This window comes from Pelophylax lessonae (assembly GCF_965119305.1).
Source record: "Pelophylax lessonae genome assembly, chromosome: 10".
In the NCBI taxonomy this organism is placed as follows: Eukaryota; Metazoa; Chordata; class Amphibia; order Anura; family Ranidae; genus Pelophylax; species Pelophylax lessonae.
The window spans coordinates 75983968-76272325 of record NC_138777.1 but is presented as its reverse complement, the minus strand read 5'-3'; the positions used below and the strand labels follow the sequence as shown (position 1 = coordinate 76272325).

General features: G+C 44.2%; 1 protein-coding gene across 1 annotated transcript; it reads right to left on the bottom strand.

Annotated features, from left to right (window-relative positions):
- Nucleotides 1–70902: 70902 nt before the first annotated feature.
- B4GALNT4 (beta-1,4-N-acetyl-galactosaminyltransferase 4) lies at nucleotides 70903–263111 on the bottom strand. The gene is made up of 21 exons (XM_082269845.1): nucleotides 262766–263111; nucleotides 256159–256398; nucleotides 196173–196276; nucleotides 195997–196089; nucleotides 183111–183206; nucleotides 180930–181020; nucleotides 167740–167840; nucleotides 165018–165085; nucleotides 151118–151196; nucleotides 148925–148991; nucleotides 146936–147076; nucleotides 146641–146750; nucleotides 141202–141302; nucleotides 138608–138681; nucleotides 118711–119863; nucleotides 117958–118247; nucleotides 98065–98218; nucleotides 86154–86226; nucleotides 85922–86075; nucleotides 79883–80009; nucleotides 70903–71676 (listed from the first exon to the last, which is right to left on the bottom strand). Exons 2-21 carry the CDS (start codon nucleotides 256307–256309, stop codon nucleotides 71559–71561), a joined length of 3345 nt encoding a protein of 1114 aa, XP_082125971.1. The 5' UTR covers nucleotides 256310–256398; nucleotides 262766–263111; the 3' UTR covers nucleotides 70903–71558.
- Between the last annotated feature and the right edge of the window lie 25247 nt (nucleotides 263112–288358).

Below are 288358 nucleotides of genomic sequence, written 5' to 3'. Positions count from 1 at the left end.
TGGTAAATACCCAATCATATGACAGCCTGCCTCCACAATACCATGAGTTCCTGGATGTCTGTGATAAAAAAAGAATCCTGATTAATTACCTCTTCATCGCCCCTATAATTGTCCCATTGAACTGCTTCCAGGGGCAAAAATAACTTTTGGTCACCTTTACAATCTGTCAGAACCTGAATTAAAGGTGCTTAGGGAGCGGCTTGATGGGAATTTAGAAAAGGTTTCATTAGGTACCTAATGTCTCTTTGTTCTTTGTTGAAAAAAAGACCCCACTTTTCATTGATTATAAGAGTTTGAATCAAATCACCATTAAAAACCACTTCCCCTAATCGCTGAAATGTTGAAAAGACTCCCTTCCACCAAAGTCTTTACAAAAACTAGACTTACAGGAGGCATATAACCTTGTCCGCATTCCTCAAGTAGATGGATGGAAGACAGCTTTTTAGAACCAGATATGGGCAGTTTGAGGCCCTGGTTTTGCCTTTGTAGAGCTCCAGTGTTATGCTAACTTTTCATTACTGACATTTTTCGAGACCTTTTGGACCAGTTTCTGATTCCATATCTGGATGATCTTCTCATCTTTTCTGACAACTTGAAGAAACATCACAAGCATGTGTGCACTGTCTTTGAAAGATTAAAGAAGAACTGACTTTACATCAAACTGGAGAAATGGAGAGTTTGAACGAACCCAGTTCCAGTTCTTATGATATATTATTTCTTCAGAGGGAAAGATCATGGATCCTGAGAAGATCAAAGCAGTGGTGGACTGGCCTGCCCTTGGAAACGTTAAGGAAATACAAAGATTTGTTGGATTTTCCAACATCTACAGGGAATTCGTAAGGAACTTCTCTGTAATAGCACCAATTATGTAGCTGACAAAGAAAGGAATGTCCTTTGCGTAGTCACCTGAAGCACAGACTACCTTTAGTAAGCTAAAGACACTTTTCACTTCTGCACCAGTATTGGTACATCCTGATCCTGAACTTGGTCGATGTTCTTTTCCAGGTTAAATTTTATTATGGCTCCAACTACTCCACATTGATTGTAATATTATTTCTTTAGAGGGAAAGATCATTCAAAAGGAGGAAGGTGAACAAAATCGACTACTCCTTGGCAGATGTCTTTTAGAGTAACCTTTATTGACACATATCTTTTTTTTTTTGTGAAAACACATGACAAACAGTACCTAGTGAAAATAAAAACACACAACAATAATTTTCCCCCACAATCGATATTAGTCATATTATGAAATACCTATATTCACAAACGATCCATACGCATTACAAGATGATATTAGGGCATTAAATATTTTGCTAAAAATTAGAAACATTTCTTTGATGGTGCCTCATAGCACTTTGCTATTGTTGATGATTAGTAAACATCAATGGATTGGCGAAGAGAGTCCAACGTAGCAGTATACAGGCAGTCCAGGGGAGGAGCGTGGGCTAATAGATATTTGCAATCTATTACACACAGGTGTTTGTCAAAGCATAGCTCCCAACAGTATGGGCTGGTAGGTGTTTTCAAATAATTGCATATAGATGGTTATCTATCTAATAGCCCCACTCAAACTCCTTTGCGCCTGAAACAGAGACACATCACTTTAACCATTTTACCACCGGAGGATTTTGCTGTCTTCCGTCCAGGCCACTTTTTGCGATTCGGCGCTGTGCGACTTCAACTGACAATTGCGCGGTCGTGCGACGCCGTACCCAAACGAAATTTACGTCCTTTTTTTCCCACAAACAGAGCTTTCTTTTGGTGGTATTTGATCACCTGTGCGATTTTTACTTTTTGCGCTATAAACAAAAAAAGAGCGTTTATTTTGAAAAAATAACAATATTTTTAACATTTTTTTATATGAAATTCCCCCCAAAAAAGATGTAAAAACCAATTTTTTTAAAAATTTTTGGCCAATTTGTTTTATGCTACATATGTTTGGTAAAAAAAATCGCAATAAGCGTATTTTGATTGGTTTGCGCAAAAGTTATTGCGTTTACTAACAAAGGGAAAGATTTCTGTCATTTTTGGTGTTTTTTTTTTAACGCGTAATGGCGGCGATCTGCGATTTTTTTGCGGGACTGCGACATTGCGGCGGACAGATCGGACCCTTGACTGACATTTTTGACACTTTTGGGGGTACCAGTGACATTACTGCAGTAATCAGTGCTATAAATATGCACTGTTACTGTAAAAATGACACTGGCAGGGAAGGGGTTAATTTTATTGGAGAGGGAGGGGTTAATGTATGCCTGGTGCTTACTGACATGTAGGGGGGGAGGTGACTGTGTGAGTCATGGACAGATCAGATGTCCAGCTATGCTGAACACTCCGATCTGTCACTCCCTGTCACTATGGAGATCCGCCCGCTGTGTTTACACACAGCGGGCGGATCTCCAGACTCGATCCCCGACGATCGGGTAAGAGCAGCGGCGATCGCCGCTGCTCCTCCCCTGGCCCGACTCCCGCTGTGAATGAAAACAGCGGGAGCGAGCCTCCGGCGGCGCGCAAGCGCCGCCCAGAAGGGGGAGTGTCCAATCACGTTAATACTACGTGACTGGACGATAACGAACCACTCTGCCGCAGTAGTATTACTGTGAGCGGTTGTAGAGTGGTTAAAAAAAGAGGGATCCTTGTAAATCCACAAAACTATTGAACTTGATTGTTCATTATGCAAACAAATAAAGGAGTTATTTCCTGTGGTCCCTGGGAGGAGATAATTTTCATCAACTTAAACATTTTATATATATATATATATATATATATATATATCGATGATCAATCAATCAATATTATCCTCGCTCACATAGACACGTGGTGTATTTAAAAAGAAGCATCCATTAGACAGACAGTTCCTCAGTGTTGCCTGAAAGTCCAAAATGGAAAATCTCTGTTTAATTAGCCTCTGTTTAAAAGCACCTAAAGTAGCCCAAGCCAAGTAAATTAATAGTTTATATGTATTCAAATATGCTTATCAATCTTCCAAACGGTGATCAAGAATGGGGTCCATCACTCTCCTAAGTAATCAAAAAATGGGTTCAATGTCAGGTGGAATGCGCCAAAACGGTTTCGACTGGCTGCATCAGAGGCAAGCCAGCAGAAAGTGCTGCAGTGTTCCTGCAGTTTACAATACAGTGCATCCGGAAGGTATTCACATAATTTCACTTTTTCCACTCTTTGTTATGTTACAGCCTTAACACAAAATGGATTCAATTCATTATTTTCCTTCAGGTTCTACAAACAATACCCCATAATAACAACGTGAAAGACATTTGTTTGAAATCTGTTCAAATTTATAAAAAAATATCACAATGTACAAAAGTATACACAGGCTTTGCGCTGACACTCAAATTGTGCATCCTGTTTCCACTGATCATCCTTAAGACGTTTCTACAACTTGATTAGAGTCCACCTGTGGTAAATTTAGTTGGTTGGACATGATTTGAAAAGGCACACACCTGTCTATATAAGGTCCCACAGTAAACAGTGCATGTCAGAGCACAAACCAAGCCATGAATTGACTGTAGACTTCCGAGACAGGATTGTATCTAGGCACAAATCTGGGGAAAGGTACAGAAACTTTTCTGCAGCATTGAAAGTCCCAATGAGAACAGTGGCCTCCATCATCAGTGAATGGAAGAAGTTTGGAACCACCAGGACTCTTCCTAGAGTGGGCTTCCTGGCCAAACTGAGCGATCGGTGGACAAGGGCCTTAGTCACGGAGGTGACTAAGAACTCGATGGTCACTCTGACTGAGCTCCAGCATTTCTTTGTGGAGAGAGGAGAACCTTCCAGATAAACAACCATCTCTGCAGCACTCGACCAATCAGGCCTATATAGTAGAGTAAAATCAAAGAACAAACACAAGGGCACACTGGCCTAGTGCATTATCCTTTATAAAGGTTTCATTGGATAAAAGGTATAAAAATACTCACAAACAGATTCTTGGTATAAGCATATCATATGGATATAGTGCCATCAGCATCAGAACCAAAGGGTGTATCGTCCTCTGAAGCTAAAAGGCTTACGTGTTTCCAGGCTTAGCCTTTTCCTCAGAGCCTCCTGAGGCAGAGGCTCTGAGGAAGAGGCTAAGCCTCGAAATGTGTAAGCCTTTAGCTTCAGAGGACTGTACACCCTTTGGTTCTGATGCTGATGGCACTATATCCATTTGATATGTTTATACCAAGAATCAGTTAGTGAGTATTTGTATACTTTTTATCCAAAAATTTTAGAGATAATGCATTAGGCCGGTGCGCCCTTGTGTTTGTTCTTTGATTTTAGTGGTCTCTGACTACCCTGGTCTTGAAAAGGGGCTGCAAGGCCGAAGCATCCAAGAAAAGCCAAAGACAAGGTCTTTGGCAGCCGCAGGAGTGTGGCTGGATGTGGTTAGAAGATTACCTCTCAGAGCGCAGGAGATAGGTGCTTTGCACCGATTTTATGGTTTCGTCTGTATGGTAGAGTAGCCAGATGGAAGCCACAACTCAGTAAAAGACACATGCCAGCCTGCCTGGAGTTTGCCAAAAGGCACCCGAAGGACTCTCAGTCCATGAGAAAGAAAATTCTCTGGTCTGATAAAACAAAGGTTGAACTCTTTGGCCTGAATGGCAAGCGTCATGTCTCATGGAGGAAACCAGACACTGGCCATCACCTGGCTAATAACTTCCCTACAGTTAATGATGGTGGCAGGATCATGCCGTGGGGATGTTTTTCAGTGGCAGTGAGACTAGTCAGGATCGAGGGAAAGATAAATGCAGCAATGTGCAGAGACATCCTTGATGAAAACCTGCTCCAGAGTGCTCTTGGCCTCAGACTGGGGGGAAGGTTCATTTTCCAACAGGGCAACGACGCTAAGCACACAGCCAAGATAACAAAGGAATGGCCACGGAACGACTCTGTGAATATCCTTGAGTGGCCCAACCAGAGCCCAGACATGAACTCGATTGAACATCTCTGGAAAGATCTGAAAATGGTTGTGCACCGATGCTCCACATCCATCCTGATGGAACTTGAGAGGTCTAGCAAAGAAGAATGGGAGAAACTGCCCAAGAATAGGTGTGCCAAGCTTGTAGCATCATACTCAAAAATACTTGAGGCTGTAATTGGTGCCAGAGGTGCTTCAACAAAGTATTGAGAAAAGTCTGGAAATACTTATGTACATGTGATTTTTTTTGTTTTTTTTTATTTTTATTTCATTTGAAAAGATTTCAAACAAACTTCTTTCACGTTGTCATTATGGGGTGTTGTTTGTAGAATTTTGAGGAAAATAATGAATTTAATCAATTTTGGAACAAGGCTGTAACATAACAAAATGTGGAAAAAGTGAAGCGCTGTAAATACTTTCCGGATGAACTGTATGTTGGGAGAACCTCATGGGAACAGCAGGTCAGAATCTGTGAACACATAGCAAACATCAGGAAGGGGTTTAAGGAACACAGTTTATCCAAAAACTTCAGACTGTGCCACAATAAGAACCCCTCCTCTTTCAAATTAGTTGTTATTGATAAACTGAACCCAAAATTGGAGGCGGTCATCAGATCAGAGAAATCTGTAGGTTAGAGACCCAGTGGATCTTTATACTTAAAATGTGCCATCCGTTTGGATTAAACATTGAATGGGGCCATACTAGTTTTATTAACAAACGTGAAATGTATCTACTTTCTCATGTTCATTTTATAATGTCTCTCTCTCTTTTAATTTTTTTTTTCTTAGTCTTAATAAAGGTTTTAGGAATATATTGACTTTTGCTCACTAGGGGACCTTTGCCTATCGGCTGTGTTCCGAGTTGCTCATATTTAATTTTTTTTTATATTAGTTTAATCCTGCTGTAATTGACTACTGATTCTTTTAATTCACCACAAATTTATATGTGCTTTTATGCCCATGCAGTCAATTTGGTTTATTTAAATTAAAGCTGCTGACACCTCTGGCTGGCTCCATCCACCTGACAATGCTCATTGGTGGTGAAACTTGTCAAACTGGGCCAGCCTGGGACATCACGCCCGCTGTATCTCAGAAGAATTCCGCTTTCTCTGTTTTGTGCGCTCTGTTTCTTTTTGGCTTTGTAAATATGTATTTGGCTGGTAAATAAAGGTATCCTGTTTGGCAGTATTAAACTATTCTGGCTCCTCTGTGATTTATTGAGGATATATCTCCTTTGTGTAGTGTTAACTCTTTTGAACCTGGCTTGCTGGATAGCTGTGAAACCGTGCTGGCTGAAGGAGGCTGTTGCAAGGAGCTTGTTGTATTTAGCACATATTGATCTTATTTTTATTAGGGTATCGACTTCATCTGGTAAAGGATAAATCGTTTGCTGGATGGAAGTGTCACGTCGACTAATATTCACCTGCCATTTATATCTTGCATCTGGAAAAATATTGCATGGATTTTGCACATTTAAACATTTTTTTACACTATTGATTTGCATTTTTGTGTATGGTTCATATTGATAGTGCATATTATTGATTACATAAGCACTAGCACTTTTTGAATATTTAATCAATTGTTAATAAATTATACATTTACCTATTCTATACAAAACTAAAAATAAAAAGATTTGGCTGAAGATCTGCATGACATCCTGGTTGATGTAGCTGAGGCATCTGCCATATATCTGACAGCAGGGTAGGGAAAGATTTCAACAGCTCTACCAGCTTTGATATGTTCCTTTATCTGATCAAGCCAAAATTCTATATTTTTGGCAACGACGGTAGATGCCATCACTGACTTAAATTCCAAAGGGTGGAATCCCATGACTTCTTGAGGAGTGAATTTGCCCTCTTATCCATGGCAGCATGCCCAAATCCTCAAAAGCCAGATCCTTTCGCCTAGATACTTGAGAAAAAGCTGTGGCCAATCTTGGCTTTTTGTTTCAAACAAGAGTCTCATCCTCATCAAAAGGGGAATCTTCTCTTAAAAGATTTGGAAAAAAAATGGCCACCACTCTGGGTCTTTCCATTCTCTCTTTACTGCCTCTGATAGTACTTTATGAACTGCAAAGATTTTATGTTTGACTTCATCCAGACCCTGGTAGATACGGCATGTAAAGTTACCTGAACTTTTTCCTCCTGGATCTCCAGGGTAATTGTCAGGAAAATCGTATGCAAAGTCATGCACAAAGACATGCACAAGGCTTTGCACTTGCTAATAAGAATTCTCGAGTGACAATTAGAGGTTCCTTGACTCGCGCTCATGTGCATAAGAATTCTCGAGTGACAATTAGACATTCCTGACTCGCTAAAGTATCTGCGCACATGTGCATGCGCATAAGCGTACGCGTGTGTGAATACTTGGCGCCCTCTTGCCTATTTAAACTGACTTCATAGATCAGAAGATTGGTCATCAGCTTCTACTGTCTGTGACCATATCCTGTGCTTGTTCCTGTGTATACCCGGCCTGTTTGACTCTGCTCTTTCCTGGCTTTTAAGGGCTCATCCACTTTTTCCAAAGAAAATTTACATCTGGAGGACCTCTTAACATCTTCCCCTCTCTCTTCCTCATCCGAGCCAATCTGAGAGAGAGAGACTTTCTCTTCTCCTCTGAGCTGCTGATGTCATGGACCCTTGAGATAGACAGCAGAGGTCCAGATGGAAGAGAGCAAAAAGATTCCTTGCACTCAGATGAAGATTCATGTTTTACCAAGCTAGCGATACAGCCCTTGCATATGAGTTTAGACCAGGAATCCTTAAGTGCCTCTTGCACATGGGACACCACTTTTTTGGAGGTGGAGACTTTTTAGCTTTACCTGTGCCCTTGGCCACAAAGACAGACCCCAAGCCCATGTTAGTAAAAGACAAAAGGAGGAGAGAAAGTGAAATCTGCAAACCACCAGAGCATCCAATTGCACTGTGACCTTAAGTGGCATAACCTCGGGTGGAGCAGCAGGCCCATTAGGCCAAGATTCCAAAGGGGGGATAGGGGATAGAAAAAAGACCCTATCATAGGTAAAGGTGCCCCAGCATCTTCTTACCTGGTCACGGCATCCAGCCAAAAAGACCCTCCCATTCTCCATTGCATTCCAGCGGCGGGAACCAGCGCCCCCTACATTCTGCCCAACCAGAAGTGACATCACCCACGCAGGACCCAGAAGGTACAGGAGCTGAATGGCTGCCTACAGCACTTAACTGAGCCCCCTACCAAATCCAGGACAGAGCCTGCAGACTTCCAGCCGGCCAATACCCTTGGCTGGCTGGAAGGAGAGAGCAGGGTGGATGCTGGGATGGTCTACAAGGCAAAACAAACAAGGAGGTATGGCAGCAAACCACCCCCCCCCCCAACCCCCCCATTGGACCTGGGGATAGATTTGGCTATATATATCTTTTAAAACTCTAAGCTGTAGTCAGATTGAGTAACACAGCATTTTCAGTCATCCTGCTAACATACTTCACCAGGTTTATCTCTGAGCTCAGGTGCGCTGAGAACACTGTCCACCAACCACATTGTGACTCCTACTCAGTCTTAAACTGAGGAGAGGATTGAAGATCCACCATATTGGAAACAGCCCTTGAGAACTATCAGGCTAACAGAACCTGGTGCCTTCTGTACAATTATGAAGGCTACATACTGACAGTGAGACTGCATGCTGCTGCAAAAAGACACATACCAGCAAGCTTTGCCCACTATTCTGAGAATTTGGAGAATATTTTCATCCTTTGTAATCAAGTACTGTATATCTCAAGACTAACCCACCTAGAAACAATAAAGATAACGATATCATAAAAAAAAATCACATTTTATTAGTAAATATATAGTTTGTCGCAACCTTCGTCGCTGTATATAAATGTTGAGAAAAACAAATGAATGCATATGAAATAAAAATAGGGATTTATGCTGGACTATAATAGCACAAACTTTTATTAGAATACAATACAAATCATTGCAAACATTAATCACATACACTTATCAGAATGCAAAGTTTTATGATAATTGCCCTTTAACCACTTACCGACTGGCCGCTACATATAAACTGCGGCAAAGTGATGCTATTGTGCAATACGACGTACCTGTATCGTTACATTCAATAGCCACTAGATGGCGCTATTGCGCCACTGTAGGTGCGATCGCGCCGTAATTGGCTAGCGGGGATGTCAATCAACAGGTCCGGTGGACCCGATGTCCGCCGGCCACCTGCGATCATCCCCAGGAGAGGCAGAATGGTGATCTGCCTATGTAAACAAGGTAGATCGGTGTTCTGAAAGGGGACAAGGTAGAGATCTTGTGTTCTTGCTAAGCAGGAACCAGGATCTCTGTCTTCTCCCAACCAGTGCATCCCCCCTCCCCCAGTTAGTAAGCACCCCCTAGGGACCCACTTAACCCTTTAATCACCCCTGATGTTAACCCCTTCCCTGCCAGTGTCATTAGTGCTGTGACAGTGCATTTTTTTTAGCACTGATCACTGTAATGTCACTGGTCTCCAAAAAGTGTCAAAAGTTCCAGTTAGATGTCCGATTTGTCAGCCACAATGTCGCAGTCCCGCTAAAAATCTCTGATGGTCACCATAACTAGTAAAAAGAAAAGTACCATAAAAATATTGCATCGTTTGTAGACGCTATAACTTTTGCGCAAACCAAACAATATACACTTATTGGGTTTTTTTTTTAACCAAAAATATGTAGCAGAATACATATTGACCTAACTTGATGAAAATAGTAGATTAAAAAAAAAAAAAAAATTATTGACTGTGTTTTATAGCAGAAAGTAAAAAAAAAAAAGTATATATATATATTTTTTTTAATTGTCACTATTTTTTTTGTTTAAAGCACAAAAAATAAAAATAGCAAAGTTGATAAAATATAACCAAAGGAAAGCTCTATTTGTGGGGAAAAAAAGGACATAAATTTAATTTGGGTACAGCGTCACATCACTCTCCAATTGTCAGTAACACAGTGCTGTATCGCAAAAAATGGCCTGGTCATTAAGGGGGAATACATTTTTCGGTCCAGAAGTGGTTAAATGTACTTTTGAATTCATCAAAACTACAACTGCTGTATTGTCTCAGAGGCAGGTCAATGTGTAGCACCTATGAAACCTCACATCTACAGTGTCAGGCTATCTAATAAGTGTAAAACCTTTCCAACGTTCAGCTGTCAACTTCAAACGAGTGAGTCACTGAGCTGGGATTGGCTGCTGATCTGTTGTGGTTCAAACTAGAGTAAGAGGAACACAGTTGGCTGAGATAAAGCATGCACTGCAAAATACAGGACGTCTAATCTGCTATTGGCTAATGCAAAGTATGCTGTGTAAATGTGACTCACCTATGAGAATTTATTGACTGGGGGAACCCTTGTACTGTCATCTATCTCCTAACTACACCTTTTAGACTGCTGTCATCTGATTAGTTTAAACATTATCAGTGAACTAAAAGCCTCTATTGAAAGCTGAAGCATGAAGAATTTACCTGTATTTAACTTCCTCATAATACTTATACACTGATGAAAGTTTCTTCAAATCATTGTGCCTCCAGCTATTGCATTTTTTTTACTTTTTGTACCATGTGAGGTCCATGGGACACTGTATACATTTGAGTTCAAATATAAACTGCGAAGTTATGCAGTGAGACTCTGTATTTTGCCCTGAAGGTCCCGACTGGGATAACGTACCTATTTGTGACTTTTTATAAACAACTTTACCACTTCCCTCAAATATGAACAAGGGCCAGTGCAACAATTAGCAACCAGGGGCAGCCCGTCCATTGGGGGCGCAGGGGCGCCGCCCTCCCTATCCATGCGTCCGGCCCCCTAATGTACATGCAAGGCGCCGGACGCATGGATTACAATGTTTTTTTTTTTTTTTTTTTAAGCACGTGATTAGAGCCAGAGGCTCTAATAGGCTTCAAAAAAGGGTGGGCTCGGGGCGCAGCCCACCCAGTTCTGTGACAACAGCAAATGAATATTCGCTATTGTCACACGGATTCTCCTCCTGGCCAATCAGGAAGCGGGTCCTGAGACCTGTTTCCCGACTGGCCGAAAGGAGAAGCCATGCTATTGGCCATGGAGGAGGAGGGAGGAGATGCAGGAGACTGAGGGAAGACGAAGAAGCCGCCGCTGCTGCTGCCTGCCCTCCCTTCCTCCACATGTCCAGGCAGGGTGAGGGAGCCGATGACCGGGGGGGGGGGGGGGAGTCCAGACGTTCCTCTGTAGGAAAGGAAAGCACCTATTCTAAATTTCCTTACAATGTCCTCGAGACTCAAGCCCATTTCTTCTTAAAAAGTATGGTGTGCAGGCTGGTGTGGCCTGGGGAGGGGGGGGGGGTTATGGTGTGGTCTGTCAGCTGCCCCCCCGGCCCATGGAGCACCGCCGCCACTGATTCCACCCCACCACCGCCACTGATCCCACCCCACCACCGCCACTGATCCCACCCCCCTCACCACCATTACCGCCTCTGATCCCACACCCCGCACGACCACCGCTGTCACTGCTCCCACCCTCCTCACCACCATCGCCATGGTTGGTGCACTATTACTGATCCCATTCCCCTCTTCACCAGCCCTGCTGCTGATCCCATTACCTCTCTCCCCACCAGAACTATTGCTGATGCCATTCCCCTTCTCCCCACCAGCCCTGCCACTGATCCCATTCCCCGGGTCAGATTTAACCAATCCTAAGGAGGCAAATCAAGGAAATTCATTGTTGAGGTTCACATTCACTTTAACCACTACCCACCCACGCTATAGCCGAAAGACGGCTACAGTGCAGGAAACAGAATTTTGTTACTTTGTTATACATTGCAAAAACAAAAAAGTGTCAAAAACATGCTTTTCGGGTGGGGGCCTTCATGATTTCTTGCACCGGGGCCCTGAGAAATCTAGTTACGCCTCTGGTTTGAACTATACGTTTTAATACCTGTGTAGCACCCTCCTAGGTAGGTGCAAGGAAAACACATTTGGTGGCTCTGTTCTGCTTATCAGGAGAGCCAGATCTGTTAGTTTAGCCTGTCACATGTTTCCAGGTGTGATTTATTGGGTCTAAGGGATTCTCCCCACTGTATCCAAAAAGGGAACTTGTTGGACAGTGGAGGAAACCTAACCAGTAGCACACCAGGGTTTATGGCTGTCTCAGTAGGTGGGCATTGCTGCAATGCATCCTGGGATTTGGCTATAAATCCGGAGGGAGCATGCGTCAGGTCGTCTTTTGGCGGGAGCAAAGTCCCAGGAGGAGGTGGACAGCTGTCTCTCCTCCTGGTGATGTGAGGAAGGTGGTTCAGGCAGTCGCCCTGTTGAACCAGGTGTGGAACTGGGCTGCAGAGGACCCAGTGTGCTGATCAGTCGAGCTGTTGGGCAGAAGACTTTGGGAAAAACAGTATCATGAGTACTGAGGGATCTGCCTAGGAGAGGAGACCACTCCAGAGAAGTCAGGGGATCAAGGAGCCAGCTCACAGAGATTGTTACAGGAAAGGGGGTGCCAAGTAGTTAACCCTGAAGAATAGGGAAAAAGTGGGTCCCAGGAAGGGCCCTGAAGTTGTTCAGCAGTACAGTCTACCTCAGAGTACAGCTTGCCTCAGGATACAGTTTACCTCAGGAGGCTCTCTTACTTCATTCACAGCCAAGGGCAAAGTGAAGCAGTGACTAGCTCTATTCAGAGTTACTCAGCATTATACAGCGTTAATCAGCGCTATTCAGCTCTATTCAAGTTGTTCCAGCCTATTGTGCATAGTTCTTTAAGTTGGAGTATCCCACTCATTCCCTTCTCCTATCCAAGTTCCAAATAAAACCTAAAAACCAAAGATACTGGACTGCTTCTTGTCTGAGGTAAAACACTTAGAATAATGCCAGACTGTTCTGTTGTTGCTAATGGCAATCCGTAACCAGCAGCTCCCAAAGGAATAGTGCTACACATGCTAACTAAAGAGTGTATAACAGCCTTTCTCAACCTTTTCAACACAGAGGAACCCTTTAAATAAATTTCTGATCTCGGGGAACCCCTGCTAAAAATTAACAATCTACAACTCATGACACATTAGTGTGACAGTCAGTTCGAAGAATGCTCCTTACTCTTGTCATCATTGGGATGATAGAAAAGGAACAAGGAAAAGGAAAAAGGAACAATGGTGTCATTGGGAACTTATCTGAGAGGCAGAAATTGCCTATTGCTCAAGGAACCCCTAGCAACCTCAGGAGGAACCCTAGGGTTCCACAGAACCCTGGTTGAGAAACCCCGGTGTATAAGGACAGCCATGGTGCAAACAGTGCCATCTTAAGAGCATTAAAGGGCCCCGGGCAATGCAGTGCACTGGGGCCCTGCCTACACAATCGCCCATGAGAATAAAAATGCAAATTATCAATAAGGCTATATTTATTGGCACAGCAGTGCCAGGCTAATGACAGCTTCCAAGTTCAGCGACTGGGTCCGGTGAACACACGGACAGGAGTCACACTGTGTGAGGCTTCCTGCAGTTGTGGGCTCCCCCTCCACGGCCCAAGTGGCCTGACAGCAGCGCAGGGCCGACAGGCGCTTTCCACCTGCTAAGTGGAAACGGGAATCGGGACTAATGCTTGGCTGGGGATGGGTCGCTGGGCACGTGGGGCCCCCGGGCAAGTGGGGCCCCTGGGCAACAGCCCAGCATGCCCATTGGATAAGATGGCCCTGGGTGCAAATGCAGCATTCTAGGACTTCTAGTTCCGGAACACCTGGAGATTTACTGGTTTCCAATCACTAAAATGTTATCATAAATGATCTGGGGCATCCTTAACAGCTTTACTTAAAAAAGCATTTCTTGTGAGGCCTGTGTGACTTTGCCTTGAAGGCTCATAACCAGCCGTCCTACTAACAAACCCTGAAAGTTCATGAGGATAACACACAATACAAGTAATAGTCTTATACAGACAACATTAGCTTAAGGCTGGGTTCACACTAGATTGTGGAGCGGCTCGCAGCAGGAGGTCCGGTGCGTCCTGTTCACCATTTTAGGTCTTAATTCGGCCTGCATTTTTGGATGAATTTGGACCTGAAATGGACCAGAAAATGCACACAAATTTCCTGCAAACGCTCTGCAGCTGTCCCGGAGCTGTGTGAACCGGCTCCATTGAGAGTTGGTCACAGTCTCCTGACATGTGAATTGGATGCGGGGAAACCCACACCCAATTCGCACCAGTGTGAACCCAGTCTCAAAGAAGTGCCAAAATATGGTAGTTAGGGCTCTTTCACACGGGCGTTCCGTATGTCCGTATATCACCACATCCGTTTGCGGGTGATATACGGACATAATGCATATCAATGGGATTGCGGATGTCAGCGGATAACCGATTTGTGTCCTTTCAGTTCTGTTCCGTTTTTTGGAACGGAACAGAACCCTATTTTTCTTTCGTTAAAAAAAACGGAACGGATGCAAAATCGGATGTCAGCGGTGTCATCCGCTGACTTCCGCAATCCCCTAGATATACATTATGTCCGTATATCATCCGCAAACGTATGGGATGATATGCGGACATACGGAGCGGATGACACAAGTGTCATCCGTGTCCGTGAAAAAAAAAAAAGTGCCGCAGCGGAAGAAGAAATCGGATCGGCCGTGTGAAAGAGCCCTAAACATGGACAGCAGCAATACCTTGACACCTGCTGGATTTTAAGCTGATTTTAAAATAAATAAGGTTCAGCTGGCCATGGATATCTCATGAAATATTTGTATCCTAAAAATCTGGAGTGAGGCTTTATACTTTATTACCAGCCCAGTCTCCTTTGTAGTTTTGGACAGAGTGCGCAGCGCTGGCCATACACATATCCACTATATTACCAAAAGTATTTGGACACCTGACTTTACACACACTTTATGGCATCCCAGTCTTAGGCTGGCCATACACTATACAATTTTCTTGTTCAACTTTCCTTTAGATTTACCAAAACCATATAATATGAGGTCAAACCTAAACACTTTCAATTTGTATGCAATCAGGCAGGCCCTTGCACTACATAGTTTAAGGTAAATCTAAAGGAAATTGAATAAGAAAATTGTATAGTGTATGGCCAGCCTTAGTCCGTAGAGTTCAAGATTGAGTTAGCCCACCCTTTGCAGCTGTAACAGCTTCAATTCTTCTGGGAAGGCTGTCCACAAGTTTTAGGAATGTTTTTATGGGAATGTTTGACCATTCTTCCGGAAGCGCATTTGTGAGGTCAGGCACTGATGTGGACGAGAAGGCCTGGGTCGCAGTCGCCACTCTAATTCATCCCAAAGGTGTTCTATCTGATTGTGGTCAGGACTCTGTGGCCAGTCAAGTTCCTCCACCCCAAACTCGCTAATCCATGTCTTTATGGAACTTTTTTTGCTCTGGTGCGCAGTCATGTTGGAACAGGAAGGGGCCATCCCCAAGCTGTTCTTACAAAGTTGGGAGCATGAAATTGTCAAAATTGTCTTGATATGCTGACGCCTTAAGAGTTCCCTTCACTGGAACTAAGGGCCAAGCCCAACCCATGAAAAACAACCCCCACACCACAATCCCCCCTCCTCCAAATGATTTGGACCAGTGCACAAAGCAAGGTCCATAAAAACAGTTTTTACTGTGTTTTATTGCCTCACTGGGGAGATTTTGTCTAATTTCTGGCAGGAAGGTAGGGTCCCCTACTTTTTGTGAAAAATAATGTTTTTATTGCAAGTTTTGTTCCTTTTGGAAATTTTGAAAACAAGAATGCTTGTTTCACTCCAGCAACTTAATGGCCAATAAAGAAAGAATCAGAATGACAGACCTTAGAGTCTGCATCTTTAAAAAAAAAACATTATAGCATAATGGCAGCTCCTGTATGTCTGTCCTTCCAAGTTCACCTTAAACAACCTCCACTTTTGCAGCACTGCTGGGATCTCTAGCTGCTGTACAGTTAATGGCTTTGACATGTCTCAACTTATGCACTACGAGTGCTTGCACACATGAGAGCTGTACAGTATTGAACTTTTAGTGTTTCTTGTTAAAGGTGAACACTTGAGTGGAGTTTTTTACAGCACAATGCAACCACTCCAGCAATATGTCTAACACATGGACACACCGTGATAAGCCAGCTGTGCACTGTGGAATAATGGATATTACTCATGTGGCCTTGTTCACTGCCACTTACCCCCGTAAAGGACAGCACTTGACAATTTGCTTGAAAATGTCCAATAAATACTTAACACTAAAGTATAACATCACATAAAGATAAGGATTTCCCCTAAACTAACCTTGTCCAGTACTGAAAGCTATAAAGATAATAGTACTTTCTTAGTGGGCAAGGGTTACTGCCTGAGCTTTTATTGCTGTCAGTGTCCCCATTAAGGGGATTTCCCCTTAGTAAGCCTCAGGACAGGTGATAAGTGATAGGATGTCACTTCTATTGGGGTACATGAAATAAGAATAGCACAGCAAAGAAGGGTTAGAGCTTCTGACAATTTTTTTTTATTACTGTCTGTACCTTCCTGTGTCAATGACAACTGCTGCCCAATTTTTTTTTTTTTTTTACAGATGAGGGATAATTTCCCCAATCAAATCACAGACAGAGATGAAGACCTCATTTGGGAGTGCTTAAACAGTAACCATAGACTAAAAACATGAACAAGAAAGGAGGCGCAAGCACCTAGTGCATTTCCCTTGGACACCTTTAAAATGTTTATTAAAATGCTAAAACATACTTACAGACATGAAGTGCAAAAATCGCAAAGAATGAGTCCACCACATGTGGAAATGAATATATCCCTGTATTTGGACCGCTGACACGTTTCGGGAGGCACGCTCCCTTCCTGAGACAGTCTGAGGAAGGGAGAGTGCCTCCCGAAACGCGTCAAGGGTTCAAATACAGGGACATGTTCATTTCCACATGTGGTGAACTCATTCTATACGATTTCTGCTCTTCGTGTCTGTGAGTATGTTTTTGGCATTTTAATAAACATTTTAAAAGGTGTCCAAGAGTAATAGACTAGGTGCTTTTTCATGTATTTAGTCTTTGGAGTTCCCCGTCTGAGGAGAGTGGCACGCTTAATATTCCCATTGGAGTGAGCGCTTGGATTATTTAGTTGTTTGAAGATATACAGTATCCATACTCATATCCCCACCCAACCAAAAGGCAATCAACTCAATTATACTAAATAAAAATACAAGCATTTTTTTAAATATGTCTATGGTACCTTACTGAGGTTAAAACATATATACATAAAACCAAAATATCAAACTTTTTTACAAACACTCACAAACAACTGAAACCAGTCAGCATTTAAGCTCAATATGAACTATTAACAACAGCAAACTAATATAAATGAAAGTCCCGTACACACGGGCCACACATCAGGCGTTATCGGCCAGTTCAACATAAACCGGCCCGACATTTGGTCCGTGTGTACGGCAGCCGGTCTGACAGTCCGGCTTCTGTTAAAGGGACATAAACGAAAAAGGTCTACCAGTTAGAATCCGATCAGCGCTCTCAGCCAGTGGCTGAGAGGGCTGACCTGTGTGTCTTGGCGGGGGGGACTGTCACCATGTCAGAACACCAGAGCTCAGCGGGAGAGATCGCTGTACCAACATCGGATAGTTAGTACAATGGTTCCTCCCGAGCTCTTCAGTTTTTTTTTTCGTTCAGCCCGCTGGGTTAAACAAAAAAAAGAAATTCTACTGTGTGCTTAAGGTTTAGCCATCTTTGTTGTTTACAGGGGTCTCCAAGCTTTCTAACCAAAAGGTCAGTTTACTGACCTTCAAACTTTAGGAGGCTTAGACTGTGTCCAGCTAGAGTACAAAATATACCAGCGTCAGTGGTAAGTAAACAATGTATCAGGCTTAGTAATCAGGGTGGTCTTAGTGATAAATGGTGCCTGTGGTCAGTAGGGGAAGTATTAGTGTCCCATAAATGGTTTCAGGCAGAGGAAAAGTGCTCCATCATTGGTGTCTGTGGAAGGAATAGTACCCCATCTTTGGTACCAGTGGGAGGAATAGTGCCCCATAATTGGTGACAGTGGAAGGAATAGCGACCCATTGATGCTACCAATGGAAGGAATAGTGCCCCATCATTGGTACTAGTGGGAGAAATAGTGCAACCTTGGTTAGTGTTAGTGCAAGAAATAGTGCCCCATCATTTAAATCAGTGGGAAGAATTATGCCCTGTTGTTGGTGTCAGTGGAAGGAAGAGTGTTTTACTCTTGGTGTCAGTGAAAGGAATGGAGCCTTATTGTTGGTGTCAGTGGGAGGAATAGTGCTTCCTATCAGTGAGAGGAATAGTGTCTGAAGGGCTGGAAAATAGCAAAAAGAAAGGTCCACATTTAGCCCCCCGCGGAACCTGGTTAGGAGACCACTGCTTTAAAACACCAGTGTCCAAAATCCACAACTGTTTACTCACTTACTGAGCAACATTCCCTGATTAAATATAAACTGTGATTTTAAATAGAAGATAGGGGAGGTTGCCCAAAGCTATCTTGACATTAAAATGCTGCAGAGAGATGACTTCAGATGTATTTAAGAACACAGTTGCTGAGCTCCATCTACTGTGCTCACTACACATAAATATTTAATCTACTTAAGGGCTTTCTTACCCTCCTGTGAAACTGGGTGATCACCACACCCCCACTGGTCTCCACTGTATTTGCAGAGATAGCTAGATAAGCGGTTACATAGCTCCCAACTGACCCTGATATCAAGGGACTGTCCCTGATGAGGAACAAGGTTCCCTTGTCCCTCTTTCCTCCTCATTTGTCCCTCATTTTGGTCTGATCTATATAGTTTTTTATAAAATGCACTTTTTATCTTTCAAATAGTGTTTCCCAGTGCTAAAACTTTCATCCAATTTCTAAATTGCTGCATTTGTAAATTTCAAAAGCCAGTATAACCACTTGCTGCCAAATCAAGTACCTGTTAAGTCACTTGAAGTCAAGTAGTTGTACCAGGGTGATGCTTGCAGATGCAGGCATCACCCCAGTACCGTTTTTTAGAGCCAATGGTCGGCTTTCTTGTAAAAACAACCAGAACGGCTAACCAGCCGCTTGGTTGTTATTACAAGCAGCGAAGGGGACGGTCCCCCCCTCCTGCCGCCTTCCACGGCTCGCTTGGGCTGTCCCGTCCCACTGGGAGACCCAAGCTACTAGCCGACACATTGTCCGGCTAGTAGGAGACCCGAAGAAAGCCTAAATCAGCTTTGGTCGGGTCACTGCTATGGTAACCCGGAAGTGATGACATGACATTACTTCCGGTTTACTGGCATCCTAACGGCACAATTTTTTAAAAATCTAAAGTATATAAAAATGCTGATTTTGAATGCTTCCAAATGCAGAGTACCTGTCACATGCCTGTTGCTGTCACAAGGATGTTTATATTCCTTGTGACAGCATTAAAAGTGATGAAAAAAATGTATAGCAACAGTGTAAAAAGAAAACAAATGAATAATTTTGTAAAAAAATTGCCCCCGTCCCCCTTTACTAGTGTGCAAAGGCAAACGTTTACATCGGTCCCGCATGCATGCAAATCGCGATCGTCCCACACATGTGAGGTATTGCTGCGAACATCACATCATGGACAGTAATTCTAGCACTAGATCTGTTCTGTACATTTAAAGTGGTAACCTGTAAAGACTTTTAAAGCGTCGCCTACGTATAGTAAAATGTAAGTAGTTTGTCGCCATTGTGTATGCAATTTTAAAGTGTGACATCAACTTTTTTTTTTTTTTTACAAAAAAAATGGGTTATGTATTGTTTTTTTTTTGCATTAAAAGTTAAAAAGTGTATTTTTTTTCCCCAAAAAACAATGTTTGAAAACCTTCTTGAGCAAGCACTATGTTGCATTAAAAACTGCAAAACCCACCAATTTATTCTCTAGGGCCTCTGCTTTAAAATGTGTATATATACAAAGCCAACCCTTCTTTATCGATTGTGGGATTGCCACGCTATCTCCGAGTACTGGTCTCATGTTCTCTCTTTCATACATAGAGTAACAAATCTATTGCTCCCCAAGGACCCCATGCTTCTTCTCTTCGGTTATCCAAAGACGAACATCCCTCCAAAGGGGGGGACAATCCCTGAATCTTCAACACCATCATCAATGGATCTTGCTTGGCCTTCTAATGGCCCGCAGACGGATACTCAAACATTGGATCTCCTCTTCCACACCGACAATCTCGGAACTTAAAAATGATCTTAAAGTTCTCTTACTCAGAGAAACACTGGACATTTCTTTACAGCCTGACCAATCATCAAAACGATATGAACTCAGATGGCACTCCTTTATCAATAAATGTCTTACCCCCTCTGAGAGAGAGGAGATACAACCTTTTTCCATCTTATCCTCTGATTTACCCCAAAAAACCATACCTCTTTTCCCCTACTCAATGGTTAAGATACCCTTCATTTCATGTTCCCCCCACCCCCTCTCCCCACTTCTCCCCCCTTCTCCCTATTAATATTATTATTTCGCTATTCTACCGTAGTCCATTTTCTCTGGGACCTTGCCATTTATAGGTTAAGTATAAGTAGGCATTTTTTGTTTTTTCTGTTGCTCTCTCAGATTAATTGGACGTCCAATGTATATCCAAATGTTTGGGGGTTCTAGCTAATTTTCTAGCAAACAAAAACTGATTTTCACATGGAAACAAAAACTGCCAGAAAATGCCCAGTCTTCAAGTGGATAAAGGACTAGAAGTGGTTAAAAAAAAAAGCACTTCTGAGTTTAACTAGTCATTTTTTTTTTGTATAATTCTACTTTATAGGGGCATGGCAGGGGGTATGTATTATGCCTACATACTTTTGCTAATAGGTGTCCCTCGATCCCAATTCAAAAAGTTGAGAGGTATGACTTTATGGTTTTTACTGGCCAATTGTCCTGACCTTTTTACAAGACTGCTATCCATATATTTCTATTGTTAACAATGAAACTAGAACTATAGAGTACAATATGTTCCTATATCATGTTAGGTGCGAGACACGTTCAACTAAACACTCATTTGCTTACCAATAGTAGAAAGGATCAATATCTGTAAAAAGCTGGCAATAAGTTTTGTGTGTGTTGAATGGGACACTAAAACACAGTGATATTTAAAACATATTTATTTAGAATAGTGAGTAGTGCTGTGAGCAATGACGATGTCATGACATTGACACTGGTATAAGCTCAGCCAATGCCAAATGGTGCATACAGGGCTGGGTCGAATGTTTCCGTAACATATCATACATCAACTTCTCGCTGGAGGATTGTGTACTCGATACCTAGATTTGCATGTATTATGCATATACAGCATTCCATAGCAGTTAAATCAGTATATCGGTATTTTTAGTCACTAAACATTGATAGTTGGTTGTCTTGCCACTTTAACCACTTTACAATGGGAGGAGCCTGGAGTATTAAAAGGAGCTTGAGGATATAGAGATAAGTGTCTATATGTCTGTCCACATTGTAAAAGGAAATGTAAAATAAAAACCAGCAATAATTGGTTTAGCTGGCAATTATTAGGAGCTACTTCTAACAGAGCAGCGGTCTGTAAAATGAAGCCAGAGCTGCTGTTAGAAATCACGGGGCCTTATAAAGCCTATCTGACAGGCCCCCACCCTCTGAAAATATCTAATTATATTTTCACTAAAAATCCATGGCTACGATGCTATGTTTCACAGCCATGGCAGAAAGTCTACCCTCATTAATCAAGATCTATTCAATTGAACAGCACAGCTCTGCAAGCTCCCCACAATCTGAGGCCTAAAAAATTCCTGATGTCTCAAATTTGCGACAAAGAAAGATACTGAGAACATAGATTCATCAGCCTCAGCTGCACTGAACAGTGAATAGGAAGTGCTCTGTGCTGAGCGGCTTCCTGTTCATTCACGAACTGATTGGTACCCATCGCACCCAGAAAAGAAACCTGTAAAAAGTTTTACTGCCCGAACCCCCAACCCCCCCCCCCCCCACACACAGCTGGAGGGAGAAAAAGGAGTAGAATCTGGCACTGCTGCAGGGGGATCCCCAAGAGCTGCAAGTGTCATCAATAATGCACTACAGCAGGTGCCCGAGCCCCCCTTTTGAACTGACGGGGTCCAAGTCTGGTACAGAAGGGCCAGTTGTACTGCCTTATCAGAAGCCCTGACTGTAGCTATTATCTTGAATTTAACCAGCCCTTGAGGCACTTATTCCTCCTATTGACACTATTGGTGGGGCACAATTCCTGCCTCTAACACTGTGATGGAGCAATATTCCTCCTGTTGACACCATTGATGGGGATCAAATCTCTGCTTACAGAATAAGAAGCAATTAATCTTCTCAAGAAAATTCAGGATATGATTGCCACTGCCAATCTCTTGTCTCTAACTGTGACAGGGTGATGAAGACCTCTCCTTCTGATGACAATGCTGTTAGCATAAAGTGAATCGAGTTAGGAATGGATTTACCCCCTATGCAACATAACCTCTAAATGCTTTGGGATGTATAATAGGACACATTCACATTGCAAGTATGATCCTATGACAAACTGCTGTGAACAGCATCTAGGATATTCTGGGTTTCATAGCACCCTTTACCATTCAGAGTAAGATACATCTAAGACAACTTACTTCTGGAAACAGAGATTGGGATACCTCATTGCCCAGATAGAAACAAAATAGTGGGAATCATGGAAAGAGTCCCTAGAACAACTTTAGATACTATACTGTCACATTCCTGCATGCCTAATGATAGCCATTAGAAAGGAGATCCATGTTTTCTCTGCAATAGCCTACCTAAAATAATGCACTGCTCAAAAAATTAAGAGGAACACTTTGAAAACACATCAGATCTGAATGGGGAAAAATCTCATGCTGGATATCTATACTGATATGGGCTGGGTAATGTGTTAGGAAGGAAAGGATTCCACATGGTTTGATGGAAATGAAAATAATGAACATACAGAGGGCTAAATTCAAAGACAACCCAAAAATTAAAGTGAAAAAATTATGCAGCAGGCTAGTCGATTTTGCAAAATTGCGAAAATTTCATTGCAGCAACTCAAAATGACATACAACAACCTTCCGTCTGCCTATGCCTGACAACGTCGGTGGGCATGCTCCTAATGAGACGACGGATGGTGTTCTGTGGTATTTCCTCCCAGATCTGGACCAGGGCATCACTGAACTCCTGAATAGACTGAGGTACAACCTGGTGGTGTCGGATGGACCGAAAAACATAATGTTCCAGAGGTATTTTTATTGGATTTAGGTCAGATGAGCATGGGGGCCATTTGTTGGTATCAGTTCCTTCACCCTCCAGGAACTGGCTGCATACTCTCGCCACAAGAGGCCAGGCATTGTCGTGCACCAGGAGGAACCCAGGGCCCACTGCACCAGCCTAGGATCTGACAATGTGAAAAAGAAAATACATAAAGCGCTCAGGAGAAGCAGATAAAAATTCACTTGGTATAATAATAAAAAATGGTCAGTCCATGAGGGGTTAACAAAGTCTATAATAGATGGAAAGCTGATGATGGTGGTGAGCTATTTTGCACTCAATTAGGGCAGCTCTTCTCAGGAGTGAAGGCAAACTCTAGAGAGAATATACAAGAAAAACAGAAAAGCGCCTCTGAGTGTAGCCTTTATAATGTAGCACATAATAAAAAGACAAATGGCAACTCACAAGAGTCAGAAACCATCAGGCTATATGGAATAGTGCAGTAATACGGATCCTCCTGGTGAGATGTCAGTCCATTCTACCCGATCTGACCGCCGGGGGTACCATGGTCTGTAGGAGAAGATGATGCTGGCAGTCTCCTATTTACTTCCGGGTCCCAGGCGGAGGCCGTGAAGAAACACACAGCGCTGGGAGAAGCGTGTGACGTCAGCAGGGAGCTAGGCAACACTTCTCTGCTGCTGGATGGCGTGCATCCAGCAGCAGAGAAATGTTCTGGAGGCGATTGGTCCCTTTTTTCTATATGCAAGTATACATCTTTCGTTTGTGAGTATAATGTACGCTACCTATTTTGGTTTTGAATAAACTTTTTTACTGGTAATTCACAAGGTCGTTGTGCCCTTCTCTTGTTGTTGTCTTTCAGTGTGCCCTGAGGACCGGAGTTAAGAAACACTGGTCTAGCCTGTAGAGGTCTGTGTGCACCTCAACGGATATGCCTCCCCAGACCATCACTGACCAACCCTCAAACCAGTCATGCTGAACAATGTTACAGGCAGCATAACATTCTTCATGGCTTCTCCAGACCCTTTCACATCTGTCACATGTGCTCTGGGTGAACCTGCTCTCAACTGTGAAAAGCACAGGGCGCCAGTGGTGGACCTGCGAATTCTGATGTTCAATGGTGAATGCCAATCGAGCTCCATGGTGCCGGGCAGTGAGTACAGGGCTCACTAGAGGACGTTGGATCGTCAGGCAACCTTAATGAAGTCTGTTTCTGATTGTTTGGTCAGAGACATTCACACCAGTGGCCTGCTGGAGGTCATTTTGTAAAGGCTTTGTGAGTGTTCATCCTGTTCCTCATTGCACAAAGGAGTAGATACCAGTCGTGCTGATGAGTTAAGGACCTTCTACGGCTCTTTCCAGCTCTACTAAAGTAACTGCCTGTCTCCTGGAATCTCCTCCATGCTCTTGAGACTGTGCTGGGAGACACAGCAAACCTTCTGGCAATGGCACATATTCATGTGCCATCCTGAAGGAGTTGGACTGCCTGTGCAACCTCTATAGGGCCCAGGATTTTAGCTCATGCTGCCAGTAGGGACACTGATCCTAGCCAAATGCAAAACTAGTGAAAAACAGTCAGAAAAGATGAGTAGGGATAAAAAGTGTCAGAGGCCTCCACCTGTAAAACCATTCCTGTTTTGGAGGTTGTCTCATTGTTGCCTAGCTAGTGCACCTGTTGCTAATTTAATTAACACCAAAGCAACTGAAGCTGATTAACAACCCCCTCTGCTACTCAACTGACCAGATTAATATCCAAGGAGTTTCATTGACTGGATGCTATACTCTGAAAAAAAGGGGTTCCTTTAATATTTTTTGAGCAGTAAAGATCTAAGAGAAAAATTGTAGCTTTTGACCTCGGTAAGGCCAAGCTAACCCCAAAATCAGCACATACAATTTTGTGTTATCTGTTGAAATTACTGAGCCTAAAAAACAGACTTTGAAATAGACTCTTTTCCCTTTTAGATAGACAGCATGATAGTCCTGAGATACATATACAAGCAAACAAAAGAGTTCTATGTGTATATCAGTAAAAGAGTAGAACACATCAGAAGGTACTCCAATCTCGATCAATGGCAATAGTTGCTTAGGGACCCCAACCCAGCTAATCAGGGCAATGTGCAGTACCAGCCACGGCATTTTTTGAAGTTTCATGGTCATCACACTGATTCTACATTTGAACTTCGGACTTCCAAGTAATATTCTGTTGTACGAACTATCTCAAGACATGTCCGTATTCATCAGTTTGCAACCATGAAAGGTGTCATAGATGACATATCTGCAAAGGACCGCTCACCATTGAGGATTCGTCTTCTAAACCAACAACTTTATTCAAAGTGAGGTAAGAAAAACGGGTGTGTGTTGCTTTCTTCCCCTTTGAAGAACTTGATTTAAAAGGAGGTGGGATGGACTGGTGCATGTTGCTGCCTTTCCCTCTGAAGATATTCTTATAAACTGTCTTTTGTTCCATCTTACAGACACCAGCAATGACTTTACAAGTTTTACAGTATGTTAATGTTTGCCTAATTCTTCCAAGTTCTTCCTTTTCAGGTGTTCCAAGAATATTCTTCTCTTGCAAAGTTTGGACATGAGTCTCAATTGTTTAACATTTAAAATCATGGACTTCAACGAGGAGTATCATGTTACACATGTATTGTTGTTGGCCTTTAAATAATTTTGTCCCTTTCTTACTCCATAGTTAGGAGATGCTCTGTATAGCTAGCCTCACCCTCTTTTCAGTTTTCTTTCATTTCTGTTCTGAGCACATGTGATTGCTGGAACTAGACATCCTGTTTAAATGATGATCCTGATTTTAATTTAAAATCTTCATTATGTTATTCAAAATAAAAAATGTGAAATTCTGAACCATTTCATTTAATTGTGGTAAACGACTGGTTACCAAATCACTTAGGTGGCCCTTGTTCTTCAAAGGGTTGAACACCCCTGACCTATCTGACGTCCATCTGTGAAGGTCCGCACAAGTTTTGGATTAAAGCTTTCTACAATTTGCAAGATGTCATTTGGATCAAGTCTCTGTCTGCTAATTCTACTGAGATTTCAATTACAGCAATTTTTCCCCAACTGGATCAGTTACAGAGATCACACTTCATCGATTAGATTGAACAGACAGAATAGTTCTCTCCTACCATTGTGATGGGGCTTCATTTGACTTTTACAAGAGAAGTTAAAATTTGCATGTACATGTATCTTCCAATATCTCTGGATAGCAGATTGTTATGAGCTTAAAGCAATTTATGCTTATTTATATACCGTTATAGACTCGGTTCAAATTGCTTAGTATTGAGTTATGTTTACTTTGCTCTTTTGTAGTTGTAGTTCATACATCATTTTATATAGCTGAACATTGCTTCAAAATAATTTTAGGTATTATTGCATACAACTATCATCAGTCCCAAGTTTGGCCTCCTGTCATACCTAGCACAGCAGCACTCAGATTAAGAGGGGCAGCACTAACAGCCAATCTGCTCCCCTCCGCGCACATGTACTGACCCTAATCATGTTGACGATGAGCAGAGTGGATTATTTATGTAGCACTACTCCCTTGGGAGCTGCTTGAAGCGGATTCCCCTGGGTTACCCATAGCAACAACTTATTAATTCTTAGCGCTTTAAGTGTTTGGCTCAGTCAGGAGATTAGTCCAGTCCAGGAGATTTGGTTTTTGTTGTTTTTATTGTAGAACTTGGGATGGGAGAAGGGATGAGTGGGACACTCCAACTGGATGAACTATGCACAACTTGAGGACTTCTAGCTATGTTGAGTGTGGCAAGGCTGCTGCTTCACCTTGCCACTGTAGTGAAGTACTGGATAAGTGAACTGTATAGTGAATTGCTCTTCAGGGTCCCGCTTGGTACCCCCTTTTACCCTTACTCTTCAGGGTTCTACAGGGCACCCCCTTTACTCTTGCTTACTGTGTGAGCTGACCTTCTGTCTTCTGACCTACTGGAGTGGTCCCCCTTCCTGGGTAGACCTCTTGGCATGCCCCCTGGTACTCACGGACACTGTTTTTCCCAGTTGACTTCTGCCTGCAGCTCCACCGTCAGCTTTCCAGGACTCTCAAGGTTCAGCTCCACACTTGGCTCACCAGGCCGACTGCCCGTGACCACTTTCTTCAGGCTACAGGAGGAGAGACAGCCGTCGCCCTCCTCCTGGGACTCTGCTTCCCGCCAAAGACGCCCTGTCACATGTGCCCTTGGCTTTTATGGTCAATCCCAGGATGCACTACAGTGGTGCCCTCCCACTGGGACTGCCTGCATAACTAACAGATCAGGCTCCCCTGATAAGCAGATGGAGCATAACAGGATAGTTTGAAGGTTTGGTGCCTCAGGCCAAGAATGGGTGGGACTTTAAAGGTGAGTGACAAGGATGTTTGTAAAATATAGCAATTTATTAAGTACAAACCCAATTCCAAATAAGTTGGAACACTGTACACATTGTGAGTAAAAAAGGAATGGACTAATTTACAAATCTCATAAACCTATATTTTATTCACAATATAATATAGATAACATATCAAATGTTGAAAGTGAGACATTTTGAAATGTCATGCCAAATATTGGCTCATTTTGGATTTCATGAGAGCTACACATTCCAAAATAGTTGGGACAGGTAGCAATAAGAGGCTGAAAAAGTTAAATTTACATATAAGGAACAGCTGGAGGACCAATTTGCAACTTATTAGGTCAATTGGCAACATGATTGGGTATAAAAAGAGCCTCTCAGAGTGGCAGTGTCTCTCAGAAGTCTAGATGGGCAGAGGATCACCAATTCCCCCAATGCTGCAAGGAAAAATAGTGGAGCAATATCAGAAAGGAGTTTCTCAGAGAAAAATTGCAAAGAGTTTGAAGTTATCATCATCTACAGTGCATAATCTCTGTGCGTAAGGGTCAAGGCCGGAAAACCATACTGGATGCCCGTGATCTTCGGGCCCTTAGACAGCACTGCATCACATACAGGAATGCTACTGTAATAGAAATCACAACATGGGCTCAGGAATACTTCCAGAAAACATTGTCGGTGAACACAATCCATCGTGCCATTTGCTGTTGCCAACTAAAACTCTATAGGCCAAAAAAGAAGCCATATCTAAACATGATCCAGAAGCCAAGGCCTTTTCTCTGGGCCAAGGCTCATTTAAAATGGACTGTGGCTAAGTGGAAAACTGTTCTATGGTCAGACGAATCAAAATTTGAAGTTCTTTTTTTGAAAACTGGGACGCCATGTCATCCAGGCTAAAGAGGACAAGGACAACCCAAGTTGTTATCAGCGCTCAGTTCAGAAGCCTGCATCTCTGATGGTATGGGGTTGCATGAGTGCGTGTGGCATGGGCAGCTTACACATCTGAAAAGGCACCATCAATGCTGAAAGGTATATCCAAGTTGTAGAACAACATATGCTCCCATCCAGAGGTCGTCTCTTTCGGGGAAGACCTTGCATTATCCAACATGACAATGCCAGACCACATAGTGCATCAATTACAACATCATGGCTGCGTAGAAGAAGGATCCGGGTACTGAAATGGCCAGTCTGCAGTCCAGATCTTTCACCATAGAAAACATTTGGCGCATCATTAAGCGGAAGATGCGACACAGAAGACCTAAGACAGTTGAGCAACTAGAAGCCTGTATTAGACAAGAATGGGACAACATTCCTATTCCTAAACTTGAGCCACTTGTCTCCTCAGTCCCCAGACGTTTGCAGACTGTTATAAAAAGAAGAGGGGATGCCACACAGTGGAAAACATAGTCTTGTCCCAACTTTTTTGAGATGTGCTGATGCCATGAAATTTAAAATCAACTTATTTTCCCCTTAAAATGATACATTTTCTCAGTTTAAACATTTGATATGTCATCTCTATGTTGTATTCTGAATAAAATATTGAAATTTGGAACTTCCACATCATTGCTTTCTGTTTTTATTCACAATTTGTACAGTGTCCCAACTTTTTTGGAATCGGGTTTGTAAATAAAATAAAGCGCATGAGCAAAAAATAAGTAGAGTTCAATATTGTGTATTGGGTTAAAGACCCATTGGTGAAAGTGAGTAAGTACTGAAAGTTTGTGACAAGGTGATATGGTGACTTAATTGAATATTGTTCTCTGCTGTTCCATGCGTGTAGCTCAGCCTGGAATTTTGCAGAGAAGAAATATCCTATTAAATCCAACGCGTTTCGGCTGGTTATGGTGGTATGTATATATATAAAAAGATCATGAGCTCCTTTTGTTCACCTTCACTCATTTTTTTGCATTTTTTCTCGCATTTCCTCCACTCTCATAACCACTATTACAGTGCTGCCTATTTTCAGATTTCATTGTGGTGGAATTTATAATGTAATATTTTTATATATTACCAGAGGGAGTGAAGCAATAATATTTCACTCTGTTCTTATAACTGTTGGTACATGCCAACCATTATTATGGTGACTAGACACACCCAGGTTTTATGCTGTAGTTACAGTTATTCCTATTTCAGTATAAAAATATGTATTAAATAAGCAAGTTTTTATGCTGCATGTTTTGCATTTGTCTCTGGTTCAATGGGCCCACCCTGTAGGAGCGGCTGTTTGTCCTAGATACAGACGGTCAGTTCTAGTAAGTGCTGCCCCCAACGCCCCAGCTGTCCTGTTTCAACTTCTGACTGCTTCCCAGGTCTACGAAACGTCCCCTCCCCCCCACAGTGCTGCCAGCTACCCTACTGACATTATCTGCTGCTTTACTGATATCATTCACTGCTCTACTGACACTGTTCATTTACCGTTCACTGCCCTACTGACACTTTCCACACACTGTCCACTCAGGGTTGCCAGCTGTCCATAAATTTATGGACAGTTTGTAAATTCCAACTGTCCGTTACAGACAGCAAATGCCCATAATAAATATGGCTGCGGCCAGACTTCAGAACTGAAGCCAGGCAGGCTCGGGGAGACTCAGAGGGTAGGCAGGCACCCAGTGGTGTCAAGGCACCACTTTGCACCTTTTTTAAATGCGGGACAGCAGTTGAGCATGGCATGAGAGGACTTACCTCAGCCTCTCTGAGTTCCCAATCTGGTTCTTCCTTTCCCCCAGCCACATTGGCTCCTGTTTTGCTTTCACGCACAGCTGCCTGTGTCCCTGCAGAGCCCTCTGGTGCTATGAGTCTCTTCCCACCGGCACATACAGCAGCTGCATGATCTGGAAGGAGCGGGGCCCAATAGTCAACATGGCGGCGCCTCGACACTGCCACAGGACAAAATGACACTGTAAGTAAGCAGGGCAAGCCTGCAAAGCTGCCAGGTAATGAGCAAGGCTGGGACATATTTCATGCACATAAGCTTTCCTCTGCGCCTACTCTGCTCTCAGCCTATAACCATCTCCTGTATCCTGTGCGCAGCCTCTAACCATCTCCTGTATCCTGTGCGCAGTGCCTCTAATCATCTTCTGTATCATGTCCGCAGACTATAACCACCCCATGTATTCTGCGTACAGACTCTAACCATCTCCTGTATCATGTCTGCAGCCTCTAACCATCTCCTGTATCATGTCCGCAGCCTCTAATCATCTCCTGTATCATGTCCGCAGCCTCTAACTCTCTCCTGTATCATGTCTGCAGCCTCTAACCATCTCCTGCATCATGTCAGCAGCCTTTAACCATCTCCTGTATCATGTCTGCAATCTCCGACCATCTCTTGTCTTGTATCATGTCTGCAGTCTCTGAGGGGGAGCCTGGAGAGGAGTTAAGAGAGGGATCGTCACAGGAGGGGTCGGAAGTGTGTGGTCTTTTGGAAGGAGACTATGGGATAAAACCAGAGATACCAAGCTGGAGCCCGGAGAGGACTGTCTGACTAAACCCTGCACAGTGCACCTGAGAGGAGGTCAGTGACAGCACCATCGGGCCAGTCTCGGGGGGAAAGGGGGTCACTGATGTAAGGGGGAGTGAATACAGTAAGTAAGGAGAGGCACTGATATAAAGGTTTTCCTTATGTCAGTAACCTCCCCACCTTAGTGTATTCACTCTGCTGAAGGAGGTCTGTGGACACCAGAGTCCCCCCCAATATCAGAGTTCCTGGCATTCCCCCTAATTTAGTATTTTCAGAGTTCCCCTTTACATCAGGGTCTGCAGAATTCCCTCTTGAAGTAAAGGGCAATGCGATGTAAAGGAGAACACTGTGCACTCCAACATAAGAATGGGTCTGGTCACCTGATGTGCAACCCAGCAGTACTTGTCGTGCAGCCCATCAGTGTCACCAGTCATACAGCCACCATGTCCAAAAAAGTTTTTACTACTGAAGAGTCATATCAAATTCTAAGCCTGACGGATAAGAACAGCGGGGAGCTTTCACCGTCCGATTTCAGTTCTGATTCTGGTTCAGAATTCGAGCCCATCGAAAGCAGTAGATCGAATCGGAGAAAGAAGCAGTTCGTCCTAAAAGAAGACGCTCCAAACAGACAGCCACCAGCAGCACCACACACCCCATTGGCCAATCGGCAAATGCAACAGCGCTAGACCCCAGGAGGAAAGGCCCAGTACAAGCACTGGAATTTCACGCCAGGCCCAAAGAATTAAGGCCCAAACCCATCTTCCGGATGCCTTAGCAAACTTCTAGCTGTGATCAATTTTCCATGATTGGTACCATAGCTTGTAGACTCTATAACTTTCACACAGACTAAATAATATACACTAATTTGGGTTATTTTTACCAAAGATATGTAGCAATATAAATTTTGGCCCAAATGTATAAAGTAAAAAATTAAGAAAAAAAAAAATGCTTGAAATATATCACTCTGTATATGAAGGATGGTGAGGTAACTGGCGCTGCCAATGGGTATGTGTAACGTGTAAAGTGAAAATTTCACAATCAATTACAGTGAATTGTATGCAGAAATTAAGACTGCTGTGAGAAAAAACCTCATAGATAATATAAATATAAAGTGCACCTTCAATCACAATAATTCATATATAAATAATAAAACCATATAATAGAGACAAAAACTAAACAGCCATATAAATATAAAGTGCAACAGTGTAATAAGGTGAATGAAAAAATTATCAAAGAATTACATCAAAGAAAGGTGTATATAAAGTGCTCAGTGTTGAAGATGACCAGATAAGGAAAAGATGCTGGTCTATGGGCTATAATTGGTTCACCAAAAAGGGGCGAGTTGAAACAAAACTATGTGTGTCAACCAAGAATAAAAGAAATCTTTAAGAGTGTAAGTGATTCCAATATGATTGAAATATGGAATGTAAAGAATAAAGATAAGGTGATTCCAGTGACAGAAATGGAATAAATGACCTAAAGAAATGTGATAAAGTGCAGAGAGGTCCTGTGTGGACGGAGAACTTCCCTCTCAGATGGAGAATGGGGGGGGGGGGGGGGAGAATTGGCTCTGAACTGAATCTTTGCCCACTGCATAGAAGAACTTCACGATGAATATGCTGCAAAAAACATTAAACACATACGGTATAAATGATCTTATTGGCTTATTTAATATTTAGGAAGCAGATCAATAATTTAAAAGGTGACACTTTAGTATAAAAGTTGCGAAATAAATTATATAATACACGGTTATTGTTCATAAAGACCTCCCAGCCTGGATATCTCTCAGGCAGATATTTCATTCAGCAGTTGGCAGCATCTGTCATAACTTGGTGATATATTTACAAGTTTCTGAATTGGGCCAGCTTGAGTTATTACACTCAAGCCTCGCCGCCAAGAGTATTGATGTTAGTACAGTTTCCTGTGATGATTACCTTCATTGCTTCCAGAATGCACCCATGTTATCTCAGCGGGTTTTACAATAATTGCTGCTGAACCTTTTTGTTTTACTGTCCCCTAATTAAAGGTTAACTTTACTTAATCTTTTACCTTCTTACATTTTGCTGCTCTATAAAGAAACAGCAATGTCTGTTACCAACTTAGAATACGATTTCGTATTTTCCACTATAATCTGGCTGCCCAGATAATATAACACCTTCACCAATGTTAACTCAAAACTCACTTTTCCAGGTACCTGCTACAAGGCCGTCTACGAGTTACAAACATCCGACTTACATACGACCCATACCTATAAATACAGGGAGACAACAGGAAGTGAGAGGAAATTTACCTCTAGGAAGGGAAATTCACTCCTGTAAGAGTTATCATGGGAAAAAGGTGTCCCTAATGTGTCACCAATTCTTGTTTCCACGACAACCCAAATTTTCCAAATCCAGTTGTCATAGGGACAGAAAGAGAGGTGATATCTTCTGACACAGAGAGCAAAACAAACTTTACAGGGGTGTTAAAGTGGTTCTAAAGGCAGAAGTTTTTTTTTTTATCTTAATGCATTCTATAAATTAAGATAAAAAACCTTTTGTGTGCAGCAGCCCCCCTATACTTACCTAAACCCCATCTCGATCTAGCAATGTTGCACAAGAGGCTCAGCTGTCTGGGACTCTCCCTCTCCTCTGTCAATTAAGGCCAGCGAGCCAATGAGGAAAGAGAGGGGGTAGGGCAGGGCCATGGTTTTGTGCCTGAATGGACACACAGAACAGCAGCTGGGCTCAGGTGCCCCCATAGCAAGCTGCAGGAGGGAAGGGCCAGGAGCGCCAGCGAGGGACCTGAGAAGAGAAGGATTGGGGCTGCTCTGTGCAAACTCATTGCACAGAGGCGGTAAGTATGACATGTTTGTAAATTACAAAAAAAAAAACAAGAATTTAGCATCACTTTAAACCCTCCCTATGCTATCCAAAAAAATGAAAGTATAACTGAAGGCAAATCTTTTTTTAAGTGTTAGATAGAGTGGAGAGGGATTAGAACACTTGTCAGCCTTCATTGCTGTCTGTGCCCCGTTAGGGAGATTCTCCCTGTTTATTTGTCCTGTTTACCATTTTCATTTTAAGTGAAAGTAAAAGAAAATCCCCCAATTTTGGGTTGTCCCAAGAAATATAATGGAGGGGAACTCTTCCAATGGGGACACTGGTGAGCTTCAGGGACTTCTTCTCTCTTCCTGTTTGGCTATGGGACAGGAAGTGAAGGGAAATCTCTGCAATGGGACACACTTAAAAATGTACCTGTTCCAACTTACATACAAATTCAACTTAAAGAGGTTGAAGCTGGACCTTCAGAGCACATGTGCCAATGACGTCATCGGCTGCACGCACTCTAAATATCTCCTAAACTGTGCAAGTTTAGGAGATATTCATACTACCAACAGGTAAGACTCATTATAGGCTTATCTGTAGGTATAAGAAAAAAGAGAGAGTTTACTTCCTCTTTAAGAACGAACCTACAGAATCTTGTTTGTATCCCCGGGACTGTCTGTACTTGTTTTTATGTAGTCCACAATCTGGATATGTTTGTTTGCTGTATATCAAAGTCATGTCTAGCTCAGTTAAACTGGTTTTAATTGGAAATAATAAGCATGGTGCTAAGCATGTGCAATGTCTTTCCAGTTTAGGTTATGCAAGCTAAGGCGCAAAGTGCTCTCCAGGGCTGAATTGCATTTGTATTTTCTTTTTTTAGCATATGCCTTAAAGGAAACCTGTCAAGGCATAAATACACAAGCTGACCACTCCTTCGGTAAATTCTGCATTTTCTTTCGTTCACTGACGGACACAGCTCCTCGTATTCATAACCATTGGGTTAAACTGACCCCCACAGGAGTAGGACACTAGGCAGAAAAAAATTCTGGCTACACCTTTGGGCAGTTCCAGGGGGTATACTCCCTCTCTCTGCTATAGCCACTCAGTTTTTTTTCTGCCTAGTCAGGAGTAAGGACCTAGTTCCTTGCTAGGATCTTTGGTCCTGGCAACATTTTTTAGATAGGAACATTTTTTCCTTCTGGATTTTTCCTGTGAGATCTACAATCAACTACCAGACTGGGCGATGGGCTGGATAACTAGATCCAGTGGTCACCCCAGTCTGGCCAGCGAGTGCGCGCAGACCTCAGCTCCGTGCTAGGTTGGCCGCAACATAGTCCCACTGGACGGGGGCTGGCCTGCGAGTTAAACGCCTCGCGAGGTCTCGGCCCAAGTCGCAGCATTCTTCCTGGCCGACAGCCTCCCCATTTAGATGGAGAGGGGTTCTGTCTGGAGTGGTGCCCACCTGGTTCCTGGTATGCTGAGTAACTGTCCCCCCTCTCCCCCTGGAGGGTTTTGGGGTGGACACGGGCCCCTCATTGGGACAGACGGACCCCCGGGTTCCCCTCCTTCCCGCAGGCATCCCCCATAACCAAGTCCCTAATCCTGCCCCCTCCCTTCCTATATGTTGGGGCTGTTTAGGTGGTATGGCCACTTTCCAGGGGTGGGAGCAGGGCGTTGACTGGTGACAGGGGCCAGGGGGGGGGGGGTGCCGCCGGTGACTGGACGATCGACCGTGGGGGGGGGGGTTGGGCTGTACCTGGCAGGGGCTCCTTCCAGGGCCCCCCCGGCCTGCCTGGATCTGTCCCTTTACAAAGTTTTATAAAGTGGATGTGTTGGCATCTGCGGATGCCTTGGCCGCAAGATTTTGCAGGCTGCTGTTTAAGGACATAATCCTCTTTGAGGATGTATGGTTTTTTCCAGGTGGGCTCCGGTTGTTTTGTTGAGCCCCTGTTGCCTGGTTGGCTAATATTTAGCTTTGGGGAATTTTTTGGTTGTTCCCACCCTAATTTTTAACACTGCTTTGGGATATCCCAATGCTTATGAATACCAGTAGCTTTGTCCGTCAATACATGAAAGAGAAAATGGGATTTTTGACTTACCATAAAATCCATTTCTCTGATGATCATTGATGGACACAGTGCCCACCCCTCTGTGAAGTTATTATTCTCCTGACACTGCTTGTTACAAAACTGAGTGGCTATAGCAAAGAGAGGGAGTATACCCCCTGAGACTGCTCATGGGTATAGCCAGAATTTTTTTCTGCTTAGTGTCCTACTCCTGTAGGGGGAAGTATAACCCAATGGTTATGAATACCAGGAGCTGTGTCCATCAGTGAACATCAGAGAAATGGATTTCACAGTAAGTCAAAACCCCATTTTTCTGGTTATCATGCTAGCCTGTAGCTCCAGTTCTTTGAGTCGCTGACACAGGACTAGAATGGTGATATGGACTTCTGACTTTTTTGGTCTGCATTCTTCTTGTGGGTTAAAGATTCAGGAAAAACTAAGGATAGGATAACAGCCAGACAGCTAGCATTGTTAAATTGAGACCAGCAATGGCATCCCCCCCCCCCCTCCATATTTTTCTTAGAAAAGTTGTACTTTTAACGTACATTTTACTGTGCATTGCCATGTTTTAGCATGTATTTTGCTGCATAAAAAAGGCACAAAATGCACATAAATGCAAAAAAAAATTTGGTAAATACTCTAAAAACACAGTGGAGACATTATTCAAGGCAGCGGAACAGTGAGACAAATTGTGGGATAAATTTACAAGGTTACAGCTTTTATACATTTCTCCGTTTGCTTTTTAAACTAGCACTGCAAATGAATGAAACCTGACCCTGGCCACGCCCTACTTGTGCATCTGTTTAGAGTGAAACTTTGTTACTTACAGTGATAAACTGGTTGCAGAAATTTCCAGCTCTGTTTCAGGTGCCTGTCAAAGATTTCAAGGGTCACATATACTTTTTTGAAGGAGAGGCAGGCTAATGTATGTCCAATTGTGTCGCTAATTTGCTTGATAAATGTGCCCCAGTGCTTTTTTGTTAAAATACGATAGTGTGTGAAGCCAGAATAGGTGGCTTACCCAATACCTATTGTAGACACAAGGATCTTGCCTCCTATATCTGTAAAATGCACCCAGTACAGATCTGTATATGAATTCAGAGCAGAAAATTGGTTGTCTGGTGTCATATCTATTCCGTTGCATCAGACTCTGAAATTCTATGGGCCAATTCTCTGGGTACCATGTTTGATATTTTGAGAACGTTTTTCAAAGAATTTTCTTGGGAAGTTGTTTATGAGGTAGGTTACCAGCTGTTATCTCAACCCTCCAATTTGCATGAGCTTGGGTCCAGGATGCAGAATGTGCATAGCCAATTTGCACACATTAGAGGCCAATGGAGACAGGAGCCATTTAACCTACCAACAGAGTGTACAAATAAAAAAGCACCCCAGTGAGAGACATAAATGCCCTATATGTACTGGGCACTAAACCGTTAAGAGACCTATCGGAAATCCAAATGGTCTCTAATTATAAGAAGGGAGCCACCGCAGCCAACATATTATTGTAAAGGAAAATTGTGAGGGGCCATAGTGAACCCCTGGAAACGGCTGCATGAAGGGATGCTCAAACCAACTTAGTGAAATTTATCAAAAAACTTTATTGATCAAAAAGACACACTGTCTGAAAATACCCCAACGTTGGGGAACAATACAAAAATACATTGGTGCAAAATGTTAACAACCATCAACAAACAAGACACATAAAAACAATGACTCACACTCACAAAGCCAGCCTCACGTTCACACCAGAAGTTCTGACCAGCAGGCGCATGGGCGTACAGCATATGTTCCAAACCGGAATATGTGAATGCTGCTAACCCATGGGACTGCTGGTCGGCATGCCACGGTATAATGATTCAACTTGATATATAACCGGCTGATAAAGCTTCACCAAGATGCACAAAAATCATGGACAAAATACAGTATGGTCCTGAGTGGTCAATTTAGTACTTTTTTGGCCAGCATAACAGTAATTCTAGAGTCCAGATGACAGACAGTCATGAATGTTGAAAGTACTGGTAGACCATTCAGACAGACTAAGCCTTAACACTTCTGCTCATTAGTAATTCAACTGTTGGGAAATCTTGGTTTCCAGGGGCACTTCACAGTGATAAGAGAAAGTGTCCAAAGGAATGTCTGCATACCAAATGGGAAATTTTATGTTTGAAGCTGGTAAGACAAATTATTTGGACTCTGATAGATGTCCTCAAAGAGGGTAAGTGAGGGTCCTCTAAGATTTGGGATGGCAATAACAGACCGTCATTGGTCCCCGTGCACCAAAGAGTCTCTCCTAGTTTTACAGATGCAGGTACGGGAGCTAGGGAGAGACGCAGTATCATAAGATGGCTGCGCAGGCTCACACCTTGATTAGGCTGTATACACTGTTGATGAGTGTTTGCTGTTTGGCCAGTATGGCCGTTCACTTAATAGCATCGCATGTACTGTAGACCCAGTGCAGCCAGGTGTATACTGCCCTTTCTCTATCCCCCTTCAATCAGCAATGTAGGCTCACCGTATTCCTATGGCATCTGATGGGGAGGCTTCCAATGTTCATCTTGGGATGCTGTCAGGGTGTAAGCTTGGTGCTCGGGTTCAGCTCCGGCATGCCTTGAGTAGGCTGCGTGTTCCGTATGGCGCCAAACAACCGCGCCTTGAGCAGGAGCTGGAACGCATAGGTGGCTCTTCCGGGTGGCGTGGGGCCAGCGTGTGACGTCAACGCGTTTCTATCGAACCCTACTGACCCCTATCAGCCTACACTTCGCCGAGAAGCACAACGGCGATCCCTCAGGCCTGAAGGTGATGGGTTTCTGGGCCTTAAAGATATCGCCCAGAAGAGGCGATTTCGATAAAGTCCTTTTGAAAGAAGAGAAGGCTTGGATCTTCCGTCTTCAGACGCTAATACCTTTAGGCCTAAATACCGACATGAGCCTCCGCATCTTTCTTGAGCCGTAGAACTCTTGAGCTAGCTTTGCCATAAGGATCTACGATAGGGTAAAAGTCTAAATAGGGAAGTGTATGAAAGGTACTACACTAGGCTATGGCACTGTGAATTTGTTGGGGTACAATGTACCCATCCCCCCCTGCCCTATCAGTGGATATTATATCAACCAGTACCTTTGGTATATCTCTATAAATCATGGGTATTTCTCCTCCAGTTGGCCTCTCCCTGACTTAAATTGCAATTGTTCCTTATACATAGGGCCAATTCATTTATGCACTTAGCCATCTGAAAATTATGGTAATCAATAATATAAATATACTAATGACGCTCTCTTCACGATATGGGTTCTCGTGTACCGTGAGCCCGTGTCTGTATTCCATGTCAACTGTAAAGGCAAAAAAATCTCTCTGAAAGAATGTTTAGTTTCTGATGCTTAGTAACATTCAGGCTGTAGACTATTTTTCGATTAGTATTTATCGTATTAAGACATCTGCAGTCTTGACTAAATCTTATGTCCACCTATCTAGATTATTATGTTAAGGCCGAGCTAATTGCGGCAATAATAGATGCAAAGGCTATGTGACTTGCGGGAAAAGTTTGTGCTTTTTACTAGAGTCACAGTAATATCATCATCTAATACCTAGATTGGCCAAAGGCACTGAAGTATGAATGTATCTTAATGCCGAGCTATGCTTTGACACAAGATAATGCAGTCCTGAAGGACCCCTGAATTCTGTCCTGGAGCCACGCCATAGTTGTCAATAAATATAAAACACTACAGCATTACCTATCTTTTACCACAAGATGGAGCTAAACCATCCGGTTTTTAACTATACAGGAAGTAGTAATGGAGGAATGTCTGTTGTGCTGCCGCCTGACAGCACTTACCAATCAGGATATTTCACTACTTATTGACCTTCCCTACTTTGCAATGACGTCCTGACGAAGCGTGCGTCACGCACGCGAAACGCATTGACGTCACACGCCGGCCCCACGCCACCCGGAAGAGCCACCTATGCGTTCCAGCTCCTGCTCAAGGCGCGGTTGTTTGGCGCCATACGGAACACGCAGCCTCCTCAAGGCATGCCGGAGCTGAACCCGAGCACCAATCTTACACCCTGACAGCATCCCAAGATGAACATTGAAAGCCTCCCCATCAGATGCCATAGGAATACGGTGAGCCTACATTGCTGATTGAAGGGGGATAGAGAAAGGGCAGTACACACCTGGCTGCACTGGGTCTACAGTACATGCGATGCTATTAAGTGAACGGCCATACTGGCCAAACAGCAAACACTCATCAACAGTGTATACAGCCTAATCAAGGTGTGAGCCTGCGCAGCCATCTTATGATGCTGCGTCTCTCCCCAGCTCCCGTACCTGCATCTGTAAAACTAGGAGAGACTCTTTGGTGCACGGTGACCAATGACGGTCTGTTATTGCCATCCCAAATCTTAGAGGACCCTCACTTACCCTCTTTGAGGACATCTATCAGAGTCCAAATAATTTGTCTTACCAGCTTCAAACATACAATTTCCCATTTGGTATGCAGACATTCCTTTGGACACTTTCTCTTATCACTGTGAAGTGCCCCTGGAAACCAAGATTTCCCAACAGTTGAAATACTAATGAGCAGAAGTGTTAAGGCTTAGTCTGTCTGAATGGTCTACCAGTACTTTCAACATTCATGACTGTCTGTCATCTGGACTCTAGAATTACTGTTATGCTGGCCAAAAAAGTACTAAATTGACCACTCAGGACCATACTGTATTTTGTCCATGATTTTTGTGCATCTTGGTGAAGCTTTATCAGCCGGTTATATATCAAGCTGAATCATTATACCGTGGCATGCCGACCAGCAGTCCCATGGGTTAGCAGCATTCACATATTCCGGTTTGGAACATATGCTGTACGCCCATGCGCCTGCTGGTCAGAACTTCTGGTGTGAACGTGAGGCCGGCTTTGTGAGTGCGAGTCATTGTTTTTATGTGTCTTGTTTGTTGATGGTTGTTAACATTTTGCACCAATGTATTTTTGTATTGTTCCCCAACGTTGGGGTATTTTCAGACAGTGTGTCTTTTTGATCAATAAAGTTTTTTGATAAATTTCACTAAGTTGGTTTGAGCATCCCTTCATGCAGCCGTTTCCAGGGGTTCACTATGGCCCCTCACAATTTTCCTTTACCAACAGAGTGTAACCAGAGGAAAATCACAACACATGGAAAACGTGTAAACAACACCATGCAGATATTGTCCTGGCCAAAGACCCAAATGTTGCAGGGCATATGTGCTAACCACTATGCCACTGTACTAACCAGAGAATGTGTGGGACTCCAAACAAATTATTCTAAAGATAAAATGTTGAAATAAAATCTGAAAAACTGAATACTAAATGTGTACATGTTTCACAATCACTATGCCAAAAATCCTGATGTTTTTATAGTTGTAACTTTAATTTAAGCCCCTTTCACACTTGTGCAACATGTCCTGCGACATGGGACTGCAAAGTAGCATGACAAGTTGTACCCCATGATTTCCAATGAGTACCATTCATATATATGCAAATTTCAAGTTGTAGCGACTTTAAAGTCCCTGCACTACTTTTGTCCGACTTTGATGCGACTTGAGCTCAAGATTACACAGGCATTGCTTCAAGGTGTGGCTTTCATGTCGTACAAGTGTGAAAGGGGCCTTAGGTAGTTTCAGCAGCCATGGGTAGGATGAGGGAGGGCAGAGGTTGGAGGCCAGGAGGGGCATCTTTGCCCTGGGCACTGGATGACCTTGTCCCAGCACTGGCTACAGCTACACAGAAGATGGGTTTTCTTGTTCAGGTGTCAGTCTCATTCACTGCAAACATGTTTTCTTTCATGTCATTATTTACCAGGTAATGACATATGCAACATTCCTGGAAATATCAGAAGCAGAACATTCTTCAGCAAGCAAAGATCTACAGTGTGTGCATCAGGGCAGGCAATTTTTTTCTTTGGAGGGAGGCCCTTTTTAATTGTTAATCTAGCAACAGTAACTTAAAGCGGAGCTCCACCCAAAAGGGGAAGTTCTGCTTGTCTGTCTCTTCCCCCTCCTCCACTGCCACATTTGGCACCTTTTGGGGGGGAGCGGGTACCTGGTTTTGAAGGTTACCCACTGCCACTTCTGGCTCAGTTTGACAGGGCAAAGTGAGCCCTCCTCCTTCCCCCTGCAGCCGGCCCTTTCACAGAGCAAAACGCGATTCACGCATGCGCAGTAGGAAAGCAGCCGTTAAGGCACAAGGCTTTACTGCTGGTTTCCCTTACCTAAGATGGCGGCGCCAGCACCCGGGAGCCGATTCAAGAATCAGCTGGGGTGAAGACATGGCTAGATGCCTGGACAGGTAAGTTCCCTAATAGTAAAAAGTCAGTAGCTACAGTATATGTAGGATATGTAGGAGCTGGCTTTAAATTTTTTGGAGGGGGGGGCGGAAGTCCTCTTTAACAACTACCACACCAACATGGCTCTACGTCGGCTCAGAGAAGTGGTTGTACCGGGGGGTGATGCGTGCAGCTAGAGGCATCATCCTGGTACCATTTTTTAGAGCCTGCGGTCGGCTTTCAGGTAATAATTGCCCGGGCTCGGGAGCCGCTCAAACGTTACCCCAGCGGGCGCCCCCCTCCCGCCTCCTTCCGCCTAGGTCTCCCGTCTCACTGGGAGACCCGAGCAACCTGCCTCCTGGGGGTAGTTACAAGCCTGGATGTGTCCCCTGATTGGGTTTCCTCCACCGCCCTATGAGAAGCCTCTCACAGGAGCCAGTGGGGAGACTCCCCCTTCAGCAGGCACACCTGGAAACCATGACACCTTGATTATTAAATCACAGCCCCGCTGTTAGGCAGACAAGGCCCACTATATCTTTACCTAGCACCTACCTGTAGGGTGCTACACAGACATCCTCAAAAGGGTCTATTTTAGGAATCCCTCCTCAATAGGGTATTTGCTGAGCCAGGCGCTTGGGAAGGGAAACATTTTTTCAGGATGAAGCCAGTCACCATAAAATACAGGCTGTAGGAACAACTGTACAGGGAAACTTTTGGCCAGCCTAGGCATTCCTAAGGAATATAGGCTAGTGATCTTTGGTTGAGAAATGTGCGTATTTTGACAAGAAGTATAGTATACTTAAGCTTGGGATAGATATCAGTGGATTGGGCCTCCTCTGGGACAGATGAGAAACCCTTCCCTTCAGGAAGCACAGAAGATATGAGATGATGCTTAGAGATGAATTCTGAAGAAGGGGCTGAGGTAGCCTGCTTGCAGCCTCTGCTGTCTAAGGGGCTGAAAGCCTATCAATAAATTCAGACATTGAGGCTGAGAAGTTCTCTTTGAATAATTAGGAGTGGAGTGCACCAGAAGGAGCTAGAGAGGCCTCTGGGGAGGGCAGCAACTCAGACTGGGGACAGCAGTCAGGACTAACAGAATTGAGACCTTTTGGGGAAAGGTGAGAAACAAGCAATCCATTAAATTGGTTGTAAACCCCATGTTCCATAAATCTGAAAGACTACTATCTGTACATAGTCTTTACCATAATGTATTAGAAAGACAGGCAAGGTGGACACTGCTTTAAACAGTCCGTGACTGCATGCACATCCACTACACCTGGGTGCTAGTCTGGTCCGCAGCTGTGTTCAATGTAGATAGGAAATGGAAGTGGAGGCACTCCAAGGTAGATGAGAACAAAAATATATCCTTATTGCAAATCCAGTTAAAAGTACAGGAATTCACATGCTCCCAGGACAGTTAATAAACGCGTTTCACACGTCACTGTTAATTCATTACTGAATGCATTAGATCACATAATTGTTACCCTTGTAAATCACTCTGATTTTCATTAATAACCTGCAGAATCTGTCCGGTTCTGTGGGCATGTCGACAGCCCGAAGCTTGGGAGGCGGAGTCGTGATGTCACCAGACTCCCCTCCCAGCTCTATACGCAGAACAGCCAATCATGGCCACTTCTCATGCTCGGGCATTAGTTTAATTATTTTGTCTGTGGATCACAGAAAAAGGGGGTGGTGTCACCTTTTTCTTTTTTTTAACCTGTGACAGATTTTTTCACTGAAACCGAGGATGAAGGCAGAAGAGTGCCTGCTCCTTTACCCACCTGAATGGGGACAAATAACTTGTCCTGATTTGCTGAATTAGGTAGTGTGTTCACTGCAATTTATATTTTTTGGGTTTACAACCACTTTAAGTACCGTACAAGATCGCACTCCAGGATTCCAGAATGAGGTGTAGTCTTGCCAGCAGCTGAGAATGGATGTTAAGGACTAAGCCCAATCCAGATCATCATCTTTAACTACACTATCACGTAAAGATCTCCTGCGCCACCCCACCCCATCCCCGGCGGTTCTCTGTGAACCATTATTGGTGACTAAATAATAGGCACAGTCCTGTCTCAGCACTGGGCACTGACTCTCCTCCTATCACTGTCAGATCCACAGGTTCAGAAACAAGACATGCAGAGTCCACCCAACTGGTGTTCACAGTGTCCTTCCGTCATGTAACACAGAGGCAACATATCTTCTTCTATGACAAGCTGGTTTGCTGGAGCCTGAACAAGCTTGTCCAACGTGTGAGTATTGCAAATCTCTTCAAGGGGACCTTCATTCTGGCATCCCCTTCCCTGAAGAGACATCAAGTCACTACCCACTCTCCTGAGGTAGTAACTTGCACAAAGTTTCTCCAACTGGCCAAACAGAATCTTCGCAAAGCATCCTTTGAACAAAGTATTTTTGTGAAAGGATCCTCTTCTTCTGTACTCTTTCCCTTGGCCCGATGGCCCAAATCTTTTTGCAAAGTGTCCATTTAACTTGTTCCATTAAGTGATCCTGGCCCGATGGCCCAAAGGATTTGGACAGAACATGTAGTAAACTAGCTTCTGATGATGACTGAAGCATGATTTTAGGTGGCTGCTTAAGTCCTTTAAACAGAAAGTCCGTTGTGTGTTAGAGGGTCGGCCATATTTAATGACACTACTCAATGGTAGAAGTTCTACTGATTTCCCGATCCCTTTTGCAAGGACAGAAGAGAAAGGGGTATTTGGCAACAGGGCTTTGGCCCTAGCAACAATAACTGGAACTCTGCACTTGAACTTTCAAGTTCTCCAGCCCCTTTTTTTTTCTTCTTTAAAGAACACTCAGGCTAGCCAGCCTTACCACTGTAGCTCTGCAAGGGTGGGATCCTACATCCTTAGAAATAATGGTAAGGATGAGGGATCCAGACAGAATTTCCCTCAGAGTCCTTGACACGGACAGACCAGGCCTGGCCAGATCCCTGTGAACGGCGGTCTATGTAGATGGCCTTCCCTAGGTTTCAGTTAGTCTTCACCGAGCAGAAGGTATCCCACAGTTCTGGCCTTTTTTTGTTCCGAAACGGTTTAGGAAAGTAAGGGATCTCCCAAATTGGATCACTGCACTACTTTTCTCTTCTGGCCCCAACCTCCAACATGATCCCCCAAGGAGCGTAGGGGTAATCATACCCATATTTCAGGGCCACCTTTCGTTGGATCAGAGGCTGTCATCTTGAGAGCCTGGGGAGGGTCTGTCTGTTTCCTCTCCCAGGTGGGGAATATAGGGTCTCTTGTCTTCTGATGAGCTTGGCATAGGCCTCATTTTTATTCCGAGCTCGGACGTAGGTACGAGGTGGGGACAAATCTGGGATCCTTGTAGCACAGGCCTCACAGAACCCCAAATTCTTGGCACACTGCATGCGTAACATCAAATCCCTGGTCTCCTCATCAGGCAAACTGGGACTTGCTGAGCTGCTCCTATCATCTGCTCCCCAGTCCCACTCTGTCTCTTCCTCAGACTTCCAGACATCTATCCCTTCCTCCAAGGATCCAAATTGATGCTGAAAGCTGGGTGACCCTACATCAATGGCTCCAGCCTCCCCGTCACTCGACACACTGGAAGCCTCTCTTTATGGAGCCCATTGATTCCCCTCTGCCTTGATAGAAGCTGTGGACTCTGCTCGTACAGGTGTGACTGGCCCTCTTTCTGGCCACCACTCCGCCTGTACCAGCTGGGTGCAATTCACCTCGGAGGTGTGAGTCTCCCTGGTCTGACATATGGCATTGTAGGTCTGCACTACTGGCCCCCGGCTCCAGCAGCGCCCCCCTACACTTACCTTCCTCTGCCCACAGGGATCCTCATGGGAGCCAGCAACTCCTGAGTAACTCCGGTCTCTCAACTCACATACAGCTTCCTGGGCCGACACTCACTCCACACCGCCTGTATGAGCATATGACCGCAGTGCCCACACTGACTCCAGGCCTGCAGCCGCATAGACACATTCATGTACCGGTTATATATCAGCCCGAGATGCTCCTTGTCCTTCCCGCTGCACAGCGCCACTCTTCCATCGGGCACCACCTGAACTCTGGTGTCCCACAGGACCAACTCCGGTAATTCTATCAGTTTCACAGGTTCTCCGCCAACACGTGGGATAGCCCCTGCGCTCCGGCTCACTCCGGCATCCACCATCTTGCTCCTCCACACACGTGTCTCCTTCTCAGCTACACCCGAAGGCAGAAGTGATGTCTCAGCTCTTTTCCTCCGTTCGGATTGGCAGTCTGTGGGTGCCAACCCCACCCACAACTCCAGACTAGCTGACTCTCTGGCAGTGGCTTCTCTGGTTAGGCAGATCTCTTCAGCGCGCCCTTTCCTCTTCACTGCTGCTCCAACTCCGCTTAGCCACCTCGAAAATCACTGCCTGGCAGACTGTGTTCCTCAATCCACACACATCCGCCATCTCTGTCTGTACCTGGGCCTCAGTTGCACATCTTGCCAAGCCAACTGACCTCCCACACTGTTTAGGAAAATTTTCCCACAATCATAAATTGCACGGCTGACACTTTTCTTCACAGCACATGTCCAGACACAACTTCCCATACTGTTTAGGGAAATTGTCCTGCTGTCATGAATTGCACGGTCAACACTTTTATTTGCAGTATATGCACAGACATCACTCTCCACACTATTAAGGAAAATTGTCCCGCTGTCATGAATTGCATGGTCAACACTTTTCTTTGTAGTGCATGTACAGACATGACCCCTGACACACCGATCCCTGTGTCCCGAGTCACTACTTTCTTTATCCACACTTGCACCAATTACTGTAAAGTAGACACAGTCTTTTTGTACAATACAGTTCATCTCCTCTTCATCAACTCTCCTGCATTCTACTTGTAGAGACAGGCTGTTTCTCTGAAAAAAGTCCATCCATTGCCATTGGCAACCATCATTGCAAACTTGACTTATCATCACAATCTCCCTAGTACCTGTAGAGCAGACATCACTCTTTCTGCTGACATTCCAGTACATTTCTTGAGAAAGCATGACGTTATTTTGCAAGATTTTACGGCCGTTGCAGTTAGCAACCATTGCAGTAACCCAGGGGCAAATACCGGACGAGCCCCCAAAATGTAGCACTGCCCCCTTGAGGACTGCTGGATTGTTCACCATGGGATCCCCCTGAGTTAACGATAGCAACTGCAGCATGCACAATTTAACGCTTTACTCTTTTGCTCAGTCAATGAACAGTCTAGGGGATGTAGTTTTTTTTGTGGTTTTATTTAAATTAGGGATGGGAGAAGGGAAGATCGGGATACTCCAGTTTGAACTATTCACAATAGATGAGGACTCCTGTCTTAATATGCAGCCAGGCTACTGATTCACCTTGCCCCTAGATGAATCTAGGATTAAGTCTCTATGTAAATGACTTGTTAGTATGAATTATCTTCGGGATACACACCTAGTACCCCCTTTCACTCCACCTGCTTACACCCGTCCTCTGGCTATTCTATACCCGGGTGGCCCCCCTCAGGTCGAGCCCTTAGACATGATCCCCTGTACTCACGATACTGTTTTTCGAGGGTCTCCAGTGTCTCTACCCCTTCAAGTCAGCTCTCATGGACCTCTGGGTTCAGCTCCTTCCTTCTGGTCCCCAGGCTGATCGCTTGTGACCACATGCCACTGCTACAGAGGAGGAGGCAGCTGTCAAGCTCCCTCTGGGACTCTGCTCACCAGCCAAAGACCGCACCGCACATGTCCTCCTGGCTTTTATACCACACCCCACAATGCACTGAGACAGCCAGTCTGTGCCAATCACTGGGGCTTTATCAAAGCCTGTGTACCCATTGGTCAGATTTCCTCCACTGTCCAATATGCCTCCCTATTGGACCAATGTGAAACACTCCTCAGACCAGATGAATCACACACTGAGCACCATGAGCAGACCTAACTCACAGATTCTGCTCTCTGGTAGGCAGAAAGCAATATAGATTTGCCCACTGCTCCTCTGATAGGTAGACAGAACCAAAAACTATACTCTCTCATTAGCACCTACCTAGAAGGGTGCTACATAACTTATCGCATTACACTACGTGCCTAGGTAAGCACCAGTGTTTGAAGAAAATTTACAGGCCAGTCCTACATCTTCTTAAGGGCAAGGTCCAAGTACAATCCCCCAGGGTGCAGCTGAGAATCAACCAATCATGAATGCTGCAATGTGGAATAGTGGCTGTTTTTAGCAGCTAATAAACATGCTAGAAAAGTCTTGATGAAAATATAAAAAAAGGAAAAAATAAAACAATAAAAAAAGAAACGTCTCTCTCAATCGAAGAGATACCTTCACCCAAGGACACTAGCTTGTTGGAAGTGGGAAGGGTTTTTTAGGTCTGTCCCTACAGCTTGCTCTTCTAGTGTCCAATCACCTCTAGGCAGCTGCTATCCCATGGTTTTATACTTATGATCTGGTGTCCTGTAAAGTGTAATTTAGAAAATAATTTCTACCCTGCCAGACATGGCTGTGTTTTATAGCAGAACTGTGTAGATCTCAGAACTGAACTGACAAAAAACAAAGGGCAAGTAGAATATCTTATAAATGTATTTCATTTGGGTGTATGGCAGTTTATCTGGACTTCACCTTGAAAGTCGAGCTAAACAGGCTAATTCCACTTATCTGTGCTTCAGTGATGCGATGTCAGAGCTTGCTTACCAGTGACGACATAATTGGCCAGTCTTCTTGATAGGCAAGCCCGGGATGATGTTACACCCTGGCACCAAGACCTGCTAATATTGTACATATATGTGCATCTCAGTGTGCAATCTAAATACATTTAAAAAGAGGTAGGTAAAAAGCATTTAGTGCACGAAAGACATACAAGCATTTTCTGCAATAAAAAGACCTCCTACTAGCATTTTTGTTTTATTTCTTTTTTTTTTTTTATATTTATTATTTTTTTATTTAATTTCAAGGAAGGTTATTTACACAACACAATATCACAAACAAAATAAGGTTAACCAAATACAGAGTCATTGTCTAATACAACTTTTTCTTATCTCTGAAGTCTGTTACGATCCTTTCTCGGCTCATTTTCATTCTTTTAACAAATATTGACCGGTGCAAGGTATTGTCAAGAGAGCAAGTCTCCTCTATTCCTATTCATATCATCCTTACCTCTCTTCCCTCCTCTGTACGTGAATCCAATGACCCTCAACTATTAAGTTATCTTGTTTCCACCTCATCTTTCTTGCCATTCATCCCCTTCCCTCCTCCCTTTACCCCCTCCACCTTCCCACCCTCCCCTCCCACCATTCATACCCCCTGCTCATACACTTCCATCCATACCCCCACTCATCACAGCTAAAACAAACACGTTAAAAAAAAAAAAAAAAAAAAAAAGGGGGTGGGGGGGAACCCCCTCCTCCTCTCCCCCTCCCTCTCCTCTCTCCATCCTCCTCTAACTAATTAGAAATTCCCATCTCACAGAACTTCAATATTCTGAGATGACGGACTTAACAATTGTCTCCCCTCATCCGAAGCTACAAATAAATTCCATTTTCTCCATGTCGATTTATATTGTTCCTGTTTATGTTGTGAGGAAAGCACTAAATCTTCCATTTTATTAATGTGTTCTAGTTTCCTTGCCCATTCCTGCACTGATGGAGCTTGTCTCTTTCTCCAGTGTTGGGGTATACATGCTCTTGCAGCATTCAACATGTGAGGCAAAACTGATTTTTCATATTGCCTTACTGACAATTCTGATATCTGTAACAGGCAAAAGGCGGCATCTCCCTCAATTTTATGATCTGTTATTTTTTTAACTATATTTCCGATCTCTGACCAGAATTTTTTTATCTCCGGGCAGGTCCAAAAAATGTGGAATAATGTGCCTTCTCCTTCTTCGCATCTCCAACATCTATCCGATTCTTGCGTATACCATCTATTTAGCTTATCTGGTGTATTGTACCACCTAGTTAAATTCTTGTAATTTATTTCTTGAATTTTGGTACATTTTGTTGGTCTAAATATTGCCCTGAATGTCCTCTGTTTTTGTGTTTCCGTTATATTCATGTTTAGTTCTTGTTTCCATTTTTCCAGCCATTTTAATCTTGGCTGGCTTAGTGGTGTAATCAATATTTTATATAAGCTAGATAGTGGCCGTTCTACCCCCCCTGTTTTCTCACATAGTTTTTCAAAGAATGTCAATGGCTTCTTAAATTTCCCAGGATCCGGTAGTGTCTCTATAAAATGCAGTAGTTGAAGTGCCTCCCACAGACATAGGCCATATGGTCCCTCCTCTTCTGTTAACCTAGCGATTGTGGGCCACCCCTGATTATTCGCAAAAGATTTAATGCTTTCTTGCCCTGTTTCCCTTAATTTTTTAAAATGTTGTCTATCCAGGCCCGGTGTAAATTTGGGATTCCCTAAGACAGGGTACATCTGGGAGTCTGTTGTAATTAGATTTTGTCTCAGGGACTGCTGATAGCCTATCCTTAATGTATTTCCCATTAAAGGGTGTATCTTTAAAGTTTTAGGGAGTGTCTTGTAGCACCAAATCGCTCTTTTCAGTGATACTATGGTCTGGGCTTGCTCTATTTGGACCCATCTTTTCACTTCCCCCTGATGCCACCAGTCCAGAATTCGATTCAGATGAATGGCATGATAGTACCTGCGAAGATCAGGTACTGCTAATCCACCCATATCTTTCGGTAGTGATAAGCTATTACGAGCTATCCGCGGCTTTTTCCCCGCCCATATATATCTACCAAATATCCCATTTATAGTTTTAAAGAAGCTATTCGGTATTTTGATTGGGAGAGCTCTCATTATATACAAGTATTTTGGTAGGATATTCATTTTTATTAAATTTCCTCTGCCAAACCATGATTGGAGACCTCCTCTCCATTGTTCCAACATTTTCTTTGTCTCTTCAATCAAGGGGATTAAATTTAACTCATATATTTGGGATAGATTTGCAGTTATATACGTTCCTAGATACTTCACAGCTTTCTCTACCCATACGAATCCGAAATTGCTCTTTAGTCTAGCCTTGTTTACCTCTGCTACTCCTACTCCCAGCGCTTCAGATTTCCCGTAATTGATTTTAAAATTAGATAATTCTCCATACTGTTTAAACTCCTTCAACAGTACCGGAATCGAGATTTCTGGCTCTGTCAATGTAAATAGTAGATCGTCCGCATATGCTGCGATTTTGTATTGTTCTTTCCCTACCGTGATACCTTTTATATCCGGGTTAAGTCGGATTTTATTCAGAAAGGGTTCTAGTGTGAGTGCAAAGAGCAAGGGGGACAATGGACATCCCTGTCTTGTACCATTTTTTATGCTTAAGGGTTCAGATAATACCCCGTTCACTTTAACCCTTGCTGTTGGATTAGAATAAACCCTAAATATTCTTTCCCGCATTATTTCTCCTACTCCTATGTACTTGAGCACCGACTGCATAAAGGCCCACTCGACTCTGTCGAAGGCCTTTTCTGCGTCGGTGCCCAGTATGACGCTCGGTGTTTCTGTTTTGGTGGCTATATGAATCAGGTTTAGAACCCTCGTTGTACTATCTTTAGCTTCTCTCGCAGGCATAAAGCCCACCTGATCAAGATGAATTATTTTTGAGAGTACTTTTGCCATTCTTGCCGCTAGGATTTTTGTGTAGATTTTTAAATCTGTATTCAGGAGCGATATGGGCCTATAACTTCCACAGCTCGCTGGATCTTTACCCTCTTTTAGTATTAATGTTAAATAAGCTGTTAACGTGTCTCTAGACAGTGTCCCCTCTGATCCCCTTTTATTAAACAGTCTTTCCATTTATGGTCCCAGAATAGGGGCCAATACATGGAAGTACTGTGGTGTCAATCCGTCCGGGCCTGGTGCCTTACCTTTTTTCATATTTTTTATTGTCTGCTCTATTTCTTCCTGTGAAATATGTCTTTCCAGCTCCTCTCTCTCTTCCTCAGTGATTTTTGGTATTCCCGACTTAACTAGATACTCCTCCCTTTCTTTCTGTGTTTTTCCCACTTCCGGTAGATTATAAAGTGATGAGTAGAAGTTCCTAAACTCTTCTGTTATTTGTTCTGGTATTACTTTAGTACCTTCTGGTGATACAATCTGTGGTATATATGATCTTGTCTTTTGGCTCTGTATAGATCTTGCTAGGGTCTTTCCGCATTTGTTCCCTGACTCGTATGCAACTTTCCTTGATATTTGTATGGCGGCTTTGGCTCTATACTGCATTAAATCTAGTATCTGCTTTCTTACCGTACTCAATTCTCCTAATGCTGTATTTACCTTTTTCTTTTTATGCTCTGTTTCTAGTGTTTTCAGTTTATCTAGTAATGTCAGTAATTGCCTATTCCTTTCCCTTTTTATTCTTGCGCCATGCTTGATTAATATCCCTCTTATCACTGATTTGTGTGCCTCCCAGAGTGTGCCGATGGTGCATCCAGGTTGGTCATTGCGGTCAAAATAATCTTTAAGTTCCTTCTGTACTTCTATTTTTACTTCCTCTATCTGTAACAAGCTTTCATTAAGTTTCCAAAATCTTTGTTTCATAGATTCGACTGTAGAAGCACTATAGACCATAGAGATCATTGCATGGTCTGACCATGAAATGGAATCTATGCTCGTACTTCTAACCGCCTGAAGATGGGCATGTGGCACCAGAAAAGTCTATTCTCGAGTAACTCCCATGTGGGTATGAGTAAAATGAATACTCCTTTTCAGTTGGATGCTGGAGACGCCACACGTCTATTAATTGTTCCTTATGCAGCGTCTTCATCATCCGTCTTCCTACCACTCCAGAGGCCCCGGATTTCGTTCTAGAGGTATCTACCATAGGGAACAATGGTGTATTAAAGTCCCCTCCTAGAATCAGTTGTCCCTGAGAGAAATCTCTGAGTATACTTAATGTTTTGGCAACAAACCTATCTTGCTGTTTATTAGGGGCGTATAAGGTTGCTAATGTCATCCGGGTTTCCCCCATTTTTCCTTTTAAAAAGAGAAATCTACCGCTTTCATCCCCTAGTTTCTCTTCTAGCTGCCATGGTGTTTTGCTATCTATTAATATCGATACCCCTCTTGATTTCGACTGTGCGTAGGTTGCATGATAGATGTATGGAAATGCATTATTTTTCAAGTATGGTAATTTATCTGTTTTAAAGTGCGTTTCCTGTATGAACGCTATGTTTGCCTTTACACGTTTAAGTTCTGATAATAGTATCCTCCTTTTTTCAGGTGTATTTAACCCCTTTACATTAATAGAGACAATCTTTATATTCTCCATTTCGAGCTATCCGCTATGGGTCAGTCAATGGATAGAGTAAATAGGAGGGGGAGGATTCCCCACCAGGGGGTCGAGAAGAGGGAGGAGAGAAAAAAAAAAAAAATTACACACACACACACACACACACACACCTCTCTTCACAACACTTGTCGCCAATCCACTAGTCACTCACTCCACCTTTTGTACTCACACTCGTCTCTATCTTTTCCACTCCTACCCTATTCCCTGTGGGCCCCCCCCTCCAGGGGAGGTTCGACACTCACCCTGGTCGGGGTCCACAGGTCGGATTTTAAATCCTTCCAACACACGGCATTTAACTGCCACAGGTGTGTTCTTAACTTTCTGGGGGACAATGCCCTAAACGGACATCCGTGTCCTCGCTCCTCCCTCCCTATTCTACTTATTCCCTAATGTTTCTTTTGTCTCCAATACCCGTCTAACTTCCTCCTCCCTCTCTCTCTCCTCATTATCTTGCCTCTTCCTAGACCCTCTCCCTTACCTTCTTTAGCCTTGGTATCCTCTCTATCTTTCTCTTCTATTAAATTTCTTCCTTCTCTTCCTAGTATATCTTGGAGCCTTAATATCTGACCATACCTTCCCCCGGGGAACAAAAAATATAGAAACCCTGATGGGGGGAAAGAAAAAAAAAAAAAAAGGGGGGGGGAAACCCCTCCCGGTGTATCAGTATGTGAAAACCCTGATGGGGGTAAAAAGCTAAAAAGCCCCAGTTATATCGTGTAAAAACCGAAAAGTACCCTCCCCGTGTTGGAGTATGTGAAGAAAAAAAAAAAAAAAAGGAAGGGGGGGGGGAGCCCCCTCCCAGTGTATCAGTATGTGAGAACCCTGATAGGGGTAAAAAAAACCCCTATTATCTCGTGTAAAAACTAGAAAAAACCCTCCCAGTGTTTCAATATGTGCAAAAAAAAAAAAAAACCCCCAAGGGCCCCTATATTAACAGCATTCAACAAAATTAACATTTATGGAGGAGGAAACATGTATGTCACATACAATGTAACATTATGATAGACAATCCACTTAGATTGATTTTTACCTCCCAATTGCCATCTTGCCTATCCCCCTGTCCCCCACCCACCTAGGTTACAGTTAGCTGTTGGCACGTGGACAATTATCTCAACGAAAAGCCGTAGCTCACCCCTCACCTTATCCATTGTCCCCGTATCAATTTCAGCCAGCTGCAACACCAGTCAAGCAGGAACCCTAATAGCCCATCAAGCATCATCTCACATTCCCTTCAATACTTAAAAACTTAAGTATCTAAACTTCAATAGGAGGTCTCCTCTAGACTCCACCATATACAAAAGTGAAAAAGAAGAAAAGAAAAAAAAAAAAGGGGGAAGGGGGGGGGACCCCCTCCCAGTGTATCAGTATGTGAGAACCCTGATGGGAGTAAAAAAAAAAAAGAAACCCCCAATTATCTCCTGTGAAAACTAGAAAGAACCCTTTCCGTGTTTCAATATGTGCCAAAGGAAAAAAAAAAAAAAAAGGGGGGGAGAAAACCCCTCCCGGTGTACCAGTGTGTAGAAACCCTGATGGGGGTAAAAAACCCCAGTTATATCGTGTAAAAACAAAAAAATACCCTCCCCGTGTTGGAATATGAGAAAAAAAAAAACCCCAGTTATCTCAAGTGAAGACTAGAAAAAAATCCTCCCCGTGTTTCAATATGTGAGAAAAAAAAAAAAAAAAAAAAACCCCAAGGCCCCCTATGTTAACAGCATTAACCACTTAAGCCCCGGAGGATTTGGCTGCTAAACGACCAGAGGGCATTTTGCGATTCGGCACTGCGTGACTTTAACGGACAATTGCGCGGTCGTGCGACGCTGTACCGAAACGAATTTGGCGTCCTTTTTTTCCCACAAACAGAGCTTTCTTTTGGTGGTATTTGATCACCTGTGCGATTTTTTGATCACGCGCTATAAACAAAAAAAGAGCGTAAATTTTGCAAAAATAGCAATATTTTTCCCTTTTTTTTATATGAAATTCCCCCAAAAAAAAATGTAAAAATCAAAATTTTTTAATATTTTCGGCCAATTTGTTTTATGCTACCTATGTTTGGTAAAAAAAATCGCAAAAAGCGTATTTTGATTGGTTTGCGCAAAAGTTATTGCGTTTACTAACAAAGGGAAAGATTTTTGTCATTTTTGTTGTTTTTTTTTTTAACGCGTAATGGCGGCGATCTGCGATTTTTTTTGCGGTACTGCGACATTGCGGCGGACAGATCGGACCCTTGACTGACATTTTTGACACTTTTGGGGTTACCAGTGACATTTCTACAGTAATCAGTGCTATACATATGCACTGTTACTGTAAAAATGCACTGGTAGTGAAGGGGTTAACTTTATTTGAGAGGGAGGGGCTGTGTGTGTCCCTAGGGGCGTGATTCTAACTGTGATTGGCTGTGGCTTCAACTGTATGCAGAGTGATCAATGGATCTACATAGTAGATCCATGTGATCAGCTCTCATACAGAGAGGAGAATGACAGGCAGCTTGTTTACACAAGCTGCCTGACTATCTCCCTCTCCCCCGCCGATCGCAGAGTGGCCGGCGGCGATCGGGTCCGCCGGTCACGCGCGCGGGGGGGTCCGTGACCACGCGGGAGCGGGAGCGCGCCTCCGGCGGCGCGCGCTCGCTCCCTAAACCCTCACAGGCGAGCGACGTAGACCTACGTCACTTTGCCTGTGAGGGGCTGACCGCCCACGTAGATAGTCGTGCGGCGGTCGGCAAGTGGTTAAACAAAATTAACATTTTTGGAGGAGGAAACATGTATATCACATACAATACAAGATTATAATAAACAGTCCACTTAGATTAATTTTTGCTTCCCAATTACCATCCCCCACCCACCTAGGTCCCCGATGGCTGTTGATACAGGGACAATTATCTCAACAAAAAACCATAGCTCACCCCTCACCTTACCCATTGTCCCTGTATCAATTTCAGCCAACTGCAACTCCAGTCAAGCAAAATCCATAATGGCCCATCAAGCATCTCGCATTCCCTTTAATACTTAAAAACTTAAGTGTCTAAACTTCAATAGGGGGTCTCCTTTGGACTCCACCATATACAAAAAAAAAAGGGGCATGGAAAATATTTTTTGCTTTCTCTATTTATAAGTTCCCTAGGTGGGTTACTACTCTATTCCCCGAGTCTACTAAACCTAGGCCCCAACCTCTCTCCTCCCTCTTCCCCCTAACTATCGAGGATTTGTGTATTCTCTCGGCCTGGTTCCCTCAATCCTTCCCAACCAGTTTGGGACTTCCACAGGTGGGGTTCCCAGGAAATCAAATAGGGCCGCTCTATCTTGAAAACCACGCAAAGTAAAAAATCGCCCATCATTATTAAATGTTACTGTGAACGGGAAACCCCATCTGTAAGAACATCCTTTTCTTCTAGCTAGCTCCAAGATGGGTTTCAATATAGCTCTTCTCTGTAGAGTCCCTTTAGAGATGTCCGAGAAAACCTGGACAGACATCCCCTCCAATTTCCATTCTCTAGTATCTCGCGCCATTTTCAATATCAATTCCTTTTGGGCATAGTAGTGTACTTTGCAGATTACGTCCCTTGGTTTTTCCTGGTCTCTTTTCATGAAGCCTGGTACTCTATGTATTCTGTTCAATTCTACCTTGCCAGGGAAACTTGACCCTAGGATATCTTTAAATAGCCTATTAACTGTTCCTTCCAACTCCGTGGGTTTAATTGACTCCGTTAATCCTCTGATTCTTAAATTGTTACGACGGCTACGATTTTCCATATCTTCGATCTGTAACTGTAACTTAGCATCTCTTTCCTCCTGTTGTGCTATCTTTTTCTCCATCATTGTTAGCCGTTCTTTTATTGCCAATCTCTGCACCCTCCTCCCTTTGTCTAATGGATAGTGCCTGCATCTCATTTTTAATAAGTTTAATTTCTTTTTTATGGGTCTCCTCTACTCGACCTACTAGTTGCATGTCGGACTTAGTTGGAAGTGAGCTAATCATGGCTCTAAACTCCGCTATTTGCACTGCCCACTGGTCAATTGGGAGGGGTGTACTCTTATCTATCTGGTTTTTGGCGTTAGATCCCAGCTCTCTTTCCCCTATCGGTGACGTGGCCCCAGAGTCTATGATATCGCTAGAGTCCCAGTCCGTTTGTGTATCCCCCATCTCCGCCATTTTATTTGCTGTTGTAGATTTTTGGCTTGTAGACAGGAATTTTCTTATCTCTCCTTCTGGTTTCCCTGGATTTTCTACAGCGTTCTTTTTAGCTTTCAGTTTTTTTGTAAGGGTCATATTAGTTCTTTACCTTACCACGTGTAGGCCAGAGATGTCTGACCAGGGGCCCCACCAATCTCTTTCCACTTTCTGGGGTGCTATATCCTCTCCTGTATGTCTCTTTCTTCTCTTAATTTATATGCCTCTCTCCATACGCTCCTCACATCACTTTCAGGCTTCTCTCTGTTTTAATGTTCTTGTTACAATATCTCTGTCTCCTGTCGGTTCCCTCTTACTCCTTGGAGAGTTCCAGAGATTTACTTTTATTGCAGATTTTATCAATCACCACCTCTTCTTAACTTCCTCATGTCCTTCTACCACTGATATATCAAGGTTTCTTTCTTTTTTTTCTTTCTATCCACTTTGTTCAATGGCATGTAATAGTTTCAGAGACAAAATAATATTCCACTCACAGTTTTTCTCGCTTCTCTCCTCCACCGGGGTCTCTCTCTCAAGGGGGTGTAGCCTTCCAAGTCCCTTGCCGGTACCTGACCATGCAGTAAAATAAGCACAGTGAGGGACGCAAGTTTATTGCAACAATAGCAGCTCCTTTCCAGTGTTCAATCTACTCAGCTCCACTGCACTCCACCTGGGTCTTGCTGAGTGTTCCCTCTGTGTTTACTGCCCTCCTGTGGCGATGGCTGTGCCACACGGCTCCGCTCTCTTACTCCCCGCCGGCTAAAGGCAGAGATCCCCGGCGAGATCACGGCCAGCTTCCTCTAGAACTCAGCCGCCTATACAGCAGGTCGGGGAGAGCACGGTAAGAGCCGCTATTACCCTCGCTTTGGACCGGGTGTTTGCAGCACTCTCGTTCCACGCCACCTCGCTCCGTCAGTCAGCGGCGTCCCCAGCTCACTGCCCCTCCATCGTGCAGCCAGCCCTCGTAAGTACTTCCGGGCCAGGAGGTATGCCGCGATCGGCGGACACCGCCGTCCGCTAACAGAGAGTGTGGGGAGAGGATCCGACCGTTTGCTCCATCTCTATCCCGCGATAGTGCGGGTTTTCCTGGCTATAATCGGGTAAGCTCCTGAGTAGGGAGGGAGTCTGCACGTTTTGTTTTATTTCTATATTTCAAATTTTATAATTTCTACAAATTAATTGTTTGTACAAGTTTTACTTTAAGGCCTAATCTGACAGCTCTGGAGTAGTTAAGCCAAGAACCCAGATTTTCTGATTTTGAGAAAATTGCATGGTCCAGTAAGGAGTTTCAGAAAAGCTAATTTGGTCACAGATGTAGTGTAGTGTGTAGTGTATGTAATGAAGCATTTAAAAGGTAACTCCACTATTGTGGCGAAAAAAAAAAAAGGCAAATAAAGAAAAAACAATATAGCCTATAAACTTGTGACACAAATCAAATTGAAGGTCATCAAAAATGACCTTTCCTTTTCAATCGGCAGCTGTTGTATTTTCTGAAATTGCAATGCAATATGGCTAACTGGAGCTGTTCTGTACACAGAATGTATACTGACCACACCCAGAAACATAATTTTCTGCTTGTGTGATTGGCTCACCAATTTTCCAAGAAGTCTGCTTAAGATACAAATCAGATTTCTGGCATCCCCTGCAATAAAAATGTCATTTTTGGTGAGATATTCCCAATAGGAACACGTCTAAAGGGATGCAGGCTCAGAGCTTTCCTCATTAGAGCCCTGCAGCTGCCACATTTGAAAGATAATTATGAAACCACGCCCATTAGACCCACTTAGCACAGAGGAACAAACAATGATTTTTCAGAATAACAAAAGGTATGAATCTGCAACAAAGTTTGTTAAAATCCTTGTAATGTACATAGATCAGGGGAATGTTTTTTCTCAACAAAAGTGGAGTTATGCTTTAATTATTGTGTTTGCACAAATAAATGATTCATATTTGTATTGATGCATGTTCTTTGGATTCATTTTCTTTGATTATCATCCATCAGACAGCACACTCTTTTATTTTCTTTACTTATAGGTGTAAATGCAATGCCATAGGGGTGATTATGTGACCTAATTTGGCCAAGGAGCATCTCCGTGAAGGGTGAGCGAGTCAGCTGGCTATTTCATTTTGGCGGTTCTTGCTGGTGCCGATCTGGGCACTTTGTTGTAAGCACAATAATTTGGGATTACGATTGGGCTCCACAATTAAGTTGCACTATTACCTGTTTGGTGTTCCATGCTTCCATACATATCCTGGTTGCGGTGAGAACAACGTGCTATTGGGGACTTGGCACCCATTCATGTCAAAGGGATTCAGGTCCTTGTGGCTTAGGGCCTTTTGGTGAGTACTATAGAGTGTGATTTTGCCCACGAGGTGAAATGTTTTTCTAGATCTTTTCTACAGACACGGTGTGGGTGTTTGGGCAGACCATCTACTTCCATTATATGGTTGTTGGCCTATATTCATCTACTTTTTACGTATTTTTACGTTGGACTGTCTTTATTCACTATTTATGCACATCAGCACTTTACATTTTTCTCATCTGGTTTAGGGTATATTATTATTAGGGATGCACCGAAATGAAAATTTGGGGCCGAAACCGAAAATGCAGGATGCCCTTGGCCGAAAACGACCTTTTCCCCCAAATAATTTTAAATTAGATAGAACAGGGGCATACACCAAAAACAGGCAGCGACGTACACCTGTCGCTGCCACCCTGTCACAGTATATGTACTGTGACGGGTTGGCAAGAGGTTAATTTAATTACCAATGGTATTAGTATTATGCAGCATGAGGGGGTTAATGTATTGTCACTGCTGCATTAGTGACCGACCAGTGGCAGTTAATTAACCCCTTTGTGCTGCATTAGTGCAACCAGTATCAGTATTAATTAACACTGATACTGGTTGCACTAATGCAGTACAAAGGGGTTAATTAACTGCCACTGGTCGGTCACTAATGCAGCAGTGACAATACATTAACCCCCTCATGCTGCATAATACTAATACCAATGGTAAGCTGCCTCAGCTATCATCCTCCCCCCCCCCCGCCCCGCATCAGCCTCAGCGTCCCTCTCCTACTCACTCAGCCCCTCCAGTGTCCATTATTCAAAAGACGCGCCTCTGGCCGGCCGCCCGCCCACCTCCCGGTCACTACTACTACGATCTGTCCATGAATTAAGTGACACACCGGGCGGGAGGGCGGGCGAGCGGCCGCTAATAGATATAACTATGTGAGCTTCACTTCACTTAATTTCCCTGTCAGCGGCACGATGTCCATGAATGAACTGACACTCCGGGCGGGGGGAGCGGCCGCTAATAACTATAACTATGTGAGCCTTCACTTCCCTGTCAGGCATGTATCTCCTCTGACAGGGAAGTGAAGGCTCACATAGTTATAGTTATTAGCGGCCGCTCCTCTCGCCCGGAGTGTCAGTTCATTCATGGACATCGTGCCGCTGACAGGGAAATGAAGTGAAGCTCACATAGTTATATCTATTAGCGGCCGCTCCCCCCGCCCTCCCGCTCGGTCTGTTAGTTCATTAATGCAGAGATCGCAGTAGTAGGGACATCACAGGAAGGCGGGCGGGCGGCCGGCCAGAGGCGCGTCTTTTCAAACCTGTGCTGCGCCCTCCTCCTTCCTCAAGCGGCCATTAATTTCGGCATTTTAACCCATTTTCGGCTGAAATGGGATAGGCCCATTTTCGGCCCGAAAATTTCGGTGCATCCCTAATTATTATCATTATTTTCTGTATTTTACATTTGAGCACTGATGAAATTTATGTACGTGGACTTTGAGTTATTTTGGTATTTGCGTCACTTATGTATAATAATTTTGATGCACTTTTTGAAGATCGAGTTTTTATGACTCTGATTATTGCAGGTACTAGTCATTTTTAATTTATTCACGTACACAGGTATTACATAATTGAAACAGCGCCCTTCTTTACCTTTTCACTCATGAATGAATAAAAACTGATCATTTTATTCACCCCGGGCAGTGCTAAGTGGTTTGACTCATCCCTGTAAACTGATCCATTCTGCTGTAGAATGTGTGCTTTTGAAAAACAACAGATTTACTGGCTGGATCACCAGATGAAAATAGAAGAAAAAAGCCTAAAAAAGAAAACTAATGCAGCCATCACATCTAAGAATTGGTAAGCTGCAATATAATAAATGTTTGCTTTTGCGTTTAATGCTGCTTTAAACTCTCAAAGGGCACAGTTATAGCCAAAAGCTTGTTAAATGTAACAGATTATTCAGTTCCTGTTCACAGGTCAAATCTCATGACAAGTCGCATCCTATTGTCGGCAATTGCACTGTTCGAATCAAGGTGACGCCAACTTTGCGGTGCCGTATCGATTCGAAAAAGTAGTACATGAACTACTCATGGCGATTTTGGGTGCGACTTGAATAGACATCTGTGCATGAAGCTACGCAGATGTCTTCAAGCTCCCACTGAGATGCAGCTATGAATTCATGCAATTTCATGTGAAGATGCACAATTTCAAAGCCGCTGTCAATGTGAAGGGGGGCTCAGATTTTTAAGTGTATGCCACCCCTTAAAGACAGTTTTGGGAAGCTGACTATAGATTATTATTATTATTTTTTTTGTTAAGCTAGAAGGTTGAGCAAAAAGATGAACAGATTTGTCCATCCACACAAACGAGGTGGATGAAGGAATCTCCCTCACTGAGGCATTGAAGTTGATTTACTAAAGGCAAATAGACTTCACACTTTCCAAAGTGCAGTTGCTTCAGAGCTTAGTAAATGAGGTAAACTTTCACTTTGCAAAGAGTACCCAATCACAAGCAAGGAAAAGAAAAAAAGGAAAAACACAGTATTTTTGCTTGCACGTGATTGGAGCTTTCCCTTTTTTATTAAGCTCTGGAGTAACTACGCTTGCAAAGTGCGTGGTCTTTGCCTTTAGTAAATCCACCCCATTGTTTTCTAAAAGCAGACTTAGCACTCTCAGAATACACTGATCATCGTCTGCAGCTGTGGATCGACTATTCCTTAGGATGTTTTGGCCTGGGGCACAGGGAAGGCAACACAATGTCTTCTTTCAAATGGAAATCAGAGACAACCTTTGGAAGGAATGACAGACAGGGGCGAAGAACCACCTTATCTCTGTGAACCACCAAGTAAGGTGAACGACCACCAGTTAACACAATGTCTTCATTCCCATCTTCTAAGACAGCGTAAAGAAGGGAATCTCCCAAAGAATCTCAAAGGTAAACTTCTGGAGGACCGAAAGCACCAAATTGAGGTCCCAAGGTGGCAACGGAGACCGCACTGGAGGAACCAAATGGCGAAAACCCCTGAAGAAAGGTATGCACCAGGGAGTGTGTGGCAAAGGGTCGTTAAAAGCCGACACCTGGTCTTTGATGGTACTCAAGGCTGATTTCTGTTCAACCCCCCCCATGAAGGAAGGTCAAGATCCTAGCCACCGAGAAGGAGCGAGGATGAACCCCAAGGGACACATGATGTAGGTCTTCCACGTACGATAGTAGATCTTCCTAGAAGTATATTTCCTAGCTTTTAACAGTGTTGGAATCACTGATTCAGACTAACCCCTATCCTTCAGTACCTGGCTTTCAACAGCCAAGCTGTCAAAGCCAGCGACTGTAAAGCAGGGTGGAAGATTGACCCTTGGGACAGCAGATTCTCCCTGAGAGTAAGCTTCCAAGGAAGGTCGGCGAGCGGCCGCACCAGATCGGCATACCAAGCCCGGCAAGGCCAGTCCAGGGCCACTAAGATGACTGGAATCCCTTCTGCCTTAATCTTGCGTAGAAGTCTTGGCAGAAGCTTGAGAGGAGGGAAGGCGTAAATCAGACGATACTGACCCCAATGGGCCACGAGCGCGCCTGTGGCATCCGCAAGAGGATCCCGTGACCGAGCCACAAACCTCGGTACCTTTCTGTTGAGCCGAGACGCCAACAAATCCACCACAGGGGTGGCCCACCGGAGACACAACTGATGAAACACCTGAAGAGACCATTCCCCCTGGTCCAACGCCTGCCGACTGAGGTAATCCGCCTGCCATTTTTCCACTCCGGGAATGTGTACGGCAGAAAGGGAGCCACATCTGTGGCATTGTCTGATTGAATGCACACTGTGCCTTCCTTTCTGGGGACCGTAACAGGTTTGAGTAAAACCCCTGAAAACGTTACGAAGTCGGAAACGGGAAAATCACCTCTTGAAGTAAATAGTTCTTGCACCACCCCAAAGAAAGCCTGTAAGCGGACTGGGGACAGTCGCACATTGGAAGGAAAGAACCTTTCCGGAGGAGAAGAACGAAACTCGATCTTATAGCGGGACCGTATGACTTTGTGGACCCACTTGTCTTGTACCGTGGAGATTGACTGGTCCAGGAACCAGGGAAGACGTTCCCCCACCCCAGATACAGTTGAGGGCGCACCTTCAAGCTGAAGAGGCCCTGTCCTCAGGTCTGGAGAAGCCTGAATTTGCCAGACCAAGTTCGCCATGATCCTCCAGAGGTGGCCCTGAGGGGCTTCGATCCCTCGACCCGAGGGACAAAAAAAAAAAACTTCTTATGAGCCGAGAACGGGGGCCCACATCTTTGATGAGGGTCTTTGCCCTTAGTAGCCTGTGGAAGAAGGGTACTCTTCCCCCCTGTGAGACCTTTAATGATGTCATCCAGGGTAGCACCAAACATGCAATCTCCTTAAACGGGAAGATCAGTCAAGGCCTTTTTAGAAGTCTGGTCCGCAGATCAGGATTTGAGCCAAAAGACACACCGAAGTACTACTGTCAAAAAAAGAGAGGCGAGCCACTAGCGAAGCCGCATCAAAAGAGGCATCACAGATAAACTGCAGCCCCCTCGACCAGCTGGTCTGCCAACTAAGCAAAGGCAGGGGGGAGCTGTTCTCCCTCCAGGTTATGGCGTAAAAGCTTAGCCCACTCAGTCAGAGTCTGCGACACTAGAGGAATGGTGAATATCGGCCTCAGTGCCGAACCAGCCAGGGTGTACAAATTGCGGGCCACAGCCTCCGCCTTCCTGTCAGCCAGGTCCTTAAAGGCCAGGACTCTTCAACTAGAGTCATGGTTGCCTTGTTTAATCTGGAAACTGGAGGGTCCACCACTGATGGAACAGCCCACTTTTTAAGAACCGACTCCTCATAAGGGTATCGCCTAGCAAAGCGCTTAGGGACCACAAGGGGACGCTTTGGCCGTCCTCACTCTGTAGTGACAATTCTGTCAAAATAGGAGGGGAAAGGTTACACCTTTGCCGCTCTGGATGGCTTCTGAGTGCCAAAGGCGACCTGCGCCTCAGTCGCAGCTGCGTCCTCCATCTTTAAGGTCTCACACACAGATACAACCAGTGTGTTCCCCAGTGCCTTTTCATGCGCGGTTGCAGAAGTGGAGGAATTCTCCTCACTATCTGAGGATTCAGGGCGTGTGGTCACAGACGCATGCAGGGTGACCCACGTCCGTGGCGGCCAAATCAAATTCAGGATCTGAGGGGATAGATGAGGCAGGGGAGGGCAGGGGGCGTTTTTTTCCCCAACGCGTCACCCAAAAGCCAACTCCACCTGCACACAAAGGACTCCAGGACCACGGTCAGTGTGTAGATGGATAGTTGGGACACCCCCACCGCTCTGGCAGCCCATAGGGCTCCACTGTCATGGCCGCCACGGTTTTCTATGGCAAACCACCGCCAAATGGCCATTGGACTACACAAACATGGCCGCTGTGCACTGCAGCACAAAGGCTACAAGAAAATGTCGGCATAATGAGGCTCTTAGGTGGGATTCCTAGACCTCAGGACAGACACAGGCAGGACAGGGGGCCCTGGTAGGAGTGACCACCAGGTACGACCCCCCCAACCCCCCCCCCCCACAGCCAATCGTCCGGTTGCTGGCGGTGAACCGCCCATGCCCATATCACCAGCATCGCGCCCTGCCCCCACCCCGGGAGGTGTACCAGAAAACCCACACAGCACCAGCATTAGTGGAGGGGGGGTAGAATGGGGGAACAGGTGAGTGGGGTGCCTAACGGGAAGGAACCCAGGGGCCCATGTCCACCCCAAAATTCTCCAGGGGGAGAGGGGGGACCGGTACTCACCATACCAGGAACCAGGCAGGCACCACTCCAGACAGAACCCATCGCCATTGAAATGGGGGGCTGTCGGCCAGGAGGAACACTGCGACTCAGGCCGAGACCCGGTCGTATGCGACCTCGCCAGATGTTTTACTCGCAAGCCAGCCCCCGTCTGGTGGGTCTATGTCGCAGCCGACCTAGCGTGGAGCTGAGGTCTACCCGCGCTCGCTGACCAGACTGGGGTAACCACTGGATCTAGATTATCCAGCCCGGCAGTTTATTGTAGATCTCACAGGAAAAACCAGGAGAAAAAAAAAATCTATCTAAAAGAAAAAAAATTGCCAGGAGCAGAGATCACAGCAAGGAACTAGGTCCTTACTCCTGACTAGGCAGAATAAAACTGACATCCTATACCAGAGAGAGGGAGTATACCCCCTGGGACTGCCCATAGGCATAGCCAGACTTTTTTCTGTTTAGTGTCCTACCCCTGTAGGGGGCAGTATAACCCAATGATTAAGAATATCAGGAGCTATGTCTGTCAATGAACAAAAGAGAAAAATCGAATTGTGTGTAGCCGGCTTTAGTAGTATGTTCACCATTCTAGTGATTAAAACCCTTACTCTCTTCCCCTGAAAGCAATGCCAGTGAAGTTGGCATCAAGGAAGGTCCATGAAACTCCTCACTGATATTGCATATTCTTACCTGATGTTTAGGAGGCAAGGTTCCTTATGTGATTCTGTAGTAGTCAGGCTATATATTCATTCTGCCAGCTGGACATTTGAGTTAAATGAACAGGACCCCCAGTATTTGTAAGGGGGTCATTCCCTTAGCTCATTCCATCTCGACATCCTAGTTATCAATCAAAACTGCCTAATTTTTGAGAATTTTTTAATTTCTTTTCTGGAGAGTGATGCTTACAAAACATGATGTATATTTATATTGCATGCTGCTTTGCAGCTGCAAATGACAAACTGGCAGTGTGCAAAGCAAATTGTATTGTGAGTTGTGCTTAATGCCTTAGGTGTAGAGGAATTTTTAATATTATAGGTTGGAAAGGAGTTCTAGATGTGAAGTGAAGTCTTACAAAGGCTCCCAGTCAGCCTTCTCATTAAGAAGTATGCTGGTCAGTATAATATTCAATATATTAGAGGGGAGTTTGGGGGGGGGGGGGGGGATTGCCCAAATTTACTACTGAAGGGTTAGAAGGCCTTGAATAACAGGTTCAACGAACAATTAAAACTGCTGCTAAACATCAAATACTGCAATTGTGTAAAATGTATCACATTTAGCATATAATCCACTGCTGTCAAGCCTAAACCATGTGATAGGGTGGTCTGCTTCCTTGAGCCCCTACTTTTGAACCTTCTTGCTCTAATTCATCACAAATAAGATTTAAAAGTCCAAAGCAGACTGTTGGGAAACAATTCCAGGTACTGATAATTTTATATATTAGGCATTTTAGACATAAGGGAGGATTCAAGGAGTTTTGAGAATACGGCTGGCAATGATCCCATACCATGGCAAAAACATGGCCTTTAGGGATCAGCTGCAGCCTCCTCTAGATACAAACTAAAGCCCTGAGCAGGTAAGCAATAATCCCTGTATGTAAGGTAAAGTGGTTGTAAACCTCAGACATGAAAAATGAACAAAGCATATCCCTCTATAATGTGTACTTGGCTCAATTAGGAACACTAAATGTCATTTCTGTTCTGCTGCTCGGTTCCTCTGCTATCAGCATGAATCACTTGTGACAAGTTTCCTGACACAAAGAGAAAAAATGGTGACAGGGAAGGGATCACCAGCTGATTGACAGCCTCTGCTCTGTTCCTGTGTGAATGGGGTGTATCCCTTCCCTCCAATCAGCTCTTAGAGCTCTCTTAGAGCTCTCCGCCCACTTTTTTCTGACAGCTCAGACAAGCTTTATACATTTGGCACTTTGAATGGATGTAGAGAAGTGAAGGCCGCATATAAAGGAGTACAGCTTTTGTAGGAGGATTTGTTTCATCTCTGTATCACCCGAGGGCAGTCACATCACTGGGTGTATGCAAGGGTTTACAACCACTTTAAGGGTTAATTTTAAATGGAGTGTACCTTTATTAGAAGTATGTGTTTTCATGGAGTATTGCAAAAAACAATAATGATTGAATATCCAACTGTGCGTTCCCATGGGCTGCACATCACTAGTAAATACAAAATATTTATGTCCAACTGAGTGCACCTTTAAGTGGTTGTAATGTCAATACATTTTTTACCTTAATGCATTCCTTGCACCAAGGTAAAATATGTTTAGGTTGAAGTATCTGCCTCCCCCATACTTACAAGTCCTTATTCGCTCCAGCGCTATGCCCACTGGCAGCTGCTCTCTATTATTCTTCCCACTCTTACAGGCTTTGCTGAGAGTAGTGGGAGCCACTGGTTCCCTCTGCAATCAATCAATTGACACAGGCAGAATGGCTCCAGATTGAGTACGATGGTGTGCCACAAGTTGCTTCCTATGATGGCACATCGAGAAGAGGAGGAGCCAAGAGTGCCGGCGGGGCAACCGGATCAGGGGTCACTCTGCAATTCCATTGCACAAAGAAGGTAAGTATTAACCTGTGTATTATTTGGAAAAAATTAAAAAATGTAAGACTTAAAGGAATAGTTACAAGTGTATAACTTGTGCTGAATGTAATTTCTTTGTGAAAAAACGTGAATAAAAAAACAGCAAGACAAATAAAAGCCAAACTGAAAACTGTTTTATTTTAGTTTAAAAAGAAAAAAAATATTTAAAACTTCTAAAAACCTCTTGCTACATTTTAATTTCACAGAAATCATTGTAAATGCTGAGCATAGCTAGATCTGCGCAGGAGATGACACTGTACAATACTCTAAGAGGAACATGTTTTGGATGGGATTATTCCTCTGCCATTATCCCATCTAGCATGCTGCAAACATAGCGACTATTATAATGCTATCCATCACCTGGTTTCCAGAACACCAGGGAATCTTCTGTAAACATGTATGTGAGCTTGTATCGTTTATGTAATTGTGACTTATCAAAAAGTATTTATTTAGATTTAATTTTTTTTTTTTTTTTTAACATCTTTGCAAGATATGTATATGCTGCTAACAGGCAGCATCAATCTTGCTGTAAACAGTTTATCCAAATTGGATTATTTCAACTATGGAGAAAATGCTGGTGGGCTGAATCACTCACAGGCTCCTTGTATCTGTGCTTGTCCTGTACCAACCCTGGGGTTCACAACTCTGCAACATGAAGTCTCCCTGATCTAGCAAAAAGATTATCCATCTTGCTGCATTCTTCAGAATATAAAACAAATATATAGGGAGGATCTCCTATAATGGCTGGGTGAGACAATCAGACCTGGTTTTCCAATCTCAGAAATCTTGCTACTAGAGTCCCCAAAAGATACAAGCCAAATGCGATTCAACCCACAACTATCCTCTCAGAATGAACATTTCAAGTTTAGATATATTGACCCTTTATATTATGGAAAAAAAATGTCATGAAAAAGTAAACATAAAAATTCCTATAATTATGATTGTCTTACTTCTATAATTTCAACTGATAAATTTGCCAAGGCAAATGGCTTCTTACACACAAACAGGTTTGGAATGCATTTACTTTTCCAGCATGCCAAACTGTACAAGAACGCACAATGTTCAGGCCCAATCTGATGCTGCATGCCCAATAGGAAACATTGCTGCATCCAAACCTGTGTGTATGAGGCCATAATGATAATCTAATCTTACATACATTAGTAGGACGCAGCAGAATGGAGGCCTTGCTAATGTACAGAAGAAACATTGTGTGCACGTAAGTGTGTGGGGGATTTCCTATTAAAAGAGTAAACCCATTTAGCTTACATTCAGATTTATCAATTTTTAGGCACATATTTAGAGATACAAATTGGGGGTATTTCCCAACAAGCAGGGCATACTCATTTTAGCAACTGTTATACATGTCATTGCATTAAAGGTATCACAGACTAGGAGATGATAATCTGATTTTGTTATACAGGGTGCATCCCAAGTCGTATCATACAGTGACACCATGTGGTCATCTTTGTATATAACTGATGCGCGTACCAGTGAGCAAAGTGCGTACCTTTCTATAGGTGTCCTTTTGAGACACCAAGTGGGCAGTTTGTATACTGCAAGGAATTTTACTACCCTTTATTCAAGTAGATTTAATAACATGCTATTAAAAAAATGCTCATACTGTGCTTACTGCAAGTAAATTTGGTTTGAATTAAATTTACAACTTCCTTTTTCACATATGTGAAACAGACCCTTAAACTTTCTGGCAGCAGGACACACTGAGTTTTATGTAATAACATAATTGAGAAACAATATGCATAAGGTAGCACACAGACTAGAAAGTATATTGTAGCTCTATACTATCTGCATGGGAGAATGTCTGTGTGGGATTATGGAACTTCTGTTCCTTCCCACAACACGACATACTGGCAGGTAAACAGACTTCTATCTACCTGGCCCTACTGTGTGTGCTCATGCATACGTGTGTGAACGCACGTATAATTGTAGTCAAACATTAGACTGTAAACTCCTGTCAGTTCAGGGGCTGGTGCAAGTGGATTAAAATGTTCTCTGTAAAATGATATGTAAATATAATAAATATATAACCTACAGCAGCCAAACAGACTTCAGAATGCATGAATTAGTCCTGATGATGGCCAATCTACAGCTCTACTTTGTTAAAAGGAACCAGCATTGCAAAGCAGTTTTTGTAGAAAAGGATGCCTCACAGCAGTCATCTTAACCTATCCCAAGTACTTGTCAATTCACTGTCCTGAAACAAGCATTCAACCATTGAAATGTTGGGACACTTGATAAGCACATCCTTGTTTCATGTCAATGGCTCATTAAGCTGTGAAGATAAGATGAGAGCCCGAAACCCTGTAACTTAAAAAAAAAAAAACAACTCAATCTTGTCAGATTCCTATCATTCATAACTGTTCCATTCCCTTGTTAATAAGGCGTTTCTTCAGCCTCAATGAACAATAAAAAGTCAGAAGCTACAAATAATGTAGCTGCTGACTTTCAATAAAAAGGTCCCTCGCCTGTCCAGGGGTCCAGCACCATGCTCACCTGAACCGCTTCTTCATTGGTCTTCAGGTCCCCAGTGCTGGCTTGTTTACTGTGGGCTGCTGGCTGTGACTCCTTGCGGCTTCACAACCAGCTGCCCACTGCGCATGCCTGAGCCATTCTCTAATTTGTGAGTGCCATAGCCTTCTGCAACCTGTCACAGGTCCCAGAAGGTTGCAGACAGAAGGGGAGCTTCCGATGGATCGCTGCGGTGATCCGATCAGAAGTGGGAGCAGGTTACCTGTCAAACCAGGTACCCACTCTCCTCTGCAACCCAAAAACCTGGCAATATTAGAAAAGCAGGCGGCGAGGAGGGCATAAAGCAGGACTTCCCTTCAGGGTGAATTCCTGTTTATCTGCAGTTCTATACTGTATGTGTCATCGTTAAGAATGCATAGCAGAAATGCAGGTCATAATGCATGTTGCATTAGTATTACCTGATTGATTTTCCACTGTGTTAAGGAATTCATTCAATTAAAGAATGGCCAGAAGGTCCGTCAACACTTAAAAACACAACATAAAAACGTGCTGGCGTGAAAAAGTCTTTGTGATAAAAAAGGCCTTTTCTCCGGTCTTATCCATTCTGCTGTTTGAAATGCATAGCAACGTATCCGCTACAAACAAGCACTGGCAACTTGCACTCAGCTTGAGGGGAAAGCCAATTCCCCTATTCAAGTAAAAAGACTTGAATAAATTATCTTATTAGTCATCTCCTGCAGAGTATCACAGCCTACTCAGCTTAACCAGAGCAGCCTGCAGTAAAGTGCAGAGCCAAGCTCTGCAGGTTTCTCTGGCGACACCATGGTTATTAAACATAACAGCCAGCCCCTCTGGACGAACACAAATTGGGGAGGGGCCCGAAAAAGGGACTAAAGGTCACAGAGCCATTTGGTGCCACGTCAGTCCTTAGCAGCGGTTTCCTGGCTCTGTGTGTTCCACATGCCTCTCTTGGAGTGATAGTAGTGGAAGAAGTTCCTCAAACGCAGTCGCTCAACTTCAAGCCCATTCTGTAGCACCCTGTAAAAAGTTCCAGACACAGAAGTTAATGCATCCCAAGCATTCCCAATCATTTTGCCAAATTATCAGGGGGGAAAAAAAAAATTCCAAACACCAAAGTTTAACACTGTTAAGATAATCAGTTTTTGACAGAGTTCATGCAACGTGACCATGAGAAAAGGATACTGACAGCACGTGATAGTATCAGTCTACACTCCATATGCTATAGATATTGTTCTAGCTCTGAAATATTTGCGTTAATTTTGTCATGTGTATTTTTTTTTTTTAACAAGATTTCTAAATTTTATTACTCTTCAAAAACAGAAAATACAAGTACATTTCTATAATCTTGCAAAACCTTACCCAAAAAAAACCCCCACCCCAAATCCCTCCCAAATCCCCCCCAAATCCCCTTCCACCCAGTGTCACTCGTCTAGTCGTCTATTTTATCACCTCCTTATATTTCACCCTCATACTCGTCAGTCCATATTTCGAAATATTTACTTGTCTTCTTAAATTCTGTCCACTTAACCCATTTGTCTTAGGAAACTCTGTCTGAACTTCCTCTTTGCTTCCCAGGTTTTCCATGTTGCAGATATATTCAACTCTTTTACATCAGTCTCTAATTTTAGTACATTCAAGTTCTAGCCATTTTCCCGGAATTACCCCCTTTGCTGCATTCAGCAAGTTAGGGACTACAGTATGTACTGTTTTTTTTTTTAATTTCCTGTTTTTTTAAATAGGCAAACCCATGGGTCATTAATAATATCTACACCTGCAATTTCCCCAATGTATTGTTGAACCTTCTGCCGATAATCTCGGATCTTTGGGCAGTCCCACCAAATGTGGGCCATCGTGCCCAACATACCAGAGACTTTTCTGGTTGATATTTTTGCTTTTTTACTGGTGTAATATACCATCTCGATAGACATTTATAGTTCATTTCAATGGTATCAACATCCACTGTATTTTTTCATGGGTACTAGTTTATATGGGTATTTTACGTTTCTTCTTGTTAAAGTAGATGTAATCCCTAACTGAATGAAGGTTTGCCAAAGCACTGTGTACCAAACCGTCACCCCCCCCCCCCCCTTCTAAAATGATAGAATTCACCCTTTATAATCGATTACAGCTCAGCAATGCTGCTCTTGTGCAGCCTCTTTGCAGCATCCTGTCCATACGCAGACCTTCCAACGTATGGCATTTCTCAGGCTGGATTCCCTGATGGTGGGCCATTCCTGTGTAATGCACTTTGAAATGGCCAATTAGCAACACTGGCACAGGAACAAAGTATTGTAATCCTATAGTAGAAGGGGCCTGAACACACAGCAATAATAATTTTATACATGCATACAGTGCCTTGCAAAAGTATTCATACCCCTTGACATTTTCCACATTTTGTCATGTTACAACCAAAAAATGTGAATGTTTTTTTATTGGGATTTTATGTGATAGACCAACACAAAGCAACACATAATTGTGAAGTGGAAGGAAAATGCTAAATGGTTTTACATTTTTTTTTACAAATAAATATGTAAAAAATGTGGTGTACATTTGAATTCAGCCCCCCTGAGTCAATACTTTGTAGAACCACCTTTTGCTGCAATTACAGCTGCAAGTTATTTGGGATGTCTCTACCAGCTTTGCACATCTAGAGAGTGACATTTTTCCCCATTCTTTGCAAAATAGCTTAAGCTCTGTCAGATTGGATGGAGAGCGTCTGAACAGCAATTTTCAAGTCTTGCCACAGATTCTCAATTGGATTAGGTCTGGACTTTGACTGGGCCATTCTAACACATAAACACATTTTGATCTAAACCATTCCATTGTAGCTCTCGCTGCACGTTTAGAGTAGTTGAGACTGGGGCGAAGATTCAGCTTCCAGCAGGACAAGTCTTTTGCAGACACTAACAGGTTTTCTTCTAAGATCGCCCTGTATTTGGTTCCATCCATCTTCCGATCAACTATGACCAGCTTCCCTGTCCCTGCTGAAGAAAAGCATCCCCACAACATGATGCGGCCTCCACCGTGTTTCATGGTGGGGGTGGTGTGTTCAGGGTGATGTGCAGTGTTAGTTTTTCACCATACATAGCATTTTGTTTTTAGGCCAAAAAGTTCAATTTTGATCTTATCTGACCAGAGCACCTTCTTCCACATGTTTGCTGTGTCCCCCACATGGCTTCTCGCAAACTGCAAACAGGAATTCTTATGGCTCTTTCAACAATTGCTTTCTTCTTGACACTTATCCATAAAGGCCAGATTGGTGGAGTGCATGACTAATAGTTGTCCTGTGGACAGATTCTCCCACCTGAGCTGTGGATCTCTGCAGCTCCTCCAGAGTTACCATGGGTCTCTTGGCTGCTTCTCTGAATAATTCTTTCCTTGCCCGGCCTGTAAGTTTAGGTGGACGGCCATGTCTTGGTAGGTTTGTAGTCGTGCCATACTTTCCGTTTTCGGATAATGGATTGAGCAGTGCTCGGTGTTCAAAGCTTGGAATACTTTTTTATAACCTAACTCCACTTTAAACTTCTCCACAACTTTATCCCTGACCTGTCTGGTGTGTTGTGTTCCTTGGCCTTCATGATGCTGGTTTGTTCACTAAGGTTCTCTAACAAACCTTTAAGGGCTTCACAGTACAGCTGTGTTTATACTGAGATTAAATTACGCACAGTTTGGCTCTGTTTACTAATTAGGTGGCTTCTGAATGCAATTGGGTCCACTAGATTTTAGTTTGGGGTATCAGGGTAAAGGGGGCTGAATACAATTGCAAACCAAATATTTCAGATATTTGTAAAAAAAATTAAAAACCATTTATAGTTTTCCTTTCACTTCACAATTATGTGCCACTTTGTGTTGGTCTATCCCATAAAATACATTTATGTTTTTGGTTGTAACATGACAAAATGTAGAAAATTTCAAGGGGTACAAATACTTTTTCAAGGCACTGTACATACATTATATATTCTAGGTAAACATATATTTCTAAGGCTCCGTTCACATACTGGCGTATCAGATCACGGGCAGAGTCAGCGCAATTCTGCTCGTGATCCTGAATAATTGCAAATAGCGGGACGCTCGTGCCACTCCCGTGACTTGCAATGGCACCCCAAACACAGCACGATTTTGCCGTGATTGTCACCCGACGAGTCGCAGGAAGATCGCTCAGAATTGTGGGAAGCCTGTCGCCTGAAAAAAGTTTGAGCGACAGGCGTCCAGTGATTCTGTTTGCATGCGCCGTGTTTGGGGTGCCATTGCAAGTCACGGGAATCACACGGGTGTCCTGCGATTTGCAATGCTTCGCAATCCGAAACGCCAGTATGTAAACAAAGCCTAAAGGTGCTATTGACATGAAAATTTTCACCACAGGTCAATAACAACCCATGCAATACATACACACACAAAGAAACCAAAACAAATAAGTTCGGAAACAAAGTTATGTGTAAAAAAATGGAATGACACAGGGAAAAAGTATTGAATACATAAAGAAAGGGAGGTGCAAAAAAAGGCATGGAAAGCCAGGACACCAGCTGAAATCTATCAGCAATTAGAAAGCAGTCCTGCCCCTTGTCAGTGCAAATTAACATCAGCTGGTTCAGCCTCAACTAATGGCCTATAAAAAAGGATCTCGTTACCAAGGTGTCACACAAGAAACCTCTCATGATGGTTAAAAGCAATGAGCTTAATTAAGACCTTCACAATCTTATTGTTGCAAAACATACTGATGGCATTGGTCACAGAAAGATTTCTAAATTTCTGAATGTTCCAGTGAGCACTGCTGAGGACATAACCTGGAAGTGGAAAGAATTTCACCATAATTCGGCCACGACCAGGTGCTCCTCGCAAGATTTCTGACAGAGGAGTGAAAACAATTATCAGAAGAGTTGTCCAAGAGCCAAGGACCAATTGTGGAGAGCTTCAAAAAGACCTGGAATTAGCAGGTACAATGGTTTCAAAGAAAACAATAAGAAATGCACTCAACCACCATGGCCTGTATGCACGCTCACCACGCAAGACTCCATTGCTGAAGATAAGAGCATGTTGAAGCTCGTTTAAGTTTGCTGCACAACATTTAAACAAGCCTGTGAAATACTGGGAGAATATAGTCTGATGAGACCAAATTGAACTCTTTTGATGCCATAATACACACCATGTTTGGAGGTGAAAATGGCACTGCACATCACCCCAAAAACACCACCATACCAAGATTGAAGTTTGGAGGTGGGAACATCATAGTGTGGGGCTGTTTTTTCAGCATACGATACTGGCAAACTTCATGTCATTGAAGGAAGGATGAATGGAAAAATGTACAAAGACATTCTTGATAAAAATCTGCTGCCATCTACCAGGATGATGAAGATGGAACAAGGGTGGACATTTCAGCAAGACAATGATCCCAAACACACAAAGCCAAGGAAACTCTCAATAGGTTTCAAAGAAGGAAAATAAGGTTGCTAGAATGGCCCAGCCAATCACTTGACTTGAATTCAATAGAAAATCTATGGAAAGATCAGAGTTCATAGAAGAGACTCACAGAACCTTCAAGATTTGAAGACTGTTTGTGTGGAAGAATGAGCCAAAATCACACCTGAGCAATGCATGCGACTAGTTTCTTCATACAGGAGGCGTCTTAACGCTGTCATTAACGACAAAGGATTTTGTATGAAGTATTAAATAAATTTCAGTTAGCATTTTCAATACTTTTTTCTGTGTCATTCCATGTAATTACACATTTCTGATAATATTTGTTAATATTTGATAATAGAAATATATTTACCAAAAAAATGGTGACGTGTTTAATACTTATTTCACCCGCGTGTGTATATATATTTACATACACTGGTCAAAAAAATTAAAGGAACACTTTTAATCAGAGTATAGCATCAAGTCAATTACACTCCTGGGATATTGATCTGGTCAGCTAAGTAGCAGAGGGGGTGGTTAACCACTTGCCTACCGGGTACTTTCACCCCCTTCCTATCCAGGCCAATTTTCAGCTTTCAGTGCTCTCACGCTTTGAATGACAACTGCGCGGTCATGCTACACTGTACCCATATAAAATTTTTATCATTTTTTTCACACAAATAGAGCTTTCTTTTGGTGGTATTTAATCATCTCTGGGTTTTTTATTTCTTACAAAAAAAAAAGAGAAAAAAGACAGAAAAGTTTGAAAAAAGTGCCCTGATTACATTCCTCTGTGTCCCCAAACGGCTGATCGGCTCTGCTCCTTCCTCACACGCAGTCTCTGTGTGAGGAAGGAGAGCTGGCGATGAGAGATTATCTCATATGTTTACATATGAGATCATCTCTCATTGCATGGCCCGATCACGTGGTAAATGGCCGCTGTGATTGGCCATTTACCACAATCTGTGATTGGCTGTGTCCAAGGGACACGGCCGACACAGATTTTCCCCGATGCGCGCTCGCGGGAGCGCGCGGGGAGCCTGTCTCTGGGAGGCCGTATAAAGACGGCCTCCCGAAAATTAGAGTCCGAACTGTAGCCATACTTCGGCTATAGCGCGGATCTGAAGAAGTTAATCAGTTTCAGCTGCTTTGTCATTAAAGAAATTAACAGGTGCTCTAGATGGGCAACAATGAGACGACCTCCAAAACAGGAGTGGTTTTACAGGTGGAGGCCACTGACTTTTTTTTCTCAACTCCTCTTTTTTTGCTGTTTTTCAATAGTTTTGCATTTGGCTAGGGTCAGTGTCACTACTGGTAGCATGAGGGGATACCTGGACCCTATAAAGGTTGCACAGGCAGTTCAATTCCTCCAGGATGACACATCAATACGTGCCATTGCCAGAAGGTTTGCTGTGTCTCCCAGCACAGTAGAAAAGAGCATAGAGGAGGTTCCACGAGACAAGCAGTTACTACTCTAGGAGAGCTGGACAGAGCCGTAGAAGGTCTTTAACCCATTAGCTCCTTTGTGCAAGGAGAACAGGATGAGCACTGCCAGAGCCCTACAAAATGACCTCAGGCAGGCCACTGGTGTGAATGTCTCTGACCAAACATCAGAAAAAGAACTTCATGAGGGTGGCCTGAGGGTCCAACAGCATCTAGTGGGCCCTGTGCTCATTGCCTGGCACTGTGGAGCTCGATTGGCATTTGCCATTGAACACCGGAATTAGCAGGTCCTCCACTAGCGCCCTGTGCTTTCCACAGATGAGAGTAGGTTCACCCTGAGCACGTGACAGGCGTGAAAGGGTTTGGAGAAGCCGTGGAGAACGTTATGCTGGCTGTAACATTGTTAAGCATGGTCTGGGGAGGCATAACCATGGAGGGATGCACAGATCTCTACAGGCTAGAAAATTGCACACTGACTGCCATTAGGCATTGGGATGAAGCCCTTGGACCCTTTGTCAGACCCTATGCTGCTGCAGTGGGTCCTGGGTTCCTGTTGCATGACAATGCCCAGGATCATGTGGAGAGAGTATGCAGCCAGTTCTTAGAGGATGAAGGAATTGATACCATTGAATGGCCCCACACTCGTCTAACATAAATCAAATAGAACCCCTCTGGGACAATATGTTTTGGTCCATCCGACACTGCCAGGTTGCACCTCAGTCTGTTCAGGAGCTCAGTAATGCCCTGGTCTAGATCTGGGTGGAAATATCGCAGGACACCAGCCATCGTCTCATTAGGAGCATGCCCCGACGTTTCAAACATACATACAAGCACATGGGGCCCATACAAACTACTGAGTACTGTTTTGAGTTGCTGCAATGCAATTTCAGCAAAATGGACTAGCCTGCTGCATCATTTTTTCACTTTGAGTTTTGGGGTGTCTTTGAATTCAGCCCTCTGTAGGCTGATAATTTTAATTTCCACCAAACGATGTGGCATCCTTTAGTTCCTAACACATTACCCAGTATAGATATTCAGCATGATATTTTTCCCCATTGAGATCTGATGTGTTTTCAAAGCATTCCTTTTAATTTTTTTTTAATTAGTGTATATTATATATATATATATATATATCCTCATTGGGATAACTGTTTGGGTGACAACTGAGAAAGAGAAAGAAGTAAAATACCCTACAGAGGCCAATCCCCTCTTTACTCTCTGCAAAACTAGCAAAAAAAAGGCTTGTGGTGCTCCACAGATATTTTTAGGCCTCACGTACACTGCTGCTGATAAACTATAGACGTTTAAGAGCAGTTGAGCGTTTTTTTCAGCAGCCCCTGAACTCTCATCTATGTTATCTTACCTGTCCACGTACACTGAGACATTTAAAGTTGTTTAGAGGCAGTTGAGTTTAGTGGCATTGTTTTTTTTTTTGAAGCAAAAAAAATGCGTTCAGACGGAAGTTTATTGGCATTTGAAATGCCAAACGCTTGTAACAGCATGCAAACATGTCTAAACAGGGTAACGCGTTTATAAGCGGTTCGTTTATAGGTGTTTTCAATGGGGATACATTTCTGACCATTTTACAATGTAAAACACTTCTAAACGTGGCATATAAACGCTGCCAAACTGACTTTTTTAACCATCGGTTACTAGCTATCAAGTTCCAGTGCTCAGGAGAGGTTTTCGTGTATAAAACGTCTCGTGCATGAAGCCTTAATTTGTTTGGAGTTCAGCTTTAATGTAAAAATGTAATAAGTTAAACTTCTGTTTCTTTGGGCTGTCTGCAGTGAAGGAAATAAAATATACTTAAGAAGTCACACAATGTTTTCCAGGAACAACTAACTGCCTGGAACATTGTATAGCCAAAATAAGCATTAGCAGATGACTTAAGTTTCAACAGAATGTAGCCTAGCAGTGGAAATACTTAAGCCTTCACTGTATAATATAGTTTAGAATCCAAGTATATAAATAAAAATAAAAAAGGAACTAAGTTTGCTGAATTAACTGCTTAAAGTGGAGCTTGACATAACCAAGAGCCAGGAGGTGGAAAAAGCTGAACTTCAGTCAAAACTTAAATAGGTAACTGTTTACACCTCTGGCAACTTTTACTGCAGTCAGTAACAGATGGCAAGGGTCATTAAAAATGAGGGATTGGTGAGGAAGAATTCCTCAAACTTCCTATATGGGGTTACATGACCAGGAAATAAGGGAAAATCTCACCAATGGGGTCACAAGCAGAAATAAAAACCTAAAAAGATATTCAAACCTTTCCCACAGTATATCCAAAACACAGACAGTGGAAAAAGCAGCAAAATGCTTGAGGACAGATGTAGGTTGTAGAGAAAAAAGCGAGACTCTTCTATAAAAAACTGCATCGCACCTGTCCAGAAGTTCCCAGTCTTCTCCTCCCCATCGGTCTTTGAACTCTTCTGTATTCATACCTCCAATACGATCAAAATCGGACTTGTAAATCCCAAAAAGGCCAAAGCCATTAACTTCCCAATAGCCTGCAGTCATAAAACAAGGCATGAGTATATGAAGAATGTCAATGTGATATACAATTAAAGATCAAATACTGCACAAAATTACAGCCAGGAAGAGGGTAAGAGGATGATGAACAGTCGGAATTTTATAACTAGCCTCTTACCATATAGAGTTTAGGAATCATATTCGCATGATAATAAATTTCTCATTTATACTGCACTGACCTATTCTTAAATGCTTTGGAGATTAATAAATTCTTTACTCCACGCAGGGTATTCCAAAGACTTTATTCCATTAAAGGGGCACTAAATCAACTCTTTCTGCTGAGTTCAGGAAACTACAGTAAAAAAACCATTAACACTTTTTCTGCATGATGCTTCACAATTAAAGTAGGATTCCATACAAAATCAAAAGAATCAAATACTCCTAAAACTGTCCCCTACCTCTCAAAGAGTGGACTTGTTGCACAATAATCTAATTACACACTGGACATTATTTTCCAAGTACTAGTTGGAAAAGGACATCTAAAAAGCCTGTCTAGTTAATGTAATAGGAGTTTAAAAAACCAGCCCTGGACCGTGAGCTATGGACTGAAAACCTGGTTGTAGCAAATTCATGGAGAATGGGAAGCTGCTTCCACTTGAAACGCTTAGGGAGCTCTATGGTAGTTTCCCTTTGGCTTTCCGGCGTTACAAGCAATTTCACCACTTTTTTTTTTTTTTTTACAACCCATGGCCGCTCAATCAGGGCTATGTCTACTCTTACCCCATTTGAGCGTCTTTTTATTGCCAAGGAGCCTATACCCCATATGGTTTCAGAACTATCTAAACTGCTGAGCTTCACTTCCACCACTAACTACTTATATCTGGGAGTGGGAACGTGACCTAGGGTTAGAGTTCTCCACAGAGCAACTATTTCACTAGATCATTTGATCCATTCCATAGACTCCAAAAGTCAAGAAACGTATTATAAAAACATACTGACACGGTGGTGTCGCGTGCCCACTAATTTGTCACGAATGTACCCTTCCACCTCCGATTTTTGTTGTCGAGGTTGTGATCAGCGAGGTACACTCTTACACTTGTGGTGGGACTGCCCCATGATTGGACCCTTTCTGGGCCGATACCAAAGCCCAGATGAATAAAAAAATACTCGATTTGGACATCCCTTTCTTCCTGGTCCACTTCCTACTCCATGTACCCTCCCTTTCGCTTAGCCAATACAAGCACAGTGCCCTATCACATGTACTTAATGCAACTAATAGGGATGCACCGAATATTCGGCGGCCGAACATTATTCGGCCGAAAATAGAAAAAATAGCACTTTCGGTGTTCGGCCGAATAAGTCAAAAGGCCGAATAATTTTGTGCCGAACAATAGGGCTGAACGATAGTCGATATGATATCGACTATCGTTCTGTGGCCGTAGGCGATATTCATATCGCCGAGGTCACGATATTTACAGGGGGAAGGGACTCGGAGGAGGACTCACAGTCTTCCGTGTTAGGCAGGGGAAGCCGGGACACTTCAGCGGTGAGCATACATTACTCACTCGTGCACTGCAGCCCGCCCCACACATTCAGTGAGTCTTACTCTCCTCCCTAGTTTTTTCAATGGCACATTCAGGAAGCCAATCACGCCGTGATTAGCTGCACAGCGAACCAATCACGCGTGCCTGCACACCTGATTGGTTCCGCTGTGCCGCTACTCACTGCGTGATTGGCTTCCTGAATGTGCCATTGAAAAAACTAGGGAGGAGAGTAAGATTCACTGAATGTGTGGGGTGGGCTGCAGTGCACGAGTGAGTAATGTATGTATGCGGCTGTGCTCCTTTCCAGGCTCCTACTACCACCTCCAGCCTCCTACTACCACCACTATGAGAGACTGTCTGTCACTGTATAATCTGATTGAGTCCACACTGACACTGACTGACTGTCACTGAGTAATTGATGTTACCATATTAACCCTGACCTGCCCAGTGCCCTGTATCTGCAATTAAAATTTACAAGGCTGCCTGCATGCTTCCTGATTTCCATTCCCAGCATCCTTCCCAATCCCTACAGTGTCACTAACATTAACCCTATGGTACAAGGCTGCAGTGTGCACTGAATCCCATTCCCTACAGTAACATTTAGGGAGAGAGACATGAGAGGACAAGAGAGAGAGAGACATGAGAGGACAAGAGAGAGAGAGAGACATGAGAGGACAAGAGAGAGAGAGACATGAGAGGACAAGAGAGAGAGAGACATGAGAGGACAAGAGAGAGAGAGACATGAGAGGACAAGAGGACAAAAAATTGGCAAAATAAATGGAAAAAATGCGAAACACCGCGTTCGGTATTCGGCCAAACATTTCATTATTATTCGGCTTCGGCCAAGAATTTCATTTCGGTGCATCCCTAGCAACTAAACAACTACTCCCCATTTATTGGAAGTGGGCTCAAGCTCCTACCGGTAGCTGTGAGGAGTGGATTAGGAAGGTGAAGGAGATTATGGATGCCAAGGACTGGGTGGAGACGTGCAGGCAAAAGCACTTCAATAGTATCTGGTGTGGCAGGATTACACCGCTGACCCTGACCACACCCTGTCCAGTCAGGATGTAACCCTGCTAGTTAGCAGATCCCTCATTCAGATTGCGCTCTTATTTGAAAAAGCCACCTATTTGGCCTTTTCTTTTTGCTTTCAAACCATTATCCCATTTTCCTCAGCAGCACATGCCGGTTTGGGCGATCACAGTCACAGAGAAAGTTCAGGTATATGTCCAATTCTTTTTCATGAAAATAATTCTAGAATTTATTTCCTACTGAAGTTTATATGTTCTTTTATTTTGTTTTTATGCTACTTTTTGGCAGCTGACATGTACACCATTGGGGTATAATATAATTCAAGGCTTTACGGGTTTCCCTCCCCCTGTAGGTATTATTCGCTCATACTTAAAAGTTTTACTAAACACAGGACCCTGAATTCACTATATCTGGTCTCCCACAGTACACCGAACATGGAAATGCAATTATTATTTAGTAAATATAAACTGCAAAATACCTTTTCTCATCAGCAGTATATAGCAGTCTTGTGACTTCTATTTGTTCCTGGAGAAGCTTGCAGGAGGAGTTTTCATATTGCACTGAGCTGTCCTATGAGGCTGCAGGGCTTTAGACCCTCTGTCTGGACATGTCTGGATAGTGCTGATTGGCCCTGTGCTGATAACATGCACTCTCCCAAGAAAAAAAAAAAACCTCTCTAGCAATACACACCAAACTGAGCATGTGCAGCCTGACTCCAAAAGCTCTGTCTTATCCGAACATGTTGTTTTGGAGTCAGTGGTAGGAGGAGGACCTGTACATACAAAATCAAGCAGCCTTTTTACACAATGCACAGGATTAACCCCTTTGGTTCCACAGTGAGTATAACAAGCATGCTTTACTGCATATACAGACTGATTTCACAGTCTGTACACAATATAGAGTTCTCTAATTGCACATTTCTGTTGTCACCGCTATCCTTCTAGCATGCCCTTCGTTGGAGGGGCGTTTATTTGGTCTTAATGGCCTTCCTTCCAAACTAAGGGCTCAATAGTTATTGTAGTACCAGCCTGCTCCTTTTTGGTGCCTAGGCTTGCTTATATGTCTGTAATGCTTGGTTATTTTTTGGTTACTAGTATATGCATTATGTGGGTGGTATCCCCCCATTACTTGTGTCAGCACTACTACTTGATCTCTTGTATTTGTTTATGGTTTATGACAAAATTGCTATGTCTCTGCTGGAATGTTTTTTTTTCTAAATAAAGATTACATACATGAAAAAAAAAAATGAATTTTATATATATATATATATATATATATATATATATATATATAATATATAACCAGCCCGCCCAAGCTGCATGGAATACACATAGTGCTACTGTGCAAGGGTGGAAATGCAGCCATAGAAGATCAGGAAACTCCTATTGGGGCCTGTACAGAGTTTCTGTACATAGACTTTGACATGCAACGTTACGGCAGATTGCAACATTTTGGAGCCATGCAGGACTCTTATCAGGAAGTGACAAAGTGTGATACAGAACCAAAAATATTTATAGAACCATTCATCAATCAGTGAGCAAGAAAAACCTGAGCCCCGCCCCCTGATGCCATATTCCTGCCATTTAACTAGACTAAATTACATGGCAACAAATCCCTTCTGCATGCAGAAAAATAAAACAACAGCGATCAGGAAAAGCATGAGATCGGTTTCAATCTAAATATACATAAGTGGGCACATACTAGCTTTAAATGAATATTTAATGTGCAAAAGGATGACGTTTCATTATTCACTTTGTGAGGTAAACATTATAGCTGGGCAGGAAGCCGATCTTGGCATAATAATTTACTTTGGTTGCTAGGTCCTGGAGGTGGCATATCCATAGCCTCCAAATATGGATATGCCTCTTCCAGCTATGGATAGGACTCTTCCGCTGCCTAGCAACTGGAGTATTTATTATTTTTTTTTTTATTTATTTCAGGTACTTATATAGCGCTGTCAATTTACGCAGCGCTTTACATATACATTGTACATTCACATCAGTCCCTGCCCTCAAGGAGCTTACAATCTAAGGTCCCTAACTCACATACATACACAGGGGCCATTTTTTTTTATACAGGATCCAATTAACCTACCAACGTGTCTTTGGAGTGTGGGAGGAAACCGGAGTACCCGGAGGAAACCAACGCAGGCACGGGGAGAACATGCAAACTCCAGACAGGTAGTGTCGTGGTTGGGATTCGAACCAGTGACCCTCTTGCTGCTAGGTGAAAGTGCTCACCACTACACCACTGTGCCGCCCGAGTAAACTATTATTTAAAAATCGGCTTCCCTCCCAGCTAGTATGTGGTCACTGTATATTTACATTGAAACAGACCTTTTGGTTTTCCTAATCACTGTTTTATTGTTTCTGCATGCAGAAGGGATTTTTTGATGCGTCATTTTTTCAAAAGTCTATTTAGATGGCAGGAATATGATGTAATTATGATGTCAGGGGACAGGGCTGAGGTTTTTTCTTGCTCACTGATTGGTGGATGATATTTAAATATTTTATGTTCTGCATTTCACTTTGTCACATGCCTGATGAAGGGGTCCTGGGTGGCTTCGAAAAATTGCTATCTGCTGTAACGATGTGATCGCTGATTAAAGCTTTGCATCCATTCTGGAGATCCTTGGTGTGCTATTGACATGTTCTTGCTTAGACTTTCAGACAGTCTCTAGAAAGGCTGAAAATTTAGAAAAAACAAATGTACACAGTATATCATGGCTGAAATATAGTTTAATCATATTTAACAGTTTATATTTATTTTTTTATAAATTGTGGGTAAATTGCAGGCTTAAACAACTGTACTTTTAGTACAGTTATTCTTGCAATGATTTCCCACCCCTTCATTCTTTCCATTCATAAGAATCAATGGAGATCCTTCCACGTGCTGGAGTTCTACTGAGGCCATTGTGCCATCCCCTATAGGCCTGATACTGATAGCGAGAAGTGAAAGTAGTCAATTTTAGGACTTAGCGGGATTACTTGGGCCATGCAGTAGAAAAAGCAGCTCTTTGCAGACTGGCTCAGCTTTACCTTATGTTCCACAAAACAATCAGACAAGTCTTTCTAACTTTTATCATCACTTTCTACTACCAAGAAACCATGTATGAATATCAGGTGATCCAAATCTACTGGTAGCATGTTTGATACAGATCAGTTACAGCAAGTAAAGCTAGAGACAGTCAGGTAACTAGCATTTTCAGGGGTCAGCAAAAGCTGCCTTCGTGTGTTGCCTATTAAAGGCTTACTTTATGCGAACGTAGAAAAAAGCACTTCTCATTTCCAAAGGAAGAAGCATTGCACATCAAAGACAAAGGTAGCTGGAAAGCACACTGATAGAAAATCATTTAGGCAGGAATATGCTCTCACCTCTGGGATTCATTGGGGAGCTACCACAGCTCAGCCTCATAACGATCGGAGCAAAGGCCAGACGCCCCTCCACGCAATGCTTTCTAACACTGTCCAGTACTGACAGAGGGAAATGTATGTGCAGGTCACACAGAAACACAATGCTATGATTGTCCTGGAAAACACACAATCATTTATAGTAGGGCAGCGATTTGCTCAGGATTCATTGATATTCTCTTGAAATTTCACAAACCTGTATAGTGTCAACTCCAGCCTGTAGTCCTGCTGCCCTCTCAAAATTTCCACTTCTCTTCAGATACTGATAGCTGAGAAGGAGATTAATGGCATCAATACAGGTGGCATTACAGACATAAAAGATACAGATGCTTCAGATCTGCATTCTGATACAGAAATCTGCAGAAAACCAATGGCTTACTTTATGCAGTGCATAAAAAGATACTTTACTATATAAAGAAAACGGGTCACCTCTTTATGTAGTACCTATTGCACTATGCAAGGAGATTTAAAAAAAAAAAATGGTATTTTTGACTTACCGTAAAAATCAATTTCTCTGATATTCATTGACGGACACAGCTCCTGATATTCATAACCATTTGGTTATACTGCCCCTACAGGCAGGGCAGCCATCAGAAATTTTGGGGCCCCTTACACAGCTTTAGGTCTGGGCCCCCCGGGGCTGACCACAAACATTCCTCAAGGCCCACCCACTGGCTCTCCCACCAAATCCACCCACTGGCCATCCCACCATGTCCTTCAGTGCACCCACTTTTATTTTAATACTTTTACAACCTAATATATCCTCCATCCCATGTCCTCCTCCTTCCCCATTCCATGTGCTTCTCTTCCTCTTCCAGTCCCATCTCCCCCATCCCATGTCCTCCTCCTTCATCCCATGTCTTCCTGCTCCTACAGTCCCATCTTCCACATCCTCCTCCTTCTGCAGTCCCATCTTCACCATCCCATGTCTTCTTTCCCCAGTCCCATCTCCTCCATCCCATGTCCTCCTGCTCCTCCAGTCCCATCTCCTCCATCCCACATCCTCCTCCTCCATCCCACATCCTCCTCTTCCATCCCATGTCCTTCTCCATCCCATGTCCTCCTCTTCCATCCCATGTCCTTCTCCATCCCATGTCCTCCTCCATCCCATGTCCTCCTCCATCCCATGTCCTTCTCCATCCCATGTCCTCCTCCATCCCATGTCCTCCTCTTCCATCCCATGTCCTCCTCTTCCATCCCATGTCCTCCTCCATCCCATGTCCTCCTCCATCCCATGTCCTCCTCCATCCCATGTCCTTCTCCATCCCATGTCCTCCTCCATCCCATGTCCTCCTCCATCCCATGTCCTCCTCTTCCACCCCATGTCCTTCTCCATCCCATGTCCTCCTCCATCCCATGTCCTCCTCTTCCACCCCATGTCCTCCTCCATCCCATGTCCTCCTCTTCCACCCCATGTCCTTCTCCATCCCATGTCGTCCTTCTCCAGTCTCATCTCCCTTCTACGATAGTCCTCTCTCAGTGTCCTCCCACTGTAGTCGTTCATTCTATCCCTTCTGCGCCGTCAGTACAGCCCAGATCCAGTCCAGTGTAATCCCTCCAGTATGTAAAGAGTGTGGAGGGTATGAAAGTGGCAGAATGGGGAAGAGTTTATTTTAATGGCAGTCTGTGGGATGACTAGGGAGTGATGTTGGGCAGATAAGGGTCCAAGTGTCTTTCAGCTGGATGTATGAAGTGGTATGTGGGTGATGCAAGCTGGGGGGAGTAGGGGGCTGAGATGTGGTGTTTAGAATAAAAAAATAAACTATTGTGCTCACTCACTAATAATATACAACAATACATAATACAAAATTGTTACCCAAAGAAAAAAATCCTCCTTTTATAAGCTGTAAATATATATCTATATAATCCACCTCCAGCACTCTTTTCATGTCCAGATGATGTGAAATTAATTTATGACAATTCATTTAACCCTGTGTTATCCAAGTTCTGAGTCTGTACAATCAGAAGTGTAAACTAACCACATAAACAAAGGGTTAAATGAACGATCATAGATTATCTGGACTGAGTGGTTGGGGGATGTCTTTATGTAGATAGGGCTGTGTGCCAGCTTGGGAGATATCTGTCACAATCCCTGTCTCTTCTTGATTCTCCTCCTCTCCTTATCCCTGCAATACCTACAAGACAAATCCTAACAGAAACTTTGGCAGCTTTTCATCCAAGAAAAATTTCAGGTCAGTGGTCACCTTCTCCCTGTAGTTTGAGCAGCCATCCCAGCCAGCAGTAGCTAAAGTGAACACCGCCCTTCTTCAGCATTCCGCACTGTTGATTGGAGGAGGGGGATGGGGAGGGGTTTGAGTCAAAGATCAGTGCGGGAGACAAGGGAGTGGAGAAGAGAAAGGAGCTGTGGAGATTCTAAATACATACAGCGCCGGTGCAGACAGTGTATGTATTTAGAAGCAATAACACTGCTGCTGTCCCCACAGTGGCAAGTATATCCCTCCACTTACCCTGGACCCTCAGTCCGCCCCTGGTCAGAATGGAGGAAGAGCCCAGACTCCGTCGGCTAGTTGTGCTGTTGTGATAAGCAGCCGGGACCTGTTACAGAGGGGTTCATAGCGGCCCCGGTCCTCAGAGAATATGCGGGGAATGTGCCCAGAGAAGCGATCCCTGCCCGGGCCCCTAGAGACAGCAATAGCACATATCAGCTCGACCCCCCCCCCCCCGCTCGTGTGTACGAGCGGGGGGGGGGGGGGGTGTGTCGGCTTGCGGCGGTGAAGATCGGAAGCCATTGTTTTTAAAGTGTGTAAGGGGGAAGCAGTCCCCGGGCCCCTGTAGAGGCTCGGGCCCCTTACACCAGTACTGCCTGTACCCCCCTGATGGCGGCCCTGCCTACAGGAATAGGTCACTAGGCAGAAAAAAATTCTGGCTACATTCATGGGCAGTCCCAGGGGATATACTCCCTCTCTTTGCTATAGCCACTCAGTTTTGTTACAAGCAGTGTCTGGAGAATTATAACTCAACAGAGGGGTGGGTGCTGTGTCCATCAATGAACATCAGAGAAATGGATTTTACGGCAAGTCAAAAATCCCATTTTCTCTTTCGTCCATTGACGGACACAACTCCTGATATTCATAACCATTGGGACATCCCAAAGCAGTGTAAAACATGAGGGGTGGGAACAACAAAAAAATTCCCAAGGCTAAACATTAGCCAACCAGGCAACAGGAGCTCAACTAAACAACTGGAGCACACCTGAAAAAAAAACAACACACCCTCAAAGAGGATCAGGTCCTCCTAAACAGCAGCCTGCAAAACCTTGCGGCCAAAAGAAGCATCCGCAGATACCAACACATCCACTTTATAAAACTTTGTAAAAGTATGCACAGACGACCAGGTGGCCGCCTTGCAAATCTGCGTCACTGACGCCAGATGACAAAAACCCAGGAGGCACTAAGCGCCCTAGTAGAGTGTGACTTGACAGGGAAAGGAGGAACCTGACCCCTGATGGAATAGGCCTGAACCACCGTCTGTCTGATCCACCTGGAAATGGTCGCAGGGGAAGCAAACAACCCTTTTCAAGGTCCAACTGTGAGCACAGAGAGAGTCTGACTTCCTGAAAGACTCCGTAGCTGCCAGGTACACCCTAATTGCCCGGACCACATCCAAGGCATGCAAGACAATTTTCTTTAGGATGTTTAGGCCTGGGACACAGGGAAGGCAACACAATGTCTTCATTCAAATGAAAATAAGAGATAACCTTTGGAAGGAACGACGGACAGGGGCGAAGAACCACCTTATCCCTGTGAATCACCAGGTAAGGTTAACGACAGGATAATGCTGCTAGGTCCCAAATCCTGTGCACAGAGGTGATAGTCACTAAAAGGCCACCTTCTGGGACTGCGTAAGCAGAGGAATCTCTCGAATATTTTCAAATGGAGGCTTCGGTCGAGCTAAAAGCACGAAATTAGGATCCCAAGGCGGCAACAGAGCCCACACTTGAGGGACCAAATGTCGGACACCCTGCAGAAAGGCACGCACCAGGGAATGTGTGTCCAAAGATCATTAAAATAAGACCGCCAAAGCCGACACCTGGCCCCTGATGATACTCAAGTCCAATTTCTGTTCAACCCCCTGTTGAAGAAAGGTCAAGAACCAAGTCCGTCTTCCACGTACAATGGTAGATCTTCCTAGAGGTAGATTGCCTAGCTTTCAACAGTGTAGGAATCACCAACTCAGATAAACCCCTATTCTTAAGCACCTGGCGTTGCAGGCCCAGCAAGGTGACCCACGTCCCCAGTGGCTGATTTAGATTCAGGATCTTATGAGACAGATGAGGCAGGGGGCACTTTCTGCTAGCCTATTGCCCACAAGCCACCTCAACCCGGGACACAGGGGACTCCTGGACCACCGTCAGTGCATGGATGAATGGTTGGCAGCCTCAGAGAGGGGATCATGTGCGGAAACGTGTTCCAAAGACTCCATGAGTCACCAGGGGGGCTCACAAAAAGTGTAAATTACTGCTTAGAGACAACCTCCACCTCGTTGGCAGTACCACCCGGTAGCCAGGCACAAAGCACCAAGCGATCCTCAGAAGAGGGAGAGGACCCCACCAGACTCACCACCCACATAAACAGGCACCTGCAGCCACCAGGAGAATCTGCACTACATGTGCGGCGATTAGGAAGTAAAATGATCCAGGAGTCAGCATCAGGGGAGGAGGAGGGGCCCCCACTGCCAAAATCGCTGCCCACAGGGCTCCACTGTCATGGATGCCGCTATTTCAAATGGCAAACCACAAGAAAATGGCCGCCGGACTACAGTAAACCCCCCCTCCATTGCGGGGGTTACGTTCCGGACCCAGCCGCGAAAAGTGAAATTCCGCGAAATAGAAAAACCCTATTAAAATGCATTGTAGGCATGTTTTTTTTTACTGTCACTGTACTTGTAAAAGCATTTTAAGGTCTTTAAACACACTTTTAAAACCATAGAAACTCATTTAAACACATAAAAAGATACTAAGAGAAGAGCAAGAGCTATGGAAAACACAAAAATATTTCATTTTTAATGATTTATATAGTAAAATAACATTACAAAAAAAAACGCAAATTACCGGGACCGCAAAAACTGAACCGCGATGGAGCGGGGGATTACTGTACACAAACATGGCCGTGGTGTATAGAAACACACAGGTTACAACAAAAAGGGTGGCCCGCATGGCAAAGGGACCCAGGGGGGAGATCAGGCCTCAAAAACAGATCCAAGCAGGATGGGGGGCCCTGGTAGGAGTCCCCACCAGGTACAACCTCCCCCTCTGCACAACCAAACGTACGGTCTCTGGTGGCGCACCTGCCCCGACCCCTATCACCAGTTAGCCCTGCCCCCATCCCAGGAAAGTGGCCAGACCACTCAAATAGCCCCAGCGTGGGAGGGGGGGGGCTGAATGAGGGACTTGCAAAGGGGAGAGGGGTGCCTGCAGGAAGCAGAGGAACCCGGGGGTCCGACCTCCCCAAGTCTACCCCAAAACCCTCCAGGGGGAGAGGGGGGGATAGCTACTCACCATACCAGGAACCAGGCGGGCACCGCTCCTGACAGAACCCCTCTCCATCAGAAGGAGGGGCTGTCAGCTAGTAGGAACGCTGCGACTCGAGCTGAGACCCGGTCATATGCGACCTCACGAGGCGTTTAACTCGCAGGCCAGCCCCGTCCAGTGGGGATATGTTGCGGCCGACCTAGCACGGAGCTGTGGTCTGCGCACACTCGCTGGCCAGACTGAGGTGATCTCTGGATCTAGATTATCCAGCCCGTCGCCCAGTCCGGTAGTTTATTGTAGATCTCACAGGAAAAAGTTCAGGAGGAAAAAAAAAAAATATCAAAATATTTTGCCAGGACCAAAGATCCCAGCAAGGAAATGGGTTCTTTACTCCTGACAAAGCAGAAAAAAACTGAGTGGCTATAGCAGAAAGAGGGAGTATACTCCCTGTGACTGCCCATGGGTGTAGCCAGAATTATTTTCTGCCTAGTGTCCTACTACTGTTGAAAGCAGTATAACCCAATAGTTATGAATATCAGGAGCTGTGTCCGTCAATGACACTGCTCTAGTGCAGAGGTAAGTGCACTAGAGCACTTTTTATGTGCGATTTGGACTACTTTAAGACATTACTGCATGCAAGAATTGCATTTCAATTTATGTGCAAACTGGTCACTTTATTTTGAGCACTTTTGTTTGTGCGACTCAAATCTATTGCCTTTTCTGCATTTATGCGATTTTGGATTGCAAATCGCATTCATTATTAATTTTTTGCATAACGCATTTATAAATTTTTTGCAACATCTAGTTGCCTGTGGAATGGTTTATATATATATTTTCCATTTAGCACCTCAAATCTAGCTCTCTTTTTTCCACTTTATATTTCACGCCCATTTTGGGCCTATTTACTAGTTGCTGTCACTTTATAGCACCTTTTATGTGCAACTTTTGTTTTATCACTTTTCTGCAAATTTGCCGATGCAATTTTGGGATAATCGCACCAACTTTTTGCAACAATTAATTGCCTATTGGTTAATTGATTTTTATTCAGCACTTTATACTTATATTTGTTCACTTGGTTTAAGTTTACCCCACACACCTTGGGGGGCTTATTTGCCTATTTTGATATTTCTTCTGCACGGTCACTGAAGCACCTTCATAAGCTTGAGATTGTCTTTTCTTCTTTTTTGTGGTGATCTTCACCACCACCTCACCAGCACTTGGCACACAGTCACTTTATACAGATTTTATTTTACACTATTATTAGATATCATATATATTTATTTATATTTTTATGATGTGTATATGTTTTTGATATCTAGTATTGATTACCAAGTAATTTCCCCTTGTGGGTTTATTATATAGTGCCAGATTTTTAATACTGTGATTATACCTATTGTTGGGCTGAATCCCTAACCTACACTATATCTGTTATTTACATCTATAATAGGCAGCGCCATTTACCTCTCCCCCTATCATCTTTTAAAGCAGAACTTCACTCCAAAGGGGAAGTTTCTACTTTTTGTCTTCCTCCCCACCTCCTCTATCACATTTGGCACAATTTTTGTTTTTTTTTTGGAAAGCAGATACCAAGTTTTGATAGGTACCCACTCCCGTTTCCACTCAGATCGCCCCCCCCTGTACCCTCAGCCTTCTGGGAGACATCACAAGTCCCAGAAGGCTGCATGACTATTCACAAAGCACAGCGTGGCTCATGCATGCACACTGGGGAGATGGCTGTGAAGCCGCAAAGAGTCACAGGTGGCTTCTCACAGTAAAGTGCCAATGTTGGAGAACTGAAGACTAGCGAAGAATTGGCCTGAGGGAAGACAGCGCTGGATTGCTGGATAGTTAAGTGTCCTTTTATTAAAAATCAGCAGCTACAGTATTTGTAGCTGCTGACTTTTAATGTTTTCTCTCTAGGGTGAAGATCCTCTTTAAAATAACACACTTGGTAAATATTAAGGTTGACTTACACTATCTAGTCACACTTGCCTATATGGCCAAAAATAAGTGGACACTCCCTACCCCCCAACAAATTAGTGTGTTCAGGTTTTTTCAGTGATAGTTACTGTTAATGCTGCAGTATACAAATATTTTAGACAATTTTGCACTTCCATCCATGTGGCTACCAAAACCATGTGGCTACCATTTTGGTGAAGGGCCTTGTCTGTTTCACAGTGACTGTGCCCCAATTCACAAAGCCAGATCTATAAACATATGGTTTGAAGAGTTTGGCATGGGGGATTTTGAGGGGCCTGCACAGGACCCTAACCTACTGCATACATTTGGGAAGAATTGGTACGCCGATCGTCTTCTCATCCAACATCAGTGCTTGGCCTCAAATACTCTATTTGCTGAATGGGCACAGATTGCCACAGACATTACAAAATCTGGAAAGTTATTCCACTAGATGAGTGGAGGCTGTAGCCACAAAGGGAAGGGAGCACCTCCATATTAATGGCCATGGTTTTGGAATGGGATGGCCAGAATGCATATACATGTTTTTTGGTCAGGTATCCACAACATTTTGGCCATAGAATGTATTTGTTTTTTTTTTTGTTTGTTTTTTTTTCCTTAATAAATTCTAGGATTTGACCATTGCTAGGGGAGGCACAGGAAAAACCAACAGCAGAAAAAGGCTTTTATACATTTTAAAATAATTAAATAGAGTTAAATGTAGTTTACGACCACTTTAGGACTAGCAGTGGACCCTATAAGCATAGCAATTTTCCCTATTAGGCTACTCATCTGCGGACATGTGTTCGCTGACACCCGCCTGGCATCCTATCTGACAAGATCCGCTGAAAACAGACAGGTGGCAAATAATACGTTCGCCATCCGATCTCCCAACAGAAGAGAGCAGGACTCTGACAGGTCCATCTCTGCACAGTGAGCAGAGACGGACCTGTCATCCACCTGCTCAGTGGGGATCAACAGAGCAATCCATGCTGAGCTAGAGGCGTTCGTCCAAACGGATCCACCCGTGTGAAAGGGGCCTTACTTCACAGTACAAGCAGCTAGCAAGATCAGTGAAATTATACATTTTTTCTGCTTGTGAGGAATTTCTATCCTTTCTTTTTTTGTTTGGCTATTCAGCACCAAACACATTAGTTATGAGTAATGCTAAGAAATGTTGCAATGCATAAAAGCTGCACCACTCCCTCAACCTGTTCTGCCCTCTCCACCATTCAGAGAGCTCATATTACTACTCCCCCAAAGCCCAATTAATTATGTGAATGGTGGAGATCCTGTCATTCAAACTCGACGTTCATTCAAACTCCACGTTCATTCACAGAATGTGATGCATTGTGGAGAGCAGTAATACTACCCGTATAAAAGGCAAAGGGGGTAGAGGAGGGTGAGCAAGTGGCAGTCTCAGTAGCAGAGGCTCCCATTAAGCTTTACAGCAATGGAAGACAGCTGTTTCGGATAGTATCTGGCAGCACAAAATGGAAGGTTTTTAGCACCCAACCTAGCCACCTTCAAGGGATGAGATACACACCTTTATGCATAATTAATGTCTGTTGTGCTGTATCAAAAAACACTAAACTTCAGCCTTAAATTTCTATAGTTTTGGCACATATGCACTTGAAGTCCTCTAGGAAGTATATATAATGTAACAGAATTACAGCAAATTAAATAATTTATTTTTCATTTTTATTTGGGGATAACAGATTCACCATGAAAATTACTATTCAGTTCCCAGAAGGTGCATGGAAATATGCAACCCCTCTCAATGTATGAGAGACCACATCAAAATGTTACTATATGTAATTTCTAGATGTGTCCTTATCAACACGCAAAAGTAAAATGATGTTACAGACTAGATTACTTGACAGAGATCTCCACGTTTAAATGAAGTAATGCATTTGTGAACAAAATTCAGAAGGTGCTACTAAAAATGACGCAGCAATATCACCTACAGTACTGTGAAAAGTATTTGCCCCCTTCCTGGTTTTTATTTTTTTGCATATTTGTCACACTTAAATGATCCAGTTTATCAAATAGATTGTATTATTACACAAAGATAACCCCTGTAAATATAAAATGCAGTCATTAAGGGAAAACAATCTGTCCAAACCTGCCTGGCCCTATGTGAAAAAATAATTCCCCCCTCACCTCTGGCTATATCATGAATGAACTGTGATTAACCACATTTTTTGGAAAGCTGCATTCAATTTCCACCCAGACCTGATTACTGCCAGACCTGTTGAATCAGGAAATCACTTAAAGCGGAGCTCCAGTCTATTATAATAAAACATTTTTTTTAAAGTTTCCCAATGATTGTTAGTGCTAGTACATTATTATTTGGATACTGTCCTAACTGCCTTCATGCTTGTTATTTGTAAATCTGTAATAACATACATGATCTCAGAAGCAGGCAGGGGCCATCGAGGATGTGGGCATCTGAAGCCCACTCATGTGTTTTTCCAGGATAAGGTGCAGCTGGCTACCCAGCATGCATCTCCTGACCTTGCACCCGGAACATTAATGCCACTCAACGGCTCTTCCTCTTCTGGACAGGTTGCCATAGCAAAAAAAAGTTTACATTGGTAAAAGCATTTTTAAAGGGGATAACGTATATAGCAACTTTATAAAATGAGTGGAACTCCGCTTTAAATAGACGCTGTCTAACAAAGTGAAGCATGCTAAAAGATCTAAAAATAAACACATCATGCTGCGATCTAAAAAAATTCAAGAAGAAATGAGAAACAAAGTAATTGACATTAAAAAACAATCTTAAAGCAGCACTAACAGGCATATAGTTGATGGTCAGCACTATAGTTCTACTTAAAGTGGACTATTTATTTTGGACTGCACCTTATTCAGCACTGTTTGCACTGTCAATATTTTATGAACGCACTTCCATCCATGTATGCACTTTATTATTACTTATTTTTTGGATATATTGATTATATATATATATATATATATACAGTATATATATAGATATATATATATATATATATCTATATATATATATAAGCACTGGTTCACTTTACTTTTCACCATCAACTATATGCCTGTTAGCGCTGCTTTAAGATTGTTTTTTTAGTATTTTCTTGGTTTTTACCTAAGTGAGTAGCAGCTTCAGGATTTATTTATTTATTTTTCACTTTAGCGTGGGTTTTAACACTTATAGTTTTACACAATGTAATTGACATGACAAAGCCATTTCTAAGGCTCCAGCGAACCACGGTGAGAGGCATTATCCACAAGTTGAGGAAAGTTGGAACAGTGGTGAACCTTCTCAGGAGTGGCCAGCCTACCAAAATTACTGCAAGAGCACAACGATGACTCCTCTAGGAGGTCACAAAAGAACCCAGAACATAAAGAACTGTAGGCCTCACTTGCCTCAGGTAAGGTCAGTGTTCATGATTCAACAATAAGTAAGAGACTGGGCTAAATAGCATTCATGGGAGAGTTCCATGGTGAAAGCCACTGCTGGCCAAAAAGAACACAAAGGCTTATCTCACAATTGCAAAAAAACATCTTGATTATACCCAAGATGTTTGGGCAAATATTCTGTGGACTGATGAGACAAAAGTCTTTTTGGAAAATGTGCGTCCCGTTACATCTGGCGTAAAACTAAAACAGCATTTCATAAAAAGTACATCGTACCAACAGTCAAGCATGGTGGTGGTAGTGTGATGGTCTGGGGCTGCTTTGCAGCTTCAGGACCTGGACAACTTGCCATAACTGATGGAACCATGAATTCTGCACTCTTACAGAAAACCCTGAAGGAGAATAACCAGTCATCAGTTCCTGATCTCAATCTTACTTGCAGGACAATGATCCAAGACACACCAGCAAGTCCACTTCTGAATGGCTGAAAATATTTTTGGTTTTGGAGTGGCCTAGTCACAGTTCAGACTTAAATCTGATTGAGATGCTGTGGCATGACTTTAAACAGGCCAATCATATAAACTAGAAATCCATGTCAATAAATGTCATATTATTAGTGCAGCCATTACAGTTATGGTAAAGTCTAATTTTTTTTTTTTTGGTTAAAAACAACAAACATGTTATACTGCCCTGTGTAATGTCTTTGCACAGAGTGGCCCGGATCCTCCTCTTTCCAGGTCCCTCTTCACTGCTCCGGGCCTCTCCCTCCTATTGCGTGCCCCTACAGCAAGCAGCTTTCTATAAGGGCACCTGAGCCAAGCTGCAGCTCCCTGTGTCCATGTAGAGACAGAGCCGTGGCATGGCCCGCCCCTTCTCTCTCTTAATTGGCTAACTGAATTTGATTGACAGCAGCGGGAGCCAATGATGCCACACTGCCATCTCAGCCAATCCAGAGGGAGAGTCTCGGCCAACCAAGACTCATGCAACATCGCTGGATAGAGATGGGCTCAGATATTAGGGGGCTGCTGCAAACAGAAGGCTTTTTTTGTTCTAATGCTTTGAATGCATTAGGATAAAAAAACCTTCTGACTTTATAATCCCTTTAAGATAAGGAGAGGAAGGTATGGAGGAGCACAGCTTGGCATTCATTTGCCAAGTCCTATCACTGTCCATCAGGTCAGAAATGTGGTATCCTACTAAACACAACTTTAATATATGCTTCTGACATGCCAATACTTGTCAAATAACAAGAACTATAGAAAATGGATACCTTGGCAATTTAGCATGGCGTAAAGCCTGCTCTACATCCATATCGTCACTGTCGTAATCCACCAAGATAAGACTGAACTGGTCATCATGGGTCTTTAAATACAGAAACTCAAGATCATTGATCAGTTGCTGGACCCAGCGAGCTTGGTTCTTCACTGAAAAAAAAACAAGAAAGCAGAAAATCAATACAAAAAATAAAACAATCTTTTTTTTCAGGTACTATCAGTAGTGACAAAGTGGTTCCATAAGTGTAGCCTCACAGGTTCATCATAATAATGTATTAAACTCTAAGTCCAGTTGCAATGGCTGTAGATTGGGAAATGTGATAGACGTTAAAAGCACAAGACAAAGCATCCTGGCCTTGTGAAGCATATTAATTGTTTTTTTGGGAAGTAAAAACTTCTCGCAAGCATTGGTAGATAAAACTCTGGAACATTCACATATGGTGCAGCAGCTCTATTACTGCATTAGCGCATTGCAAGGCTGACGTGTTTCCAGGGTCCTGCCCCCTTCATCACAGCTTGATTAGACCGGGTACTGAACAACAAGCTCAAGCTGTGAGTGATCTGCTGCACCATATGTGGTTGTTATGGGCTTTATCCACCAATGCTTGAGAGTATTCTTTTAAATTTACCTTCCAAACTAACAGTTAACATGTTTTACAATGCTAGGGTGCTTTGTGTTATGTTTTAGGGCCTGTCAAACTGCCTGCACACACACCCAGAGTAGATAGTGTGAGGGCATCTCTCAGTTTTAGCTGCAGTGATCGAGTGGTGAAATGCACATTTCATCACATCACACAGTTCCTTCTTTTTTTTGTCAAATTTATTTGAAGTGCACTTTCTTCGTGTTACTGCACAGCAGCGTGGTGCATTGCGCTGCTGTGCAGTGACATGCCGTTTCTTTCTGTGCGCTGCGATAACATGCAGCAGCTCTACATCTTATTGCAGCTTACTACACAGCAACCCTGGGCTGCCATTTCATTGCAAATGGCGAACATAGATAACAATTGTTTTCCATGTGCCCTAGGGCTGACTGGCATTCTTCATATATAGAATTAGCATGGAAAAATCCATGAACAAAAAAAACTGTTACCAAGAACAGACAAGAGAGAGCTTATCACCATACATACCTTTTCTGAAGCCGCTCCGGTAAAGGTATGTATAGCGATTTTTGTCTATTTTTGTATCGGTTAGTCTTAGAATGTGGCTGCCAGTAGATTTAGAGATAGTTTAACTCATTAAAAAGGTATATACAAAATCATTTTATTCCAAAATCTATTAAAAATTGTTAAAATTCCAGTACAAAAGGCCTTCCCCCCTACACCATTTAAAACTTAACGTTGTCAAAGCACATTCCTAAGGTTTCCAAACCTCATACAGCCACTGTAAATCTAATTACAGTGTATCTGGAAAGTATTCACAGCGCTTTACTTTTTCCACATTTTGTTTTGTTACAGCCTTATTCCAAAATGGATTAAATTAATTTTATCCTCAAAATTCTACAAACAATACCCCCATAATGACAACGTGAAAGAAGTTTGTTTGAAATCTTTGCAAATTCATTAAAAATAAAAATACTAATAAAAAAAAAAAAAAAAAAAAATCACATGTATGTAACTATTCACAGCCTTTGCCATGACACTCAAAATTGAGCACAGGTGCATCGGGTTTCCACTGATCATCCTTGAGTTGTTTCTACAACTTGAGTGGAGTCTACATGCGGTAAATTCAGTTGATTGGACATGATTTGGAAAGGCACACGCCTGTCTATAAAAGTTCCCACAGTTAACAGTGCATGTCAGAGCACAAACCAAGCCGTGAAGTTCAAGGAATTGTCTGTAGACCAAGACAGGATTGTATAAAGGCAAAGATCTGGGGAAGGGTACAGAAAAAATTCTGTAGCATTGAAGGTCCCAATGAGCACAGTGGCCTCCTATATCTGTAAAAAAAAAAAAAAAAGTTTGGAACCACCAGAACTCTTCCTAGATTGGGCCACCAGAACTCTTCCTAGATTGGGCCGCCCAGCCAAACTGAGTGATCGGGGGAGAAAGGACTTTGTCAGGGAGGTTACCATAAATCCGATGGTCACTCTGACAGAGCTCCAGCATTTCTCTGTGGAGAGAAGAGAACCTTCCCGAAGAACAGCCATCTCTGCAGCACCCCACCAATCAGGCCTGTATGTGACCAGACGGAAGTTACTCCTCAGAAAAGGCACATGACAGCCTGCCTGAAGTTTGCCAAAAGGCACCTGAAGGACTCTCAAACAAAATTCTCTGGTCTGATGAAACAAAGATTTTTTTTTTTTTTTCAAATTCTTTATTGAAATATTCAAAGTTAACAAACACCAGTGTCATATATGAAAACATTAGAAAGTGCAGTATAACAGAAACATAACTGACTGCGTATCAGTGAGAAAAGCAGTATTGAACAAAGGACGTAGACAATCAGCATCTCAAAAGGAGAAACAGTAAAGCCCCGTACACACGTCCCGAATGTCGTCCGAACGATCGGCCGTCTTTTGTCCGGTGCTGTCCTGTCGGCTGAAAACTGCAAAAGACTGCACATGAATTTTGTTGGCCAACAACAGCCGACTGCAGAAGTGATGTCATGTGATGGTTAACTTTCTGTGTTTTTTTTCTTTTCTGAGCATGCCCAGTCTTGCTAATCGGCTGTTTGTCGGCCGAATTCTGTACTGACTGGCGAACAATCGGCCGTTCTGGTGTTGGCCAACAAAAATTTTAATGCCTGCATAACAGATTCTGTTCGGCCGAAAAGTCGCTGTCGGTTGTCGGAAGCATCATACTAACAAGCCGACAATCGGCCGATCGTTGGGCGGCCGAATATTTACGGCCGACAATCGCTGCGTGTGTACGGGGCTTAAGAGGAAGACTCATGTAGTCATTTAAGCGTGTAAACCAACATAGTGCGGTTACAATTCACATCATCACAGAAACAGAAACAAAGATTTAACAAAGAAAACTTCTTGGGATATTGTTTGTAGAATTGTGAAGAAATTAATGAATTTAATCCATTTTGGAATAAGTCTATAACATAACAAAATGTGAAAACTTTCCGGATGCACTGTAACTCAATCAATTTTAAATAGCACGCTTAGTTACATTTTTTAAACAGATCATTATTCTAGTGCACAAACAAAATATCCTTTCACAGAATGGTCAGTTAAGTCAATCTGTTCACCAATCAGATGTACTTCTAAATCCATATACATTTTAACTGCTTGCCTCCAACATACAGGATTCATAGAGAGGTAGTTAAGTCCATGCTTTAGCTACACAAAAATACTAGACTGTATACAACACATAAATCGTGACAACATAGCAATGATAAAAGTCTAGTATAAAGCAGCATGCAGCAATCAAAAGAGACAGATTACAAGGATGTTGAAGCAAATACAAAGCTGGCTAAGCAACACTGACTGAGTGACTTGTCTTTATTCCCGATCGTGTTTGTAATGAGCAGTGTGCAGGTATAAGCGACTTTTGCATTGCAATTTGCTTTTATGCTGTTGATTTTAGCCTCTTTGGTGAAGTTCACATTCACAACAAAAGTGCCCAATCCAGTTCATCCCAATCAAGTCAATTGCTCAACAGCTTGTGATTTATGCAGCAAGAAAGCATTTTACAGACAAATAGCAAATGGAGGATACAGTCTGCAGAAATGTTAGCAGATATACAGGTAAATGCTGCCACCTTCAACTGCCATGCACAGGGTAATAGCAGAAAAGCTTCTCGGCGTGCCCTTAATATTCATCCATTTTTCTATTGATCTTAGTAATGCATTTAATGTTGGGGTTTACCGCCTGATGTACCACTAATCACTACCTCCGTCAATTCATCCTCACAGGATCAATCTGGCAGTTGTAGAAAAACTCTCCGCATGATGTGTAAAACGGAATTTTTGTAAAATCTTACCTGTAAAATTCCTTTCTCTGAGTCCTCCGACAGTCGCCGCCTCTTCATATTCGTCACATATGGGGTATTAGACTTTGCTCCGAAGGAGTAGCTAGGCAACAGAATATGTTAACAATAAAGCTTTAACATATCCCACCCTCAAGGGGTGGTCCCCTCAGTCAATACCCTCCTACTTCCTGCAACCATATCTCAGTTTTAGTGGAATAGCAGTAGAGTATACATTCAAACACCAAAAGAGGGGCGGGGGCGGCGACTGTCGGAGGACTCAGAGAAAGGAATTTTACAGGTAAGATTTTACAAAAATTCCGTTTTCTCTTACGTCCTCCGACAGTCGCCGCCTCTTCATATTCGTCACATATGGGGACGTCCCAAAGCAGTGCAAACATGAGGGGTGGGAAACGCATCCGCGCCGAAAGGCAACGCAGTCTCCACATCAAAGAAAGGAACCTTACCAAAGGAAGGAAACCAGCTGGGCAACAGCAAAAATAAGTGCTCAACAGGAGCAACAACCCAGGAAAAGACAAAAAACCAGGGGATACAAAACTTATCCCAACAGCCAGGAGTCCCCAACAAGGGACCCTAGGGAACAGCCGCACTAAGAACCTTGCGGCCAAAGGAAGCATCCGCCGATGCCTGAACATCTACTTTGTAGAATTTTGTGAAAGTGTGTACGGTCGACCAAGTCGCCGCCTTACACACCTGGGCTACAGAAGCCCCATGACGACAGGCCCAAGACGCACTCAGAGATCTAGTAGAGTGCGCCTTCACAGGCACAGGGGGAACCTTCCCCTGCAAGGCATAGGCCTGTTCAATGGTCTGCCTGATCCATTTGGCAATGGTAGAGGCGGAAGCCGCCATGCCCTTCCGAGGACCCTCTGGAAGAACAAACAAGGAGTCCGTCTTTCGAAAAGACTCAGTCGATTTAAGGTAAACCCTAATCGCCCGAACAACATCCAGAGAATGCAATCTCACCTCCTTTGGATGTTTAGGCTTCGTGCACAACGAAGGCAAAACAATATCCTCGTTAAGATGGAATTCCGAAACTCGTTTCGGCAGAAAAGAAGGATTAGGTCGCAAGACCACCTTATCCAAATGAACAACCAGGTACGGAGACTTGCAGGACAAAGCCGCCAGTTCCGACACTCTGCGAGCCGAAGTGATCGCCACCAAAAAGGCGACCTTTTTGGACAACATAGACAACGAGATCTCCCTGATCTGTTCAAAAGGAGCACGTTGTAACACAGATAGGACTAGATTCAAGTCCCAAGGGGGCAAAGGATCCCTCCTAGGAGGAACCAGATGCCGCACACCCTGAATAAAAGTGCCAACCAAGGAGTTGGAAGCCACGGGACGTTGAAACAGAACGGCCAGCGCAGACACCTGACCCTTTATCGTAGCCAGCGCCAAACGCTGATCGACACCCGTCTGAAGGAAAGACAGCACACGGGAAACCGAGTACGTGCGGGGTGAAAACCCCCTGGACTCACACCAGGCAAAATAGGCCTTCCAAGTACGGTAATAAACCTTTCCCGAGGAAGACTTCCTCGCGTTGATCAAGGTATGAACAACCTCTGGAGAGAGACCCTTCTCCTTCAGGACCTCGGTCTCAACAGCCAGGCCGTCAAAGCCAGCGACTGTAAAGCAGGATGGTAAATCGGTCCTTGAGACAGTAGATCGTCCCGAAGAGGCAGACGCCAGGGGGCGTCGACCGCCAGATTCACGAGGTCTGCGTACCAGGACCGGCGAGGCCAGTCCGGTGCCACAAGAATCACCGTGCTGCGTTCCGAGTGTAACCTGCGAAGGAACCGGGACAGCAACTGAATCGGTGGAAACGCGTACATCAGCCTGTACTGATGCCACGGGGCCACTAACGCGTCCGACGCGTCTGCCCGAGGGTCGCGCGTCCTTGCCACGAACCTCTTCACCTTGTAGTTGAGGCGAGACGCGAACAGGTCCACATCTGGAAGACCCCACTTCGCGCACAACATCTGGAAGACAGCCGGATGGAGAGACCATTCCCCCTGATCCAGGGTCTGGCGACTCAGATAGTCCGCCTGCCAGTTCTCCACTCCCGGAATGTGAACCGCCGTTATCGCCGGGACATGAGTCTCGGCCCAAGACAGAATGTCGGCCACTTCTCGAGCCGCTCGGGCACTCCTGGTGCCCCCTTGGTGGTTGATGTAGGCCACCGCCGTGGCATTGTCCATCTGCACCCGAACCGGGCAGCCCTGCAGCCGGTCCGTCCAGCGATGAAGACCGAGCCTTATCGCACGCAATTCCAGAATGTTGATCGGGAGGGAAGACTCCCCCTCCGACCAGGTCCCCTGGGCGGACAGAACGCCCAGAACACCACCCCAGCCCGACAGGCTGGCATCCGTGGTGATTATCGTCCACGAGATCGGACGAAACGACTTGCCCCCGGACACCAACGGGGACTGGAGCCACCACAGAAGGTTTTCCCTGGTGCGATGACTCAACGAGATCTGAAGATCCAGAGATTGAGGTCGCCCGTCCCACTTGGACAAGATCTCCGCCTGGAGACCCCGCGTGTGAAACTGCGCGAAAGGAATCGCCTCGAAAGCCGAGACCATCAATCCCAGACATCTCATACACGTCCGCAGAGACGAGTTCGGAACGTCCCTGAGGGACCTGACTTCCTCCTGAAGAGTCCTGAGTTTGTCTTCCGGCAGGAAGACCTTTGCTTGCACCGAGTCCAGTATCATTCCCAGATAGGGAAGACGAACCGACGGACTCAGTGTCGACTTTGGAACATTTATCGTCCAACCGAACTCCTGCAGAGTTTGCATCGTGACAGACAGGTCCTTCTCCAGACCCTGACTGGTCGCAGACCGAATCAGAATGTCGTCCAGATACCCCAGGACAGAAATGCCCTGGGCCCTCAATAATGCCAGAACCGGTGCAAGCACCTTGGTGAAGACCCGCGGAGCCGAGGCGAGCCCAAAGGGCAACGCCACGAACTGGTAGTGATCCTCCGCAATGGCAAATCGAAGGTATCTCTGATGACCCTCGAATATGGGGATGTGAAGATACGCATCCTTCAAATCGATGGAGGCCATGAATTCCCCCGGAACCAGGGCAGCCACCACCGAGCGCAGGGATTCCATGCGGAACTTGCGAACCCGCACAGAGCGGTTCAGAGCTTTCAAGTCCAGAATTGGACGAACCTTGCCCTCCTTTCTGGGCACGGTGAACAGATTGGAATAAAACCCCCGAAATCTGTCCCGATGAGGCACCGGAACCACCACTCCCTGAGCCCTCAGGTCCCGCACCGCCAGGTGCAGATCCCGCAGGCGCTCTGGAGACAGTTGTAGATTTGAGGGAAAAAATCTGCTCTCTGGCCGAGAGAGAAACTCGATCTTGTAACCAGATCGAACGATTTCCAGAACCCATCTGTCCCGCACACGGGCCAACCAGGGCTGAAGAAAACCGAGCAAGCGTCCCCCCACCCCAAAACTGGGTGAGGGCGCCCCTTCAGGCCGAACTGTTATGGGCCGCAGGTCCGGATTGGCCGGACTTCTGTTTCCCAGACCAGGGTTTCTTCTGAGAGCCCTGGCCTTTAAACGGTTTGCCCTTGTAGTGCGGCCGAAAGGCACGAAAGGACCCCTGAGGGGGCCGAAAATTCGCATGCTTCTTCCCAGAAGCCCCCTTAGCCTTGGGGAAATGGGGCAAGAGAGTGCTCTTACCCCCGGTGATCCCCTTAATCAACACATCCAGGGACTCCCCAAAAAGGCGAGACCCATCATAAGGCAGATTGGCTAAGGTTTTACGTGAAGATTGGTCCACCGACCAACATTTCAACCAAACCAGGCGGCGAGACAACACCGCCACGCTGTGCACACGTGCAGCCAACGGAATCAGGTCCAGGTCCGCATCACACAGATACATGACACCCTGGTGGATCTGATCCACCATGTCCAGGGTCGCCGCCGAGGCCGAATCGGCCACTAGGACGCGCCTAAGCATCTGCGTCCAACTTGCGATCGCCTGGGCCGCCATGAGAGAAGCAAATAGAGCCTTAAGCATAGAACCCGTAACAGAATAAGTATGACGGGCAAGAGACTCCAGTCTCCTATCCGTGGCATCACGGAAAACAGGGGATCCCTCTGCAGGAATCGCAGTGGCTTTGTTCAAAACCGCAATTGCATGATCCACTGGTGGAGGCACACACCACCGTTCATCAGTGGCAGGGGAGAAAGGATAACGCAGCTTGAATTTACTTGGTACCGCAAAAGGTTTGCGCAGATCGCGCCATTGATCCTTTACAGCGCGCTGAAAATCAGCATTGCAGGGAAAAACCTGCGGCGTCCTGCGTTTTCTCTGCGTCCCATAAGCCGCCAAGGCAGCGGGGGGACACACTTCGTCCTGCAAACGTAGCGTCTGCTTAATGGAAGCAATCAACTCATCCATGATTGCAAGCTCTTCAGGCGAGCCAGGGGGAGAATTATCAACCCCCTCAACCTCAGCCTCTACCTCAGACCCCACTAGATCAAGAGAGGAGCGGGACCCCGATAGGGGGGTCCCTGCCAGAACAGCCCCATCACCTTCACCCTCAGAATCGGAGGACAGAGTAACTCTGGGCCGTTTAGTAGATTGAGCAGCCACCAGCATTTGCACCTGGGCAGCAAGGCCAGCCACAATAGTGGCTAAATCCCCCCCTGGGGGGGAAACAGCGGTCCCCTGGCTTTCCACCAATACTGTGGGAAACTTGCCCTCCTGAGAATCCATTGCCCCTGTACGCCAGACAACCAAGGGTTAACTGCCCCCTTTCAGCAAGCGCGGTAAGCGCAGCCCACCGCACACACTCAGGCACAATGAGACCCCCACAGGGAATATACAGACTGAATACAGGCAATGGACAACAGGAATAGAAGGATAAAACCTGAGGAGACCCCGCTGCTGCTGCTGCCTCGACCGGTGTTCCAGGAAAAAGGAAGTGATGCTGCCAGGGCGCTCTATGTAAGCCTATGGAGGCTACAAGAAAATGGCCGCCGTGCATGTAAACCATGCGGCCGGAGCGGGCGCCGGTAAAATGGCGTCGTTTGGCGCCGAAACCGCCGCTCCACAGTGCATAAAAACACACACAATTTCATCCCATTATATGGATACATGTTAGATCGCCGCAGCGATCGCTGTATATGCCCCAACATGCCATTAAAAACATGCCCCACAGCACACAGCTTCCCACACTGCCCAGCCTGACACACACAGTGTCATACAGCTCCCCCCCCCCCTTGCAGCCCACAGCATGCAGCCGAGAGATAGGGAGACAAGCAGTGTGATTTAAAGGCAGGTTACACAGTCCCAGACTGAGACCCCCCCCAGACAGACAGGTCCCCACATAGACACACTTACCTCATATGGCGTGGGGAACCCGCACAGGCGAACAAGCCGCTGCACATGAGGCAGGGAGAGTCGCAATTCAAGACGCACACAATGGCGGTTAAGAAACCGCACAGCGTCCGGTGAGGTAGCCACCTCACCAAACATCCCTGCACCGAACAGGGATGGGTCGTTCACCGTGCCAGGAGCGTTACCTGGCTGAACGCTCGATGGCAGACTGGGAAGCCACTGACCCACGACCTGCGATCAGGGGGATCAGCCCGAGACCCAGTCCGCATGATCCTCTTCGTCCGAAGAACTAACTAATGCTGACAAAAACAACAGCTAAGTAAAGGTAGAGAAAAAACTCAAATAAAATATTAAAAAGAAGAAAGAGTCTGGGACAAAAAGTCCCAGCACAGAGAGAGCCAGCCACTCCTGACAAGCTAGACATTAAAACTGAGATATGGTTGCAGGAAGTAGGAGGGTATTGACTGAGGGGACCACCCCTTGAGGGTGGGATATGTTAAAGCTTTATTGTTAACATATTCTGTTGCCTAGCTACTCCTTCGGAGCAAAGTCTAATACCCCATATGTGACGAATATGAAGAGGCGGCGACTGTCGGAGGACGTAAGAGAAAATGGGTTCTTGTACTTTAATAATGTTAAAGATGCTCATCTAATGGCATTTTTATACAAAATGAACTTCATGTAGTAACTGGTCCTGGCTGTATGCATATTTGCAACAGCTGAACGACCCTTAAATCAAGTCCATGCACATTTGTATCTACAGGGAACAGCTTTTGTGTTGAGCACGTGATTTTAGAGCACTTCCAGCCAGTGACTAAGCTGTCATAAGCCCCGTACACACGCACCGATTGTTGGCCGTAAATTTGCGGCCAATTGTCGGCTTGTTAGTATGATGCTTCCGACAACCGACTGCGACTTTTCGGCCGAACAAAATCTGGTGTGCATGCTATAAAATTTTTGTTGGCCGTCAGCAGAACGGCCGATTGTTCCTCAGTCAGTACAGATTTCGGGCCGACAAAAATGTGATGATCAAGACTGGGCATGCTCAGAGAAGAATAAACACACGAAAAGTAAACCAGAACATGACATCACTTCTGAAGTTGGTTGTTGTTCGCCGACAAAATTTGTGTGCAGTCTAGAGCACATTTCAACCAACACAACAACACTGGACAAAAGACGGCCGATCGTTCAGCCAACAATCGGTGCGTGTGTATGAGGCTATAGACAGCCCCTGATCATTGGGAACTTCTGATCATTTAAATGCTGCGACAACAAATCACATGATTAGGAAATCTGCCTCCTGGAATTCTGATTCTTTGAAAGGGCCAGGGGGTGGCTGCAGAAAAGGGTTAAAGTGCCCTAACCACTTGCCGACCAGTCGCAGTACTTCTACTGTGGCAGGTTGGCTCTGTCCCGCAAGACCTACATGTACATAGTTTCACAGGACAGCAAAGGGGGGCACACACATGCGCCGATTTGCTACAGGGGGAGCCAATCAGTGGGCCGTAATGTCAGCTGGGCACCCGCGATTGCTCCTCATGGACGGCAGACCGCTGTTCTGTCAGTAATTAACACAGGGCTCCTATTAAGGAACACAGGTCTCTGTGTTCATTCAGCAAGCCCATCTCCAGCACAGTTAAAAAGCAACCCCTAGGGACACATTTAACACTTTAATCGCCGATGGTGTTAACACCTTCCCTGCCAATGTACCTGAACAGTGTATATTTTTAGCACTGATTACTGTAGTAATGTCACTGGTCCCCTCAAAAATGTCAGAAATGTCAATAAGGTGTCCAATCTGTCTTCCGCAATGTCGCAGTCCCGCTAACAATCGCTAATGGCTGCCATTACTAGTAAAAAAATAAAAAATGACAAATCTTTTACTTTGTTTGTAGGCGCGATAACTTTTGCGCAAACCAATCAATATACACTTATTGGGATTTTTCTTTTTACCAAAAATATGTAGCAGAATACATATAGGTTTCAAATTATGAAAAAATTTGATTTTTATTTATTTTATTTTTTTAATGGGAATGTTTTATAGCAGAAATTAAAAAATATTGTTTTTTTTTCCAGAATTAAATCAAATACTACCAAAAGAAATCTCTATTTGTGGGAAAAAAGGATATCAATTTTGTTTGGGTACAGCGTCGCATGGCTGCGCATTTGTCAGTTAAAGTAACGCAGTGCCGTATTGCAAAAAAAGTACCTGGCTATTAAGGGGGTGAAACCTTCCGGTCCAGAAGTGGTTAATCTGTTTATGACCGCGAAACACAAATGAGGCAGCCAGGAAGTGGGCTTTAATCCTGAAAAATTGCGCTTGGGCGTAAAGGTTTATGTACTTTGCCCCTGGTCATGAAGGGGTTAAAGACGACTTTCTATACCTGGCGATCATGGAAGCGTGGGAAGTGGCTAACAAAGCTTATGCAACAAAATCAGTTTAGTAGTTTATCAGTCCTTAGATGTAATGGCGGTGCAACTTGTTTTTTTATTCCCTAGTTGGTTTTGCTAATAACACATTTTCTTTCACTGTACTGCATCTATAAGAGACAGCATGGTCATCTTAGGACAGGAATACAGAACATCTACCCAGGCCCACCCATCGCAATATCTGTGACTTAGGAAGAGGTTGTTCTATAGTCAATATACTAGATTAGATGGGCTAATAATGACATTGTTTGGATTTCAGTGCAATATAGGAAGAAACTTAGATCTAACTCACTTTCTGTAAGGAACTGGATCATTTTTTTTTTTTTTTTTTGAACTGTGTGTTGTAACAGAAGGGAGTATGGATGATTTGGGGAGTCATGTCATCTGCTGGTGTTGGTCCACTGTGTTTTATCAAGTCCAAAGTCAGCGCAGCCCTCTACCAGGAAATACTAGAGCACTTCATGCTTCCTCCTGCAGACCAGCTTTATGGAGATGCTGATTTCATTTTCAAGAAGGACTTGGCACCTGCCCACACTGCCAAAACGACCAATACCTGGTTTATGATCATGGTATCACTGTGCTTGACTTGCCAGCAAACTCGCCTGACCTAAATCCCATAGAGAATCTGTGGGGTATTGTCAAGACGACGATGAGAGACACCAGACCCAACAATGCAGATGAGCTGAAAGCCGCTATTAAAGCAACCTGGGCTTCCATAACACCTCAGCAGTGCCACAGGCTGCTTGCCTCCATGCCAAGCCGCATTGATGCAGTAATTCATGCAAAAGGAGCCCCAACCAAGTATTGAGTGCATGCTATACTGTAAATGGACATACTTTTCAGTAAGCCAACATTTCTGTATTAAAAATCTTTTTTTTTTTTTTTTTTTAATTGGTCTTATGTAAAATTCTAACTTTCTGAGATACTGAATCTTGGGTTTTTATTAGCTGTAAGCTATAATCATCAAAATTACAAGAAAGAAATACTTGAAATATATCACTCTGTGTGTAATGAATCTATATAATATATATGAGTTGTACTTTTTGAATTGAATTACTGAAATAAATTAACCACTTAAGCCCCGGAGGATTTGGCTGCTAAACGACCAGGGGGTATTTTGCGATTAGGCACTGCGTGACTTTAACTGACAATTGCGCGGTCGTGCGACGCTGTACCTAAACGAATTTGGCGTCCTTTTTTTCCCACAAACAGAGCTTTCTTTTGGTGGTATTTGATCACCTGTGCGATTTTTTGATCACGCGCTATAAACAAAAAAAGAGCGTCAATTTTGCAAAAATAGCAATATTTTTCCCTTTTTTTTATATGAAATTCCCCCAAAAAAAATGTAAAAATCAAAATTTTTTAACATTTTCGGCCAATTTGTTTTATGCTACCTATGTTTGGTAAAAAAAATCGCAAAAAGCGTATTTTGATTGGTTTGCGCAAAAGTTATTGCGTTTACTGACTAAGGGAAAGATTTTTGTCATTTTTGTTGTTTTTTTTTTTTAACGCGTAATGGCGGCGATCTGCGATTTTTTTTTGCGGTACTGCGACATTGCGGCGGACAGATTGGACCCTCGACTGACATTTTTGACACTTTTGGGGTTACCAGTGACATTTCTACAGTAATCAGTGCTATATATATGCACTGTTACTGTAAAAATACACTGGTAGTTAAGGGGTTAACTTTATTTGAGAGGGAGGGGCTGTGTGTGTCCCTAGGGGCGTGATTCTTACTGTGATTGGCTGTGGCTTCAGCTGTATGCAGAGTAATCAACGGATCTACATAGTAGATCCATATGATCAGCTCTCATACAGAGGGGAGAATGACAGGCAGCTTGTTTACACAAGCTGCCTGACTTTCTCCCTCTCCCCCGCCGGCGGACAACGGGTCCGCCGGTCACACGCACGGGGGGGGGGGTCCGTGACCACGCGGGAGCGGAAGCGCGCCTCCGGCGGCGCGCGCTCGCTCCCTAGACCCTCACAAGCTAGTGACGTAGCCCTACGTCACTTTGCCTGTGAGGGGCTGACCGCCGACGTAGATCGGCGTGCGGCGGTCGGCAAGTGGTTAACTTTTTGCAGATGTTCTAATCTTGATGAGATGAACCTGTATGTTCTAACAAGGGATGAGACCATTGTGAGATGCATGTACATTGTATTGTTTGACGTGATTTGGAGTTTTTTTTGCAGCAAATGGATATGTTTTTACTGTATATACACAAAAAAAGAAGTCTAAAAAAATCTGGCAAAATGAGGAGAAAGAAGTACATTTTACTACATGTAATGGAGTGGCTATACTAAAAAAGGCACATACACTGAAGACTTTGCGAGTGCAGTTACTTCAGAGCTTAGTAAATAAAGGGGAGCTCTACTGACTTCCATCATCCAATCATGTACAAACAATAATGCTTGTTTTTTTTTTTCCTTGCATGCGATTGGGTATTTTTTGTAATGTGACACATTACCTCATTTACTAAGCTCTGAAGCAACTTGCAAATTGCACAGTCTATTTGCCTTAAAGTAGAACTATAGGCACAAACTTTATTTCTCATTTTGGATAGGAGTAAGGGAGGGTTAGAAGTATTTTTTTTTCCATCTGCGTCCCATTGGAAGATTTTCCTTCTGTTACTTTTCTGGGGAAAATTTAGGATTTTCTTTTACTTACACTTTTAATAATAATGGTAAACAGGACAAATGTAGAGAGGGTAAATCTCACTAATGGGGGCACAGACCACAATAAAAACCTGACAGGTGTTCTAATCCCCATCCACTCTATCCAAAATAAAAAAACTGGATTTTTGACTTACCGTTAAAATTCATTTCTCTGATGTTCATTGATGGACACAGCACCGGATATTCAAAACCAATGGGTTATACTGCCTCCTACATAAGTAGGACACTAGGCAGAAAATAATTCTGGCTACACCCATGGGAAGTCCCAGGGGGTATACTCCCTCTCTCTGCTAAAGCCACTCGGTTTTGGACCAACAAGTAGTGTCAGGAGAATAATAACTCCAGAGGGGTGGGAGGGAATGTATTTTACGGACACAGCTCCTGATATTCATAACCATTGGGACGTCCCAAAGCAGTGTTAAACATGACATGAGGGGTGGAAACAACAAAAAATTCCCAGGGCTAAACATTAGCCAACCAGGCAACAGGAGCTCAACCAAACAATTGGAACCCACCTGAAAAAAAACAACACACCCTCAAAGAGGATCAGGTCCTCCTAAATGCAGGCTGCAAAACCTTGTGGCCAAAAGAAGCATCTGCAGATGCCAACACATTCAGTTTATAAAACTTTGTAAAAGTGTGCACCGATGACCAGGTGGCTGCCTTGCAAACCTGCGTCACTGACGCCTAAAGACAGAAAGCCCAGGAGGCACTAAGCGCCCTAGTAGAATGCGCCTTGACAGGGAAAGGAAGAACCGGACCCCTGATGGAATAGGCCTGAACCACCGTCTGTCTGGTCCATCAGGAAATTGTCGCAGAGGAAGTGGACAACCCTTTTCGAGGTCCATCGGTGAGCACAAGGAGAGAGTCTGACTTCCTGAAAGACTCTGCAGCTGCCAGGTACACCCTAATTGCTCAAACCACATCCAAGGCATGCGAGGCAATTTCCTTCGGATGTTTATGCCTGGGACATAGGGAAGGCAATACAATGTCTTCATTCAAATGAAAATCAAAGACAACCTTTGGAAGGAACAACGGACAGGGGCGAAGAACCACCTTATTTCTGTGAATCACCAGGTAAGGTGAACGACAGGATAATGCCGCCACTAAAAAGGCCACCTTCTGGGGCAGCGTAAGCAGGGGAATCTACCAAATATTTTCAAAGGGAGGCTTCTGTAGAGCTGAAAGCACCAAATTAAGATCCCAAGGCGGCAACGTAGCCTGCGCCGGAGGAACCAAATGTCGGACACCCAGAAGAAAGGCAGGCACCAGGGAGTGTGTGGCGAAAGGTCCCTGGAGGAAGACCGCCAAAGCTGACCCCTGGCCCTCGATGGTATCCAGGCCAATTTCTGTTCAACCGCCCTGTTAAAGGAAGGTCAAGATCTGAGCCACCGAGAAGAAGCAAGGAAGAACCCCAAGAGACTCACACCACGCAATGTACGGTGGTAGATCTTCCTAGAGGTAGATTTCCTAGCTTTCAACAGTGTAGGAATCACTGACTCAGATAAACCCCTATCCTTCAGCACCTGGCGTTTAACAACCAAGCCGTCAAAGCCAGTGACTAAAACAGGATGAAAGATCAGTCCTTGAAACAGCAGATCCTCTCTTAGAGGAAGCTGCCAGGGAACGTCAGTAACCAGCTGCACCAGTTTGGTGTACCAAGCCCGGCGAGGCCAGTCCGGAGCCACTAAGATGACCAGAATCCCTTCTAAGTAAAAACCCTGAAAAAACGGGACAAACACCCCATGAAGGAACAGATCTTGTACCACCCCAAAAAGGCCTTGTAAGCAGTCTGGGGACAGGCATAAGTTGGTAGGAAAAGACCTTGCCGGGGGACAAGAGCGAAACTCAATCTTGTAGCCAGACCAAAGGACCTTGTGGACCCACTTGTCTTGCACCCAGGAAGTCCACAGGCTCGGAAACCAGCGAAGACATCATCCCACCCCTGATACAGTTGAGGGCGCACCTTCATGCAGATGGAGCCTTGTTCCTGGGTCTGCAGAAGCCCGGTCTTGGCTTGCCAGACCAGGTTCGTTTGGATCCTCCAGAAGAGGCCCTGAAAGGCTTCGAGCCCTTATCAGTCAACCCTAAGGGACGAAAAAAATTCTTATGAGCCGAGAAGGATGGCCTATGTCTACATTGAGGTTCCTTGCCTTTAGTATCCTGCAAAAAAATACTCTTCCCCCCTGTGAGACCTTTAACAAGGTCGTCCAGGGTAACTCCAAACAGGCAATCTCCTTGAAAAGGAAGATCAGTCAAGGCCCTTTTTTGAAGTCTGATCCGCAGACCAGCACTTGAGCCAAAAAACACCCCGAAGGACCAATGCAAAACAGAGAGGTGAGCCATCAGGGGAGCCGCATCCAAAGAGGCATCACAGATAAACTGCAGCCCCTGGACCAGCTGGGCCGCCGGATCAGCAAAGGCAGGCAGGAAGCGGTTCCCCCTCCAGGTCACGGTGTAGGAGCTTAGTCCAACCGGTCAGAGTTTGCAACACTAGGGCAAAGGTTAATTCCAGCCTTATTGCCAAACCAGCCAGAGTGTACATAGTGCGGGCCACAGCCTCTGCCTTCCGGTCAGCCGGATCCTTTAAAGGCCGGGGACTCTTCAACTGGAATCATGGTTGCCTAGTTTAATCTGGAAAACAGAGGGTCCACGACCAGTGGCAAAGTCCACTTCTTAAGAAGGGACTCCTCATAGAGGTAACGCCAAGTAAAGCTCTTAGGGACCGCACAAGGACGCTTTGGTCGTCCCCACTCTTTAGCGACAATTCGGTCAATGGCTTTGGATGGCTTGTGAGTGCCAAAGGGCACCTGTCCTCCATCTTCAGGGTCTTACGCACAGATACAATCAGTGCATCCACCAGCGCCTTTTGTGCGCTGTTGCAGACATGGAGGAATTATCCACACTATCAGAGGATTCCATGCGTGTGGTTGCAGACCCAGCAGGATGACCCACGTCCGCGGCGGCCGAATCAGATTCAGGATCTGATGAGACAGATAAGCCAGGGGAAGGCGGTGGCACTTTTTGCTAGCCCATCACCCGCAAGCCACCTCCATCCGGGACACAAGAGACTCCAGGACCGCCGTCAGTGCATGGATGGCTGGTTGAGACCCGGAGGGTCCCGTAGCCTTTAGAGAGGGGATCAGGTGAGGAAATGTGTTTCAAAGACTCCATGAGTCACCAGGGAGACCCTACAAAAAGTGTAAAACACTGCTAAGGCATAACCCCCACCGGGCTGGCAGCACTACCGGGTCGCCAGGCACAAAGCACCAAGCGATCCTCAGCAGAGAGGGAGAGGACCCCACCAGACTCACCACCCACAGAAACAGGCACCTGCAGTCACCAGGAGAATCTGTGCTACACATACGGCGATCAGGAAGTAAAATGATCCAGCGCCAGGAAATGAGGGTCTCCCACCGCCAAAATCGCCGCCCACAGGATGCCACTGTCAAGGCCGCCGCTATTTCCAAGGGCAAACCACAAGGAAATTGCCACCGGACTACACAAACATGGCTGCCATGTATAGAATCACAGGCTACAACAAAATGGCGGCACCGTGCAGCATCATGAGGCTTACAGGGACCCAGGAGGGAGACCAGGCCTCAAGGACAGATCCAGGGGGCCCTGGCAGCAGCCCCCACCAGGTACAACCCCCCCTCCGCACAATCGATCCTCCATTCACCGGCAACGCACCCCCCTGGCCCCATCACCAGTTAGCGTCCTGCCTCTATTCCAGGAAAGTGGCAAGACCCCCCAAACAGCCCCAGCATGGGGGGGAGGGGGAGGATGAGGACTTGGCAAGGAGGGGTGCCTGCGGGAAGGAGGGAAACACAGGGGTACGACCTTCCCAAGGAGGGGCCCACGTCCACCCCAAAACCCTCCAGGGGGAGAGGGGGGACAGCAACTCACCATACCAGGAGAGCACTGCTCCAGAGAGAACCTCCTCTCCATCGAAATGGGGGGACTGTCGGCCAGGAGGAACGCTGCGAATCAGGTCGAGACCCGGTCGTATGCGACATCGCTAGGCATTTAACTCGCAGACCAGCCCTCGTCTAGGGGGGCTATATCACGGCCGGCCTAGCATGGAGCTGAGGTCTGCACGCGCTGGCTGGCCAGACTGGGGGGACCACTGGATCTAGATTACCCAGCCCGACACACAGTCCGGCAGTTGATAGTAAATCTCACAGAAAAAAATCCAGGAGAAAAAAAAATGTTCTATCTAAAAAATTTTGCCAGGACCAAAGATCCCAGCAAGGAAATACTTACTCCTGACTAGGTAGATAGTGGCTATAGCAGAGAGGGGGGAGAATACCCCCTGGGACTGCCCATGGGTGTAGCCAGGATTCTTTTCTGCCTAGTGTCCTACTCCTGTATGGGGCAGTATAACCCAATGGTTATGAATATCAGGAGCTGTGTCCATCAATGAACGAAAGAGAAAAAAAATATTTCCTTTAGTTATTGAAGTAAATCAACCGCAATGATTTCCATATTTAGGTTTCTATGCATTACTGTTGAGAGAACTGGTTCCATCATATTTTTACATTCTTCAGATACCGCATGCCTGGACCTCTACCTAATTACCGAATGCATTTCATTAGTTCCTTCTGTGAATTGACTTTAACCCCTTTTAATGCAGTATTTACTTACCGTATGTAAATACCGCAAAACGACATAGTAAATTGACAGGATCCCATGCGATATTTGGGGAAATGTGTCTGGACACCTTAATACCACATGCAATATGCTTTCGTGAATGGAGCCCATTATCACCTAACTCAAGGGCTAGAGCAGATCTGTGTGTCCAAAAAAAATTGCTCACTATGGACCCAATCTTTGAATTTCATATGGACAGTCCTGTCTGTGTAAGATGGCATGCCCACTAATAATTACAAATATTGAGTAGACCAATGTCCCATATGTGTTTTGACCTAGTAAGCGTCCCCATACTGATTTTGGGAGATTTATTATTCCACAGAAACCTGTAAAATGTTGCTTGAAGGCGAAAAAGTGTTTGGGAGATAAACTGGTAAAGCCTTTGTAATGCATTATTTTGGTGGCTCATGTGAACCAGTATAAGTGCAGGCAAGTGAAGAAAAGTGTGTAGAAGTCTTTCAAATTCATAGGTAATTTGATGCCTAGATATGCAATATCTTTGGAGTTCCATGGGAAGGGAAAATTGGCTTGACAGGCATGTCAAGCATTGACCATGACCATCAATGGCATGTAGAAGATAGGGGAGAGTGGTGAGGGACTGGGTAAATCATCTGCATATGTGGATGGGTTGGATTCTTTGTAGACTGTAAGGAAACCCTGAATGTTTATATTAATCTTGATCAAAAGAAGAAAGGGTTCAAGAGAAACCATAAAGAAATTATAAAGATTAGTGGGGACAAGGGGTATTCCTGTCTAATGCCACTGCAGACACTCAAGGCTTCCGACAGGGTTTTAACATGCAGTACTTTAACCAAGTAATAGCAACAAACTTACCAGGCACCACAAAGTGCACTGTAGCACGAGGGTTCCAGGTCAGGCTGACAGGCCGGCAGAGGATTGGTTTACTGAAGACAGGAGGGCTGGGAGAAATTTCAGGTGGTTCTGCAGGGGGACTTTCATCACTATCCCCTCCTGTACCACGGTGGAGAAGGAGGTACACATACTCTGCAAGCCTTACTTTCCTTCTGCCTCTTTCTTCAAGTTCCAATTCTAAAAGGTACCGGTTACCCCGAGCTGAATCCCGGCGCTTCTCCACGTTGATTATACGAAGTAAAGTATATATCCTAAAAATTTGTCACAACAGAAATGCGAGGAACAAAGGAGGTTTTACAAAACACAGTTATATAAAGTAACTCTTGCTTGCCATAAACAAAACAGCTATTCCCCAAGCTCCCTGTTTACAGGGTTTCTAGCTACCTGTCAGAGACTGCGGAGTTTATTTTTTTAACCAGGCAGACTCTTGTAGATTTGCAGCGAGATATAAGAGGCAGTAAGCGACAAAGAAAGCAAAGCCTGTATCAGTAATGAATGCATACAGCAGCCCTTATATACACAAACAATTAAAGATCCTATTCAAATTTTCCAGCTGTCCCCAATCCTGCACCTTTCCGTTGTCCCAAAGACCTTTGATAACCACAGTTAGAAACCCTACTGGAATCGGAGTTTGAAACTCATTAAATAGCATTGGTAGGACTTAACATTAAATGCAATACAGAAAAGCTCTGTTAAGGTCAGGACATCACTTACCCTCCATTCTTCTCATTGAGCTTTTCCATGTACTGAGCCACCACATCCACAGTTTCAGACTCCGAGAGTTGCAGGTTACCACTCACATTACAGCGAAGGTCATTCCAGTCCGACCTCAGCATTTCAAAATCAACATTTCCAACACTGAATGTACGCTGCCAATTAATGGCATCCTCTGGCCACAACTGACGTGGCTCTGTGTCCTCGTAACTGTAGTCCTGTAGTTCTTCTGGTGGAGCTTCTGAAGAAATGAGAGGAGGGCCACCAGGAAGACTAGGTGAGGTAGGGATGGGTAATCCTGGAACTTCGGTCTGACCTTCCCAGCTAAATAGTCCTAATTCTGAGGTATCTGGTGGAGTCCAGGGTCTGGACCGTTGTCCCCCATGCGGCTCCTTTGGGGGTGTAGGAATATGAGGGTGCTCACGGTGTCTAGATGTTCTGTGCGGTTTAGGTTTAGGTAGCAGCATCCCCGGGAAGACTTGACCTCGAGTCTTTCGAACTCCAGAAAGAAGTCGTGTCACATAAACTTTATCCTGTTCCTGTTTTATTGAAGTCACAGATTTTTCCTTTGTTATCTGCTTCATGGTTCCCTCTGCTGTGGTGACCTCCAACCTACTTTCCTTGCTAGGCCTTACTTCTACATTTATGTGCTTCCCTATAACATCTGATCTTGCATATATCCCTTGTTCTTCCAATTTCCTATGCCGGTTTTTAAACTCTGCCTGGTCACCTTTGTTTTTGCCTTCAGACCTGCTTCTAATCTTTGCTTTATTTTCTAACCTGCTCCCTTTTGCCCGATGCTCAACCATCCTTCCTTCTCGTGCTCTAAATGCAGACTTGCCCCCTGTGGATACTGGATTACTTGTAGTTCCTTGCCCACCCAGCAAATGTGTTCGCTTCTTCCCATGTCCCCAGCGAGCTGCTGGTGGGCTTTCCCTTGGTGCCCACAGCAAAGATCGAGTTCTCAATGAGGTCTGTGTGCTGTCATTTGTTATAGGCATAGAATCCCGGGAATCATTGTACAGAGCATTATGGTGTCCCTGACCCTCAATACTGGGTGAAGTAGGGTCACCTTTCTCCTCTTTTCTTTTTTTCCTGAGTGACATGCCTGGTAGCAGTGCCCCCTCTTCATCTTCATCATCATCCATGAAGTCTAAGATTGAAAATATGAATTAGAAAACAACACATGATAGCAAAAAAGCAAAAGCATGTCTTTGAGGAGTAGAAAATGTGAATAGCTTGCTGAACTAGAAACTTGCCCAAAAATATACCATGTTTATTTGAGCATGCTGCTCAGTCCAGATATTACAGAATGTCCCCACTTATGTGTCTAAGTATTTTGCACAGTGACCAGAGGACCAGATGAGCTTTCGATACATCAATCCCTTTGTCTAAAATCTACAAAAATATCATTGTTACAGGGCAAGTCAATTTTAACTTTAGACCATAAAAAGTAAAAAAAATTGGATATTTTAATACACATATGTTCAAGCTAAGTTGTAGGAATGAACATTTGAAATGCTTTGTTAACACAGGACATGGGGATATGTAGAAGTACATTCCGTATCTGTGTCCAATGCGATCGGGACACTCTCCTGGTCAGCAGAAGAACCGAACAAAGGTATGGCACAATGACTTGCCTGTTGATCATTAACAACCAAGCTTGGCATTTGGTGGCACCTGCCAAACAACGGGAATTTTGACTTACCGTAAAATCCATTTCTCTGATGTTCATTGATGGACACAGCTCCTGATTTTTCTTAACCATTGTGTTATACTGCCCCCTACAGGAGTAGGACACTAGGCAGGAAAAAGCTTGACTATGCCTATGGGCAGTCCCAGGGGGTATACACCCACACTCAGCTATAGGCACTCAGTTTTGTTACAAGCAGTGTCAGAAGAAAGCCAAGTTCACAGAGTGGTGGGTGCTGTGTGCGTCAATCCCATTTTCTCTTTCGTTCATTGACGGATACAGCTCCTGATTCTTCTTAACCATTTGGATGTCCCAAAGCAGTGTCAAACATGAGGGGTGGGAAAACAGCAGAAAAAAATTCCCAAGGCTAACCAGAGCCAACCAGGTAACATGGAGCTCAACCATAACAACTGGAGCTCACCTGAAGAAAACAATGCAATCTCAAAGAGGACCAGGTCCTCTAAATAGCAGCCTGCAAAACCTTGCGGCCAAAAGAAGCATTTGCCAGTGCCAACACAACCGTTTTATAAAACTTTGTAAAAGTGTGCACAGACGACCAGATGGTCGCTTGCAAACCTGTATCACTGATGCCTGATGACAGAAGGCCCAGGAGGCACTAAGTAGAGTAGAGTGTGGCTTACCAGGGAAAGGAGGAACCTGACCGCTAATTTAATAGGCCTGAATCACTGTCGGTCTGATCCATCTGGAAATTGTTGCAGCAGAATTGGCAAACCCATTTCAAGGTCCAACCGTGAGTACAAATAGTGAGTCCGACTCCCTAAAAAAAGACTCCGTAGCTGCCAGGTACACCCTGATTGCCCAGGCCACATCCAGGGAATGCAGAGCAATTTCCTCAGGATGTTTAGGCCTGGGACATAGGGAAGGCAATACAATGTCTTCATTCAAATGGAAATCAGAGAAGACCTTTGCAAGGAACAACGGACAGGGGCGAAGAACCAGCTTAGCTCTCTAAACCAACAGGTAAGGTGAATGACAAAACAACGCTGCCAGCTCCGACACCCTGTACACAGAAGTAATACCCACCAAAAAGGCCACCTCTAGGGACCACGTAAGCAGGGGAACCCCACAATAATTTCGAAGGGAGATTCCTGGATAACTGACAACACCAATTTGAGGATACCTGGAGGTAATGGAGACCGCACTGGAGGAACCAAGTGTCGAGTTCCCTGGATACAGATACGCACCAAGGAAAGAAAACCGCCAAGGCTGAAACCTGGCCCTTGATGGTACTCAAGGCCAGGCACGGCTCAACCCCCCCATTGGAGGAAAGCAAAGATCCGAGCCAACGAAAAGGAGAGAGGGAGAACCCCAAAAGACTCACACCACGTAACGTACATCTTCCAAGTACGATGGTAGATCTTCCTAGAGGTAAATTTTCTAAACTTTAACAGCGTAGGAATCACTGATTCAGACAAACCTCTATCCTTCAGCACCTGGCTTTCAACAGCCAAGCTGTCAAAGCCAGTGACTGTGATACAGGATGGAAGATTGGTCCTTGGGACAGCAAATCTTCCCTGAGAGGAAGTCTCCAAAGGAGTATTGGCGACCAGCCGTACCAGATCAGCGTACCAAAACTGGCAAAGTCAGTATGGAGCAACTAAAAAGACCAGAATTCCTTGCTGCCTCAATCCTGCACAGGAGTCTTTGCAGAAGTTTGAGAGGGGGAAAGGCATAAATCAGACGATACTGATGCCAAGGAGCCATTAATGCATCTGCGGCTTCCGCCAGAGGATCCCGTGACCATGCCACAAACCTCTGTACCTTCCATGGTATGTGTACAACAGAGAGGGCTGAAACGATCGTTCTGCCCACCTTATAATGTCAGCTACTTCCCAATGCACCAGGACACTTCTTGTGCCCCAGGGTGTCCGACTGAATTCATACCAGACACCCCTTAAGAGGAATTGTCCAATGATCCAGACAATGATCTGATCGCTCGGAGTTCCAGTACATTGATCGGCAGTCTGGAATCTTCCCGAGTCCAGACTCCCAGAAGCACAAGCTGTGCCGAGGACGCCTCCCCACCCGGACAAGCTGGCATCCACGGTGACAACCGCCCAGTGTAGGGGGAGAAGGATTTTACTGTCGGAAGTGCCGGAGAACTAAGCCACCTCTAGAGACTATGGATTCTTGTCTCTTTTTGCAGAGATCTCATGTGGAACTGTGCAAACGGAACTGCCTCGAAGGTAGACACCAGCACCCGCATGCAAGCCCGGAGGGGATGACTGTCTGCTGGATAACAGAAGCTGAATTGTCTCTTGCAATTTCTGGAGTTTTTCCAGAGGAAGCAACCGTCTGGCTGAGGCTGAAACCACCCAGATAGTCCAGTTTTGTGGACGGAATCAGACCAGACTTGTGAAGGTTCAGAATCAAACCGAACCCCCTCATAGATCTCAGAGTAATCTCCAAGGCGTCCATCAGAGCAGTCAGAGACTCTGCTTGTAGAAGATCGTCCAGGTACCCCAGTACCGCTATCCCCCGCTGACACAACAATGCTAGCACCGGGGCCAACACTTTGTGAAGACCCGAGGAGCGGAGGCGAGACCAAAGATAAACGTCACAAACTGACAATGCTTCTCGCCCACGGCAAAGCGGAGGAAGCGCTGGTGATCGGCACATATTGGAATGTGAAGGTAGGCGTCCTGTATGTGGAGAGAAGCAAGAAAATCCCCCAGATGTAGGGACGCCACTACCGTGCGGATGGACTCCATTCGGAGTGTCTGTACCCGCACAAGGCAGTTTAGCGCCTTGAGGTCCAGAATTGGACATACCTTGCCTTCCTTCCAGGGAACTGTAAACAGGTTTGAGTAAAACCCCTGAAAACATTCCAAAGCCGGAACCGGGACAATCGCCCCATGAAGTAACAAGTCTTGCACTGCCCCAAAGTGACCCCATAAGTGATCTGGGGACAAGTGCAGGTTGGAATGAAAGAACCTTTCCTGAGGAAAAGATCAAAACTCGATCTTGTAGCCGGACTGAATGGTTTAGTGGACCCACGAAACCTGTACCAGAGAGGTCCACGAATCTGGAAATCAGCGATGACGTCCCCTCACCCCAGGTACGGTTGAGGGTGCCCCTTAATGCAGAGGAAGCCTTGTCCGCAGGTCTGGAAGAGCCCCTCGTGGCTTGCCAGACCAGGTCCTCTTGAAAACTCGAGGGGAGGCCCTGAAGGACTTTTATCTCTTGAGGGACGAAAAAGGCCTCTTATGAGCCAAGAAGAATGGTCCACGTCTATGAATGATGTCATCCAAGAAAGCTCCCAACTGGCGATCCCCCACAAAGGGGAGATCAGATAAAGCCTTCTAAGAAGTCTGGTCCGCAGACCAGCATTGTCAGCAAGATAAGATGCCGAAGGACCACTGCCGATACAGACAGCCTAAAATCAAAGGAGCCACATCCAAAGAGGCATCACAGATAAACTGTAGCCCCTGGATCAACTAATCTGCCAGCTCCGCAAAGGCAGGGGAAAGCCGTTTCCCCTCCAGGTGCTGGCGTAAAAATTTAACCCACTCGTCAGGGTTTGCGACCCCAGGGCAATAGTAAATACCGGCCTAAGCCAAACCAGCCATAGTGAAACATATGGCGGGCCAGAGCCTCGGCTCTCCTATCAACCGGATCTTTAAAGGCCAAGGACTCCTCAACCGGAAGTAAGGTAGATTTATTTAACCTGGAAACCGGCGAGTCCACTACAGATGGGACCATCCACTTTTTAAGCAGGGAATCCTTATAAGGATACTGCATAGCAAAACGCTTAGGGTGCATTTTGGACAACCCCACTGTTTTGAGACAAGGTTATCAAAGTAAGCGGGAAAAGGGAACACCCCTGCCACAGTAAAAGACCTGTGGTGACAAAAGGGATCGGCGCCTCCAACGCAGCATCTCTGCCATGTTTAAAAATTTTCGCTCTGACACAATCAGTGCATTCACCAGTGCCGTTTCATGCATGGCTAGAGGAGCAGAGGAAACATCCTGTCTGAACAATCATTGCGCGGACGCAGACCCAGTAGTGTGACTTGAGCCCGCGGCGGCCAAAACAGATTCAGGATCTGATGGATAGATGAGGCAGGGGAGGGCGGTGAACGCTATACACTAAGGTCACCCAGAAAAACATAATCAGGGGAGGGATGCTGACTGCGATCCCACAAGAGGGATGCTGACCGAGGGTCCACGAATGCACCACCTACTGGACCCCATAAAAAACTAGAAGGTCGCCCTCTGAGCCCCTCCATAGAGGCCCACAAAATAGGAAATGGCCCCCTTAGAAGGGGGCCGCCCGCCGTGATGCGGACGCGCAGGCAGGTTATCCTGATGGTTCCGCAGCGCTAAAAGGGGTAGGTGCCCTCCACAATAATGGCGGCATGGTTGCCATACAAAATGTAACCGCCCCCACATCGCCACCCTTCCAAGGGAGGTCCCAAGCTGGCCGCATAACCTAGTAGGCCGCAAGCCGCGGCCTAACTTTGTGTGGAGGCCCAGCCGCAAGTGCACTCATTTCCAGCCAGGCTCACAACGGAGGCGGACTCGGCTGCATGGCCTTGTAGGCCGCAAGGCGCAGCCTAAATTTTTGTGATGCCCAGCCGCCTGGACGTGAGCCTCAGCGAAGCCGACCACCCAGGGACAGTGGAGGGGCGGGCGGATGCCCAAATGGAGAGTAGTGGCTTCAGCCACCCCACATAGCTCCCGACCAGTAGGCCACAAAGCCGCAGCCTAAATTTGTGACCAGGTCCAGCCACGTGCCAAACCATCCGCTCCCCTATCCCAACAACTGCAGCAGGGAGCCCAGAGGACATCCCTGCCCTAGCCACCAACCCCCAGGGTAGCAGGGGAACCCTGCTCAACTCCCCGTTGTGCACCAGGGAAAATCCGGTGGGCAGCAACTCCAAATAAGCCCCCCCTTAGCAGCATGTGGCAAAAGCCACTCATAACCTCACCCAGGGAGGGAGGCCTGAAGACCCACAGTGATCACCAAATTTTTAGAGGGCTGGAGGGGGGTCGGGGAACTCAGGGGTCCCAGTGTCCCAGGGAGGGGCATACGTCCACCCCAAAACCCTCCAGAGGGGGGACAGCTACTTACCATACCAGGAACAGCAAGGGCATCGCTCCTGAAAGACCACTGCTCCATCGGGATGTGGGTAGCTGTCGGCCAGGAGGAATGCTGCTACTCAGGCCAAGGCCAGGTCGTATATGCGCCCTCGCGAGATGTTTAACTCGCAGGCCAGCCCCCATTCAATAGGGATATGTCGCAGCAGAGCTGAGGCATTCACGGGCACGCTGGCCAGACTGGGATGACCGTTTCAATCTAGATTATCCAGTCCGTCGCCCAGTCTGGCAGTTGATAGTAGATTTTCACAGGAACAAAATAAAAAAGATCGGAAAAAATCCAATAAAAAAAGAAACTAAAAATTGCCAGGACCAGAGGTCCCAGCAAGGAATTAGATCCTTACTCCTGACTAGGCAGTGCCTATAGCTGAGTGTGGGTGTATATCCCCTGGGACTGCCCATAGGCGTAGTCAAGCTTTTTCCTGCTTAGTTTCTTACTCCTGTAGGGGGCAGTATAACCCAATGGTTAAGAAGAATCAGGAGCTGTGTCCGTGAATGAACTGAAGAGAAATATGAAATTTAACAGCACTGAAACAGTTATCTTTACGCTACCGCAGAAAAAGCTTAGACCGAGCAGGAGCCAGACTGCAGGAGAAGCGGGCATGATTGCCGCTAGCTTCACGCCATCTTAAGGGAAACTGACAGATGGTTCTCCTGTCAGACAGGCACAAAGAGATTGTGCGTCTCAGCTAAGCTGAAACACATATCTCTGTGTGACTGTCACAGAGCCCCCCCCACAGTTAGTAAGCACAATTTAGGAGCACACTTAACCCCTTTCTCACCCACAGTATTAACCCCTTCCCTGCCAGTGTCAGTTATACAGTAACAGTGCATATTATTTAGCACTGATCACTGTATTGGTCTCACTGGTCCCCAAAAAGTGTCACTCAGTGTCAAATTTGTCCGCTGCAGTGTCGCAGTCCCGCTAAAAATTGCTGATCGCCGCCATTACTAATAAAAACAACAAAAAGTCCAAAAATCTATCCCATAGTTCGTAAACGCAATAACTTTTGCGCAAACCAATTAATATATGCTTTTTGGGATTTTTTTTACCAAAAATATGTAGCAGAATAAAAATTAGCCTAAACTGATAAAAAAAAACGGAATTTTTGTAAAATCTTACCTGTAAAATTCCTTTCTCTGAGTCCTCCGACAGTCGCCGCCTCTTCATATTCGTCACATATGGGGTATTAGACTTTGCTCCGAAGGAGTAGCTAGGTAACAGAATATGTTAACAATAAAGCTTTTAACATATCCCACCCTCAAGGGGTGGTCCCCTCAGTCAATACCCTCCTACTTCCTGCAACCATATCTCAGTTTTAGTGGAATAGCAGTAGAGTATACAATCAAACCCCAAAAGAGGGGCGGGGGCGGCGACTGTCGGAGGACTCAGAGAAAGGAATTTTACAGGTAAGATTTTACAAAAATTCCGTTTTCTCTTACGTCCTCCGACAGTCGCCGCCTCTTCATATTCGTCACATATGGGGACGTCCCAAAGCAGTGCAAACATGAGGGGTGGGAAACGCATCCGCGCCGAAAGGCAACGCAGTCTCCGCATCAAAGAAAGGAACCTTACCAAAGGAAGGAAACCAGCTGGGCAACAGCAAAAAACAAGTGCTCAACAGGAGCAACAACCCAGGAAAAGACAAAAAACCAGGGGATACAAAACTTATCCCAACAGCCAGGAGTCCCCAACAAGGGACCCTAGGGAACAGCCGCACTAAGAACCTTGCGGCCAAAGGAAGCATCCGCCGATGCCTGAACATCTACTTTGTAGAATTTTGTGAAAGTGTGCACGGTCGACCAAGTCGCCGCCATACACACCTGGGCTACAGAAGCCCCATGACGACAGGCCCAAGACGTACTCAGAGATCTAGTAGAGTGCGCCTTCACAGGCACAGGGGGAACCTTCCCCTGCAAAGCATAGGCCTGTTCAATGGTCTGCCTGATCCATTTGGCGATGGTAGAGGCCGAAGCCGCCATGCCCTTCCGAGGACCCTCTGGAAGAACAAACAAGGAGTCCGTCTTTCGAAAAGACTCAGTCGATTTAAGGTAAACCCTTATCGCCCGAACAACATCCAGACAATGCAATCTCACCTCCTTTGGATGTTTAGGCTTCGCGCACAACGAAGGCAAGACAATATCCTCATTAAGATGGAATTCCGAAACTCGTTTCGGAAGGAACAAAGGATTAGGTCGCAAGACCACCTTATCCAAATGAATAACCAGGTACGGAGACTTGCAGGACAAAGCCGCCAGCTCCGACACTCTGCGAGCCGAAGTGATCGCCACCAAAAAGGCGACCTTTTTGGACAACATAGACAACGAGATCTCCCTGATCTGTTCAAAAGGAGCACGTTGTAACACAGATAGAACGAGATTCAAGTCCCAAGGGGGCAGAGGATCCCGCCTAGGGGGGACCAGATGCCGCACACCCTGAACAAAGGTGCCAACCAAGGAATTGGAAGCCACGGGACGTTGAAACAGAACGGCCAGTGCAGACACCTGACCCTTTATCGTAGCCAGCGCCAAACGCTGATCAACACCCGTTTGAAGGAAAGACAGCACACGGGAAACCGAGTAAGTGCGGGGTGAAAACCCCCTGGACTCACACCAGTCAAAATAGGCCTTCCAAGTACGGTAATAAACCTTCCCTGAGGAAGACTTCCTCGCATTGATCAAAGTATGAACGACCTCTGGAGAGAGACCCCTCTCCTTCAGGACCTCGGTCTCAACAGCCAGGCCGTCAAAGCCAGCGACTGTAAAGCAGGATGGTATATCGGTCCTTGAGACAGTAGATCGTCTCGAAGAGGCAGACGCCACGGGGCGTCGACCGCCAGATTCACGAGGTCTGCGTACCAGGACCGGCGAGGCCAGTCCGGTGCCACAAGAATCACCGTGTTGCGTTCCGAGTGTAACCTGCGAAGGAACCTGGACAGCAACTGAATCGGTGGAAACGCGTACATCAGCCTGTACTGATGCCACGGGGCCACTAACGCGTCCGACGCGTCTGCCCGAGGGTCGCGCGTCCTTGCCACGAACCTCTTCACCTTGTAGTTGAGACGAGACGCGAACAGGTCCACATCTGGAAGACCCCACTTCGCGCACAACATCTGAAAGACAGCCGGGTGGAGAGACCATTCCCCCTGATCCAGGGTCTGGCGACTCAGATAGTCCGCCTGCCAGTTCTCCACCCCCGGAATGTGAACTGCCGTTATCGCCGGGACATGAGTCTCGGCCCAAGACAGAATGTCGGCCACTTCTCGAGCCGCTCGGGCACTCCTGGTGCCCCCTTGGTGGTTGATGTAGGCCACCGCCGTGGCATTGTCCGTCTGCACCCGAACCGGGCAGCCCTGCAGCCGGTCCGTCCAGCGATGAAGACAGAGACTTATCGCACGCAATTCCAGAATGTTGATCGGAAGGGAAGACTCCCCCTCCGACCAAGTCCCCTGGGCGGACAGAACGCCCAGAACTCCACCCCAGCCCGACAGGCTGGCATCCGTGGTGATTACCGTCCACGAGATCGGACGAAACGACTTGCCCCCGGACACCAACGGGGACTGGAGCCACCACAGAAGGTTTCCTCTGGTGCGATGACTCAACGAGATTTGAAGATCCAGAGATTGAGGTCGCCCGTCCCACCTGGACAGGATCTCCGCTTGGAGACCCCGCGTGTGAAACTGGGCGAATGGAATCGCCTCGAAGGCCGAGACCATCAATCCCAGACATCTCATACACGTCCGCAGAGACGAGTGCGGAACGTCCCTGAGGGACCTGACTTCCTCCTGGAGAGTCCTGAGTTTGTCTTCCGGCAGGAAGACTTTTGCCTGCACCGAGTCCAGAACCATTCCCAGATAGGGAAGACGAACAGACGGACTCAGTGTCGACTTTGGAAAATTTATCGTCCAACCAAACTCCTGCAGAGTTTGCATCGTGACAGACAGGTCCTTCTCCAGACCCTGGCTGGTCGCAGACCGAACCAGAATGTCGTCCAGATAGCCCAGGACAGAAACGCCCTGGGCCCTCCATAATGCCAGAACCGGTGCAAGCACCTTGGTGAAGACCCGCGGAGCCGAGGCGAGACCAAAGGGCAACGCCACGAACTGGTAGTGATCCTCCGCAATGGCAAATCGAAGGTATCTCTGGTGACCCTCGAAAATGGGGATGTGAAGATACGCATCCTTCAAATCGATGGAGGCCATGAATTCCCCCGGAACCAGGGCAGCCACTACCGACCGCAGGGATTCCATGCGGAACTTGCGAACCCGCACAGAGCGGTTCAGAGCCTTCAAGTCCAGAATTGGACGAACCTTGCCCTCCTTTCTGGGCACGGTGAACAGATTGGAATAAAACCCCCGAAACCTGTCCCGATGAGGCACCGGAACCACCACTCCCTGAGCCCTCAGGTCCCGCACCGCCAGGTGCAGGTCCCGCAAACGCTCTGGAGACAGCTGAAGATTTGAGGGAAAAAATCTGCTCTCCGGCCGAGAGAGAAACTCGATCTTGTAACCAGATCGAACGATTTCCTGAACCCACCTGTCCCGCACACGGGCCAACCAGGGCTGAAGAAAACCGAGCAAGCGTCCCCCCACCCCAAAACTGGGTGAGGGCGCCCCTTCAGGCCGAACTGTTATGGGCTGCAGATCCGGATTGGCCGGACTTCTGTTTACCAGACCAGGGCTTCTTCTGAGAGCCTTGACCTTTGAACGGTTTGCCCTTGTAGTGTGGCCGAAAGGCACGAAAGGACACCTGAGGGGGCCGAAAATTAGCATGCTTCTTCCCAGAAGCCCCCTTAGCCTTGGGGAAATGGGGCAAGAGAGTGCTCTTACCCCCGGTGATCCCCTTAATCAACACATCCAGGGACTCCCCAAAAAGGCGAGACCCATCATAAGGTAGATTGGCTAAGGTCTTACGTGAAGATTGGTCCACCGACCAACATTTTAACCAAACCAGGCGGCGAGACAACACCGCCACGCTGTGCACACGTGCAGCCAACGGAACCAGGTCCAGGTCCGCATCACACAGATACATGACACCCTGGTGGATTTGATCCACCATATCCAGGGTCGCCGGCGAGGCCGAGTCGGCCACTAGGACGCGCCTAAGCATCTGCGTCCAACTTGCGATCGCCTGGGCCGCCATGAGAGAAGCAAACAGAGCCTTAAGCATAGAACCCGTAACAGAATAAGTATGACGGGCAAGAGACTCCAGTCTCCTATCCGTGGCATCACAGAACACAGGGGAATCCTCTGCAGGAATCGCAGTGGCTTTGTTCAAAACCGCAATTGCGTGATCCACTGGGGGAGGCACACACCACCTTTCATCAGTGGAAGGCGAAAAAGGATAACGCAGCTTGAATCTACTTGGTACCGCAAAAGGTTTGCGCAGATTGCGCCATTGATCCTTAACAGCGCGCTGAAAATCATCATTGCAGGGAAAAACCTGCGGCGTCCTGCGTTTTCTCTGCGTCCCATAAGCCGCCAAGGCAGCGGGGGGACACACTTCGTCCTGCAAACGCAGCGTTTGCTTAATGGAAGCAATCAACTCATCCATGATTGCAAGCTCTTCAGGCGAGCCAGGGGGAGAATTATCAACCCCCTCAACTTCAGCCTCCACCTCAGACCCCACTAGATCAAGAGAGGAGCGGGACCCCGATAAGGAGGCCCCCGCCATAACAGCCCCATCACCTTCACCCTCAGATTCAGAGGAAAGAGCAACTCTGGGCCTTTTAGTAGATTGAGCAGCCACCAGCATCTGCACCTGAGCAGCAAGGCCAGCCACAATAGTGGCTAAATCCCCCCCTGGGGGGGAAACAGCGGTCCCCTGGCTTTCCACCAAAGCTGTAGGAAATTTGCCCTCCTGAGAATCCATTGCCCCTGTAATGCCAGACAACAAAGGGTTAACTGTCCCTTTTAAGCAAGCGCGGCAAGCGCAGCCCACCGCACCACACTCGAGCACAATAAGACCCCCACAGGGAATATGCAAACTGAACACAGGCAATGGATAGCAAGAAACAGAAGGATAAAACCTGAGGAGACCCTCGCCGCTGCTGCTGCCTCGATCGGTGTTCCTGGAAAGAGGAAGTGATGCTGCCAGGGCGCTCCATGTAAGCCTATGGAGGCTACAAGAAAATGGCCGCCATGCATGTAAAACATGCGGCCGGAGCGAGTGTAGGCAAAATGGCGTCGTTTGGCGCCAAAACCGCCGCTCCACAGTGCATTAAAACACACATTATATTCCAAAATCAGAATACATGTCAGATCGCCGCAGCGATCGCTGTATATGCCCAAACATGCCAAAAAAACATGCCCCACAGCACACAGCTTCTCACACTGACCAGTCTGACACACACAGTGTCATACAGCTCCCCCCCCCCCCCTTGCAGCCCACAGCATGCAGCCGAGAGATAGGGAGACAAGCAGTGTGAATAGAGGCAGGTTACACAGTCCCAGACTGACACCCCCCCAGACAGACAGGTCCCCACATAAATACACTTACCTCACATGGCGTGGGGGACCCGCACAGGCGAACAAACCGCTGCACATGAGGCAGGGAGAGTCGCATTCAAGACGCACACAATGGGGGTTAAGAAACCGCACAGCGTCCAGTGAGGTAGCCACCTCACCAATCATCCCTGCACCGAACAGGGATGGGTCGTTCACTGTGCCAGGAGCGTTACCTGGCTGAACGCTCGATGGCAGACTGGGAAGCCACTGACCCACGACCTGCGACCAGGGGGATCAGCCCGAGACCCAGTCCGCATGATCCTCTTCATCCGAAGAACTAACTAACGCTGACAAAATAACAGCTAAGTAAAGGTAGAGAGAAAACTCAAACAAAATTTTAAAAAGAAGAAAGAGTCTGGGACAGAAAGTCCCAGCACAGAGAGAGCCAGCCACTCCTGACAAACTAGACATTAAAACTGAGATATGGTTGCAGGAAGTAGGAGGGTATTGACTGAGGGGACCACCCCTTGAGGGTGGGATATGTTAAAAGCTTTATTGTTAACATATTCGGTTACCTAGCTACTCCTTCGGAGCAAAGTCTAATACCCCATATGTGACGAATATGAAGAGGCGGCGACTGTCGGAGGACGTAAGAGAAATTAGATTTTTAAAATTTTCTTATTGGGAATGTTTTATAGCAGAAAGTAAAAAATAGTGTTTTTTTTTTTTATTTTTTTTTTTTCAAAATTGGCGCTCCTCATTTGTTTATAGTGCAAAATCTAAAAACCGCAGAGGTGATCAAATACCACCAAAGAAAGCTCTATTTGTGGGAAAAAAAAGAACATCAATTGGATTTGGGTACAGCAACGAACGACCGTGCAATTGTTAGTTAAAGCAACGCAGTGCCGAATCGCAAAAAATGACCTGGTCGTTAAGGGGGTAAAACCTTCCGGGGCTGAAGTGGTTAAACATTATCATCAACTGAGAGCAGGAGTTAATACTAGCACTACATTTTTAGGCTTTCATGATCTATGAAGTTTTTAGTACACTGTGAAAAAAATACTATACAGTATCTCACAAAAGCGAGTACAACCCTCACATTTTTGTAAATGTTTTATTATATCTTTTCATGTGACAACACTGAAGAAATTACACTTTGCTATAATGTAAAGTAGTGAGTGTACAGCTTGTATAACAGTGTAAATGTGCTGTCCCCTCAAAATAACTCAACACACAGCCAATAATGTCTAAATCACTGGCAACAACAGTGAATACACCCCTAAGTGAAAGAGTCCAAATTGGGCCCAATTAGCCATTTTCCCTCCCTGGTGTCATGTGACTCATTCGTGTTACAAGGTCTCAGGTGTGAATGGGGAGCAGTTGTGTTAAATTTGGTGTTATCGCGCTCTCAATCTCTCATACTGGTCACTGGAAGTTCAACTTGGCACCTCATGGCAAAGAACTCTCTGAGGATCTGAAAAAAAGAATTGTTGCTCTACATAAAGATGGCCTAGGCTACAGGAAGATTGCCAAGACCCTGAAACTAAGCTGCAGCACGGTGGCCAAGACCATGCAGCGGTTTACCAGGACAGGTTCCACTCACCATGGTTGACCCAAGAAACAGAGTGCACGTGCTTAGCGTCATATCCAGAGTTTGTCTTTTGGAAATAGACGTATGAGTGCTGCCAGAATTGCTGTAGAGTTTAAAGGGGTCTGCATGGCTGTTGTCCCAGAAGGAAGCCTCTTCTAAAGATGATGCACAAGAAATCACGCAAACAGTTTGCTGAAGACAAGCAGACTAAGGACATGGATTACTGGAACCATATCCTGTGGTCTGATGAGACCATGATAAACGTATTTGGATCAGATGGGGTCAAGCGTGTGTGGCGGCAACCAGGTGAGGAGTACTAAGACAAGTGTGTCTTGCCTACAGTCAAGCATGGTGGTGGGAGTGTCATGTCTGGGGCTGCATGAGTGCTGCCGACACTGAGGAGCTACAGTTCATTGAGGGAACCATGAATGCCAACATGTACTGTGACATACTGAAGCAGAGCATGATCCCCTCCCTTCAGAGACAGGGCCACAGGGCAGTATTCCAACATAACAACAACCCCAAACACACCTCCAAGATGACCACTGCCTTGCTAAAGAAGCTGAGTATAAAAGTGATGGACTGGCCAAGCATGCCTCAAAACCTAAACCCTATCAAGCATCTGTGGGGCATCCTCAAATGGAAGGTGGAGGAGCACAAGGTCTCTAACATTAACCAGCTCCGTGATATTGTCATAGAGGAGTGGAAGAGGACCCAAGTGTTAAGCTGTGAAGTTCTGGTAAACTCCATGCCCAAGAGGGTTAAGGCAGTGCTGGAAAATAATGGTGGTCAACACAAAATATTGACACTTTGGGCCCAATTTGGACATTTTCACTTAGGAGTGTACTAACTTTTGTTGCCAGAGGTTTAGACATTAATGGCTGTGTGTTGAGTTATTTTGAGGGGACAGCACATTTACACTGTTATACAAGCTGCACACTGACTACTTTACATTGTAGCAAAGTGTAATTTCTTCAGCGTTGTCACATGAAAAGATGTAATAAAGTATTTACAAAAATGTGAGGGGTGTATTCACTTGACTGCTGAGGCGCATAGGCCCAGAAACAAAGTTAACATAGTAACAAACACCCCCTTGCCCCCTCCCCATATAAAAAAAACCACACTTACCACGATTAAGTTGGAAAGGGCAAGGCCACAGTTTTTATTTAGTTTCCAATACCAAAACCAGTGCACGTATAGACCAGTGCCAGTCACAGTTGTACTGTGAGCACTTACATTTGTTAACATTAACAACTTAAATTCCAAAAAGTGTAAGGGGGGAGGGTCTGTCCTTGTCATCAGTGCCTGACAGCCTACCCCCAATTTAAAAACAAGGGCATAACCCATTACCGAAACTTTAATTGCTGGCAAGGTCAAAAACCCCCATGAAAGCTGTGACAGACCGACCGAAAAAACAGGGCGGGGGTGGGCAGCTCTTCCCCACGATTCTTCTTAAAAGACCCAGAATTCCCTGGAGAAGGTCCTCTTACTGAGCTCAGGCCCAGCCCCATACCCAAGGCTCCATCCAATCCTATTGTCCCATGTAGCCTCCTGCTTGATCCAAGCTCTTGGCCATGCCCCCATCAGTTAAGGCTCTCTTTCCCTAAAGGGGTCAAGAGGCCTTCGTTTATGAGATACTGTAAGTGCGGTTGACATCAACATACTTCAATATTGAAGAACATTGAGTTTTATAATAAATAAAAACCTTATTACTGCCACATCTGGTTTCAGTTTTAAATATTTATCTAGTTCTTCATCAATCCAAAAGATACAATGCTGGAGTGGTGTATTGCCCAAAACATGGAACTATAAATCAAAATTCAACAAAAAAAAAGGGTAAACTGCACTCCTGAACTAAATAATAAATGTATATTCTGACCAATAGAATGCATTTAGGCTCATATGCCACAAACACGCATACATATTCTATACATTTAGATGTAGTGAAATCGAAATTAAACCCAAAAAATCAGTCTTCAAATAATATAACTATCCATAAAGTCCTCCACCAATGTGCCATGATTTGTACTATTTCCTCGTAACTTCTAAGAAATCCCATCCAGGTGTCCCATGCAATCACCCTGTGCTCATATCACACGCTCACCTTCTTTTTTTTGACCCCCATAATATATTAAGGTCATAACACGTTTTTTGCCCTACCATGGTCTGGTAGGTTTCTGCTTTCCTTCCAATTTTTATCTTCAACCCGCAGTAATTCAGCAGCAATATTCCATTCTCAGGCAGATATCCATGCAAAAACAAAAATAGGACCACATAGTGCTCTCTGTATATTCTTATTTAATTTGTATTAAAACGCCCATCAAATTATACTCACATCAAAAAAGCACCCCAAGTGCTCTGTTAACAGCTCAAAATGACAATCAATCATGGCCAATGTATCCGCATCTCCACAGTGATCTATCTCACCAGTGAGGACCTTATACCACATGCCCATAAATGTATTCCAACAGCCAGAATAAATTATTATTCTGACCAGCAGAATGTATTTAAAGCTTATTCATGAACAAACACGCATACATATTGTAACATTAGAGGCATTTTTTTCTGTCAAATTCTGCTCGTTTCTATAAGCTCATGTGCATGAGGCCTTATGATGCCATACATAATGAATGTCAATCAACTGCATCTATCATTCACAAAGCATAATCTTTTGAATCTTGCACAACACTGTATCCATGTATCATGTTTGTATCTCTATGTTGCAACAACCAGTTATGGACACCAGTCGGGTTATTAACTAAAACTGGAATATGCAAAATCTGGTGCAGCTCTGCATAAAAACCAATTAGCTTCCAGGTTTTATTGTGAAAGCTTATTTGAACAAGCTGAAGTTAGAAGCTGATTGGCTATCATGCACAGCTACATCAGATTCTGAGTGCACCAGTTTTAGTAAATCTCCCCCAATGTTTAATATAATTGGCATACTCAGTGAGTATATTAGACACCTATTTTAACCATTAGGCACAAATAGGCTGTCTGTTGTGCATATACAACGATTACAAATATAATCCTCAAATGGAATCTTCCATTCACAAATACAAATCATTCTTGCCACTTCCTACACATGTATAACATTGCATTTCATCTCTTTTTGTGTGTGGAAGCTGATCGGTTTCTATGCAGAGCTGCACCAACCTCAGAGTAAGCAAATTCAATGCAGGAGAGGCGTCTGCACAACTGTGCGAGACTGAAAGTAAGGCTGGAGTTCTACTTTTAATATATTTACAGACATTACACAAGGCCATGCAATTTTAATGCATTTTTTGCTATTTTAAAGTTCTTTTTTAACCACTTGCCCACTGGGCACTTACATCCCCTTCCTGACCAGGCCAATTTTCAGCTTTCAGCGCTGTCGCACTTTGAATGACAATTGCGCCGTCATGTAACACTGTACCCAAATGAATTGTGTGAAAAAAATGATACAATTTAGAGCTTTCCTCAAACACAAAAAAAAACTTTCATAGTTTGTTATGAAATTTTGCAAAACAGGTAATTTTTCTCCTTCACTGATGTGCGCTGATGAGGCAGCACTGATAGGCACTGATGAAGTGGCATTGATGGGCACTGGTAGGCGGCACTGATAGGTAAACAGTAACGTGAAGACTATCAGCACAATTAACTGTGCAAAAAAATCAAAGTGATATAAATAATAATGGTGATGTAGTAATCCAATCAAATTATCCGTATCCGGCTGCTAACACCAACTGTGTTTCCACTCCACAATAAAGTACAAAATCAAACCAAAAAGTGCTGTGCCAGATAAATATAATTAAAGAAGTGAATTAAATTATCCAAGTGATCTACATCAATAAATAATCAAAAAAGTGAATTAAATTATCCAAGTGATATACATCAAGTGATACACCCAATGTAAATAAAATAAACTCATGTGAAAGTATATTAATAGAGTCCCAGTGATCACAAGTGTATCCGATGTTGTACACCTCCGTGACCCCTACCGTCGAAGTCAACGCTGGATGCGCCAACGTAATGTGTATAGGGGGCGGAGCCTGTCTGTCAGATGTTACATCCTCTCTGGTATTTGCGGAACTGCGAGTATCATTGCATGATCAAGTGCCGCTTTTGTAAATACCGGTATATAATCTATTCTTTAATCAGAGAGCATTAGATTCTTTTTGCCTTTATCTCTTCTATACCTGGGGTTTGCCTTGAGGATTAGTGGAGCCTGGTCCTGGATTAGGTGCCGTTATCTCTAGTGTGGTTGGGTCATCTATCCGTTAACCCTTGAGGGGACTGCTGTATCTGACCCTTAGTGATTCTTGGGTCAGATAGTGAGGTGAGAGGCTATATTTTCTCGTTGGTGGATTTAGGAGCACTTTCACGGAGGTGTACAACATCGTCGGATACACTTGTAATCACTGGGACTCTATTAATATACTTTCACATGAGTTTATTTTATTTACATTGGGTGTATCACTTGATGTATATCACTTGGATAATTTAATTCACTTTTTTGATTATTTATTGATGTAGATCACTTGGATAATTTAATTCACTTCTTTGATTATATTTATTATCTGGCGCAGCCCTTTTTGTTTTGATATGGCACTGATAGGTAACATTGATGAGACACTGATTGGCAGCAGTGGTGGGCACAGATTGGCAGATTATCGGCTCTTTTATCCGGTAACTGGCTTTTGTTGACATTGTGATCAGACACAGCTGTTCACGTGGTAAATAACCACTAATTGGCTTTTTACCTCAATCTTTGTTTGGCAGTGTCCAAAAGACACTGCGAACGCAGAGCGCGCCGCCCGCGCCCAGCAGCGCCTCCCAGAACAGGACGACTTCGCTGTAGCTGTCACTCGGCTATAGCGCAGTCGGCAACTGGTTAAAATGATCTTAGTAATGAAATGAATAGCCAACCTATACTGAAGCTATTAATATAATCCTATACTCTGACAAGATGTACAGAACAAGTATTGGACTCCAAAAGTCATGTACTATCACTAGTAGTAGTTTGATTTGGTTAGAATGTTGTACAAGGGGCTATTTTATACTTACGTCTATTGAAGAACAGGAACGGCATCTGAGGAGATTCATCATCATCCATCTTCATGTATTTATAGAACCCAAACCTTCGGTAGAAAAGCACACAGAATGAAAAAGCTGTACTATTTTAACACTGAAAGTAGGTTAAATTCACTAAGCTATAACTAAAGGGCCATAATGGTTTTCATTTTCAGCAATGTGATTATTAACCGTAGCTTTCATGGGCTGTCATTGTTGAAAAGAATAATAGCTATTACAATAAAACTCAAAGTAGAACTACAGTGCACCTGGAAAGTATTCACAGTGCTTCACTTTTTCCTTATTTTGGTATGGTACAGCCTTATTCCAAAAGGGATTAAATTCATTATTTTCCTCAAAATTCTACTGACAATACCCCGTAATGACAATGTGAAAGAAGTGTGTTTAAAATCTTTGCAAATTTATTAAAAATTTAAAAAATCCCATGTACATAAAGTATTCACAGCCTTTGCCATGACACTCAAAACTGAGCTCAGGTGCATCCTGTTTCCACTGATCATCCTTGAGATGTTTCTACCACCTTGATACCACCTGTGGTAAATTTTCAGTTGATTGGACATGATTTGGAAAAGTACACACCTGTCTTTATAAGGTCCCACAGGTAACAGTGCATGTCAGAGCACAAACCAAGCCATGAAGTCCAAGGAATTGTCTGTAGACCTCCGAGACAGGATGGTATCACAGCACAGATCTTGTGAAGGGTGCAGAAACATTTCTGCAGCATTGAAGGTCCCAATGAGCACAGTGGCCTCCATCATCCGTAAATGGAAAAAGTTTGGAACCACCCCGCCCGGCCAAACTGAGGGACTAGGGGAAAAGGGCCTTAGTCAGAGAGGCGACGAAGAACCTGATGGTCACTCTGACAGAGTTCCAGCGTTTCTCTGTAGAGTGAGGAGAACCTTCCAGAAGAACAACCATCTCTGCAGCACTCCACCAATCAGGCCTGTATGGTAGATTGGCAAGACAGAAGCCATTCAACAGTAAAAAGGCACATGACGGCCCACCTGGCGTTTGCCAAAAGGCACCTGAAGGACTCTCAGACCATGAGAAACAAAATTCTCTGGTCTGATGAAACAAACTCTTTGACCTGAATGGCAAGCATCATGTCTGGATGAAACGAGGCACCACTCATCCCCTGGCCAGAACCATCCCTACAGTGAAGTATGGTAGTGGCAGCATTATGCTGTGGGGATGTTTTTCAGCGGCAGGAACTGGGAGACTAGTCAGGATTGAGGGAAAGATGAATGCAGCAATGTACGGAGACATCCTTGATGAAAACCTGCTCCAGAGCAAGGGTGAAAGTTCATCTTGCAACAGGACAACGACCCTAAGCACACAGTCAAGATAACAAAGGAGTTGCTACAAGACAATTCTGTGAATGTCCTTGAGTGGCCCAACCAAAGTCCAGACTTAAAACCCGACTGAACATCTCTGGAGAGATCTGAAAATGGCTGTGCACCAACGCACCCCATCCAACCTGATGGAACTTGAGAGGTCCTGCAAAGAAGAATGGGAGAAATTGCCCATAAATAGGGGTGCCAAGCTTGTAGCATCATACTAAAAAAGACTTGAGGCTGTAATTGGTGCCAAAGGTGTTTCAACAAAGCAGTGAGCAAAGGCTATTATTTTCCAATACATTTTCAAAGATTCCAAACAAACTTCTTTCACATTGTCATCATAGTTTTGTTTGTAGAGTTTGGAGGAAAATATTGAATTTAATCAATTTTGGAATAAGACTAACATAAAATGTGGAAAAAGTGAAGTGCTGTGAATGCTTTCCAAATGCACTGTATAGGCATAACTTTTTTATTTTATTTTGGATAGAGTAAGGAAGGGTTATAACCCGTCAGATTTTTTTCGCCCATGTGTGTCCCATTGCGGAGATTTCCATTCACTTCCTGTCCCATAGCCAAACAGGAAGTGAGGGGAAATCTCTACAAATTGAGTTTCTTGGGGACCCCACGTCCCCAGAACTAGTGTCCCCATGGGAAATTTTCCTCTCTATTACTTTTCCGGGGACAATCCAAAATTTGTGATTTTCCTTTACCTTTCCTTTCAATGACAATGGTAAACAGAACAAATAGTGAGGGCCAGATCACATGATAGAAACATAGTCCGCATGCGTTCCAGATGCTTTTCTGCATGTGCATTTTTGATAAATTTTTTGATATGTTCCAGTGCGTTTTTGGTGCAGTCCAGTACATTTTTGCCCTCTTTTTTTCTTAATCTTTAATAAGGACATATGTGTTTCAGTGCGTTTAGGTGCTGTCCAGAGAGTTTGTGATGCATTTTACAGCAGTCCAATACAGTCTAGTGCAGGAAAAATGCAGCATGTTCTACATTTTTTTCCGGAACTGGAAAACACTGGAAATGCAACTCTGGTGCGAACTTTGCCATTGGAAACCATATAACCTACTTCCCATGCATTTTTGATACAAAAAAAAAACGCACTGGACTACATTTGGTGTTAACTGGCCCTCAAGGTGAATCTCCTTGACATGTGTTCTAATCCCTCTTTTGCCTTTAGTTATACTTTAAATAATGGAATGTCTAAGTGGTGCACATACTTCTCCAAGTACACTGGAGACTCCCGATAGAAACACTTGTTTTCAGTTTCCATATGTGTAAGGCGGGTAAAATCATTGGGATAGACAAAAGTAAGATACACCTAAAAACAGAAAAATGGGCTTATAAGCAAGAAAGCATATGAAAATGCAGTTACAATATTTCATTTAAAAGTAATTCAACACCACAAAAAAATAGAGCATGTGCTCAATCAGATGACACAGATCTAAAAGCTGCCATGAAGAAAACCCTCCATACATACATCCCAGGTTAGGACTGGAGTAATCTTCACAATATAAGATCCTGCTAATGAAAACATTTTGTCTAGTGTCATTTAATACAACAGCACAACAAAAAAAAACATAAATACCAATAGTCTACACAAGATGTCACACTCGACAGAATAAATCCAAATACCATAAAGTATTAGGCATGTAGATAGTCAAAACAACCAGGCATGGGAAGGGTAAAAAATACCAGAATACAGTGTAAAGCTCCCAAGCTGTACAGTTTGAGGGGGTAAGCCATACTTAAAAATGTGGCATTAGATATACTTTAAAGAGTAGAAAATGATCAGATATTATATTCTAACTGTACCATCTCCTTTATGTCTACTACCAACTATGTAGTGTACCGTCTTACAAAATTAATACAAATCAAGTTGTTTAGCTAGGTTCTCACATTGCATAGTTTGCGTAAAACTAAAACATTGTAATCATAGATTGGACAATCAGATTGTAAAGCACATGTCCAGCTTTAGATTCAAGGGGGTGATTTTCTAAAGGCAAATAGGTAGTTCACTTTTCAAGAGAATTTTCTCTTAACTTAGTGAATGTAGTGAAAATTAACTTTGCAAAGAATACCTAATCAGGTATAAGGAAAATAAAAATACTGTACTTTTGCTTGCATATGATTGAATGGCGAAAGTCAGCAGTTTCCCAGTGCCAGTGCGAATTGTCATAGCAGGTGCGGCCGCTGGCATTGTTCACCGTAACGACAGGTCGCCAGAAGCTGCAGCTATTTGCGTCTCCCTGCACAGCCAGCAACTGCCTGCTGTGATTCCCCCTGGATGCACTTTGTGTGAAAAATGCTATTGCAAAGTGCAAATTCTTTTGCAAAGTGAATAGCCAATTTGCCCTTCGTAAAACAACCCACGTCCTCTATATTTAACAGAGTTCGGTTTTATAGCAAAAAGTCACCATCAATTTTTTTCCTGAGCTTTTGGGAGTTCCCTGGGCTTATAAATTGGATATCATTTTGTGTCCCCTTTCAAGAACCAAAGCAGCCCATTAAGTCGGATTTGTCTTGCTTATGGTACATTAATGTGATCTTTATGTACAATTTTTACATTGAGGAACCATGTATAGATGTATATCACACCATAAGGCTGCCCCTTGCGAGGGTACTCCTTACATTTTCCCTTTTACCTGCTGTAATGTTATCTTTCCACTTTTGCAAAAGACATTAAAACATTGACACAGAAAATGTATTCTGCCAAAAAATATGTGAACATTACAAGAAAACTCCCAACAGACATAATTTGAAATCCATAGTAATGGTGGTGCTAATTTTATCCTGCTGGGACTTTACGATATGTAATCAGAATATAACTGAAGATGGAAGTTTTACAAAGGCTGCAGCAGTACAATCAGAGGGTGTGTGTGTGCCAGTGAACGTGCTGAAATTGCAGTGTTCTGTTTTCTCCATTGGTGTGAACTGGCATTGTTAAAAACAATGGATTAACACTTGTGTAGGGTTTGCATTGAGCAACACAGCCCAAAAAATGTGTTGTGAATAGGCCTTCATAGTGATTGAAAGGGAGCCCCATTGTATAGCTCTGCTGTTCCGCTGATTCTGATGTGTGAATCTTAACTCACCCCCAATTGGTAAAACACTGCATTTAAATGCACCATAACACACTGCAACGCATTACAATGCATCACAGTGTGCCACAGTGAGAGTTAAAGAAAGAAAAATAAAGTATTTTAAATATAAATCTACCTTTCTAAAATACAATTCCTCCCTCCATGCTGCCAAACAAGCCTACTTTGTCACCCTCATGAATACTCTGTCCTCCATTCCTCGTTGTCTTTTCCCTATTTTTAACGCTCTACTTTCTCCACCACCATCTCCACCTAGTAATTCGCTCACTGCTCATGAGATTGGCAATTACTTCAAAAACAAGATGCTACTACCGAAGAGGTCTCTAAAGTATTCTCAGAAGCCCGCCTAACCACCTGTCCCCTGGATCCTGTTCCCTCACATCTACAACAGCCCCCCTCTTTTTCTATCTTATGCTCCCTCACTCACATCTTTAATCTCTCCCTCTCTACTGGCACATTCCCCTCCCCTCTAAAACATGCCCTGATCACCCCCATACTTAAAAACCCCCCACTGGACCCCACCAGCCTGAACAACTGAAGACCCATCTCCTTGCTCCCATTTGCATCAAAACTTTTAGAAAGCTTTGTCTACAACAGTCTTAGCTCCTACCTCACCAACAACAATCTTCACCCCTCACAGTCTAGCTTTCGCTTGCTACACACCACTGAAACTGCCCTACTGAAACTCACTAATGACCTACTAACTGCTAAAACCAATGGCCACTACTCCATACTTATACTACTCAACCTCTCTGCAGCCTTTGATACTGTTGACCATCCCCTTCCTCCTCAAAAAACTTCCCTCTCTTCGCCTTCGAGATCAGTGGCCGCCCCCCCCTATCCATGCGTCCGGCCCCCTAATCTACATGTGGGGCGCCGGACGCATGGAGTTCAATGGGGTTTTTTTTTTTAATCACCCGATTAGAGCCAGAGGCTCTAATAGGCTTCAGAAAAGGGTGGACCCGGGGCGCCCCGAGCCCACCCATTGTGTGACAATAGCGAAATACGCTATTATCACATGGATCCTCCTCCTGATTGGCCGAAAGGAGAACGCATGCTATTGGCCGAGGAGGTGGTGGGAGGACTCGAGGAGATGCGGGGAACTGAGGAGAAGCCGCCATTGCAGGTAAGTCTCTCTGCATTGAAGCAGGCACGCTGGTCACTCTGCATTGAAAGGGGGCACGATGATCTCTCTGCATTGAAGGGGTGGACGGCACGCTGGTCACTCTGCATTAAATGGGGGTACGCTGGTCTCTCTGCATTGAAGGGGGCACGCTGGTCATTCTGCATTGAAAGGGGGCACGCTGGTCATTCTGCATTGAAAGGGGGCACACTGGTCATTCTGCATTGAAAGGGGGCACGCTGGTCATTCTGCATTGAAAGGGGGCACGATGATCTCTCTACATTGACGGAGGGCACGGCACGCTGGTCACTTTGCATTGAATGGGGGCACGCTGGTCTCTCTGCATTGAAGGGGGCACGCTGGTCATTCTGCATTGAAAGGGGGCACGCTGGTCGTTTTGCATTGAAAGGGGGCATGCTGGTCGTTCTGCATTGAAAGGGGGCACACTGGTCTCTCTGCATTGAAAGGGGGCACGCTGGTCTCTCTGCATTGAAAGGGGGCACGCAGGTCACTGCATTGAAAGGGGGCCCGCAGGTCACTCTGCATTGAAAGGGGGCACACTGGTCTCTCTGCATTGAAAGGGGGCACGCTGGTCTCTCTGCATTGAAAGGGAGCACGCTGGTCTCTCTGCATTGAAAGGGAGCACGCTGGTCTCTCTGCATTGAAAGGGAGCACGCTGGTCTCTCTGCATTAAAAGGGAGCACGCTGGTCTCTCTGCATTGAAAGGGGGCACGCTGGTCTCTCTGCATTGAAAGGGGGCACGCTGGTCACTCTGCATTGAAAAGGGGAACACTATACCTTGATTACTGAAGGCCCCTTTCACACTTTTGTGACCTCAAAGTCACGCAATTTTTTTACAGTGTTTTTTTTGCCGCAAAGCAATGCCTATTCCATTTTTCAGTTTTGCGCCCCCCCCCCCCCCCCCAAAAAGAAAATTTTGAGCACCAGCCGCCACTGTTCGAGACTCTGCTCTTTCCTGGCTCTCCTCCTACCCATCACAGCACTCCTTCAGTGTGACCTATAACTCGGTTTCCTCCTCTCCACCTCCTCTTTCCGTAGGGGTACCGCAAGGTTCTGTCCTCAGGCTCCTTCTCTTCTCCATTTACACCTCCTCCCTTGGTATGGTAATAAACTCCCATGGCTTCCAGTACCACCTCTTTGCTGACGAAACACACATCTATCTCTCTACTCCTCAACTCACTCCTTCAGTCTCCTCTCTCATTACTAACTGACATATCAGCATGGATGTCACACCACTTCCTCAAACTCAATCTTTCTAAAACTGAGCTCATAATTTTTCCTCCAGCCCGTGCCCAACCCCCCCACCTGACTTCTCCATGAAGATCAATAATACAATCATCAGTCCCTCCGTTCATGCCAGGGCACTAGGTGTAATCCTGGACTCTGACCTGTCCTTTCAGCTCCAAATCGACTCCCTGTCCAAATCCTGCAGACTGCACCTCTGAAATATCTCTAAAATACGCCCCTTTCTACCTGTTGACACCACTAAGCAACTTATTCACTCCCTTGTTATCTCTCGCCTTGACTATTTTAACTCCCTCCTCATTGGCCTACCTCTCCGCAAGCTATCCCCTCTTCAGTCTTTCATGAATTCCTCTGCCAGACTCATCCACCTTAACAACCATTCAGTGTCGGCCACTCCTCTCTGCCAATCCCTCCACTGGCTTTCCATTTCCCAAAAAATAAAATTCAAAACACTAACAATAACATACAAAGCCATTTACAAGTCTGCCCCAAGATACATCACTAATCTTATCTCCAAATATCACTCAAAATGTCCTCTCTGTTCCTCCCAAGACCTTCTACTCTCTAGCTCCCTTTTTCTCTTCCTCCCATGCTCGTCTCCAGAGCCTCTCCCATCCTCTGGAATTCACTACCCCAATGTGTTCGATTATCTCCTACTTTGTCCACTTTTAGGCGGTCCCTGAAATCTTATCTATTCAGGGAGGCATATACTGCCTTCAGCTAACCAAAAACAACTCTTATATTTCCCTCATAAATTCATCCCTCACAGTTACTACCTTTTCTTTCATCAGCCCCTCCCTCTTAGATTGTAAGCTCGCAGGAGCAGGGCCCTTCTTCTAACTCTCTTGTTTTGAACTGTACTGTTGGTGTATTATCTCCCTTTATATTGTAAAGCGCTGCGCAAACTGTTGGCGCTATGTAAATCCTGTATAATAATAATAATTTGGCTCCTGCTGTAAAAAAACAAAAACAAAAAAAGGACGCACACCAAAAGCTTGTATTTAACTCACAATGAAGCATGATAAATACAGTGTCAGTGATGTTGCAATTCCAGCCGACGAGGGGGTGGTGTTAATGCAGGTCTAGTGTTATTTTTAGAACTCTCCCATTCAGGTTACGGTCAATTTTGCAAATGCTCTTTAGTCATACTGATAATCACATCCACTTACAAACTGCAGGCCTTGATAACGTGCAATGGGAAAATCCTTCACAACATAGGTGGGATTGTACGCACAGGGAACTAGTACATTTTCTACCTTGGATTCCTCGATCATTGGGGCTGAAAATAGATAAACAGATCAGACATTACATTCCTCGCAGCCAGCGAAGCGCTCGGATCTACACAGCAGGACAGGAATAAAGCAGACAGCTGGTTAGTCACTAAACAGGTTTGAACACATTTGCCCTGATAGGTGAAATTCTCCTTGCAGCTTCCACAATCTTCTTTACATTTAGCATACTTACTCATATAAAAAGTGTCCCGAGGGTCTGTTTTTAAAATATCAGCAGCAGATTCCTCCCTCCCCGGTGGCAGATGGTGGCTAGCAACACTGGAAAGAGTGCGTGGGATGTGGGAAACCTCGTTCATCTTGTGAGAAGTCTCATCTGGAAAAGAGATAAAAGGGTAAACCTTTTCAGAAGCTCATCAAAACTTACAGAGGCACCATTTCCATCTTCCTTTTTTTTTTTAATTAAATTAGGACTAGCATTATTATCTGCCTGTAGGTGTGTAATAAATCATAGTGGACCCTTTAGTGAAAACTCACATTGGGACCAGGGTTAAAGTACCTATACATGACTGTCTGAGTGGACCACCGAACCACCAGAAACTGAATTCATTCCTGACTAGCAGATTATATCCTATCCTTGCATAGAGCTTCCCTTCTGTCACTTATTAGGGATTACTTAACAGGGCATAGTATTCTGTCGAACAGGTAAATCAAGTCCAGAAGTACAACTCCATGATCTTCAAAATAAGGCCTGCTGAACAATATTAAGGCCTAAACCCATATTTTTTACTGTAGACATCTTTATAATGCAATGCCAAGGCACTGGTCATTATGTCTCTGCCTGGGGATCTTACGGGACTGAAAAAAGTAGTGTAAGTAAAGCACAATTGTTTTGTCTGTACAATTCCCCGATTACAGCACCCCAAGATCCATACTAGCAGAAACCTCATGGCCATGAGTTACCCTTATAACAGGACTGTAAGGTTTCAGGGTGTTTGCACATCAGTCCACCTATAAGTCAGGTGGTGTCTGAGAGGTTGACTCATTTGTTTCTCCCAGGCACCTAAGCAGTAAGATCTCGCTGCCATAGTTCCTGGGTCTGCTTTGGAGTTTTTAGTGTTCCCACTCTACTGTTGCATTCTCCATAGTATACAGGTGCATCTCATAAAATTAAAATTTTTGACAAATCCTTTATTAAAATTTTTTTAAAAATTCCATCGTCAATCACAGTGCCCGCTGGACCAAAAAACAAAAAATGCTCCCCCTTCTGGGACGACTGACCGCCGAATGCCTCCTCTGTGCTTTGACAGTTCTTATATAGGTGGCCCCACCCCCCCAGTAACGTCAAGGACTGGTGCATGCTGGGTCGGTGGACCTGCCCTTACCTTTATAGGAACTGTTAAAGAACAGGGGAGACATTTGGTGGCCAGCCACCTCAGAAGGCAGAGCGACATTTTTTTTTTTTCGGGTCGGAGATGCGGCGGGCGGCGTGATTGACGATGGATTTACATTGAGTGACACAATTTTTTAAAATAAAGGATTTGTCCAAAACTTGTCTGTGTTTTTATTTTTTTTTGTACACTTTTTTGGTGAATGGGTAGGGGTACTATGTACCCGATACTCATTCACATTGAGGGGGGGATCTGAGGGCCCCCAGACCTCCACAACCACCGGGGATTAACATGGGGACAAGGTGCTTTGGGGTGGGCCCATGTTGAGGGCATGTGGCCTGGTATGATTCAGGGGGAGGGGGGGGCGCTTGCTCGGCCACGCCCTTCATGACCTGCCAGGCTGCATGGGGGGGTTGGCCATGCCATTTTTTTTCAAACGCATGTGATTTTAAATACGATCTTGCTTTTTTTTTTAATTGAAATTTCGCTGCAGCGTGTCCTACATATGCTACAGATGCACCACTTTACTGGCAAACTAAGACTACACCCCCCCCCCCAATCGGGGAGTTCTGCTGCAAATCGAACAGGCGGTGTTTAGCCCATGTCTAGTACCTGACATGGCTTCTAAACCTTCCTTACTCTGTTAAATAATGGATTTTTTATAGTTAAATATTTATATATTGTTGGAAACATTGTGAAGTAAAACAGACATGTAAGAATGAATAAAAAAAAAAAAAAAATGTATACTATGCAAGTAAGCATTTTCCTTGTTTTAGCAACTGTCCCTTTAAGGAAAAAGATTACAAGCTCAGCCATAAATACCAGAATTCTACCTGTATAGAGAGACAAGTATGGGGAGTCCACAATCTCAAACTTCGTGCCAGGGAGAGCTAGACGCCACTAAAACAGACAAAATACATTTTAATCATGGTACAGGTAGGGTGCACACAACCTGCCGATATTCAACCTTCCTTCACATTACCCAAAGTAAAACACTGAGGAATATCAGGTCATTTTGGACAAACCCACAAATGAAACACTAAGCCTGGGTTCACATTGCTGAGGTGCAACATACTGCATGTAATCTGCACTGGAATTGAAGCACATTCCTGTGCGACTTACATGCAGTGTGACCGGGGTGCGATTTGAGCAATGGATTTTTATGGCTCAACTCACACTGCATTTGCACCAAACTGGTGCAGGACCCTTTTCTGTCCGCACCAGAAATCCGACCGCATGGGTGTCCAACATCAATGTGATCCGATTCTGCAAATCGCGCAGCATTTTGCAAACCGATTGCGAGTTGTCGTTACATACACTCCCCAACTGGTTTGCATGGACGGACTGCGACGTAGATGCGGTGCCAAATCCGCAGTGAATGTGCTGTGAATTCACACCACATCTAGTGTGAACCCAGGCTAAACAGAAATCTTACAACAGTCTAAAATTGTTTTACCAGTTCTTGTAATGCTGCAACTCCTGCTGCAATATAGAGCCTTTTGGGACTACTACAGACATGCTAGTAATGACCATCTCAACAAATAAATGTTTAAATGTAAAGCTCACCTGTAATCAGATTAAACTACCAATGTGACCACAAGATACAAACCCAGTTTTAGAAAGAACCATTCAAATCTCAAATTCAGTTCCTGAAACAGAATTCAGCCCTCTACCACCCCATGTCACACTAATGAAAAAGTATCTGGGATTGATTGCCTCCCCGAACTAAGGATTGATATCAGGAAGTGAACATAAAAAACTGGATACAAACACTAAAACACTTCATCTCAACGGTTAAGCATGGTCGGGGAGGGAAGAGAATATACTATGCTCCCACAGGTTATGGACAGCCTGACCTCATTGAGAGACCAATGAAAACCAAATTATAGCAGATTGTCAAGATGTTTTTGAACTAACAAAGTAAAGCTGTGTCATGCCACAGGATTATGGCTCAAACACAGGAGTGATCGATTCTGTATCAAGGATGAAATAGTCAGAGCCCTGACCTCATTCTATTGTGTGGGTATTTTGGCAGCTGGCAGGGCTGGTTGTCAAAAATACAATAGCCACAGCAGGAGATTTGGCCAGTCGTGGTGTAGTGTAGATGGAGGAATCTGTTAGAAAATCTGTGTGTGTACAAGCAACTTCAAGTAGCACCAAAAAACAAAAAACGTCCCCCCCCCCCCCCCCCCACATTTTTGGATAGAGAAAGTGTAGGGTTAAGAGGCCTATCAGTTTTTTTTTCTGCCATCTGTGTCTCATTACGGGGATTTCCCTTCACTTCCTGTCATACAGCCAAAACGGGAACTAGTGTCCCCATTGGATGATTTCCCCTCTGTTCTGGAGATAACCCAAATTTTGGGATTTCTCTTTCACTTTTGGTGATTATAGTAAACATGAGAAATAGAGAAGGTGAATCTCTATTTGGGGGTGCAGACAGCAAAAAGCACCTGACACGTAATCTAATCCTTCTTTACTGTATCCAAAACTAATAAAAAGTTTTACCTTTACTTTTACTTTAAAGGTGTTGCACTGTTGTTATCTTTGCCACATTTTAGAGTGAATCAGATTTAAAAAAATATACCTATATAATGTTGTCATTATAATTATGATTAGAGGAAGATCTACACACATCCAAAAAATACTCAGCTGTTAGAAAAAAACTTTAGAAAAATATACATTACTTTTTTTTCCAAATTAGTTTTTATTAACATAGTTTTTGCTGCTTTAGAAAAACAAGAAACAAGAACACTGTTGCAAAGATGGTCAAAAGAGTGAGGGCCTACATGGATGCTATCTACGTGTAGAGAATTAAAGGAATAGGCCACCCGGCGTACTCTTTTTAAGCTTTTTTTGTGAAAATCACAGGAGGAAGCCTATAAATGAATGCATACACAGTATGTAGAAGAAAAAGATGCAACATGTTTTAGAGCAAAGGATATTGATCTAGGTGATCTTTAAAAACCCTCCCCCAACCTCAAAGATTTCTCTTTTTGCCCATTTAATGCATTTATCATTGTACTTACTGCTACTTCCACGTGATCTGAGCCATGGTCGTCCTGCTTGTGAAGTAGCTCAAAGTAATAGCGTCTGGAACTCATTAATCTACGACAGAAAATAAGCGGGATTCACAACATGAATACAGAACAGCACATAAAATTGATCACTCTCTTTACACAAGTATTGTATGAACTTTCCACACAGCAGTTACATGACAGTTACAAGATGTGTAGCTCAACCAAGTCTACTGTGAAGGAGCAATTCATAATGTCACATCAATAACATCAGGGCTTCCAAATACATATATGAATTGTTCTCTTCCATTCATTTTTCTAAAGCTGGCTGTGCTTAAAGGAATACACTGAAACATTCTGTTTTATACTTCTGTTGGTCTTTGTTGTGCCATTCAAGCATCACAAAAATAGATTAGATTCTTTATTATAATTGTATGCATTTATGCAATACAACATTTTACATAGTAGCTCTTTGACAACAGCAATAAATACATGCATGTACTTATTCACAAATACAGTAGATGTACCAATAAACAAACAGTATAACATAACAGTAAAATGTAAGCAATAGCCAGTGCAAAATATATAAATGTATTAAAAGTAATACAATTTTATACAGTTAAGAAAAAGATACGAATACTTGCATAGAAAATAAAAAAAAATGCCAAGGAACACTAAAACAGAGGTATGGATGCAGTATCGCTCCAATGCTGCATCTGTCCCCTGCTGCTACTAAGTCTGAGAACTGAGCAATCAGAGACCGCTCATCGCTCAGTTCTTGGTCTTCAGTGAGCCGGTGACTGTCAGTCACCGGCTCCCTGCTTTGTCCCACCATCGCTCACTGGAGCGCCAGGATTTGGAGGGGCTGGCTCAGTCTCCCAGTGGATCACCGAGAGGCTGAGCCAGCCCCTGCTCCAGTCATCTGGATGGATCCTGACTGTAAAGTTAGGATAGATCCAGAGCCTGAACTGGCTGAGTGACGCCAGCCGACAGCGGAATTATAGCCTGCTGTCGGCTGAAAACGGGTCACAGGAGTGCAGAACGAAGTGCACTCCTGTGATCCATAGGCAAAGTAGTGTCAAAAAAGCATTGGCCATACTTCTCCTTTTGGAAGTTTGTTATGGAATAACTAGCAGGTCAGGCCTGGGAAAGAAACTTCAATCCATTTATATATTTAAGACAGTGGCTTAGATTTAAACAGCTGAAAGTATATGTAAACCCAATCAGTAAAGTCTCATAAGCTTTAACCCACATTATTGTATTTTCAAAAGTTTTTTCATAATGTTTTAATGCACAGCATTTATTACAATAATATTTGGTGATCTGGGTTTGAAAGTCCTTGTTCATGCATTTCCTGTTATAGGACAACAACACTGTGCCCTTATCTCCCTATTGTGCTTCTATGCCATCAGCCTGTTTTACAGGATTAATGTGGAGGCTACAACTGGTCATCTCACCACACACTGCTTAGACATTGTCCATTGTGGTCACCATTAGTAAACCTACTCCTAGATATACCTTTCGGCCATCTCTGGAGTAGATGCATGTAGGTAGTGAGTAGCTACATAGAGCTGAAAGTATATGTAAACCCAATCAGTAAAGTCTCATAAGCTTTAACCCACATTATTGTATTTTCAAAAGTTTTTTCTTAATGTTTTAATGCACAGCATTTATTACAATAATATTTGGTGATCTGGGTTTGAAAGTCCTTGTTCATGCATTTCCTGTTATAGGACAACAACACTGTGCCCTTATCTCCCTATTGTGCTTCTATGCCATCAGCCTGTTTTACAGGATTAATGTGGAGGCTACAACTGGTCATCTCACCACACACTGCTTAGACATTGTGGTCACCATTAGTAAACCTACTTCTAGATATACCTTTCGGCCATCTCTGGAGTAGATGCATGTAGGTAGTGAGTAGCTACATAGAGGCAGGAGATTATAGAAAGAAAAAAAAAAAAAAAAAACAGGAAGGGGGGCGATGATGGAGTATAACTTTAAGTGGAAGTAAAGGCAAAACCTAACTAACTCTAAACTTCCTTCCATCAACATTCGCTATAATTACCCATTTTGAAGCCGCTCTGGTCTGGTCTCCAGAGGTGCCCTCTGTGTGCAGGAGAAAGACGGCAACAGCTGGGAAGTGACGTCACCCATTGACCTACCATGGGGCTTCCATTGTCAGCTTCCTCTGCTACACACTGAATCCGCCACTGACAGCTCAGCCTTCGACTGGACCAGAGTGGCTGCAAAATAATTGTAGCAATCTTTTCTTTACAGGGCTAGATAGATTAGGCTTAGAACGTGGATGGGAGTAGGTTTAGAGTAAGTGAAGTTTTGCCTTTACTACTAATTTTATGCTATTCCTTTACCAGCACTGCAATTTTAAAACAGTACCTTTTAAGAGCAGAAAACACTGCTGATGATACTCCAGTTAGCTTCCATAGCAGGCTCATGGTGCCACAGTCCCTTCTCACATTCTCCACTTGGAGTGAGCACCCTTCCAGCACCCACCCCCAATTAAGCTGCAAAAAACATTGGAGGATATAGACAGTGCACTAGCCCAGTACAGACAGGGTAGTGTGAAAATGATTTATTGCTTTTAAAAAAAGGTTCTGGTTTAGATTTGCAATTTAGCACACACAGGTAACTCCGGTCTAATAGATTGCAGGACAAAATCATAGACTATTTGTTGTCCTGCTCTTCTCAATAACCGCTCTACAAAAAGTCACATAATAAAGATGAACATGTACTGTAAATCATTATAAAGTAGGAAGGTACACACAGTGAAGGCCAGATAAAAGACTGTGCATTTGAAGATCTCTTGCATATCCTCTAACAGCATCCGTATGACTCACGTAATCGGGTTAAGAGGATTTTATGATTGTAAATAATACCTGGGCAAGGGCAAGGAAAATGGAGAGCAGCAGAAACAGAAGAATAGTAATAGGAGCAGGGAGGGGGCCAGGCAGGATAAAGCCACCGCATTTCCTGCTGGGCTATGGGTACAGTCTGCTTAGAGACTGGCACAAAGGCTCATTAATCGAGGAATCAGGTGCTTTGATTGCAACTCCTCATGCAGAGATGGAGGATTTATTCTTTCACAACAACTCTGTAGACACGAGAGATGAGGAAGAGGGCAGCAAAATGGATCCAGTCATTTCTTGCCCCATAAAGAATGTTGTGAGTACGGAGAATGCAGAGTCATTCGTAACAATTGACTGGAAGGAAACTGGTGACATTTTTGAAGACAGCAATGATTTAACAACTAGTATTGGTGATGCTGCATTACTGAGTATTGCAGGTTTTGCCCCAAAATCAAGGAATGCTTTACCAGAGGAGGAAAAGTCCTTGCAGCCAGAGAAAACTGATGGAAAAGGGACAGCTGAGGATGTTTTGTCTCTTGCAATGGAATGGAGGGATCTCCATAAGGACAATGCTGCAGGTATGAACACTGAATCAAATGAATTACAGCTGGATAGTGAATGGGAACATATCACAAACTGGACAGAAAACAGCACAGAGCAAGGGGATACAGGAAGCAGCATGACAAGAGATTCCAGTGATTCATCCAGATTAGGTTCTGGTTCTCTAAATGTAAGCACAGATGACATTAACTCTGTACAAAGTGACTCATGGATAATGCAACGACAGCTGATGGAGCCAGAGCTGCGTACCGATGAAATAAATTTAGTGTCATGTGATTCCTTATCTCCAGGAATAGGGTATATAGAAACATTTGATGTGGGAACTTCAGATTTCAGTGTGGCGCCAATGGAATCTCTGCACTTGTCCTTAGTAGGCAGCAACAATCTTATACTTGGGGCAACTGGCATAGGTTCTTCATCTTTACAGTCAATTAATTTAGCCATGGCAGGTGCTGATTTGCACATGGGTTCTGTCCCTGTCAAATGCCTACAACTGGGTGCAGTAAACATTGCTTCATTGACACTTGGAACAGTTGGCATCAGCGTAATCCCTATGGTGTCAGCAGGCACAATAGATATAAACCCTTTCACAGAGAGCATAGGGATGGTGTCAATGGGATCACTCGACGAGGTGACAATAAGTACAGATTCAGAGAACCTCATTATACCTTATGCAGGCCACGTGAATGTAGATTCAATAACCCCTGAAGGTGTAAGGGAACGCTGGCACCCTCTAGAGGATCGTCTCTTTGCTCTGGGAGAAGCCTTGACAGCCCTTGACAAGAAACTAGAAGGGTTCTCCCCACGCCTTCAAGAAGCAGAAATACTTCTCAATGACATGGACTACTCGCTTACCCAGCATGCAATGCACATTAATGAAATTATGAATGAGAACACTGCCTTGGCACAGCGTATCCTGCAGCTAGAAAAACAGATGAAAGGAGAGAAACCGCATCATTTGTTTGACAGGGAAAGTGAAGAAGATGCCTAAAGACTAGCAGACTGGAGCTGCATTTGTATGCTAGAATTCTAGTGGTACTTAAAGCCGTATTAAACCCAAAAGCAAACGTTATATTGCAGCTTACCAATTCTTACATGTTATGGTAATTTGTTTTTTTTTGGCTCCCTTTTCTTTGTTTTTACCTGGTGATCCTGCCAGTAAGTTTGTTGTTTTTCAACAGAAAACGATGTCCTACAAATGTATCAGTTAGAGGCATGAGATAAAGTATGTAATATTGACAGGGGTGCTTACAATGGTCAGCTTTTTTTTTTTTTTTTTTTTTTACTTACCGTACGTAAAACCTTTATCCCAAAAGGAACAAAACCATTGCTGTAACAGCCTAAAAAGTGTGAGCGTCTATTTAATAATGTATCTAAAGCCTAATACATACGATGAGAGAATCGGACGACTAATCATCCGTTTTTTGCTGCATGCTAGTCTCACATCGAAAAAGTGAAGCAGTTACTCAACTTACGAAAATTCTCGTATGACAGAATACAACGTCTGAAGTGATGTCATGTGTTGAATTGTTTTGTAATGTATTCTTTATTTCATAGCATGCGTAGTCTTGATCTTCTGATTTTTTTTTGGACGAAAACTGTACTAATCAAATGATAAATCAGACGTTGTGTTCACATACGATAAAACTTTTATAGCATGCACCTTTACTTTTTGTCTCCTTAAAAGTCAGATTCAGCTGTCGAATGCACTATACTAACGATCAGATAATCGGCCGATCACTCGTTGTATGAAATTTTCATATTGATATTCTCATAAAGTGTACGGGCCTTAAGTCTGCTAGTACATCCAACTCTCCCATCCCCCAGATCAATGATGCTATCCAAAAGGTGTCTCTGTTGCTCCTTCTTCCATTGTGGAGGCATTACAATACTGGCCAGATCACCAGGTGCAAACAAAGGGAAGATAAATAAATAAACCAATGCAGCCACCACATCTAATGATTGGTAAACTAACACAAAGGTTTGGTTTTATTACCACTTTAATAAAGTCAAGGCATTTCTAAGAGTTCTAAATTTCCAAGAGCTTTAGATGCACATTACTTTATTATACATTTGAAACAAGAAGAAAATAGCATCAATGGGGCAGAATAACAGAAACCAGAACAACAGTAGGAAAGTTATCTATAGCAGTGGTTCTCAATTCCGGTCCTCGGGACCCACTAACAGGCCAGATTTTAAGTATTACCTTGGGGGATGCAGACTAGAATACCACAATCACTGAGCAGCAAATGAGATCACCTGTGATGTAATTTAGTTATCTTGCAAACCTGGCCTGTTGGTGGGTCCCGAGGACCGGAGTTGAGAACCACTGATCTATAGGGTCAAATTGTATGCTTTAAATCAAAGATATAGCTTATGTAAATCACTAGAGGTAATTGCTTAACTATTAATTTTATTTTTCTATTCCAAAGATGGTGATATTTAGTGCCAGGTAAATGACTCTTGTTGCTCTTTAGAATTGTGGTAAAAAGATAATTAATCAGAACTGAAGTCTTTTCAATCTTAGTAAAGGATCTGAAAAGCTGTGTATTTGTGACCCCCGTCTGTGCCCGCTTTGTACTGAAATTGTATGTCCATTTTTGTGTTGGATATATTCGGAAAGGCTCAGGACTCCCACAGGATTTGTACTGCTATTTGGGTCTCGGTTATAGATTTACCCTCACTTTCAGTCAGGGTGACAGCAATTTCACTAGACATAAACTGAAAGAAAATTCTCTACACAGACACAACAATAAAAAGCTGACTTATATCCTCGCAAAATAGTGAAATATCCAATTTGTAAAAAGAAGATGCATTTAAACATTTTCTGCCTCATCAGTTGAGGTTTAAACTAAAGATCTTAAAAATTATTTTATCTGTAATGTGCATGGGAATACCTGTGATCAGCGTTAGGACAATAAAATATATTTACAAGTGTTTTTACAACCAGTATGGGTGTATGATTTTTTTTTTTAAATCATTTTTACTTAATTTTTTTCAGAAAAATGGGGCTGACATGCCCCTATGTAACCATATACTAAGGTAGTGTTAAGTTCTCTTTTTTAGAGGTATTAGAGACAGCTTAAGTTTTTAAAGCAAAAATAGTTTAGCAAAAGTTATTGGGTGTTTTTCCAGATTTCCAATCACTTTTGTGTAAAAAAATAAATGAAACACACAAAAAAAAAAAAACATTATTTCATGACACAAGAAAGAGGTTTTTCAGTCTGCAACAGTGGAGCATGGTATGCCCATTATTTACATCCTTTCCTGCGAACATGGATTTAAATGGTATCCGAGTGAGCAGACTGAGGAGCAAGGGGTGAAACCTGTAAACCCAGCTAACAGAAGCATGGTAAAACCTTTTTTTGGCCATACTTGTCTTTTGGATCACAGAAGTACATTTACTTTTATTTTCCTGTGATCCATATTCAACTGATTGTAGGCTATTACTTACTGGAGAATCAAGAGTGGAGAGTAATGACTGAAAGTAACTGTTCTCCGCTGCCAGGAGATCAAGCGCAGAATGAAACACGGTCAAGTAATCACTCAGTTCTCAGTCTTAAGCTGGCCATGGATGGATCAAAATTTGGCTGGTAGAGCAGGGAGCCAACAATTTTCGTTCAATCGATGGTCAAGGAGAGCAGTAGAGAGAAGTTGATCGGCTGCCTTTAGAGCTTTAGCTTTAGAGCTAGCATGGTACAGCTGCAGTGTCACACAGATTCTGCAGTATGGACGCTCTTCTCATTTAATAACAGTGAAGTGTAGCTCACCCATTATATTTATTTAGTCATTCTCATACAGACACATGTTTTTTTTTCACCATCCTAGTGCTCTTGTACAATCTTTTGAATTAAGCTTTTCAGTCAATAGCAGCTTAAAATTAAGAAAGTGCTAGTAAAGCAATGCTAACACTGTGGTTATATATCTTCTGCTGACATGTCATTACATGCTGCATCGTAACATATGCAGTCATGAGTGACATTTCAAAAATGCAAGATGTTTTACAAACACACACACACACTAACTTTAATCGTATACCAGTCTTGGTCTGTAGGGTTCAATATTGAGTTGGATCACTCTTCACAGGTATAACAGCTTCAACTCTTCTGGGAAGGCTGTCCACAAGTTTTAGGAGTGTGTCTATGGGAATGTTTGATCATTCTTCCAGAAGCGCATTTGTGAGGTCAGGCACTGATGTTGGAGGAGAAGGTCTGGCTCGGAGTCTCCGCTCTATCCCAAAGGTGTTCTATTGGGTTGAGATCGGGACTCTGTGCAGGTCAGTCAAGTTCCTCCACCCCAAATTCGCTCATCCATGTCTTTATGGACCTTGCTTTGTGCACTGGTGTGCAGGCATGTTGGAACAGGAAGGGGGTCATCCCCAAACTGTTCCCACAAAGTTTAGAGCATGAAATTGTCCAAAATGTCTTGGTATGCTGACACCTTAAGAGTTCCCTTCACTGGAATTAAGGGGCCAAGCCCCACCCCTGAAAAACAACCCAACACCATAATCTCCCCTCTACCAAATGATTTGGACCAGTGCACAAAGCAATGTCCATAAAAAACACGGATCAATGATTTTGAGGTGTAGGAACTTGACTATCCTGCACAGAGTCCTGAACCCAAGCCGATAAAGCACCGTTGGAATGAATTCAAACGGAGACTGCGAGCCAGGCCTTCTTTTCCATACCAGTGCCTGACCTCACAAATGCGCTCCTGGAAGAATGGTCAAATATTCCCAATAGACACACTCCTAAGCCTTCCCAGAAGAGTTGAAGCTGTTATGGCTGCAAAGGGTAGGCCAACTCAACTTTAATTAAAACAAGAAAGGAGCAACACACAACTGTCTAGAGGCTGCTGGAAGGCTAAAGTAGGGAATACACGTAGTTGAAAAAAGGGATTTCTCCCACCGCCCTCTAACAGAAGGGACTACCCCCCATCACAATACACAGATCAGTGCTGCAGCCATTGACTGCATGTGCTGATTGAATGCTAGTTTTCCAGCATGACAGTTTGTCAGAAGCCAGTCAATAGATCAGTGTCAGCAAAACATCTATACATAACAGTCAGCTGCTGAGGGATCACTGCATGTGTACAGTGCTTTGCGAAAGTATTTGGCCCCCTTGAACTTTGCGACCTTTTGCCACAATTCAGGTTTCAAACATAAAGATATAAAACTGTAATTTTTTGTGAAGAATCAACAACAAGTGGGACACAAACATGAAGTGGAACGAAATTTATTGGATATTTCAAACTTTGTTAACAAATAAAAAACTGAAAAATTGGGCGTGCAAAATTATTCAGCCCCTTTACTTTCAGTGCAGCAAACTCTCTCCAGAAGTTCAGTAAGGATCTCTGAATGATTCAACCTAAATGACTAATGATGATAAATAGAATCCACTTGTGTGTAATCAAGTCTCCATATGAATGCACCTGCACTTGTGATAGTCTCAGAGGTCCGTTTAAAGCGCAGAGAGCATCATGAAGAACAAGGAACACACCAGGCAGGTCCGAGATACTGTTGTGGAGAAGTTTAAAGCCGGATTTGGATACAAAAAGATTTCCCAAGCTTTAAACTTCCCAAGGAGCACCGTGCAAGCGATAATATTGAAATGGAAGGAGTATCAGACCACTGCAAATCTACGAAGACCTGGCCGTCCCTCTAAACTTTCAGCTCATACAAGGAGAAGACTGATCAGAGATGCAGCCAAGAGGCCCATGATCCCTCTGGATGAACTGCAGAGATCTACAGCTGAGGTGGGAGACTCTGTTCATAGGACAACAATCAGTCGTATACTGCACAAATCTGGCCTTTATGGAAGAGTGGCAAGAAGAAAGCCATTTCTTAAAGCGGAGTTCCGGCCACAAAATCTCATAGTCGATTTTGGGCCATCCGCTTCCTATTTGTCACCTGAAAAAGAAATGGGAAGTTACGATTTTTTTTTTTTTTACTTACCTTGTAATTGCAGAAAAAAAATACTTACCTTTCTTCCACTTCCTCCCTCGGCCGCGCGGCCCGCGCTGTCACTTCCGCTTTGCAATGATTCCTGGGAGCTGAACGTCATCGCTCCCAGGAATCAATGCGCCTGCACCGGCCCCGACGTCAGTTCCGGTTCAGGCGTGTCATACCTTGCTAAACAGCTTCTGGGCATGCCCAGAAGCTGTGCAGGGATGACACTGCGGCCCCGGAAGTGACGGGGGGGCTGGTGCAGTGCATCGAGGGACCGAAGAGGACGGAAGAGGACACTGAAGAGGATCGCGCTGGCTTCAAGCTGCCCACACCTGAGATGGCAGCGCTGGAGAAGAAATTTTAAAAGTGAGTATTTCTTCTAAAAGGTAAGTGCGAACCAGGACAGATCAGAGGCTAGCCATTGTGGAATGTACTAGCCCTGACTGTCCCGGGGTTATGTTCATTGAAATTTTTTTTTTGTGGCCAGAACTCCGCTTTAAAGATATCCATAAAAAGTGTTGTTTAAAGTTTGCCACAAGCCACCTGGGAGACACACCAAACAAGTGGAAGAAGGTGCTCTGGTCAGATGAAACCAAAATCAAACTTTTTGGTAACAATGCAAAACGTTATACTAGAAAAATGAGTAAGGAAACTGGCATACACACCACAAAGGGATGCCTATTTATCTCACCCACTCGGCGCTAAGGTGTTTGGCGTAAAAGCAACACAGCTCATCACCCTGAACACACCATCCCCACTGTCAAACATGGTGGTGGCAGCATCATGGTTTGGGCCTGCTTTTCTTCAGCAGGTACAGGGAATATGGTTACAATTGATGGGAAGATGGATGGAGCCAAATACAGGACCATTCTGGAAGAAAACCTGATGGAGTCTGCAAAAGACCTGAGACTGAGACCGAGATTGGTCTTCCAACAAGACAATGATCCAAAACATAAAGCAAAATCTACAATGGAATGATTCACAAATAAACATATCCAGGTGTTAGAATGGTCAAAGTCCAGACCTGAATTCAATCGAGAATCTGCGGAAAGAACTGAAAACTGCTGTTCACAAACGCTCTCCATCCAACCTCACTGAGCTCGAGCTGTTTTGCAAGGAGGAATGGGAAAAAATTTCAGTCTCTCGATGTGCAAAACTGATAGAGACATACCCCAAGCGACTTACAGCTGTAATCGCAGCAAAAGGTGGCGCTACAAAGTATTAACTTAAGGGGGCTGAATAATTTTGCACGCCCAATTTTTCAGTTTTTTATTTGTTAACCACTTGCCAACCACCGCACAACTATTTACTGCGGCGGTCAGCACCTCACAGGCAAAGCGACGTAGGGGTACGTCGCTAGCCTGTGAGGCTCTAGCGAGCGAGCGCGCGCCGCCGGAGGCACGCTCCCGCTCGGACACGGACCCCCCGCGTTTGTTCCCGGCGGACCCGGTGTCCGCCGGGCACTCGCGATCGTCCGTTACACTGGAAGAAAGGCAGGCGGCTAATGTAAACAAAGCCGCCTGTCATTCTTCCCTGTGTAAGAATGGAGATCACACGGTTCTGCTATGTAGGACCGTTGATCTCTGTTCTTACACATCAAGCCACATCCAATCACAGTAAGAAAGACGCCCTAGGGACACACTTAACCCCTCCCTCTCAAATAAAGTTAACCCCTTCACTGCCAGTGTCATTTTTACAGTAACAGTGCATATGTATAGCACTGATTACTGTAGTAACGTCACTGGTACCCTTTAAAAGTGTCAAAAATTTCAGTCAAGGGTCAGATCTGTCCGCTGCAATGTCGCAGTCCCGCAAAAAAAAAAAAAAAAATGACAAAAATCTTTCTCTTAGTTAGTAAACGCAATAACTTTTGCGCAAACCAATCAAAATATGCTTTTTGCGATTTTTTTTACCAAACATATGTAGCATAAAACAAATTGGCCTAAAATGTTAAAAAATTTTGATTTTTACATTTTTTTGGGGAATTTCATATAAAAAAATGTGAAAAATATTGTTATTTTTGCAAAATCGACGCTCTTTTTTTGTTTATAGCGCATGATCAAAAAATCGCACAGGTGATCAAATGCCATCAAAAGAAAGCTCTGTTTGTGGGAAAAAAAGGACGTCAAATTCGTTTAGGTATAGCGTCGCACGACCACGCAATTGTCCGTTAAAGTCACGCAGTGCCGAATCGCAAAATAGGCCCTGGTCAGGAAGGGGGTAAAATCTTCCGGGGCTTAAAGTGGAGTTCCACCCTCATTTTATACTTAACTCCATCTTCTCGCTCCGGGTCACCTGAAAAAGAAATGGCTAATCGCATTTTTTTTTTTTTACTTACCTTGTAGTGAAGAAAATATACTTACCTTACTTCCTTCATCCTCCTTCCTCGGCCGCGGCCCGTCGTCACTTCCTGGCTCTGCAATGATTCCTGGGAGCTGAACGTCATAGCTCCCAGGAATCATTGCGCCTGCACCGGCCCCGACGTCAGTTCTGGGCCGCGCGCGTCATCCCCTTCTAAACAGCTTCTGGGCATGCCCAGAAGCTGTGGAGGGATGACGCGCGCGACCCGGAAGTGACGGCGGGCCGGCGCAGGGCATCGTGGGACCGAAGAAGGCGGAAGAGGACGCCGAAGAGGATCTCGCTGGCTTCAAGCTGCCCACATCTGAGATGGCAGCGCTGGACAAGACGTTTTCAAGGTAAGTATTTGTCCTAACAGGTAAGTGCAACCCGGGACAGATCAGAGGCTAGCCATTGTGGAATGCACTAGCCCTGACTGTCCCGGGGGTATTTTTAAAAAAAAAAAAAATTCCAGGGTGGAACTCCGCTTTAAGTGGTTAAAAAAGTTTAAAATATCCAATAAATTTCATTACACTTCATGATTGTGTCCTACTTGTTGATTCTTCACAAAAAATTAAAGTTTTATATCTTTATGTTTGAAGCCTGAAATGTGGCAAAAGGTCGAAACGTTCAAGGGGGCCGAATACTTTCGCAAGGCACTGTATCTTGCTTCTAAAGATAACAGATATTCACAAAACATAAAGGGAAGCTGGCAAGCAAACTCATAAAATGTACAATAAACGTACAATAAATGTGTGGTGTAACTTTATAAAACTCACAGGATACAGTATATACACAATTTGGATTTTGTACATAGCCCCTGACAGTCTGTCCTTGAATGTTTTTTAATAGTTTTATCTAAATATGATAAATTGATGCACAATCTTCTATAGCAGGGTTTCTCAACAGCTGGGCTGAAGTATTCCTCCTCCCAAGCCACAGGACCAGACTGTTGCAAAGGTTCATCTTCCAACAAGATAACGACCCTAAGCACACAGCCAAGATAACAAAGGAGTGGCATTGGGACAACTCTATGAATGTCCTTGAGTGGCCCAGCCACAGCCCAGACTTGAACCCAATTGAACATCTCTGGAGGTATCTGAAAATGGCTGTGCACCGACACTCCCTATCCTACCTGATGGAGCTTGAGAGGTCCTGCAAAGAAGAAGGAGGATGGGGAAAACTTCCCAAAAATAGGTGTGCCAAGCTTCATACTCAAAAAGACTTGAGGCTGTAATTGCTGCCAAAGGTGCTTCACCAAAGTATTGAGCAAAGGCTGTGAATACTTATGAACATGGGATTATTTTTATTAAACTTGCAAAGATTTCAAACTTCTTTCACATTATCATGGGGTATGGTTTGTAGAATTTGGAATAAAATAAAATTAATCAACTTTGGAATAAGGCTGTAACATAACAAATTGTGGAAAAGGTGAAGGGTTGTGAATAAGTTTGCAAGTGTGTGTGTAATATACAGTATATATATATATATATATTTGTCTATCTCTCCGTACTGTATATATATATACATACATACATACATACATATACATATACACACACACATACACAATAGATGTGCTTCTATGCCTAGTGTGGTCAATCTGAAATAGCAGGGGGACTGGCAGTATCACCAGGTAATTCACACAAAGAAAGCATTGCAAAGAAAACAGGATACTTTTTTTTATACAAGTACATGGTAACACAGACACATATCAGAAATAAAAAAATGTTGAGGTAACATACACTTAATGGAAAAAATAGGAATTTAAGCTGAAACCAAATCAAGCTGTTGACAACCGAGAGACTTTTCTTCCTTTTCATCTCCACTTGAAAAAGTGTTATGAAAAAGATGAATCTATTCCAAATGAAAATTATTGTATATTGGAGCCACATCTCTACTACGTGCAAAAGGACCAATATTCTGCAGACCTTTAGAACACATTTAGAAATAGAGTAGAGTACAGTGAAAGTAACATTCGCCAGGTAATAAACAGGCTCCACCGAACATGAGAGAACCGTTGGTAGATGTTACTCAATTTGGCGACTGCAGGTAAACCTTGCTGGAAAAGGACTTAAAATGCAGTCAACGGTTTACCAAACATTGACCAATGAATGTCACATTTATCCCTTTAAGAATGGAGCCCAAAAATGAGCCAAAATACATATATTTTAAATATACATTTATGATTCTTCTTTACCTGAAAGGCTTAGACATCTGAGAACTAAACTTTGTAAATTCCCCTGGGGCTGTCCACTCTGAACCAACCTAAAATGCAAATAAATGTCCTTTTAGAACTTTTTATTGAATTATTGAGTAATTGGTAAACATGCTATATGAAAACTCCAAGCAATGATAAAAACTCCCATTAAGGTCTGGTTCACACTAGTAGGATTTCAGATGCAACTTGAGTCGCACAGATCGCATGACAATGGAAATCCCATTTTTTCAATGGAGTCTGCTCACATCAATGTGACTTAGCATGGAGCAAGTTTGGAAAAGGTTCCTATACTGCTTTGGTGCGATTCCAGTTAGAATTTGGCCTCATAGAGCAGTGGTCCTCAACTCCGGTCCTCAGGGCCCACTAACAGGCCAGATTTTAAGTATTAAGCTGGCCATACACTATACAATTTTCTTATTCAATTTCCTTTAGATTTACCTTAAACTATGTAGTGCAAGGGCCTGTCTGATTACATACAAATTGAAAGTGTTTAGGTTTGACCCTATATCACATGGTTTTGGTAAATCTAAAGCAAAGTTGAACAAGAAAATTGTATAGTGTGTGGCCAGCCTTACCTTGGGGAGATGCAGACTAGAGTACTGCAATCACTGATCAGCAAATGATATCACCTGGGATGTATTTCAGTTATCTTAGAAACCTGGCCTGTTAGTGGGCTCTGAGGGCCAGGGTTGAGGACCACTGCCATAGAGTATATAAACCTTATCAAAGTTGCATTCAAGTAGCATTAGAAAAATCACACTGAAAGTCAGATCAAAATCATATTGCAACAGTGTGAACCAAGTCTTAATTGCAATGAACAATGCTTTTCTGTGTGTTCTATGTCTGCAATCTTACAAGTAGTATATTAATTCCTACCAATGGCTGCACATCAACAAAATCCCAAATTGGAGCAACTGTAAAAGTGAGAGAAATATGGGGCTTTGCTTATAATAGTTGCCTAGCGATCACTTGCATTAGTATAGTAAAAGATTGCCAAGATACTGTTGAAAGGCCAGATAATACTTATCCAGCAAAGTTAGGGCTCATTCATACTAATCAGTTTTTCAGTCAAATAAATAAAAAATAAAAAAAAGGGGTCAGTTGTGTTTAATTTGCCTTTTAAAGTCATGCTTGCTGCATGCTGCATTTTTGGTGTGTGTTTGAGGTATGCTAAGGCCCTTTCACACTGATCAGCTTTTCAGTTAAAAAAAAAAAAGCATAAGATTCTGAGTTTTTGCAGTGTAAAAGCAGCCAAAAACTGACCAGTGTGAAAGGTTCCATGGGTTTAAAAAGGGATGCATTTTTCTTCGGCTTTTTTTAACTAAAAAACTGATCAGTGTAAAATAGCACTTAACATCATTAAAACTGCCAACACATTTTAGGGGTTCCAAGAGGTCACCTTCATCAGAGCTTGATAATGTCAGACTGGAAAATAAATTTGGGCAAAAAAGTATGGAAATCCTGAAGTTATTTTAAAAACACCATAGAGGTCTACTATGGTTTAGCTGCTAATACTCTTTATCTAGACCAGTCCTCAGTCACTCAACTGGAATAAAGATTAGATAGTCCCGATCTATATACCTGAGGTTGATGCCTCAGGAAGTATCAAAGCCTTTGGATCAGCATGATTGCTAGAAAACTGTCATTTCACAAGGCTGGCTGGCTGTTGCCATTTCATAGTACTGCTACTTGTACTATTGTTATCTAATCCCTAAGACCTTAACAGGAGGTATACGGTGCCTTGAAAAAGTATTCATACCCCTCAAAATTTTCCACATTTTGTCATGTTACAACCAATAACGTTAACGTATTTTAGTGGGATTTTATGTGATAGATCAACACAAAGTGGCACATAATTGTGAAGTGGAAGGAAAATTATAAATATTTTAAAACTTTTTTTACAAATAAATATCTGAAAAGTGTGGTGTGCATTTGTATTCAGCCCCCTGAGTCAATACGTAGAACCACCTTTCCCTGCAATTACAGCTGCAAGTCTTTTTGGGGATGTCTCTACCAGCTTTGCACATTTAGAGAGTAACATTTTTGCCCATTCTTCTTTGCAAAATAGCTCAAGTTGGATGGAGAGTGTCTGTGAACAGCAACTTTCAAGTCTTGCCACAGATTCTCAACTGAATTTAGGTCTGGACTTTGGGCCATTCTAACACATGAATATGCTTTGATCTAAACCATTCCATTGTAGCTCTGGCTGTACTGTCCTACTGGAAGGTGAACTTACGCCCCAGTCTCTAGTCTTTAGCAGACTAACAGTTTTTCTTCTAAGATTGCCCTGTATTTGGCTCCATCCATCTTCCCATCAACTCTGGCCAGCTTCCCTGTCCCTGCTGAAGAAAAGCATCCCTGCAACATGATGCTGTCACCACCACGTTTCACAGAGGGGATGGTGAGTTCAGGGTGATGTGCAGTGTTCCTTTTTTGCCACACATAGCGTTTTGCTTTTGGGCCAAAAAGTTCAATTTTGGTCTCATCTGACCAGAGCACCTTCTTCCACATGTTTGCGGTGTCGAATACTTTTTCAAGGCACTATATTTGTAAGTAGCAGGATTATGTTTTTGGCAATCTGTAACTGAAGGACAACTTTAACTCCAAGCTACCAGCTACAATGTGGAAAACAAGGTACATATTCAACCTACCCAGAGCACAGAAACTTTCTACTCTTCCTGTTTTATTGATCATAACTCACCCTTCCGACGTAGGCTATTAGCTGGGCACTGGATGGACTTTCCTCTGTGCTAAGCCAAAATTCTGAGTTATCTTCTGATGCCACAGCAAACTGGTAATCACCTGAGGGAGAGAGACCAGATACAGAAGATAAAACTGAAAATGCTGATGTGTGCAAGGAACAGAGTGCAGGATAACAATTAATTATTTATATATGCTTCATCTTTATGTAAAAAAAAAAAAGTGGAACACATTATCAAATTTAACAATATCACAGAGGAGGGAAGAGACAGCAATAACTGCATACGGCTGGGCATCCAAAGACACAAAATAAGCTGACTGGAAGATTCTATCCTAATATATCAATATAAAAATATAGAATACATCAGTGAGGTAATGTCAAGACTCACCCTAAATTATGTTATTTATTAAAGTTGAACTGCAGGCTCAAAAAAAAGGATGTGTGTGCATTGTTAGAGCTGCAGTATGATAAATGTGTGCTTTAAAGATAGGAGGTTGAGGAGCGGAGATATTTTCTTCCCTAGATGGTGAAACACAGATCGGTTTGCTCCAATAGATCTCAGGGCTCCATGTTATATAGTTGGCTATGTTAGCCGTGGGAATTACATTCTTTTAAGTTTGTCCTTTCCCCACCCCTCAGTGGTTACTGCTTTTGGATGTCCCATCCATCTATGATTTAAAGCAGCAGCTACGTCCGTCGGTGGACGAAAGAGAACATTGGATTTTTTACTACTGTAAAATCCATTTCTCTGAGTCCACCGACGGACGTAGCTCCCACCCCTCTTTTCTCTGAAGAGTTGGGCTTTGGTTATTATTTACTGCTTGCAACTAAACTGAAGATGCAACGGTGAGACCAGGGGTAATAACCCAGGGACCCCCCTGGGCATGTCAAAGCCTTTGGCTCTACCTTGTCACTACTAGTGGGAGGGGCTTATTACACATCTAAGATTTAAAGCAGCAGCTACGTCCGTCGGTGGACGGAAGAGAACATTTTTTTTTTTACTTACCGTAAAATCCATTTCTTTGATGTTCATTGATGGATACAGCTTGTGAACTTCATGACCATTGGGTTATACTGTCCCCTACAGGAGTAGGACACTAGGCAGAAAAATATTCTGGCTACGCCTATAGGCAGTCCCAGAGGGTATACTCCCTTTCTCTGCTATAGTTACTCAGTTTTGTTACAAGCAGTGTCAGAAGAATTACAACTCCACAGAGGGGTGGGTGCTGTGTCCGTCAATGAACATCAGAGAAATGGATTTTACTAAAAGTCAAAAGTCCCATTTTCTCTTTCGTTCTTGGACGGACACAGCCTCTGGTATTCAGAACCATTGGGATGTCCCAAAACAGTGTTAAACATGAGGGATGGGAACAACCAAAAAAAATCCCAAGGCTAAACATTAGCCAACCAGGCAACAGGGGCTTAACCAAACAACCGGAGCCCAGTCAAAGTCCTCTTAAACAGCAGCCTGTAAAACCTTTGTTATACCTGAAGGGTTTTACATGTACTGTTACTTTAAGGCTGGCTCCACCCAGGAGTGATGACAAGGGTCAAGGGGCAGAGTGGCCATCTTAGAGACATGTAAGAGATGCACTGATATACAGAGCTGTCCTGTAATGCATGTTGGAGTGTACAGTGAGTCCTGAATAAACGTCCGTTGTTCCAGATCAGAGTCCTGTGTCTCTCACAACACGGAGAATATAACAGTGGCGACGAGGGTGGGATTTACAAGGTTACTATCCGTGTGAGAAAAGAAAAGAAGAAAAAAACTCTGGATTGTCAGCTGGATTCAAACACCCACAGAGCCCAGTAGGAAAATGTCATTGATCGGGACATTAAGTGAATTTGATGGAGAACAGACAACCTGGAGTTCCTGGATTGAGAGACTGGAACAGTATTTTTGTGCAAATGCCATCCCAGGCGACAGGCAAGTAGCAGTATTTCTGACAGTGGTTGGTGCTAGGACATATGACACTCTTAGGGATCTCCTTTTCCCTGAAAAACCAGCAACTAAGACATTGGCAGATCTCTTGACATTGTTAGGGAATCACTTCCAGCCTAAACCACTAGAGTAGACATATGCCGGTTTTCGGTAATTCGATATATCGCGGTATTGCATAGCCACGGTATTGTTATTGTGGCATTTTTAAAATACCGAGTTTCTCTGCTCCTGGGACATGTGAATTGATACAATTCAGTGAGCTGGATGACTCATTCACTCACACAGCTCTCCCAGTAACTATAAACAAAAATGTTTACATTGTATCTTCTCCTTCCCTCTGCCAGGGAGAAAGGAAGTTTAACCTCTTAAAGACTGGATCTTTTTCTGACACTTGTTGCTTGCAAGTTAAAATCAGTTTTTTTTTGCTAGAAAAGTACTTAGAACCCCCAAACATTTTATATATTTTTTTAGCAGAGACCCTACAGAAAAAAATGGCGATTGTTGTAATATTTTATGTCACACTGTATTTGCGCAGCAGTCTTTCAAACGCAATTAATAAACTTTAATGAATAAAAAAAAAAAAAAACGTAACAGTAAAGTTATCCCAATTTTTTTTTTTGTTACACAGAGAATCGTGATCTTTATTCCAAGCTAAAAAATCGTGATTCTCATTTTGGCCAGAATCGTGCAGCTCTAATATATATATATATATATATATATATATATATATATATATATATATATACACACACACACGCATAGCAGCCCACATTACATTATTATATAGCCATCAAGCAGTGTCTGGCCTACCTGGTGATGACTGGTCCTGGCGCTCTGATCCGATGGCCTGGTCTTTAAAGGGGCAAATCCTTGCGATCCAGAAGTGGTTAAACCTGCAGGAGGATCGGTGTTTTTATCTATTAATGACTTTACTATTGCTTTAGGCCTGGTTCACTTGTATGCAGGTTGGTGGTTCACATGTATGCGAGTTGGCGGTTCACATGTATGCGGGTTGGCGGCCCACATTTGCACAGGCATAGCAGCCCATTGATGTGAATGGGCTTGAGCTGCTATGCCTGCGTTTTCAGCTGAAAAAAGGTGCATGCAGAATTTAAAAAAATGCAGTGGCCATGAAATCCATCCTTCTTTTGCACCATGCGACTTACCTGCCGTTGCTGCACATGCAAACTGTTTTTAGATGCCGTGCCCACGTATACAAAAAATGCAGAAAGCTTGCCAGAGCAGGAACTCCAGGTTAGTCGCATGGTGCAAAAGCAGGATGGATTTCAAGGCCACTGAATTTTAAAAAAAAATGCTGCATGCACCTTTTTTCTGCGGAAAATGAGGGCATAGCAGCCCGTTCAAATCAATGGGCTGCTATGCCTGTGCAAATGCGAACCGCCAACCCGCATACATGCGAACCACCAACCCGCATACATGTGAACCACCAACCCGCATACATGTGAACCAGGCCTAAAGCAATAGTAAAGTAATTTATAAACAACACCTCCTTCAGGTTTAACCACATCTTGACCACAAGGATTTGCCCTCTTAATGACCAGGCCATCGGATCGGAGCCGAGCGCCAGGACCAGTTATCACCAGTTAGGCCAGACACTGCTTGATGACCTATTTTAGGCCTGGTTCACAGAGTCTGTACTGACTGACTATATAATAATGTGCATAAGTGAACCAAAGCCCCTAAATTCAGCAATGAAATTGAAGTGAGGTGGAAATTTAATAATTTAAATTTAATAATAGAATACCGTGATAATACCGTATACCGTGGCAAAACCTTAATCAATTAATCGCAGCATGAAAATCTGATACCGTCACAAGCCTACACTAGAGATTGCCGAGAGATTCAGGTTCTATCAGCGGCAGCAGCAGCCGGGTGAAGATATTAAGGCTTATGTGCTCGCCCTTCGCAGACTAGCCTCAACCTGTTCTTTTGGGGAGTATTTACCGACTGCACTGAGGGATAAGTTTGTCATGGGACTAAATAGTGAGTCTAGCCAAAAGAGACTGTTAACAGAGAAAGATCTTACCCTTTCAAAGGCAATTGAGATAGCTTCAGTGATGGAAATGGCTGTGAAAGATACAGAGGCATTGAACCCCCAGAGCAGAAGGGAAGAGGTTAAAAAAGAAGTTTTCAGAACAGCAGTCAAGCCAACAGCAGCAAACTATAGACCCTCACCAAGCCGGGAGTCAGCTTGCTACCGTTGTGGGAATACAGACCATGATCACAAAGTCTGCCGGTTTAAGGATCAGCTCTGTCATAATTGTGGTAAGGCAGGCCATCTGAAACGAGTCTGCCGTAGTAAGATGGTGCGAAATAAACAACCTCTGAACACCAGGACAAAGGCATATATGGTGGGAAGATATACATCGTCATCGGAATCAGAGGATGAGGAAGTGCTCCACAGATTGGACATACATCATATGCATTCAGCACCCTCAGCAATGACTGTAGAGGTAACCGTGGAAGGAAAGAAACTCAAGATGGATGTAGACACAGGAGCAGCAGTTTCAGTTATCACCCAGAAACAATGGAGAAAACTTCTGATCCGAACAACTGTCTGTCCAACACCAATCAAACTGCAGACATACTCAAAGCAGATACTCCACCCACTGGGGTACGTGAAAGTACAGGTATCCTACAAGGGTACACGAAGAGACTGCCATTATATATCCTAGAACATGGGGGACCCCCAATCTTTGGGAGAGACTGGATTGCTCACTTTGGCATGCCAGACATCACCATAAACCCCTGCAACACCATGACCATCCCATCAGGAGATAAAGAGGGATGGGTGGAATCCCTGAAACAGCGATTCCCACAAGTCTTTGATAGCCATTTGGGGAAAATAAAGCATGACTGTGTGAGACTAATGCCCCATACACACGTGCAGATTATCTGCAGACTTTTGTCTGCAGACTTACCAAAACCATATAATATGAGGTCAAACCTAAACACTTTCAATTTGTATGCAATCCGGCAGGCCCTTGCACTACATAGAAAAGGTAAGTCTGCAGATAATCTGCACGTGTGTATGGGGCATTAGGCTGAAACCCAACGCCCAGCCTAGGTTCTTCAAAGCTCACAAGCAGCCGCCTTGTGGCTTTTTTAACTGGCAAACAATTTTTTGGCTTATATACTTTGTTGTATTATTTCCAATACCTTTACCCTAATTGGGAAATAAAAATTGATATCTAAAAATATTCTACACCATCCGGAGCCTTTTTGTCTTCCTTTTGAGCCGGCCTGAGGTGAGAGGAGAGAAAGGGGGAGCCCGCCATCTTATCCACCCAAAGCAAGCCACGAGGAGACCATATTATAGCCTGGAAGGCTATTCAAGCTTGGCTGGTCTTGATGCCATAAGGCATATATGACCCACCTTATTTGGTAAGTGATTCAATCTTACCATATTATCAAGGTGAAAAGAAAAGCTGCACTGAGCACTACTGAATGGATTGAGAATTACCACGCTGAGCACGTGCACTTATTACTTGGGAATAAGCAATATTTTGCACGAGAGACTCACTATTTATAGACTTTTAAAATCTTTGAAAAACTTTTTTGGACATTTTCCTTGGAATTTTATTACAGTCACTATATGGAATTTTTTATAACACTTTTTTTTATAACATTTTATATGAATTAAGTTGGGTGTGTATATATAACACGGAGAATATAACAACCTTGCGGTCAAAGGAAGCATCCGCAGATGCCAACACATCCACTTTATAAAACTTTGTAAAAGTGTGCACCGACGACCAGGTGGCCGCCTTGCAAACCTGCGTCACTGACGCTTGACAACAAAGGCCCAGGTGGCACAAAGCGTCCTAGTAGAGTGCGCCTTGATAAGGAAAGGAGGAACCTAAACCCTGATGAAATAGGCCTGAACCACCGTCTGTTTGATCCATCAGGAAATGGTCACAGAGGAAGCGGACAAACTTTTTCGAGGTCCATCCGTGAGCACAAATAGAGAGTCTGACTTCCTGAAAGACTCCATAGCTGCCAGGTACACCCTAATTGCCCAGACCAATTGCACATCCAAGACATGCAATGCAATTTCGTTCGGATGTTTAGGCCTGGGACACAGGGAAGGCAAAACAATGTCCTCATTCAAATGAAAATCAGAGACAACCTTTGGAAGGAACCACTGACAGGAGCGAAGAACCACCTTATCCCTGTGAATCGCTAGGTAAGGTGAACAACAGGATAACGCCGGGGAGTGTTTGGCCAAAGGTCATTGGAAGAAGACCGCCAAGGCAGGCACCTGGCCCTTGATGGCATTTAAGGCCAATTTGTGTTCAACCCCCCAGTTGAAGGAAGGTTAAGATCCTAGCCACCTAGAAGGAGCGAGGAGAAACCCCAAGAGACTCACACCACGCAATGTACATCTTCCACGTACGATAGTAGATCTTCCTAGAAGAAGATTTTCTAACTTTAAACAGGGTAGGAATCACAGACTCAGATAAACCCCTATCCTTCAGCACCTGGCGTTAAACAACCAAGCTGTCAAAGCCAGTGACTGTAAAGGAGGATGGAAGATCGGCCCTTGGGACCGAAGATCCTCCCTGAGAGGAAGCTTCCAAGGGACGTCGGCGACCAGCAGCACCAGATCGGCGTACCAAGCCCGGCGAGGCCAGTCCGGAGCCATTAAGATGACCAAAATCCCTTCTGCCTTGATCCTGCGTAGAGGTCTGGGCAGAAGGTTGAGGGGAGGGAAGGCGTAAATCAGATGATTGGCGTCTGCCAGAGGATCCCTTGACAGAGCCAAAACCTCTGCACCTTTCTGGTGAGCGGAGACACCAACAGATCCACCTCCGGTGTGCCCCACCGGAGACACAGCTGATGAAACACCTCTGGATGAAGGGACCACTCCCTGTGCTCCAACGCCTGCCAACTGAGATAATCCGCCTGCATATTTTCCACCCCGGGAAAGTGTACAGCGGAGAGGGCTGGAACGAACCGTTCTGCCCACCTTAGAATGCCGGCTACCTCCAGAGCCGCCAGGTTACTTCTTGTGCCCCCTTGATGATTGACATAAGCCACGGCCGTGGCATTGTCTGATTGAATGTGCAGTGGGCAACCCTGAAGACGATCCGTCCAATGATCCAGACAGTCTGATCGCTCAGAGTTCCATGACATTGATTGGTAGTCTGGACTCTTCCAGCGTCCACATCCCCTGAGCAGAATGCTTGCCGAGGACGCCTCCCCAGCCGGACAGGCTGGCATCCATGGTGACCACTGTCCAATAAAAGAGGAGGAAAGATTTTCACAGCCGAAGCCTCCGAGAATGAAGCCACCATCTCAAGGACTCCCTCGTTCCCCGACTCAAATCTCCCTTTGCAGAACCTCGTATGAAACTGTGCAACCTGAACCGCCTCAAAAGGTAGACACCATCAGCCCCAGCACCCGCATGCCAGTCCAGAGGGATGACCATCTGTTGGACAGCAGGAGGCGTAATGCAGCCTGCAATTTTTGGAGTTTGTCCAGAGGAAGGAGCACTCAGGCTAAGGCCGAGTCCAGAGTCAAGTCCAGCTTTGTGGAAGGAACCAGAGCAGACTTCTGAAAGTTCAGAATTCAGCCAAACTCCCGCAGAGTTTGTATTGTGATCTCCAGGTTCTCTACCAGAGCAGAGGGAGATTCCAAGTCACCCAGTACCGTGATCCCCCGTTGGCATAGCAGGGCTAGCACCGGAGCCAACACTTTTGCAGGTTAGTTTGAATCCAACAGAGGAAGCCCTGAAAGGCTTCAAGCCCCTGTCAGTCGACCCTGAGGGACCAAAAAACTTCTTAGACCACATCCACGACGAGGTGCCCTGCAGAAGAAAGGTACTCTTCCCCTCTGTGAGACCTTTGATGATGTGATTCTGGGTAGCTCTAAATAGGCGATCTCCTTGAAAGGGAAGATCAGTCAAGGTCTTTTTAGAAGTCTCGTCCGCAGACCAGCATTTGAGCCAAAAGACACGCTGAAGGACCGCCGTGAAAACAGAGGCGAGCCATTAGGGGAGCCGCATCCTAAGAGGCATCACAGATATACTGCAGCCCCTGGACCAGCTGGTCCGCCAGCTCAAAGTCAGGGGGGAGCTGTTCTCCTTCCAGGTCACGACGTAGGAACTTAGCCCACTCAGTCAGAGTCTGCGACACCAGGGCAATGGTAAATACTTACAAAGACAAAGCTGCTCAGGTGAGACAATGTTTCCTGGTGCGAGTCGGATCCGTCATCCAGATAATGTCCAAAGCAAAAAAAAAAAAAATGACCACACTCAGGATCTTGATTAAAACATGGAAGTATTTATTCCTCACCACAGGTAACAAACTTGACAGAACATCACAGGAACAGGTAATAGGTTGACGCGTTTCACAATACTGTAGATCGCTTACTCATAACCACACACAGTGTGTTTCTGTGATGTACTGTCAAGTTTGTTACCTGTGGTGAGGAATAAATACTTCCATGTTTTCATCAAGATCCTGAGTGCGGTCTTTTCTTTTTGCTTTGCACAATGGTAAATACTGGCCTCATCGCCGAACCAGCTAAGGTGTACATAGTGGGGACCACAGCTTCCGCCTTCTGGTCAGCCGGGTCCTTAAAGGTCAAGATACTCTTCAACAGGAATCATGGTTGCCTTTTTCAATCTAGAATCCGGAGGGTCCACCACCAGTGGCACAGTCCACTTAAGAAGGGACTCCTCATAGGGGTAACTCCTAGTAAAATGCTTAGGAACCCCACAGGGATGCTTTGGTCATCCCCACTCTTTAGCGACAATTCAGTCAAAATAGGTGGAGAAAGGAAACCCCTTTGCCGCTCTAGATGGCTTGTGAGTGCCAAAGGGTACCTGCGCCTCCGTCGCAGCTTTAGCTGCGTCCTCCATCTTCAGGGTCTCACGCACAGATACAATCAGTGCATCCACCAGCGCCTTTTTGTGCAACCCTGGAGAAATCATCCTCAGTATCAGAGGATTCCAGGTGCGTGGTCGCAGACCCAGAAGGGTGACCCACGTCCGCGGTGGCCAAATCAGATTCAGGATCTGATGAGACAGATGAGGCAGGGGAAGGCGGGGGACTGTTTTTGCTAGTCCGTCGCCCGAAAGCTACTCAACCTGGGACACAAGGGACTACAGGACCGTCGTCAGTGCATGGGTGGATGGTTGGGACTCTGAGGTACCCGCAGCCTCAGAGAAGGAATCAGGTGGAGAAATGTGCTCTAAAGACTCCATGAGTCACCAGTGGGACCCCACAAAAAGGTGTAACACACTGCTAAGGGACAACCCCCACAGCGCTGGCAGCACCACCCGGTCGCCAAGCACAAGGCACAGAGCGATCCTCAGGAAAGGGAAAGGACCCCACTAGACTCACCACCCACCGACACAGGCACCTGCAGCCACAAGGAGAATCTGCACTACACGTGCGGCGATCAGGAAGCTAAATGATCCAAGAGTCAGCACCAGGGGATAAGGAGGGGCTCCCATCGCCAAAACCGCCGCCCACAGCGCTCCACTGTCGTGACCCCCCGCTATTTGCAATGGCGAACCACAAGAAAATGGCCACCGGTCTGCACAAACATGGCCGCTGTGTATAGAAATATACAGGCTACAACAAAATGGAGGCACCACGAGGCATACAGGGACCCAGAATTGGGAGACCAGGCCTCAGGACAGATCCAGGCAGGACGGGGAGCCCTGGCAGGAGAGCCCCTGTGCCATCCCCTGTCCAGTGGGGCTATGTCGTGGCCTAAAGCCTATGTGCGCTCACTTGCCAGACTGGGGTGACCACTGGCTCTAGATTATCCAGCCCGTCGCCCAGTCCGGCAGATAATAGTAGATCTCACTGGAAAAATAAAGGAGGAAAACATTTGCTATCTATAAAAATGTTGACTAGGCAGAAAAAAAACTGAATGACTTTAGCAATAAGAGGAAGTATACCCCCTGGGACTTCATATGGGTGTAGCCAGAAGTTTTTTCTGCTGAGTGTCCTACTCCTGTAGGGGGCAGCATAACCTAATGGTCAAGAACGACTAGAGCTGTGTCCATAAATGAACGAAAGAAATACCAACAGAAGGCATGAATAAATGAGGACTCTTGTCTTCTGCTGCCCGTTTACTGCCCAAATTCAGGGTGGGGCAACCTATCTAATATTAAACTGCAGTAGAGAAAAGGTAGGTCACCAAACTGGTGGGGATATGTAAATCTCAGGAATGGATTGACAAAATATAATCCCCAAATTCCTATGGCAGGTAGAAGTATAGCTTTAATTCACTAAAATGGTAAACACTGCAGTGTAGTTTAGAAAAGGGAGATGTGTGGCAGAGACGGTTTTAAAATGGAGAGGAAAAAAAAATTAAAAGGAAATGTTTTTCTTGGAGTCCATTGAGGGACAGAGGAAGTAAATAACTTTCAAATTATACTGCAGCCAACAGTATGACTCAAAGAAAAGGATTTTAAGGCAAGTAAAAAAAAATCCTTCTAGACACTGGAATTCATTACCTGCCAGTGTGTCCAAAAGTCACATAACCAGAGAGGAATGTCTTGACACGGGAAAAAACACCAAACCACAATCCATAAGCATGAAGCTAGCCAACCGGATCCAACTGGAAGGGTAGAATGAACTACAATTTCTCTAGAAGGAAAACACTCCTGAAATTTGGTCAACAAGGAGAAAGAGAGCTTCCTTGTACGAACTAGTTAGTGCCAGACAGAGAAATCTAGAACCGTGTCTTGGTAGAAGGAAGACCAGAGTTGGTCCAAGTGGGGAGGCCCTAAGCCTCAACTCACCTTATCCTAAAAGGATTAAAAAACTTCATATCTAGAATGACTGATATAGTTCTTGCCTTTATGAGGTAAATGTCTTCTTTAAGTAAAAAAGCTAACAAAAAAACAGTTAAGTGCTGAAGAAAAATCGTCCTACCTCCTAGGACACAAGCAAAAAAACCTGATGCATTTTGGTTGTAGAAGGTGATATCCAGGGTTTTCCTAATCTTGTTTTTTTTTGCTTGCCAGTATCCAATTTTCTGTAGCTAGCAGTATAACCGGAAAGTTAGACCGCGTTCACACTGCTCTGCAATGAAGTCGGACGACTTCCGATCCGACTTTGCCCTACGACTTCTATGTCCAACTTTAAGGAACTGGATTCGACTTTGATCCGATCATACCAGGCCCTTTGAGTCTGGTGTGAATCTTGAGGGGGGCAGTGGGCTTATCGGAATCTGGAAGCCCCCTTTAACAAGGGATGGCCCCAGATCCCCCCATGTGAACGAATATGGGGTACATTGTACCCCTCCCCATTCACACCCCAAAAAAGCAGTGCAGTTTAAAAAAAACCAAGAGAAGTTTTAGACAAGTCCTTTATTAAAAGTGAAGAATGTCCTCCATCGTAGCTTCAACGTTTCTTCTTCCTCTGGTCTTCTCTGCTGCCGACCCAGTCTTTCTTCTCTGCCTGCTGTCTTCTCTGCCACCAACCTGGTCCTTCTTCGCCACCGTCCCCGCAGTTTTGTAATCTCCGATGTCTGCCAGTTCTTATGTAGCCATGAGGCCCCACCCCTTGTGAGGTCACATGCCATCACAGGGGTGGAGTCTCACGGTGACAATGGATAGCCACGCCCCATTGCTATACAATGCTCTGACACAACTGTGGGAGACAGCAGCGGAGAAGGACCGGGTCAGTGGCAGAGAAGACAGCAGTGGAGGGAGAAGACCGGAGGAAGAAAACATCACTGGAGGGAGAAGACACGGAGCTACGAAGGGGGACATTCTTCACTTTTGATAAAGGACAGGTCAAAAACCAAAACTGTCTCTTGTTTTTATGTACACTGCACTGCTTTTTTTAGGGTAAATGGGTAGGGGTACAATGTACCTTTTAAATCATTTACATAGGGGGGAAAGAGGCTGGGAGCCCCCTTGTTAAAAGGGGCTTCTAGATTCCAATAAGCTCTTCCTGCAGACCCCCACAACCACTGCCCAACGTGGGGACAAGGCACCCGCCCCCCCCCCCATGTTGAGGGCATGTGGCCTGGTATCGTCCAGAAGCCCCTCCCCCCCCCCTTTCCTGACCTGCCGGGCTACATGCTTGGATAACAGTCTGGTATGGATTTTAGGGGGACCTCCAAGACATTTAAAAAAAAAAAAAAAATTGGCTTGGGGTTTCCTTTAAAGATCCTCACAGCACAAGTCGCATGCCACAAGTCGGATCAGATAAGATGATGATCCAACTTCAATGATATTGAATAGACTGAAAACGGATCGAAGTAGTGCAGGAACCTTTTTCAAAGTCAGACCAACTTGTGTTGGACCAGTTAAGACAGCTCTCATAGGGAACTATTGATTTATACACATTATGCGACATTTGCTCTCAAAGTCAGAGCGTATGTCGCACCAGTCTGAACCAGGCCTTAATGGATGATAAAGACACTTTTTATGAACATTTTAAAATGTTAAACAATTATTTTATAAGCACTGCTTTCAGGTTATTTTTTTTTTTTTTTTTTATTAGGGATTGAGAATAAAATCTGGCCATACAGGTATGAATTTTATTGCTGCATCATTTTTGCCAATATCCTAGGAAAACAATTCTAAACCATAAAAAGACCAGATCGGGGTGCCTTTTAGTTGAGTCTTGACCACTGTAATTTTTTTCTTAAATTTGAATATTGGGCTTAAATACGCTCCCCCCCCCCTTCCTCCCTCCTCCTCCCAACACCTTTGACTAACCTGTGTAAGAAGGACAGATGATAGATAGATAGATAGATAGATAGATAGATAGATAGATAGATAGATAGATAGATAGATAGATAGATAGATAGATAGATAGATAGATAGATAGATAGATAGATAGATAGATAGATTTTCTGCCTGCTCTGGTCTGGTCATGTGATCCGGCTCCCCCCCGTGTCGGCCAGCAGCCACTGCAGGGGAGAGGAGGGATTGTTGACAACAGATGGGCCTTAGGAGTCTATAGGTGACATCACCGCTCCCAAGTGTAAACCAGCTGTTAAACGCTTTCCTGTCCCCTGCACCTGACACAGGGGAGATCACGTGACTGAACTATAGCAGTCTGAAAAAAAAGTAAGTATACTGATCTTTCTTACACAGGTTACTCAGAATAGTTGTCAGGAGGGGGAGGAGCATTTTAAGACTAGTTCACTAAAGATCAGAATCCTACTTTAAAGATGGCTTTACAACAAGATTAGGGGAACGCATGGTCAAGGGTTTAGAGTATGACATTTCAGTGGACATGCTCACCATCCTTGAAGGGGTGTAGATATCCAAATATTCTGAGACCATAGTTCTTCCACTTAGGCGAAACAGCCAGTTTGGTAACAGTGGTACGCATCTGTAGAAAAGCAGACCATCACATTATCACAGAGTGAGGCACTGGAAAGAAGTAAATAATTAGTGGTGCACCAAAACCAGAAATTCAGGATGCATTTGGCCAAAACCAAATTTACCAGTTAAAAAAAAAAAAAAATATATATATATATATATATATATATATATATATATATATATATAAAATTGTGATATATTCATCTTTTTAAATAATATCTAAAACAAAACCAAACAACCCGCCCTACAGAGCGCTCCTGGATTGCCGTGAAATCTCAAATCTTTTGAATATATATGCACTATTCAACATAAAATCAAAATGGCTGCTGCTATATTCAGATCATAAAGTTAGATAACATAAAATCAAATAAGCAACACACATAAGCAGCGCTCTTAACACAAATCTACCATCTAAATAAAACTATTATTCATAGATAGTGTAAAATTCCTCTGCATGCATATAGTGAAATGAGAAGATATTCAATTATGAAAATTCGTAGAGAGTCTTTTAAATGAATAATGAATGAAAGTCCACCACATGTGATAAATTCAAAAGATTATTAGGTGAAAGTGCCATCCATGGAGTCAAGCTCAGCCGTGATCCACACCAGAAGAATCCAAACACACCGCAAGTGTGTGTCCCGCTCTCCCTGAATTCAACACTTACCGCCAATCATATAACCAACGCATCCACATAGGATGTCTCTCCATGATCTCTCACTGGCCTGGTCCGGCGTTAAGGAAATGACAGCTCCTATGATACTCCGAGCAAAATAAAACACAGTGCGCCATAGTGTAACACTATAAAACACTTATTCAGCTACTTAACCCTACCATAAAATCACAGTCACAAAACACAAATAGAAACGACCATGTAAGTTCAAACTAGTTTACATCACCGTCAGATTGCCCCCGGATGAATCAATGGCTCTTCCGTGCCATTACTCTCATTACACTCCCGGCTAGGTTCCACTCTCCCTGTTACCTCCAAAAGATGTGCTGACATAACTAGTCACCATGTGGTCCTGCCCTGTAATAGAGTGTAACCTAGCTGGGAGTGTGATGAGCGTAATGCGGGCGGGACCACAAGGGAACCAGTGATGTTAGCACACCTCTTGGAGGTAATGGGGAGTGTGGAACCTAGCCGGGGGTGTAATGAGCAGAACGGCATGGGTGAGCCATTGATCAATCTGGGGGCAATACGGTGATGTAAACCAATTTGAACTTACATGCTCGTTTCTATTTGTTTTTTGTGAGTGCCATTTTATGGGAGGGTTAAGTGGCTGAATAAAGGTTTTATAGTGTTACACTATGGCACTGTGTTATTTTGTTTGGAGTATCGTAAGAGCTGTCATTTCCTTAACGCAGGACCTTGCCAGTGAGAGGTCGTGGAGAGACATCATATTGGATGCGTTGGTTACATGATTGGCGGTGGGTGTTAAATTCAGGGGGAGCGGGACACACACTTGCGGTGTGTTTGGATTCTTCTGGTGTGGATCACGGCTGAGCTTGACTCCATGGATGGCACTTTATCACATGTGGTGGACTTTCACTCATTATTCATTTGAAAGACTCTCTACGAATTGTCATGTTTGAATATCTTCTCATTTCGCTATATGCATGCAGAGAAATTTAACACTATCTATGAGTAATAATTTTATTAGGATGGTAGATTTGTGTTAAGAGCGCTGCTTATGTTTGTTGTTTATTTGTTTTGAAATAATATAATGAATATGAATTTATTGTTGGCCATTATTGCCAGTTTTTGAAGCGGTGTTAAAAATCCTTCTTGCTGCATTTTGTGGTGCATATTTGTTCACTAAAAAAAAAAACAGCACAAAAAACATAGCAAGAACGCATCAAAAATGCACTTGTGTTGCATTTCTGCTGCATTTTTTGAGTCACATGACCCATGAAAAACACAACATTAGCAAGGTAAAAAGGTGGCAACCTCGCAGGCGTATTCGGCAGCCATTATCGGCACTTTCCTTTCGTCACAACGATGAAAACCCTATTTTGGCCGATCATTTTCATCATCGGCCAAAATTTTGGTGCATTACCATGAATTTTGATAAAAAGTAAAATAAAAAAACTTACATGAGGATACAGGGGGAAATGCAGGTTTGTCTTGAGGTGCAAAACAGACCCACCACACCAGTCTTCAAACACATGGAGGTTAACCTTGCCTTTATTCTGCAAGGGAAGGAGAAAAAAAAAAAAGGGAAATATTAGTTCCAGTACCATTTAAATAGACAGATGTACAGACTAATCACATCACGTATCCAATTTTCACTGAATTTCCTGCTTAACATGTACTGAGTCTGCAAACACAGTCTAGAAAGATAGTCCCTAGTACCACCCATCTGAAAGCATGCAGACAAACAGCTGTACAAATTATGCATATTCTTGGCCATCCCAATCTAAATAGGTAAGCCTCTGATTATTTAGAAAAGGAGTCATATACACCCACTTTAGTCTCAAATAGGCACTGCATGAAGGGAACTTTACTATCTAAGAAGAGGGGCTGCAGATTAATAAATAATTAAAATCAGACATTGCAGTCTCAGAGGAACAGTGAAAAGCACTGCTCAATTTGCATTTTTGGAAACCTATATAAAATCTAAGATAAACCAAATAAAAGTGATTTTTTTTTTATAGAAAGAGATCGGGTTCCCTGGCTATTATAAGCTCAGTGAACATTTACTTGTGTGGGTTTTTAGGGGGGAAAAAAAATCAACCACATTTTAGGCAATGCCTGCACAAAAGCATAATGCTGCTGACACAAGGAACCAACAGTACTGTATGAGGGATAATGAATAAAAATGAATATACATAAAGGACAGATGCTGTAATTTATAGGTACAGCCCAGAAACTATGTTCAGTAAAAAAAAATTCTTGCATGTAAATACCTCTTAAAACATCAAAAGCAACTAGACTACAATGCACACTTTGACGGTCTATAAAGGGAATATTTAAATGTTTTTACTGCTTCCTGGAGAGTTTGCAAAATTATGCAGTTCTTGAAAAACACACAAAACATGCATTTCTTTTGCAGGGCCAAGACAGCGACATCAATTGTTAGTGACACTTCAATGCACCTTGCGAGCGAGTGTGCCAAAACACATGGTATTAAAGTACCATGTATTTTGGTGTGGGCATGGCATAAATAAAATTAAAAAAAAGGCACCAGGGGAAGTGGTCAGGCACTTTTGTGCAAATTTTGTGTTTACGGCAGCCCACTGAAATAAATAGGCTACCCTAATACCGATGTGCAAAATCGCATGCGCACTGTCGTGCCTGCATAGGTGTGCACCGAGCCTTAGAATTTAAAAAGGAACAGCAGGAAAATCCCAAGGAGCTTAGAACATTTTAAAGCTGTCACTGCCCAGCTATAAAAGCTATCACATCTAGGTGGAATCAACCTTTAACAAAAATATTATTTTAGACTATACTGTAGGAGGGTACCAAAATATAAAGTTCATGAAAGACTGAAACACCCTTACGCTTCCCTATAAAGCACCTAGTTTTCACTTTCACATACAGAAACTAAGTTAGTAGGATCTGTTAGAGTCTGTTAGAGTCAGATGGGGGTTCAAACAGAGGTCATTATGCTTTCCATAGAGGCACTTGTGCATGCTCGCTCCTGAGTCCCGCTGCTGCATCCCTGGAAACAGACAGAGGGTCTCAGCCCTGCTCCCTCGTCAATGGCTTTGATTGACAGCACTGGGAGACAATGGCTCCCATTGCCCCAGCAAAGCCAGCGAGACCCAGAAGTGAGAGGAGAAAATAGCTGTAGATGTGAACAGCGCTGGATCAAATGAAGGGCTCAGGTAAGTAAAGGGGGGGATGAGGGGGGATGCTGATGCCTAAACATGTTTTACCTTACTGCAAGAAGTGCATTAACGTAAATGTTTAGGCTTTAGAACCACTTTAAGGCCCACACACTGCTAATGTAAATAAACGGATTACCATCAGCAAGGAGTTACAGCAAAAGTTTAGGGGTAAAAAAAAAAAAAAAATGGGGGAAATTTTAAAAAGTGTTACTAAACCCAGGAGCCTGCATTCACTATATCTGGTCTCCCACAGTACACAAAACATGGAAATGCAAATATTTTAGTAAATATAAACTGCTAAATACCTTTTCTCATAAGCAGTATATAACAGTCTTGTGACTTCTATTAGTGTCCAGCCGAGCACTGGTAAAGCTTGTAGGAGGAGTTTTCATTCACCTCTAACTGTCTTATGCATAGCTGCATGACCCCTGACCCTCTGTCCGGACAGTGTTGATTGGCCCTGTGCTAATCACATGCACCATCCCAAAAAAAAAAACAACTCTCTATCAATACACACCAAACTGAGCATGTGCAGAGGGACCCAAAGACTCTGTACTGTAAGCAGATGGATTGGGGACAGTAAAAGAAGGGGAGGTTTAGAGAATACAGGCTCAAACAAGCTTTTTATACAATGCGTAGGATTAACCCCTTAAATTCTACAGTGAGTATAACAAGCATACTTTATTGCATATCCAGACTGATTTTACGGTTGTTGGTTTAGTAACACTTTAAAGACTAAGGAAATCAAGATGCAAAGAAAAGCAGTAAAAATGATATGTGCAAAAGGAGGGAAAAAAAAAGAAAGAAAGAAGAGGATTAATGACGAGTAATAAACAAAGTTGTACAAAATACAACACATCAATCAGCATTATGGATTACCATCACTAGGCGTAAACACAGAAATAATCCTCTTTAACATCTTGCTAAGGGATTATTGTTTATTAATATCTGTGGTCATGCGTATATGGCTAGATTCAATAAAGCATTGCAAAGAGAAGAGGATTTACAGCAACCAGTTTCCTGATTACAGTACTGAAATCAGGTAAACTAAGTTCCAGTCATAACCGAAGACATGAGGTGCATTCATATAATGCAGCTTATCGTCTAGGGCAGGGGAAGGCAATTTTCGAGAGATAGAGATCTACTTGAACAACAGTGAAGTCAGAGATCACCACGCAGTGTCCTGTTAGGGATGGTTCACACCAGAACGCAGTGCCAGAAAGGCATGTTACATGTCTGTGTTCACAACGCGCTGCCTTTGTGCCACAGCTCACAAACGCAGTGTGTTTGTGGACACTGGACACAAGATCAAATGGTACTGCAGTGTCATGCAATATGGCACAGTGCATTTTTGAAAGTAGTGCATGCACTACCCTTTGTGCAGTCAGATGCGATTTGCAGCCAGGGGCCAGATTTACATCTCAAGAGCCTAAAGGCAGAGAATTCAAAAGTGCCCCCCCCCCCCCAAAAAAAAAAAATGAACAAACAGTAAGATAGGCCTTTTTTTTCTCTTGATAAAATATTTTGATCAAGAAAGCTATATTTTAAGATTTTTACTTAGAACAAAAATAAAATATTACAAGGAAATGCAGGGTTTAGGAGTGTGTTATGCAGAGAACGCAGGGTTCACCAGTGCATTACGCCCAGAATGCAGAAATCAGAAGTGCGTTGCGCTCAGAATGCAGGGATCAGGAGCACATTGGGCTCAGAATGCAGGGTTCAGGAGCATGTTACGCTCAAAATGCAGGGATCAGGAGTGCGTTGTGCTTCGAATGCAGGGGTCCTCTGACCCTTCACATAATCTCACCCCCACACACAGCAGTGCCCTCAGCCCTCACCCCCCCCCCCTTTCTCATAGCAGCAGTGTCTCCTAAACAGGGCTTTTTTTCCGAGAATAGGTGCCGGAACTCCTCCCTTTAGTGTCACCCATTGGATCCGCCCCCTACCCACCTCCAAGCACCACTCCTTTGTTCCACCCCTTACCTACCTCCCAGTACCACCTTTTAGAGAATACAGAACCAAGTATCATTTTGTGGTGCGAAGTATTTTGTATGGAATGTGGTAATAACAGGAAAGGCAGTAAACTAGATCTAGCAACAATGGACATCCCAGCGACAATATATCCACCCCAGCAACAATGGACTCCTAACAGCCAGCATCAATATACCCTCTAACACCCAGCAACATTAGACCCCTACCTCAACAGTAGATCCCTCCCAGCAACCCCCTGCAACATAAGACCCCCCAGCAACAATAGATCCCGTACCAGCAACAATAGACCCCCTTTAGCAACAATAGAAGCCTGACTTTAAAAGATGGTCCAAGCTAAGAAGTCGTAAATTTGCAAATTTAACCAGTTACTGCCAAAGGATGTCATATGACGTCCTGGACTTTGAGTGGAGCTATCTGAATGATGCCTGCAGCTGCAGGTATCATTCAGATATCATCTTTTGCAGCTGGCGATTCCCTTCACCATAAGACTACCCATAGCGGCAGTTCAGCCACTGGATCGTTCTTACAGGTGGTGGGAGGGGACGTCACCACCTCCCACCAGCCTCTGGTGCTTCTATTGGCTCGCCCGTTCGATTGGCGAGCCAGAGAAGGAATCTGCTGGCGGGGAAAGTTCACCATAGAGAATACCAAGGACAAGATGGTCCCCGGCAGTCTCTATGACTCTCGGAGGCCCGGGCGCGACCTTATGACATCACGTCCAGCCTGGAAAGGCTGAGATCACTTTTTTTTTTCTCAGTCTTTCAAGCCTAGAGGAGAGATGTGGGGACCTATAGACCCCACATCTCTCCATAAAGAGGACCTGTCATGCCCTATTCTTATAACAAAGGATTTTTACATTCACTGTAATAAGAATAAAAGTGATCCAAAAAAAAAAATGTAAAAAGGAAAGTGTAAAAATATAAAAATAAACAATAAAAGAAAACACGCAGAAGCGAACACATACAGTCGTTGCACCCACATATGGAAACGACATTCAAACCACACATGGGAGGTATCGTCGCGAACATTAGAGCGAGAGCAAGAAATCTAGCAAAAGACTTCCTCTGTAACTCTAAACTGGTAACCTGTAAAAAATTTTAAAGCGTCGCCTATGGAGATTTTTAAAGTACCGAAATTTGGGGCTATGCCACGACTGTGCACAATTTTAAAGCCTGACATGTTAGGTATCGATTTACTCGGTGTAACATCATCTTTCACATTCATCTTTCACATTAAAGATAACTTTAGTGTTATGTTTTTTTTTGTATTCAAAACAAATTTTTTTTTTTTTTCAAACAAAAAAGCGTTAGAAAAACTGCTGCACAAATACCATGTGATATAAAAAGTTGCAACAACCGCCATTTTATTCCCTAGGGTCTCTGCTAAAAAAAAAAACATATATAACGTTTGGGGGTTCTGAGTAGTTTTCTAGCAAAAAAAAAAAATGTGATTTTTGACTTACCGTAAAATTGATTTCTCTGATGTTCATTGACGGACACAGCTCCTGATCTTCATAACCATTGGGTTATACTGCCCCCTACAGGAGTAGGTCACTAGGCAGAAAAAGAATCTGGCAGCACCCATGGGCAGTCCCAGGGGGTTAACTCCCACTCCCTCCTATACAGCTGCAAGAAAAAGTATGTGAACCCTTTGGAATGATATGGATTTCTGCACAAATTGATCATAAAATGTGATCTGATCATCATCTAAGTCACAACAATAGACAATCACAGTCTGCTTAAACTAATAACACACAAAGAATGAAATGTTGCCATGTTTTTATTGAACACACCATGTAAACATTCAAAGTGCAGGTGGAAAAAGTATGTGAACCCCCAGACTAATGACATCTCCAAGAGCTAATTGGAGTGAGATGTCAGCCAACTGGAGTCCAATCAATGAGATGAGATTGGAGGTGTTGGTTACAGCTGCCCTGCCCTATAAAAAAACACACACCAGTTCTGGGTTTGCTTTTCACAAGAAGCATTGCCTGATGTGAATGATGCCTCGCACAAAAGATCTCTCAGAAGACCTACGATTAAGAATTGCTGACTTGCATAAAGCTGGAAAGGGTTATAAAAGTATCTCCAAAAGCCTTGCTGTTGATCAGTCCACGGTAACACAAATTGTCTATAAATGGATAAAGTTCAGCACTGCTGCTACTCTCCCTAGGAGTGGCCGTCCTGTAAAGATGACTGCAAGAGCACAGCGCAGACTGCTCAATGAGGTGAAGAAGAATCCTAGAGTGTCAGCTAAAGACTTACAAAAGTCACTGGCAAATGCTAACATCCCTGTTAGCGAATCTACAATACGTAAAACACTAAACAAGAATGGATTTCATGGGAGGATACCACAGAGGGAGCCACTGCTGTCCAAACAAAACATTGCTGCATGTTTACAGTTTGCACAAGAGCACCTGGATGTTCCACAACAATACTGGCAAAATATTCTGTGGACAGATGAAACCAAAAAGATGAGTTGCTTGGAAGAAAAACACAACACTATGTGTGGCGAAAAAGAGGCACAGCACACCAACATCCAAACCTCATCCCAACTGTGAAGTATGGTGGTGGGGGCATCATGGTTTGGGTCTGCTTTGCTGCGTCAGGGCCTGGACGGATTGCTATCATCAAAGGAAAAATTAATTCCCAAGTTTATCAAAACATTTTGCAGGAGAACTTAAGGCCATCTGTCTACCAGCTAAAGCGCAACAGAAAATGGGTGTTGCAACAGGACAATGACCCAAAGCATAAAAGTAAATCAACAACAGAATGGATTAAACAGAAGAAAATACGTCTTCTGAAGTGGCCCAGTCAGAGTCCTGACCTCAACCCGATTGAGATGCTGTGGCATGACCTCCAGAAAGCGATTCACACCAGACATCCAAAGAATATTGCTGAACTGAAACAGTTCTGTAAAGAGTAATGGTCAAGAATTACTCCTGACCGTTGTGCACGTCTGATCTGCAACTACAGGAAACGTTTGGTTGAAGTTATTGCTGCCAAAAGGAGGTTCAACCAGTTATTAAATCCAAGGGTTCACATACTTTTTCCACCTGCACTGGGAATGTTTATACGGTGCGTTCAATAAAAACATGCCAACATTTCATTCTTTGTGTGTCATTAGTTTAAGCAGACTGATTGTCTATTGTTCTGACTTAGATAATGATCAGATCACGTTTTATGACCGATTTGTGCAGAAATCCATATCATTCCAAAGGGCTCACATACTTTTTCTTGCAGCTGTAGGTACTCAGTTTTGTTACAAGCAGTGTCAGAGGAATTATAAGTCCACCGAGGGTTGGGTGCTGTGTCCGTTAGTGAACATCAGCAAAATGGATTTTACGATAAGTTAAAAATCCCATTTTCTCTTTCGTTCATTGGCAGACACAGCTCGTAATATTCATAACCATTTTGACGTCCCAAAGCAGTGTTAAACATGAGGGGTGGGAACAGCAAAAAAAATTCCCCAGGTTAAACAGTAGCCAACCAGGCAGCAGGAGCTCAACCAAAACAACTGGAGCCCACCTGAAAAAAACAAACAATACACCCTCAAAGAGGATCAAGTCCTCTAAACAGCAGCCTGCAAAACCTTGCGGCCAAAAGAAGCATCTGCAGATGCCAACACATCCACTTTGTAGAACTTTGTGAAAGTGTGCACCGACGACCAGGTGGCCATCTTGCAAACCTGCGTCACTGACACCTGATGAGGCATATCCGGTCGCTGACACGCATAGCGTCCCGGAAGTAGCCGCCAACGAGGGACTCGCGGCCCCTACTGCTCTGGATGCCCGTTTACCATTGTTTTTATGGGAGTACCTGTTTTTATATTACAATAAAGATATATTTTAAAACGGTACAACACTATATGAGGCTTCTTCTTGCATATCATCACGGGATACACCTACCGTATGAGGAAAGGGAATACGAGGCTTCATTGCCTAGTTGAAGGAGATACCTTCTCCCAAGAGCCCAGTACATAGGAACTGCTAGATAGAGGATATCACCCCAAGGCATATTACCCCTGCAGGGGTACATAACTTTGGTGAGTGCGGGATATATTGGAGGGGTGCACTGGTTTTCTCACCCATTACCCAGCACTCGGATCACCCGGACCATCACCTACCAAATTTATTGAAACACCCTTTCACCTTATAGCACTTTATGGACTGCTTATCACCTTTGTTGGATCATCACATTTTTTAATTTTCATAGCACTTTATGGACAGCTTATCACCTTTGTTGGATCATCACATTTTTTAATTTTTATAGCACTTTATGGACTGCTTATCACCTTTGTTGGATCATCACATTTTTTAATTTTTATAGCACTTTATGGACAGCTTATCACCTTTGTTGGATCATCACATTTTTTAATTTTTGTTGTTTAAACTATTTCTAGTCTGATCCTTTTAGCTATCACCATTATATCAATTTTTCACTGGCACACAGGCTTTCGCCATCAATTTTATTTATTTATTGCACTTATGACTTTGAGTACACATTTAGTGACAGTATATTTTAATCAGATTACCTTTGACATTTTTTACACTTTTTAATATTTATGTTTTTATGTACAGTGTATATTGTTTGACTGCATGTGATCATTTATACACGCACACTAGCACTTTACCCAGTGAAAATCAATTTAAATTCTCTTCCTTATATAACTTGTATTCAGCTAGGCAGCGCCATTTTACCTCACCTTATTCCACATTCCTTGCCCTTAGTAGCCTAGGGAAGAAAAAAGTACTCTTTCCCCCTGTGGGACCTTTAATGATGTCATCCAGGGTAGCCCCAAACAGGCGATCCCCTTGAAAGAGGAGATTAGTTAAGGCCTTTTTAGAAGTCTGGTCCGCAGACCAGCATTTAAGCTAAAAGACAAGCCGAAGGACCACTGCCGAAACAGAGAGACGAGCCACTAGGAGAGCCGTATCCAAAGAGGTATCGCAGATAAACTGCAGCACCTGGACCAGCTGGTCCACCAGCACAGCAAAGGCAGGGGGGAGCTGTTCTCCCTTCAGGTCATGGAGTAAAACTTAGCCTGCTCGGTCAGAGTTTGCGACTTCAGGGCAATGATGAAAACCGGCCTCAGTGCCGAACCAGCCAGAATGTACATATTGCGTGCCACAGCCTCCGCCTTCCTGTCAACTGGATCCTTAAAGGCCGGGGACTCTTCAACCGGAATCATGGTTGACTTGTTCAATCTGGAAACTGGAGGGTCCACCACCCGTGGAACAGTCCACTTCTTAATAAGGGACTCCTGATAAGGGTAACGCCTAGTAAATCATTTAGGGACCCCAAGGGGATGCTTTGGTCAACAAAATAGGAAAGAAAAGGAAAAACCTTCGCCACTCTGGATGGCTTGTGTGTGCCAAAGGAAACCTGCGCCTCTGTCGCAGCTGCGTCCTCAATCTTTAAGGTCTCACGCACAGATACAATCCGTGCTTTTACCAGCACCTTTTCGTGCACGGTTGCAGATGTGGAGGAATCCTCCTATCTGAGGATTCCGGCGCATGGTCGCAAATGCAGCAGGGGGACCCTAGTCCGTGGCAGCCGAATCATACTGAGGAATCTGATGAGACAGAAGAGGCAGGGGAAGGCGAGGGATGCTTTTTGCTAGCCCATCGCCTGAAAACCACCTCCACCCAGGACACAAAGGACTCCAGGACCACCGTCAGTGCAGCGATGTATGGTTGGGACCCGAAGGGCCCTGCAGCCTCAGAGAGGGGGTCAGGTGGGAAGATTTGCTCCAAAGACTCCATGAGTCACCAGGGGGACCCCACAAAGTGTAAAACATTGCAAAGGGACAACCCCCAACTCACTGGCAGCACCACCCGGTCGCCAGGCACAGGCACTAAGCGATCCCCAGCAGAGAGGGAGAGAACCCCACTAGACTCCCCACCCAGCAGAAACAGGCATCTGCAGCCACCAGGATAATCTGCACTTCACGTGTGGCGATCAGGAAGTAAAAAGTTCCAGGAGTCAGCACCAGGGGATGAGGAGGGGCTGCCACCGGCAAAATCACCACCCACAGGCTCCACTGTCATGGCCGCTGCTATTTTCAATGGCAAACAACCACAAAATGGCCACAAGACTACACAAACATGGCCGCCATGCATAGGAATACACTGGCTACAGCAAAATGGCGGCACCACAAGGTTCCCAGGAGGGATCCCTAGGCCTCAAGGACAGACCCAGGCAGGGCCGGGGGCCCGAGCAGGAGCCCCCACCAGCTACAAATACACACACAGCCAATCGTCCGGTCGCCAGCGGCGCACCCCCTTGGCCCCTATCGCCAGCACAGCGCCCTGCCCCAACCCCAGGAGGTTAACCAGACCACCCACACAGCCCCAGCATAAGTGGAGGGGGGTAGGATGGGGGACAGATGAAAAGGGGGGTGCCTGACAGGAAGGAGGGGAACCTGGGGGTCTGACCGTCCCAAGGAGGGGCCCACATCCACCACAAAACCCTCCGGGGGAGAAGGGGGACAGCTACTCACCATACCAGGAACCTTCAGACAGAACCCCACTCGCCATTGAAATGGGGGGGGGGGCTGTTGGCCAGGAGGAACGATGTGACTCCGGCCGAGACCTGGTCGTATGCGACCTCGCGAAGTGTTTAACTCGCAGGACAGCCGCCCGTCCAATGGGGCTATGTCGCGCCCAACCTTGAGTGGAGCTGAGGGCTGCGCGCGCTCTCTGGCCAGACTGGGGTGACCACTGGATCTAGATTATCCAGTGCGTCGCCCAGTCTGGCAGTTGATTGTAAATCTCACAGGTAAAAACCAGGAGAAAATGTTCTATCTAAAAAAAACTTGCCAGGACCAGAGATCCCAGCAAGGAACTAGGTCGTTACTCCTGACTAGGCAGTACCTATTAGCAGGGAGTGGGAGTATACCCCCTGGGACTGCCCATAGGCATAGTCAGATTCTTTTTCTGACTAGTGTCCTACTCCTGTAGGGGGCAGTATAACCCAATGGTTATGAAGATCAAGAGCTGTGTCCATCAATGGACGTTAGAGAAATAGGGATTTTTACATGTAAGAGAGGATTGCCAAAATAGGCCAAAAAAAAAAAAAAAGTAACATACAGTGCTTTGCGAAAGTATTCGGCCCCCTTGAACTTTTCAACCTTTTGCCACATTTCAGGCTTCAAACAAAGATATAAAATTTATTTTTTGTGAAGAATCAACGAGTGGGACACAATCATGAAGTGGAACTAAATTTATTGGATATTTCAAACTTTTTTAACATATAAAAAAACTGAAAAATTGGGCGTGCAAAATTATTCAGCCCCCTTAAGTTAATACTTTGTAGCGCCATCTTTTGCTGCGATTACAGCTGTAAGTCGCTTGGGGTATGTCTCTATCAGTTTTGCACATCGAGAGACTGAAATTTTTGCCCATTCCTCCTTGCAAAACAGCTCAGGCTCAGTGAGGTTGGATGGAGAGCGTTTATGAACAGCAGTTTTCAGTTCTTTCCACAGATTCTCGATTGGATTCAGGTCTGGACTTTGACTTGGCCATTCTAATACCTGGATATGTTTATTTGTGAACCATTCCATTGTAGATTTTGCTTTATGTTTTGGATCATTGTCTTGTTGGAAGACAAATCTCTGTCCCAGTCTCAGGTCTTTTGCAGACTCCATCAGGTTTTCTTCCAGAATGGTCCTGTATTTGGCTCCATCCATCTTCCCATCAATTTTAACCATCTTCCCTGTTCCTGCTGAAGAAAAGCAGGACCAAACCATAATGCTGCCACCACCATGTTTGACAGTGGGGATGGTGTGTTCAGGGTGATAAGCTGTGCTGCTTTTACGCCAAACATAACGTTTTGCATTGTTGCAAAAAAGTTCGATTTTGGTTTCATCTGACCAGAGCACCTTCTTCCACATGTTTGATGTGTCTACAGGTGGCTTGTGGCAAACTTTAAACAACACTTTTTATGGATATCTTTAAGAAATGGCTTTCTTCTTGCCACTCTTCCATAAAGGCCAGATTTGTCCAGTATACGACTGATTGTTGTCATATGGACAGAGTCTCCCACCTCAGCTGTAGATCTCTGCAGTTCATCCAGAGTGATCATGGGCCTCTTGGCTGCATCTCTGATCAGTCTTCTCCTTGTATGAGCTGAAAGTTTAGTGGGACGGCCAGGTCTTCGTAGATTTGCAGTGGTCTGATACTCTTTCCATTTTAATATTATCGCTTGCACAGTGCTCCTTGGGATGTTTAAAGCTTGGGAAATCTTTTTGTATCCAAATCCGGCTTTAAACTTCTCCACAACAGTATCTCGGACATGCCTGGTGTGTTCCTTGTTCTTCATGATGCTCTCTGCGCTTTAAACAGACCTCTGAGACGATCACAGTGCAGGTGCATTTATACGGAGACTTGATTACACACAGGTGGATTCTATTTATCATCATTAGTCATTTAGGTCAACATTGGATCATTCAGAGATCCTCACTGAACTTCTGGACAGAGTTTGCAGTAACGAAAGTAAAGGGGCTGAATAATTTTGCACGCCCAATTTTTCAGTTTTTTATTTGTTAACAAAGTTTGAAATATCCAATAAATTTCATTCCACTTCATGATTGTGTCCCACTTGTTAATTCTTCACAAAAAATTACAGTTTTATATCTTTATGTTTGAAGCCTGAAATGTGGCAAAAGGTCGCAAAGTTCAAAGGGGCAGAATACTTTCGCAAGGCACTGTATGTACTTAACACAACAAACTTGGTGAATTTCGAACAGTTGCAGTTGGCATGCATCAGTAGTTCACAGATTGGCTTCACTTGTCTAGATTAGCCCTTTTAGAAAGCATTCCTGATTGCTTGCTATGGATCACTGCACTTTACTCTGTTTTATTTTGTTTGCCCGGTAGAGCACATTCACTTCATAGAAACATGTACAGTATTTTACACAGTGAGGAACATTTATTAAACTATAGCACAAGCTTGGAATTATGCAGTTTCTGGCTTTGGTTAAAAATATACAATTTGTGATAATTTACAAAATAGTAGAAATGTGTGTAGTTGTATTATTATCAACATGAACTTACCAAATTGCTATAGGGATGGGGCGTAAAGCATGGAAACTGCTGTTTCTTTACCCTGTATGTGTTACAAATGTTCCATTTTATTAGAGGTTTGGAATTACTGACCTTCTTATCCCAGGGCAAGGGAGTATCCGTCAGATTTGCCTCCTCTAGGTTGGCATGCAGCCTCTGGCTTCTCTTCCAGCCCAGAGCATCCAACTGTGGATAATAATAAAAGTTCTTGCTTTAATGACACTCACAAGCCTTCAATCGCAGAAGCCAATACACAGTAAAGTTCTTACCGTGGGAAGTTCCTCACTGGAATCTCCTGCCTGTGAGTGAAGAGGAGAAGCCTGAAGTCTCCCTGGTTTGCGAGCCGGGTCTGTTCCTTCAGGTCTATCTGCATCTGATGATAAAAAGTTGGGTTACAGTTTGCATATGGTCATCTCCACTAATCAAAAGCCAAAAGAACCTAAAAAGGTTCTGAGCACCTAATTTCAAAATAGCCACATTTTATTTTGGTCTCTTCAAACTAAGAAAGACACAACCTAATTACTTCCACTCTCATGCGTTTACACTAATCTTCCTAGCAATATAACTGAAGGACAAATCCTAAGGTTCATACTCCCAAAGGCATTAGATGTAAGGGGCATTTAACGCACGGACTGCTAAGAACTCCTCCTTGATCACAGCCAGGACTCCAACTTCTTAGTTGGCAAACCATGAATTAGTGGAAACTGCTCTCATAAGCTGGCAAAACAGCTTCTTATCAAAATACAAGACCATATTTGGCTCATAATGCCTCGCCACAAAGTCACTCGAGGTGACAAAACAAGTCGTACAAAAGGATGTCTCACCATCATCTTCCAAGTGCGCAGGGTGGCAGCTGCCATTCACAATAGGGATACACCCATTACCCTCTTGAATTATTTCCTGGACTAATTTTTGACCACATTGATACACAATTGCTTTAGACTTTAATTCTGGCCATATTTGCTTTCCAGTACTGGTGATCAGCGCTGTACATAATAGGTTACTCTACCTGCTTCTGCAAATAATGCCTGTGATCTGAGATAATTCATTGATATGGACGCTGTCTGCTATGAATAAACTGGATAGCGCTGACTAATAGTACTAGACATCTTATAACTGCACGTTTACATTGCTACTGGAGATAATAGGGCTATACTAAGGGCAAAATAGGATGTTCATTTTGCAGGGAAAATTTCTCCTTTGCCTAATAAATGAGGTGAAAGTGGTTCTAAAGGCTGAAAGCACTATACTTTTTACCAATTAGGAGAAAGCTGGGGGGGGGGGGGGGGAGAGAGGAGGGACACGAACCGGGGATCTGTGTCTTACAAAGAATATAACAGAATATGTAAAACGGAAATCAAGGATGCAAAAATTCAAAACGGACAACAAAGGATTGCAAAGGATGGTAGGACAAACCCCCAAAAATTCTTTAAATATATTAATAGTAAAAAGGTCAGGTCTGAGCAAGAAGGCCCTTTACAAAATAATCTGGAATGGGTGACTGGGGACAAAGAGAAGGGAAATGTATTAAATACTGTATTTATCGGCGTATAACACGCGCCAGTGTATAACAAGCGCCGGCGTAAAACACGCATCTAAATTTTAGGACAGAAATTTCAGGAAAAAAGCTAAAATTTAAAATAACGGAATTTTTGTAAAATCTTACCTGTAAAATTCCTTTCTCTGAGTCCTCCGACAGTCGCCGCCTCTTCATATTCGTCACATATGGGGTATTAGACTTTGCTCCGAAGGAGTAGCTAGGCAACAGAATATGTTAACAATAAAGCTTTAACATATCCCACCCTCAAGGGGTGGTCCCCTCAGTCAATACCCTCCTACTTCCTGCAACCATATCTCAGTTTTAGTGGAATAGCAGTAGAGTATACATTCAAACCCCAAAAGAGGGGCGGGGGCGGCGACTGTCGGAGGACTCAGAGAAAGGAATTTTACAGGTAAGATTTTACAAAAATTCCGTTTTCTCTTACGTCCTCCGACAGTCGCCGCCTCTTCATATTCGTCACATATGGGGACGTCCCAAAGCAGTGCAAACATGAGGGGTGGGAAACGCATCCGCGCCGAAAGGCAACGCAGTCTCCACATCAAAGAAAGGAACCTTACCAAAGGAAGGAAACCAGCTGGGCAACAGCAAAAATAAGTGCTCAACAGGAGCAACAACCCAGGAAAAGACAAAAAACCAGGGGATACAAAACTTATCCCAACAGCCAGGAGTCCCCAACAAGGGACCCTAGGGAACAGCCGCACTAAGAACCTTGCGGCCAAAGGAAGCATCCGCCGATGCCTGAACATCTACTTTGTAGAATTTTGTGAAAGTGTGTACGGTCGACCAAGTCGCCGCCTTACACACCTGGGCTACAGAAGCCCCATGACGACAGGCCCAAGACGTACTCAGAGATCTAGTAGAGTGCGCCTTCACAGGCACAGGGGGAACCTTCCCCTGCAAGGCATAGGCCTGTTCAATGGTCTGCCTGATCCATTTGGCAATGGTAGAGGCGGAAGCCGCCATGCCCTTCCGAGGACCCTCTGGAAGAACAAACAAGGAGTCCGTCTTTCGAAAAGACTCAGTCGATTTAAGGTAAACCCTAATCGCCCGAACAACATCCAGAGAATGTAGTCTCACCTCCTTTGGATGTTTAGGCTTCGTGCACAACGAAGGCAAAACAATATCCTCGTTAAGATGGAATTCCGAAACTCGTTTCGGCAGAAAAGAAGGATTAGGTCGCAAGACCACCTTATCCAAATGAACAACCAGGTACGGAGACTTGCAGGACAAAGCCGCCAGTTCCGACACTCTGCGAGCCGAAGTGATCGCCACCAAAAAGGCGACCTTTTTGGACAACATAGACAACGATATCTCCCTGATCTGTTCAAAAGGAGCACGTTGTAACACAGACAGGACTAGATTCAAGTCCCAAGGGGGCAAAGGATCCCTCCTAGGAGGAACCAGATGCCGCACACCCTGAATAAAAGTGCCAACCAAGGAGTTGGAAGCCACGGGACGTTGAAACAGAACGGCCAGCGCAGACACCTGACCCTTTATCGTAGCCAGCGCCAAACGCTGATCGACACCCGTCTGAAGGAAAGACAGCACACGGGAAACCGAGTACGTGCGGGGTGAAAACCCCCTGGACTCACACCAGGCAAAATAGGCCTTCCAAGTACGGTAATAAACCTTTCCCGAGGAAGACTTCCTCGCGTTGATCAAGGTATGAACAACCTCTGGAGAGAGACCCTTCTCCTTCAGGACCTCGGTCTCAACAGCCAGGCCGTCAAAGCCAGCGACTGTAAAGCAGGATGGTAAATCGGTCCTTGAGACAGTAGATCGTCCCGAAGAGGCAGACGCCAGGGGGCGTCGACCGCCAGATTCACGAGGTCTGCGTACCAGGACCGGCGAGGCCAGTCCGGTGCCCCAAGAATCACCGTGCTGCGTTCCGAGTGTAACCTGCGAAGGAACCGGGACAGCAACTGAATCGGTGGAAACGCGTACATCAGCCTGTACTGATGCCACGGGGCCACTAACGCGTCCGACGCGTCTGCCCGAGGGTCGCGCGTCCTTGCCACGAACCTCTTCACCTTGTAGTTGAGGCGAGACGCGAACAGGTCCACATCTGGAAGACCCCACTCCGCGCACAACATCTGGAAGACAGCCGGGTGGAGAGACCATTCCCCCTGATCCAGGGTCTGGCGACTCAGATAGTCCGCCTGCCAGTTCTCCACTCCCGGAATGTGAACCGCCGTTATCGCCGGGACATGAGTCTCGGCCCAAGACAGAATGTCGGCCACTTCTCGAGCCGCTCGGGCACTCCTGGTGCCCCCTTGGTGGTTGATGTAGGCCACCGCCGTGGCATTGTCCGTCTGCACCCGAACCGGGCAGCCCTGCAGCCGGTCCGTCCAGCGATGAAGACAGAGCCTTATCGCACGCAATTCCAGAATGTTGATCGGGAGGGAAGACTCCCCCTCCGACCAGGTCCCCTGGGCGGACAGAACGCCCAGAACACCACCCCAGCCCGACAGGCTGGCATCCGTGGTGATTATCGTCCACGAGATCGGACGAAACGACTTGCCCCCGGACACCAACGGGGACTGGAGCCACCACAGAAGGTTTTCCCTGGTGCGATGACTCAACGAGATCTGAAGATCCAGAGATTGAGGTCGCCCGTCCCACTTGGACAAGATCTCCGCCTGGAGACCCCGCGTGTGAAACTGCGCGAAAGGAATCGCCTCGAAAGCCGAGACCATCATCCCAGACATCTCATACACGTCCGCAGAGACGAGTTCGGAACGTCCCTGAGGGACCTGACTTCCTCCTGAAGAGTCCTGAGTCTGTCTTCCGGCAGGAAGACCTTCGCCTGCACCGAGTCCAGTATCATTCCCAGATAGGGAAGACGAACCGACGGACTCAGTGTCGACTTTGGAACATTTATCGTCCAACCGAACTCCTGCAGAGTTTGCATCGTGACAGACAGGTCCTTCTCCAGACCCTGACTGGTCGCAGACCGAATCAGAATGTCGTCCAGATACCCCAGGACAGAAATGCCCTGGGCTCTCAATAATGCCAGAACCGGTGCAAGCACCTTGGTGAAGACCCGCGGAGCCGAGGCGAGCCCAAAGGGCAACGCCCCGAACTGGTAGTGATCCTCCGCAATGGCAAATCGAAGGTATCTCTGATGACCCTCGAATATGGGGATGTGAAGATACGCATCCTTCAAATCGATGGAGGCCATGAATTCCCCCGGAACCAGGGCAGCCACCACCGAGCGCAGGGATTCCATGCGGAACTTGCGAACCAGCACAGAGCGGTTCAGAGCTTTCAAGTCCAGAATAGGACGAACCTTGCCCTCCTTTCTGGGCACGGTGAACAGATTGGAATAAAACCCCCGAAATCTGTCCCGATGAGGCACCGGAACCACCACTCCCTGAGCCCTCAGGTCCCGCACCGCCAGGTGCAGATCCCGCAGGCGCTCTGGAGACAGTTGTAGATTTGAGGGAAAAAATCTGCTCTCTGGCCGAGAGAGAAACTCGATCTTGTAACCAGATCGAACGATTTCCAGAACCCATCTGTCCCGCACACGGGCCAACCAGGGCTGAAGAAAACCGAGCAAGCGTCCCCCCACCCCAAAACTGGGTGAGGGCGCCCCTTCAGGCCGAACTGTTATGGGCCGCAGGTCCGGATTGGCCGGACTTCTGTTTCCCAGACCAGGGTTTCTTCTGAGAGCCCTGGCCTTTAAACGGTTTGCCCTTGTAGTGCGGCCGAAAGGCACGAAAGGACCCCTGAGGGGGCCGAAAATGAGCATGCTTCTTCCCAGAAGCCCCCTTAGCCTTGGGGAAATGGGGCAAGAGAGTGCTCTTACCCCCGGTAATCCCCTTAATCAACACATCCAGGGACTCCCCAAAAAGGCGAGACCCATCATAAGGCAGATTGGCTAAGGTTTTACGTGAAGATTGGTCCACCGACCAACATTTCAACCAAACCAGGCGGCGAGACAACACCGCCACGCTGTGCACACGCGCGGCCAACGGAATCAGGTCCAGGTCCGCATCACACAGATACATGACACCCTGGTGGATCTGATCCACCATATCCAGGGTCGCCGCCGAGGCCGAATCGGCCACTAGGACGCGCCTAAGCATCTGCGTCCAACTTGCGATCGCCTGGGCCGCCATGAGAGAAGCAAACAGAGCCTTAAGCATAGAACCCGTAACAGAATAAGTATGACGGGCAAGAGACTCCAGTCTCCTATCCGTGGCATCACGGAAAACAGGGGATCCCTCTGCAGGGATCGCAGTGGCTTTGTTCAAAACCGCAATAGCATGATCCACTGGCGGAGGCACACACCACCGTTCATCAGTGGCAGGCGAGAAAGGATAACGCAGCTTAAATTTACTTGGTACCGCAAAAGGCTTGCGCAAATCGCGCCATTGGTCCTTAACAGCGCGCTGAAAATCAGCATTGCAGGGAAAAACCTGCGGCGTCCTGCGTTTTCTCTGCGTCCCATAAGCCGCCAAGGCAGCTGGGGGACACACCTCGTCCTGCAAACGTAGCGTCTGCTTAATGGAAGCAATCAACTCATCCATGATTGCAAGCTCTTCAGGCGAGCCAGGGGGAGAATTATCAACCCCCTCAACTTCAGCCTCTACCTCAGACCCCACTAGATCAAGAGAGGAGCGGGACCCCGATAGGGGGGTCCCCGCCAGAACAGCCCCATCACCTTCACCCTCAGAATCAGAGGACAGAGCAACTCTGGGCCGTTTAGTAGATTGAGCAGCCACCAGCATTTGCACCTGTGCAGCAAGGCCAGCCACAATCGTGGCCAAATCCCCCCCTGGGGGGGAAACAGCGGTCCCCTGGCTTTCCACCAATACTGTGGGAAACTTGCCCTCCTGAGAATCCATTGCCCCTGTATGCCAGACAACCAAGGGTTAACTGCCCCCTTACAGCAAGCGCGGCAAGCGCAGCCCACCGCACCACACTCAGGCACAATGAGACCCCCACAGGGAATATACAGACTGAATACAGGCAATGGAACACGGGAATAGAAGGATAAAACCTGAGGAGACTCCGCTGCTGCTGCTGCCTCGATCGGTGCTTCCAGGAGAGAGGAAGTGATGCTGCCAGGGCGCTCTATGTAAGCCTATGGAGGCTACAAGAAAATGGCCGCCGTGCATGTAAACCATGCGGCCGGAGCGGGCGCCGGTAAAATGGCGCCGTTTGGCGCCGAAATCGCCGCTCCACAGTGCATAAAATCACACACAATATTATCCCATTATATGGATACATGTTAGATCGCCGCAGCGATCGCTGTATATGCCCCAACATGCCATTAAAAACATGCCCCACAGCACACAGCTCCTCACACTGCCCAGCCTGACATACTCAGTGTCATACAGCTCCCCCCCCCCTTGCAGCCCACAGCATGCAGCCGAGATATAGGGAGACAAGCTAGACATTAAAACTGAGATATGGTTGCAGGAAGTAGGAGGGTATTGACTGAGGGGACCACCCCTTGAGGGTGGGATATGTTAAAGCTTTATTGTTAACATATTCTGTTGCCTAGCTACTCCTTCGGAGCAAAGTCTAATACCCCATATGTGACGAATATGAAGAGGCGGCGACTGTCGGAGGACGTAAGAGAAAAACAGCTTTCAACTCAGAAATTTTTTTTTAAATTAAATGTAGTCTTACCAGTGCCCATGAATGCAGTGTCCTTATATGCAGCCTCGCCAGTGCAGTGCCCATACATGCAGCCTCGCCAGTGCAGTACCCATACATGCAGCCTTGCCAGTGCCCATACATGCAGCCTCGCCAGCGCCAGTGCCCATACATGCAGCCTCGCTAGTGCCCATAATTGCAGCCTCGCCAGTGCCCGTGCCCATACATGCAGCCTCGCCAGTGCCCATAATTGCAGCCGCGCCAGTGCCCATAATTGTAGCCTCCCCAGCGCCAGTGCCCATACATGCAGCCTCGCCAGCGCCCATAATTGCAGCCTCGCCAGCGCCCATAATTGCAGCCTCGCCAGCGCCAGTGCCACTATACACATCACTTTTAAAAATGTCCAGAAAGCAGCGCCGAGAGGTAGAAGGGGGCGGCGCCGAGGAGAAGGAAGGATGCGCCCTCATCGGAAGTCCCGGCACCTAAGATTGACGTCGGCATAGGAGGCGGGACTTCCGATGACAGCGCGTCCTTCCTTCTTCTCGGCTCCGCCCGCCCCCTTCTACCTCTCGGCGCTGCTTTCTGGACATTTTTTTTCTATATTGGCGTATAACACGCACAGCTACTTTTTCCTCCATTTTTAGGAGGAAAAAGTGCGTGTTATACGCCGATAAATACGGTAGTTTCTTCAGCTGTGTGTGGAACGGAACTGGTTAAAGGGGCGTGTCCAAAGGGTGGTAATAAACAATGCATACTCGGTCTGGTCTGGGGTGGTAAGTGGGGTCCCTCAAGGCTCAGTTCTGGGACCAATTTTGTTAAATTTTTTCATAAATAGCATTGAGGACGGGGTCAGTAGCTCGATCTCAGTTTTTGCAGATGACACAAAATTGAGCAGGGAATAACTTCACATCGTGAGGCAGAGATCTTATAGAATGACCTGAACAAAATAACAGAGTGGGGTATCAAAAATGGAGAAAGATCTGGGGGTCTTAGTAGAAGATAGACTTAGCAATAGCATGCAATGTCAAGCTGCAGCTGCTGAAGCCGGCAGAATATTGGCATGCATAAGGAAGGGGATGTATTCGAGAGATAAAACTATAATCCTACCACTTTATAAAACTCTGGTCCGACCACATCTGGAGTATTCTGTCCAGTTCTGGTCGCCAGTCCTCAGAAGGGATGTATTGGAGCTAAAGAGAGTACAGAGAAGGGCAACAAAACTTAATTACGAAGAGCGCTTAGAAGTGCTTGATTTATTCTCCCTGCCCCCTGCCTGAGAGGGGACATAACGATTTACAAATACCTCAATGCTGATCTGAGCATAGAAATAAAAAACTATTCAGTCGCAAAAAATGCATGAGGACACGAGGCCATACAATGCGTTTAGAAGAGAAGAGATTTGACCTCAAGCTACGCAGAGGTTTCTTTACTTTAAGGGCTACAAGACTGTGGAAATTCTCTGCCACAAATGGTAGTAACTGCGGGGAGTATGGCTACTTTTAAAAGACTCTTGGATGTACATCTCAAGGATCAAAACATTCAGGGGTATGGGAAATGAATACGACCACACACCTACACAGGTTGAAATGGATGGACTATTGTCTTTATTCAACCTCAACTACTACTATGTGACTATGTGTGAACAAAGCAGCACGGGGGAGCTCATGGCCATAATGGGGATGGTAATGACACAGCCCCAAATGTATATGGTTTCAAATTTTGAGAACTCAATGTCTGGAATAGTACCACTGGATTGGTGTAGGGCCAATGTGGTGCCTATATTAAAAAAAGGATCAAATTCATTGCCAAGCAACTATAGGCCATTTGAACTTCTATAGTCGGGAAGATACTGGAGAGTTTATTAAAAGACACCCTGCACAGTTTAAGGGTAAACCGCTTCTCCTCCAATCTCATTGTGTGCCCTGTCTCCTCTTACACTCCCTGAGACTGAACAGTTTTTTCCTATGTTGGAACCATTAAGATATTTGTAAATCGCCATCATGTCCCCTCTCAAGCGTCTCTTCTCGAGCGAGAACAAAATTTAGTGACTGTAGTCGTTGCTTGTAATTGAGGTCCTCCAGTCCCCTTATTCATTTTGTTGCCCTTCTCTGGATCCTCTCCAGCTCCAGCACATCCCTTCTTAGGACTGGTAACCATAACTGGATGGAATAATCCAGATGTGGCCTAAGCAGAGTTTAAGTGGCAGGATTATATTTTATCTCTGGAATATATCCCCTTTTTTATGCATGCTAAAATTCTGCCGGCTTTGGTAGCTGCAGCTTGACATTGCATGCTATTGCTCTGTCTGTTATATACTAGGACCCCCGGATCTTTCTCCATCCTTGATTCCCCCAGATGTTCTCCCCCTAGTAAGTAGTTTGCGTTTATGTTTTTAGCCCTCAAGTGCATGACCTTACATTTCTCCACATTGAACCTCATTTGCCATGTAGTTACCCATCCCATTATAGACTCCCTCAAGAGGTGGTTCTGGCCAACTCAGTAGATTTCTTTAAAAAAGCCCTGAATTCTTTATTCTTTCCTAAAATTTAATATTATAACTGGGTACTAACATTTATAGGTAAAGTTGATCCAGGGAATATCATATTGCCTTTCAGGGGATCAGAAAGGATTTTTCCCCTGCTGTAGCAAATTGGATAATGCTTTGCTGGGGTTTTTTGCCCTTCCCCCTGGATCAACTGTGGGTAAAGGATTGTGTACATGGAACTGTACGATTTTTTTTTTTTTTTTTGATTGAACTGGATGGACTTGTGTCTTTTTACCAACCTATGTAACTTTCTCTGGGGGCTCTGCTCAAGGGGGAGGAACCAGGAGCACCGGATCTAAAAAGAAGAGGATCGGGGCTGCTCTGTGCAAAACCACTGCACAGATCAGGTAAGTATATTTAAAAACACACACACACACACTTGAAGCAGAAGGGCTACAGCAGCAGAAGACCACACCAGGCGCCACTCCTGTCAGCGAAGAACAGGAAACTGAGGCTTCAATTTGCACAGACTCACCAACATTGGACAATAGGAGGTTGGAAACATATTGCCTGGTCTGATGAGTCTCGATTTCAGCTGCAATATTCAGATTGTAGGGTGAGAATTTGTCGTAAACATGGAAAAATGGATTCATCCTGTCTTGTATCAATGGTTCAGGCTGGTGGTTGTATTATGGTGTGGGCCCTGTGGGGGATATTTTCTTGGTGCACTTTGGGCCCCTTAGTACCAATTAAGCATAGTTTAAATGCAACGGCCTACCTGAGTATTGTTGCTGACCATGTCCATCTTTTTAGGACTACAGTATACCCATCTTCTGATGGCTACTTCCAGCAGGATAATGCACCATGTCACAAAGCTCAAATCATCTCAAATTGGTTTCTTGAACATGACAAGGTGTTCGCTGTACTCCAATGGCCTCTACAGTTACCGGATCTCAATCCAAAAGAGCACCTTTGGGATGTGGTGGAATGGGAGATGTTTCCAACATTCTATAGAAAAGTGTGTTAGGTACACACCGCTCAAAAGGCAGCCTACGAGATCCCGAGCTGCTACAGAGAAACTGGGTGCCTACTTGGTCTGCAGCCAACTGAGTACATCAAAGGAAGCAAAGGCAGCAGCACATCCAAGAATAAAAGCAGTTCCTTTATTGAATATCCATTAAAAGGTACGAGACATACACATAGCTCACAGCCAATCAGTAGACGCTTTCCATACTCTTGTGCTTACTCAAAATGAGTTAGCGTAGGAGTTTAAAACGTGTCTACTGATTGGTTGTGAGCTATGTTTATGTCTCGCTGTACCTTTTAATGGATATTCAAAAAAGGAACTACTTTTATGCTTTGATGCGCTGCTACCTTTTCTTTCCAACATTCTATACCACGAAGAATGAAGGCAGTTCTGAAGTCAAAAAGGGGGTTCAACCCGGTACCAGCAAGGTGTACCTATAAAGTGGTATACCCAAAAAAAGTGTAGCGTCAGATAAATTTATTTATTCACATTCATTTTTTTTGATTATTTATTTTAAGTACAATATAAAACATCCCACAATGTAAACCACTAGGTGAATGTTAAAAAACAAAGTGTAGAGTGGATCTACTACTAAAAAAATCACTAATAAATATATAAAGTCCAGATCACTACATCAGAATAAGAATATGTGAAAAAAGTCCACAATGTGATGAAAACGTGAATAAAAAAAAATATATATATTTAAGTGCTCTGTGCTTCTCCTCACCCCTACCGATGAAGTCATCCTTGGTTTAACACGTATAGTGGATGGATCCTGTCTGCAGACTCCGCACACTTTTTCACATTCATCTAGTTGTTCACACTGTGGGATGTTTTATATTGTACTTCATTTTATTTAATCACTATAATTTTTTTGATTATTTATTTGATCTGGCGCTACACTTTTTAAGGGTATACAGATTGCATTTGTGGAGTGGACACACACACCAGTGATTGCAGTCGGATTGTTTTTTTTATTTTTCACTTATTTGGATTTGCGCTGATTGCTCTTACTATATACTTTGTATATCTGAGATTAGGCCATAAATGACTGTTAGAAATGTCTCTAAAACGCTGAATATAGTTTGAATTGTGAAAATGACTGTTCATCTGGGAAATTCTAAGCATGGCAGCTTATTTTTTATTTGGTTTTTAACTTAAAGGCTTCTTTGTGCTGTACATTACTTTTTGCGAATAATAATTTATTAGGTATGACCTTTCCTTTTGTTTTTTTCCCTCCTTTTTTAATTATTGTGAGAGATACCCGAAGCTTTGCACATAGTTTCCCAGAAACAAATACAATTATACCACTTCTACATCTGTCAAAGCAATCATACTAGTGACAAAAGTCCTCTAAGTTGATCCCCAACTGGGAGGATACACCAGGAGAAATGTGTTTTCAGCAGCCAACACCACTGGATAGGCGTCTTCATCTATGCTCCCTGGAGCTTTGACTAGAATCTGTACCATATTGTACATTTTCTCACTTAGCTGGCAAATCTCTGTTTGCACTTTGATAGTTGTAAGAGTCTGTCACTTCCTCTAGGTTACTTGATGTGATTTTCACAATAGGCTATTGAATGAACACATAACAGGGATGTGTATAGCCACACTTCAAAGGCTTGCTAGTGCTTGAGCCCAACAGACGTACTGTGGGTTCTGTAAAGTGCTGCTCCATAGTTACTGCAGGAAAGCTTTCTACTTAACCCACCTAAATGTTTGTCCACTACATATCATTGGTGGGCACAATTCACAACTTTGGGAGCCACTAAATAAAGACACCAGAAAGAAATAGACTGGTTGATCTGAAGCATGAAGACCCCACTGGTAATGGCCCAGAGCTACATTTACGTATTTACAGAAAATAATTTAACCATTTCGTTTTTTTTTTAATTTGGCAACTGTGGATAATCTTGAAAACAGGAGGCAATGAATGAGCTTACAAAGAAATTGTGTTGCCAATGAGGCCATGGGTTCTGGTTCACTACATTTACAGCACCAGATGTAAAAGCCATCCTAAAGCGAACCTGCGTTCTGTCCTGCACAGGCAAAGCAACAAGTTTGCATAAAGGAGAAGTACAGCCAAAGCTTGTTTGGCTGTACTTCTATGGATCACAGGAGTGCAGTTAGTTTTGCACTCCTGTGACCCATTTTCAGCAGAGAGCAGGCTGAAGTCCGCTCTCTGCTGACATCACAGAAGTCGGTCCAGACTCTGCATCATGACCACGGAGTCGGGATCCGTCAGATCCCTGGACTGACACCTGGCTTAGCCTCCAAGCGAGCCGCTGAGAGGCTGAGCCTGTCGCTCTGCCCCCTCCACAGCCCAGCACTCTAGTGAGCGAGAAGGGGGGGGAGAGCAGAGAGCTGTGACTGACAGTCAGCAGCTCTCTGCTCACGGAGCTATGAGAAACGAGCAATCGACGGTGTTCGATCGCTTGGTTCTCAGTGTAGAGGCACCAGGGGACCGATGCTGCATCCACCTAGGTAAGTATAAGTCAACAAAAACCTAGAAACGCATACTTATCTTTTACAAATCTTAAGACTCTCCCCTGCACAGACTGAGAGCAGTGGAAGCCATTGACTCCTGCTGCTATCAGTGAAATCCTTTTTGCTGTCAGTCAAATCCTTTTTGGAGGACTTGGATGAGCCTCACTGTGTGTCTATGGACACAAAGCGGTGGCTCAGGAGGGCTTCACGGCTTGCTAGGGGGACACTCAGAGGAGAGGTGAGCGCATGGGGGAGACTGCTAAACAAGAAGTAAGGGACCACTCTGTGCAATATGCTTGTACAGACCAGGTGTGTATAAACCTCTCAGTTTCTCACAGGTTAGATCTCATCAAAAGTGCCAAATTATGCCCACCCTTTCTACCTAGCTGCTCCATTCATAGAAGGTGAACTACAGCTTCTATGAATGGAATGTCATCTATAAATGGAAGATATGCGGATCATTGATAGGTCCACCCCCTCTCTTCGTAGATTGCGTTTTATTACGAGAAGCTGAAGTATGGCTTGTATAAATGGAGCAGGTAGGCAGAAAGTACAGACATAGTTGGACTTTTTTGATGAGCGTCTTTGACAGGCCCTTAGTTCTATTAACCCCCACTGCACCAGAAGATTATGGAGGCAGGAGAAGGAGGCATTACAGAGTAGGATTTCACCTAATAACAGAGGCATCAGTAAAAGGGACACATCTTACTGACAAAGTTATGTCCCTTGAGCTGATGTTGGTTTTTCATTTGCCTGCACGTAGGCTTTAAACTTTATAATGCTTTCTGTGTTACTTTTAAGCCTCGTTCACACGATACGCGCATAAAGACAGATGGATAAAAAAAAAAAAAATGCTTATTAGATCCACATGGAAGATTTTGGGCATGTTCACATTATGTGAAGAGATGTGTATTTCTAAACGTAGGTCTCTGCAGGGACACACAAAAAAAAACATATTGTTTTCTATGTGCAATGTTCACACTATAATGTTGTTGTCATGTGTGTTTTTTTTCTGCGCAGAAAACTGCATACATGTCGCAGATTTCTGCACAGAAAAATACAAACATGATAAAAGTGTTGTGGTGTGAACAGGGTACATAGAGAACAAGTGTGCCCTTGCTAAAACAGGTACAGAAAATATCAAGGTGTGAATGAGGCCTTGAAGTTTTAGATTAGTATGGGTACCAGGCTTGCTGGGACAAAGTTTATCTGCTACCTTACACAAATAATCTGCACATCATGGGAAAAAAAAAAAAAAACTGGATTTTTGTAAGAACTTACTGTAAAATCCTTTTTTCTGAAGTTCATCGACAGACGCAGCTCCTTAGCTTCATGACTCATAGGGTTATTCCTTCTAGGAATAGGCACTAGGCAGGAAAAAAAAAATTTAACCATGCCTATGGGGGCTGTCCCTGCAGGCATAACCCCTCAGACTCTGCTATCATCAAACAGTTTAGTTGCAAGCAGTGTTTAGAAGACAAAAAACCCCATACCTCAGTAATAGAGGGGCGGGTGCTGCGTTTGTCGATGAACTTCAGAGAAAAGGATTTAATGGTAAGTTCTTACAAAAATCCAGTTTTCTCTATCATTCGACAGACGCAGCTCCTTATCTTCATGACTCATAGGGATGTCCCAAAGCAGTATAATCACGAGGGGTGGGAAACAACGCAGAAACAAAACGCAAGTCCCCAATGGCTAAACTTGGCCAACCAGGTAACAATGGAGCTCAAACAGGAACAACTGGAGCTCACCCGGAAAAAATTGAACCCTTAAAGAGAAACTAAACAGAGTTTACTTTTATACTGCAGCCTGCAAAACCTTGCGGCCAAAAGAGGAAGCATCCGCGGATGCAAACACATCTACCTTGTAGAATTTTGTGAACGTATGCACAGACAACCAAGTTGCCACCTTGCAAACTTGTAGCACTGACGCCTGATGGTGAAAAGCCCAAGAGGCACTCAGCGCTCTCATAGAATGAGCCTCCACTGGGAAAGGAGGAACCTGACCTCTCAGGGATTAGGCCTGTACCACCGTCTGCCTAATCCATCCGGAAATGGTCACAGCAGACGCAGCCAATCTCTTACAAGGTCCATCAGTAAGGACAAAAAGAGCGTCTGATTTTCTAAAGGACTCAGTGGCATCTAAATAAACCCTGATCGCATACTCCTTAGGATACTGAGGTTTAGGGCGAAGTGAAGGTAACACAATGTCTTCATTCAGATGAAAATCAGAAACCACCTTAGCAAGGAAAGACTGATTAGGTCGAAGTACCACCAGATAAGGGGAGTGGCAAGACAACGTCGCCAATTCAGATACCATGTGGGCAGAAGTGATCGCCACCAAGAAGGCAAACTTCTGGAGACAAAGAAAGCAGCGAATATCCTGAATTTTATCAAAAGCAGGCTTTTGAAGAACAGACAACACCAGATTCAGATCCCATAGAGGTAACAGGGATCGCCTCGGAGGAGCCATATGGCGTACTCCCTGGATAAAAGTCCGGATTAGGACATGTGTATCTAACGAGCAAAGGCAAAGCCGAAACTTTGCCTTTGATAGTACCCAAAGCCAACCCCTGTTCAACCCCTTTCTGCAAAAAGGCCAAAACCCTAGCGATCAAAAACAAGCGAGGGTGCACCTTCAGCGATTCACACCATGAAAAGTACAATTTCCACGTACAATGGTAGATCTTCCTGGAAGTTGACTTCCTAGCCTTCAAGAGTGTAGGAATCACAAAGTAAGAAAGACCCCTATTCCTCAACACCTGACTTTCAACAGCCATGCCATTAAAGCCAGTGACTGTAAAGCAGGATGGAAGATCGGACCTTGAGACAGCAGATCTTGCCTGAGAGGAAGTCTCCAAGGGGTATTGGCGACCAGCCTTACTTATCAGGTCTGAGTACCAAGACCGGCGAGGCCAGTCTGGAGCCAACAGAATGATCGGAATGTTTTCCACCTCAACAAAGAAACATATAACAAGTTATAAGAGCCAATAACACCTTGCTCATTGATTAGACTCTGCTAAAACCTAGGACATTGCAAGTGTTCTCACTTTTCAACTCTTATTTCTGTGTTGCTTTATTGTCTCCTTATTGCTTGTAACCCTCCTTTTCTGGAAAAAAAAAGATTTGCACCTTTTTTTTGCCTTTTAAATTTCAAACCATATTTTAAAAAGTGTTAACCTTGTCTTTAAATGGGCTATGCAAGCTTAAAAGAATCCCTGAGTGCTACTGTATAGTATAAATCCTCTGAACAGACCTGTCTGTGGCAACAGTGCGTGTTACAGATGTTTATTCTAAATCCATAGTTGGTATTGCTATAATTAGGAGTTTCCTCCTTCTTGGTCAGAAGGGGGTGATTGGTAGCTTAAAGAGGAAATTGCTTAGTTACCTTCACCCAGTGACAATCACTCTCAGGCTGTTGGCACCTAGATTGTTGTCCTTGCGAGCTTGAAAATCTTTGTGCAAGGTGCAGCTGAGAGTGGCATTGTTGCGCAAGTGACAGCGCGGTGTGAGATAGGTCTGATACCGCATTTTGTCACAATGAATAATGTAGCCATAGCATTTTTTTTTTTATACTGCTGGGGGACCAGAATATAAAAATAAATAAAATTAGCCTGAAGTCAGGCTTTAAACCCACCTTTCAGAAATACGCGTTAAAAAAAAGGAGTTGATGCACATTAGTTAAGAAAAAAAAAAAAGCATATCATTCAGGTCTGCTATAGAACTGGTCCCTCCTTTCAGTAGAACTAAATACATCGGTGGGTACTGCTGTTGGGCTTCACTTCATCTCCTCTGATCCCTCTTCCCTGCATTTATTCCTCTTTCCCTCCTTTTGCTGTGTCATCTTTGTTTCTACTTCCCCTCGCTCTGCCATTTTCTTAATAACTTAATTCACCTATTCCTCCCTCTCATACAGAGGCAATTATTGGCTATGTTAATGAGGACTCCTCATAGGATTTTTTTTTTTGTTTATTGCCTAACACATCTTCTTTGTACCATCACATATCATATGGAAATATGCCTTTATCTGTCCTTGTATTTGTATTCTGGTAGCAGCGTTGGGTATTTCCCACGCTGTCCTTTTGCTTGATTTGATTGTATACCCATGTTCTACACCAATGTAACTTAATAACATTTTTGTGAAATAATACGTCTGCTTTAAATAGAAAATTACCTTCATAACCAGTAAACAGGAATTTCAAAAATATCCCAATAAGAAAAAAAAAAAAAAAAAAAAAAACTTACACCAGAATAATAAATGTACCCGCTACAAATGGCATCAAACCTGCTATTAAAAGGCCATACAGGCTGTTGTACATGGCACACAAATTAAAAACCTTCCTGGAAAATATACAAAATAAAACAAAAATACACTATGTTACCAAAAGTTTTGGGACACCTGCCTTTACACTCACATGAACTTTAATGGCTCAATATTGAGTTGGCCCACCCTTTGCAGCTAAACACACCCCGACTCTTCTGAGAAGGCTGTCCACAAGGTTTCGGATTGTGTCAATGGCAGGGATCTCAAAACGATGGCCCTCCAGCTGTTGCATAACTGCATGTCCCATGAGGCATTGTAAAACTCTGACATTCACAGACATGACTAGGCATGATGGAAATTGTATTTCCTTAACAACTGGAGGGCCATAGTTTGGAGACCCCTGGTCTATGGGAATGTTTCACCAGAAGCGCATTTGTGAGGTCAGGCACTGATATTGGACGAGAAGGCCTGGCTCGCAGTCTCTGCTCTAATTCATCCTAAAGGTGTTCTATCGGGTTGAGGTCAGGCTCCGCAGGCCAGTCAAGTTCCTCCACCCCAAACTCACTCACCCATGTCTTTATGGACCTTGTTTTGTGCATTGGTCCAAAACATTTGGTGGAAAAGGGGGGGGGGGGGATTATGGTGTAGGTTTTTTTTTCTCTTCAGGGGTTGGGCCTGGCCCCTCAGTTCCATTGAAGGTAACTCCTAAGGATTCAGCATATCAAGACATTTTGGACAATTTCATGCTCCCAACTTTGTGGGAACAGTTTGAGGATGGCCCCTTTCTGTTCCAACATGACTGCGCACCAGTGCACAAAGCAAGATCCATAAAGACATGGATGAGCAGGTTTGGGGTGGAAGAACTTGACTGGCCTGCACAGAGTCCTGACCTCAACCCGATAGAACAACTTTGGGATAATTTTAAAGTGAAGAACACGAGCCAGGCCTTCTCGTCCAACCATCAGTGCCTGACCTTGCAAATGCGCTTCTGGAAGAATGGTCAAAAATTCCCATAGACACACTCCTAAATTTGTGGACAGCCTTCCCAGAAGAGTCGAAGCTGTTATAGCTGCAAAGGGTAGGCCAACTCAATATTGAACCCTATGGATTAAGACTGGGATGCCATTAAAGTTCATGTGTGTAAAGGCATCTCAGTTCTTTTTGGTAATCAAGTGTATAACAAAATCTGTTCAAAAGGCTTCCTCCAATTTCAGGGAAAATGGATACGGTTGTTATTGCGAGAGACAAAAACAAGCTCCTAGCAAGCTGGCATCACAATAACATAAAAGTCAAGTTTATAATACTCTGAAAATACATAACCCCTCTAATGCTGTTATTACATCCCAACATGCACACAAGAGGTTTATTTTACATCCAGTTTTATTTAAGCTTATTATGTGTCAATCCACAATCAAGATTTTCCTAGAGAACATTTGACCATTACAGCTTTCCCTAGACAACCAAAGCACTTTAAATCAGGCCATTACAGAAGAGGAAGTAGGTCACACTTTATCCTCCCTGGAAAAGAAAACCTTAAAAGGTTTAAAATAGATACTTGCAGACACCTTTGGTTACCTGTACTTCAGTCACAGTTTTCTCTTATATAAAAGATTATACATGAGATAGGGTTACTCTAGAACGGCACACAAAATCTCTATATCACCATGTTGTAGTTATCGGACACTTTAAATGTGGACAACCAAGTAATATTTAAGCCACTGTGCTTTATTAACCTATACTGTTACAGATGTTTTGAAAAAGTAAAATAATTAAAATCTGATACCAAGTTTGTTATAGACTTATGCACACAACAAATGTCATAGTCAATACGTGTTCTCGGGAGCAAGAAAGAGGGGGTGACTATGTTCCCACATACAGTGGGGACGGTGGAGGACGAAAATGGTCACCCTCTAACAAGATCATAACAGCAAAAAAAAAAAAAAAAAAAAAAGGTTATTATAGAGTTTATAGGAAGTGTATTGACAATAAAAAAGTGGTTGTAAACCCTTCCATATACACAGTAAAGTGACTAGCCTCAGATGGTGCACAGATATTAAACAAATCCTCCTACATAAGTTCTACTTATTTATCTGCAGTCTTATTTCAACATCCCTTCAAAGTGCTTAAAATCCTTCTGCATCTGTAAGTAGCACAGGAGGGAGCGGGAAGCTGCAGTTAGAGCTCTTGTACAATGTATGAGAGCGGACTGGAGGAAAGGGACACACACAACACAGAAACAAAGGGTACAATGCAGAGTTGTGTTGTGAATAGACAAGCTGTGTGCTGAGCTCTTCTTCCTCGTCACCATTTTATCTCTGGTGTCAGGACAACTTCTAAGTGTGACATTCTGATAACAGAGAAACAAAGCACTAGAGAGAAATTACACTCAGAGCTTTGGAGAGACAAGTAAACACCACAGATATTTGTGCTTTGTTCAGGTTTCATGACGAAGGTTTACAACCACTTTAGAACGAGAGTTTTTTTGCCTAGGGTTTAAATCTGCTTTTGAAGAAACCCGTACTGAGATCTCTGCTTCACGCCTCGGTAGATGTTCCCCTGTGGGTGCTCCTGGAACTGCCCAACTGCGCTCCCATCACCATGCCATCCCTCCTCTGGCTCCCTCATAATCTTCGCCCAGCGTTAGGCCCCTTTCACACATACGGTCCGTTTGTCCGTTTTTCATCCATCCGTTGACGAATGAAAAACGGACATCAATGCATCTCTATGTAAAAACTGATGAACAGATGAATGCCCTATTTTTCATCCGTCAAAAAAAACGGATCGGACGAAAAACGGATGTAAAAACGGACAAACGGTCCGTTTTTCATCTGTTTTCGCATTGGTAGTGGATGTAAAAAAAAAAAAAACGGATGAAAAATGGACGAAAAACGGATGGAAAACTGATACATTTTGACTGAACTGATGAACTGAATGGACCGAATGTGTGAAAGGGGCCTTACTGAGTCTGCTTATGCAGCATAACCTACAAATCTGGGATTCTGTGCAGTACTTCGTCGTCCAAATGTCACCTTTTTAACCCCTGCTCCCCATCACCAATAACCCTCTCGTTACCCCAGGCATTCTCCTGGTGGGTTTCTAGCAGGTTCACACGTCTAACACTTTCAAGCAACCAGATCATTCCCCTCGTGGGCCTCACTGCGGGAGTCCCGTGACATCCCTGAGACTGAATTGTTCCGCTACCACCAGCTTCAACATTAGCTCACCTCGCTGCACAGAACCTGCACATACCTTTTCTAAAAAACTACATTTGAACACACCTGCCACCCACTCTCCAGGATTCCTGGGCCTCATCTCAGCCCTCTATGCTTCTCTGAATAACTGTACCTCCTTCACCCCCCCCCCCCCCACACTTATGTAGTTCAGTGGGAACAAGACTTGGCAGCTGAGATAAACTTCGCAAACTGGAGCGGGGCCTGGTCCTCTGTGGCCAAGTGCTCATTCAATACAGTCACCTTGGAAGGTGTTTTATGTTGGTATTGGGTCCCTACCCGCATTACCCATGTTGTTCCAAGCAGCTATTGCGAAGCTTGATGCATGATTTGTTTATTTTAGGGCAGTGTCTCTGAATAAAAAAATCAGTCAGTCAGACAACTAGTATTTTCAGAAGGTGAGCAGCGATAGTTTCTAAACTCTTCTCAGTACGGCTTTCTGCTGTTTCAATCATTTCAAGTTCAACTGCATGTTTATATTGAACAAAATCAACATGACCGTAAACCACCCTTTAAGAATTTAGAGCCATATAACTGGATAAATGCAGTAAAACTGGATTTGTCACCAAAATAATTTTAGGTCAACTACAAGTTGCCACGATAGAACGCCTTCCCTATAGGCACAAGCTGCCATCAACTAGGCAAATATAAATACAGGCAGGTACTCAAGAGACCACGGATAACCCATTTATAAAAACCTCTTGCACGTCATGTTTTCCATTTTAAAAAAAAGAAGAAAAAAAAAAAAAACAACACATGATGTGTAGGTTAATTTTCATGGTTTCATTTATCTCTTTTTAAATGATGTTTTATACCCATTTTGTGTCTTCTGTCTGTCTCTTAGTGAAACGTCCTACTTGGCTGTGTGTACACAGCTGGCAGGGAGGAGAGAGGGTCATTCTTTTGAACTATCCACTTGTGAGCATAAAAATGAGCTCCGTAAACCCAGAGCCTCACCTGAAAGCCAAAGATGCAATATATTTTTATGCCATATTGCATTCTTACCTGACCACAAAGAAGAAATTTAAACTTTTTTTTTTATTCCTGTCAATAGATAAAATACATATCTACTATACCTTTCCTTTATTGCAATCAAACCCTGAAGATGGGTAGTTATAAAAAAAAAAAAAGTTATCATTGTAAACATCAAGGTATTCTATTGGCAAAGTGCAAGGATTCTAAAGATGTTACTTCCTAATGGCCATCTTTACCTCAATCTGATCACAAAAACTACAGATCACACTAGAAAGGTATGCAGTGCTTAGCATTTTCCAAGTAGTAGTAAAACACAACTCCAGCCAAAGCCAGTGGTGCACGAATACAATTCACCCACAGTGTAGAGTAACACAAAGTACAAAAGTCAACACTCTCCGATATTGTTCACTTGATCTTTACTTTCTCACATTTTCTGATTGTTTTTGAACACTAAAGATAACATTTGGTGTCACTTTAAAGCAGACCTAAAGTCAAACAATGACTATAGGGGGCCACATGTTCCTTATATTACCTCTGCTGCTGCAACCTCACAAACAAGGAAAACATGGCAGGACCACAGATAGTGGCTGACCAGTCTTGTCATTTCCAAGACAAATATTTTGAGGGTCTAAATGATTTTTTGTAATGACAGTGGCATAGAGAACAAGTTGACCCGAGGTATTTTTTTTTTTTTTTTGTTAAATTCATTTGGAGTTGAAAAACGAAAGCAAACCTATGCTTTGCCCTTATAAGGCAAAGCAAGAAATAAATATTAATAGCACATTCCCAACCACCACCATGGCCCTCCATCCAAATCTGCACATTTGCCTACTTCTTCCTCACTTGCACCCCACAGCACAGATAGGAATTCAGACCTGCGCTTACATGGGATTGACAATGCTACATACAGTGCTGATGCCTGAACAGCCAATCAACAAGCACCAGTGCGGTCACATGACAAGAGGCATGTTCCGCATGCTCTCCCATATCAGGAAGTACAAAGTCATTTCTCTTTTTTCCTATTGGCTAAAAAGATCAGCGGATGACCAAGCGTTAAGGTGGGGGTGCTTTGCGCGTCGTCCAACCCTGCTGCCGGCAGATGGTCAATCTCTGAGAGGCTGACAGCTGCTACTGCTGGAAGTTGTACTCAGCAGTACTTTACAGTTTAGGGTAGTATGTGCCTAAGGATGAATGCCCAGAACGATGTACTGTTAGGTGCACAGCGCAGCGCAGCCACAGCTACTGTCAAACTCTCAGAGTTTAGTGTGCATGGTGCTTTAAAATATTATTGTAACTTTCCAATATTTTTACATGCAGGTTTTTCTGAAATAACCTGTTATTCCTGCCATGGAGATCTTTCTGCCTCGGGGTGACAAGGTTGTTTCCATGTTCCCCCAAATGTGCTTCTTTGTCACCCTTTTACACTGGGTTCCAATGGAGACCACAAGTACCCATTTCAACACACATTACAGCAGAAGCAAAATCAACATGTTAACTTTAACCAGTTGCCGACCACCCGCCGCAGTTTTACTGCTGCAAGGTGGCTCAGCTGCGCAATCCGACATAACTGAAGGTCAGTCATGTGCGGGGCTAGGGGTTCTGATTCAGTTCAGTCATCAGGTCCAGTCCAATGATTTTTGGTGATCGGTTCAATTGACCAATTGCAGAAAGTCCTGCAGTAAATGATGCAATATTATCTCCTGGAGCCCTTTTCGGTTCCAGCGTGAGAGAAGAGAACATCAACTGTGAGTACAGAAGTACTACACTGACACAAGTACACATAGACACACATTTAACCCCCTGATCACCCCCAGTTAATCCTTTCACTCCCTGTCACAGTGTACATTATATACAATATACAGATAATTTACTGATCACTGTATTAGTGTCACTTGTAAATTAAGTTAGTGTGAGAGACAGTTAGTGGTAGTCCCAGATAGGTTTAGGGTACCCGCCATACATCCCCTAATAACGATTTAACCCCCTGATCACCCCCAGTTAACCCCTTAATTGCCCTGTCACAGTGTCACTATTATAGTGTACAGTTTTTTTTTTTCTGATCACTGTATTAGTGTCACAGGTGACATCAGTTAGCATTAACGTTAGTTAGCGTCAATACAGGATAGCATCAGATTGCCTGCGGCATATTTAGTAATACATTTTAACCCTTTGATTGCCAGTGACACACACACACACTAAACGACTACATTACTAGTACTGTATAGTGTCTGAACAGATCAATATCTTTGATCTGATCAGAACTATACTAGTGTCCCCAATAGTTTAGTATAGGGTTCCCAAAACGCAGCCCAAACACCTGCCAGCACCTGCGTTTAGCCCCTCCAACCATCCCGAAAAGTGCAGTATCAGCAGATTACTGACACTTCCGATATACAGCACACTAAACCGCAGCGTTAGAGTCAGGCCTGATCTCTGCTAGCACTAGCAGTTAAATTTTTTGGTAGCGGTTCAAACAGTCCTTGACAACCAGGTGATATTTTACCTGTGAGTCACACTAGGTACCTATAAAATGTATTGGCCAAAATATCAAAACAGATGAAGAGGCCTACACGATACTGAGCACGACAGATGAGAGCAATGGGGAAGCCTCACTGTCAGAATCAGGCTCAGTATTTGAACCTGTAGAGAGCAGCGGCACCTTGACAGATAGCTCTGACAACAGAGTAGTGGTCCCGGTTAAGGTCAGGCATACCTGACCCCGTTCTTTTGTTGCTGAGGTGCAACAATCGCAGGGTTCTCGTATGCAGCAGAGTTTCGGTACTAGTCCTGCTCAACCTTCTAGTGAACTGGCAAGCACCAGTGACCTAGCACATCCTGGTCATAGTCAAACCAGCACTGCAGTAACACTTGGTGACGTGGCGAGCTCCATAAGTGCAGTTCAAGCTGGTGCCGTGGCTAGCACAAGTAGTGTCCCGCAGCCACCAATAATTTTAAGACAGGCCCGTAGAGCCCATAGTGTCTTTCCTGATGTGCTTGCAAATCCTGATTGTGAGCCCACCACTTTTGCAGTGGCCGTAATTCCCCCATTCACTGGCCAACCCGGAATTCAGGTAGAAACAGCAGATTTTACTCCCCTTGGTTTTTATGAGCTGTTTTTCACGGAAGATCTGTACAGATCTATTGTGGACCAAAGCAATTTATATGCAATTCGTTGCTGCAAATTCAAATTTGACCCTTGCCAGAGAGAGAATTTGCATGGAAACGTATCACGGTTTACAAATTTAAAACATTTCTGGGCCTCTGCCTCCTCATGGGCATTACTAAAAAGAGTGATTGGTTCACTGATCCGACTCATCATATGCCCCAGTTCTCTGCTACCATTGCCAGGACTAGATACGAGCAAATCTTGCGGTTCATGCACTTCAGTGACAATGAACTCTGTCGTCCTCGGGGGTGACCCTGGATATCACCGGCTCAACAAAATGCAGCCCCTTGTAAATCACTTAAACCAGAAGTTTACAGCCTTGTATATGCCCCAAAAAGCTGTCTGTGTTGAAGAGCCCCTGATTAAATTTTCTGGCCGCCTTGCTTTCAAACAGTTTCTCCCCAGCAAGCGTGCCAGATATGGGGTCAAGATGTATAAGCTCTGACAGGGCAACAGGCGATACATGTAGTTTCTGAATTTACGAGGAAAAAGAAAGCAATGTAGAGCAAGCCCCCCAACTGCCCAGATGACATGGGGAGCAGCGACAAGATTGTTTGGGACTCGGTGTCACCCTTATTTAGAAAGGGGTACCATTTATACGTGAACAATTATTACACAAGCGTGCCACTTTTTAGTCACCTTTTTGATTTTGGAATTGGCGTATGTGGCACCATGCGACCTAATCGCCGGGGCTTCCCCCAACGGCTTGTAGATTCCCGACTTAGACGATTGCGCGGTCATGCAGCGCTGTACCCAAATTAAATTGATGTCCTTTTTTAACCACAAACAGAGCTTTCTTTTGATGGTATTTGATCACCTGTGCGATTTTAACTTCTTGCGCTATAAACAAAAAAGAGCAACAATTTTGAAAAAATAAAAATATTTTTCACATTTTTTTATATGAAATTCCCCCAAACAAATGTAAAAATCTAATTTTTTTTACATTTTAGGCCAATTTGTTTTCTGCTACATATGTTTGGTTAAAAAAAAAAAAAAAAAAAATCGCAATAAGCGTATTTTGATTGGTTTGCGCAAAAGTTATTGCGTCTACTAACTACGGGAAAGATTTATGTCATTTTTATTGTTTTTTGTTTTTTTTTTTTTTACTAGTAATGGCGGCGATCTGCGATTTTTTTTGCGGGACTGAGACATTGCGGCGGACAGATCGGACCCTTGACTGACATTTTTGACACTTTAGGGGGTACCAGTGACATTACTACAGATATCAGTGCTATAAATATGCACTGTTACTGTAAAAATGACACTGTCAGGGAAGGGGTTAACTTTATTGGTGATCAGTGGGTTAAATGTATCCCTAGGGGCGCGATTCTAACTGTGGGGGGGCGTGCCTTGTGATGTAACCACAGAGACATACGATCCTACATAGCAGGATCGTATGATCTCTGCAGTTACATCAGGGAGAATGACAGGCGGCTTTGTTTACATTAGCCGCCTGCCTTTCTCCCTCTCCAGCAGGAGATCGCGAGTGACCGGCAGACATCGGAGCCGCCGGTCACTCGCGCGGGATGTTAGTGAACGAGCGGGGGTGGGAGCTTGCCCCCTAGAGGCTCGTAGGCGAGCGACGTAGCCCTACGTCGGTTTGCCTGTACGGGGCTGACTGCCGCAGTAAATAGTCGTGTGGCGGTCGGCAAGCGGTTAAATGCCTGTAAGGCCAGACGCTGGAAAAAAAAAAAGTTTCTGTATACTTATTCCAATTGGCTCTGCTGAACGCTTATGTGCTATACAAAGCGCCAGGAAGAACTGGATCCTTCCTAAAATTCCAGAAAAAGATCATCATAGCTCTTCTGTATACAGAAGGTGCTGTGGCCAAAATCTTCAATCCAGAGGCAGTGAGCTGGCTGCATGAGAGGCATTTTCCGAATGTCCTCCCTGGTACCCCTACCCAAAGAACACCCCAAAAAAGATGTTGTGTCTGTAGAAAACGCTGATATTGGCGTGACAGCCTCTTTTTTGTCCCTCTTGTCCTAGCAAACCTGGTTTCTGCATCGGGGACTGTTTTCATTGCTACTACACACTAGTAGAGTATTAGTATAGGGTACAGCACGGCAGTCTAGGGCACAGTTTTCACACTGGGTCTCAAAAGATGTTAGATTACCATCGCATTTTGAGACCCTAGCCTGGAACGTTTAAAGTTTTTATACAGTTACAAAAAAATTGTAAAAAAAATAAAAGATAAAAAAGCCAAAAAGAGTTGTAATTTTAACTCTTAAAAAGAGTTAATTTTTTGTTCTTACTCTACTTTTCTACTTTTACTGTACTTTATAATATACCGTTATACTGTCTGGAATGTTTTATTGTTACCATAGTTTGCTTTGCAGATACCGCCATTCTACTGTTTTACTGCACTGTATACTATTATATTGTAGTGTTTTATTGTTACTGTGTTTTATTGTTAACCATCAGCTGCAGCACAGATTTGTTTTTTCTGACAGCAACAGCATTTGCTCTCAGCATGTAGGTAAATCAATGATTGCAGCACTGTAGGAGGTGATTTCACCACCGCAATTAAAAAAATAAATAAGTAAATAAATAAAAGAAAGAAATAAGCATATATGGCGAAGCATAGGGGATGGGGTGTACACAGAGGGCAGATCCCCTATGTTTTGCCATACAGTGGGTACGGAAAGTATTCAGACCCCCTTACATTTTTAACTCTTTGTTATATTGCAGCCATTTGCTAAAATCATTTAAGTTCATTCTTCTTCCTCATGAATGTACACATAGCACCCCATACTGACAGAAAAACACAGAATTGTTGACATTGTTGCAGATTTATTAAAAAAGAAAAACTGAAATATCACATGGTCCTAAGTATTCAGACCCTTTGCTGTGACACTCATATATTTAACTCAGGTGCTTTCCATTTCTTCTGATCATCCTTGAGATGGTTCTACACCTTCATTTGAGTCCAGCTGTGTTTGATTATACTGATTGGACTGGATTAGGAAAGCCACACACCTGTCTATATAAGACCTTCCATATCACAATGCATGTCAGAGCAAATGAGAATCATGAGGTCAAAGGAACTGCCTGAAGAGCTCAGTGACAGAATTGTGGCAAGGCACAGATCTGGCCAAGGTTACAAAAAGATTTCTGCTGCACTTAAGGTTCCTAAGAGCACAGTGGCCTCCATAATCCTCAAATGGAAGACGTTTGGGACGACCAGAACCCTTCCTAGAGCTGGCCGTCCGGCCAAACTGAGCTAATCGGGGGAGAAGAGCCTTGGTGAGAGAGGTAAAGAAGAACCCAAAGATCACTGTGGCTGAGCTCCAGAGATGCAGTCAGGAGATGGGAGAAAGTTGTAGAAAGTCAACCATCACTGCAGCCCTCCACCAGTCGGGGCTTTATGGCAGAGTGGCCCGACGGAAGCCTCTCCTCAGTGTAAGACACATGAAAGCCCGCATGGAGTTTGTTAAAAAACACCTGAAGGACTCCAAGATGGTGAGAAATAAGATTCTCTGGTCTGATGAGACCAAAATAGAACTTTTTGGCCTTAATTCTAAGCGGTATGTGTGGAGAAAACCAGGCACTGCTCATCACCTGTCCAATACAGTCCCAACAGTGAAGCATGGTGGTGGCAGCATCATGCTGTGGGGGTGTTTTTCAGCTGCAGGGACAGGACGACTGGTTGCAATCGAAGGTAAAGATGAATGCGGCCAAGTACAGGGATATCCTGTACAAAAACCTTCTCTAGAGTGCTCTGGACCTCAGACTGGGCCAAAGGTTTACCTTCCAACAAGACAATGACCCTAAGCACACAGCTAAAATAACGAAGGAGTGGCTTCACAACAACTCCGTAACTGTTCTTGAATGGCCCAGCCAGAGCCCTGACTTAAACCCAATTGAGCATCTCTGGAGAGACCTAAAAATGGCTGTCCACCAACGTTTACCATCCAACCTGACAGAACTGGAGAGGATCTGCAAGGAGGAATGGCAGAGGATCCCCAAGTGTGAAAGACTTGTTGCATCTTTCCCAAAAAGACTCCTGGCTATATTAGATCAAAAGGGGGCTTCTACTAAATACTGAGCAAAGGGTCTGAATACTTAGGACCATGTGATATTTCAGTTTTTCTTTTTTAATAAATCTGCAACAATGTCAACAATTCTGTGTTTTTCTGTCAGTATGTGTACATTCATGAGGAAGAATAATGAACTTAAATGATTTTAGCAAATGGCTGCAATATAACAAAGAGTGAAAAATTTAAGGGGGTCTGAATACTTTCCGTACCCACTGTATATTTTTTTAACACTTTTCTTGGCAGAGATTACTTCACCCACATTGATCGATGCGAATGAAGGAATCTGCTATGCTCCATTTTTTTCCCTTCAGCCCATGGGCTAAACTAAAAAAAAAAAGAACATTGTATGTATGCCCATCATTAGAAGTAGGTTGATGCTAGGAGGGCTAATGGTGGGCATACCACATACTTTCTGGCAGAGATTTCTTCATCCACATCGATCGATGTGCATGGAGGAATTGGTTAGGTTCTCTTTTTTCGTTCAGCCCACAGGCTGCATGAAAAAAAAAAAATCTTACAATTTATGCTCAACAAGGACCACCTGGTACATCACTGGACTATGAGTGGTCATACCAGGATGATGCCCTGCAGATTTAGGCATCATCTTGGTATCGTTTCTTACAGCCAGCAGTTGGCTTTCATGTAAAAGCTATCCCAGCGGATAAGCCGCAAGACTGCTTGAGAGGGGACCACCCCCCCCCCACTTGAGAGGGGACCACCCCCGCTGCCTTCCACGGTTTTCTCAGGCGCTCCTTTCCCACCGGGAAACCCAAGGCTGCAGCTGGTGGTTCCGTCAGCTAACCATAGGAGGTGATTGGAGACCAGAATGGCTCCAATCATCTCTATGGCCTAAGATACCGGAAGCCACAAGCATTTTATGGCTTCCGTTTCGCCAGATATAAACAACGCCATTGGTGTGATAAGATGCTTTTCCCAATCTTGGTGTGGTCAGATGCTTTAAAGCGGAGTTCCACCCATTTTTAATAGGTTGGAATACATAGATCTTTGTAATCCCCTTTAAAATGGCTTTTACCAATGGAAACTTTTTTTTTTTTTTTTTGCTAGTAAATACCTTAATTTCGGCTTTATTCCTCCTCTCCTCACTTCCTGGTCCGATCGGCGATGACGTCATTCGGCGATCCGCAGTGTCTGCTGGGATGTATTCTATTCCAGAAATCTCAGTAGCTGTATCTGTACTGAGCCGTGCCTGCCCCGCCTCCGCCCCGCCTCCTCTCATTCAGTTGCATTGTATGAATGTATTAAGGCCGTTCTCTGCCCCGCCTCCACCCCGCCTCCTCTCATTGAGTTGTATTGAGAGGAGGCGGGGCGGAGGCTGGGCAGAGAACAGCCTTAATACATTCATACAATGCAATTCATTGAGAGGAGGCGGGGCGGAGGCGGGGCAGGCACGGCTCAGTACAGATACAGCTACTGAGATTTCTGGAATAGAATACATCCCAGCAGACACTGCGGATCGCCGAATGACGTCATCGCCAATCGGACCAGGAAGTGAGGAGAGGAGGAATAAATCCGAAATTAAGGTATTTACTAGCAAAAAAAAAAAAAGTTTCCATTGGTAAAAGCCATTTTAAAGGGGATTACAAAGATCTAAAGTTCCAAAAATGGGTGGAACTCCACTTTAAGGGCAGAGGAGAAACCTAGAGTCAAAAAGACCCCAATTGTTTTCATAAAAAGGAGTACCTGTCACTTCTTATTGCTATCATAGGTATATTTAAATTCCCTGTGATAACAATAAAAATGATAAAAAATAAATAAATAAAAAATTCAAGCATCCCTGTCCCCCTGTGTTTACGCACAAAGGCGAACGCAAGCATCGGTCTGCTGTCATATGAAAACAGCAATTGCAGCATCCATGTGAGGTATCACCGCAAAAGTTAGATCAAAGGCAGTAATTCTTGTACTAGACCTCCTCTAAATCTAAAGTCACAACCTATAAAGGCTTTTAAAAATGTACGTGGTTTGTTGCCGCTGCACAGGCGTGCAAAATTTTAAAGCATTTCATGTTTGGTATCTATGTATTCGACGCAAGATCATCTTTTATAATTTACCAAAGAATTGGGCAATAGATAGTGTATTTGTGTATTCAATTTTTTTTTGCTTTTGTAAAATCTCTACCGTGTGACAAAAAAAAAATGCAACACCCACCATTTTTTTCTGTAGGGCCATCAAAAAAAAAAGTTTGATGTAAACAAAAAAGTGTCAGAAAAGGCTGAGAGGCACGTTGAGTCCATGGAATATTTTACCACAAGTTTTGGAAAAAATGACAAACTTTTTTTTTTTTTATACAAAGTTGTCACTTAATGATGTATACACACATGCTATGTGTGTATGTGGAATGACACCCCAAAATACATTCTGCTGCTTCTCTTCAGTATAGGGATACCACATGTGAGACTTTTTGGGAGCCTAGCTGTGTACAGGTCCCTGAAAACCAATTACCGCCTTTAGGTTTTCTAAGGGGCGTAAATTGCCTATTTTACTTCCTCACTACCTATCACAATTTCGGCGGCCCTGAAATATCAAGATAGCACAAACTCTCCACCCCCCCCCCCCAAATGACCCCATTTTGTAGAGTAGACACTCCAAGCTATTTGCTGAGAGGCATGTTGAGTTCATGGAATATTTTATATTTTACCACAAGTTTCAAGAAAATTACAAAAATGTTTTTTTGTTTTTGGTGAGTATTTTGCAACTCTCATTTGTTTTGGAAAATGAACACAGAAAAAGGAAAATGTGTTTTTCTTTTTTCAATTTTCAAAACATTGTGACAAAAAGTGTGATAAAAAGTCATATGTCTATTTCCCCAAAGACAACCTCTGGATATGTCGCTGAGCATGTGCACTCAAACTTCTTTGGTCAACCATGGTATACCTGTTCTTAGCGGAACCTGTCCTGTTAAACCGCTGCATGGTCTTGGCCACTGTGCTGCCGCTCAGTTTCAGGATCTTGGCAATCTTCCTATAGCCTAGGCCTGTGATGGAAAACTTTGGCACCCCAGATGTTTTGGAACTACATTGCCCATGATGCTCATGCACTGTGCAGTGTAGTTGAGCATCATGGGAAATGCAGTTCCAAAACATCTGGGGTGCCAAGGTTCACCATCACTGGGCCCTAGACCATCTTTATGTAGAGCAACAATTCTTTTTTTCAGATCCACAGACAGTTCTTGGCCATGAGGTGCCATGTTGAACTTCCAGTGATCAGTATCAGAGAGAGCGATAACACCAAATTTAAACACACCTGCTCCCCATTCACACCGGAGACCTTGTAACACTGACGAGTCACATGACATTAGGGGGGGGGGGTGGAAATGGCTAATTGGGCCCAATTTGGACATTTTCACTTAGGGGTGTACTCACGTTTGTTGCCAGCGGTTTAGATATTAATGGCTGAGTGTGGAGTTATTTTGAGGGGACAGCAAATTTACACTGTTATACAAGCTGTACACTCACTACTTTATATTGTAGCAAAGTGTTATTTCTTCAGTGTTGTCACATGAAAAGATATAATCAAAAATTTACAAAAATGTGAGTCTCACTTTTGTGAGATACTGTACATGGGCATATAATAAAATTAGAGTATCATCAAAAAGTTAATTTCAGTAATTCAATTCAAAAAGTAAAACTCATTTTATATAGATGGGTTACACACAGAGTGATATACTTGAATCATTTCTTTATTTTAATTTTGATGATTGTGGCTTACAGCTAATGAAAACCTAAAATTCAGCATCTCAAAAAACATTAGATTGCAACAGAAGACCAAATTAAAAAAAAAAAAAAAAAAGGATTTTTATTACAGAAATGTTGGCTTACTGAAAAGTATGTCCATGTACAGTATAGCATGCACTCAATACTTGGTCGGGGCTCCTTTTGCATGAATTGCTGCATCAATGCGGCGTGGCATGAAGGCGATCAGCCTGTGGCACTGCTGAGGTGTTATGGAAGCCCAGGTTCCTTGGATAGTGGCTTTCAGCTCGTCTGCATTGTCAGGTCTGGTGTCTTTCATATTTCTCCCCACAGAGTCTCTATGGGGGTTTAGGTCAGGCGAGTTTGCTGGCCAATCAAGCACAGTGATACCATGATCATTAAACCAGGTAATGGTACCAAGTCCTGCTGGAAAATGAAATCAGCATCTACATAAAGCTGGTCAGCAGAGGGAAGCATTAAGTGCTCTAGAATTTCCAGGTATATGGCTGCACTGACTTTGGACTTGATAAAACACAGTGGACCAACACCAGCAAATGATATGGCTCCCCAAATCATCAGAGACTGTGGAAATGTTTGCAAATGTAGCAGGTTTTCCAGGCATTGGGCCTGATCTAGGTCTGCCATTGTTACCCGTGACACCTTCAGCCCATTTAAGCTGAATACCCCAGTGTGAGATTGGAGACAATGACCATTCCGGCATCTTTGGTTTGTTTATTTGATAATGGGGATGGGAGAAGGGAATGAGTGGGATACTCCTCTGGCTCAACTAGGTACAAAAGGGACACTTTGCAAAGAAATGCCTGTTAGCGCTGTCTTGACGCCAGCTGGATGCCAACCAACGCTTATGGACGCTTAGTAAATACTGACTTGCTGAACTATGCTTGAACTTTTTTGACACTCTGGTTAGCTCAAAAGTCCTGTAAACAGCTCCCTCCTGCCCTTCACTGACTGAGGTAGCTCTTTGTAACTGCTTTTGCTGCTGCAACGCTCCAACACTGCACACTTTAACTCTTCATTGCCCAAAGGCTGGCATCCCCTTTACATTTCAGGGTCCTCTCACTAGGCACCCCCTCTGAACTTCAGTGTCAACACTGGCACCCCCTTTACCGCTAGCTGGCTCCTGGATCCCTTGGACCTTCACCAGAGTGGTCCCCTCTGCTAGGCAAACTCCCCAGGGGCAGTTTACAGTACTCACAAACTGGGAATGCTTCCCTAAAACTGGACCCCCTCTGCTCCGCTGGAGAGGAGAAGACAAGAAGAGCAGAGAAGACCGGATGAAGATTTTTAATAAACTTTTCAAAACGTCTCCTGTCATTATTTACATATACTGCCTTTTATGGGGTGAATGGGTAGGGGTATAGTATACCCCATACCCATTCACATAGGGAGAGGGTCCGGGATCTGGGGGGGCCCCCTTTTTAAAGGGGGCTTCCAGATTGCAATGAGCCCCCTGCCCGCAGACCCCCACAACCACCGGCCAGGGTTGTGGGGATGAGGCCCTTGTCCTCATCAACATGGGGGCAAGGTGCTTTGAGGTGGGGGGGTGCAGAGCCCCCCCTGCCCCAAAGCACCCACACGTTGAGGGCGTGTGGCCTGTTATGGTCCAGGGGGGTGGGGCCGCTCACCCCCTCCCCTTTCCTGGGCTGCATGCTCGGATAAGGGTTTGGTATGGATTTTGGGGGGGACCCCACGCCGTTTTTTCAGTGTGGGGCTACCCTCAAATTCCATACCAAACCCCAAGGGCCTGGTTTGGAACCTGGAGGGGAGCCCCACACCTTTTTTCACCATTTTGGCATTGAGTTCCCCCTCAAGATTCTCACAGCGCAAGTCGCACCGCAAGTCGGATCATCCTGATCCAACTTGTGATGCATCTTCCATTCAAATCAATAGGCTCCCATAGGGAACCATTGATTTTGAATGGAAGAAAAAAAAAAAAAAAAAAAAAAAAAAAACGTATAAACGTGGCTTAACGCACGTTAAGCCACGTTATTCAGCCTTTAGCAGCGTCAGACGTTTTTACAGCTTGACGCTGCAGCTCCAGAACGCACAGGTACTGGGTTTTTTTTGGAGCTGTAAAACACCTGTGCCACTTCGAGCTGCTAAAAGCTCTATGTGTGCATGAGTCCATAGAATAACATGGATAGGCGTTCTGCAGCTGCAAAAAAAAAAGTCTGAGGCTGCTAACAGTAGCTTCAAAAACGTCCAGTGTGCATGGGGCCTTAGTCTTGTCAGTTTTTAAATATTAAAGCAGAGGGACTTGGCAGGAACACCAGTGATTTCACATGAAGGAAGTAATACAAAGAGAACAGGGCAGGGTGGAGAACATACATACACAGATTCTTTTTTTATTAAATCTAATTTATTTGATTTAAAAATCAGATAAAAAAAAAAAAAATTATCAAATTTATTTTAATAAAATGCTTTTGGAGTAAAAAAAAAAAAAAAAAAAAAAAAAAAAAAAAAATCTAAAAGATACATCAATAATTTGAATAAACAAGAGAACGAAGATGAAAAATGAGTGAGCTGCAAGTGACTGTTTTGAAGTTTTTTTTTACATGGACCCAGCTGATGTATTCAGTTTAAGTGACGGTTCACATTTGTGCGATGAGGGAATGCTGCGAATATGCAGCGTGATCCCGCATCGCATCCACACCCCTGGCAGTTCACACTGCCATATGCGATACGCAGGGGGGTGTCAACTAAAAGTTAACGACACCCCCAGTTGCGATCGCATATCGCAGTGCGATCTGCAAGTTTGCACAGAATCGGATCACACTAGTGTGAACCACTATGCGATCCGATTCTGCTGCGAATAACATTCGATCTCCACAATCGCACAAATGTGAACCGGGGCTAAACATTTTTAAGCAAATACAAGAATATATAATATAATGTTATGGCTTTAATTAAATAAAATAATATGGAGTAGTTCAACTATGTTGTTAACCTAAAAATCAGTTTGGGTATCGCTGTTTTACGAACTTTACAGCTTATTCTAAAAAGGAAACCTTAATTTGCAAATATTAAAGATTTGAAGTACCAGCAAGAAAAAAAAGAAATCTTTACATTTAAAGAGCACCTGTCATTTCAGAGCCATCATGGCAGTGCCTGTTAGCGGCCGTCCACTCACCTGCTAATCGCCAAATCCCTTACCTTGTGTCACTGCCGCATCACCAGCCCATTAAAGTGAAAGGGACTGTCGGTGAGTCGACAGTGGGTCAGAGGAGGAGCCACTGCAGGACAAAGATGAGTGTTTCTCTTTAAAGGGCCAGGCCTATTTCTGACACATGCTTCTTACAAGTTAAAATAAGTATTTTTTGCTAGAAAATTACAGGAACCCCCAAACATTTAGGGTTTTTTTTTTTTTTTTTTTAGCAGAGACCCTAGAGAAGAAAATGGCGATCGCTGAAATACCTTTTGTCAAAGAAAAGAGCTTTTAAAAAAAATATAAAAATGAGGCAACACTATCATTGTTTAATTGTTACAAAGAATATAACAGAATATGTAAAAAGGAAATCAGGGACGCAAAAATTCAAAAATGGACAGATTGCTGAAGTAGTAGGACAAATAGATTCTTCAAATATATTAACAGTAAAAAGGTTAGGTCATGTAGGCCATTTACAAAATAATCAGGAGTGGGTGACTGGTGACAAAGAAAAGGCAAATTTATTAAATACTTTCTTCAGCTCTGTATATACAAAGGAGCATGGGGGAGCTCATGACCATAATGAGGACGGTATTGACACGGCCCCAAATGATCCACAATGGCTCAAAAGTGATATGGTCCAGAAATATTTAGACAGGATAAGGGTGGATTAAGCACCTGGACCAGATGGCATCCATCCACGCATCCTAAAATAATTGAGGAGCTGTAATTTCTAAGCCTTTGTTTCTAATTTTTAGGGACTCGTTAAGGACTGGAATAGTACCACTGGATTGGCGTAGGGCCAATGTGGTGCCTATATTTAAAAAGGGATCAAAGTCTTTGCCAAGTAACTATAGACCTGTTAGTTTAACTTCTATAGTCGGGAAGATATTGCAGAGTTTAATAAAAGACCACATAGATAAACTATTGCTGGAAAAAAATATTTTAAGCAACAGACAGCATAGATTCATGAAAGACAGAAGTTGTCAAACAAACCTGATTTCTTTTTATGGAGGTGGCAAGTAAAACCTTGGGCAGAGGGGCGGCTGTGGACGTAGTAGTCTTGGGATTTTGCAAAATCATTTGACAGTTCCCCACACACAGCTAATGTGTAAGGTAAAGTCTACTGGCTTGGAAAGATCGGTTTGTAATTGGATATAAATTTGGCTAAAAGATAGAATTCAGAGAGTAGTGGTTAATGATTCTTACTCTGAATAGTCTAAAAGTTATCAGTGGTATACCCCAAGGTTCAGTGTTGGGACCCTTACTTTAATATCTTTATAAATTATATAGGGTCTGGGATTAAAAGTAGCATTTCAGCTAACCTCAAAGCACTGTTTCATTGGGCAACTATGTGGCAAATGAGGTTTAATATGTTGATAAATGTAAAGTTATGCATTTGGGGGCTAAGAATATGCATGCATCATACATACTAGGTGGAGTAGAACTGGGGGAATCCCTAGCGGAGAAGGATCTGGGTGTTCTGGTAGATCATAACCTAATAATAGCATGCAATGCCAAGCTGCTGTTTCCAAAGCAAGCAGAGTCCTTTCTTGTATTAACAGAGGCATGGACTCCAGAGAGCGATATCATTTTGCCCCTGTATAAATCATTAGTAAGACATCATCTGGAATATGCTGTTCAGTTTTGGGCACCAGTTCTTTAAAAGGATATCGGGGAACTGGAGAAAGTGCAGAGAAGGGTAACCAAACTGATAAGAGGCATGGAGGACCTCAGCTATGAGAAAAGATTAGAGAAACTGAATTTATTCTCGCTCTTTATTCTCTCGAGAAGGAGATTAAGGGGGGATATGATCAACATGTATAAATACATAAGGGGTCCATATAGTGAACTTGGTGTTGAGTTGTTCACTTTAAGGTCAACAGAGGACAAGGGGGCACTCTTTAGTCTAGAGGAAAACAGATTTCGTCTCCAAATACGGAAAGGTTTCCTCACCGTAAGAGCTGTGAAAATGTGGAATAGACTCCCTCCAGAGGTGGTTCTGGATAGCTCACTAGATTGCTTTAAAAAAAAAAAAAAAAAAGGCCTGGATTCTTTCCTGGGTGTACATAATATGAATGGGTACTAACTTTTTTTTTTTTTGGGTAAAGTTGATCCAGGGAATAGCCGAATTGCCTCTTGGGGGGATCAGGAAGGAATTTTTTCCTCCTGCTGTAGCAAATTGGTGGTTTCTGAGAGGTTTTGTGACAGTCATGAGATTGTGCTGTAGCAAATTGGATCGTGTTTTGCTGAGGTTTATTTTCGCCTTCCTCTGGATTAAAAGCAGGCATGGGATTGTATGGTTGGGTTTTCAATACTGGCGTTTTGTTTTGTTTTTTTTGGTTGAACCAGATGGACTTTTTTCAACCTGACTAACTATGCAACACCCTATTTTTACAAATACAATTTTGAATTACAGAAATAAGAAAAAACAGTTAGCCCAATTTCTTTCTGTAATGAGAAATAATGTTATCCTGAGTAAATTCATACCAAACATGTCATGCTTCAAAATTGCGCATGCTCCTTTGAATGGCGATAAACATTGGTACCTAAAATTCTCCATAGGCGACTATTCAAAAATTTCTACAGGTTACAAATTTAGAGTAACAGAGGGGGCTAGAATTATTGCTCTCGCTCTAACGATCGCGGCGATACCTCACATGGGTGCTTTGAACACAGTTTACATATGTGGGTGCGACTTGCGTATGTGTTCCCTTCTGCGTGCAAGCTAAGAGGGATGGGCGCTTTAAAAAAAAAAAAATAAATAAAAAAAGTTTTACCTTTAAAAAAAAAAAAAAAAAAAAAAAAAAAACTATTTTTTTGATCACTTTTATTCCTATTACAAGGAATGTAAACATCCCTTGTAATAGAAATAAGCAGAACAGGTCCTCTTTAATGTGAGATCTGGGGGTCAAAAAGATCTCACCTCTACACTTAAAAGGATTTTTGACTTACCGTAAAATCCATTCCACTGATGTTCATTGACAGACAGCTCCTGGTATTCATAACCATTGGGTTATCTGCCCCCTACAGGAGTATGACACTAGGCAGAAAAGAATTCTGGCTACACCTATGGACAGTCCTAGGGGATATACTCTCTCTCTGCTATAGCCACTCAGTTTTGTTACAAGCAGTGTCAGGAGAGTAATAACTCCAGAGGGGTGGGTGCTGCGGCCATCAATGAATATCAGAGGATGGATTTTACGGTAAGTCAAAAATCCAATTTCCTCCTTCGTTCATTGACAGCCGCAGCGCCTGGTATTCATAACTATTGGGACATCCCAAAGCTGTGTTAACCATCAGTGGTGGGAACAACAAGAAAATTCTCAAGGCTAAACATTAGTCAACCAGGCAACAGGAGCTCAACTGAAAAAAAAAAAAAAAAAAAAAAAACACAAACAATACACCCTCAAAGAGGATCAGGTCCTCTAAAGAGCAGCCTGCAAAACCTTGCAGCCAAAAGGAAGCATCCGCAGATGCAACCACATCCACCTTTATAAAAGCGTTTTAAAAGTGTGCACCGATGACCAGGTGGCCGCTTTGCAAACCTGCGTCACTGACATCTGATGACGGAAGGCCCAGGAGCCACTAAGCACCCTAGTAGAGTGCGCCTTGACAGGTAGAGGAGGAACCTGACCCCTGATGGAATAGACCTGAACCACTGTCTGTCTGATCCATCCGACAATGATCGCAAAAGGAAGCAGACAACCCTTTGAGGTCCGTCCCGTGAGCACAAAGTCTGACTTCCGGAATGACTCCGTAGCTGCCAGGTACACCCTAATTGCCCTGACCACATCCAAGGCATGCATGGCAATTTCCTTCGGATGTTTAGGTCTGGGACACAGGGAAGGCAATACAATGTCTTCATTCAAATGAAAATCAGACAACCTTCGGAAGGAACGACGGACTGGGACAAAGAACCACCTTATCCCTGTGAATCACCAGATAAGGTGGACGACAGGAGAACACAGCCAGCTCTGACACCCTGCGCCAGAGGTGAGAGCCACCAAAAAGGCCACCTCTTCTGGTGGGCTTCTGTAGGGCTGAAAGCACCAAATTGAGATCACAAGGCGGCAACGGAGCCCGCACTGGAGGGACCAGATGTCAGACACCCTGAAAAAAAGGTACGCACCAGGGAGTGTGTTGACCGCGAAAAGCCAAAGCATCACCCTTGATGGTACTCAAGGCCAACTTCTGTTCAACCCCCAATTGAAGGAAGGTTGAAATCCAAGCCACAGAGAAGGAGCGAGGATGAACCCCAAGTGACTCACACCACTCAATGTACGTCTTCCACGTATGATGGTAGATCTTCCTAGAAGTAGATTTCCTAGCTTGCAACAGTGTAGGAATCACCGATTCAGATAAACCCCTAACCTTCAGCACCTGGAGTTGCCAAGCCGTCAAAGCCAGCGACTAAAGCAGGATGGAAGATCGGTCCTTGGGACAGCAGATCCTCCCTGAGAGGAAGCTTCCAAGGAACGTCAGCGATCAGTCGCACCATATCGGCATACCAAGCCCGACGAGGTCAGTCCGGAGCCACTAAGAGAACTGTGAATCCCTTGTGTCTCGATCCTGCGTACAGTTCTTGGCAGAAGCTTGAGGGGAGGGAAGGCGTAATTTAGAAAATACTGACCTCACAGGGCCACCAGCGCATCTGTGGCGTCCGCCAGAGGATCCGAGACCGAGACACCAACAGATCCATCTCGGGGGTGCCCTACTGGAGACACAGCTAATGGAACACCTCCGGATGAAGGGACCACTCCTCCTTGGTCCAACGCATGCTGACTGAGGTAAACCGCCTGCCAATTTTACACCCCGGGAATGTGTACAGCGGAGTGGGCTGGAACTAACTGTTCTGCCCACCTTAGAATGCCAGCTACCTCCAGAACCACCAGGACACTTCTTGTGCCCCCTTGGTGATTGACATAAGCCACAGCCGTGGCATTATACGATTGAATGGCACTGGACAACCCTGAAGACGATCCGTCCAATGATCCAGACACAGCCTGATAGGTATTCTGGACTCTTCCAGCGTCCAGATCTCCAGCGTCCAGATCCCCTCAGCAGAATGCTTGTTGAGGATGCCACCACAGCCAGACAGGCTGGCATCCGTGGTGACCACTGTCCAATACAAGAGGAGGAAGGGTTTTCCTAGCTGAAGCGCCAGAGAACAAAGCCCCAATATCAGGAACTCCCTCGTTCCCTGAATCAGGTGGATCTGATTGTCCAGAGACTGCGGAGTCTTGTCCCATTCGGCCAAAATCTCCCTTTCCAGGGACCTTGTATGGAACTGTGCAAGCAGAACCACCTCGAAGGTAGACACCATCCAGGCCCAGCACCCGCATGCAAGTCTGGAGAGACTACCATTTGTTGGACAGCAGGAGGCGAATTGCAGCCTGCAATTTCTGCAGTTTGTCCAGAGGAAGGAGCACTCTGGCTAAGGCAGACTCCAGAGTCAGGCCCAGATAATCCAGCTTCGTGGATGGAGCCAGAGCAGACTTCTAAAAATTCAGAATCCAGTTGAACTCCCACAAAGAGTTCGTATTGTGATCTCCAGATTTTCCACCAGAGCAGGAGGGAGACTCCGCTCGCAGAAGGTCATCGTCCAAGTAGCCCAGTACTGCAATCCTCCATTGGCATAGGAAAGCTAACACTTTAGTGAAGACCCGAGGAGCAGAGACGAGACCAAAGGGTTACCCCACAAACCGAGAATGCTCCTCTCCCACAGAAAAGCAGAGAAAATGCTGGCGACTGGCACATATTGGAATGTGAAGTTCCTTGATAATCGATAGAGGTGACAAAGTCTCCCTGACGCAGGGATGCCACCACCATTCGAATGGTTTCCATTCTGAACGTCTGTACCCACACAAAGCAGTTGAGCGCCTTGAGGTCCAGGATTGGATGCACTTTGCCTTCCTTCCAGTGAACTGAACAAATTTGAGTAAAAACCCTGGAAACCTTCCAAAGTTGGAACCAGGAAAATCACCCCTTGAAGGAACAGGTCTTGTACCGCTCCAAACAGACCCGGTAAGCGGTCTGAGGACAGGCGAAGGTTGGAAGGAAAAAACATTTCTGGTGGACAAGAGTGACACTTGACCTTGTAGCCGGATTAAATGACTTCATGGACCCACTTGTCTTGCACCAGGGGAGTCCAGGGATCCGGAAATCAGCCGGATACCGATTGGATGCACCAATACTGGTGAGGGTGCACCTTCATGCTGAAGGAGCCTTTTCCATTGGTCTGGAGAAGCCTGATCTTGGGTTGCCAGACCAGGTTCATTTTGATCCTCCTGAAGAGGCCCTGAAAGGCTCCGAGCCCATGTCAGTCGACCCTGAGGGACGAAAAAAAAAAAATTAAAGTTAGACTTACCGGTAACTTGTTCTCCAATAGTCTTTCAGGACAGCACCTTGAGAGAGATGGCTCCTCCCCCTCACCAACAGGAAACACCCCATCCACCAGATTTTAAAAGGACGCTTCTCCCACCATTCCTCAGTTGTAGAAGAGTGCCTCCGGCCCATGCTGGAACACAAATAAATATGGTTAATAACAGCAAAATTATACAACAGGGCAGGCTCCTGCTGTCCCTAAAGACTATTGGAAAAGAAGTTACCGGTAAGTCTAACTTGGACTTTCCATTAACGTCTTTCAGGACAGCACCTTGAGAGGATTATCGAGACTTACTTAGCTTTGGGAGGGACCACAGCCTGAAGGACCTTTATACCAAAAGCCTGGTCCCCGGCTGACAAAAGGTCCAACCTATAATGTCGTGCAAACGTAAAGTAACTTGACCACGTAGCAGGCTTGCAGATCTGGTCCGGAGGGGCACCAGCTTTCTCTGCCCATGTAGTGGCAAGAGCTCTAGTAGAGTGAGCTCTAATCCCCTGCAGGGGAGAGAATTTAATCTGGGAGTAAGCCTCTAAAATAGCTGACCTAAGCCATCTGGCAACTGACCCCTTTGATGCCTGACAACCCTTTTTGTTGCCAGAAAAAAAAAAAACAAAGAATTTGAAGATCTAAATTCCCTGGTAACCTCCAGGTAGTGTATCAGGATTCTTCTTACATCTAGGTTATGAAACAGTCTTTCCATATCCCCTGACAGATTAGGACAAAAAGGTCTGTAAGACAATATCTTGGGATCGTTTTTTCGCTGATGCTACCTTTGGTAGAAAACCCAGATACGTTTTGAGAACAATTCTATCAGGATAAATAGACAAAAAAGGTTCAATGATTGACAAAGCATGTAGTTCACGGATTCTCCTTGCTGATGTTATTGCAATAAGAAAAACAGTCTTGAGGGAAAGGATTTTGTAGTGAAATAGTCTTCAAAAAGGTTCCTTTGTGAAGGCCTGAAGAACTACTGATGAGTCCCAATTGGGAAAACTCTTGGTAGGTGCTGGTCTGGAACGGGTAAGAGCCTTAAAGAATCTGGTGACCAGGGCTTCTGAAGCAATTGTTTTTTCTAAGAATACTCCTAAGGCGGCTACTTGCACCTTTAGGGTACTAACGGCCAGACCCTTTTCTGCACCATGTTGTAGGAATTCCAAAACTGACAAAATACTTTCCAAGTTTTGAGTCCTTGAACGACACCAGGTGTTTATAAAGTTTTCCAAACTTTTGCATACATGTCCCTAGTAACCTTCTTCCTACTGGAAGGTAAAGTGGTTTCTAACGCTTTTGAGAGTCCTTTATTTCTTAGTATTTGCTCCTCAGATACCAGGCGGTGAGGTTCAGCCTGGCTACCTCTGGGTGACAGACTGGGCCCTGAAGAAGCAAGTCCTGATGAGGAGGGAGCTGAAAGGCGGGCTTGGCTGCCAACTGAAGCACAGTTGAAAACCAGGTTCTTTTGGGCCAATATGGAGTGATCAGGATCACTTATGTTCTTTGTTCTTTCCTTCTGTATCTTCCTTAGTACAGGAGGGATAAGCTGAAAGGGGGGAAAAGCGTAGCTAGAACATCCATCCCCAGAGAATTGCAGTTTCTGTGGAGTGAGAAGTAAAGAGGAAGTTTTGCGTTCTCTTGCTGCAAACAGATCCACTTGTGGTTGTCCCCAAGTCTTGATGATCAGTGCAAAGACTTCTGGATTTAAGCTCCACTCTGCTTCCCGAATTTTTTGCCTGCTTAAGAAAACCGCCACATCATTCAGTGTGCCCTTGATATGGAATGCTGACAAGGAAAGCAACTGACTTTCCGCCCATTCCAGAGTCTTGGTTGCCAATAATTGTAGGGTTCTGCTTCTTGTGCCCCCTTGTTCAAATATGCCACTGTCGTGGCATTGTCCGATAGGACTTGTACATGAGTCAGTCCCTTGGAGGTTTGGAGAGAAGGCAGCCAAAGCCAGGGTGACTGCCTTTAACTCTCTCCAATTTGAGGACTTCCTTGACTATCTGGGACCAAGCACCCTGTGCCAGATTTTGATTCCAGTGGGCTCCCCAACCCCATCTGCTGGAGTCTGTTATTCTTTGGTCTATCGGGAAGGTCCAGGCCAATCCAGGCCGTTGCTTGGTTCCTCCACCACCAGAGGGTCCTCTTGACCTTGGTGGGGATTTTTACTTTTGTCTCCAAAGTTTCTGGACTGTGATCCCAGACTCTTAGCAGGAAATATTGGAGCAGCTGGAAATGGAGCCTTGCCCATTGGATGGCTGGTATTGTCGAGGTTAGGTTTCCCAGAGCTGACATAACCCTTCTGACCGACTATTCTTAATTTGTTTGCAGCATAGCCACTATACTTTGGATCTTGGCTTTCTTGTCTTCTGGGAGGAAGATTTTTTGTTCTACTGAGTTTATCTGAAAATTCAGGAACTGTACCCGCTGTGCTGGTGTGAGGTTCAATTTCTGGAAATTTACTATCCAGACCAGAGCTTCTAGGTGAACGCTGGCTTTGTTTAGATCTCTATGAAGCTTCTCCTCAGAAGGGGCAAAGAAAAGTAGGTCGTCCAAGTATGGTATCAGAGATTCCTTGCAGACGGAGGGGGCGCTAGTCACTCTGCCATCACCTTCATAAAAATTTGAGGGGCTGATGACAGGCCAAAGGGAAGGGCTTTGAATTGAAGATGAAGGATTTCCTTCCCCATATCCACAGCCAACCTCAGGAATCTTTGGGAATGAGAGGCTATAGGGATATGTAGATAGGCATCCCTTAAGTCTATTGATGCCATGAAGCATTCTTTGGTTAACAGGGTTCTGAACGTGAAAATTTAGTCCAACCGAAATTTCCTGTACAGAACTGACCTGTTTAATGGTTTTAGGTTGAGGATAAGCCAGAAATACCCCGATGGATTCTTTATCAGAAAAATATGGGAATAAAATCCCTGATGTTGTTCCTCCGATGGTACCAGACTCACAACTCCCTGTCGCATCAGGTCCTTTAAAAGGTCCTTCATAGCCAGGGCTTTTGTTGCGTCTCTTGGGAGGTTCGTGACAAAGAACCTTTTAGGAGGAGGCTCCGAAAACTTGATTTTGTAGCCTTGGGACAGCATATCCAGAATATACTGACTTTCTGTCATAGCTGCTCAGTAAATGACAAATTCTTTCAATCTTTCTCCCCACCGGCAAAGTCTTGCCATTGCGTTTTGCTGGCTGATGCAGGAGGATGGAAAAGGATGCTTCCTTTCCCCCTGGGTCTTTGCGCTGGCCAATTTCTTCTCTTCTCTTGGGGCCTGCTATCCTGCTGAGTTTTTTTTTTTTAGGTAAAAAAAGCCGCTTAGGTGGCTGCTTTTTCTTTTTATTAGGAAAAGACCTCTTTTTGTCTGCTCCTCTGTCTAGAACAGAATCTAACTCAGGGCCGAAGAGGAGATCTCCTTGGAACGGGATTCCGCAAAGTTTGTTTTTGGAAGCTGCGTCTCCAGGCCAAATCTTTAACCAAAGAGCTCTTCTGGCCCAGTTGGTTAGTGCTGCTGACCTTGCCGTCCTCTTCACCGATTCCCCCGATGCATCTGCAATAAATGCTATTGCCGTGGATAAAGTGGAGAGTGAATCCAGGATTTCTTGTTTTGGGGAATCCACTGTAATATGGGCCTTTAGCTGGCTAACCCAGTACTCCAAATTCCTGGATATGCAGGTCACTGCCATTGCAGGCTTAAGATTGCCATAATGGATTGCCAGGCTCTCCTGAGCTGTTGGTCCATTTTCTTATCCATGGGATCCCTTAACACTGCCATGTCTTCGAATGCTAGGTCAGTTGACCTAGAAACCTGGGAAAAGGCCGCATCAATTTTTGGAACCTTATTCCAAGGGGCCCCGGGGTCCTCATCAAAAGGAAAACGCCTCTTAAAGGCTTTGGGGGAGAAGGGTTTCCCTTCAGGCTCGGCCCACTCATTTCTGAAATGGTTTGATGCACCGGAAAGGTGCGACCTTTAGGTTCACCCAGGCCTGCATACATCTTATCGTGCAGATGCGATTAAATTGCTACATGCTGAAAACGCTTCCTCTTTCACCAAGGCGTCAATACATCCTTGGCAAAAGTTCAGACAACTTTGTTTTGCATGAGGGGCATTTTCTTTTAGCTATCGCTTCAGAACTTTTAGCCTGTAAAAACATGAAAGAAAAAACACAAAAACCTAAGCAGTCAACCTATACCCTCAGGGCCACCTAGGTGCACAGGAAGACATAAGCCCCATGTGCCCTGACAGGCCCCCAGCCACCGGGGGGGGGGGGGGGGGGGGGAGCAAAAAGGAAGGAGAGAGACCTCACAGTAAGACCAGGTAAATACAGTTACCCCTTACCTGGGCCTTGCTGGTGCCTGTGCCAGTCCCAATTGCTGCAGAAGCTGTCTCCATCGCGGCACTGGCAGAGTGTTGTGTTTGGTGGCTTTAGGGTACCGGTTCCGGAGACCCAAGGCGCCCCTGCGCTGGACCAAGCACCAGCCTGCTCCTCCCCTCTTCCCTGCGTACGGTGGAAATGACACCGCGCGCCCCATGTACGAGCGCCGCCCCTCCCGGAAACCTCACTTCTGGACAGACGAGCGTCACTCGATCCGGATAAAGTGGCGGCAAATTCAAATTTGAAGTAGCGGTGGAAGAAAAAATAGCCACCGCCAGCCAGAAATGCCATCCAGGGGGTGCACTCCCAGTGGTCCTGGCTCACCTGAGCACTGAAAGGTAAGAGGAAGCCCATGCACTGCAGTCGGCCGTGTGAATGAGAGGAAGCAACTTCTCCATAAAAAAGGTAAGGTGGACGCAGGGAGCCCGGTCTCTCAGGAAAGCACCTTAAGAGCCCCAGACTACCCACACAGGTGTTCCTCGGCTGGAGGAAACAAACTGAGGAGTGGTGGGAGAAGCCTCCTTTTAAAATCTGATGGATGGGGCATTTCCTGTTGGTGAGAGGGAGGAGCCATCTCTCCCAAGGTGCAGTCCTAGGACGTTAAGGGAAAAAACTTCTTATAAGCAGAGAAGGCAGGCCCACATCTGCAACAAGGTTCCTTGCCCTTAGTAGCCTGCAGAAGAAAAGTACTCTCCTCTCCCCGCCCCTCCCCCCATGAGACTTTTATGTCATCCAGGGTAGCTCCAAACAGCCAATTTCCTTGGAAAGGAAGATCAGTCAAGGCCTTTTGTGAAGTCTGATCCACAGACCAGCACTTGAGCCAAAAAGACATGAAGGACCACTGCCAAAGCAGAAAGGCGAGCCATCAGGGGAGCCGCATCTAAAGAGGCATCACATGTGGTTTACCAGCAGAGGCAGGGGGGAGCTGTTCCCATTCCAGGTCACGGGATAAGAGCTTAGCCCACTCAGTCAGAGTTTGCGACACTAGGGCAATGGTGAATACTGGCCTCGTTGCTGAACCAGCCAGAGTGTACATATTGCGGGCCACAGCCTCTGCCTTCTGGTCAGCTGGATCATTAAAGGTCAGGGACTCTTCAACTGGAATCCTGGTTGTCTTGTTTAATCCGGAGGGTCCACCAGCGATGGGAAAGTCCACTTCTTAAGAAGGGACTCCTCATGGGGGGGGGGTTGGGGTAATGTCTAGTAAAGCACTTAGGGACCCCACAGGGACATCCCCACTCTTTAGTGACAATTCTGTCAAAATAGGAAGGGAAAGGAAGTCCCTTTGCTGCTCTGGATGGCTTGTGAGTGCCAAAAGGGTACCTGCACGTTCGTTGCAGCTTCAGCTGCATCCTCCATCTTTAGGGTCTCTCGCACAGATACAGATACAATCAGTGCATCCACCAGCGCCTTTTCGGGCACGGTTGCAGACGTGGAAGAATTCGGAGGGAATATATAAAAAAAAAAAAAAAAATATATCAATTTTGATCACTTATTGTGTGTGTGCAATCACCAGATTTAGAGCGCGGTCTTTAACCCTTTGTTCATTTCTTTACTAAAGCTGGAGTGCGCAAAATCAGGCTCACTTTTGCATATAAACCTGTCAGCTTCTAACCTCAGCTTGTTCAATTAAACTTTGGCAATAAAACTTAGAAACTGACTGGTTTCTATGAAGAAGTGAGCCAGATTTTGCACTCTGCAGCTTTAGTAAATAAATCACCATGTATAAAATAATGTGCACAGTTGATCACAATCGATTATGCAATTAAACTGCTGAAGGAGTATTTGGGTTTCAGAGCTGGGGTGAGCAGAGGTCTAAGGGCTTTATTTCCATAAAGATACATTTCCAGGGCCACATCTCTATGGTGCCTAAAGGGCTGGGAAGATCCACATAATGGTGTAGCCCTTAGACTATTATTCCTACTACCCACTGACAACCAGCTGGGGGGGGGGGGTCAATATATAAAGGACCTCCCCCTACTGGTCAACATTTGCATGTAAATGGAAGGAGATTTTTACTTCAAATCATGAGAATGTTTTGACCAACTGAAGAATAATGCAGATTCCCATACAGCACATAACTAGTCACCATAGATAGCCTTTATACATGAATTAAGGGAAGAATACATAATGCATGAATTTGGTTTAATGCATGTTTTAATAATCAGTACAGAATGAGTTAATAAGCAATCTAAACACATAGGCGGTTTCTTCCTGGCACTCCACAAGAGTGTGAGCGTGCCCAGACTAAATACAGACTGCTCTGAATGAAGTCTTTCATCCAGAGCCCCTCCACTGCCACTCTTGGAAACCTGTATCAGGAGCCATGAAACCCATCACATCTGAAAGAAGAGAAATCCTTTTACCAGCCTAAGCTTTAAAACACCATATCCAGCCACTGTGAAATCTGCAATGTATTTAAAAGGGTAATTAAAACTCATGACTTCTAGCTAACTGTAACCAGGTCAGCATTGCCGTCAGTCACTTTGAAGAAACTGTGGCTGAAATAGAAGCGTAGGCTCTCTTTTTACAGCATACTACCAGCACAATGCATCCAAGTGATCGGAGGCCAATGTTTCTTTCCTGTAACATATCTTTCCGCCAACTACTAAAAAAGGTAAAAAAACTCTCCATAGAGTTTCCATCCAATGGCAACAAAATGTTTTTCAATTAGTTCAAGTAGTCATCCGACTCGAACACACTGCAGATTTCTGGTCTTTAGTCTCTGGCATTCTAGATATATTGCTTTTTCTTCCAATAGTCACCATTTAGTTGTAGAACTTAGTCCCCTCTCTAGAAGACTCAATTTTGCCTGCTGACACATTGCAGCACTGCCTTACCTGTGTGCGCGCTTTGTAAACACTTGATCTACCCAACGTCACTAATGCAATATGACTGACACTACTGCAAATCCTATGCTGCATGTTCAATCCCTCCGTACTTGAGCAACAAGAAAATAAGATTCTTGCTTGTTCTGGACATCTTTTCTTCAGCTCTGCTATGGGAAAGACGAACACAATTTATAAATTCACTTTTTTCTTCTGTGATATCCATCTCCAAATTAAGGCTCTTCTCTACAATCACTGCTAGAGCTGTGCTCTTAAGGCCCGTACACACGTACCGATCGTCGGCATACAAACGTCGGTGGACGAAGGATCTGCCGATTGTACGCGTGTTAGTATGGTGCCTCCGACAGATGTCTGCGCACAATCCGCGGACAAAAGTCTTTCTTGCAAACATGAAAATTTTTGTATGCCGACACCAGAACGGACGATTGTTCGCCTGTCAGTACACAATTCGGCCGACAGACCGCAGATTTGCAAGACTGGGCATGCTCAGAAAATTAAAAACACAGGGAAATTTAACCATTACATGACATCACTTCTGCAGTCAGCTGAAGTCTGCGGACAAAATTCTTGTGCTGTCCTTGTGCTGTCTTTGCACTTTTCAACAGACACCGACATCCCGGGGAGAAAAGAGGAACATTTGTATGCCGACCATCGGTACGTGTGTACGGGGCTTTAGATTGCAGCTACCCAGCCTGAGTGTCCACACACTTTAAGCCTAGTACACATGGGCCTTATAATAAAATAAAAAAAAAAACACCAAATTTTTTGTATAATGTGAAAGATGATGTTATGCTGAGTAAATCGATACCAAACATGTCATGTTTTTTAACTGCGCAAACTTGTGGAATGGAAACAAAACTTTGGTACTTGAAAATCTCCATAGGCGACGCTTTCAATTTTTTTTTTTTTTTTTTTACATGTTTAGCTTTAACTAGTCACACTAATGATTGTGGCAATACCTCACGTGTGGTTTGAATATGGTTTACATTTGCGACATAGGGATTGGGCACTTTAAATTTTTTTGCTAATTTTTTTTCCCCCTATCACTTTTATTGCTGTCACAAGGAATGTAAACTTCCCTTTTCACAGTAATAGGCAGTGACAAGTACTTAAGACCCAAAATCCCTCCTTTGCACTTAAAAGCATTCAAAAACGCCAAACTTGGCTGTTGTGAACACTGTCATTTTTCTGTCAATCTGGCGCCTATAAGGCTCCAGTAACCGGAAGTGATGTCATGACAGTTTCCGGGCTACTAGATCCCAGACTTGATCAAAGTCAATTCCTGCTTTGTTCTGGTCTCCGGGCCAGCCGGCAGACATGCCGGCTGAGCGTCCAGGTCTCCTGGTGGGACAAGTGCCCTGAGCGGAGCGGCAGGAGGTGGCAGGGGTGGACATTTCCCACTGCTTGTGATAATGGTTGATTAGACGCATCGGTTATCACAAGAAAGCTGACCAACCGCTCCAAAAAAATAAAAAACACTGTACCGAGGTGATGCTTGCTGCTGCAGGCATCAACCCAGTACGACCCCTTGAAGCCAAAGGACGCATATTTGCGTTAAGCAGATGACTATTCTTTCCTTCCAATTGTTTTTGATTTCAAATTTCAATTCGTCTGACCACAACAGTTTGCCACTTCGCAAAAGACCATTTTAAATAAGCTTTGGCCCAGAGAAGACGATGGCATTTCTGGATAATGCTCAGATATGGCTTCTTTGCAAGATAGAGCCTTTTTGGATGGCACATCGAAACAGTGTTCAGACAGTGATTTTAGGAGGGATTCCAGAGCTCAAGCAGTGATGTCCATCACAGAATCATGCCTGTTTTTACTGCAGTGCCATCTGAGGGCCTGAAGATCACAAACATCTAATATTGCGTTTCGGCTTTGTCCCCTATGCACATATTTCTCCAGATTCTCAAAATCTTTTGTATTAAGTAGTTGATAGATTTTAAGTCTTTTAACAATTTCAGAATAATGTTCTAGTGAAATTGCAAACAATTTTTAGACACAGCTTTTCACAGATTGGTGAACCTCTGCCCATCTTTACATCTGAGACACTAACTCTCTAAAATGCTCTTTTTATACTCCATCCTGTTTCTCTCCTGTTGCCAATTAATTACCTAGTTATGTTCTTCCAGTTCTTCCTTGTTAGTACCAAACTGCCAGCTTTTTGTTGCCCTGTCCTAACCTTTGTTAGAGGCGTGGCTGCCATCAAATTTTAAAATGACCTTATTTTTTTCTTAAAATGGTACATTTTCTCAGTTTAAACATTTGATAGGTTTTCTATTTTCTGTTGTGAATAAAATATGGGTTTATGAGATTTTCAAATCATTGCATCCTTTTTTTTTGTATGTAGATTTTACACAGTGTCCCAACCTTTTTGGAATTAGGGCTGTACATTGGCAAACTGTCTTTTAGGACCCATTCACACCTCAACTTGGTACGCTGCAACATACAGCCCACGCAAAATTATTGGGCTGAAATGCACCACACACACACATTAAGAAGAGGGTGCATTAAAGAGCGCCCCCCCCCCCCCCCCGGTTTATGCCTGGCTCTGTCCCATTCTCTGGCTGTTTGGGACAGGTTGTCCAAGACACAATTTCAAATCGCTCCATACATCTCTAGCTCCTGTGCTCAACAACAGCAGGTTCCCCCCGGGTCTCTCTCCCAGTTCTTTCCAGTGGTGGACAAATAAGGGGCTTATACGGATAGCGGATTTCTGTGATCACAGGGGTATTCTGACGAGACAGGCATTGATTGAGAAGCACGCTTTACCTACGTCTGAATTTTATCGCTTTAACCAAATTGTGCACTTCCTACGTACTTTGTCTCAGATTTCGGACTTAACGACTATGACTCCCATGAATTACTCTGTAATACGACAAGCTTCACGGCTATATCTCCATACTTCATAATATGTTGTCTGAATCTTCTGCGAAGCTGACATATATGGTTCAGTGGGAGGCCGACCTGCAGGAGGGCATTGAGCTGGTCGACTGGCGACTTATGGCTCAGGCCGCCTCTAAATCGCTGATCAATACCTCAATTATTGACGCGAACTACAAAGTATTGTTGCGCTGGTATATGGTACCGGGGAGAATTTCGAAGTTTGTACCTGGCGCATCTTCCCTGTGCTTCCGTGGCTGCGGTCAGGAAGGAACTATGTTCCACATTTGGTGGCAATGCCCTAAGGCGCGCCGCTATTGGATAAGGGTGTATAACTTTATATACACCCTTACACAAGTTAACCTGACTAAATCCCCACAACAAGCCTTGTTAGGGTTGAAGGTGGACGCAGCCGCGGGGGCGCAGAGAAGGCCTATTTCGTTTAATTTCACGGCTGCCAAAATAACGCTAGCACGATCCTGGAGATCTCCAGTCCGTCCTGCCGTTCGACCAGCTCCGTCATAAACTTACCTGGATAATGCTCAATGAACGTATGTCGGCCATGCTGAATGATAAAATGAAACAGTTTGACAAGGTATGGGAGCAGTGGCTCCGCTATCTCACCGGGGGCAGCTAATGGAGTCTGGGGCATCGGGGTTTTGGGGATGGGGGGGGCGGGGTCCTACTAATTCTCTTCCTACTACTTTTTCCCTTTCTTCTCTCTTGCTATTCCATCTTATCCCTATCTCTTTGGCCTTATGGATGTATACCGTTGGCCAATCAAATTTTCTCACATTCAAACCCTACATGTGATTACATAAGTAGCGCTGGGGCTGGGAAATGGCAGTGGGCTGCACGGCTTTTATTGCTTTCCACATTTTTTAGTCCCCATTACTTGCTGTACTATGATGCTCGCATTCCGATTGTTAATTCTTGTTGGGTATTGTTCTGTAACCTGTTGAACTGCATATAGATTTCTCACTCTTCTCGGAACATGATACACAGTGACTGCCTAGGCTGCGAGTGTCTTTTTCCTACGTTAATATTTTGTAATTGCAGTAGGACAATTGCGACTGTTATGCATATGTTAACGGTATTTCTTTCTGTACCTTTGATTTTTTTTATTTCTCATAAAAATCTCAATAAAAACCATTGAAAACGAAGAAGAGTGTGCATTTTTCCAGTGTACTGCAAAACAAAGCACACCTGGGCATTTTACAGGGCTATGTTGCAATGTACTATTTTTTTTTTAAAGGTGTTTAGAGTTTTATTTACAATGAAAGAAGGGTTGGAATTAAAGAGCCACACCACTGCTATGAGGTCCAGATACATATTTATTCCAATAAAAGGTCAGGGGTACAATTCAAGAAATCGCCAACACGTTTCAGGGGTCTAAGTGCCCCCTTCACCAGGGCTTGACTGGCAACAAAATGAACAAACCAGTAGTGAAGTTGACCTACAATGTTATTTATTCCAGTGCAAGTTTAAATTACAGGCCTGATTTGCCTCGTTTGGCTTGCAGGCTGCCAAACAAGCTGCTGATTAGGCTTCTGCTTTCAACTCACACAGGAATACCATTGTAGGTCCAGTATTTAATTGTACGCCCAGCCTTTAATGGAATAAAGTTGTATCTGGAGTGGACCTCTTAATGGTGTGGTGCTTAAGTTTCAACCCTTCATACATTACACTACAAGCCAAGGGGACGCGAGAGATCCTCTGGGAGGGGGGGGGGGGGGGGGGGGTTGGTAGAAGCCGCCTTCGCAGGAACCAGATCATTTTACACCAAACATTGATACCTTAAGAAAGCAATACCAGTAAAATAAACCTAAGGGTCCAGTGCTAGCTTTCCACTTTCACAATGAAAGGCACTGCATTGCACATAAGATGCATTACCAAATGTAAGGTGAATGAGCTCTTAACGTGTGTGGGTCATAAATTCAGTCAAAACCTGCAACAGTGATTGAAAAAAAAAAAAAAAAAAAAAAGGGAAGAAAGTGGGTTCAATATTACATTAAGGCTGTAAGACAATGCATATCACTATCAGTTTTTACCATCTGCTAATCTGATTCAGACTTACACGTCTATTTGCTATACTTGAAAAATGCAGCAATTATCTATAGAATGCGTGACAACCTACAGTGTGATACCACTGACGCATCCGTTCACTGTGAATACTCCATATGATCACTAAAATGCATCACAGAAAAAGGTTATATTACTAGAAAGATTTGTCTGTAAAAGTTTAAGTACTGTGTAATGTTTGCTGAGATTACCATTTAAAAAAAACGGGGAGAAAAAAAAAAAACCCCACACAACAACTACCAAACTATAAAGACAAATTTGAGTTTGCATGCACTGCCTGTGTGATGGGAACGATTCCAGCATCCTTGCGCAAAATTCATATAAGGATTGGTTTATGAAAAAAAACAAACAAAAAAAAAAAGTGTGCCATCAAGTATATTTCTGGTTAAAACAAATATTTCAGCCAAGCACTCACTTCAAAGGGGAAGACTGGCGTGCTGCTCTCCTCAGGCAGAGAACTCCAAAACAGGTGCATAAAAGAAAGGAAAGGGAGGCGCTTGACTCCCGAAACGCGTTAGAGGTCGCAGTTTCCAGGACATGTTTCAACATACGTGTGATGGGAATTTGCAATACGATTTCAATTCTTCATGTTTGTGAGTATGCATTCAGCATTTTATTAAAACATTTTACACAGTACCACGGGTAATGCACTAGGTGTTTGCGCCTCCTTTTCCCTTTTATATTTCTGGTCAACTAGTAACCAACCAAAATCCTTTCTGAACTGCTAAAATGCCAATTGGCTGTTATAAACAGGATGCAATTTTTTCAAGGGCTCAATCAACACAGCCACTATTATGGTGTAATGACAATGGTGGCCATTCACTGTAAAGGGAGTCACATTTTTATTTTTTTTTTGCTTTGTGCAAACTTTGATATATCACAAAGTAACATTTTTTTTTTTTTTTTTTTAAACTTACGGGCATTCTATAAATGGGCAAGCAACCCCCTGCGGTCAGGGTGTAGTGGATAGACCGCTTGCATAGACCCTAAGCTGGAGATGACAGACCAATGTTATCACTGTAGTAGGACCAACTTCTAAAGTGATTTCCAAATTCCCGAGGAGCCCATCAGGCATGAGATATGCATACTTCTATCGTGCCAAGCTGGACCAATGCAAGTATGCAATACAAATAATTAGAATAACCGTACAAGATACATTTTTTTCTTTTTTTTTTTTCTGTGCACACCAGCACAGCTCGGTGGTTTGAACTAGCATATTGGAAACTAGGCCTTTTTCCTAGTATAAATGAGCCCTTAGACTTTTCATTCACAAGACCGTGAAAAGTTAATAATTGAGCCCTCTGAAAGAATACAACATGCTGTTTACAGAAAAGGAAAAAAAAAAAAAATGTGGTTGATATTAAAGATCATGTTCCCAGAGAAAAATAATGATCCTCTTACTTATCAAGCAATTTACAAAGATCTCATGAATGGAACAGGAAAGTCTACAGGATGTTTTAAACTTTGTTTGACAGATACTCAAATTCAGGAACCCTGAAAGCATACGACAAACAAGAAAAGCAGATGCACAGTCAAATTTTTTTGGATATCCAAGCCGCTGCTTTGAAACGTGAGCATTCTGGTCATGTCTCTTCCAGGGAGTCAGCAGGACAAAATCGGCAGCGCTGTACAAGTCTCTCCTGGGCAAACCCACCCCTCGGTCAGTGAGGGGATCCCATAGCCTCACCTCCTCCCAACTGCTTCTCTTCTGCCAGCTGGAAGAACCCCGCCTGACTCACAGGCTTGGGCGGGGAAGGCAAGGGGCAAGCCAAGTAAAATGTAATAACAAGCCACTGAGACTTCTAATTATAGGACTCCTCCCACCGCCCAGACCTCTGCCAAAAACTTTACAGAAAGCCCATTCTTTAATTATGATCAAAGATCTACACAGGCAGCTGCTAAAAAAAGTGCTGAACCTATGAATATAGCTGACCATACAGGAGAAGATTGAGCGGCTTGTCCTTTCTCTTTTAGCTGCGGGTGGCGTACTCCATAACAGATACCTAGGATGACAGTCAGAACTGACAGATAGGGGTGTTTGGTACTTGTGCCAAAATGTCCAATGAAGGGACAACAGCTGCAGTCATGAGAAGTGAATGCAGTCATGTATTAATAAAACAGCTTGTCACATGCTATCCTGTACCTTGGAATTAAAGTGTACATGTGGCCTTTTAACCAGGGCAAGTTAGCACCCTAAAGTGTACAACAGGCAGGTCCAGGTGCATGCATGCTTTTTTGGTTTATTTCCAGAGTGTCCTGAAAGTCGAGGGGGGAGATGTCATGCAAACTACCACCAGTGCTCTGATGATTGGCCCTCCCCCACTTCCCTCCCAACTGGCCAATAAGTGTTATGTAAGGCCCCACTGGCCAATAAAGTGATGCAGGTGGCAAACCAAAGCGCCTTTCAAATGATTTCCCTACATTCAGGGGGTCATATTAATATACTGCCAGAAGCCAAACCGACTACAACTCTAAAGAAAACACTGGAGGAGATTTACTAAAACTGGAGCAAAAGGAATCTGGTGCAGCTCTGCAGAATAACCAAACCAACTCCAGCTTGTTAAATTAGGTTTTGATTTAAAAAAAAAAAAAAAAATTAGAAACCTGATCGGTTATTATGCACAGCTTCACCAGGTTCTGTGTTCTCCACCACTGTTTCAAACTCAAACAAAATCAAATTTAAAAAATTTTCCCAACACGATTCAAACTTCAGTACAAGCCTCATAGCACACAGACTGACAAGCCTAATAAAGCCGAGTTCCAGGCAGCGATAAGGCTGCCATCATATTATAGTGCTTTGTTAATGCATGCAAAATAACGTCACACGTATGTACATTATTGCACCCAAGGAAGACCAATTTATTATAATGGACTGCCTTATATGCAATAAATGCAGCAAAATAGCTCATGCACATTTTTGTGCTTCACGCATTTTTCTGTGAAAACAGTCTGGGTACCATAGACAATGAATAGCATTGCAACATTTGTTTTCCACACATTGGGTGAATGCAGGCAAAAGTCACAAGCAATGTAAATACCCGAATATGATTTGGTATCATTTGATATCAGCGTACTAAGGTCCCTGTACAAAAGAGCTCAGACTTGGAGAAGTAGAAGCAGCACAATGATAGGAGATGAGAACAGTGAAAGAGGTATGAGCTTATCAGTCTGCTGATTATCCCTCAATTTTTAGTCCAGGGCAACGCTTGTAAGTTTTAATATAAAAAGGAGGACCTTCACCCCAAACCCCTTTATTTTTTATTTTCTTGTTTCCAATCCCCACTTAGAGCCGGTTCACACTGGGGTGACCTGTCAGGCGACCTGGTCACCTCACAGGTCGCCTGCCATAGAGAAGCTGTGGACCCGTTCCAATAGGAGCGACACAAGTCGCTCCGACTTAGAAAAAGGGTCCGGAGCTTCTTTGGGGCGACCCTGAGCGACCTGCATTGACTTCAATGTTATGAAGTCCATGCCGGCCACTCCGAGGTCGCGGTGCGAGCTGCGCACCGTGACTTGTGAGGTCGCCCCGGCAAGTCGGATCGCTCTAATGTGAACCGGCTCTTAAAGTTATTGTAAAGAGCCCCTTGTAAAAAACAACCCATTAACCACTTAAGCCCTGGAAGATTTTATCCCCTTCCTGACCAGGGCCTATTTTGCGATTCGGCACTGCGTGACTTTAATGGACAATTGCGCGGTCGTGCGACGCTGTAGCTAAACTAATTTGACGTCCATTTTTTCCCACAAACAGAGCTTTCTTTTTGATTACCTGTGCGATTTTTACTTTTTGCGCTATAAACAAAAAAACAGCATCAATTTTGCAAAAACAATATTTTTCACATTTTTTTTTTTTTTTTTTATATGAAATTTCCCCCCCCCCCCCAAAAAAAAAAAAGTAAAAATCAAAATTTAACATTTTGGGCCAATTTTTTTTTTTTTTTACCATACGTTTGGTAAAAAAAAAAAAAAAAAAAAAAAAACGCAAAAAGCGTATTTTGATTGGTTTGCGCAAAAGTTACCGCGTTTACTAACAAAGGGAAAGATTTTTGTCATTTTTGTTGTTTTTTTTTTTTTACGCGTAATGCCGGCGATCTGCGATTTTTTTGCGGGACTGCGACATTGCGGCGGACAGATCGGACCCTTGACTGACATTTTTGGGGTTACCAGTGACATTTCTACAGTAATCAGTGCTATACATATGCACTGTAACTAAAATTACACTGGCAGTGAAGGGGTTAACTTTTTTTTTGAGAGGGAGGGGTTATGTGTGTCCCTAGGGGCGTGATTCTAACTGATTGGCTGTGGCTTGAGGTGTAGGAACAGTGATCAACTGTCCTACATAGTAGAACCGTATGATCACTGTTTCTACACAGGGGAGAATGACAGGCGGCTTGTTTACATCAGCCGCCTGCCTTTCTCCCTCTCCACCCGACAATCGCGAGTGACCGGCGGACAATCGGGTCCGCCGGTCACACGCGGGGGGGGGGGGTGGGGGGGCGTGACCACGCGGGAGCGCGCCTGCTCCCTAGACCCTCACAGGCTTGCGACGTATCCCTACGTCGCTCTGCCTGTGAGGGGCTGACCGCCGACGTAAATAGTTGTGCGGCGGTCGGCAAGTGGTTAAGTTTAAAATAGAAATGAAAGGCAAAACATTTCTGTATAGATTATAAAGGGCCCCCCCCCCCCCCTTATTTATAAGTGATCGCATTACCTCTGTTTTCAGCTGCATAAGAGCTGGGGAGGAGAAACAGCAGTAAACTGAACATGGCTGTGCAGGGGGGGGGTATATGTCAGAACAACTATTATCATGGTTGGAGGAGAGCAGGCTGAGTTCCCAGCACAGCTAGAGAACTGGCCATGATGTGCTCTCCTGCCTAGTGTGGTCAGTTATATTAGGAAAGCAGAGGGACTGGCAGGAACACCAGGGATTTCACACAAAAAAGGAAGCAATACAAAAAAGAGGACACTATTTTATACAAGTACATGGCACATCATGCACATATCCAGAATATGAAATGTTGGGTTTACATAAAAAAAAAAAAAAAAAAAACCCCAGGAAGAGATAGCCAGCCCCCTGATGGTAACACACACACACACACACACACACACACACACACACACAGTTAGCCTGAAGACTTGATGTAAAGGGGAGGGAAATACTAATTTAATGGAAAGAGAGTAGAGAGTGAAGACCTGCTTTAATTGCAGCAGACAAAAAAGGACTCCTGCCAGACAGGGCTGTGCTGTGTCAGAGCTGCGTAAATCTCATGACTGGACGAGCAGAGATACAATTCCTTTGGCTCATAAAACACCTCCCATACATGCATTTCATCTGTACATTTAGCAGTCTGCCTGAAGCTCAGCTTTAAGTATAGCAATTGGCAATGATCATTTCATAAGTAAAGTAACCCATACCTAGTAGATAACCACAGTGCACTCAATGAAAGTCAATAGTAAATCTATGGACTAGTGAATACTGCACGTTGTGCTTTGCCTTGTAAAGGTCTCTTGCCCAGTGCGGCCATTGTCAGAGGAACTCTCCGCTTGTTAAATGTGTGCATTGGAACACAAAACATTAACAGGCAGAGTTTGAATTGTTCTGCCTGCAATGCAATTTTCTCTCAATAAGAACACTGCGTCCACAAACGCAAAGCAACACAGGTCAAATGTAGTCTGAAAACGGTCATATGCATTACACCTTGTAAATAAATGGGAATCTGCTGACCTTTGTTTGCCATGTGTTTCAAACATCACAAGTCATTCATAGGACAAAACACTTGAAATGCAGGAATGCACTGACCCTTCATGTATCACATCTGACAACAGTAAGATAACACACCACTTAGCAAAAGCAGTGGGCACTCCCACCCCCCCCCCCCCCCCCACCACTACCTATGGTGTGTATACTACTGGAGGAAAGAATGTCAGGCAGAGACAGAACAATGGAATATTTGGAAAGGATTACCTCTACCGTAGACAAATGGCAACCTCAGAGCTTTGCCCTGTCTTGCTAGACTGATGTGCAGGTAGGTGACCCAGACTGCTGAGGTAAGCAGCACCAATAAGAGCAGAAGTTTAAACTGCCTGCGGATCTTCTTCACTGGCAACCAAGGCATCCTGCTGGCACCATCACCAGGCACAGCGGTGGGGCCGCGGACAGGGCTCCCTTACACACTTCCAGGGCGCATGAAGACAGAGGGGGTGTCTGTGAATATGAGAAGGTAAATACTGTCAGCGACTTTATTAAAGCAGACAAGAACGTCATAGACTTACACAGCGGAGGTTACAATAATATGCAACAAGGATGCAGCAACACAATTTCCTTCTCACTGGATGACTCTAAACCCCTAAAGATAACTTACAGACCAGACACCTGTACACATCTGTCAATGCCACCTGTTGAACTGGCTTCAGCAGAACTCCAAAATTAATAAAACATCAAAAGTATATAACTACAAAATACTGAAATACTCAAAAATGTAAACATTTCACTAGAAATCTCCAGTCTGGATATCCCGTTTTTGTATTGTAATCTTTAAATTTACAAGAAGCATAACCCCCCCCCCCCCCCCCCAGCAAATATACACATTCCAGACTTCAAATCAATACCATCAAGAATCAATCCACCCAAAACGCACATTTCAGCATTGCCCACTGCCACTGAATACCTCTTTATCGAATTACAATTGTGGTAGCCAACATAGAGTCTCACTTCTCCTCCTGCATTCTCAACCACGTCAAATGAATGCACAGACACAAGTGAGACACACCCTTTGATAGCCACAGCAGGTGGATAGTCATGGGCAGCTGTCAGCAAAGTCCTCAAAGTAGATCTAAAGCAAAAGTAAAATCCTATATAAGCATTACCATGTACATGTCATTTCTGGGAAAGGATTTACATATTGTCAATGCTGAACCTTGATTTCAGGGTAAAATCACCCACCCCAAACCGATCACTGGCTTTTTACTTACTGAAAGATTAAGTCACATGGTGCTCCAGTCCAGTCTTATACCGTTCCTTCGTTTTGACAGGTCCTTCTTCAGGTGTCCACCTCACTGCCTGCGTGACGTGGATGCTTCTTTTTGGCTATCCAGCGACGGGGTTCTTTCAGGATTCAGAACAGGAATGACATCATTGCAAAGGGATGGTCAGAGACCAGCCAGTAAGGGACCATCTACAGCTTTAGATTAGCAGTCCCATGCAATACTGGTAAGGGGCCTGGACAGGAGATTTAGGATATCCACACACTATGCAACCTTCTTCAGGTCTACCACCAACCATCTATTGCAAAGACCTGCCATTGGTTATTAATGCAATAGACTAATAAACACAGTTTTGCTAAATTGCATATAGAGAAGAGTGTATAGAGTGTACAATCACATGGTATCGCGCAGAGGATCCTCCCGACTTCCGCTCCTTCCTGTGCCGCCATGTTGTTTATGACAATCAATAGGCCCACCCGCTTTTCTGGGTTCAGCAGGCGGTCCTCCCCCCTCCACTTTCAGGAATTAAGGGGCTATACCTCCTGGGATGTAGGAGGTGCTATCCCAGGAAGCAATGAGCACGCTCTTCGCCTAGGGCTAGGCGAATGATGTGCCTACGGTAGAGCTGCACGATTACAAGTCGGTCCACACTAAGGCAACACGACTCCTTACTACTTCGGGGGCGACTTGTGCATTACCATGCACCACGACTTTGCAGCGACTTGCAGGGACTTCACATAATGGAAGTCTATGCAAGTCGCTCCGAGGTCGCCCGAAGTAGTACAGGACCCTTTTTCTAAGTCGGAGCGACTTGTGTCGCTCCTATTAGAACGGTCCTGTAGCGGTCAATGGACCGCGACTTGTCAGGCTGACAAGTCGCGCTAGCGTGGACTGGCTCTTAGCGTTTAAAAAAAAAAAAAGCCTCCGACAAATGTTTATCAACATTGTTAAGGCTGCTAGATAACTATAAGGCCCCTTTCACACTAGTGCGACTTGTCCTGCGATTTTGGACTGCAAAATCGCATGACAAGTCGTTTTCCATTATTTTCAATGAGCCCCATTCATATCAGTGCGTTTTGAAGTCGCACCGACTTCAAAGTAGTTCCTGCACTACTTTGCCACAATTTGATTGCCTTTTGAGCCATAGCCATAGCTTTCAAAATCGCATCAAAATCGCGCTGCAAAATCGCGGTAAAATCGCGTCGCATAAGTGTGAAAGGGGCCTAAACACAATGTATCATTTCCTTTTTTTAGTTCAAAGGAATGAATTTCAATCTGTAAGTGAGGGCAGTTTAACCTCTTCAAGACTAAGCCTTTTTCTGACACTTGTTCCTTACAAGTTAAAACCAGTATTTTTTGCTGGAAATGTACTTGTAACCCCCAAAATATAAATATATATATATATATATATATATATATATATATATATATATATATATACTTTAGCAGAGACCCTAGAGAATAAAATGGCGATCGTTTCAATATTTTATGTCACACTGTATTTGCGCAGAAGTCTTTCAAACGCAGTTTTCTGGGAAAAAATACACTTTAATTAATTTTAAAAAAATCTAAACAGTAAGGTAATAAGGTAAGCCCAATTTCTTTGTAGAATGTAAAAGATGATGTTACGCCAAGAATCGTAAACTTTATTCTAAGCAAAAAAATTGTGATTCTCATTTTATCCAGAATCATGCAGCTCTAGCATAAGGATACGAGGTTGGAACTGTATCACAAAAAAAAAAAAAAAGGGGGGGGGGGGATATCACTAACCAGATAAAGGGAAGACAAGGAGGGAAGTACTTAGAGAGGGTGAAGATCTGCTTTAAGCAAGTATAACTTCCATCACAAGGTAAGGGAAAATAAAAACCCTGTAGGATGGGACCATGAGCCAAAGTGGAAGTTTGAAGTCCACTTTTGACCTTGTATCTACAAGCAAGTCAAGTCTAGTTTAGCTGTAGGTACAGTGAATATCTCCTAAAGTTTCACGATTTAAGAGATATTCACATAGCATGCAGCCAGTGACGTTGCCGACGCATGCGCTCTGAAGGGACAGCATACCCTTGCCAAACCTTCAAAGCTCTGTGGCGGGGCTCAGAGTGACCTCATCTTGGCCCCGGCCATTCATACAGCTGGAGAACTGGAACCCAGAAGGGAGACTGGGTGAAGATGGAAGCACCGGGGAGTCATGACAGTGCTGCGCTGTAGGGCTCCATCTGCATGCAAGTCTGTCATATGTGCTAATATGTAGTGCATGAGTGTCCAAGCTGTGACCCTTCAGCTGCTGTGGAACTGCAGGACCAATGAGGTATTGCAAGGCTGACAGTTGCAAGCATGACTTCCAAAGTCAGAGGCATGATTAGAATTCTGCAGCAGCTAGAGGATCGCAACTTGGACACCCATGATAGTGCATACTAGTACATTAGGACTTAAACCTACAGAGGGGCACAATCCCCCCCTTTACCTGGAGTGGTGCTTTAAAAAAATACCGGATGATCCAGCCATGAAGGTCCTTGTTCAAGCACCTCCTGTTAAGCTATGTGCACACTAGGCATTAATTGTGTGCTCCCAATCCAAGCGTTTAGGGTGTCCGGGGGGGGACACAGGTGCAGCGTAGGGTTGCCAACCTCAAACACATTAATTAGACATGTTCTGAAGCTAATTTCATGCAGAAAAGGCACTAATTGAGTTTACTTACCACTCTTAATCAGCCACAGAACCTGTGAAATTAACACGGTTTAGGGTTTAAAGTGATAAAGTCTTATTTTCTTTCATTTCAAAATACCCAACTGCTCTGTGCAGTGGTTTTGCACAGGGCAACCCAGATCCTTCTCTTCTCGGGTCCCTCGCTGGCGCTCCTGGCCCCTCCCCCTTGTCAAATGCCCCCACAGCAAACAGCTTGCTTTGGGGGGCACCCAAGCCAAGCTACTGCTCTAAAGTGGGGTACACACTAGTAGAAAATCTGAGGAAAATTCCCGTCCGAGGTAAAATCGTACGATTTTCGCCTAGTGTGTACACAACTTTCAGCAGCCGATGTCGACATTTTCAACGAAAAAAAAACAGAGGGACAAACGCCAAAATTTTTATCGTCCGTCCCCAGATGATCAATTTTCATTTAATGTGTATGGAGTATGTCCCTGAAAAATCGGATACGAAAGACCGCACATGATCTGAAGTTGCGGACGACCCGGAAGTCTAGGAACAAACGTCCCAAAAAAAAAAAAAAAAAGATGCGAAAATTTAGTGAACATTTATGCTCTGTCAACTAAAATGGTTATGACCACTGAGCAAGAGAGAAAAATCGGAGGATATTTTGTCCGATTTCCGTCAAGTGTGTACGGGCCTTAAGTGTCTATTCAGACATGGAGCCACAGTTCAGCCCCCCCCCTCCCTTATGGGCTCACTGACTTTGACAGCAGCGAGTGCCAATGGCGCTCGCTGCTGTCTCAGCCAATCAGGAGAGAAAGTGCCGGGCAGCCGAGTCTCTCCTGCAACAATGCTGGATCGAAATGGGCTCAGGTAAGTATTAGGGGGGCTGCGGCACACAAGTTTTTTTCTCTTTATGCATAGAATGACTAAACCACTTTCAAGGAATACTAAAATCTTTATTTAAAAATAACATACATATTATACTTACCTGCTCTGTGCAGTGGTTTTGCACAGAGCAACCCTGATCCTCCTCTTTTCCTGGCCCCTCCCTCCTTCCCGCACAGCAAGCAGCACCTGAGCTGAACCCCTGCGGTGTCCATTCAGTGTGGCCCTGCCCCCTCTCTCTCCTCATTGGCTCACTGACTTTGACAGCAGCGGGAGCCAATGGCAACCTGCTTTTATATCAGCCAATCAATAGGCAACCGAGACTCTCATGCAACATCGCTGGATCGAGTTGGGGCTCAGGTAAGTGTTACAGGGGCTCCTGCACACAGAAGTTTTTGATCTTGATGCATAGAATGCATTATAATAAAAAAAAAAAAAAAAAAAACACCTAGACTTTAGAAACACTTTAAATGGATGATGTGGCAAAGCGTTCAGCCCAGCTTCCTGCAGCCTGTCAAAGCCTGTGTCCCACAGAAATACGCTGCAGCTGGACAGCTGAACTCTATCCTGAGCAGTACTCATGTTTAGCAATGTATGTGTTGGTGGAAGGCAGGTATTCTGTATGTCAGGCATCTGTCCCTCAATGCACAGGGTCCTAAATGTGACTAACGCTCCCTGCAGCAGCACATTTTAGCCAGCCACCGACATTGCCAGACTACAGGCGCAGCGCCTGCCACTTCAGGGATCGGACACACAGGGGTTAAACACCTAGTATGTAAGCAGCTTTATAGGGTAAAAGAGGCAAAAAAAGGGGGGAAAAACTAGGGCCCCCCCAAGAGTAATAGGACTTTAAAGGCACCCACTGTTAACCTCAAAGAAATGTACAATACTAAATGTATAAAAACCATACAAAATGTACTTTTGAGATAACATAGTAAAAACACTTTCAATACATAAAAACCATTATGCTTAATCATTTATCTAATGGTTTTATGTATTGAAAGTGTTTTTACTATGCAATTACAATACATTTTGTATGTTTTTTATACACTTAGTATTGTACATTTCTTTATGAGGTGAACAGTGGGTGCCTTGAAAGTCCTATTACTCTTGGGGAGGCCCTCATTTTTCCCCCCTTTTTATGCCTTTCACATTAATTGGATGTGGCACCACCACATTCAGGGCCGTGCGTGTGTGTAGCCATCTAGATTTCTAGGGTGACAACTTTCTCCCAGTTGTTCTCCTGCATGAGCACCTGTACCCCTGGCGGAGCCTGAAGACCGGCATGCCGGCACATAGGAAGGCTGCCCGCCGGCACATAGGAAGGCTACCCGCCGGCACATAGGAAGGCTACCCGCCGGCACATAGGAAGGCTACCCGCCGGCACATAGGAAGGCTGCCCGCCGGCACATAGGAAGGCTGCCCGCCGGCACATAGGAAGGCTGCCGACCGCCATGCCGGCACATAGGAAGGCTGCTGACCGGCATGCCGGCACATAGGAAGGCTGCCGACCGCCATGCCGGCACATAGGAAGGCTGCTGACCGGCATGCCGGCACATAGGAAGGCTGCCGACCGCCATGCCGGCACATAGGAAGGCTGCTGACCGCCATGCCGGCACATAGGAAGGCTGCCCGCCGGCACATAGGAAGGCTGCCCGCCGCCATGCCGGCACCTGTACCCCTGACGGAGCCTAAAGACCGGCATGCCAGCACACAGGAAGGCTGCCGACCGGCACACAAGAAGGCTGCCGACCGCCATGCCGGCACATAGGAAGGCTGCCGTTTTTTCGATCAGGAAGCCGGTCCAGAACAACACTTTGCAGCTGATGCCGGAGCATTCACACAACAATCAGGGGGTGTCTGACAGCAGCACCAGGGTGCAAACATATGCTGTAAAAGATAAATAAACCTTGCATTATGGAAACAGACATGGTATGCTATCACACAATGAAGAAGTATCCAGTGAGGGGTTAGATGAAGAATAGTGGGTGCAATGAAAGGTGAGGTTTGGGGTGGAGAGATCCTATAAGAACAGACAGAAGATAATAGTGGACCACCTTCAGCAGGCGTTCTCCAATGGACAGAAGGAGGTGTGCAGGAGACAATATCCAGAGGCAGATCCTCCCAGGAATCCGGGGACAGAAGACTTCATGAAAGGCGATGCTGGGGACAGACGCTGGGGACAGGGCGCTCACATGACTCCCATCATCCCCGCCACTCCATGGTGTCACTCATGTGATCTCAGCCTGATGAAGGCGATGGCTGGCAGGGGAAGGTCACCAAGCTCTCCGGGGACGGTCGCACGGTCTCCCTCACATGATTCGCCCACACGGAGAGACTCTCCTCGTCATTCCACAGGTGTCTCCCGGCTCCGCCGTCTCTTTCCCCCCTCCCCCCTTATATGTCTCTTTTCTCTTCCATCCTTCCCCCTTCTCTCCGCTTTCTTCCAGCTCCTTCCACTTCCAAGGTAACCCTTCTCCCCGGAGACTGCACCGGCCTGCCCTGCCGTGGGTGTCGTCTCCCTCAGCGACCGGCCTCTAGCCGTCTCTCGGCTCCCCCAAGGCTGTCTCTCCTCAGGAGCATCAACGCTGCAACGCAGTTCAGCTTGAATCGGGACCAATCTAAATACGGGCACGCTTCTTCCAATCAGCGGACGGCGGTCTGGAAGCTGGCCAATCAGGGAGGCAGCTTAACGGGACTGCAAAGGGCTAGGTTGCACCCCGGCGTCCATCTCCACGCCAACGCGCGCACACCTTGCGGGGAAGACCATTCTCGTTGGAGGGGGGAGAGGGGTGACCATTATGCGCAGAAATTCCACTTTCGTTAAGTTTTGCTGTGGATATTAGAGGGTTGTTTAAAACGCTATTGAAGGAACATATTTTGTGTGAAATAGGACTAAATAACGGAGCGTATTGGTTTTATTGTATTATTGAGGTTATGGTGTTCCCCTATTGAGTAGGATGGTTGTGTCCGAGTGGATGGAAGGAGCCTTTGTGTTTGCAGTGATGCTTAGAGCTGATACAGGATGCAGGGCTGTGTGTTGTGGGAAGGAAAAGTGGAAAGATAGTCCTGAGCCTGCTGAAAGAAAGAAGTGTTCTGTGCCCATGCCTTCATCACTGCTACCTCCAGACTTGTATTCTGACCTTCCTAATGGCCGTACACGCCATCACAAAATCAGACGCAAAATACCGCGTTTAACCACTTAAGCCCCGGAAGATTTTACCCCCTTCCTGACCAGGGTCTATTTTGCGATTCGGCACTGCGTGACTTTAACGGACAATTGCGCGGTCGTGCGACGCTGTACCTAAACAAATTTGACGTCCTTTTTTCACACAAACAGAGCTTTCTTTTGGTGGTATTTGATCACCTGTGCGATTTTTTGATAATGCGCTATAAACAAAAAAAGAGCGACAACAAACAACAATATTTTTCACATTTTTTTTCATATGAAATTCCCCCCAAAAAAATGTAAAAATCAACATTTTTTAACATTCTAGGCCAATTTGTTTTCTGCTACCTATGTTGGGTAAAAAAAATCACAAAAAGCGTATTTTGATTGGTTTGCGCAAAAGTTATTGCGTTTACTAACTAAGGGAAAGATTTTTGTAATTTTTGTTGTTTTTTTTTTTTTTTAACGAGTAATGGCGGCGATCTGTGATTTTTTTTTTTTTGCGGGACTGCGACATTGCGGCGGACAGATCGGACCCTTGACTGACATTTTTGACACTTTTGGGGGTACCAGTGACATTACTACAGTAATCAGTGCTATACATATGGCACTGGCAGGGAAGGGGTTAACTTTTTTTGAGAGGGAGGGGTTAAGTGTGTCCCTAGGGGCGTGCTTCTAACTGTGATTGGATGTGGCTTGAGGTGTAAGAACAGAGATCAACGGTCCTACATAGCAGAACCGTATGATTTCCATTCTTAAACAGGGAAGAATGACAGGCGGCTTTGTTTACATTAGCCGCCTGCCTTTCTCCTGCTGTAACAGACAATCGCGAGTGACCGGAGGACATCAGGTCCCCCGGGCACACGTGCGGGGGGTCCGTGACCGAGCGGGAGCATGCCATTGCTGCGCGCGCTCGCTCCCTAGAGCCTCACAGGCTAGCGACATAGTCCTACGTCGCTTTGCCTGTGAGGGACTGACCGCCACAGTAAATAGTCGCGCGGCGGTCGGCAAGTGGTTAAAGCGATCATACGATAATCTGACTGTTAGTACACAGCTTTCAAGAGCCAAACACGATAGTTCATCCGATATTATCCAATCAGACAGGAACAAAAAAAGTTCTCATATGATACCAGATCAGACGATTTTCGTTTAACCTCTACACTCAGGGCCCAGATAGGGGGGACCATCAGACCTCCTGTAGGGGGGCCCAACAGCACGGGGAATCGGTGCGGTTGGGCAGAGGAGCAATTACAGAAGGAAGCGGGTCTCTGCAGCAGCTGAAAGCCAGTTTCTCACCCTCCTGCCAGCTTTCAGCTGCTACGGGGAGGTACACAGGCACAAGGCATCATTCCTGTAATTGCTTCTCTGACACCGATCACCCTCCCTGTTATGCCCCCCTCTCCCCCCCCCCCCCCCCCATCCCCGCAGTGCTGCAGGCTTCCCTGTCCTGTAAAAAAAAATAACACATTCAAAACAAATAAAATAATTTTAAAAACATTTATTAAAAAAATTATATATATTTTTTTAAAAATGTAAAAAACAATAAGCGCTAATTCACACAAGTTCTCTGTTATGTTTGTTGCCGCTAATAATGATTTTAATGATAATGATTTTAGTTTATTTTTAGTGAAAATATTGTCTTGATATATTCGGGGGGGGGGGGCCTTGTCAGTTAGGCTGTACAGGGCCCCGTGATTTCTAACAACGGCCCTGAGTACAGTTGTCATTCGAAATTACAATACAAATATATTCCACCACACTACATCACTTCTACATTTTTATTCTGTCATGCGAGAATTTTCGTAACTTAAGTAAACTTCATTTTCGATATGAGATTAGCATGCAAGAAGAAAAAAAAAAACGGGCGATCATTTGTCCGATAATCTCATCGTGTGTACCAGATATCACATTAATCAATGCATATATTACACATTAGATTACAAGCACTTCAGCTTCGGAAGATTTATCCCCCCTTCATGACCAGGCCATATTTTGTGATACGGCACTGCCTTTTTTTTATCCGACAATTGCGCGGTCTTGCAATGCTGTACCCAAATAAAAATTGATGTCATTTTTTTCCCCCACAAATAGAGCTTTCTTTTGGTGGTATTTGATCACCTCTGCAGTTATTATTTTTAGCGCTATAAACAAAAAAGTTAAAAAAACGCTATAAATAAAACATTTTTTTACTTTCCGCTATAAAGCACATCCAATAAAAAAATGTAAAAAAAAAAATCAAATTTCTTCATCAATTTAGGCCAGTATAGTTACATAGTTAGTCAGGTTGAAAAAAGACAAGTCCATCTGGCTCAACCATGCAGTATCTGGTTTAATATGTATTCTGCTACATGTTTTTGGTAAAATAAAAAATCCCAATAAGCAGAATTTTTATTTATTTTTATACTAGTATTACAGCAATCAGCAACTTAGAGCAGGACTCGGACACCGCGGCAGGCAAATCAGACACCTGACACTTTTGACACTTTTTGGGGACCAGTGACACCAATACAGTGATCAGTGCTAAAAAAAATATACATTGTCACTGTACTAATGACACTGGCAGGGAAGGGGTTTACACTGGGGACAATCAAAGGGTTAAATGTGTTCCCTGGGAGTGCTTGCTAACTGTGTGGGGGATGCTTTGACTAGGGGATGGTAAAGTTCCGTGTTCCTGCTTAGCAGAAACACAAGATCTCCATCTTCCCCTCTCACAGAATGGTGATCTGCCTTGTTTATATAGACAGACCGTCGTTCTGCCTCTCTCAGGAACGATCGCTGGGTGCAGACGAACATCCGGTCCGCCAGACCCGCTAATTGGCTCCCGCTGTGTCCAATCACAGCGGGAGCAGCTCGCTGGCAGCACGCCCCAGACCCGGAAATGTAAATGACGTACAGGTATGTGATCTCACGCTGAAGGGCTGCCCTGCCGCAGTACATGTACGTGGGATGGTCCGGAAGGGATAAAAGTGGAATGAAACACAAAAGCAAATATTTATTATATTGCTTACCAGTTCCTAGATTTTATGGATTAGTTTCCCCTTTTAGGCTTCATTTCTTCTATTTTCATTTGGTGATCCAGCCAGTAAGTCTGTTTTTTTCCCCAAAAGCACAAGCTCTCCAGAAGAATGTATCAGTTTAGAGACAAACCATTTACCACTGACAGGGGTGCTTACAATGATTTTATTTATTCATGTAAAATCTTTATCCCAAAAGGGGAAACAATGTTGCTGTAACTGCTTGTGTAAGGTTGGCCATACATTATGCTAATTTCTTGTACAATTTCCCTTTAGATTACTAAAACGAGGGTTACGCCAGCATCGTTTTTTTTTTTTTTTATCGGCGGGTACCAGTACTACGGTCAAGATACCGAGTACTAATACTTTGTGGTGTGATTTTTGTGTATAGAAAGGGAAAAGCGCCATCTAGTGGGCAGTTTATTAAAAATGTTAGAACCAGTACTGGGACAAGGTCATCTTGAGCCCAGGGTGAACATGTCGAACTGCCCCCCCCTCCCCCCCCAAAGATGTATGAGCATTATGTGTCGGCAAAAATCCCCCCCCACAAAAACACTGAGCAATAATCTGCATGCTTACTTCCAAGCATAAATTCCCCCTCCCAGTACAAATCCACCCCCATGATGAAATTCTCCCCCTCTCAGCAAAAATCTTTGCCCCCCATCCCCCAAATACCCCCAGTTCAAATACCCCTCCCCCCCCAAAAAACGCACCCCTCCTAGCACGATTCCTCTATCCCTAAAAATGCACCCCTCCCAGTACACATCTCCCCCCTCTTACTTCAAATCCCCCTCCCAGCACAAATACCCCCCCCCCCCAAATCCCCACTCTTAGCGCAAAGCTTTTTCCCATCCATTCCCCCTCCCAACACAAATCCCCCTAAATTACCACTCTTAGCAACCCACCCCCCCCCCTAATTTCCCCTCCTAGAACAATACTTACCCCCTACCGTCCACCAAATTTCCCCTTCCAACACAAATTAACTCCCTTCCAATCTCCTTATGGTGTCCCCCCACCTCATAGTGCCCAGGGAAGCTGCCTCTGCTGCCCACCCCTAGTCCCGGCCCTGGTTAGAACTCACAGTACTTATCTGGCCAAATGCTAAATCTGCATAGGTTTCCCGGGCCCACCGATGATAGCAAATCACGGCCACTGAAGGAGCTCACAGGGCTGGAGGAGATGCTCCAGGACCCTGTGGGTATAGGGTGGAAGTGATGTCAGCTTGGGAGTGGACCGCCTCTACATCTCCTCCAGCCCTGTGAGCTCCTCCAGTGGCCGTGATTTGCTATCATTGGCGGGACCGGGACACCTATGCATATTTTGTATTTGGCCAGATATGTACTGAGAGTTCTAACATTTTTATTAAACTGCCCACTGGATGGCGCTTTTCCCTTTCTACACACATAGGAGAAATCTCATGCTATTCGGACATGAATCGCACCTCATTCCTGTTCAAATCGCATGCGATTAATTGCAGTGTGATTTGTGCCCTTTCATTTTGTATTGATGCAAATCACACCAAAAAATATTGGTTTGCGGTGTCAGGAGCATTTGCGCGAGTATTGTCACCAATATCAGTATCGGTATTGATGCATTGCTAACTAAAACCATATAATATGAGGTCAAACCTAAACACTTTCAATTACTGCAGTGTGAGCCTGAAGTTTGGCTTCCATTTGTTAGTGGTTTTAAATCTGCTAGTACATTTAATATTCCCTTCCCCTCAGACTGGGGGGGGGGGGGGGGGGGGAATACCGCCTGCTGTGTCTCCTGTTCTCCTTCATCCAGAGTGGGGGCACTCTAATACAGGAGGTGTGTTAGTAGCCAGATCCCCAGGTGAAAACAGAGGGGAAAAAGCCAAAGAAAAGAAAACTAATGCAGCCACCACATCTAATAATTGATAAGCTGCAATAAGCGGTCAATTCATCAATGTAAGATATTAAATGTGAGGTAAATACCCAAATAAAATGTTTGTCCTTTTTTTCCCCACAAATAGAGCGATAACCTCTGCTGTTTATATTTTTTGCGCTATAAACAAAAAAAAAAGACCGACAATTAAAAAAAAAAAAAAAAAAAAACAATCTATTTATCTATTTTTACTTTCTGCTATAAAACATTTTCATAAAATGTAAAAAATAGAATTTCATCATCAATTTAGGCCAATATAAATTCTGCTACATATCTTTGGTAAAAAAAAAAAAAAATCTCAATAAGCGTTTATTAATCACTTTATGTCTGCCTGCGGTAATATTACTGCGGCAAAGTGGCTTGTTATCGTCTGACGACGTAGTACTACGTCGTCAGACACTCCCCCTTCTCGGCGGCGCGCGTGCGCCGCCGGAGGCTCGCTCCCGCTGTATTCAGTCACAGCGGGAGTCGGGCCAGGGGAGGAGCAGCGGCGATTGCCGCTGCTCTTCCCCGATCGTCGGGGATCTAGTGTGGAGATCCGCCTGCTTGTGTAAACACAAGCGGGCGGATCTCCTAAGTGACAGGCAGGGTCAGATTGCAGGGTTAAGCATAGCTGAACCCTGGATGTGTCCTTGTGTCACTCAGTCACCTCCCCCCACACACGTCAGTAAGCACCAGGCATACATTAACCCCTCCCTCTCCAATAAAATTAACCCCTTCCCTGCCAGTGTCATTTTTACAGTAACAGTGCATATATATAGCACTGATTACTGTAGTAATGTCACTGGTACCCCCAAAAGTGTCAAAAATGTCAGTCAAGGGTCCGATCTGTTCCGCCGCAATGCCGCAGTCCCGCAAAAAAAAATCGCAGATCGCCACCATTACGCGTTAAAAAAAAAACTCCAAAAATGACAGAAATCTTTCCCTTTGTTAGTAAACGCAATAACTTTTGCGCAAACCAATCAAAATACGCTTATTGTGAATTTTTTTACCAAACATAGGTAGCAGAAAACAAATTGGCCAAAAATTTAAAAAAATTTAGATTTTTACATTTTTTTGGGGGGAATTTCATATAAAAAATGTGAAAAATATTGTTGTTTTTTTTAAATTTACGCTATTTTTTTGTTTATAGTGCAAAAAGTAAAAATCGCACAGGTGATCAAATACCACCAAAAGAATGCTCTGTTTGTGGGAAAAAAGGACATAAATTTCGTTTGGGTATGGCGTTGCATGACTGCGCAATTGTCAGTTAAAGTCGCACAGCGCCGAATCGCAAAAAGTGTCCCAGACGTAAGACAGCAAAATCCTCTAGTGGTAAAGTGGTTAATTGATTTGCACAAAAGTTATAGTGTCTACAAACTATGGGTTTCCTGCAATCGCATTTTAGTGTGAACAGACCCTTAATATATGTTTGTAAACAACACTGCACCAAACCGCGATTATACAAAGATACAAAGGGCTCAATTCACTATACTGCATGCAATATGGAGGTCACGTGACCCATTTATCAGAAATATTGCGCGAGATAATAAAGGAGTCAAATTCGTCAAAGAAAAATGCTGAATGTGCGGTAAATACCCTAAAAAATATATGAGATAAATGTATAAGGTTTACGACCTGACCAGACCATTTTTTTGAGATACGGCACTGCGATACTTTAACTGACAATTGTGCGGTCGTTTGATGCTGTATCCAAAAAAAAATGTTTTTTTCCCCACAAATAGAGCTTCCTTTTGGTGGCATTTCATCACCTCTGTAGTTTTTATTTTGTGCGCTATAAACAAAAAAAGACCGACAATTTTGGAAAAAAAAAAATATTTTTGACTTTTTGCTATGAAACCTACCCCGAAAAAAAAAAAAAAAAAAATATATATATATATATATATATATATATATATATATATATATATATATATATATAAAAATCTAATCAATTTAGGCCAATATGTATTTTGCTACATATTTTTGGTAAAAGAAAATCCCACTAAGTGTATATTGAGGGTGAGGGGAGTCTGCCATTAATGGCTATCTAATTTATGTCTGCTATTGTACCTGTCCATGTCGTGCCCGCTTCTCTACACCAATCATTTCATCCCAAGCCACTTCATTCCCACTTCATTTCCATCAATTGTTACTATGCGCAGCAACTTTTGCTTGTCCCAAAATGATCGGTGGCTGCTGCGTGGCTGCAATTAGCCCTCTCTCTTCCACTGTGCCTGCATTCAAGGCAGCAATTTACATGCAATAAAAAGGGCAGTTGTTAGATCACCAAACCTCCTCCTCTTATCAGCGCCCTCTACAGTTCAAATAAAAAACAGCCTGTGCGGGTGCAGCTTGGGAGATGCACAAGACTGCACTACTAAGCTGCCTGGCTGTGTGGGATTGGCTTCCAGGAGGAAGAGAAAAGACACGTGCCATGGCAGCCAGCAGACCATCTTTGCTAAGCAAGTAAAACAGAAAAGCATAAACGAATGTTATTATTAATTGCCAAAACATTAAGAAACTATCCTTGGCACAGAAAGAATAGTATGAAGTCACTCCTGGACTGTTAATGCTGGGTTTTGTGTTACTTTTTCAGCCAACTTCTTTAGCAAGTGAAGCGTAAAAGCCTAAGGTAATCTCATAACTTGACTAACTGACGAAAACATTAAAAGCCTGTATTCTCGGGCACAGTAATAAGAATGGTGTAACTTATTTTGGTGTGGCCAATCACTCACCTCTGGATTGGTAATGCTGGGAATTGGTCAGTCATCTTTTTTAGCAAGTCAACCACAAACGTTTTAAATATTCTCTGCAATTCCGACAGTGGGAGTGCTAGAAAAAGAAAAAAAAAAAAACGAACATTTGCAATGTTGCATGTTCAATTACTAAAATTCAAATATAAAATTTTTGAAAATGTTGTATCTAATGTTTTATGTACATTTTTTCCGAGTAAACTTAACACAGTGATGGTTCCAAGCCAGCTCCAAGTTGCTGTAAATAATATATTACTATAAAATATTGATCGACCGATATAATTTTTTTACCTCTGATACCAATATTTTGGTCATCGGATATCGGTATCGGCCGATAAATTTAATGTCTACAGGTACTGTGGTGGAGGGATCTGGGGGTCTAAAAGACCCCAAACGCCTCCTCTGCACTTAAAAGCATTCAAAATGCCAAGTTTGGCTGTTTTGAATGCTGTAAATTTTTTTAATTCGGCGCCGCCAGTACCCGGAAGTGATGTCAGGTCATGACATCACTTCCGGGTACTCGGAGGCGCCAAATTCAAAGAAATTGAGACCCGGTCAGACGGCGGCGGTGCAGATGGAGATCTGATCAGACGGCGGCGGTGAAGGTAAGATGCCCGGGTCTCCTGGTGGGACAGGACATCCCCTCCCGCTCCTTGGAATGACAGCTGAGCGGCTTCTCAGCCGCATCGGTTGTCATTACAAGACAGCCGACCGTTGGCTATGAACACCAGTACCGGGGTGATGCCTCTAGCTGCAGGCATCACCCCGGTACAAGGACTTTCCTGAAATATCGGCAATATCGGTAAATCAAAAGGCCGATTCCGATATATTGGGCAAAGTGCATATCAGCCCTCGATATATCGGCTTTGCCGATAATTGGTCGATCGCTACTATAAAATATAAACAGCACTCTCAAGCACTAATACTAGTGATAATGTCCATCAAACCAGTGAACTGTAGTAAGTGACATATTCGTGAAATAATTCCAACTCCTCCAAAGTGTGAATGGTGATAAGTGATCTTCCACCACCTAAATCTGGAATGCCTACTCACCAGAAGTAGAAATAATTTAAATGTGTCCAGCCATTAGAGTCTTCCACACGCTAATAAATATCTTCCTTTTTATATACACTTTGCAGCTGATCTCCAGATTATATATCATAAAATACAAAGAACAGAGGGCTCCTCGTAGTGGAATATTGCCGTTTAATAGATATCCACATAAAGGATTAAAAACTTACAAGACAATTGAAAGTTGTAAGGCCATTCAATAAGCAGGGACGCCGTTCTGCATTTCACCTGTGTTCCAAGTAGAGGAAGTGACGTTTCACGTTGTATCAACCCAAGCTCCAAGTTAGCACCATTTTCTGAAGCCATCTCCAAGTCAGCTGTCAACAAGCAAGATGTCCTCTAGCAGCATTACCCTATTTCTGATGCCATGCCAAAGTCAACATACACCAAGCAAGATGCAACACAGAACTGTCCTCCAGCAACAGTGTCCCATTCCTGATACCATCCCCTGGTGAACCTTCACCAAGCAAGATGTAACATAGAGCTATTCTCCAGAAGTTGACAACGGGGGAGCCTTTGAGGCAAGCATGCCAAATTTTTAAAAACTGAGCCCACATAATTTTTTTGCGCCTTAAAGCCTTGTGTTATTAATTTTATTTCCTTTCAAAATAAAGAAAAAATAATAATTTTACCCTTAAAAACAGATCTCCCTCAAACACAAATTGCATCACCAGATCAACAGGCGACAAGCTGAACACAACACAGAAAAACAGTCTTAACAGTGTTAAAGCCTAGTCTGATGTAACAATATTTTTAACAAGTATGCTACTACACTTGTATTTTGCAAAGGCATTTCAGGTAATAGTATTTTGTGTGACCGATAGGCTGTTAACAATAGGAATTATAAGCTACCAAAAAGGACTGTATCCACCTGGATCAGCTCCTGGTCAGCAAAATTATGCCTGCAAAAACATTCTACTGCTTCAAACTCTGCACATTCTGCAATGTTTAAGTGTGTATTTTAGTGGCCGGGGGTTTGATTTACTAAAAATGGTGCACTCAGAATCCATACAGCTGTGTATAGAAGCCAATCATCTTCCAATTTCAACTTTTTCAGTTAAGCTTTGGCAATAAAATCTTTAAGCTGATAGCCCTAACAGTGGACAGGTCAACTTTTTTCGGCTCCTGGGGCGCGATTTGACCGAATTCTCCACCGGCATCCTGATCTTGGGTGAAGACTTTAACGTGCCCCTTAATCTCCTCTTGGATACCTCTACGGGCACCTCTGCCCTCCCATACAGAGCTCTGCGTCAAATAAATTCGCAACTTCAGAACCTACAACTTTACTACTCTTGGCGATTCCTATACCCGAAAGAACGGGACTACACCTTTTTTTTCTGCCCCACATGCCAAATTCTCTAGGTTGGACTACTTTTTTATCTCTCAAACAGACCTTACATTCTTGACATCAGTGACCATTGAGCCAATGATACTATCCGATCACCAGCCGATAACACTTACGTTGACCCTCCCAGAACGAGAAATGGGCAGTAAAATATGGAGACTCAACTCTTCCCTGTTAAGGGAGATGGCGATGATTGCAGATCTTGCGGTCAAACTGCGTGACTTTTTCCTTATCAATGACGTGGACTCCCTGATGCAATGGGAAGCTCACAAATGTGTTATTAGGGGGGGTTTCTGTCCCTGGCAGTGGCAAGGAAGCGATCCCACCAGGACATGATTAACTCATTACTCATACGGATTCAGGTACTGGAAAAGGCTCACAAACGGAGCTAACGAAGGCCAGATCCCAACTCCTAGAGACCTTAGACAAGAAATTGCAGAGGCAACATACACTACACCAAAAAAATTTCTACAAACAGGACAATAAAAGCAGTCGACTCTTGGCCAGGGCAGCCCAGACCTAAAAAGGGAGATCCACGGTACACTGTATCAGAGACTCCCAGGGTCACAAGCAGTGCTCAAATGCCGCTATTTCCAAGCAGTTTGAGAATTTCTACAAATCTCTATACAACTTGAATGGATCCCCCAACCACTCCCCTAAACAGGCTTCGAGGGTGCAATTGATTAATGATTTCCTCATCCAATTCGGTTCCCCACCCATCCCTGAATCTGAGGCCTCCCAGCTTGAGACTTCGATTTCTGGGGAGGAACTTAATAGAGCAGTTCGTAAATGAAACCGGGTAAAAGTCCAGGCCCAGATGGTCTTACTCTTCAGTACTATAAGTACCCTTCCTTTTCTCTTCTTAGCCACCCAATCTAACAGGCGCACCTTCAGCTCACATCCATCATGCAGTTTCATATGTGTGGCGGGCGTCGTCCAACATTGTGGGTGGCTGCCCGAGATGTGCTATTTCAGCCGCAAGTCCTACTAATCAGTTATGGTGTGAGCCAACTAGTATATCTCTTTCAAATACTCGGATTGTTATATATGTTAAATTCAATTGAAACCTGTTTGATGTACTCAAAAAATCTCTCTTTATGTGTATTGCTTATGCCCTTGTACTTCAGCTTGTACTTTTGTTCATTGTACAATTTATCATTTGCAATAAAATATTATGGGAAAAAAAAAACCTTGAAGCTGATTGGTTTCTATGCAGAGTTTCACCAGATTTTCTACTCTTCAGTTTTAGTAAATTACCCCCATTTGACCAAACAGGCACGATTAGAGGTTGTTATTAGGTGGTGGTGACATAGGGAGACATGAGCATATGACCCATCCTAAAAGTAACTAAGCTACTTCATTTTCATATATTCTACTGTTGTAACTTGTAACTGTTATTGATACTGTTATTGTATGTGCAGACATGCCTCATCCAAGCACTGCATTTGCCAGATCTGTAATATCTTGCTTTGTTATGTCTTCCGCACCTGCAGAGTCAGATGCTACTTATATGTTTTCTTGACAAAGAGTCTACCTTTGCCCTCTGCCTGGTATTTGAGCAATTCATAGAAAATGCCTTTCATTTTATGTAGAAACCCAAGAATTGTATTTCTTTACTTCCCTTTCATTACTATTTGTAAAGCTGAAGAAGTACATAAAAGAAAGGGGAAAAGGGAGAGGGGGAAGGTCTTAGCCAGACGGCAGCTCTTAATCATTTTAGTGACTTGCTGAAATTGCTGTGCACATTGATGTAGTTGGGAACCCAGGGAGTGGAATGATGTGCACAGAGAGGCATGACAGATAGAAATGAATCATTAAAAGAGAAGCAAGGGTTTTTTTTTGTCAGGAAATCATACTTACCTAGGTGGATGCAGCATCAGTCCGATGCTGCAGATTTCCTCCGCCTGTCTAAGATTGAGAATTGAGCGATCAAAGACCGCTGATCGCTCAGTTCTCGGTGCTCTGTAAGCAGAGAGCTGATGACTGTCAGTCACCGTTTCCTGCTCTGCCCCCCCCCCCCGTGCTCACTGCAGCGCTGAGCTGCTGAAGTGGCTGGCTCAGGCTCTCTGCGGCTCGTTGAGTGGCTGAGCCAGGCAGGGCCGGTGCTACCACTAGGCGAACTAGGCAGCCGCCTAGGGCGCACTGCCACCTAGGGGGCACAGTTATGGCTAGTGCCACAATCCTCTCCTGTCACCTCCTCATCCCCGGTGGATGTCACCTCTAGAGAGGGGTGCTGTGTGTGCAGGAAGGGGGTGTAGTGTTAAAGGGGGGCAGTGTGCAGGAAGGGGGGGCAGTGTGTACAGGAAGGGAGGTGTAGAATTAAAGAGGGCAGTGTATACAGGAAGGGGGTGTAGGGTTAAAGGGGGGGGGCAATATGTAGAGGTTTTTTTGGGGTGGGGGTGCAAGTAACTGGTCTTGCCTAGGCCGAAAAATAATCTAGCACCAGCCCTGGAGCCAGGTACCAGGTCCAGGCTCTTGGGTGGATCCCATGATCTTTCCCCAGCCTGGACCGGCTTTGTGACATCAGTTGACAGCGGGCTTTAGCCTGCTTTCTACTGAAAACGGATCCTAGGAGTGCAGAAGGAACTGCAGTCCTGTGATCCAGCCAGACAAGCTTTGGCTGTACTTCTCCTTTAATGACAGCTCAAACTAGGTAATTTTTATTTAATATTTGACCTACCGAGATGTGGTCCAATGGAGGCACCTTGGTGGGCAGATCTGAGTCTGAATAAGGAATCTGCACAAAAACAAGAATTGGCAAATACATATCTATCTGTAGAAAACAGGTTAGATACTGGAACTCACAGATTCATTCATTCACAGATCAAACCTAACTACACTATTAGAGCAATTTGTCACAAATTCAAGCAGTACCCTTCAGGAGCATTCTGGTTAATGGTGTAATTGAAAGCCATTTACCTAAGAAAAGACTCACAAGGAAAAAGAAAATGCCTGGAAAAATTTGTCTTAGGATGAACTCCTTTCTAACTTGTTTGAATGCTTTCAACTTCAAAGCATATAATGGAGTGTACTGGCATAGTGCATAGCTTCTTTAAAGGAAATTAAAACTTTATGTACAGTAGCATATATTAAAAAAAGGCACCATTAAATCAGGAATTTAATGGAAATTAAAAAAAAGGACTGCATGCACACATTAGAATCCTTGTACAGTAACATATAAAATGTGATGCATGAAAACAGGAAATGGTACCAATATCCAGGGTTTTGGTGTAGTAATTCATCAGTCCACAACCAATCTGAACTAAAACTCTCAACAAAAATTGACTGACTAAACATTAAAATAACTATATTTTTTATATTGTGCAGGTCTACTTCCCACAAATATAAAATATCTAACTCAAAAAATGATGACAATAATAATGGCAACGTTTTTTTCAAAAATTATATAAATAGACAAATAATTTTTTAAAGTATGCATGAGGTACACATCAATGCGCAATTAGTGCATATGTGACCCGCACCTCTGTGAAAGCTGCAATAAATGTGAACAGAAAATAATTAATATATTCAAAAAACAATCTGATAAGATAAGCATGTGCCAATTTCAAACAAACAAAAAAAGTATATTGCATACAGAATATATGTAAATTAGGGTGCCAAGTCCATGATGACATATCCGAACAGTATGCAAAGCAAATTTAGCTCCACCTTAAACACACTTAGCCTCTTACCGGATGGTGTTGATCTCTTTTGGGATCAAAGATCAAAAACACTAAAAGTGTGTATGCCTTTTAAAAGCCACATATGGGTGCAAAGGCGGTCCTCTGGAACTCCAGCCACCCAGATAGCAAGGGTTTATATTCAACCTCAAAAAGGAATCCAAAGAGATTAAAAAAAAACAAAAAAAAAACAATGTTGGTAACATGAGGTCATAAAGAATACTTTTCACTGACAAGATCAAGCACTAATCATGCAGGGAGCACATGCATGGGCTTCATAAAGCCAGAATACTGAATTATTTATCTAATAGCTCGTTTCCACTGAGCGGTACGGTATGGTTTGGTTCGGTACGGTACGCTATTTTTGCCGTTTCCATTGTGAATGGTACCCTAATTCCGAACCGCACCGTACCACTTTTTTGGGACCCTTTCGTTGGGGTACCAAGCACATTAGTACTGTACCAACAGGGTGGAGCTACACTCTGCAGAACTTTGATTGGTTGACAGAGAATCGGCTTTCCTGCTACACCATGCCTATCATGAAAGGGTACTATTGGCAGTGGAAACGCAAGGTTTACCATTCCGAACCGTACCATACTGAACCGAACCGTACCATACCGTACCACTCAGTGGAAACGAGGCATTAGTAGCAGTGTGTATACACATACTACCTCCATAGAACAGGTCATAAAAATAACATATAGTTCAGTCCTCTACATCTCTGGATACCTGGACAGCCTGAGCAGATTTTCCCAAATTTATTTGGACAGTCCTAGAGGCGTATGGCATTTTATACATGGGTGGAGCATTGTTTACAAGGTCTATTTAGAAACTAAGCGTAGGGTGAGCTGATGCCTTCCATTTTATTGCTTGAGCTTTTTTTTTGCATTAAAATAAAATAGGAACCGAATTAGAGTTTTTTGTGAACCATGGCGCTCCTCCTCAGGAAAGTCTCCCAACAGGCACTGATTACGAACACAAATATTAGGGAGTGCAAACTTCTCTTCCGGGAATTTCGTAATATTGACCCAGAAGTTTCTAACTTACAGACACGCCCAGGAGATATAAAAAAAAGTCCCCCAAAAAAAAAGTAATGACATCTTGGGCATTCCAGAGAGGCCATTTTCTCAATTTTATGCAATATACTAGGGGTATAATAGATTCTGTGCAAGTATTTAATCTGGATCAGTTTGTCTCCTGCTGAGATGACCATTGGAAGTCAAGTCTCAACAATTTCTTTCCAAGCCTCTTCAACCAGTGATGGAATGTCAATTTGCCACTGTGTCTTTATTTTCTTCATCCTTTAAGAGGAGTAGGAGAATAGAGTAAATTAGTATCAAGAAATCAATTTGGAATGGTCATCCTCAATCAAAATTCTTTCAAGATTAGAGGGCTGCAAGGAAACATCCTTTAGCCCAAACCACAAAGCAATTGTCTGCCATAGTTGCAAATATGAGAACAAATATTAGTCCGGGACTCCAAACTCTACAGGGAGGGACAGGCAGGGTTTAACAACATTATTAGCAAACAGCTGGTGGGCATAGTTAAGGTCATAACTCGCCCAGCAACTCACACCCGAGAGTTTATATACTGTAGCTCCTTCAAATTTGTGTTTTATCACATCAGAGCATTTGGACACTTAATAAGCGACATATGAAACCAGACAAGATTGCTTTAATGGAGGAATAAAGTAACACATGACATGGCAGAAAAGAAACAATCTGACATGGTAATGTAGAACAATCAAAATTCCAAAAACGAATCAGATACAGCGCCAAGCAAAACAAGCAGCATAATTAAAGTAAATACCTGTAGGTCGGACAGAAGAATTATCAGAGCGGTCAAATTGATATAGCTCCCAGTGAGACCCAGGGAGAAGGGAAGAATAAAACAGAGAAGGATGAAAAGAAAAAGATAGGTGAGGGAAAGGGGGGGGGGTATAAGGATTAGCAAGAAATCTGGGGAACACTGGGCTGGAGGGGGATTGCAATGGGAACAGATGCATTATTTAGGTCTGGAAAGAGCCACCAATGGATATGTGTCAAATGGGCCAGCAAGTACAGAAGTCAATCTACTGATCAACCTCTGTACAACTGCCCTGTTGGATTTCCCCTTCTTCATTAGCACTGCAGGCTATAGCCTCCAATGCTAGTTTGTGTATTCTGGCGGTGGGAAAGTCTCCCCAATGTCAGAATACAATAGCTCAGCTAGAGGATTCCTCCATCCACATACCAACATCGCAGGATCCCTGGACAGGTAAGTGTCCTTATATTAAAAGTCAGCAGCTACAGTAGTTGCTGACTTTTATTTTTACAAGCTGGAACTCCACTTTTAGGTAAAAAAGAACCATTCAGCCTTTACAACCTCTTTAAAGTGGTTGTAAAGCCACATGTAAAGTTTCTCCAATCCCCTGTTAGATAATTCTATGTTCCCCATAGTGTATCATTTTTTAAAACAGGAAGCCGCTGTGTACCTTATTCCATAGCACCGATCGGCGCTCACTTGACCACCCAGCTCTCTCCTTTTCCAGGCTATCAGCTACAGTGGGAGGGGCCGAGAACACAGCTCTTGGGTGGCAGCGGTCTGCACTGGAAAAGTGTCCTGTGCATCTTCTAGTCCGTTTCAGTTGCAAATTCAGCCAAAAATGTGGACCTGATTCGCACCAGAAATGGAGAACAGGAACGCACTGGACCCCCTGCTGTGAGCTGCGGCCACAGCTAGTATGAACTCAGCCTTAAACTGTTGTGTTAAAGCATATAAGTAACTCTGTCAATGAACAGTTACTTGTCAACCTGACTGAGCTTCCAGCCCTCGATTTATCACAATGCCAAAAAATCTTCTGCATGCAACACACCCAAGATTTCCCCTGAACATTGTGTGGGTCCACCTACCAGCCCTTCTGTCATTATTATTATTATTATTATTATACAGGATTTATATAGCGCCAACAGTTTTTGTGCAGCACTTTACAATGTGGGGGAAGACAATACAGTTACAGTACAATTAAATACAGGAGGAAACGGAGGGCCCTGCTCGTTAGAGCTTACAATCTAGAAGGATCATGTACTCAAGTGATGTATGGGCCAGCTGAAGGAACCCCAGCATGCTCCTGTCAGGATGCAGAATATTTTTCAGACACAACAAAATCAGATTTCAGAAATTATATTTTTTTGCAAGTTCTTTAATAATGTTTATCAAATTTTTGGCACAATATGAAATCTATAGGGGTTGATTTACTGAAATCAGGGAGTGCAAAATGTTGTGCAGCTGTGCATGGTAGCCAATTAGCTTCTAACTTTAGCTTGTTCAATTAAGATTTGAAAAAAAAAACCTCTAAGCTGATCAGTTTCTCTGAAGGGCTGCACCAGATTTTGCACTCTCAAGTTTTAGTAAATCAATCATAGTTTTTTGAAATGTATCATAAATGATAATTGATTGATCAATATAAATACAAACATCCCTTGATTAGGAATTAGGTAAGCGTTGGTAGAATGCTTTTAAAACTTTTTCTTTTTTTTTTTTTTTTAACTGATAGGAGAAGCCAATGTCAATCAGGAACTGTTCTGCTTGTAAACAACTCACCAGTGCATGAACAGCGATCAAAATCTCTGCTCCAGTTTATATCCAAAGATTCTATTATTCCCTCGTTGCCCATTTGCCTCTTGCAAAGTACAGAGAAGGTTAGGCATGCTGTCAATCACAGCCTGCACATCAAAAACATCTCTGCCCTTTCTGTGCCGGTCAAATGCCGCTGTTGTCAGCAAATATCAGAGGCCAGAAGGAGTAGTTAGAGATGGAGATGCTGTTGACTTTTGGGAAAAGGTCAATATCTGCATATCAATGACAGCGTTGTTTAGTCCTCTTAGAATGACCATACATGGTTAGTTTGTCAGTAAGCAGGCTGAATGAAAAAAGACTAATAGATTCCCCATCCACACAAATTAAGTGGATGTAAGAATTTCCCCCCTGCTGGGACATTGTATTGTGACAGCAGCAACCATCGCTGTCAGAATATACTAATCAGTGTGTAAGGGTAGGCAGGTGACACTCCCTCCATCTTTCCCTTCTCATTGGGCGTCAAGCAAGGGTCACATAAGGGGCCTACCCTGGGGTTGGTTATTCTGGGCTACGCTAGGCACTTTGAACAGAGTCACTGCTTAAAGAGGAAGTAAACCCTTCTCTGCAACTTTTGCCTATAGGTAAGCCTATAATAAGGCTTACCTATAGGTACTGTAAATATCTCCTAAACGTGTACCGTTTAGGAGATATTTACATTGAATGCAGCCGATGACGTCATCGGCGCATGCACTCTGCAGGAACGGCCACCCGTGCCGTTCCTTCAGAGCCCTATGCCATGAACGGCGGCTCCCGTGCGCATGCGTGGGAGTAATGTGATCACGGGTCCGGCCAATCAGATGGCCGGATGCCGCGATCCCGGAAGACAGGTAAGCGGGCGGCACGGCAGGGGCTCGTTCTAAGGTAAGTATTTAATAATGAGCTAGTATGCGATGCATACTAGCTCATTATGTGTTTCTCTTTCAGGTTGGGAAAAACATTTTTTTTTTATGAGTTTACAACCTCTTTAACACATGGGGTACCTTTACTTTTGTGCTGAGCAAGGTGTACTCTGAATTTTTTAATTTTAGCCGTATTTTAGTAGACTAAAATAGTGTTCATTTAGTCTACGAAAATATTTTCATCTGCAAAATTAACACTGCTATCACAGTAATATTTAGGAGGAACACACAGAGCCAAAGCCCTCTCCACCTGTCCAGCATATCTCCGCTATCTAACTCCCAGTAACGGGAATGGGACCCGCCGTATGCCAAGCACGGGCTCCATGAGCGCACTTACTGTACCTAAGCTCTTCTGTACCTTGGCAAAGGCTTGGGACCTCTGCCCTGCAAGTTTGCTCCCTTTACTATTGGAGTTAGACTGATCATGCAGAGAGTGCCAACAACAAATCCTCCTGCAAGAGGTTATCCCACCTGTCACACTTTCAACAGGCTGCATGGGAAACCTTCAATACCCTTAGTAACCATTTGCCGTTTACTGTACCTCTTGTGCTACTGTCTTCATATCCCATGTGTTTTACTGACCAAAGCTGAAGACCATGTGTAAAATCTGTCAGATACTTGCATTACACCTCTTTAGTAACTTCAGACCAGGCAAGGAAAAAAGTTCAAAAGCTTTCCTGAAAAACTTGGTAATTTCAGATAAAAACAGTAAGAGATTTTTCCTAACATCTCCAATCTCAAACTAGGCTTGTGGCTGCCCTAGCATACCTGCACAGATTGAGAGTCCATTTGTGGCAGAGTCCATAGTAGCAGATCTCCAAAACTGGTGTCTTGAGGTCGGACAGCAAGTCCCAACAGTCTTCCTACATGTAGAAGGTTCCTAGACACAGGCAAGTAGCAGATTTGCTGGAATCAGGAACAGGACCACTCTCCTACATCTTGCTTGCAGTCTGTGTCTTCTTTCCCTTACGCCTGACTGTCTGTCTAATGGGACTATATGGCTCAGCAACCCCCCAGCAGTCCCCCTCTACAGGCTGCTCTCCCTTCGGGCGGGTGGTTGCTGGCTGAACAAATTACATCTTCAGCTGTCAGCCTCCCCTTCTACCTATGCAGCCAGGACCCTGTGCAGAGCCTTCCTACTGAATTTATATACACAGGGAGAGGGTGCAGAGCCCAGCAGAAAGCCTGCCAAGCGAAGGACCGGGGAAAGTGAGTTAACCCCTTCCCTCCCAGCCAGGGCAGCAGCTGTCTAGCTTTTCAACCCGCTTACAATTGGCTCTGGCTGATTGGCTGCAGCCATGATAGTCTGACATGCCCCTTTGACAGAGGTTGATGCAATATTAGACTTCTGTCAAGCGGGAGAGTCCACACACTAATCTATAGCTAATCTATGGCTAGCTTTAAATTTCACGTAAAATGTTAATAGTTATATTTAAAGTGTAATTTCACTTTTGCAGCCATATTAGGATACTTTATATGTGTTACATGTCCCCATCAACACATAAAAAAAAATATTTAAAAATTGCTAAGCTTGCAGCTTAGGTGCTCTATTCAAGACCCTCCAACAAGGAAACTATTTTAGGTACTGTGTTTGCCATAACTATTCCTGTCTGTGCTGTGCATACACGTCTACTTTTCCAATTGTAAGTAGATTTGAACACTGTCTATCCTAACAAAGGGTTAAAGGTGTAGAAGCTGGGCTTCCCGCATATTAATGAGGACAGACCTGGGACAGGCTCACTCAGACATTGTTCAAAAAACCTTGCAGTCAGCCATGATATCTCTTCCTGAGAAACATCTAGTGTAAGAAATAAAAAAATAGACATGGGTGTGTAGTGATGATGACCTTACATTCCCCTCCTGAGGGATTCTTGCGTCAGCCTGACTTACGTAGGTTGTGTTTTCTTTACCCCACCTGTGCATAAATACGTGGCATGATTATACTCCTTGCAAACCTAGATGTAACTGCTTTCCTACGTTCTTTCTTTGTGCCTTATTTATCTTCTGTGTGTATTACCTGGTTACTGATTGTACTGAACTATGCATCTGTACTTTTTGTATGTTTTTGTTCTAATACAAACGTTTAATTAAAAAAAAAAAAAAATAGGTGTGGGAGCACATAATAAACATATAGTGGGGTTTTCAAAAATGTGATCGCAAAACTGGAAATATAGTTTAGGTGGACACAGTGACAGAGATTAATTAAAACTGGAGAGTGCAAAAGCTGGTGCAGGTCTGCACAGAAACCAATTAGCTTCCAGGTTTAAGTCCTCTTTCATATTGACTGTGGCTTTGAAATCGTGCGACTTTATCTGAAATTACACAATTTCAAAGTTGCATGTCAGTGCGACTTCGAAGACCTCTGTGCAAAGTCGTCAAAAGTAGTGCAGGAACAACTTCTGCAAATCGGTGCAGCACCGATTTAAACAGTGCCATTGCCTACAATAGGCTGCAACTTGTCATGCGTTTTGACCTGTCAAATCGCATGACAAGTCCCTCCAATGTGATTAGGGGCTTGTTGCCCAAGCTTGATTGAATAAGCTGAAGTTAGAAGCTAATTGGCTACCATAAACAGCTGCACCAGATTCTGAGCTCCAGTTTTAGAAATTGGACCTTTTCAAAGGATCTGTACACAGCACTATTCTCTTACATTTTTTGCTGTTTTTGCTTTGTATTGCACTTTTGTAAACTCAGCATATCCTTTTCTGCATTTCAGCTGCTTTAGTTTCTATTCTTGTACAAATCAGTAGCAATGCATTTTATTCACATGGTAAACGTGTGTAAAATGCGTAATATTTGTAAGCCATTTTCCTGAGAGCACATAGAGTTTGATGTATTTCTTAGTATGATGTCTTTGTACTTCAAACTCTGCATGCTCTCAGTAGAAATACCTTGCAACCATACTAACCTTCAGATCTCAGTTACACTGGGTGCATTTCTATACATTTAATGCGTTTTCCAACACAAAATTCATAGACATCAGTGGTTGGGAGTGATTGTTCATGCCAGCATAGAAACAGTGCTGTGTGCTGTTTTTTGATGCTTTGTTAATTTTTTCTATTTTAGTTAAATTTAAATAAGCTTTTTTAATTATGAAATTGATCTGCCAATGCAAGGCACTCCAATGCTCTAATTTCTAGTGTAAAATGAATTTCCAGTAGAATGAAAATTCACAATATGATTGAGGCACATTTTCCTTTTAAGGATAACTGTCCCACTTCTTGTTGCTTTTTGAACAGTGTGGTTCACATATAGAACTAAGAGCATTGTTTCAGTTCACTATTAGGTTTGTACAAGCTGCAGATTTGCTGGAGGAATTGACATTATACATCAAAGTTCATCAAAATGAAAGCTCATTAGCCGCTGGAGCACTTTCAGAAGCGGCAGGAGTTTCTCGTGCTTACTGTTCTTACCGATGCGCCCAGGAAACGATCTGGCTGGTCACAGAGGCGAACAAAGACTGCATCCTCTTTAATCGCCTCTATGGCCTTGGAGGACAAGAGCGATGCCATGATGTCACTTTCGCTCCAGGGTGGAAGTAAAGACATTTATTTGCTGTAAAGCAAAAGATCACATTTTTTATTTTGCTCTCTTGCTTTGACCCCTCACCTCTCTATAATGAGGACCTGTCATCCTTATTTCTATTACAAGGGATATTTACATTCCTTGTAATAGGAATAAAAGTGATAACAAAACAAAACAAAACATTGTTTTGTTTGCGTTTCTGTTGCATTCTGAATGACAATTGCGCGGTCATGCAACACTGTACCTAAACCAAATTTATGTAATTTTTTCCCCCACAAATAGAGCTTTCTTTTGGTGGTATTTGATCACCGCAAGGTTTTTTCTTTTTTGCTAAACAAATAAAAAAAGACCGAAAAGTTTGAAAGAAAAAGTTTTTTTGTTTATTTTATAAAACGTTGTAAATAAATACGTTTTTTTCTGCACTGACGAGCACTGATGAGGCTGCACTGGCAGTCATTTATGAAGAGGCACCGATGGGGTGGCACTGATGCGGTGACACTGATGATGAGACACCTAATATGCAGCACTGATAGGCGGCACTGATACGCAGCACTAATATGCAGCATTGATGGGCACTGATAGGCGGCACTGATAGATGGCACTGATGGGCACTGATAGGCAGCGCTAATGGGCACTGATGGGCACTGATAGGCGGCACTGATGAGCAATGATGGGCACTGGTGGGCGGTACTGATAGATGGCAATGATGGGCACTGGTGGGTGGCACTGATAGATGGCAATGATGGGCAGCACTGATGAGGAGGGCACTAACAGGCTCCCTGAGCACTGATTGGCATCCCTGGTGCACCACCGATAGCCGCTCTGCGCGCCCCCTATCCCGCTGGACGTCATGGGACAACCACTTTGGGCCGTCATTTTACTATACGAAAGTCAGGAAGTGGTTAAAGGGACAGTGTAAAAATAAAAAATAAAATAAATAAGAAAAAAAAAAAAACCTCAAAGCGCCCTATCCCTCCGGGTTTGCGTACAGAAGCGAACGCATATGTAGGTCGTGCATGCATATGTAAATGGCGTTCGCACCACACATGTGAGGTATTGCCACAAATGTAAGAGCACTGGACCTCCTCTGTAACTCTAAACAAGTCACCTGTAAAAAATATTTAAACGTCACCTATAGAGATTTTTAAGTTTCGTAGTTTATCGCCATTCCACGAGCGTGTGCATTTTTAAAGAGTAACATCTTAGGCATCTACTTACTTGGCATAACATCTTCTTTCATAGTACAAAATAATTTGGGCAAATATTGTTTTTTTTTTTCTTTTATGCATTAAATTGTATTTTTTCCCCCCAAAAAATTTGAAAAATTGCTGCGCGAATTCTGTGTGATAAAAAATTACAATGATCGCCATTTTATTTCCTAGGGTGTCTGGTAAAAAAAAAAAATATATATATAATGTTTGGGGGTTTGTGACAGACAGCCCCTGTCAGTCAAAGATGGTGTGCATCTGCCAAACAGAATCTTGGGGTTCTTAAGGTAAATGGGTGGCAGTGAGAGGTCTGTGGGCAGCAAGGGGCCATACCTTGCTCCCCACCTGGGGTATGATTTTGCCTTACCTGGTTAATCAGTGTGGTGCTGAGAGAGGAGATGCAGACTGTGAGGGAACATGCCTGCAGGACTGGAGCAGACCCAGTGGGGTCTATATATTAGCCAGGGGGCTTACATTTGTTTTGAGGGACTTTTGCCTAGGGACTATGTTTTCTACCCCTGAGTAGGAATCCTTTTCTATTTGCCGTATTTGCTGACCGAATAAACACGGGCAGGCAGTGACGTCACTAAGGTTGGTGTTACCTGGTGCGGTAAAACATGACTCCTAGCACAAATCCCCCCCAAAATCCCCCCTCCTAGCACAAATCCCCCAATACCCTCTCCTAGCACAAATCCCACCAATACCCTCTCCTAGCACAAATCCCCCCTCCTAGCACAAATCCCCCCAATCCCCTCTCCTAGCACAAATCCCTTCTCCTCGCACATGTCCCTCAGTCCCCTCTCCTAGCACAAATCCCCCCTCCTCACACAAGTCTCCCCAATCCCTCCTCCTCGCACAAATCCCCCCCAATCCCTTCTCCTGGCACAAATTCCCCCCCCCCTCGGGTTGTGCTGTGCTCTCTCACTGCTGTCAGTGGAGCGCTCTTCCATACAGCAGATGATACGGGATCAGATGGTAAACAGTTTTATTACCCCACCCCCTTTCTCCTCCAATGACCACTCCTCTCTCGACAGCAGGGAATGAAGCAAACACTGTAAGATGTAAGAGCGATCTTGTTTCATATGCTTTATGGAGAATCGCTCTGCTGACAGGAAGGGGAGAACACAGCCCACACTCCCGGCTCTCTGATCTCTGTCCTCTCCTTTGCGGACCTAACTGCTCCAGGCTGCTCTCCCCTTGTCCCGACTGTGAGTGCGGAGATAGGGGGAAGGCACTCAGCGACCAGGCACAGCATTCATGAAAAGACTGGCCTTTGGGGGATACAACTAAAATCAGCACCCCCTCTAGATCCGGCCATGGTGTCACCCCTCTGGCGGGTGTCACCCGGGTGTGGTTTGCACCCCCCCCGCACCCCCATAGTGACACCCCTGCGGCCAGGAAGCCCTTAACCTTGTACATGGCTAAATTATTGTACCCCTCTGAAAACTCCCCACTTAATTTCTTGCAAAAAATACTAA

Bases quoted from the DNA above. Each gene is read 5' to 3' on its own strand.
- B4GALNT4 (XM_082269845.1), bottom strand. From the start codon at position 256,309: ATGCCTTGGTTGCCAGTGAAGAAGATCCGCAGGCAGTTTAAACTTCTG. The intron at 119,864-138,607 runs GTAAGTATAAAA...TTTCAATCTTAG, and splicing joins GTTCCTGTTCTTCAATAGAC to ACTTCATGGATGATGATGAA. The intron at 71,677-79,882 runs GTGCGATGCAGT...AACTTTTTACAG, and splicing joins GACTGGGAACTTCTGGACAG to GGTGCTACAGAATGGGCTTG.